Source organism: Thermobia domestica, chromosome 6 (assembly GCF_964235325.1).
Source record: "Thermobia domestica chromosome 6, izTheDome1.hap1.1, whole genome shotgun sequence".
Taxonomy (NCBI): domain Eukaryota; kingdom Metazoa; phylum Arthropoda; class Insecta; order Zygentoma; family Lepismatidae; genus Thermobia; species Thermobia domestica.
Window position 1 is genome coordinate 287,028,418 of NC_137459.1, and position 288,358 is coordinate 287,316,775.

A 288,358-nucleotide genomic window follows, 5' to 3' on the forward strand; every position below is an offset into this window, starting at 1 on the left:
TTATTATAGATAATTTTTGAGGTTAGACATCTTAAAGGTTCTAAAAAGACGAAACGACTATAGGCATCAATAGCAATTAAAAAACTCAAATCCAGAGCTACTAGGCAATCCTCCCGCAATATCTACAAACTAGCTGTAATTCGGGTGCATTACCTTTTTCCTAAAATAGTGACCCATATGTTTTCGGTTGGAATCTTTACAGGTTTGTCAGAAATGACATTATGATCTTATAAAATCTTTTATATCAGAACATAAAGTATGCCAGGCGTATTTCTCAGCAACTTTAGCAATTGTTTTCCGATATTCCATATGCCCGCCATTTATTATAGGGCAATGAGAATATTCAATAATCGATTCAACTAGAGAAGAAGGAATTACTATTCTAAATCCCTTATTCCCCTTTCCTTTAGTTTGTTTAAATAAAATCTCATCTCTTAATACTCACTGAGGAACTTCGTCCTTTCTCTCTAACCTAGAGATGATTATCTCGTAACCTAGGATCCTTCCTCTGGCGATCTGTAAGAGGCACATTAAACACAGGAATTTGCCAAAAATTAATGAAAGACAAATTTACTGTTTTTCCATTATCTTTTACGCTTCTACAGTGCTATTATCTTTCATATAAAATTCTAAGTGGTTACCAACGCTTGAAATGCAATCGGCAATACAATTTAACCTAGTTCTTATATGAACTATTCGAAATTTAAACCTTGAAGTCTTTTCTAACATTGTTCCATACCTCCTTTGTCTTTTGTGGATATTAAGTAACCAAGTTAATCTTTACTATCTGTATAAAATACAAAGGGAATTGCTAAATAATATTCAAACTTTTCAAGACGCAAAGAAAGAGCCTTCAGTTCGAGTTTATAAATATTTTTGCTCGAATCAGATTTTGGAATCGCCCGACTAAACGTTGACACTGGTCTAAGATTCCCTTCCGAGTCATACTGGCTGAGAACCCCTCAAAAATGACACAAAATGCTGTCACAATGTATAATGAAGTTTGAATTCATATGGTTGACTTTTAGAATGAGCTGATTAGAAAAGGCGTCTCTTGACTTTTGTACAGCTTCGTCATGAACCTTAGTCCATTTAAATGACCTTTTTATCTTAATTCTTGTAAAGGAGCGATTAATTCTGAGTACCTATAAATAAAGTTTGGATAGAAAGAGAAAAATGAACAAACTCTGTTAATACCTTTTCTATTCTTAGGTTTTGCAATTTCCTGCATAATTTTAATTCTCTGAGGATCAATTGATAAATTTCCGTTTTCAAAACGAAACCCTAAATACTTTATACTAGTCTGAAATAGACAAGATTTCTTCTTAGAAATCGTTAGACCCCATTTTCTTTATCGAGACAATACATCTTCTAATAGAGCTTTATGACTATCAATATCTTTACTAAAAAGGATTATATCATCAAAATATATATCTGAATTCTTACCAATTAACCCTTCGAAGACCTTTCCCATCAAATAACTCAAAACTTAAGGTGTTGACACTAGTCCCATAGTTACCGATTTATATCGATAGATTCCATTTTTTTTGTTACAAAAGCAGTAATATTACGACTCTCATCAGACAATGGAATTTGATGAAAAGAAGATTTACTATCAAGTTTTAAAAATATATTATTATCAGAAATACTAGAAATAACATTCTCCATGTTAGGAGAAGGATAGCTGTTTGTAATCACCCGCTCGTTCACTTCCCCGTATGAAACTACTAGGCGCATACTTCCATCTGAATTTGTTACTAAAAAGCAGGATGATGCGAAAGGAGAATAATCCACTTTTGCTATGATATCGTCGTTTAAAAGCTGGCAACAAAAGAATCTAACTTCTTTTGCCTATGAGGAGGTAATTTATAAGCTTACAAACGAATTTGGAGTTTTATCATCAAGCTCAATATTATAAGTAAATTTCTAAACTCTACCAATCTTATCGCCAATAACGTTTTTATATGAAGCTAACAAGTTATTTACATATTCCTGTAAATGAGAATCACTCTGTAACAAGTTATCAGGAACTGTAAAATTACCTTGAGATTCCTCCGGTCTAGTGTCTGGTGGATGTAAAATGAACTGATCAAACTCGAACTCAAATCCGGTGTCAAACATGGTGTCAACTCACATGAATCTGGTTGCTGTCGTCGACTGGTTTGGACTTTGAAAGACCACAAGATCTAGGCTGAGGTGAAGCTTTCGGACAACCAAGGTCGCATGGCGGCTGCTTTCCACTCACCCCACTCCCAGAAAAATATGCAGAAGCGAGAGAAGTCTGGGCACATAAGAGTTCATAAGCTCGGATCATGGGAACCACTAATTTCCGAGCTTTTATATTATATAAGCTATTAGCAACATCAATTAGAGCATTGTATTTAGTATGCAAGTCATTTCCAAGCAGAAGATCAAACTCATTAGAGTTCACTATCAAGAATTGTTCCGAAAATTGTTGTCTTCCAATTTTAAAATATAGTCTTACTATCATATTCACTGTAACTTGCTTATTCCCAAGACCAATTGTTTGAATATTTACCTTTTCGGCCTTTTTTTTACATATTTTCCTAAATTTATCATAGAGATGTCGAGCTAGATAAGAGCTTGTGCTCCCAGTATCAATTAAGCACTTAAAACACATACTCGTTATTCAGGAATAGCTAACAAACTTTTCATTTCTCCACCACTTTGATTCACATTGGGACTATTTTGAGTTAAACACTGAGATTCTAAATCGTTATTTTGAGAAAATTCCGCCTTATAAAATTTATGCTTAGATTGTATAGAATGCATATCTGGAGAAACAATTTTTTTATAAACATTAAAAGGTTCACGAGATTGCAACACTACTTGCTGTTTTGTGTTTTTAGCTCCGATAGAAGAAGATGGTTTACGGGGTGGTAACAAGTCCCTTATACTACCTCCTTGATTACGTAATCTATAATAATCTTCCTATAACGATGGAAAGCATCATAATGTTCTTCAGCAAAAAAACAATTGATTTAAATCAATAGGCATATCTCTTTCAGCTAAAAGTTAATGGACAGAAGGCGTTACCATATTAGTGATCAAACTACAAATGGTGGCTTCATAAAAGGACATATCAAGTACATGAATAACCGATAATTTATTATCTACGAACTCATATAATGAATGATTTTCCCGCATGAGAACGTAGAAAAATAGTCGCATGAATTGTGTTCTGCCAATAGTGGAAATAAATCGTACCACTGAATGTCTATATACCGTCTGCCAAGGGGAAGCGTCCAAAATAAACGACTGTATTACCTCTTGCATTTCTTCTTTTGTACGAGAAAGGCAAGCTACTAACGCTAGGACTAAAGGTAAACCCTTACCCCTGACAATACTATTAAGTTTTAATAAGAATTCAAATGTAGACTCAGTATGGGTACCATCTATCATAGATAAGTTAACAACAATGATTTAAATATTCCTTCAGAAACTAATTTCTCAAAATTTAAATTAAGTGAAGCTGCCATGTTAGATGGTCCACCTCTATACTTATTCTGTATGCTCGGACTCACTCCTGCTTTTAAGTTTGGTGAGGAGTTCTCAATTTGTAAACTGTGTCCCACATTATTTTGTGGGTCCACGTTAAAATTCTGAACCTGTGATTGTCTATTTTGACTACCTTGTAAAGGTTCATCGGGATTATTTTGAATATGGGCAGAAGGCTCTCTACTCTCAAACATAGGGTTACTAAATTCATGACAATAACTAAGAAATTCATCCCCGCTAGAATTCCAAGAATCCGAAATTGTATACTTTACATGTGTGTCCTTCGACTGTGGCATCCTTACAAGTATACTACAAAATATTGAGCTCAAGGAAACCAAGAAAATAATAATTATTAACTTTACAACTTTAACGAAAATTAATCGCTTGTAACACAATAACCTAAAGAACCTTAAATATTTCATCCGACCCTGGCAACACTGTATTAAATATTTGTTATCATCATTAATTTGCAACATATATTTTGTCTTAATGAGAAAGGAAAGTAATATTTTTCAGATTTTGAGGTTAATTTTGACCAAATGGTAACACATATATATATAAGGAAACAAATAGACACCTTGGCTCCGAGCGCCGAGCCCGTATGGCCAGCACACAAATTGCCTATCCAGCACAGTGCTACTTTGTGTGATTATTTAAAAATTATATATGAAACGTGTAGACGAAACATATATAACCTTTAAAGAAGAAACGGGAGGGGTTTACATAAATATGATAATAAAGTTCGATATTAGTTTCGAACCCATAATTTTGGGGGTCTCTTAGATAAAGAGAGGCGTTCCGAATGCCATGTAAATTAAGCCCTTATTAGCACCGTGAAGGAGGGTGTGAAATTTTGACATGTAAAAGTAATTGAAAATGACCAATGTTAGTGTCTAAACCACAGCTTTCGGGTCCCCAAGTTCATTGAGAGTAGGGAACCTTTAAGTTAAAGTTCAACTACCAGTAGGGGTAAGATCTCCTAGCACATCTACTAAGAAGAAAAAATGAAAAGATAGCTTTAAGTTTTACGTCCCAAGCTTTTGCCGGTTAGGCTAAAGGAGACGGTGGTTATGAGATAAGTGAAATTATGGGATGAAGAAAGTGGGAAGAAACAGGAAAACCCTGAGAAAAACCCAAGAGCACGGTGTTTGTCCACCACAAAGTTCACACGGTGCGAGCTGGGATCGAACCAAGGATCCCAAGCACAGGAGGTGAACCAATGAGCGTCCGCGCCTCGTCTATCTACTAAGAACAGTTGAAGGGAGTAACATATACAATGATTCAAAACGATTGATATTAGTCTACAGTCCACAGTTTTGGGATCACCAATATAAACGCTTCTAGTCCTACTTATGTTCAAGTTCGATCCATTAGTCCCTTTGTATTGGGAGAAATAGTGCCACAAGCATGTCAGCTTGATTTTGAATTTTTAGTCGCAGCATTGATGACGTTGCTAGCATAGATCTAAATATTTCAATGGATGTGTATAAATGTATATTCTAGCGTAACTCCAGAATGTCTGGAGTATCTTTTACCAAACTTGTTAGACATATTACTTTCAATCTTAGAAAAAAAAATATTGTGGTAGTAAAATACCCCAAGGGATGGCAGTTGGGAGGAGTGATGTGTAAAAAGAATGTAAAAGGAGTGATTGTAGTGTGATATCCATAGTTTTCTCGGTCGTTGAGATGAATAGTGATGTACCCAATAACGTTTACCTCCTAATTCATCCCCATCTTAAGGGAGGATGAGAGGTTGGAAGACATGAAAAATAAAATGTCAAAAATACTGAAATATTTGTCGAATTTACAGTTTTTGGGGTCGGGAAAGCGTTTCTAATGACTTTGAAAGGTAGCTTGTATCCACTTCAAGATGGGCTTTTTAGTCACATCAATTTCTCGCTGTGAAAAGAAATGACCATCTCAACTAGTATGTGTATCAAGTCAACCTTCCCAATCGAGAAAAAATATTCTGTATATGTATGTTTCGTGTTTTAAATAAAGTAAGACATGTAAAAATCAAGGATGGAATAGGTCGGTGGGTAAAATCTGTGAAGGGTTTGCGAGTGGGTCAGCGGATCGTGGGTGAACGGGACGTGACCCATTGAGAAACACCACCCACTGTTACTCACACTCACCCATCGACCCATTTTGTTCTTTGTATTGTAAACAGCATCTTCTGCACAGTGATGAATTTGTCTACGTTGTATTTTCTAGACCACTCTTTTTTTTCATTTGTTTGTGATGAGAAACGAAGTCCAGGCACTATTGGATCTTGATATTTGTAATTGTAATAATAGCAATGGGAGCCACTACTTGCAGTGACGTATATTGGTTTGATGGCTTCTATAACCATTAACATTTATAACACCTGTATATTAATAAGAATATTATTATTATTATTATTATTATTATTATTATTATTATTATTATTATTAGTAGTAGTAGTAGTAGTAGTAGTAGTAGTAGTAGTAGTAGAAGTAGAGTTTAATTTCTACGTTTTATAGTTTTCAAAATAACAGAAAACATTAGATCATACTTTCTTTTTATCAAGTAGGGTAACACGTCTTATTCCCGTGATGCCATATGGCAACGGAAAACAACGTTCAGAAAACCAACACTAAATATCTGCTCATTTGCCTTGTTCACTCACTAGTAAAATATAATTGCTTATCTAGTACATGAACACCGTAACAAATGAAAGACATTATTTTTTATGTTTTTATGTTGTTAGGAAAGTATGTAAACACAATTCACGAAAAAAATTTTAAAAAAATAAATCACGCATATAGACGATTTAACTTTGGGGAAGTAATTTTACGGTTTGTTGGCATTTCGTAGCGCCTTTGCCGCTGGTGGTATAATTTTCAAAATGGAAGTGCGACCACCGCGGATCGTCGCTGCGTGGACGCCGATTCTTGGCGAGAGGTCGATAGTCATTCATCGGTCGTTCACCGACGCATATGGTACAGCATAGAGGGTTGCATTTGAGAAATAATAGAATAAAGAGGCATTGTAGCCATGAATTCCGTTGGCACCCTTAAAAGTCTGAAGCGATGAAACAGATGACAAAACATGAAAACACGTATTTCATAATTCCAAATGTACTCCATATCGAGATAAAAGCATTTGCCCCAAGGTCCCCGGAGCGTTCTAGGCGAGGTGCAACTTAAAATTTGCAAATGGCAAGGAAAATCAGGTAGTATATAAACAAAAGAAAGAAGATGGTAAGAGCCTTTAGTCTCTATGGTAAACTTGTGCAAAATAGCGAGCGTTCAAGATCGTAATAAATCCTTCATTGAAAATTCCGTGGCCAACTCTAGAAATGTGAAACTGTGAAATCGATATCAGAAGAGGTAAATACCTCTCTTATCATTGTAAAAATATAATACAGCAAGGTAAAACGAGATTTGTCCCACTGTAGGCTTATTAGATCACTGATGTTGAATTCTACGTTTCACGCTTGTGTCCTTTATGCTAAAGTAGAGGTGGATGTTTTCTGAAAATGTAAACCGCGGTTTCGGTTTGCCATTTAAGCCGGTCTGGAACGGTTAACCGAAACCGAATCGATCCGTTTGCAAACCGAACAAAACCTTTCCCAAAACGAAACGAACAGTTTCCAAAGCGAACCGAACAGAACCAATACTTTCACAAACCGAACCGAATTGATCTCAAACAGAATCGAACCGTTCAGAAACCGAACTGAACTCTCGCCAAACAGAGCCAAAGAGTTTGAAACGCTATTTCGTTTACTATTGGCTAACCAAAACATAAACGAATTCAGTTGTGTCCAAATGGAGCTGAATTTAATATTCAGCATACTCCTAACTTACAACCAGTTAGCAGATTTATGTATAATAAAATATTTTTACGTTCCAAAATTTTTACGTACTAACGAATTATGTTGGACCATTGTGGATAATGATAATATTAAGTTTATTTTCATGGACTTCGTTAGGGTTAGGTTTTGATGCATATTTGTATTTTAAAAAATAATAATGATATTTTCCACTGTCCTTTATCTAGGGAACAGTACCCCTAAGTCGTAGAAACACGAAGTTTGTTAGATAGATATATAGCTTATTGATTAAAGGGGGGACTAATGTAATATGCCTGTGAAATTCCCAAACGGTGGACGGCGAATTTTTTGCACAATCAGAGTGCCAAAGCTCAAAGCCCAGAATACCTAGAAATACAAAATTTTGTAGGCAGATATCCTATTATTCAAAGGGGTAATACAAATTTTTAAATTTTAGGTAAGTTCAGAGTCGAAGCCCCGGCGGATAGACGGCTGAGTCAGCAAAATATTATCTTGTTTTCCTAGAATTCGGAGGCAAGTTTCAACAAGCCCTTAGTTGTTATGCTCATAGCCTTTTAGGGCTACCACCAGGAGCCCCGTGGGAAAGTTGTGGTTGTGGAAACGCACTGTTGCTATGCTCATAGTCTTGGACGCCTACCAGATTAGAAACATGCAATTTCGTCTTCGTTTTCTAGTCGTCTTGTATTGGATAACTAATTTGGATCCCCCACTCCCCGCTTCTCGCGCAAACACCACATGGGAAATTTTGTCCCTGGGAACCCGTTGTTGCTATGCTCATACTCTTGGACGGCTATCGGATCTTCATCAGAGTCCTTTCAGTTATCACGATCGAAGCTTGCCAATTGATTGATTGATTTTCGTCTTTTCGTTATGTACTGAATAACTATTTTGCATAGCATTGGTCTTCGTCTTTCCCCGCCGAAAATCGAATCCAGACCAAAGTGGTATTAAAATGTAAATAACAAACATAAAAATAAATTTAAAAAATACAGCATCACATTATTATTATTATTATTATTATATTATTATTATTATTATTATTATTATTATTATTATTATTATTATTATTATTATTTTGGGAGTGAAAGTGAAACAGAAAACTAACCTTGATTGTAGCTTCGATAACTTACGATATAAAGGTTCTGTACACAAAAATCTACTTTGGTAGGGAGCTGAGATCGAATTTGGTACTTCATGATTTTTGACCTTTGACCTATGACGTCATAAAGATCGGGGTCAAAGTCCAAAGTTAGATCAGGTCACGTCCTTATTACGTTCATTTGTGATGAGTTTTCACCAATAGACATTAAAAGAACTTCAATTGGAATTAAAAATATATGCTAAAGACAAACTAGTGCAAGAAGTTCAAAATACATTGTATCGATAATATCCAGATCCCATATCTGGAATGAATGTATGTGCAGTGTAATAAAATGATCCATTTCAATGATTTGTGTTTTTCATTTCAAGTACAAGCCCATGTTCTGACGTGTACTATTGTATCATGATAAACAGTTTTGCTAGATGTTTTTGTTCTAAACAGTTCCGGTTCTTTATCAATTAGTACACAAACTTAAAAATGTCAAACCAAAATTTTCCAAACAAAAATTTCAAAAAAAATTTTACAAACAAAAATTTAAATCAAAAAATTTTGAGAAAATTTTGAAAACATTTTCTAAAAAATCGAAAATTTCTTAAACAAAATTTGGAAACGAAAAATTTCAAACAAAAAATTTTCAAAAACTTTCAAACGAAAAATTTCAAACCAAATTTTCCAAACTAAAATTTCAAACAAAAATTCTTAAACAAAAATTTGGCAACAAACAAATTTCAAACAAAATTTTGAAAAAGGAATTTCAAACAAAATTTTGAAAACGAAAAAATTTTCAAAAATATCAAACAAAATTTGGAAACAAAAAGTTTTCAAACAAAAACTTCAAACAAAAACTTTCAAACAAAAATTTGGAAACGAAAAATTTCAAAAAAAATTTCAAACAAAAATTTCAATCTAAAAATTTTGAGACAAAATTTGGAAACGAAAAAATTTCAAACAAAAAATTTTCAAAAAATATTTGAAAAATAAAAAAATGAAACAAAAAATTTTCAAACTAGAAATTTTATGTTTTACGGTTAACCGTCAAACTTTATCCGGTTTTTAACTATTCGATTAACAAATAAACGGTTTTGATCATATTTAACGGTGAGTGCAAAATGTTGAACGAAACCACGATTTTTAGACAGTAATCGATAAATGTTAAACAAAACTTAAAACTGATTGCAGCAAAGATTTGAAAATCATCATCCAATCAGATTGCGTGAAAGATACTGATCATTTAATCAGATTGCACGAAAGATAGTGATCATCCAATCAAATTGCATCAACAATAACTTTGCTAGTATCAGATTACATCACCTTACGATTAAATTTCAGTGTTGTAGCATGTATTGACTTTAGAATATGAGTCATAAGATGCAATAAGGTTAGCCATCAGATTTCTAAAGCTCAAGGTTAAATCAACCAACACCAATGATCTTAGACTATGAGTTGTGATTAAAGTTAAAAGTATTGTTTCAAAATTCTCTTTATCACAATACCCAAATTTAAAGAACACCTCTCTCGAAGTAACCTGTCTTAGAATTAATCATATCATTATATGTTCAATAAGGTCAATAATCTCCGTCAATTGTTTACCTTAGCAGAACCAACTGTTGTCTAGAAATGTGTACTCAAACTTAAGAAGTACCACAACAAAGGAAATGAATCCCTGTACACTATTCAATCACATGGTACATCGTATTTCTCACGTTTATATTTGGCGGAAAATAATCAAAACAAATGACGTAATTTCATTTTGACAATTCTCAAATTATCCTACAAAGTTTAAATGTACCAATGTCCTGGACTCCTAATCTCATAATAGGTCAATAACTGATCACGTGACCATACTCATACTTGACAATGAATTACCCAATGAAGAGATACCAAGTAGTAATCGCATGACTTGGCCTAACTTTTAATTATCCAATTTGGGTCCCCCATGGACCATAATGAATGAATCAGGGATGCTTTGGCCCCGGGATTACGTCACCTATTGAAATTTTGCTTATGCTTATTCAGGGGCCATGCACGATGGTACGAATGAGTCAGAGGTACCTTGGCCATGCTATGACGTCATTGAATTGGGAATATTGGATCAGAGGTCATGATGATTCTTTAAAATTACTAAAAATATGGTCTTGATGATTCATTACGTTATGAAATAGTACAGGTTTACGAATGCTTTCGTTCCCTTTTATGGCATAAAATTTGGAGATTGTTATATCTTTGATGAGATGGACTAACACTTGTGCAAATGAAATCTTTAGTTTTACGTCCCACGATTATGCCGGTTAGGCTAAAGACCCATACAGCAGAGGTGAACGCTCTACCACTGAGCCACCGCACCTTTACTGGTATGAATGAATTAGAGGTAGTTGGTTCGATCTAATATGTTCGTTTGACGTCACTGAACTGGGATTTTTAGCTTGGAGCTTATGATGGCTTGTTTCGTTTCCTTTTATGGGTATAAAATTACCAAAACAAGGTTTGATTTCTTTCTTGATGACCTATTACATTATGAATTAGTAGACCCCAGTAATAGTATAAATTAGTATTAATATGAAACTCGAAAACTTTGGAGTTCCTTTGTGGCTAACCGGTTAGCGTATGCGCCTTTAACGTGGGAGACCAGGGTTCGATTCCCGGCAGGAGCTCATGCGGTTCGGATTGTTATCCCTTTGATGAGATGGACTAACACTGGTGCAAATGAAATCTTTAGTTTACGTCCCACGATTAGGCTAAAGGAGACGGTGACGATGAGAAAGGAATGAAAGTGTGGGAGGAAACTGGAGCATAATGTTGCTTACCACAAAATTACTTTGAACCAGGGACCCATACAGCAGAGGTGAACGCTCTACCACTGAGCCACCACCTTCCTTACTGGTGCGAATGAAGTAGAGGTATTTGGTTTGAGCTAATGTGTTTGTTTGACGTCGGGCAGACCCTATTTCACTTTTGGGACCCCACCCACATGGACCATAGCGAATGAATTAGAGATGTTTTGCCCCGGGATTGCATTACCTATTGAAAGTTTTGCTTATGTTTACTCAGGGGGCAGGGATCACTCAGGACACATAAGATCACATTGATTTACATCAGGAGTTGGGGGAGGGAGGGAGGGGAGTATCGCACCTCGTACTCTTTGATGAGTATAAAAATATCAATTTCGGAAGTTTTTTTTTTTTAACTTATCCTATTATCTTTCACGAGACATTTTCGTTATATAATAGAGTACAATGGTTTACTTTTTGGGAGTTATCGTTCCCTTTGGAGCCTTATTACGTTATATGGAGGCGTATTTAAATATTCCCTTAAATTTGATAAGTACTTTGTGATCCATTTTGTTCCGGTTCAGGGGTGAACATGGATACCTTGGAATCGTCCCGAGTTCGATTCTTGGAAATGTTGAATTTAACGTCCCCGCGAAAACGGTGAGAAATGATAGGACGAAACAGGAACTTACTTGACTGAGGATTGAAGCAGGGCCCTCATACACTAGAGACAAGCGCTAAGCGACCGTACACGTGTGTTGATTACTATGCAATGGTCCCGAGTTTGATTCTAGGTGTTAGTTTCAGGAAATGTTAACGTTCCCTTGAAACGATGATGAGAAATGAGAAAACATCATAAACTTACTTGCTTGCGGATTGAAGCAGAGACCTCACATCAGAAATAAAAGCTGAGTCACCGTACTCCATTGAGAAGTTCAGTTTGTAATGGTCCCGAGTTCGATTTTTTTTTGTTAGTTTCAGTGCGAACAGTTTCGCGTATGAAAAGAAGACGAGCGGATTATGTTACATTACACATTTCATTGCGAACAGTTTATACTAGGTTTATGTTTCATATAGAAAGATAGAAGATCTGTGTTGTCATCTTTTTATTTCGTGTACGACTTTGACCTTGAAGAAAACCTTGTTGACTCAGTGCAAAGCATTGACGTATACACATAATCTTATTGTTTAGTTGGCTGTATTTCGAGATGAATCAGACATGTAAGGTTGTTGGTTCGAATCTAGTTGTGTTCGCTGTAACTCAGGGTCTGAGCGATACTTACCGAAAATTTTCCAGTGTTGCCAACACTATCAGAATGAATCGATTCATTTAGTCGGAGCAGTTTCGTGACGAAAACTGATTTTTGTTTTGCACACAAAAATTTTTCTGAAACAGAATTTTGTTTGTACATAAAAATTTTTTCAGAAACAGAATTTTGTTTGTACAGAAAAATTTTTTTCTGAAACAGTTTTTGTTTTTGTACACACAAAAAAATTTCTGAAACAGAATTTTGTTTTCGTACACACAAAATTTTTTCTGAAAACATTTTTTTTTCGTACACAAAAATTTTCTGAATCAGTTTTTTTTTCGTACACAAAAAATTTTCTGAAACAAAAATTTAGTTTGATTTTTTTCCGCAAAACATTGATTTATTTTATCGGTAAACTGATTCAGAAAAAATAAATTGAAATCGCAGTACAGGAAATAAAACACAGAATCATGTTTTTGTACATTTATTTTTAGCATGTGAAATAGAATACAGAATTTCTTTTTCTTCAAAGGAAGACGTGTCCGTGACGGGTACAAATTCTGTAAAGAGAAAATAAAACATATGAATATACATGGTAATATTTATTTTGTTTCCTGTGAAAGAAGAAAAAACAGATTATTAACATCGAACTAACTGATCAAGAGAGAGAGTGAGGTGAGAAAAGAAACGCAAATGTGACGTACCTGAATTCCTTTTTTTTTCTCCACGGGTTTCTGCAAGGTGATGTCATCTGAGTTTTGTTTCCGCTGTGGCCTCGTTGAAGCATGTCCCGTGTTGCGTTGATTCTTTGCCCCGTCTTTGGGAGGTGATGTTGGTGGGATTAGGGGAAAATATGGCTGTTATTCTGTTCTGGCTTTTTTATACCCATAGGGCAATGTCTCGTATGTGTCTGGTATTAATCGGCGTTTTTTATAGTTGAAACTGTACTTCTTTTCTTCAGGTTTTGTGACAAGATGATGATCGTGGGTTCTGTAAATTTTGTGCGGCGTGCTAATGGAGATTTTTTCATTCGATTGATTTATGATCATTTGCTCCAGACTGTTAAAATTTAGCTTTTGACTTGCAGTATAATTGAGTGTGAATCCACGAATTTTGCATACATAACTGGTTGATTTCGTGTCGGGGTTGTAGATTTCCAAGGCGTACTGTTTTGGGCCACCAGACACGAATTTTTTAATGTATGCTTTTGGTCCAATTGATTCCAGTTCATTTGACATTGAACCAAGAAATACTTCTGGTTCTATTGTGGGCTGTGATGGTCGCTGCGTGAATATTACGGAATCTGTATCGAAATATAGTACTCTTTCTTGCAGCAGTTCTAAATATTTGTAGAGTTCCAGACGAGCTTGACACGTTGTAAATGCTCCAAGGACAACATTAGCATTGTGATTTTGTACTGGAACATCATCTTCATACTGCCAATAAAGGTATAACATCGAATCGTTAACAGGTAAAATTTGGTTGACTTTTATATCTGGAGCAGTTAATTTCTGATACAGTTCTTTGGGGTCGTTAATGATGGTCGTTTGGCTGAAATTGTCTCTTATAGCGAGTCGTCCCCAGAAGGCATTCAAACAGAGTTTTGCAAGACTACGACGTGCTGAATTTGTCATTATATTTGCTGCATCTAAAGTTATGCCTTCCCGTTGTTGTACCACTTGAATATACTGCTGCTTTTCTTCTTCGGTGAAGCAATTGGCAGGCCATCCAGAAGCTTCCAGCTTAGATTTCAAAAATGTGTTAATGTATTCGCTGAATAATCCGCCAGTCTTGGTTTCTGGATCATATACGGTGATGTCGTAATCCCAAATTTCGTAAATTTCAATGACTTGATACCCAAGTTCAATGGCTTTTTGAATTTCATAGGACACCCATGTTCCTGTTAGGCTTCGTTCACTGTCCGAATGTGTACATTCAGAATCTTGATTTAATGCTGTGGCACAGGCAGCACAAAGTGGAAACAACAACTTCTTATTTGAACGAAATGGCAGCACTGGATGAAACACATTTCTGCTAGGCAAAATCTTCAACTTGACCAATCCGTTGACAGTTTGAATGTCGGGCATTTCTGGATCTCCCTGTAGATATATTCGTGGATGCCCTATTGGATACCGTCCACATTTATTCACATAAGGATACAGGGAAACGATATCCAAGAATTTTATTTCTTCGCCTTCATTTTCATTTGCGACGTGGTACAATTTAATGGCATTAACACGGCCACCATAGAAGCTGTCTCTTGGATTTAATGGTGTCTTATTAGTATAAGGATGTGTGCTTAAAGAAGAGGCCAATGCTGGATTGGATTTTAACACTTGACGAAATTCACATTCCCACATTTCATGTATTTTATATCCCATGGATCGTAATAATTTCATTTTACGCTGTGTTCTCTCGTAGCGATAGTTCATCGTTTCTTCGGAGTTCTCATAAATGGGCTGATCACGGCCTGTAGGGACACATAGAGGACAGCCGTGAATTCTGCAACCTTCAAATTCATACACGTGTTCCTCTTTAGTGTCAGGATCTTTGTAGTAACCGTCCAGATGAAAACCAGCAACATAAACTTCTTTACCTTTGGCCGCATGCAGAATTGAATGACCCTCTTTTTCCTCCATGTAGGCAAGCCACTGCAAAGCAATCCGTGACTGATTGTTTCTGTGACGGTATCCTCGTGCAGGGAGAATGCTAATAGTATTAGGTTTTAAGAAATTTCGTCGAAATACTAAATTGCACGCACTCGCCAAAGTGATAGCCTCCAGGAAAGGATTGACGTGAGTTTCTTGTTCAAAAGTGGTCATGAAAGATATACAAGCCATTCGAAGTACGTTGACGTCCTGGATACAATAGTTCACCAATTCTTTTTGGAAAATAAACGTATCGTTCTGGTGTTCGTTATACCATGTCATGAATTTCTCTCGTTCATCCACTTTCATTTCATCTGCACCATAATAATGGATGTCCGGTAATTTTCCCACATACGCTTGATTTGCAGCAGTATTAAAAAAGTGTGGAAAATATCCTTTGGTCGCTGGTAAATGAAATGCCTTGGATAATTTACTTAAAGCCATTGGCATGAAATTTAAGGAGTCAATAAACGATAAGTGATTCACTTTCATGCTTAAAAATTTTTGCTCCGTTCAAGATCAAAGTAGGTTTCAATTCATGTTCTTCCACTAAAGATTTAAGAATAAAATGACCATCATATCCCTTACAGTTATGTGCCAAAGATACAATAAGTTTGATGTTGGGTCGTGGTTGACGTAAATACGCAAGAAAGGCATTGATCGGATCATCTTGAAAAATATGTTCCCGCTGTCCACAAACTTCACACGGATGATGTATATCTTCATCTTGAACACAGTTGTAACATACTTGTTGGGCCACCAGTAAATTGGGCTTATGAATGAACGTGTCTTCATCGAAGAAAGTATCCTGTGTGGCTTCGATATCATAGAAGACAATCATAGCCTTCTTGGCATGTAACACTGATGGAACTCCAGGTTTTAATTGAGTCGTATCAGGCTTCATGTAGCATTGGTGGGTAGACGTAACGTGTTTATGGCACACATTACAAAAATAATCTGTACAATCATGTTTTCTTTCCCCTGTATGGACAAACGAATAAATGCGTAGACATTTGGCACACTGTTTCACCATCTTGCATATTGGTTGGCCTTTATGATATGGTAGAGTCAGATGATTTGTATAGCATGTTTCACCATAAAATTCACGATTGCATTCTAGGCACTGCTTCTCCGTATTGGTCTTACTGCATGGCGGTTTCTGCAAACATTTCTCGCACATGGCCGAACAGTTCTTGACGTGTGCATTACGATGATCATATTTTTTGTGGCATGCAGCACAGTAATAGTTGGTAGAAAAAACAGACGTTAATGACGTGATGATGTCATAATGAGAATTGATGCACATTAAATTGATTGAAATCTTGTCTTCGCCACCCGGCCCTTCATACAGAATATCTTCTCCGGAGAAGCTGGTGTATACGGTAAGTTTATAATTTGTCAAGTAACGTTGCAATTGTCGCAATTCTTCCACGGATCCTCCATGATCTAAATTCACTGATGATCTGGACAAAAGTTCATGCACGGCTGGGAGAACAACACACCTGCTCTGGTTGTGATATTGTCTGTACAGTTTCTTGTTCGTATCCTTATATTTCTTTAAGCCAATAGCAATCACAATTGCATAAGCCAAACATTTCTTGTCGGTGTTTTTTACTCGTAGGATGCCTTTCTTGCACTTTAATAATTCGTCGTTTGATAAAAGACCTCGACGCACCAATCCAAATCCACGGGGCACATCCACATGATGAAAATGTACAATGAACGGTTCGTTCATGAGAAAACTATCGTTACTTTGAAGGATGCGATCAAAGGAAGCCCATAAAGTCTCCAGTGTCAAATTACTTGCACGCCGAAAAGATAAATAAAACGGTTTGTTCTTCTCATCATGAGATAAAATAGATAATCCAACCATCGATAATTCGTCGACATTTTCCAATAAGTAATCCAACATCTGTTGAAAGGAGGCCTGAACCCATTCAACAATATCGGTGCCACTGGCCGGAGCATTAATTTGAATTTCCAGCATTCGTCCTTCAAGATTAAAACGCCGATAATGTCTATTGATTTCTCGCAAGACAGTAAAGCCAGAAGTAGCCATATTCAAATAGGAAAAAGGTAAGGTAAGCAGAAAAGGAATAGGCAAAGAAAACAAATATCTAAAACGAGAAGTGAAAAAAAAAGCACGAATTAAAATTGAATTCAGAGATCACTACGTTATCAAAATGACTACACGATCAATCCTAAAAGAATTATCATATCTCAAACAGTTCTACTACTGAAACGTTTTATTGTCGTCATACTGGAAATCAAACCCGGGACCAACATGTAACTGACCTAACTTTCTGTAGTGATAAAAAGAATGAATGAAATTGTTTTTCTAACTGTGCTGAGAGAATCATTTTTCTCCTGACACTGAACTTTAAACGTACGACGAACATGAAACGAAAACAAAATCTCATGCGCTTGCTTTTTTCAAGCGGTTAGACAAGAAAGACTCGAATTCGTTTCTCGGCGGGAGATCAGATCCCACATTAAACTGCAAGTCCACGTCTCACGTTGTAGGGAACAAATTCGTGCGTAGTTTCTTTGTTTACGTTAATGGTAACTTTCAGAAACTGAGCTAAGTGATTAGCGTTACGCACCTCTGGCCCGGGTTCAACACCCAGTATGCACTCAGATTCAACATTAAGCTTTATTCCTAGCCCCCCCCCACTACTGAAGGGACGCTAAACCAAAATCAACAAATTTCTCGTGCTTACTTCTAATGTGTGGGATGTGGCCCGGGTTCAACACCCAGTATGCGCTCAAATTCAACATTAAGCTGTATTCCTAGCCTCACTACTGAAGGGACGCTAAACCAAAATCAATAAATTTCTCGTGCTTACTTCTAATGTGTGGGATCCCCGGTCAAGTAAGTGAGGGTTATTCTTCCATTTGCTAAAATATTTCATGTTAAATAAAAACAGTGATAACAATGTTATCCTCATGCAAAAACACTCCATTGATATTAAGAAAACGCGGTTGATACTTACCTCAAATTCAAGGAACGGAGTAAAGTCACGCTGTCACTAGAGGTACACCTACGTTCATTCAAGATCTTCGTGGAAGTAGGATTTGAAAATGAAATTAAGAATTTTATTTTGATCTGAAACGTGTTCAACTATAAAGTGACAACACTATCAGCCAATCAGAAACGAGGAAATGAATCAATGACATCACGGAGAACCAATGAAAACACAGCTTTCATCATGTATCATGAGCCGAAACGTGATGTAAGAAACAATCTGATTGGTTGTGACATTATTCACGTTTTTCTCCTTACACATCAATCGTTACGACATCTAGTATCGCAATTTTGATAATGACATCATACCGTTGACTCGTTAGTTTAATACGACATTCAAATTACCACATCTAAAATGTGATTCATTTTCCTTAAACTTGATTGAAAAAATGTAACACTCATCGATATGTTACGAAACTGTCTTTGACATAAATGTAAAGTTGAGCTTTAAAAGTCCGTCAGCTGAGAAAAATGCTGATGTAGTAAAAGCACATGCTGCAATTTCACAATAACAAACTTCTATGCTTAACAACGAGCAGAAATGTGTAATGTAACATAATCTGATCATGTTCTTTTTCATACGCAAAACTGCTCGCACTGAAGTTGGCATGATGGCTCAGCGTTTTTTTTCTGATGTGTGAGGTCTCTGCTTCAATCCGCAAGCAAGTAAGTTTATGATGTTTTCTCATTTCTCATCATCGTTTCAAGGGAACGTTAACATTTCCTGAAACTAGCACCAAGAATCAAACTCGGAACCATTGCATAGTAATCAACACACGTGTACGGTCGCTTAGCGCTTGTCTCTAGTGTATGAGGGCCCTGCTTCAATCCTCAGTCAAGTAAGTTCATGTTTCCTCCTATCATTTTTTCATCATCGTTTCAAGGGGACGTTAAACTCAACATTTCCAAGAATCGAACTCGGGACGATTCCAAGGTATCCATGTTCACCCCTGAACCGGAACAAAATGGATCACAAAGTACTTATCAAATTTAAGGGAATATTTAAATACGGATCCATATAACGTAATAAGGCTCCAAAGGGAACGATAACTCCCAAAAAGTAAACCATTGTACTCTATTATATAACGAAAATGTCTCGTGAAAGATAATAGGATAAGTTAAAAAAAAAACTTCCGAAATTGATATTTTTATACTCATCAAAGAGTACGAGGTGCGATACTCCCCTCCCTCCCTCCCCCAACTCCTGATGTAAATCAATGTGATCTTATGTGTCCTGAGTGATCCCTGCCCCCTGAGTAAACATAAGCAAAACTTTCAATAGGTAATGCAATCCCGGGGCAAAACATCTCTAATTCATTCGCTATGGTCCATGTGGGTGGGGTCCCAAAAGTGAAATAGGGTCTGCCCGACGTCAAACAAACACATTAGCTCAAACCAAATACCTCTACTTCATTCGCACCAGTAAGGAAGGTGGTGGCTCAGTGGTAGAGCGTTCACCTCTGCTGTATGGGTCCCTGGTTCAAAGTAATTTTGTGGTAAGCAACATTATGCTCCAGTTTCCTCCCACACTTTCATTCCTTTCTCATCGTCACCGTCTCCTTTAGCCTAATCGTGGGACGTAAACTAAAGATTTCATTTGCACCAGTGTTAGTCCATCTCATCAAAGGGATAACAATCCGAACCGCATGAGCTCCTGCCGGGAATCGAACCCTGGTCTCCCACGTTAAAGGCGCATACGCTAACCGGTTAGCCACAAAGGAACTCCAAAGTTTTCGAGTTTCATATTAATACTAATTTATACTATTACTGGGGTCTACTAATTCATAATGTAATAGGTCATCAAGAAAGAAATCAAACCTTGTTTTGGTAATTTTATACCCATAAAAGGAAACGAAACAAGCCATCATAAGCTCCAAGCTAAAAATCCCAGTTCAGTGACGTCAAACGAACATATTAGATCGAACCAACTACCTCTAATTCATTCATACCAGTAAAGGTGCGGTGGCTCAGTGGTAGAGCGTTCACCTCTGCTGTATGGGTCTTTAGCCTAACCGGCATAATCGTGGGACGTAAAACTAAAGATTTCATTTGCACAAGTGTTAGTCCATCTCATCAAAGATATAACAATCTCCAAATTTTATGCCATAAAAGGGAACGAAAGCATTCGTAAACCTGTACTATTTCATAACGTAATGAATCATCAAGACCATATTTTTAGTAATTTTAAAGAATCATCATGACCTCTGATCCAATATTCCCAATTCAATGACGTCATAGCATGGCCAAGGTACCTCTGACTCATTCGTACCATCGTGCATGGCCCCTGAATAAGCATAAGCAAAATTTCAATAGGTGACGTAATCCCGGGGCCAAAGCATCCCTGATTCATTCATTATGGTCCATGGGGGACCCAAATTGGATAATTAAAAGTTAGGCCAAGTCATGCGATTACTACTTACCACCCAATTCTAAGAACAATTATTAATTTAAGAATAAGAAATGTACCCCCTCCTAAAATTTAAGATTGGTACACAAATACACCTGGATCTTATGAAAAGAGTAATAAATCCTGTACTCATTCAATAATAAAGATGTATCAAAAAAAGATAAAATAAGTCAATAACCTTTAAAATTTGAATATTTGACGATAAGAGGGGCAACAATGGGTCCTGGAAAACGTTTACCGAATTTTGTTATTTGATAAGTCCCAAATTTAAAAGGGAACATAAACATATAAAGGTAACAAACCTCTGTACATACCCATATAACGTGCTAAACCCTTATCAAAGGGGGTTCCGAAATTTGATTTTTGGTAGCTCTTTACCCATGAAAGGGAACAAGGTGGACCATCCAAATTTATAGTGGTACATATTGAAGTCCTATACTATGATAAGAAATGCTTATATTAAACAATTTCTAAAACTGAGTGGATGAGCCAAGATACATCTCCCAAAATTTTAAAGGGGGCATGAATGTACCCATGTCTTATGATAGAAAATGAACCCCTACACATGACCATATAAGGAGATAAGACCGCATCAAAGGGAATAAATTTGGCCAAAACAAAATACGTGGTAAAGCATTTCTTTTTTATATTTTGGCAATTTTTTACCCATGAAAGGGAACAAGGTGGACCACCCAAATTTATCAGGATACATGTTGATGTCATGTACCGAATTTTAAATTGGAAAATTTCCAAAATTTAAGGGGTGGGTCAAGGTACCCCTCCCGGGGTGCATCAAAGTACCTGTGTTTTATTATAGGAAATGGACCCCTATACATGATCATATAACCATATAAGGTAATAGGACCTCATCCAAGGGGGATAAATTGGACCAAAACAAAACACATGGTATAACGTATTGCTTACGTTTATATTTTGGCAATTTTGTGCCCCTAAAGGGAACGAGGTGGACCACCCAAATTTATAGTGATCTATATTAGGGTCCTATACTATGATACCGAATGTTTAAATTGGACAATTTCTAAAATTTAAGGGGTGGGCCAAGGTACCCCTCCCAAAAATGTAAAGGGGGTGCAAAAATGTACTCATGTTTTATGATAGAGAATGGACCCCTCTACATGACCATATAACCATATAAGGTAATAGAACCTCGTCCAAGGGGATAAAATGAGCCAAGAACCAAGCACATGGTTGTACTAAGATTTGGCAATTTTGTACACGTAAAAGGGAACGAAGCGGACCACCCAAATTTATTATAGTACATATTAGGGTCCAGTACTATAATACCAAATTATTAAATTGGGCAATTTCCAAAATTTAAGGGGTGGGCCAAGGTACCCCTCCCAAATTTTTAAAAGAGTCCATCAATATACCCATATCTTACAAAAGGGAATGGACCCCTATACATGACCACATAACCATATAAGGTAATACTTCATCCAAGGAGATAAATTAGGTCAAAAACCAAACACGTGGTACAACGTATTGCTTACGTTTATATTTTGACAATTTTGTACCCCTAAAAGGGAACGAGGTGGACCGCCCAAATTTATCATAATATATATTAGGGTCCAGTACTATAATACCAAATGTTTAAATTGGGCAATTTCCAAAATTTAAGGGGTGAGCCAAGCTACCCCTCCCAAATTTTTAAAAGGGTGTATGAATATACCCATATCTTATGAAAGGGAATGGACCCCTGTATACGCCCATATAACTATATAGGGTAATAACACCTCATCAAAGGGGAGAACACCCTGGGGGATAGGTCAAAAACCCACGAAATTTAATTTTTGGCATTTTTTTACCCATGAAAGGGAACGACATAGACCCGCAATACTGATAGAGTTACTTACCCTGATCCTATGCTACAACACCCAATTTTTAGATTTGGCAATTTCCAAAATTTAAGTGGGTGGTCCTATGTACCCCTGCCAAACTTTAGGGGGTGGGCCATGGTACCCCTGCCAAAATTTAGAGGGATTTTCCTAAGTACCCCTAGGTCATTGACCCCTGGCTAAGGGCATTGACCTTTGACCTATGACGTCACAAAAAATTTTCAGACTCGGCGCGATATAGAGTTGTCCCTACTACTCATGAACTGGAACCGAACAAAGGACTCAGACAAACTTGTGTCAAGAAATTATGAACGTATGTTTGTTCATGAAAATAAGCTCACTTCTCGTTGTTGTATTCGAAGAAGAATGAATGAATGATATTGAATTTAGCGTTAGGAAAATCACATACATGCATACAAACGTTGTACAGTTCCAAGATTACTTAAGTATCTGGCTGAACTTTGTCGTTTCTTATTTCATTGATAATGCAACTCGTTCGTAGCTATTCTGTGTTTAACTTGTTATTATGATCCTAACAAGAAGAAGGCAGAGTTTGGTAAGTGAACTTCAGAGCCATTTTTTTTTTTTTTTTTGCGATGTGGTAGTGCATATTTACAGAGTTAATATTACAAACTGGGAGAGCGCAATGGCCAAAAATGACGGAGAAAAACCGTCTTAAAGTTTTCTACTCGCCACATATATCGTAAGACGCGCAAATTTATCAAATGATGGCGTGGTATAGTGAGAAGAACCTGAGACTTAAGTGCAAAGTGTCCCGGGTTCGATTCCCATTCGAGTCAAACTTTTATTTTCTTTTTTTGCTTCAAGCAATTTTTTTTTTGCTAGCCGACTACGACTTGCACCCGTCCAAAGGGTACCGCCCTTTATATCGGGAAGTGGGTTACAGGGAATAACTAGGAGTGGAGAACGATGGGTGGGTTTCTAGAGATTTATTCAACTTTATTAAACCTTATATTTTACATATCAAATTATAACTTGGTAGCAGTTATTTATTCATAGGAGTGGGGAAATAATTACATTGTGTAGAGTTGTTGACATTATGGCCATTAACCATAATCATTATTGCGGTGGGATGATAGGGATGATGGTGAGGTGCACTAGACATCACAACATCGGGTTGTGTTAGTAAGACAGATGCAGGGGGGCAGCTCCGAATCTGATGAAGACAGTTGGAAGTCCTGGTAGAACAGTAGGACTACTGTGCAAATGATGGAATGATGCATGGTGGGGCTATATCGGTGATGAAATCATTGACGAGGATAAGATCAGGGCTATCGGGGGAGGAGAGTAGCGGTAGAGTGTAAAACGTAGTGAGAGGGGAGAGTGACGGAGTGGAGTTTGGGGTCAGATGAGAGCGCACTGATGCATTGTATCGAAAAGCAGAGGGTGGTGAGAGTGATATCGTTGTGAGATGTAGCGAAGGCGTAATGTTTCTAGGTGGTAAAGGATGTGCGGAAAAGGTGTTTGATTGTAAAGGTCTCTGGTGGGACTGGGAAGGCGAATGCGAAAAGCAAGACGAAGAGCAAGTCTTTCCAAGATTTGCAATCGAGCATAAAATGATGGGGCGGCCGATATCCAGGCAAGAAAGCCGTATGTGACGACGGGGCGTAAGAACATTTTATATGTAGTAAGGAGTGTGTGGGCAGTGAGTCCCCAGGTGGTACCGGTTAGGCGGCGCAGGAGGTTAAGTCGATTATAGGCTTTCTTACAGATGGTCTTCAGATGAGGTGACCATTTAAGATGCCGGTCGAAGGTGATGCCGAGATAGGTTACTGTATTCTGTGGTTGCAAGGGAACATGATCGACATGAACGTGAAAATTAGCTGGATTGCGGTACACTTTAGTTCGTTTGCCAGGCGGAAGGAAAATGATGGTTTGTGTTTTATCGGCATTGAGTTTGAGGCGCCAGTATCTGCACCAAGAAAGAAAAGTATCGATAGCTGTTTGTAATGTACGGTTAATCTGACGAATGGTTGGGGCAACAGCAAGAAACGCCGTATCGTCAGCATATTGATAGAGATTGATGTTGGGAGGAAGATTTGGAAAATCAGCCACATAGAGTAGATAAAGGACTGGAGAGAGTGATGAACCTTGAGGAACGCCGGAGTGAAGAAAAATGGGATGCGATAAGTGGTTGTTGATGGAAACATAGCTAAGGCGACCAGTAAGAAAATGAAAAATAAAACGGATATAGCAGAGAGGAAGATCAAAGGAAAACAGTTTATAGAGAAGACCAAGATGCCAAACTTTGTCAAAGGCTTTTTCTAAATCAAATAGTACTAAACAGGATGGTTGATTGGAGTTAAACTGATTTGTAATGTGAGTGGTTAGGCGAAGGAGTTGGTCATTAATACTGAATTGGGGACGGAAGCCTGCTTGGTGAAGTGGGATGAGATTACGTACGGAAAGATGGAGGTGAAGACGGGAGACGAGGATACGTTCAAGTAGTTTACTGAAAACGAGTGTAAGCTGTATTGGGCGATAGGAAGAGACTGCATGAGGTGGTTTGTTAGGTTTCAAGAACATTAACGTGGTAGAGGTTTTCCAGGGTGTTGGTAGGAATCCAGTACGCAGTATAAACGTGTAGATGGTAGCCAGAAGGTAAAAGAGGATATAAGGTGCTTCTTTAATATGGCGGTAGGAGATGCGGTCGGAACCGGGTGCAGAGTTCCGTTTGCCAAGGAGACTATGGTGAATATCGTCGACGGTAATAGGTGATGTAAGGGCAGAATCTGGAGGGAGAGTGTGAGTGGAATGGGGTTGGAGTGCAGGAGAAGAAAAGTGTAACGTGTCTGTAGGGTGACGACGCAAGGTAGGATCAGGAGGGAGAGGAGTAAAGATGTCTTGGAGGTAAGAGGCGAAAGCGTTAGCTTTGCTAAGATCATCTTGGAGTGGCTGATCGTGGTCAAGAAGGGGATAAGAAGTACAAGAGCTTTTGCCTGTTAGTCGGTGAAATCTCTTCCAGAATTTGGAAGGATGAGATGTGGTACTAAGTTGGTTGCAGGATTTAATCCACTGACGCCGTTTAAAGGCGACAAGGTAGTTATGCACTATCCGTTGATATTGGCGATGGAGGCGGAGTGCTTCGAGGTTGCCAGTACGAGTGAAATCTCGAATATGTTGGCGAGAGCGATGGATGAGATGGAGATACTGTGGGGGAAGAGATGGACGAAAGGAATGAAGAGTGCTTTGAGGAATATACTGTGCAGAAGCAGTATGAATGGCGCCAGTTATAGAATCAAGAGATTGATACATTTCGTCTTCTGTTGTAGGAGGGGCGATACCATCTAACTGTGTTTGTAGAGAAGTGCGGTTAACAGACCAGTTAGCATTGTCAAAGCGTGGTACAGTGCGTACTAATGGTGCTGGAGTAGGAGTGCGTTGCGTAGTAGGTGTCAGAGTGAGAAGAATAGGGACGTGGTCACTGCCTAGGGGATCTAACACTGTAAAATTATGGCGGGTGAGTAGATTGGAGGACGTTATGACGATATCGGGTGTTGTGCCACTTTCAGGGCGTGTCGGTTGTGGTAGATCGTGAAAGAAACCTGTAGTATGGGTAGTGAGGTAAGTTCGAAAATGTTGACAGGCAGTGCGACTGTGAAAATTAATATCAGCTAAAATGACGTAAGTATGAAAATGATCAGAGATATATTGAAATAAAGGATATGGTATGGGGTGACCAGGTCGAACATAAATTGTAGCAACGGTGATGTTAAGAGTTTTGAAATACAACGTAGTGATGAGATGTTCGGGAAGAGGAGCCAGAGAAGTAGAATGCTGACGATATAGAATTGATGGTGAAAAGCCGATGGCAACACCTCCGCATGCTCGACGAGCGGGTGCGGTATTATCGTGGCGAAGAAGAGTGTAACGTGAGATGTGCGGGTGTAAGCGAGGCGTAAGATGGGTTTCATTTAGAAAAAAAACAATGAATATTTTCCTCTATCAGAAGTTGCTGGAATAGCATTTTATGTTGCATGAGTGATCGAATGTTGAGAAACAGGAAATGAAGTGCCATGACGAGGGGAGAGAAAAGGAAGACAGAGAAAGTTAGACTTCGTCTGGAGTTTGTCCGAGTGAAAGTAAACTGTTTGTCCTGAATATGTCGCGTTGAAATTGATGTGCAGAATATCCTTTCGGTTACTGGCCGAGGGTTACCGGAGAGGCTAGGGGATACCGAGACATCTAAAAAAAATAATTCAAAATGACCGATATTAGTATCTGGTTGCTGAGATCGATGGTGAAACTCTGATCGCATTCAACACATTTGGCTATGGGCAAGGGTGGCCATCGGATGGGAATACCGAAACATGTAAGCATGACTGATATTATTGCCAGATCCTTATTTTTGGAGTTTATTGAGATGAATTATGATACTCTCACAGGTTCTGACTTCCAAATACAGAAACACTTCATGTTTATCATTAGGCCACTGTTTAAAATTCTTTTAACGAGAATTATAAACTAATGAAAACAATAATAAACATTCTAATACAACAAAAGCAATAATAAACAATAATAATAACTTCGAAACTAATGAAAACAGTAATAATATTGACGAACTAAATGGTGAACGGAAGCATCCTATACACATGCTGGCTGCTCATTAAAAACTCATTTAGTGCATGCTGGGATTGAACCAGGAATCTTACGCACCAAAAGTGAGGATTCTACCATTGAGTCACTGCTTCCCCCTTGAATGATTAATATAGCTGGGGATCATGTAGCATCAACAGAGGGAATTGGGTGTAAACAAAAAGTTGGAAAAACTGGAGAATAAGTAGAAAAATCACGCACAGAGTGTTTGTCCACCAGAAAACTCACTTGAAGCAAACTGTAAATATACATTTGTTTCTTTAACGTTTTATTGTATTAATACAAGAAAAAGATTCATCGCCATCACAGAAGCAGAGTACATTTTAGTATACTTGTAATACAGGAAGTGTCCCGAGTAATTAAGTAAGTTAGTTTCCGAGTATACTTTCGTTTCCTTGATATCATAAAGTTCACTGAACGTAAAGAGAGAAAAAAAGAAGAAGGAGAAGGGTGAACTGAAAATGATCGTTCACGAATATATTACATTTTGTCTTACCATTTCCCTATGTATATACAGCCTCTTATAACTATTTTGAATATGCATATTGTACGGATCCCCAAATCAGGACAAGAGCACATGTCAACACAACACGTGCTATTGATTATAAACAGAAGAGCAGAAGAAAACCCGACACAAAAGGCACCGAGGATCGCCGAAAGAAGACGGAACTCACGGAAGGACCCGAAGAGGACAGATAAAAGGCGGACCACCGAGGGACCCAGCATCAGTCGTCCAACTGATCAAATCACTTACACCGCCCTGAGGTTGCACTGGACTAGGGGTGCACCTATCCTTACCCGACGTAGCACTGGACTAGGGATCCTTACTACAACCAAGCCTCGCGAAGCTGCCTTAAGCTGAGGGAGCTATTCTTCAAGACTCATCAGAACCGGCAGGTGCCTTGGAGACTGCCTTGAGAGAAGGGGCACTGTGCAAACACCCATTTCCTCTCATTTGGATAATAACAAAATAGACACTACTTTACTCTTTGTAATCAAAGACGTTTTGTATTTAACAAATTTTATAATAAATTGGTAAAGGGGATAAATCTCGGTCCATTATTGACTCTACCAAAGCCATTACAATATACATTTTGTCTTATTTTTTTTCCCTATCTACATACAGTGTTTTATAACTATTTTGAGTGTGTTTAGAGGTAACGAGATGAATTTATTAAAAAAAAAATAGGCACAATACAAAGCATGAAAGGTGTATACCCCTTTTTCCTTATCCTTGTTGCTATCATTATTCCTTTGTAAAATACTTATATACATATAGGAAAATAAAATGGATAAGAAGAGGATTACACAAGAATTGTTAAAAGAAATTGAAAAATATATTGGAGACGTAGAAGAAGAAGAGGAGTAGGTAAATAATAAACGGACGCAAGATCTTCTAATGGATATAGATGATGTAATTGGTATAGAAGATGATGACAAAATGATGGAAGGAACCCATAAGGAAGAAGGAGATAATGAAAGGAAGAAGAAAACAGGGACATATAAGGAAAAAGAAGTAAGATTACGAACAATTGTAATATCCGAAGAAGAAGAAGAAGAAGAAAGTATTGTAGTTAATGAAATTAAAATAGAAGATGAAGAGAAACAAGAGATGATGAACGAAGCTGTACAAGAAGAAGAAGAAAAATAGAAATATGAACTATTATTAGAAATATTAGAAAATGAAGGTAGTAGACTGATTGCAGAAGAAGAAGAAAGAGCATATTTTCTACGGTTGTATACAAAAAGAATTTTAAGTAAAAATATAGAATTGGCTTGATGAATTATTTCCACATCTGAAAAAGATAAAGAAGAAGAAGAGAAATTTGAAGTGTTATTAGAAATAAAAGAAAATGAAAGTAGAATGATAAAAGAAGATGAAGAAGAAAGAAAAGAGAAAGGCAGTGACATATCCGCTTGTATAGAAAAAACTAAAGACGTGGTAACAAGAAGAAGAACACAGATAAGAGAGGACAACTGAGGAAGAGAAATCTCACCATCTCACAGATAATAGATGATTACAATGAAGAAGAAAAGAATGCAGAAGAAGAATTTTACGAAAATGAACAACAGAATTGTCTTGACGATTTACTTCGAAACCCTGGAAGAGAAGAGAAAGAAGAAGAAATATTCCCATATATTATGGAAATACTAGTAGAGGCTAATACTGAATACGAAGAAATAAATATTGATTTAGAAGAAATAGAGTAGCTAATGAATGATTTGCTATGTGAATCTAAAGCAGAACGGAACACAAATGTTCAAGTGGGATTTGTAAATAATAATAGACATAATCATGATAACAATAGACTTAATGTAATAGAAAAACGTACAAGACAGTACGGAAGATACAATATGGATGATACAATACTAAGAATCCCTTTAGCCTTCGTACGTGCAGATGAAAATCCTTATACTTCAAATTTACCAGCAGCTCTAATAGCTCATTTGTTACGTAATGTGCAACAATTAGAAGTGAAAGAGAAGGACATGTCCCTCTTTGGTTGATTCGATTGGGGAAGCTAGAAATCTGTTAGCAGAAGTGTTATGGCTGAGTTACGAAAAAGTACTCAAAAGTAATGCGGCTTTTACTACCTACGTATAAAAGAAAATTATATAGTGAACTTGCATCATGTATGCATGCCAAGAGGACGAGGCAGGCGTTTGGAACAACATGTTATGAATTCCAATGACTATTTGAAGGTAAAGCGGGATATTATTACAATTAAGAACAAAGGTAAAAGATGTTTAGCAAATGCAATCATTGTTCCCATACGATTAAACAAAATACAAGAGGAGAAATGAAACCGAATACAGAAGAAATAAAAGCCAAATAAATATTTCATGCAGCAAGAAGCAGCAGATTTATGTGAAGCTGCCAATCTGCACCTCAGTCATTTTGTTGGAATTCCTGAAATTCATAAATTTCAAGAGCATTTAAAGAATCACAGTGTTTAGAGGATTTTCGGGAAGTGATGTTATGTTTGAAGCACCACCAAGCAAAAAAGAGAGAACATCTTTAAATTTACTTTTCATAGATACTCATTACAACGTAATTGAAAGTTTGACAGCTTTTTTTAGCAGCAGTTATGATTGTGAAAGTTGTCATAAAAATATGAAAGCAAGCATGAACACTGAAACATTGTACAGCTGTTTGTTACCGATGTTATCAGAAGCCACCATGTGACTTTAAAGAAGGCCATACTACATGCAATGATTGTAATCTAGAATTTTATGGTCAATCATGCTATAATTATCACAAGTCAGCTCCTTACCAAAGTGGAAAGCCTTTATGTTCAATTGTGAAATGTTGTGGACAGTGTTTGAAAATTTATGTGGTAAAAGAAAAAGGATCTCACGTGTGTGGAGAAACGTTTTGCAACATTTGTTATACTATTGTACCTCCTAATCACGAATGTTACATGAAAGTGAACGAAAGATAAAAAAGCGTATCAAAATATTATCATGGAAAAGAAAGCTTTGATTGTTTTGTGTGATATTGAATGTACACAAGACTCTAAAATAGAAGCTGAAGAAGCAAACATATTTGCACATACACCTAATGTCTTGGTTAGTCAGCATGCATGCTAGCGTTGTTATGGAGATAACAACATGAAAACTGAATGTATCGTTTCTGGAAAACGTGAATATATATTTGATGGAGAAAATGTAGCAGACTTCGTATCACATCTACGAAAAAGACGCCCAAACATCATCACAATAAAATGCATTGCCCAAAATTCGAAAACATACTTCCAGACATTAGGTATTATGGAGAAGACACCATGAAAGTAGATAAAAGAATGAAGTTCATGGAATAGTATAATAAACATCACAATGACAACTTTAAAATGAAAGAACTCATACAGAAGTCAGAATTACAAGTAAGAATAAAATTGCCAAAGGAATCATCATAATATCGTTAACCTGCCCGAAACAAAGGTGTATAAAGTGAAGTCATAAAACGACGTAGAATTCCAAATTCGTATTATACTCTACCATATGGATACACTTCTTCAATCGAAAGAAGTAGAGAAATATAATACGGACACATAAATATATGGTTGAAGAGAGAATTATCAAACTCCTTAACATAGATACGGCAAGAATTGTTGCAGGATCAAGTGGATGAAGAAAAACTTCCTTTGTAATACGATTACTTTTTAATTTATCACGCATGGTAAATACATCGTTTCGTAATATTTATTAGTACTATGGAGAGTGGCAAAATGCATACAGAGAAATTTCAATGAAAGTGCAATTTATTGAAGGATTACCCCGAGCAAAAACTTTTTACCTGAAACTGGACATAATCTTATTATTATTGACGACTATATGTGTGAAGTGAACCATAATATTGTTGATTTCTTTACAAAGAATTCTTATCATAGAAATCTTAGTGTAATATTTATTACACAAAACATTTCATCAGGGAAAAGGAAGCAGAGATATGAGTTTGAATTGTTCTTATCTTGTATTATTTAAAATCCAAGGAATGAACCACGTATTAACCTTTTAATTACGGAGCCTTTTTAAAAAATAAAGCCTGGGATACGGCACCAATTTCTGCAGTTGCCTAGTATGTCTCCTGAATAAAACACATGCAAGTGCATATATGTGATACCCAGAAAGTTAAAAAACAATTAGGTTTAGTGGGCAAACTGCAAGGTATCTATAAATAGTTACTTCGTATCCCAAGCCTTATTTTTAGGTAACTAAATATAGTTACTTCGTGTCCTAAAGGTTAAACACATGAGTTATCAAGTAATTCCTGAGAATCCAAAATTTCTTAAAGAAAGTTTCAAAAATGCAACAAAGTTATCATTTCAATATCATATGGATATTTATTTATTCAATTAAAACAGGATACGCCAGAAGAAATTCGTTTTCAAACAAATATATTTTTGATAACGTTTATCATTATGTTCCAACGATATAGAAGATGATAATGATGCTGTTTATAATGCTAGTTTTAAACTGTGTTTCTTCATTCTATCAATATGCCACCAAGAGTAAAACATGGGGATCTTCTTCGTACGTTCTGCAAAGCAAATCCTAAATTAAGTAAAGCTATAGTAGCAAATGCAGAATCTTCAGTGATTCGTAGTATTTGCGAATATAGTAATAATGTATTAAAAGGTAATGTACTACTTACAAAGACGCAGAAAGCAAGATTAAAGCGATACAAGAAAACCCTTCGATATGTTGTGAAACCAAGGAAACTCCATCGAAAAGAAGGTGAAGCATGTATTAGTGGAACAGGGTAAAATCTTACTTGCATTATTAGCTCCTATTTTAAATGGTATGTTATCGAGTTTACTATTCAGTTAGTGAAATGGAACATGCAAAAGAAATTATTTTAGTTCCATTTTAAATTCTTAATCTTAATCGAGAAACCTGAATTTAGTTTGGACCAAGAAATGCAAAACATTTTACATTTATACTCTTTTAGTGATGAAGAAAAATGGAATCAATATCATAAAGTTCTTCAAAAGATTTACATTTAATGAGAAAACAAGAACCTGTGACACTTTTAATTACGTCAACTAAATCAGAGAAGCCTGAAGTAGAAAATGAAATATTGTTATCTACACCCAAAATGCACCGTAAAAGAGCAGACTTACTACTACATAGAATGAAACAAGATGATAAGATCATGTGGGATAATAAAGAAACTGTTTACATCAAAGTGATAAACTAGAAGGTTCTTACATTATAAATTTAATTTCTGATGTGTCGCGACCTCGGAAACACAAATCTTCCCTAATGGGAGAAATTTTGTGATTATTTATCTTCTAATAACACACCACAAGAACTTACTGCAAATCAAAAACGTTTGCCATATATTTTACAATGTGGTGAAGCGAGGTTCATCTTGCTAGAGAAAGTTAAAAATAAACTAAAATCTATGTTAAGATCTGGATAAGAGTGAAGGAAAAGAAGAATTACACATCATTACATCTATAACGCTTCATCATTACACATCATCAAGAGGAAAAGGAAGAAGTGCATGAATAAAAAACGCACACAGAAAACAACGAAAAATAAGTCTTATAAGAAGAGGAAATTATCAGACGACATCTTCGATAAAATCATCATCATGGCTTTCTTACATTATCAATCCTGCAAGTGTGTAAAAAGTGAACAAGATATTTTTCTACAAAACCAACCCAAATAAGTATAATAAATAATCATGTTGTTACATATAAACCAAACAGTTCACTAGCTGATAATGCATCTATAGATGTGTCATACGAGGAATAAATGATGAATACATAGATCTTCCATACACTCTCCTTTATGTTGAAGCTCAAATCGTTAAGCCTGATGAATCAGTATTTGGTGAAATTGATAAGGTTGTGGTTTCTAATAATGATGTTTTAAATTCCATGTTCAGTGAAGTGGAAGTGTATTTCAATAACAAATTGATTTCATTTCCATTTCATAATCATCCATATCAATCATACATAAAAAGAACTTAAATTATGATGATTCTGCTAAAACCCTTATCTTCAATGTACATTATGGTATCAAGATACTGCTGGACATATGGTTGCAACAACTAGTGGTAACAAGAGATTTCAACAGCGTTAAGAATTAACAAAAATTGCAAAATTCGACATGCTTGAACATATTCATTGTGATATTTTGAATCATGATAAATTTTTAATTCAAGGAGTAGAACTACGCACCAAATTAATTCCTGCTAAGCCAAAGTTTTGTCTTATCGATAGTGATTCACCTGCTGAGGCTAAAGTAAACATTTTAGACGCTGCTTTACATATTAAAAAGATTCATATTAGCCCTACAATAAAACTAACACATAACAAGCTTGTACAATCAAGATTAGCATAATATCCTCTCACAAGAGTGCAAAATGAAATAGTTCGTCATTCCAGAGGATCTTCAATCAAAAACTATAGATAATTTATTTACGGGAGTATTACCAACTCGAGTGATTGTGGTATTTACTCAAAATGTTCCCTATACAGGAACGATAACTTCAAATCCGTTCAATTTCAAACATTTTGACAACAATTTCTTCTCGGTATACATTGATATAAATCCTGTACTTTCAAAACCTTTGCAACCAAATTTTGAAACAACCTATGTGTTTCTTCATATCACACCTTATTCTGTGGATCAGGTATTCGTTTCTCCATCCATGGTAACAACATTCCACGTCTTGACTTTCCTCCAGGATACACTATCTTTGTTTTCGACATTATGCAAGATGGAGAAGCCAGCGCTGTTCAGCATTGGCACCACATTATACGTGGCTGTGTTCGTCTGGATCTTCATATTAAGAACCCATTTTCAGCATCTCTTTGATGCATCACATATGGAGAATTCCAGTCCCTCTTAGAAGTGGATCAACAGAGAAACATCACAAATACCACTTAAATACCACATCTTTTATGTACATTTATGCATTTTTATATACGATGTCATCTACAATAGAATTAACAAACGCTCTTCAAACAAATTCTTTTTCACAATCATTAGGTGGGCGTATTTGCCTGCAACGGGCTACCATTACATATTCCGGTACCTGCAGCTACCATCATAAATACAGACCCATCTACTAAAATAGCTACCTATTGGGTATCAGTATATATTAATACTGAGGGGTATGTAGAATGATTCGATACATTCAGATTTCCTCCATATGAAATGCAACACATTCAATATTTACGTAGAAATTCTCTTTATTATAAGATCAATAATAAAACAAATTCAAAGTGTGAAATCGTATCTACGTGGACATTATTCATACTTATTTCTATAATTCATAAGAAAAGTTCTTAAACGATTTTCATCATACGTTCTCATCAACACCAGAAAGAAACGATCTCCGATTGTTCTATCTGTTACTGCAGTATTCATTTCTTCATTTTCTTCTTCTTCTTCTTTCCTCTTCTTTTCTTTGTATACATATTATCAGTTCTTCACTTGTTCATTATACTTATTGTTATCATTTTTTATTTGTTAATTATTATAGATAAAATCAATTTTAAATTATGTTTTTCCGTTTTTTTCATTTCAGAGAATTTAAGAACGACATCGTGTGTATGGTCAGCATTATTTACAGTATGACTTCTAGCTACGTTTCATCATCAGATTATCGTCTTCATTATTAATAAGAATTTAATATTCACTGACAGTTTCAAATGGAAAATGAAGGAATAACTATAGTGAACATTCGAAAAGTGTGAAGTGACAATTTCAAATGAAAATGAAATAATTATATCTACAGTGAACATAAAATGTTTTGTTCCAAAACTGTGTTAATTAAGAACTGGGTTTTAATTTTTTTTTAAATGTAACGTACTTACCATTATTTTTCTTCTCTCTCTTGCGTAAATATTTTCATCGTCGTCAGTAAATAGTTCGTTTTCTTTTGTTTTAAAAAAATATTTGTTTTTTCCATTTCCTAATAAGTATGCTTTATGATCAATTAAGTAATTAAATATATATATCATAAAACATATTTTGTAGTTTTGAAATTGATTGAATTAAAGAATTTCATACTATTTAAAAATAATCTAGAAATATTTCCAATTCAATGATGTCATATAACTAATAATAATAATAATGAATTCAAATACTTAATACATCTTTCTTTCGTAAATTAAAGCAAGTATATGAATTCAATATTTTTATAGGAGTAGTAGTAATAATGTGACAGGATTTTGTTTTTTGAACCTTATTCTAATTGTTTTTTTAAATAAAAAAATATTCTATCATACTTACGACATATGTTATAATAAGGAATTCAAATACGAACTTTTTTCTTTTATTTAAGAACAATTCAAGTATGTGAATTCATTATTATTATTTAAGGATGTGAACTAAATAATATTGATAGTATACAAGGAAAATATGATACGATATTCTTTTCATAAAACGTAAAACATTAGTAAACTAATAAAAAAATCCTATCGCATTTAAGTGTATTAAACAAAGACAAAACACAAATTTATTCGTAAATAAACATTTCAATTTCACTATATTTTTTATTATTAAATGCACTAATTTTATTATTACACTCCTCAGTATAACTGAAAAATCATTTTCTTTATTAACAGAAGTCAACCTCATGGATACTCTCCAAAGGTTGAGTATTGGTATCCCGCAACCATGACTGTATTTGTACACTGTCAAATAATTCATTCCTAATCGAATCTATGAGTTTCTGTTAACAAAATATTTTCATTTCCAATTTTAATTTTTCAGCAGCTATGTTCATATTACCGCCCTTATTATTATCATCAAGAGACACACTTTAAAAAGTCATGTTCATTCCATTAATAATACTCTGTTCATCCACACAAGTATGAATTCTAGCAAGTCCTCTACATGAAAGACACTGCAATTTTACATGATTGCGAATAGTTTCTGTACACAAGTCAAAATGTTCACGTAGCTTCTAATATATTTTCAATGAAGTGCAAATGTACTGTACATCAGTAACGAAACTTCATCTAATTAAACACTAAATGTAAGTAAACAGTACATCTTAATTGTACTACTATGAGCAAAATAAATGACGCGTCTCTTTATTTTGAAGTTTTTTTTTGAAAATATCTCTGTTTTCTTTATATGTTCGAAATTTCGGAAGGTTTACCCAACAGGACAGGTTAATAACAAACCCGTTTTTAATATTTGTATTAGATATTAGCTTAAAATAAATAAATTAGAATAAGAAATCTCGAGAATTACCAACTCTGCTAAAGTGGGAAATTTTGAAGAACGCGAGGGAATTCTGCAGTTCAAAACGAAGCAGCGACATCTATGTCATTGAGAGAAACGTGGATTAGATCTACAAACGAAACTTTTAACAACACATTTCTAATATGTCTTACTACATGCATTATCAGCGAACTCCAAATATATGAATCTATGCTAAGTATTAACGTATAGATAGAGCAAATAGTGGAAATTACCTATGGAAAAAGAGGAATTCTTACCACAATCGTAATGAAAATTTATCTTTACCGTAGAACAGGTTGAGTTCACGTTAGAAAACAAATAGCTCAGGCAGTTAAAGCAACTAGTCTGTATGCCAAAGGTAGTGCGTTCGAACCCCATGGAAGTACCGTTGTCATTTTTATTTGTATGGTTATTTTATTTATTTTTTATGTGGGAAAGATTCAAATTGTAACATATGTGTAAAACTCATGACTCAACCAAAAAAAAAGAGAAAGTGTCGTTGTGGCACTTGCATTAGTGTTTCTAATTTTTGTTTGCAAGCAGTTTCGTAATTATTTCCCCTGTGCTCACTGCTCACTATATGCTCACTGGTGCATAACGAATGTTTTCCACTAAATGTTAATTCTAATTTGGAGAATTTTATAAAGTTTCACAATGTTTCTCACTTGATAGTCTTCTATCTACTTTTTTTGGACACTTTGATAACAGATTTTCCTATATATATTTAATTATGGAAAAGTTTTACAATGTATTTGTCTTAAATTGAAATTGTTTTTAATTTACCACATGAGGTAAGTAGCCCAAAGGAGGAGAACTGAAGTAACTGATATTCCACGTAAAAGCAACCTGTTGTAGAATGATTATGCTTCTTACCTTCAGTACATAATCTTTACGTTAGAGAGTCATACAGAGAAAAATCCTGTTTTTCCCTCTCCTATGACCACTCATCTTAAAGCTCTACATGTAATGATTCGTATCACATAATTTCGGCTCTGCAAAGACATTCATATTTATTATTATTATTATTATTATTATTATTATTCCTGAATATGCCACCCTTACATAATGTAGTAACTTCAGACATCTTAGTTTAAAGTGCTTTCTTTAGTAATAGTTTGAGCAACTACGTAACAAAATGTAAGATGTATGAGGAGGCACGACGTTTTATCCCCCCCCCCCTCTCTTTTCAGCACCGTCCGAACAGAAATATATAATTTCTGACAAGCAGGACAGACAAAATGAATAAGAAATATATTTAGAGTATCCTTTCCTTCTTCGTGAATGGAATATCAAGTAGCATTTTTTATTTACCGAAGACGACTCTAGACCGTTATGGTTAGGTAACAAAAGAAATACATAATATATTTATTGCGCCCCTTGACAGTAATATTGCCTCTTCTTTATTTGTTCGAGGCCGCCCTACACAACCAAGGGTGACAAAAAGAATAGGACAAGTGTCTAAAGATTAAAAAGCACTTTATATTTTGTCAGAAACAAGGAAGTGTATACACAGCATTGCTTTCGTTAACAAGTGTTTCACCCTTGAGTCGCTTATAAAATTAGGCAGAATAAACTTTTGCCGATCATTGTTCTAGAGGGATTTGTCCAGGATGGTTTGGTGTCGGGCTAATAACGATGAGTATCCGGTATATTTATTTACATCGCCGTTATAAGCAAACAAACAATGCTTACTCCCCGCCACTCTTTATTCTACATGCCATCTCTCCATTTTTCGATACAGCCCCCTTATTACTATGAAACTCTGCTCTTCCATGGTTATGTAATTTCCACTACTTTACAAGAATATAAACCAAAAAAGTCAATAGAAAACACACTATAAAATTTAATTTTTGAGACTCGTTTTGGCGCCCCTCTTTCTCTGGCGCCCCGGGAAGTCGCCCGGCCCTTGGTACGCCCATGAATGTACGGACGCATAACTAAGGACTGCGGAGGAGAGGTTAACCTTCATGTTATGCAACTGGTTTGACGTGTTTGAAATGTTCAGTGACTGACCGGTTAGTGAAATAGTGACGGTTACTGATGTTTAAAGTTTAGCTAAGACAAAGTTACCTAACCAAATACATTTGATATCGCGATGTCACAATTTGATTTTTCCTCACATAAAAAATATAAAATCAATAGTAATATAAACCCTTACTCGTACTGGGCTCGAACTACCAACCTAATTCGTACAGACTAGTTGCTCTGACCAACTGAATTTCGATTTCTTACGCGAAAGAAGTCTGTTATATTACGAAGTATGCTTTTCATTCTCAAAACTGTTCGAAGTAATACGAACATGGCTTAACCCTCGAGAGCTCGCAGCGCGGTCTTTTCGACCACACCTATAAATATTTTTTGATTTTGTTTAGTGACTTTGAACAAACTTCCCCTCACCCACCTCTAATCCTTCCCCAGACTGTATTGTTGCAACACACCACCGCTTTTGGCGTTGGTTGGTGCCCAGTGCTTTGTGTGCTCTGTCAACTGGACCTTTAGGCTTATTGCGGTCATTTCTGCCGCACGCGAGTGCTCACGTATTTGAATTTTTTTATCTTAATATTTTTCTTTCAAATTTGTTAATTCATATTTTTTGGAGATATACTGTAAATATAACACATACGATTAACTTAGTATTTTAGTGGGTGTTTTAGTTATGATTTGAATGAAATATGGATTCGAAATAACAAGAAAGGATTGAAGAATTGCTTCTGAGTGTAGAGAAAGAGAAATCTGCCATTCAGGTACTACGCCGTGAACATGGATGTACATGATACTATGTACTGTAACACATTTTGTGGGAAAAATGTTTTATTTAACTATTAAAAAGTATACAATTCATTTAAAATTATGTAATTTATTCCTTAACGTCAAATTTTACAGCGCGGTCGTTCCGACCGCGTGCGAGTTCTCGCGTGACGGTCTGTGCGCGAGTGCTGAAGGGTTAAGAACAGAGATGGAACTGAATAGACTGAAATCGTGTGACGTCACATCCGTCTCGTTGCTATAGTGATCGTAGTTTTATTTTCTAAACCTAAGTACAAAGCCTTAGAATCTAAGTACAAAGCGAAAACAGTGACGTGTTAGCTTTAGTTTACAAACATCAGAGTAAAAGGAACACTTGTATATGTTTTAAAAAGATTCCAATGAATCAAACTACGGAAACATAGAAAAAGCAAGCAATTAGGTAAATAATATATTAAAATATGTCAAGCGTTGAAAGTGAAATGTTTCCCCTGATATTGCAGATTTTGTGTTTTATGCATTTGGAGGTTACTTTAAGTGTCAAAATATATTTAGCTTATATCGGATATTAAATTTAAATAATTCTGGAAAATTTTTGTTTAGTACCATCGGTATCACACACTACATTCCAAACGTGTAGGTATACAAAAATAGTGTTTAAAACTTATGCTGAACCCCTCATAATTGGATATTTCCTTGTTATTATAATTTTAAGGTAAGTAGGAAATATAAGGAAAGATCCGATGAATGTTAACCGACGAGAAATTGGTCCAGACTGAAAATTCTCAGAACACATATGGTTACAAGCTTAGTGTATTTTTTTAATTGATTGTTTCTTTATTTTGTAGCGACTGTAACGATGTACTCATATTTTAAAGGATGGGCGTAAAATATCTGAATATGCCAATATAATTAACATCAAGGATTTCAAAGTAGACTATTATTTTTTCTTGAAGTCCAGACAAATCAAGTATTTGTTCTATTTTCATTGTGTCGACAGCTCATCAGTCTATACCTTACGAGTATTTGCATTGAGTGTAGTTGCTTTTGTTCATTGTGCATTACCTGGTAATGGCATTGGCATTACTTATGCAATTTCTATCTTATCAAATTACCTAGAGATGTCCCCCCTGTAGTATAAGGTTCTTTATATGTTACTTCGTTAATTATTAGATTTCACTCGTAAATTTTCTAACTAGTGGACCCATATTCTTAATCTGTATCTTTTCCTGTCAACTTTACTTTGTCCTCAAAATATTCTAAAATTATTATTAAATGTGCATTCTTATTAATAGTATACTTCATAGCATTCCTATCGCTTCATGCGTTTGTTTAGAAACAACATGGCGATTACCATGGTAACGAAGAGGAAATGACGACATCACTATTTCAGTCTATTACCACTCGATTGACCTTGAGGGCAAATCACCAAAGGGTAGCTATAAACGTAAGTTCAGCATGCATTTCTGTGGAGTTCTGTTCAGTATTCCTATCTGCCAATCACGCTTGTTCGTTGGAGTAATATTTTACAAACGTAACCTTTCGATAGAGCACAATGGCAGACCAAAGAGAAAGAATTATTGCCCTTGTGAACGTTGGATACCACAATGTGCAATAAAACTGTCGCGTCTCCTTGAAGTGATATTTTATCGAAAATAACTGTTTTCCTTTATATATCCGAAGTTTTTGAGGGTTTCAAAATGAGGAAACGATACCGTCAAACATGGACGCATTTAGGGGTGTGTCCAGGGGGTCCGGACCCCCCTCTGAAATCCCAACTTTTCTGTAAATTTAGCCTAATTTTGGGGATTATCTTTTAAAATTTTATTATAATTTATCCTAATATTGAAGTCGGACCCCTCCCGAAATAAATTACTGCATACGTGCCTGCTGACAATTTTCAATATATTCGTTAAATACTAAAGTAAAAAAAGCAAAAAGCTTCAACACGGGCTAACTTTTGTCCATTGCCAATATTGTTAGAAGGAATATTAATAGCAAAAACTGCTAATCAATGCTGTACCTTGGAACTTCACCCCGAACAGCAAGTCTATTATTGAGAACTACATATGGAACATTTTATCAAAACTTATCTAGCTTTTATCTAGCATGAAATTATTATATGCACCAAAATGCACTCTCCTAAAATGTGTATCTAAACATTACTCTACGTATCTACGAAGCAATGAAATTTTTTATCAAAATATGTGAGCAGGAAACTCTAACAGCCAGCCATTTTATTTAAATCGTAATAAACCCTGTAACCGTGCGTTAACGTGAAGACAAAGCTTCGTCCATTGGTAGAGTGTTGGAAGAATGAAAACTCAATGTTCGTAGGTTCGAATCTATCCACTCACCAACACATTTTATTCTTATGTGTAACGATGAAATAAGAAAAAAAAAATGTATGACCGTTAAGACAAAACTTCAACCAAGTCTGAAGAGAACAATACTAAAATAGTAACACAATGGCGTCAACCAAAAATTATTTCATGTAGCGTTTGGACGAAATTACAGCTGTCAACAATTGCAGAAGTAAAAACAGGCTGATAGGTGTAATGCAGTCTAGACTTCTGAATGCATTTACTTCCTGAAAACTTCCGTCTCGTAGTTGGTATGCCGTTAGTCATAGTAAAACCTTTCAATTGGAAGTGAAATGATACAAACTAAAAGTGTTTTAAATCAATAAATGGCTATCTGTAAAATTGGTCTCTTATCCGTAGTTCTGAGTTCCTTTTACTTTCAAGTGACAAATGAGGGAAGAAAGTATGGTGTTCGAAAAAAAAAATCAAATTTGAGATTTCAACAAATTTACCCGTATTATAGCCCCTAACACCGAAAAATTTATTTTTCGATACATGTCCATCTGGGGTTCGTCCGTCCCTTCGCTACACTTTTCTGTGCACTCGCCTAGAGGCCATACCGTTCAACTTATCTGCACCAAATATTAGTTTAAGATTTTCATAGTATTACATATAGTTTCTTTTATTTCCCTCCTACTACCGAAACAAGGATAGTTTCCTGTACGATGAAAATAGAAAAAAGATATTTTCTCATAACTGGCTCTAACGATCTTGTTTTCTTTCTTTTTTTTATAAATCAATATTTAATTAGCAACCCTATTTTGTGATATACTCCTTGCTATGCCGCCTAATAAATGAAAATTTAACTTCATTAATTAAGAAATAATCATTATCCAAATTCTAGTATTTTATAATAATATTTTGGTCAATATGGAAGCTAGTACGGATATTATTAAACCTACTATATATTTCATTGGTGTAATATTTACTGTCAGAAAGATCTATGACAATTTATCAGCATAATATTTCTGATTAGTGAGATGATATCCATAGCACATAGCAACACAGCACTACTTATTTCTATTTAAGTTGTAAATTCAGACTACCCAAACATTTCTTCTTTGTGCAGCTTTGAAGTCATGTCTTGTCTATTTGGCAACAAGGTAACTATATTTACAACATAGGCAGAAGGCTTTATTTAAAATAGGAGGTTATGATAATTTAAATTTATAAGTATTAAAGAGTAAATAAAATGATGCTATTATATAGTAAATAAATATGTCCCGTGTGGAAAATATTGTCTTTTGCTGAACTGTTGTAACCTGACGATGTTAACTGAAACAGGACATGTACTGAAGCTGAAAGAAGAATTTTAATATAAATAACATAGTGCTGGTTTCTACCGCTTGGTAATTATCTATATGTAGATATAATGAAATATCGGAACAAGACCAATATATGTACTGCATCATCATATAAACACTATGAATAGACATAATATTTGAAATACATATTACGCAATTTTAACTACAAGTAGGATAATTCATCTGGTCTGCGATTTCATACGAAAACATGAAATAAATAATTACCAATTGATCATACTAAGGCTAGTTGGAAGCATTTATCGTAGCATTTCTCTTAGCAATAATCGTATCATCGATATCCTACTGTGTAAAGTAGCAAATGCTATAGCATTTCCAATGCCATGGCATATCCTATGGCATTTCTTATCGATAGAACCTGCTCTATTTCGTAGCATTTTCCACAGAATTTTTGCTCCGATTGCAGCGCCGTGGTGTGTTAAAAGAAAGCGAAAGATTTTGTATCAAATATCCATGCTCTTTGTTTTGTGTGGGAAATTGAATTGTAGTAAAGAAAAATGAGTTGGAGTAGGGATACTATTATTATGGTGATTAAAAAATATGATGAACATCCTTGTTTGTACAAAGTTAAAAGTGTGCAGTTTCACTATACGGATCCACTCAGAAATTCATTTTTTTTTAACTTTTCGTTTCATTTATTCTACCTTCAGCAATCATTTCTGAGGTGTGCTCTTGCATTCTCCGGTGCAGGTTCACTTTAACAGGTGGTAATGTGTAATTTTACTATATGGATCCATAGTATAAGTAGTAGTAGTAGGAGGAGGAGTAAGTAGTAGTAGGTGTAGTAGTAGCAGTAGTAGTAGTAGTAGTAAGAGTAATAGTAGGAGAAGTAAGTAGTAGTAGTAGGAGGAGGAGTAAGTAGTAGTACGAGTTGAAGTACTTATTAATAGTAACAGTAGCAGTAGGTGTAGTAATAGTAAGAGTAGTAGTAGTAGCAGTAGTAGGAATAGGAGTAGGAGTAGGAACGGGTAGTAGTAGTAGTTGGAATAGGAGTAGGAGTAGTAGTAGTAGTAGCAATAGCAGTAGCAGTAGTGAGAACGGGTTAGAAGCCACGAAGGGGTTGGTTGTTTTCTGTTCTCGATATAAAATGGGGAAATTACAGACTTGCCAAAATTTTATGCCAGTTTATTTAATATTACGTACATTTCAGGTTCGACTTTAATTTCTATATTTACACGTATATACGCATCTCAGATGTAAGCGCACACCATATTTCCATTACTTATACACTACTCTATTAAAATATTACGCGAAATGCGTAAAATACGAGAGGGGTAGTTTACTCTTAGGGGTAGTTTTTCCTCCACGGTTTTCTCAAAAATGAGTCAAGCAATTTTGTTCGTACTCAGAAATAAATATTCCATTAAAAACCTAATAATATGGAATAACTTCCTTACCCTGAAAGAATCCTCAAGAGATAGTTTATTCGGGGAGTTATTTTTCCCTCACGATATTGTCAAAAATTACTCGGACAATTTTATTGATAATTCATAAATAAGTATTTCATTAATAACCCTATATTTTAGTATAAGTCATTTCTATGAAAAACAATTACGACGGATAGTTTATTTTGGGGGTCAAGGTTTCTCCCGACAATTTTCTCGAACGACAGGCGATTTTGTTCAAATTTCGCAAATAAATATTTCATTAATAACCAAAAGTATATCTTAACTCATTGTTCGAAACAACTCACAAGAGGTAGGTTGCTCCTGACGTGTTCTTTATGAACGACTTTCTCAAAAATGACTAATTTGATTTTTTCATATTTCATAAACAATTATTGCATTAATTGTTCTATTATATGTCTAATGAAAATATGCTGAAAGGGTGACTTAGTTTTGTATTGTGGATTTTCTTCAATCGAAGTTTTCTATTCGATAATCTGATATTCGATGTATTTGAATAATACGATAATTTTATTCGTATTTTCCAAATACACACTTCAGTAACAACTGCGGCCTAACACAGTTAAGAAATTGAATTGAAAAAGTTTAGTGCGGTGGCCCTGTAATTGAATATTTTACGGTAAGCTTCCTAGCTTTTTGTGGGAAACTCAGGCTTTTCTTTTTCAAAAGACAAAAGAGAGAAGAAAATATGGTGATTGTGAAAATAGTATATCAAATCCAGATTTCAACAGATTTACATACTTCATAGCGTCTACATACCGAAAATGTGATTTTTCGATACCCGTCCTTCCGGTCCGTCCGTTCGGCACACTTTTCTGTGCACTCGCCTAGAGGCCATATCGTTCAACGTATCTACACCAAATTTTAAACTTAGGGTTTACATAGTATTCCTACAGGAGATTTTCCAATTTTTTCCTACCGCCTAAAATAAGTGTGGTTTACTAACAGCCGAAAATCGAAAAAAGCTATTTTCTCAAAAATGGTTTTAACAATTTTGTTTATTTTTCATTAATCAATATTTAATTAACAACCCTATATTGCAGTATCAGATATTTCTCTTAGAAAAATTTACGAGGGGTAGTTTATTCTTGGAGGTGACTTTTTCTCGACGATTTTCTCAGAAAAGACACTGGCAAATTTTGTACACACTTCGTAAATAAATATTTAAGCTTGCAACATGGTATAAATCAATTGACCTGAAAAATATATGAGTAGTAGTTTATTCTTGGAGTTGAATTTATTTTCTTAATTTTAAGGCAGAGAGCTACTTTTCAGAGAATAGATCTTGAGAAATAATTTTAACACTTAGACTTTTGTTTTCAAGACATTCCAGACAAGACGAGACATTTTAAAAGCTATTTGTCACGTCTTATTTTGGATGTCACAAAGCGCGTCTCGTCTCTTCCTCGAGACATGTCTTATCTCGTGCGCATTCGTTAACACTTGGAAAGGATTATCTTTCTACTCAAAGCATTGTTTTTATAATGGTTGCACATTTATGACAATTGCCGTCAACATAAATTACACTCCTTTCAGTTGAATTAATTGTTTATTATTATTATTGAAATTAAAATTAAATGGAATATCTAGTTGCACGATTATGCACCTACGCTAAGGAAGAATGATGATGAATGAAATGGTGAAATGAAGAAAGTGGGAGGAAAATGGAAAATCCCAAGAAAACCCATACCCATGCACACGGTATTTGTCCACCTCAAATTTCACTTGGGGCCGCGGTGGCTCAGTGGTAGAGCGTTCACCTCTGGTGCTTGGTGTCCCGGCTTCGATCCCAGCCCACGCCAAGTGAACTTTGTGGTGGACAAACACCGCGTGTGTGGGTTTTCTCGGGGTTCTCCCGTTTCCTCCCACTTTCTTCATTCCACCATTTCATTCATTACTCATCATCACCGTCTCCTTTAGCCTAACCGGCATAACCGTGGGACGTAAAACTTAAAGATTTCATTTCATTTCATTTTTCAAATTTCACTTGGCGCGAAGTGGAATCGAGCCGCGGACCCCATGCAACAAAGATGAATGCTCTATTATTATTATTATTATTATTATTATTATTATTATTATTAATAATAATAATAATAATAATAATAATAATAATAATAATAATAATAATAATAATAATAATAATAATAATTGAAGTGAGCTTAACGAGTTTCAACCGTCCGACTCAACCAATCTTTGGGTGCCTGTTCGTTGGTCTGCTCCATGACAACCTCTCATAAAAGACATTTCATTTTAATCAGTCTATGTAGTAAGTGCCTTCTTTTAGCTTTGAGAAGTAACTATTGCTTGGAATTTGAATCTGCAAACTATAAGAAGTAAAATTAACCAAATGGTGCAAGTTTCCACTCATGTATACAAAACAATTTTGCAATATCAACTACGTGAATCTTGTCCCATAAAGAAGCCGAAGCGCCTACACCGAAGAGCCCTCCGAAATTTGATCATTGTCCAGACGGACTGAAATTGTCATTTGAAGCCAAGACTTTAATATGAAGTCAATAATTTCATTAAAATAGACGAAAAATTCGAAAGTTATAAGCATTTTCATATTTTTGCCTTTTCCCATAAGGGAGCCGTAGCCCCCTGTACTGAAGATTCCCCCCAGGATTCGATCATTGTCCACTCGGACTGAAATTGTCATTTGGAACCAACACTTTAATAGGAAGCCCAACATTTCTTTAAAATAGACGAAAAATTCGAGTTATAAACATTTTAATATTTTTGCCTTTTCTCATAAGGGGGCCGTATTAGCCTACACTGAAGAGCCCAACGAGATTTGATCATTGACCACTTGGACTGAAATTCTCATTTGAAACCAAAACTTTAATATGAAGCCAAAAATTAAACTTTTACATCAATTTAAACTGACTGGGTTCCGGTTCACCCCACTATTATGTTTAGTTTAGTTAAGTGGTAATTTGTGACAGCTTTACATCATCAAAAGAACCTTTCACTCCCCCCCGCCCCCGAAGTTTGTGCTGGATCCACCACTGGAATCAATAGACACTTTTCCTATTCTTTTTGCCACCCTTGTAGGGGCTTCCTCGTACAAATAAAGAAGCGGTAATATTACAATCAAGGGGCGTTATATATTTGGTATTTCTTTAGTTACCTACCCCTAACCGCACAGGGCCATCTTTGGAAGAATAAAAAATGCTACGTGATATTCAATCATGAAAGGGGAAAGGATGCTGTAAATATATTTCTTATTCATTTTGTCTGCCCTGCTTATCAGAAATTACTTTCTGTTGGAAGGATACTAAAACGACAGGGGCAAAATAAAACGTCGTACCCCCTCCTGCATGGTTGCTCAAATAATTACTAAAGAAAGCATTTTAAACTAAGATATCTAAGATTTAAACTAAGAAATTAAGAAATCCTTACATTATGTAAGGATGGCATATTCAGGATTATTATTATTATTATTATTATTATTATTATTATTATTATTATTATTATTATTATTATTATTATTATTATTATTATATGAATGTTTTTGAAGCACCGAAATTTTGTGAGACGAACAATGGAATGTAGAGGTTTAAGATGGGTGGTCATAGGGACGAAAAACCAGGATTTTTTCTGTCTGACTCTCTAACGTAAAGATTATGTGCTGAAGGTAAGAAGTATCATCATTCTACAATAGGTTGCTTTTAGGTAGAATATCAATTACTTGAGTTTTCCTCCTTCGAGCTACTTATCTCATGTGGTAAATTCAAAACAATTTAAATTTAATACAAATACATTGTAAAACTTTTCCGTAATTAAACATCTAGGGAAAATTAAACATTTAATAGGGAAATCTGTTATCAAAATATCCAAACACGTAGATAGAAGACTATCTAGTGAGAAATATTGTGAACCTTTATAAAATTCTCCAAATTAGAATTAACATTTACTGGGAAGCATTCATTATGCGCCAACGAGCATATAGTGAGCAGTGAGCACAGGGGAAATAATTACGAAACTGTTTGCAAACAAAATTAGGGACGCTAATGCAAGTGCGACAAAGACATTTTTCCTTTTTTTGTATCGTCATGAGTTTTACGCATATGTTACATTTTGATTCTTTCCCACATAAACAATAAAAATAAATCACCATACTAATAAAAATGACAACGGCACTCCGAGGGAGATTCGAACCCACTATCTTCGGCATACAGACTCGTTGCTTTAACTAACTTTTTTTTCACTTTTTGAATATTATTTTAATCTTATTTTAACGAAAGAAGTATTATTAAAAAATTTAAAAATAGTAAGAAAAACTTTCCTAATACAGGATTTGAACCCACGCCAACAACAGTTTTCCTTACTAGTACGTTGAGCTAGCCCACTTTTTTTATTTGCCATTTGCAGAAGATTTACATGAAGCTAAAACAGCTTAGGACAGATATTCAGTACGTAGTATACGTAAATAATTTGAAAAATATTTTTGAGCTACATTTACAAAAAATTGTTTACAAGCAGTTTTAAGAAACCACATATGCATATTCATTTCCATACGGATATGTGTCCATCAGATAAAAAATCTTTTGACCAAGTAACCATGTGACGCTATTGTTTTTCGTGATTGGAAAAAACTCACAGTCTGGGAACAAAGCATAATTATGATCAAACTTATGTGCAGGTTCTCGGCAAATCACACTTAACAGGCGCTGCAATTTAGCCCAGATAGAAGAAGAGTGAAGACACAACGTCAGTCTGTGTTCTAGCGTGTCTTCCTGATTACAGTGTTGACACATATCCGTAGGGAGTACACTGGTACGTTTTAACTTAACATGAGTAGGTACGAGCTCATTCACTATCGTATACCAGACACTCACGACCGCTGATGTCAACGTGGTGTTATGAATATTGTACCAAATTGTGGACCAATTTTTTGTTGGAAATTTCATTTGGATACGCGAAACGATATTATTGCAAGGAGGTGCGTGGAAGTGTGTGGATAGAAAGCGGATATGGGAGTAGTTGGTAGGATCAGATATAGGAACATAGGACCAACCTTGCATGCAGTGTTGAATATACACCGGGGCCTGTTTGAGTGACATCATATTAGGAGGATTAGGTGCAGGGAGGGAAGAGATCCAACAAGAAATCCATTGGTGGGTGATTTGGTCAGTAACTTGAAATCGTTTATAATTATTAGGTAGAAAGAATGCAGTACATTTAGCTCTGACTGATATTAGGTTCAAGCCTCCACGGTCAAGGGGTAGGGTAACAGTGTCACTCTTGACACGAAAATAATGCCCTGCCCACAGAAACCAACCAATCAGGGAATTTATTTTACGAACATACAAATCACTAATGGGATATATATGAGCGGAGTACCATAATTTAGCACATAAATAACTATTGATGTACCAAATACGTTGGAGTAGGTTTAAGTTGCGCAATTGTGATTTAGACTGAGCATTCGTAATTTTTGAATGAGAGGATCCCAAATATGTTCATACTGTAAACTGTCTGAATTAGAAAACGTTATGCCCAGGATTTTCACTTTCGTAACCAGTTCAATGTTGGCAAATGGTAGGGGTATGCCGTCCATAGTCCAAGAATGAAAGGGCAACACTTTCGTTTTTTTGTAAATTAAGCAGTTCGCCACTAAGAGCACTAAATTGTTGTAATTGGTCAATAATATAGTTAAATTGTTGTAGAGTGGTACAGCTAAGGCTAACATCGTCTGCAAAGGCAGTAACTGATATATTTTGCAGGTCATTCAGATCACGTTGTATATATGCAGCTAACATATATAATAAAGGTTCTAGTGCAAGACCAAACAAAAACATGGAAATCGGGCAACCCTGACGAACTCCTTTCTGTAATGGAATGGGAGCAGTAGAGAAACCATTTATTTGAAGCGTAGCCGTGGCTGTGCTATAAATGTGAGTGAGAAAGTTAAGGAAAACTTCCGGAAAATTATACGCTCGGAGCACAGCAAACAGAAAGGCATGAGATAATCGATCAAATGCATTTTAAAAATCAAGGGATATCAGGCAAGCCGGATTTCTATCAAACGTAAAATAACCTACAACATCCCGAATCTTTGTCAGCGCATAATAAACATTCTTATGTGGATTGAGAGCAGCTTGAAATGGACTAATTTTGTCTTGAAATATTGATTTGAGGCGTCGCACTAGAACTTTATTAAACAATTTTAGATCGGTGTTGAGCAAGGTGATTGGCCTATATTGTGTGACAGTGTTGGCATCAGAAGACTTAGGAATAAAGATCACATGACCATCATTTTGAAGGAAGTGCGTAGTAGCATAGAGTTCATTATATAATATTGCCATATCCATGCCTATGATATCCCAATACTGTTGATAGAGTGCATACGGCAAACCGTCACTCCCAGGACATAAGGTAGGATTACATTGCTTAAGCGTGTGAAGGATTTCCGCTTCTGTTAGTGGTGCAGTTAAGGTCTGATTATCAGACGCTGATAATTGTGGGAGCAACATATTTAAATAATCGTGATACCCTTGTGGAGGGTCCGTAGTGGCAGCATATAACGTTGTATAATGGTCAAAGACAACTTTTTGAATGTCAGGGAGGGCCGTAAGTTTGGTATTATTATGATTCAGGGTGCCAATCACCTTCCTAACACAACGTTTATGTTGCGCCATATAGTGATAAAATGTAATATGTTCATCGGGCAGACAGTCTCCGTCTGGCAGGGTATGAGCATATTTGCGTACATCATTAGCATGAAGTTGTTTTATCCATGCCTTCGTTTTGTGAATTGCAATCATATTTTGCGGGGAGCTGGGCAGGATCCAAAGTTCATGCAACGCTCTGTAAAGATACGCCAGGGTTTCACGCTGTTCTCGTTTCTTTTCAGCTCCTTGCCATTTGAAAAAACTTCTTATTTTAGGCTTCGCATATTTGACCCACCAGTCATTTAGTGTCGGGTAGTAGTGACGTTGGCGGAGCCAGTACGTCCATTTATTTCTAAACAAACACTTCCTGTCGGCGTCAGTAAGTAATTGAGTATTTAGTTTCCAAGCTGTTCTTCCGCAGGTTGTAGAAACACCTAGCGCAAATTTACATGTCCAGATTACTGCAGCAGGATCACTGAACGGAACTAATTTCAAATGAATATCAGTGATGGAGGATACTAGATTAGTGGTTACCAAAACACTGTCCAACCGACTGCTTATAGTAGAATTTTCAAAAGTGAATTGGAGATCTCGCCGGTGGTGTACCCAGACGTCCTTGAAAGGTATTGACGAAACTAGCTGCTGTAGTGCAAGTGAGGGAATAAACTTTCCAGTGGTATCAATTGCTCTAGAGACAGCATTAAAATCGCCTGCAAGTATTATGTTATTCAGAACATTCGGAAACAATGGTAAGATTTCAGTAGAGTAAAACTGTTCCCGTGCTATTCGATTGTTAGTGCCAGAATACGAATAAATATTAATGATCGTAACATTGTCACAAGTAATGCTAATACCCCTGCCAGACGGCAAATGAATAACATTTGAGACCTCTATACCTCGTTTACATAATATAGCTGTACCCCTGTGTGCTGGTCCTATATTGACATATGCAATATATTGGGGTAAAAAGTCAAATTCTGCAAACGCCACTACTTGTAATAAAATAAAGTCAGTCGATGTTTGGTTGATAAAGCTTCGTAATAGATTGCGATTAGCATCACTTTGAATTCCATTAAGATTTAATGTAATATACGATCGAACATTGGGCTTACGAACTTCTTGCATTGACCCAGATATAGCGCACAGGAACAGCAGAAACAAAAAGAAAGAAAATGACCTCTCTGGTACGTTTCTTAACAGACGGCACATTTGTAAACAACCTATATAACAGCATATAATAAAAAGACAATGTAAAGAAAGCTGTCGTATCGCAGTCACTATTACGTAAATCTTACTTTAGAGTCAAAATTACTACCAGACCGTGAAACTATCAACCTTGGAAAAAAAGAGAGAGAAGAGCTGTGCGGTGTGTTGTTGGTCTCGTGCCTGAAACGTGTAAGATCGCAGAACGATATAAACACGTGGAACATGTTTTTACGAATTCACTGGCTAACATTGTTTTCACCATTTGCTGGAGTGAGGGAAGACACTGCACTAGAAGGCCACACGGATAAAGCACTTGTTACGTCATTCCGTTCATGAGATACTTTTGTTTTCCTTTTCTTTGACACGTTTTCACTTTGCACTGGCTGTAACGGAGGCTCTACTACAACAGAGGGAGTCACATGTGCTGCTTGGTTAATAGCCACTTCAGGCTGGTTACAGTCGGGCGAGAGGTCAGATGACAGGGTCGTTGCAGGAGTGGGAATCATCTTGGAGGTGGCATGAGGGGCACTGCCCTCTTTACTCTGCTTCTCGGATACAGCTGACTGAAGAGATTCACTTTTGAGGGGAAACTGGGGAAAATTCCTCTCATCCTGTAAATTAGGAGCCGAAGGGGAGAGGGTGCTTTCTAGGACCATTGGTTGGGCATTAGAAACCGTTGGCAATTGTAAATCGGTTGAAGAAGTGCAATAACGATGAGTTTTCGGCATCTTACCACTGAAAAGTTCAGTCATCTTAAATTCAGTGGTAGCTGAAGTAGATATCACCTGGGGTTTAACTTTCCGTGGACATGTACTATCGACGTGGTTAGGGGCCAGACAAATAAAACAGGTAGGCGGCTGACTTGGATACATGACACTAGCACGACACCCACGAACTACAATTTTAGAGGGAATATGTTTCCCTAAAATCATTTGAACGAGTCTATTGATATTATAAACTGGAAATGGTAACGTACTGGACCACATTTCCTCCGTGACATGTATCACTTGTCCATACGGGCGAAGCACTGCACTAAGTTCATCATTAGTGATTTCCATGGGGAGATCCAATATGCGTACACGGGTATATTGTATACTTGCACTGGACAACTGTACTTGACTTATTGTGCCATTTTCATGCTCAAAATTCATGGTTTCCGGGTGCTGACGAAGAAAGGTGTCCACTTGATCTTGACATTTAAACTCGATGCACAAACTATAATTCTCATTATGAAGTTGAATCGCTGCAATATCCTGAATATGTAATTGCAATTCGTTAGTTAACCAAGCCTGTATCCTGGCTACACTGGGCCTGATATTAGCGTCATCTTGTCAAATGCAATTCGAACTGTATTTTTACGTAAAGCATTCATTGTAAGTGGTACAAAACTATTGTAGAGTGACACAACAACTAAGATTCACTAAACAAAACTATGCAGAAATCCGGGTTAGGTACACTGACAGACACACAACTGAAATTGTATCAAACACAAAGGCCGTCAAGGCGAACGTATAACCAAGTTACAGCTGAGCTCACACACGAGGCGCACTACACCGCGTCTCACAACAAACTACGAACTAACTGAGCTATTTGTTTTCTTACGTGAACTGAACCTGTTCTGGCAAAGACGATTTTTCATTACGGTCGCGCTACCAATTCGTCCTTTTCCATAGATAATTTCCACTTTTTGCTCTATCTTTACGTTAATACTTGGCATATATTCATATATTTGGAGTTTACAGATAATGCACGTAATAAGACATATTAGAAATATTTCGTTAAAAGTTTCGTCTGTAGATTTAATCCACATTTCTCTCAATAATATAGATGTCGCTGCTTCGTGTTGAACTGCAGAATTCCCTCGCGTTCTTCAAAATTTCCCACTTTAGCAGAGTTGGTAATTCTCGAGATTTCTGTCGATTTAATATTTTTTGCTTCTAATTTATTTATTTTGAGCTAATATCTAACACAAACATTAAAAACGGGTTTGTTATTAACCTGTCCTGCTGGGGAAACCTTCCGAAATTTCGTACATATAAAGAAAACAGAGATATTTTCAAAAAACTTCAAAATAAAGAGACGCGTCATTTATTTTGCTCTTAGTAGTACACCTAATATGTAGAGCATGTAAGCAGTTCAATAGTTTGTTTCTTCCATTAGGATTTCAACACTATTCTAGCTTTCGTGTTCGAGTGAAGTTAACTAAAATATTCTACAAACATTACGTGAAGTTTTACTCGTTTTAACGTAGAAATCCGACTTCGATCCTTATCATGTTCGTTTGACACATCTATGAATAAAGCTCACACCAAATGAACTTTGTGGTGGGCAAACACCATGTGCGTGGGTTTTCTCTGGGTTCTCACATTTCCTCACACTTTCTTTATTCCAACATTTCATTCATTTGTCATAATTACCGTCTTCTTTAGCCTAGCCGGCGTAACCGTGGGACGTGAAACTAAAATATTTCATCATTTACATCCATAAATAATAATAATTAAGATCACCAATAAAAACCAATGTTACATTAACTATAAACAGATCGTACATAAAGTATATCATCCAAATTTCCTTCCCCTAAACATAATTTATATGAGTGACTACTAAAATATATTTTATGGAAACTGAATCTTTTTATGTGTCAATATTTGAATATTGTATTGACAGAAGAAATTTAACTTACCTTTTAATTTGAATGAGTTCAAAGTCTAATCACAGGTATCAGAAAAATACATACACCAACTTTTCACAAACACAAAAATCAAAACAGTGAATTTTCACTTCCTTCTGAAACAGTCTTATATATAGCAAAACCAGAATTCAGCAGTCACGGAACAAGCCTTCCCCTCCCTTATAGAATAAAGAAAAGACCAAAAATAAAATTGGCATTGCGGAAACTTGGCTTCAAAAGAGTTTTACAACCAAAAGTATGAAAGTCAATTTAACCATATATAATCACTTACTTGTCTGTAAATCGGCTCGTGTTTCCCAATAGAATAGCTCTAAATACACCTCATTATGTTTCCTCTTTCCTACAAGTCGTGAAACAGAAAGAAAAAAGGAAGAGAGAATACAATACGAATACCTTCTTGTATTCAACGTCCGACCAGCGGCAGAGAAGCACCGAAACGCCAATGAATAGCATAATTACTTACCCAAAAATATTAAATTGCCTATATATGTGATTTGTTTATAATAAAGGTGAGTGTAAGGATTATTACTAAGTACTAACATAACCTGACCTAATCTAAATTAACGTAACATAAACTAAACTAACTTAATCTAGCCTAAACCATCAAGAAAACAGAAAATATATGAAGAAAGTACGAATTTTAAACAAAGAATTCTGGCTACTCAAATTCAATAATCCTCTCCCAACCTAACCAGAACTAACGTAACCTAACCCATCAAAAAATACAGAAAATGTAGCAAGAAAGCAGGAAATTTAAGCAAAATATTCTGGCCTCCATTCCAAAAATATGCTGCTGCATTTATAATTTCATAAGTGCAGATTCCCTTATGAGGACTCAAACGCTATAGGTATAAATACAGCATGCAGATATATATGTCATAAAAGCCTACAATGGAACAAATACCAAGCAACCTGTGTTAGGGGGCTATTAACAGCAAAAATGTATCTGATAGGTCAAGAAACGGAGAAGATGGTAAGTCTATGAAGGGGTGCATCCGTAGTGAGCTGACGCGTAAACGAGGACAGTGTAAAAAACACGATCAAACCTGTGTTAGATGGACACAAAAAACAAGAAAGTACTTAACCAAGTCAGGGCAGAGCGAAAATAGTGGAAACTCGAGGTGTTTGTAGGAAGCAGGCGTGTTGACAAAGGTGGGTATGCTTGTAAACAAATATAGTGTAAACATACGTGTGAATAAATATTCCATAGCTCTTCTGTAAATAATATGCGACATCGTGTTCCTTAGTGCAGCTTAACTTTCAGTATAGCGTCCTACGATTATGCCATTTGGACTAAGAGGAACAATGTTTAAGACAAGTGACTGATGATGGAAGAAAGAGTGGGATAAGAATGTGAGAGGAAGCGCGAGTACTCGACAACACCACCAGCACGATGTTATCCACCACAAATTTACTTGAACGGGAATTGTACCAGGGACCCGACGCACCAGACGCAAGCACTCTGCGTCTATGTATTTCCAGAATAATGAATATTTCATTGGGGCATATCAACTCATACACCTAAAATTTGCAGCATCAGCACCCGAAGGGAGGGCAGAGTCGATCCCGCGCCCCCTAGTTCACGAAAATGTGTTAATTTTCTTAAGATTTTCTTAATATAAATAAAAAAAATACCAAACTTAATATAACAACCAGGGAGATAAGCCATGGCTAGAAAATTTTCTTCGGACGCCCATGCTTTGCAGAGATTTATAACATGGTAGCAAAATGATGATTTAAAAAAAAAACTCAAGACCAATGACTAAAATTCTTCAGTTCCTAAGTGAGGGTTCACCTGTACTAAATATACTACCACACAAAGAAATTTTTTTCGTGACCTATTGTGCGAGAGTCTTGTGGAAACATTCCGTAATGAATTGCGTCAACGCAAAGCAATATTTACCACTTTGTTAATGATAATCGGCATAGCAGTTATAATGACTTCTTGCATTTTTGGGTTGCTTCCTTGTATGTATAATTTCTTGAACATTGTTTCCGAATGACCTCCTTAGACGTGCCTTAGCAAGCGAAGGAAGTGAGTAATTTTCTTGCTTACACCCACCACCTACCACTCAGCCAACGAAATTGTGCTTGCAAGCTACCCTCTTGTATTGCTTCTGTTGCAACAAATTATTACTTATTTCATTCACTCGTGTCTTAAACAAAAATTGGTAACAAGTTGGTAATATTTACAGATAATAGTGAATTGTTTCGATATTATTCTCCTAAAGTTCCAAGAGAATAAGTATATTCACCGCACGAAAGTAGCTATTCGCTAACTCTCGTAAACGTTTTTTTATCATCTTGTTGTAATGTGAATTCGTATTACTATCTCAAGAACCATTTACATCCACAAAAGGACGTTTAATTAGTCCTTTCAAGAACTTAAAAGGGTTTGATTTCATTGTATGTCCATTAATAAATGTTTCATTTCCTTTTAACCGTTTCTTCACGATTTCTACAACGCTGAGGGAAGACAGGGAATTTTGATATAGCATTGCTATCTTGTAGAGCACAAAATTCTCAGCCTTTACAAGATACTGAATATTTCGGTAGGTACTAGACTTATCAATCTCAAATAAATGTGACAATGCTCCTTATGACATACTGATTTGCTTTATAAATTTTAAATCATACTACTAGTGACTTTCCAATTTATTGCACCATTCCAAACTCAACTTTTCTATCTTCTCTTGTGGCAACACTGTTTAACTGACCTTTCTAAACTTGAAGTCATCTTAAAGAGTTCTTATCAGTATTTAATTTGACATGCACAAATAGTTACTACTTCATTCCTTGTTCATGTAAAAGGCGTTTTAATTTGATACGTGTTTAACGTTATTTCTCATAAAGTATGCAACACTGATATGCGAAGGTCTTTGTTTACATTGCTTATTTGAATTATGAAATCAAACTTAGGTCATTCCATTTAAAAAACATAACTTTATAATGGGTTGGCAACACTGTTTATCTGGTGATGTTACCCAGTATACGGATAGGTGTCCCCCTTCCTATAGTTGCTTTGTGCAAAGTTTCGGTTCTCTTCCTGTCTTGGTTCCTCCGTTATAACTTTGTTGTTATTGTATTTGGACATTGTATTTGATGCACCCGGTATATATATATATATATATATATATATATATATATATATATATATATATATATATATAGGGTGTTAATGAACTATACCGACAAACTGTAAGAGGTGAATCTTTACATCAAAATAATAAAAAAATAATATGGACCTATGGCAAAAAGTTCATAGTTTCAGAGCTAGGGCTGTCCAATATCGCGAAAAAGCCAAATTTCAAGAGGCCTTAATTGGAATTCGGGATGGTGGTCCTTATCAGCGTAAAGGAAGTCATGCATACGCAGTCCAAAAGAGCACATTCCATTCCCTGCAGGGTGAACTTCCCAGACATGCCATCAACCGAATTTTGAGATATGCTCTGATTTTATGATTGGTCCAAATTAGGCAAATGATAAAACTTGATAGCAATGTTCACGGAATCCTTTGGCGCGATGTCGGAAGTGTTAAAAATCGTCATCAACACGGTCTCTCATACTGGTAAAACGCATGCTGCGATGTTTCCTTTCACGCTTATTAATGAAGAAAACGAGAAATATAGCATGAAGACATACATCGCATCACATGTTATTCTGAACACAAGGAAGTATGGAGATGCCGATTCCTAAGATTTCCGACTTTCCTCCGAAGCATTGGATATCCATTATTATCAAGCCTAACCTCCTGCCCACTTTGGGCTCTCCTTGAAAACAGGGTAAATCTGAAAACTCTATTGACAGCATGTCTGAGAATTACACCCTTTAGAGAATACCCTGTACAACTATGAAAATTGATGAAATATGTACTTTTGGATTGTGTATGCATGGCTTCCTATACGCTGAAAAGACCACCATCCACAGCTTCTGGAATTTGAAATAGGTCCTTTTGAAATTTAACTAGGCCAGCAGCTTAAAAACAATACATCGTAGAGAGTGCGGTTAAAAACGTAACTTAGAAAGTCATTACTACTCTATTTAAAAATGCATGTTTGAAAGCGCAGCTATGTGTGCGCACGGGATTAACAACGTGTGACACTTCTTTCCTTTATAGCATGCCCGGAAATCCCCCCATTCCTTTGGGTAATCCCGTGCACACGCAAAGCTACGTTTTCAAACATACATTTGTCAATAGAGTAGGTATGACTCTAAGTGACGTTTTTAACCGCACTCTCTACGATGTATTGTTTTTAAGCTGATGGCCTCTGAAGTTCATGTCCCCACGCTTTCGACACTCTGTCACTCCTAAACGGGACGGAATTATATATATATATAGGGTGTCTCACCTAACTTTTCGACCCTGAAATATTTCCGAAATAACAAAAAAGCTGACAAATCTAGTTACGCAGGAATGTACCCTTGCCAGGAGCCTAAAAATTCTTTAAACAATTGCCCCAGAAGCCCCATAATAGGGCCCCAGGGGCCAACATTAAAATTCCAAATGGAAATTCCCTATTTTCATTGCAGATTCTGATTATGCGATCAAAACTAAACAACTTTTACTTGAAGCACTTTTTCGTTATTCTAATAGATGGTGCTGTAATATCGTAAAAATATTTATCATCGTACGTATTGTCTGCCACATAAGTTTATGCATATTTTTCGCGAGATGTTTTTTTTTTTTTTTTGTTTTTTTTGCCCCTCGAAGCGATGGAAAATATGAGAAAGTCTGTTCGCTTAATGTAATTCACCTTAAAAGCTTTTAAAGCTCTGGATCCTGGTAAAACTACAAAACGTATTACGTTTGCAAATGCAATTTACACAACAAATAACACGAACAGTGTGACAAGCAGGGAAAGCAGAGAAACTGTTATATGATAAGACGACAGAAGCAAAAATCACAAGCTGAATGTTTAAAGTGTATACCAAGCAGACAAGCACCCGAGTATGTGGCGTAGTGGTTAACGTACAAACCTACCAATCACCTCCATGTTTGAATCTTCATCCAGTGCACTGTTTTTTTCCTTTTCGTCGAAGGAACAACAATTACTTGTGGTATTTACTTTTTTACTTTTTGTCAAAGGAACAACCATCACTTGCAGTATTTTTCTTTCTTTTCGTTGAAGGAGCAACCATTATTTGTAGTATTAGAGTTTTATATAAGGTTTCATTCTATTAGATTTTTTCTTATTCTTCTCTAAAGCAATAATATAAAGCTGCTAGTATGATTCTACATAGGTAGATCAAATATAAGTGTGTTCTAGATTTCTTTCCATTAATAAAATATAAAAATAATCTTACGTCCGAAACTACGTGGGGGCTAAATGTACAATTAATTGAAGTGAAAGTAACAAGTTGGTGAGTCACCACCGGGCAAAAGAGCAGAACAAATATAACCTGAGGCGCTTTCAAGTGTATGTTGTATGTCTGTCTTAACTATGAACTGAACACATTTAAAAAAAACACACAACGTTATCAATGAAATAAAATACTGGTCTGTGTGAAAACATAAAGAGAAGATTAACGAAACAATATTAGTTTTTTTTGTTTTTATTATTAGATGTTTCAGTATGTTGAAAAAACAAATCATGTTCACTATTTGATGAGAACATGATTAATAAACTAGTGTTCATACCGAGTGGACAGACAGTATGTATTCTGGAAGGTCATATTCTTTTTGGCAATACTCACGTGAGAATGAAAATAATGTTAACATTTATGGAATCAACCCTAACAAGAAATTCATTCCTGATGGGAGTTCAATTAGTTTAGGATTCCAAGTAGAACCATGTCTCATATAGTCTCGGTGCTGAAAGGGATATTGCACTCCCAATGAACCAACTGATCAGATTTAGAACTATCAGTTTGAGGAAAGATAATTGGTTTGAGAACTGTGAAAGGTCTCTGTTAATCTACAAGCTATGCATAGAGCAACTTCCACATAATACAAAATTGATTAAAGTCACAAATCTGCGGATAAAAGTTGATCGCTCGCTGAACTACATTACGATCAATAGAACAATTAAACTTGATTTTTAACTTCCTAAAATTGTGCTTCTAGGTTTTTAATACGGGTTCAAAAGACACGTAAACATATTCTAAAAATCAAAAAATAGAATACACATTTTTTAAAAAAATATAGACTTGAGTAATCTTTAAAAGTCAGACACGAACTAGCTGAAATACTCATACTCCGAATGAGAAGAATAAGTCTATGGAAATTATATTTGCGAAATATTTAAACCTCTTCCCCGATAGAACAGCATATCAATCGAAGTGAAATGAAAGAGATCCAAGTAAGTCAAACTGCTAACTATCTTCTAGATTTATTTTAAACACCTAAAATACTTACTGACTTTGGCCATTTATGGACACAAAATGGGAAATTAAGATATTGTAGCAGTTGACTTGTCTTTCTTGATACATTGCTAGAATTGGAATTTCCGAAAAGGATGGACCATGTCGTCACAGATATGTAAGGAGGTGTTTAAATGCCGAGTTTCATCTTCCTATGATGAGAGATTCGTCAGAAACTCTCTTTTCGGAGTATATTTTTAATACTCATTTCCTCGCTTAGAACATGTATTGTATGAAAGTAACATGAGAAAAACCCGGCCAGAGTTAACTAATGAGGGGAAAACAACTTTGCTAAATGAACTTTGGGGCCGTCCTTCGCGAAGCAGAAGTACACATTTAAAGAGTTAATATTACAAACTGTAGGGGCGCAATAGCCAGAAATAGTGGGGAAAAGCGTCTTAAAGATTCCAACTCGCTGCATGTATAACACGACTCGAGAAGTTATGAAATGACGGCTTGGCAGAGTTAGGAGTAACCTCGACTCCGGTGCAAAGTGTCCTAGGTTCAATTTCTGCTCGCGTATTTTTTTGCCTTAACCAATGAAGTAGCCGTTTGTACCTACAAGCGAAATATTAACTCACCATGTGTTTATAATACGTAAAACAATAGAAATGTTCAAATCAGTTGTACAAACTTTGAATATTTCATGTAACGAGCAATAAAATGTAATTTATTCTACGTTGTATATTAATGCCACGGGTTATATTATGGTTAGCACTGTCGTTGTGTAAAAAATGTTCTTGACGCTTCATGTCTATATCTGTGAACAGTGTGCGAATTGACCGGACTTCTGCAAGGGGGATGGATTGTGCTTCAGACGACAATAACATTGCAAACTATGACAGTTGTAGCCAGAGGCGTCATTTATGGAGAGCAGGAGGGGCAATTCCCTTCAAGAATTTAAGGAATAAATATACTTTAATTGATTATCTACTAATATACTAGTACAAAACGTGAAGGTCTTATGTCGGTGGTGCTCTTGTCCTCCTTAAGGGAAGTCTGAAATGACGCAGCTGGTTATAGCAAACATCCAGTATTGCCAAAGGGAATTTCCCCCTGATTCTCCTTGTTATTCATACCTTGTTGGCAGATATAGACACGAAGCGTATAGAACATTTTTACACAACGATTGTGCTAACCATAATATAACTTGTGATATCAATATCCAACGCAGAATATGTTACATTTTATTGCTAGTTAACATGGAACATTGAAAGATTTGACAACTGAACATTTTTATTGTTTTGTGCATTTTAAACATTTGGTAAATTAATATTGTTAGATACCTTATTGGTTAAAGCTAAAAGCAAAAAAGGTGACTCGAGTGGGAGTCCAACCAGAGACTTTCTGCACTGTGGTCATAGAAGCTCTTCCAGGCCGTCATTTGTTAACTTTTCGAGTCGTGTCATACATGCAGCGGGTAGGAATCTTTAACGCGCTTTCTCTCCAATATTTTTGGCTATTGTGCTCTCCCAGTTTGTAATATTAACACTTTGAATGTGCACTACTACCTCGCGAAGGATGAACCCGAAGACCATTTACCAAAGTCTGCTTTCCCCTTGTAAGAAATGGTCACCTGGCATCCGCTGACGAACTTGGACACTATTTAGAGAATGATCAACTATGCCTGAATGAAAAAATCAGGTGGAAATATACACTAGGCTAAGTTATGAGTATTTAAGTGAAGTTTACTAATGAAACTAAGAAACAAATTTTAATGTAGGCGCAATCAGTCAACGTCAATAGACAGCACAACTAAACACTTCAGACACGTGTAAGAAATAGTCGATCCGTTGGGATAAATGATCTGTTAACCATGTCTTCAAACCTTATAAAAATTTAGGTTTTTTTCGTTTGCACGCATCACATACTGTTTTTCAATGACTTCCAATGCTAAACTTAAATCCGCTATCACTTCTTTCCTCGTGTTCACTTCCACCTGATATGTTATATTTATTCATAGTTGACCATCCTCTAAATTGTGTCGAAGTTTTGTCAAATTTCCAGCGGACGTCAGTTAACCATTTTCTTCCAAGTACTAAATGTATTCAATTATTCATTTCAAACGGTTCATTCAATTTCAGTGATGATAGGATAGATAATCACAAAGTCACTTTTACATATTGACCACGTATTTAGAGTTTGGCCCCTTTTCCCTTCAAAAGCGGATTTTTAAGGAAAACGAAAGATTGGCTCACATATTTTAAAATAAGGTATTTATGCCAATCTCTTCCTCTTATGATATATATCTTAATGAATTATAGTAACCCGACCAAATGCTAAATACGGTATGACAAGACACAACCTCGATATCATCATTCTTAAATATTGAGTAAAAATGATACAAATTGCCCCTATTCTCCACTTAATACTGAAATTTCTAAACACGGTCGGACATGCGCACACTCGTTTCAAATAAGGTTTTATATATCAAGTTTAATCTCAGAAACGTTAGATATTTTCTTTTGGCATAAAATTTTAACCCCTTCCTTTCTGTTAGGATACGCAATTTAATAAAATTTGCGTGACAACAACCCAGTCACAGGTAGGTGATAGCTATGTTAATAAAATTCATTTCAAAAGGTTCAACCATTTTTTGTTATGATAGATAACGTATTTTTATTTATATACTATGTAGATATAGATTGATATTATTGTTGCTGTCTTGTTATTTATTTGTTTAAATTATTTATTGATATAAAAATGAGGTGTTATGTTTAATGTTTAACAATACCTAGCATTTTCCATGTCGTCAACAGTCAAGTAGCGAATTTTGTGTGTAATATTTATATTGCATTCAATTTTATGTCACGCTAGTAGCAAATTCAGCGTGAATGCTGAGAGATTTTCTTTCCTGTCTTTCTATTATTTTGTCAATAGGTTACAAAACACTGGCACCTGACTTTTGCATGTATAGTCTTTAACACTTTTTGCCATATACTTTTCTCAATGTTTAAGTCCTTCAGGCTAAAGGAGACGGATGATTAATTAAAATAAATTCTAGTTAAAGTAAAATCTTAATTAACCTTTAACAGGAATCGAACACGAGACTGCAAGAACCAAAAACGCATGCGCTAGCCACCAGCCCAGCAGCAAGCATGTAAGTCTTACTAATAGTAGTATGACGACGTTTTGTTGTCCCAGTTTTTGTTCCGATCATACCGGGACACGAGTGTGACTGCTTCCAAGTCACGAAATTCTTAACCAGCTTCATCACTGCTTCCCAATACCAGTATAATTATATAGTCCCTTCCAATCCCAAAGAGTAAGAACTGACTGTGGTCAGATACTTTTTTCTAGAAACTGAGTATGATTCTCGGTGGGAGCTCATGTGTTTAGGATCCCACGTTAATCTGTAAATCCATGTCTTATATAGACTCGCTGCTGAATGGGACGCTAAAATCAAATCAACTACTATAACTAATAAGAGACATTCTAGAAAGAGCTCTGCAGACCATTTTTTTCATAATAAACTTTTTTCGTACAGTTCGCGGCATAAAGATTCTTACACAAATTCTAAGTCCAAATTAATAACAAACTCTTGCCCTGTTTTCTTATGCATCCAGAAATACATGTCTCAATCGATTATTTGCTTCTAGTATTCAATCCAACTCCTCCCTCTCCTCAACCTCTCCTTGTCTAAAGCAGTGTGTGTGACGTAGTACACTCTTTCCATTCAGCTGAAAAAGAAACAGGAATCAAGTTTACAACGTTTTAGCTTTAAAACAGTCTTTTCCATTCGTTTGTTCTGTAATATTTTAAGAGCCTCAATTTAAAAAAGTCACACAATCTTCCAAGAGTTTCATAAAGACCTTTAGTTTCATTCTTTCCCTTCTTGAAAGACTGCAAGCTAGTAAGATGCTCCCTAAGAAATCTATGGAAATTGCCAATAACGACAGTAGGTTTTGTGCTTCCTAAAGTCTGTAATGCACGCACAGAGCTCTAAAATATCTACTGACCGACATGAGTGTTATTCAATGATTCATTTAATTTCTTTTCGGTAATTGAAAACTGTTGGATATATGCGAGTGGCACAAAGTGCTTTCAAATGTAATACATACTGTGACGTAGTAATGAGTGGGTAAAAAAGATAAAAACAGAGAGATGGATGTGATAAACAAGATTACTGTGTAGTTGACCAATATGAAGTAAGAAGATTTAATATTTAGATTGTAATACAGGAAAGATAACTAGATTATTAGATTCGAATAATTTAATGCAACTCGAAATAAATAATGGTACAGATTCTGAATAAACTGGTGGAACAAAATAATTGTGTTATTTGATATTAAACATTTGGCGCAGTCGGTAGGATAAAATAAATCCAACAAGCAAATTATTAATTAGCACAATGATTTTATCGAAACCCGTTACGATTTCGTTACGATGTGAAAATCACGATATTAAATTTATTCTTGATACAGGTGCTATTGTTTCTGCGATTAGTAGGAAGCAAAAACAGCAATGGTTTCCATTAAAACCGATAATGAAATTTCAATATACATTAAGAAATGCAGATACAACATCCATTGCTACTATGGGTTATATTGAGATCGTGGTTACCTTTCAGAATCAAAACTTTAATCTGCCGTTAGTCATTCTTCAACATGATATGCCAATACCCATAATGGGCCGCGATTGGTTAGATGTTTTAACGCCGATATGGAGGCAGCAATCTGTTTGTAATTTTTTGAACCAAAATATGTTAGCACCTGTGTTGGAAACAAGAAATGACCCAGAATATCTTCATCAGAAAATTTTACAGGATTTTAAATTAGTATTTTCTGAATGTATTGATAACCCAGTGCAAGGATATAAAGTCACGATACCCATAAGAGAAGATTCCATACCAATATTCAGGAAAGCCTATGAAATACCGAATGCTCTAATGGGTGCAGTTAAAGAAAAGTTAGACAAGTTATGTAAGTTAAACATTTTGCAGAAAGTGGAGTTTTCGGATTGGGCGACGCCTATGGTGGTAGTTCGGAAAAAGAATGGGGATATACGTCTATGTTTTGACTTCAAGCAAACAGTTAATCGTTATACGGAAAAGTGTGCTTATCCTATCCCTAAAATTAAGGATATCTTAAATAAGGTGGTGGGAGCAAAGTATTTCGTGGTTTTGGATCTCAGCAATGCGTATTTACAATTAGAGGTTGACGAGAAATCGACTAAATATTTGGTTATAAATACTCCTTGGGGTCTTTTTCGACAATCTAGATTACCTTTTGGTTTAAATTGTTCACCTCAAATATTTCAACGTTTTATGGACCAGATACTACAAGAATGTGACGGTATTGCAACGTATTTGGATGATATTCTAATTTGGGGTCAAACTGTGGAGGAGTGTTATGACAGGACAGTAAAAGTGTTAGAAAAATTTAAGGAATTCAATGTGAAGGTGCGTGAAGACAAGAGTGTTTTTTTAGTCCAAAAATAACGTATTTAGGATATGATTTGGATGGAGACAATATTTCACCGGCTAAATCAAAATTAGAACCTATTTTAAATATTCAAAAACAAATGCTCCAAGGGCGTCATTTGGGCAGGACAGGAGGGTGTAATTCTCCCTCCCTTGAGCTTCACAGATACGTATTGTTTGATCAAATGTATAGTAATACACTAATAAAGAAGAGAAAATCTTATGTAGGCGGAGAATCCCCCCCTCGAATAAAATTTAAAAGACACTGCTTTTAGCAAAAAACATATAGAGTTACGAAAGCACATTGCTAGAGAGCTTACATTTGGTTTCAAGAGTCCAAGGTTTGATTTCAAGCCATATGAGTTCCTATGCGACATTGAGAGAGAGTGAATGAGAGAGAGAGAGAGAGAGAGAGAGAGAGAGAGAGATTCAAATATGGAGACAGAGAAGGATGATTTATATACACAGATTCAGAATTGGGGGAAAATGATTGGACAGCACTCGTATTATGACGAAAATTGTGATTTTGTGAAACAGAAGCAGGGAAGGTTTCGAACTGCGAGGATCACATTAAGCAGTTGTCGAACTAAGTTGGAGAACTCTTTTTAGACCATCAGATGATTACGAAGGCAGAGAAAGATCTTGAGAACTGAGGAATTAAGAATTTAAAAAATCAGAAGCTACCGAGACGGGTTTCGAATCACGAAACTTGTAGTTATCGAACCATGACTTTATCCATTCTGCTACGGCGAACTCTATGTTCTCGTTCACATACGTTTCCTTTAGCTACGTTGAAAGCTAACTTATTGGGATATTCCAAAAGTTGACTCGGTGGATGCGCCGTTCAGATAGGACGTAAACCTCTTGTAACTTAGTTACAATGTATCGTGACGGACATAAGTCATTGAACATGTAATGGCGACTGCTTTGAAACAAATGCAGAGTATGAAAATTAAATCAGTCATATCTGCGGTTTCGTGTGGAGAAGAAACAAACTTGTGAACCAAAGATTTAAGAACAACTCAACTTTTTAATATAAACTTTGCCGAAGATTATTCACTTATATCATCATAAAAGAAATACGAAAGACGTTCTGAAACGAAGAAATATAAAATACAACTTTGCAAGCGGAGGCAAAGAAACCAAAAGTAACGAGACTAAAGACAAATGATTTACGGCGTAGTGATGGTGGTTCAGTAGTCAATGCGCTGTATCAGTAAGCTGGAGGTTCGTGGTTCGAAACCATGTCGGGCATTTTTTTACTTTAGGATTTTTTATGGCGATTGATCGACGATGACACGTGTTTTATTATATTCAGATATTTGAATACTCGAATGTTTCCATACTTCAACTATCAAATCTTCATGAATAATAATAGTAATAATAATAAACTAATAATAATTATCTCGTAGAAGATTAAACGCTAGGAGCTAATTATCGCTCAGGTCATACCATTACAAGCAGAAACATGACATTTGGAAAGAATATTTTGGTTTAGTTTAATGTTGCCCACGAGAAGAGGAACTTTTCATCTCGTTTCTGAAACAAAACAAAAAAAGATAATTAACATTTTACATTCGAGACGGGATAAGGCTAACTCAAATTATCGTCTCGCTTTGGAGATGAGAATCGAGACGAGGGAAAACGTATCGTAAACATTTCTCATCTTGTCTCGATTCTCGAAATACAGTATGTCCATTCTTTAAGTAACAATTGCCCTGTAGACTGAATCTTATAGGCTTTTTCATACTTTGTATTTCAGAGCTCATTGAATTATGGTCTGTGTAGGAATTTTTGTAGCAAAGTTTTTAATTACCTCTGTATATCTAGGAATGCGCACGAGATAAGATTGGTGGCTGTCTCGTCTACAATGTGCTATAAAAGTGATGTCTCGAGTCCAAAAATGTATATTTCTCTATTGGAAGAGCCGTCTCTAGACTCGAATTTTGTGAGGAAAATCCTGTCTCGACTCGTCTCGTGCGCATCCCTATGTATATCCTAAAAATTAGTTTATTATATGCCTTACATTTGAGTAATATTCAGTTACTTTGTTTCAGTTATTTTCCTTAAAACATACAGTAGAATACTTTCTACATGAAACTTTAGGGGAAAGCCTTCGTTTAAAATGTGGGTAGTTGGAGAGGTGTGTCTTGAAGGTACGGAACCCCTTCTCCGAAATACCCACGTTTAAGTAAGTTTTGCCGAATTTTAGGGCAACTTTAAAACTTTTAATATCATTATTTATTATTATTACTATTATTATTATTACTATTATTATTATTATTATTATTATTATTATTATTATTATTATTAATATTACTGAAGTGTTCTTAATTTAATGGTTTACCCTCTTCCACCCAGCCCCCGCCTAGTGGGCATTGTGCTGAACAAACACAATGTGTGTAGGTTTTTTCAGGGGTTCCGCTTCCTCCCACTTTCTTTATTCCAATATTTCATTCTCATCATCGACGTCTTCTATAGCTTATCCGGCATAACCATTACTTAAAAACAAATTTTCTTACAGCTCTTGTGAGTTGTGTATCCCTACTTTCTACATGAAATTTGCCTCGAAATTTTTCGTTTTAATATTTAGCTAGTTGTAGGGACGTATGCAGAGGGTATGTACTGATGATTCTGACATTTCTCTCCAATCCCGGCTATTTTGTAACTTATGCCTAACGCTATGTGCGATTTTGCAGATTTTAATACAATGTGTCCTCATACAGAATTTGTCTTCTATATTATTATTATTATTATTATTATTATTATTATTATTATTATTATTATTATTATTATTATTATTATTATTATTATTATTATTATTATATATTTGAGACCTCAATATTACGTCCTATTCCAATGCAAATAAGCAAACTGAAGTTAAGAAAAATAAAGAGATTTTTTTGATCCTCTATAACGATGAATTGCCTTATAAGAGATAATTTAAAAAGAATAGACGGGGAAAGAAGGTGTCAGCTGCTGTACAATATGAAAATCGAACATTCAGATCCCTTAACAGAAACTAAGTAGGATTTGTCTTTATCACGATACATAGTAACACACTTTCTTTGGATAAAAGACATTGGATTATGTATGCGTTATATTGATAGTTTAACAAAATATACAAACAAATATATAAAAAAGAATATTTTCCGTTTACCAATCTTTTTTGAACGAATATATGGAACGTGTTGAAAATGGCGAACGAAAATATTATTATTTCTAGTTAGAATGGAAGAACTTAATAACAATTCCACAAAGACGTTTCAGACAAATTTATGACTCATACTAGGCCTGAAGAATGATCTGTTTGTATTCATGAATTGTGTGCGAAACACGCGAAATTTTCAGACAGTAGGAATCGAGATTGTAGACTGGGACGTCATGTTGTTAGTTTTTCCCATGATGAGGAAGTCTTTTCAAATCTAACTTATAAGAACAAGAGAAATTGACTATTTTTTATGTTATTATACATCAGAAATATCTACATTCTAAATTAAATTTTTTTTCTTAATATCCTCGGAGAGACTCGAAGCGCGGACCCCTAACTCATGAACTGAATACTCAAGCCACTACCCTAAGACCGCTCTTTTACGTAAGAGCCAAGAAACTCTCGTCTATGTAGCAAATTTCAAACGTTTACGATTCCAATATTTTATTAAGGTGAAAAACTGATTTCAGTCATGACAAAATACAATAGTCCAGAGAATTCAAGTTTAAATATCTCCTTAACTATCTCCATATCTAACCTAACTATATCTAACCTAAAATATCTCCATAACTTATCTCTGTTATATTCGATTATTCTCGTTTTCAGGTATTTCCAGTAACCTTGAGCGACAGTGACACGAACACAAATACATCGAGGACATGTAACATTTCAAAGGCTCTCCCACCGGGAATCAAAACTGAGGACCGCCTACTGAACTATCTGATGGGTGGGGTGCCTGGTTCCTTCCCAAGGCAAGTATGCTTGAGACGGACAACATCGTGTTCGTTGGTTTTCTCGGGACACTCCCACTTTCTCATTTCACCATTTCGTCCATCATAATTCACTTTCTTCAATCATAGTCTTCCTCAACCTAACAGGCATAATCGTTGGACATTAAACGTAAAGATTTCATTCCAAGCTCTTAATCCAAACCAATCGGAAAACAGTTGTATTTTCTATTGCTCATTAACGTGTTTTCACAAAAATCTGTAGAAAAAACATGGGGAATCGTTCCATTCAAAAGTGAAACAGCAGACTCATAATACCTTAACCTAAAACGAAACAACTACATATTGTTTGAAACGTTTCCAAAATATGTACGGATATTCTGAAAGGTGCCAGTCATAGTAGGAGTGGGTTAGTGAGTCGGTGGGTCAGTGGGTCAAGTGGGTCGAGTTTTCTGAGTGTCAGTGGGTCGTGGCTCAACAGCATGTGACCCACTGCGACCCACCGTGACCCACCACCCTGCATAACCCACTGCGACCCACCACTCACCATGACCCACTGCGACCCACAATGCACTGACCCACTCTGCTCACTGCATTGTAGACCAGAGGGGGCTAGATTGCCTGGCCCCCTTAACTTCTCGTGGTATCTCCAGAGCAAACACAATTTAGATACGTGTAAGATAATTTTTAATTACCTGTTTCCCCCTAACATATTCATGGCCCCTCCAAACCTCTGTGGCTGGTTGCGGGCCTGTTCCAAGCCCTGTGTATGTATTATGTTGTAATGGAAGAAAATTGTCACTTTGTTGGGGTTGAAAAAGAAAATTGAAGAAGCAGTTGAGATTAAATTTATATCATGGCAGTCAAGGTGGAACAAAACGAGCCTTGCGGGGCTTCTAATCCGTGCCTACTACTACTACTACTACTACTACTACTACTACTACTACTAATAATAATAATAATAATAATAATAATAATAATAATAATAATAATAATAATAATGATAATAATAATTCTTATACAGTTGAATCGTATAGCAAAACTGCACACGTAACGTAAGTAAATCACTTTTTTGAGTATTATTTTTTATAAAAATAGAAAAAAATCCTTGGACCTGGTTTGAACCTGCGCCAAAAGCAATTATAATTACTCGTGCATTGCTCTAGTACGCACGACCACGAGGACCGCCAGTAACAGTTATTTGATTTCTGCTGTATTTATATATGCTACGTGGAGAGAAACTGATAACTGCAACTAACCACCTCCTATGAATAGGGTCGAGCGTGATTTCAAAATATGCTTCGGAACACTGGTGAATTTGTCTACGTTTTACTTTCAAGGCCTCCATTTCCATTTTTCATTTTTTTCTGTTTACTTACCTGAGATGAGTATCTCTAGGTGAAAAAAACAACTTGAGCCATTCTTGGATATTGATATTTGTAATTGTAATAATAGCAATAGAACTTATACTACTACTTGGCTTTAGAGACCATGAGGTTTTAGAGGAGCTAACTACAGCAAAAAATACATTTTTGAATCACTGTAATATATAAATTATTATATAAAAATGAAGTAACTATGTGTGTCTAATCATTCCGGCCAAATTGCAGTCAAATAAAATGAATTTTGGTATATAGTTAGGCCTTAATTCAAACTTGGATGTTATCATATTGCTTTCATTATAATAATATCCTAAGGTATAGTGGGGATCCGAATTTTTGTGAAAGAAAAAATTGAGTATCTTGCAAGCCGTTCAACTTACGGAGCTGAAATTCAGTATATTATCTCTTTATTGAAAATGAACAGAACGTCTCCTAGCATTATTTAAACTTCTCTTTTATGGGGAGGGACGGCACTTTCTATATATGGTAAATTCATAGTTCCTTAGTTTGTAAAAGTAACCGAAAACAATCGATATTAGTTGAGACACAAACAATACAGTGCTACGCATCATATATCCATATATGCTTAACATCTGGGGCGAATCCAGGACGCATTTCTGCGGGAGCGATGAGTTGTAATACTGCCACTTAGAGCTACTTTTAAGAGCTCCGAACTCTGGGTTTTATTTATATACAAAATAAGAAAGTTTTCTCTTCTGTGGGGCGATCTCCCCCCTGTATCCACCCCTGTTTACCATGCGCTTTCTACTATAATAATTGCTGAAGCTTGTTTATTATATGGAGCGCTTAAAGCACAGGGCAATCAACCCATAATGTTGTGAGAAAAATAGAAATAAAATTTGTAATATAAGCTTCTGTACGATGGTCTACTGACCTTGAATTGGGACTTTAAAAATTTCATCCGTTTTTCCACTGAAAATAATCAATAATTCAACAAGGAAATACTTATACCATGATAATTTAATTGAAATTCATCGTAATTTTACCAATGAAAACACTTTACCATTTTATATCGTAAAGGTCAGATCCATCGTTATTGTAACAGAGTAGTGCTTGAGCAATTGACGGTAGAAATTCAAACTCCGATTAGTTAGAATTTCACAACCTGATTGTATTGTAAGTGTAAACTCTTTAGTCGGTAAAGACGCCGTGGATCATGTCAGAGTTGATGACGATGTGTTTTGGTGGGTCAGAGGTTCATGGTGGATGGTGGGTCGGAGTGGGTCATAGTGGGAAGTGGGCCATAGTTCGTCACGATTGGTGGTGGTTCAAGATGGGTCACGGGTCAGAATGGAACACGGTAGGTGGTGGGTCAGTGGCCTGTGGGTCAAGGTTTCATTCACCCACACCATCTCTGGGTTAACTGGTTTGGGTTCGGTTTAAACTTGAAACAGAATGTGTCCGTTTATTTCAGAAAATGAACTGTAATTTGGCTCAGCTTTGTTTGAAAATAGACACTATATTGACACTTTTCAGAATATCCGTATATATTTTGGAAAAGTCCCAAACGATTATAATTGTTTCGTCTTAGGTTAAATTATTTGAGCCTGCTGTTTCATTTTTGAATGGAATTACGATTTCCCATGTTTTTTCTATATATATATATATATATATATATATATATATATATATATATATATATATATATATATATATATATTGTGAAAACACGTTAATACTTTAACCGAAACATGAGTTTCAGAAACGTTATGAGAAACACAAGATCCCAGAGACCCATAAGTCAATTTTGTATTATATTTACTTTGAAAGTATTTATGGTATTATGCAATAAAAAGGCCAAATAAATTTAAGCCTTAACGAGCAACCAGGGTTGCCACCGTTATTTTAAAATTTACCACTGGGTCTCAGAGACCCATGTTTTGGTTAAAGTGTTAATGAGCAATAGAAAATACGAATGTTTTTTGGTTCGGATTGGTTTGGGTTTACAGCTTAAAAATGAAATTTTTACGTTTAATGTCCAACGATTATGCGTGTTAAGTTGAGGAACACTGATTAAAACAAGTGAATTATGGTGGACGAATTGGTGGAATGAAAAGTGGGAGTGTCCCGAGAAAACCTACATTTTTGATGTATCTGTGTTCGTGTCCCAGTTGTTCAAAATTACTGGAAATACCTGCAAAACGAGAATAATCGAATATAATAGAGATAAGTTACGGAGATACTTTCGGTCTTTTTTAAATTTAAACTTGAATTCTCTGGAATATTGTATTTTGTCATGACCGAAATCAGTGTTTCAACGTTAATAAAATATTGGAATCGTAAACGTTTGAAATTTGTTACATAGACGAGTGTTTCTTGACTCTTACTTAAAAGAGCGGTTTAGGGTAGTTGCTTGATCGTTCGTTTCGTGAGTTAATTTCCCACGGTTCGATTCCCTCCGAGGATATTCAGAAAATAATTATAATTTAGAATGTAGATATTTCTGATGTATAATAATATGAAAAATAGTCAGTATCTTTCGCTCTTACAATTTAGAATTGAAACGACTCGTTTCACAAGGGAAAAACTAAGAACATGACGTTATTGTCCACAATCTCGATTTCTAGTGTCTGAAAACTTCGCGTGTTTCGCAAACAATGCATGAATACAAACAAATCATCCTTCAGGCCTAGTATGAGTCATAAATTTGTCTGAAGCGTCTTTGTGGAATTGTTATTAAGTTCTTCAACTCTTACTAGAAATAATAATATTTTCGTTCGCCATTTCCAACACGTTCCATATATTCGTTCAACAAAAATTGGTAAATAGGAAATATTGTTTTTCATATATTTGTTTGTATATTTTGTTAAAATATCAATATACCGCATACATAATCCAATGTGTTTTACTCAAAGAAAGGGTATTACTATGTATCGTGATAAAGACAAATCCTACTTAGTTTCTGTTAAGGGATCCGAAGGTTCGATTTTCATATTGTCCAGCAGCTGACACCTTCTTTTCCCCACTCTATTCCTTTTAAAGTATCTCTTATAAGGCAATTCATCCTTATAGAGGATCCAAAAAGATCTCTTTATTTTTCTTAACTTCAGTATGCTTATTTGCATTGGAATAGGACGTAATATTGAGGTCTCAAATATACAGTAATAATAATAATAATAATAATAATAATAATAATAATAATAATAATAATAATAATAATAATAAATAATGGTATTAAAAGTTTTAAAGTTGCCCTAAAATTCGGCAAAACTTACTTAAACGTGGGTATTTCGGAGAAGGGGTTCCGTACCTTCAGAAACACCTCTCCAACTACCCACATTTTAAACAAAAGCTTTCCCCTAAAGTTTAATGTAGAAAGTATTCTACTGTATGTTTTAAGGAAAATAACTGTAAAAAAAGTAACTGAATATCACTCAACAGTAAGAGATATAATAAACTTATTTTTAGGATATGCAGAGGTAATTATAAAAGTTTTGCTACAAAAATACCTACACAGACCATAATTCAATGAGCTCTAAAATACAAAGTAACAAAAAGCCTATAAGATTCAGTCTACAGGGCAATTGCTACTTAAAGAATGGACATACTGTATTTCGAGAATCGAGACAAGATGAGAAATGTTTACGATACTTTTCCTCTCGTCTCGATTCTCATCTCCAAAGCGAGACGATAATTTGAGTTAGCCTTATCCCGTCTCGAGTGTAAAATGTTAGTTTTTTTTTGTTTTAGAAACGAGATGAAAAGTTCCTCTTCTCGTGGGCAACATTAAACAAAACCGAAATATTATTTCCAAATGTCTCATTTCTGCTTGTAATGGTATGACCTGAGCGATAATTAGCTCCTAGCTTTTAATCTTCTACGAGATAATAATTACTATTATTATTTAATTATTATTACCATTATTATTCATGTAGATTTGATAGTTCAGGTATTGAAACATCCGAGTATTCAAACATCTGAATAAAACATGTGTTATCTGTCGATCAATCGCCATCAAAAATCCTAAAGTAAAAAAATGCCCGACATGGATTCGAACCATGAACCTCCAGATTACTGATCCAGAGCGTTGACCATTGAACCGCCATCACTACGCGATAAATAATTCGCCTTTAGTCTCGTTACTTTAGGTTTCTTTGTAAGTGATCCTCGCAGTTCGAAACCTTTCTGTTTCACAAATTCACAATTTTCGTCATAATACGAGTGCTTTCCCATCATTTTTTTCCAATTCTAAATCTGTGTATATAAATCATTTCTCTCTGTCTCCATACTTGAATCTCTCTCTCTCTCTCTCTCTCTCAATGTCGCCCAGGAACTCATATGGCTTGAGATCAAACCTTCGACTCTTGAAACCAAATGTAAGCTCTCTAGCAATGTGCTATCGTAACTATATAGGTTTTTGGCTAAAATACGTATTTATGAAGCTCAAGGGGGGCCATCCTGTCCTGCCAAAATGACGCCCTTGGAACATTGCTTGCAATTACTGAAAAAAAATGAAATGAATCATTGAACAACACTCATGTCGGTCAGTAGATATTTTAGAGCTCTGTGCGTGTATTACAGACTTTAGGAAGCACAAAACCACTGCCGTTATTGTAATTTCCATAGATTTCTTAGGGAGCATCTTACTAGCTTGAAGTCTTTCTAGAAGGGAGAGAATGAAACTAAAGATCTTTATGAAGCTCTGGGAACATTTTGTGACTTTTTTTTTTTTAAATTTAGGCTCTTAAAATATTTCAGAACAAAAGAATGGAAAAGACTGTTTTAAAGCTAAAACGTTGTAAACTTGATTCCTGTTTCTTTTTCAGCTGAATGGAAAGAGTGTACTACGTCACACACACTGCTTTAGACAAGGAGAGGTTGAGGAGAGGGAGGAGTTGGATTGAATACTAGAAGCAACTAGTCGACTGAGACATTTATTTCTGGATGCATAAGAAAACAGGGCAAGAGTTTGTTATTAATTTGGACTTAGAATTTGTGTAATAATTTCTATGCTGCGAACTGTACCAAACAGAACAAACATATGTGTATAATAACAAGCACTCTGTAAAAACCTTCCGATGTGTTCAATCACCTAAGAAAATGATGTAGAAAATACCACCAAAAATAGGTTCTAGCAGGCAAATAGCATTATTCAATATGATCAGTTGCTACATTTGCTAATGAAATGTTGACGCTACATATTCTCCCTGAAATATATGCAGAGAAAATATTTTTTGACCAAAAATCCGGCGTTAGATACGTTAATTTATGTAAAATCCTGAAAACAGGAGCTTATTCAGTTAGCTGTCCCCTGTATTTTTTGCTAGTTTAGTCAGTCTGTAACAAAAATATTGTAACCATGGGACGTCAAATTTGTTTTGCGTTCTTCAAGGTTTAAAGCTTTTAACGTCTTTGAGATTCTATCGAGAATCAAACTCGTATATTTCAAGGTGAAGTTTCCCTATCTATTCAAGAAACTTGTATTTCAGCAAATAAGGGCAAATATTTGGGCTAACTTCAATTACCTTGCATTTCACTGCAGTTTATTATATTATAAACTATTGCTTAATTCTATTATAGAATTGTTCACAATGTTTGTCATATTATCTTTGACATTTTCAAGTATAAATGTATTTTTTTTTCTTATATAACGAAATGTAATGACGTAGTGACATTTTGCACTGTGCTCTCTGTTTCGTTAAGAACTAAAGGTGAGTATTTTATATCTTAACGAAAAGTAACATTAATTATATTTAGCTTCAGAATGAAAGATTATGGAAGCCAATGTGCTGACTGCACAGAAAACAAAATCCATCTCCTTGACATAGCTAATTCTGGACTACAATTGAAGAGAATTCAATTTATTTTAGAGCTGTAAACTTATTCATAGTTTTTAATAATAGTAAAATGTAGGACAGTTTTACATTTGTAAAATTCTACTTCATCTTGTTCACTTGACAATAAATATATAAATAAATACTTGCCAAATATCGAATCACACCTTAAACTGTAACCATATTTTTCCTTTTTACTGGAGACCTACCTGATCAATGAAAAAATAAAAATAAAAAAATTAGTAGGACAAAGATTCGAACATGGGAATTCTACACGAATCCAACGAGCTACGAAATCAGATATTCAAGTCTTCCAGTCTATAAATAAATCGTCTATAACCGTAAACTTCACGCTGCGTAAGAACGTTATTTTTTTCTTTTTATTAAGTTTTACGATATTTCTGTAGTGTTTTGTGTTAACTGCAAAGAGATCATGCAATTATCGATTTGGTTAGGGATTGAGCTTATAAAACCTTTAAAACTTTTAATTAAAGCACGAGGTGGTAGCAAGGAATGTGTATCGATTTCATTCTCATAGTAAGGGGCGAAAAATACAATCGCGCGGAAAACATGCATAAACATTTGTGACGGAATACACCCCCTAACTTTTCGACCTGAAATACTTTCGAAATAACAAAAAAAAAAATGTAACAACTCTATTTACGTAAGAATGTACACATTCGGGGGTCTATAAAATTCTGTAAACAACAAGAGCCCCCATCGGTTCTATCATAGGGCCCCAAGGGCCAATTTGAAAATTTCAAATAGAAATTCCATATTTTTATTACAGATTCTGATTCTGCCTCCAAAACTAAGCAACTTTTACTTGAAGTACTTTTCCGTTATTCTAATAGATGGCGCTGTAATCGCGAAAAAATGAGTATCATCGTACGTACGTCGACTAACTTGGCGATCTCAAATATTTCTGAAATAACAAAAATGTGACAAATCTAGTTACGAAAGAATGTACCCATGTCAGGAGACTATAAAATTCTGTAAACAACAAGTGCCCCCAGGGGTCCCACCATAAGGACCCAGGGGCCAACTTGAAAGTTTGAAATAGAAGCTTCCTATTTTTGTTGCAGATTCGAATTTTGCGATCGAAAATACACAAATGTTACTTGAAGTACTTTTCGTTATCCGCTTAGATGGCGCTGTAATGACAAAAATGAAATATAATCGTGTGTTACCTGGGATTGATCATAAACTAAATATCTCGAGAAATACACGTGCAATTAAAAAGCACGAAATACGTGACCAATATTTTAAAAGGGCTTAACGTAAAACAAAATTGCTTTCATTTACATTTCAATGCGGCCATGGTAGACAATTGCGATATTGTAAGTAAAGTTTTTCTGTTTTGCAACAAGGAACACCTTCAATAAAATTGTAAAGGTCAAGTAGACCAATATGTTTGTTAAATATCGCTTGACACGGACAGATTAAGTAAAATTATTATTTGACGCTAGTACGTAAACACACAAATGACAAAGGAGATTTCACAGGAGAAGAAATCTACAAAACCTGGATAAAGCACAAAGAAACTTAATTGATATACAGGACTATTGTAAATGATCTTCCCAATTTCAAAGGTTAATAGCTCACGGTTGTTTAGTCATAATGACATGCACCTTATGTTAAATGGAAGAAAACTCAAAATTATTTTTTGTTTATAAACACATGCGTGTTATGTTTCTTGTCAAAGTTGCTCAAGTTGAGTGCCGTTTGTAATTCAACATACATCAGTTTGATAGTCTAATTCTTGTCACACTCTTTTTTACATTCCAGAGTCAGGAAATCCATCTACTTCTTAGATGCGTTCTCAAAGTTCAGTTAAATTGTTAGGGAGGAGTGACTGATACACTTGGATTTAACATAACCCTAACTTTGTTGAAAATTCCGTTTCACATGAAAGTAAAGAATAAAGAAACGTTGTTTTGTCTTCGTTTCCTGCTATCTAAATTTATTGTTATCCTAGTTACGGAATGCGTAACAACACATCAGCCTTACCAGCCACGTAGTGTCTTCTTCTTCTTCTTTTTTTGAGGGACTTGATTATCATAAGTTGGTTGGTGGTTAACCTCTCACGGCTTGGTTGTCTAAAATTGGCAGATAAACAAAGTGTAACTGATGTTTCACAACATATGCTCAAACTGCGCACCTTTCTTGGTCTGGCAGTGAGCAATCTGATGCTAAAAGGCAAATACTGGATTCCTGATGATGCCCAGTTCAATAAGTGCAACTTCATCAATAATCCTTTGATGAAGATTATCCAAAGTGGTTGGCACTGTTTGATATACTCGGATTTTTAGATAAAATCAGAAAAAGTCATCTAATTGTGATAAATCAGGGGAACAGAGAACGAGCTGGCCACCCAATCTCACCTCTTCTGCCAAGCCTTTATTTAGGAAATTTCGTGTTAAGAAATTGCCGCATATTTACACCGTTGTGAGGTCCTGCACATCTTGCTGAAACCATCTGTGGGCAAAATTGTCTTCTGCACTGTCTCTTACTACTGGAACTACTTGATATCGAAGCATCTTCTAACACAGTTCAGAAATCAAATTGTTATTAATAAAAATGACCCAGTTATTGCATATTTAGCACTGCCGCCCAGATATCCAACTTCTCAAGATGTAGAGTCTATTTGAAAGGACCAATGAGATTGCTGTCAAAGCAAAACCTGCAATTACGTCTGTTAATATAACCGGTTAGGTGGAACGTGCCTTCATCAGAGAACACAATGCTGGTAAGAAAAGTAGGATCATCATTGATTTGTTTCATCATATCTTCACAAAATACTACATGGCGATGAAAGACATCTTCATTCAACTGGTGTATCAGATGAATTTTGTATGGGTGGAACTTCATTTTCTTCAACATTTTTCTCGTACACATGCGACTATTGTCATATTGTTCAGCAGCTTTATGAATGCTAAGTTGGGTATTTTCAACAAATGACTGCAACATCAAGCTGTTTCTTGCCGATTTTGTTCGACCAGGAATGTTACAATCCTTTATAGTTACCGTTTTCTCGACGCGTCTTACGATGCACTCGACAGTAGATCTCGAAATGGGATTGTGTGGAACGCGACTTTTTTTTGTTAAATATTATCCTTATTTCAGCACATGCCCCATCCTCGTATCATCGAGAGCGTTAGAACTTTACTTTGAGAGCTCTAATATAAACCAGTTGAAATACAGTTCGAGTGTTCAGAGGTTCTCTGTAGTAATGCTTACTTCTACCAATATCTAATGGCTTCTACGTTGCTGGACCGTAATTTACAATCAACCATAAGTATTTACTGAACATGACATAGGGGTGACACATATGTGTCTTCTGATCAAATGTTATTTGTTCCACTAAATTTATAAGAGCACATTTGCTCTTTTAGATCTTCGGATCAACTTCATATTTTCATATTTACTTTCACTTCTCAGATGGAAATCAATTTGTAATTATACACATCTGTGTAACCATAAGAACAAACTGATGATGTCCTTTTAAGCTTTAATAGATCCACCAATCAACCTTACGTGTTCACTTTCAATTTTACCTCTCAGGTAAAATCACATGTTCTATATTCAAATCAAATCGTCATTATACATATTTACATAAACATGACAAAAATGAATAACTTAATTCTCTTTTGACACTATGTCCGACTAATAATTAAAACTTCATTTCCCAACCATGGGCGGCGATTAGGGGGGGCAAAGGGGGGCAGTTGCCCCTTCTCACTTTTTTGAAGTAACCCATTAATGTATAGTTTCATTTGGAAATGTAAAGTTTTTGTATGTATTACTAGTTCACTGAAAAAATGGCGCCATATAATATTTGCCGTTGTGTGAGTACGTACTGGTTGTCTTTCCGTGAAGTTAAGAAAGTTACAGGAATTGTGTTTTAATTGCCATGGAAAATAACCCAAAAATTAACCTATTGGAACACAACAATTCCGGCATACTTTCACTTCTCCTTACAAGGGCTCGATATATTAGTGAGCCGCTTTGAAACTAATTAAGATAACATTTCGCACTAAAAGATGTCTTTCACAAGTTATTCTTTAATTGCACAAAATTTGACAGTTCCTAAAATGTCTTTTCTTCTTTCTAATAGTAAGAAATATTGATTAAAAAGAGAGTAATAAGAAATAACTTCTATTTTTTCCATCGTTTTGCAGTGTAATATACGAGTGAAGTGGTGTGTTTACGGGTGTACGAGTGTATATACAATTAAAGTTAGTAAGTTCAACATAATTCTAGGTTTTAGGATTATTTTGGATAACTGGAGTATGGAGCGATTCTAAGTATTGTGTTTTGGTATGTTCCAAGAAAGCGAAAACTCCACCTAATGGCAACGAACATATTTCGGGAATCTGCAAAAGCAAATATTTCTTTAAATGTCGTAGCATATGCTTGTAGTTTTTACTCTTTCATTTTCTAAGAGTAATATCATAGATTTAATAACATGTGTGGAATTGAAAATTAAGTTGTTCATTAATCCCCAGTTTCAATATAACTTTTGCAAAACAAGTCTCATTATTCATTACTATGATTAACATTATCCTTTCTATTTATTTGTTTGCAAATTTGTTATTAAATGAGCTGATATCACAATTTTCCATACAGAATTTTAAGATGTTCATGTCCAAGGAATCAAATATTTTCTTACGACTTCGTTGTTTAAACGTACAAAGGTCTAGTACCTACTTGCGTTGCTATTGTCAATTTACTTAATAAAATATGAAATATGATATACAGTATTTTAACCGAAAAAGATAATATCCTATTAGTTATACAACCATGGAAACTACGATTGCTATACAAATATTCAGATCATGTCTTACCCCCCCCCCCTTTTAACGTCCAATTGCCGCCACTGGTCCCAACGGACAGCTAGAATTAATCAATTTTCATAGTGTCCCAAGCTCACAGAAAAAATATAAGTTCTTGAAGAATATTATTATTACAAACATGTTCTAATTTTATTTGTTTGCAAGTCTTAGCACCAACATCACACAGCATGTCCAGTTCTTGAACTAACTTTTCATTTATCAAACTCAGGTACAATAATATTATTTTTGTAGTTTATGTGTTATCTAGGAGGACATCGAAAAAAATACTTATACTAAAAGTTGCGTATTTTTGATCGCAGTATCCGAATCTGCATTAATGTAGAGGATTTCTATCTGGAATTTCGGGAAGATGAAGGCAACTGCATTTTATGCTAATTGAATAGATCTTTTAAAATGATTGGACTCGTACTTAAATTGCAAGTGTATTTCTCGAGGTATTTAGTTTATCATCAGCCTTAGGAGACGTACGTGCGAACGATGATATTAATATCTTTTTGCTATTACAGCTCCATCTAGTAGAATAACGAAAATGTGCTTCAAGTAAAAGTTGTTCATTTTCGATCGCAGAATCAGAATCTGTAATAAAAGTTGAGGGTTTCCATTTGAAATTTTCAAGTTGGCCCCTGGGGCTCTATGATAGCATCACTGGGGGGCACTTGTTTACAGAATTTTATAGGCCCCTGGCATGGGCACATTCCTGCGTAATTAGATTTGGCAGATTTTTTTGTCATGTTGGAAATATTTCAGGTCGCAAAGTTAGGTGAATATATATATATAGGGTAGCCCATTTTAATCTTTCCACGGAATATCTCGAAAACGGTTGAACATAAATGAATTAAACAAAAACTCAGACAGGAAATACCATGGGGCAAATCGAATGGTGATGTCACGGTGCCCCCCCCCCCCCCAGAGCTGCTCTTCATGGAGGCCCAAGGGCCAACTTTAAAATTTTAAATGGAAACATGGAGCGAGTGACACCTCATTTGATAGATCTTTACAAACTAAAACGCGTTGTGGAAAAAGATTTTTCATATCGGTCACCGTATTCAAAATGGCCGGCAATATATGTTACCTGTATCAGATAAACGTCCAGTACCACTAATATGAAAACGGTTGAACATAACCAAACAAAAACCCAAATAGGAAATGCTATGGGGCAAATTGAATGATGCTGTCGCGGTGGCCTAGAGTCACCCTTCATGGAGGCCCGGGGCCTAACTTTTGCAATCAACGAGAAGTTGTTCTGTACACCTTCAATTTTTATCCATTCCATCCAATTTTGCAATCTGTGTATTCCAAGGACTTAATGTAGTTCATTTTCCTACTGAATTTCTGTAATGTATGATTTATGGAAAATTAGTAACTTGTCGATAAGCCTAAACTCCAGAACTATATTTGAAATTGGGACAAGAGAAAAGAATTGACATTAGTAAAATTCACACCCTGTAACAGTTTGGTTTTTCTGCATTTCGGGTAGGCATCATTCTCTCAAGGAATAGTAGCCTTTCAATGTTAAAGTTTTCAAGGAAAATTATAAGAATTATTTCATTCGTTTTGATTTAACAAAAAAAAAAAAAAAAACTCAGGTAGCTAATCAGTTATAAGACATCCTTCACTGTGCACCTTAACTGTAGTGTTAATATAGGTGTATTTACGTGGATCATTTGTTTATTTATTCGCCATCAATAACAATACTAGTGTTCCAATTAGAATAGTCTTACATGAACAAGTTTCAGATAGAAACATTTACAATAAAAATACATACTTCATATTCGAGGAATAAAAACTAAACGAAGAAAGCAAAAAGATGAAAAGAAAAGAGGAAGTAAGTTCAGAATACACAATGTCGGTATAAATAATTTTATACAAGAACAAATACAATAGTAAAATAGCAGAATAAGATCATGTTACGCATTTATGGTTTAATATATTTGCTTCATAAGTATCATATATAATAGATATTACAGTAAAAAATTAACATTTGTATTGACCTTGGACATATTCTGGTCTTGAGAAGTTCTAATCAGATGAGAATATTATGAACATATGTTCTCGATTTTACATTATAAGATTGCATTCTAGTTCTTAGAGAGGTTTCATTGGCATTAAAAGTTAGTATGCTTATTGTGTATAATGCCATTGTGTAATGCCATTATTCACGATTGTGTGTAATGTCATCCAAAAATGTAGACAAGAAAATCAATTTATGTATTTCCGAGCTCTTAAAGACGAGAACTAAAATATGCTAACAGGAATAATAACTAGAATAAAGACGAGAACTAAAATACAGTAAAAATTTATTATCTGTTCACTCAATATTTTTACACAGTTTACAGGAGGATACCATATTATCGAAGGATATTCCAGCTTGTTATGAACTAAACCTTATCAAATAAAACCATATAGGCTTGTATATTAGAAAATTCTCTTCTATTTTTGATTACAAAATATAGACATTTTTCTCATTAATTACATATTTTATCTATATACAAAATAAAACATAGTTTGTTATCTAGAAGTATTCATATTATTTGCCTGTTTCACTATTTTTATCGTTACATTTTTTATTAATAATCAAAGCAACTCAAGTGAATATTTCTTAAAGTCATTTACTAAATATTTATTTATGTTACAAACCAATTTATTGTCTCTACTCCATCCGTAACAGCTATCAAAATCCATTTGCTGTTTTAATATATATTCAGTATGTTTCATTTCTTTATGAAGTTTCATATCATGTGAATACAACAAACATTTGTATTATATTTTAACTCGAGGCAAAAAATTGATGAACAGTATAAAAAGTAATGGTCCAAAGTTTGAGGTATACTCGATATAATCATATAATGTAACTAAGTTCGTATATACCAGGTATCTCAGAATTCTTTCCCTAATTACAAATACACATAAGGCATAAAATATGGCACATAGACAAATAGTTTTTATCTTAGATTGCATGTAACATATTTAAGTTTTTGTCTACTGTTATTTTGTTTGCTACAGGATCGACATGCTGTAGGATTCGACAAACATGTTGAATCCATAGTTTTTGGCGTCGCTACGGTAAACAGTGATACTTCCGATCCCGTTTAAATGCAAATTCAGCACCGCAACTTGGGGGAGGAACAAGATCTATAAAATTATCAAAAATTACCATTATCAATGTCAAACACATGGTTTTCGAGGTCATTCAGATGACAAATGACACTTTCGATGCCGTACCTCGCAACATGGGGGTGAAGGAGATACATAAGTTTATTGAAAATGACCGATATTAGTGTCGAATCCTTAATTTTGGGGGCCTCTGTGACACTTCTGATGCCGTTTTAATTCAAATTCAGCCCCGCAACTTAGTGAGGAAGAGGAGAGAGAAATCGAAAGTGGGCGCTTTACTAATAGCAAAAAGTGACTGACTAACGAAATATATTATTATTATTATTATTATTATTATTATTATTATTATTATTATTATTATTATTATTATTATTATTATTATTTAAGTTTAAGTTTAGACCAACGAAGTTGGTAATTGATGCTAGTAATCCATATTCACAAGTGAGACTTCAAATAACTTGAAGTTTGATGCCGTTATTTTGTAATTCCAATACAGGTCAAAAGTATTTATATTCATTGAATTTACACAAAAGACATAGACAATTGAATCATTTTCAGTTTTCACTCAAATTATTCTAAAATATTAAGAGGTTTGATTATAATAATTATCATCTTAATTTTCTCTCTCTTTTTTAGTCAATATTGCTAAATATCTCACCTTCATAATAGCTATTCTGCCATTATTGGCAGGTTACTTGCTGCAATTGAGAAGCTTCGACGTTCGGTGGTCCTCAGCTAGTCTCTTCGTCTTGACGTAGCAATTTTCTATTTTAATACCTTCCTTCAACTAGTCTCCTTTGCTTCCTCCCTCTCTTTGCTTCCACGTCCCTCATAATACAGTTCCTCCTCAGCCAATATCCTAACCAGTTCCTGTTCCTCCTCTTAACAATATTTAAAATTCTTCTTTTTTCCCCCTATTGCTATTTTTTTTTAACACATTCTCATTCGTTGTCCGTTCAACATAGTTAATTCCCTCCTTTTTTCTTCACGCCCATGTATCGAAAGCCTGCAATTTTTTCATCACTTTTGTGTAATGTCAATGTTTCCGCCCCATAGAGTACCCATTGAAATCTGTAAAACAAAATCTCAATATTTAGTTAATAATAGGTGGGCCCTGTCGTCTGCAAAATCACTTAAGATATTGCTCGATTAGTTATAACTATTTCAAAATCCGTTCTCGATCACAGTAACCAGTGGTGTAACTAACGGATCCACAATTCTAGCGAAGGAAGGGCACTAGTGAAAGGGGGCCCATGCTCAACCTGTAACTTTGTTGCAAAATCAATAAGACAATAAAAAGTTTCAAAAACACATGTAAGTTATTAACTCGAATATATAATCTCCTCCATAATTTATGTATCCAATAATATGATGTGCAATCGATGACATATAAAAAGCATGGACCTGATTCTCCTACGGTAAGGAAACCGTGTTAGACATGGAGTTGTTGAATGCAAGTGGTGGCGATAATAATGGTCCCCTGAGCACACCGGTGATGTCAGAAAATGGGCCCAAAGCCCCATAAATCGGGCCCCGAAGTTTGGAGTTTAGATCTCTTCTATTCACCAATGAAATATGTAGTTCTTGAACGTGGGAGGTGACAATGGAAAGGTCATGGTCCCCTGAGAAGAGCGGTGATGTCACAAATCGAGCCCGTATCCTGATGTTCGCAGATATCGGACTCGGAAAGTATAGGGCCGGGTCCCTTCTATTTACCAACGAAGCATGGAGTCTGGACGTGGGTGGTTGCATTGGAAAGGGTTGGTTTCCCCTTAGCACATCAGTGATGTCGTAAATCTGGCCCGGGGCTCGAAGCCCAAGAAATCGGGCCCAAAGGATGTTGATGCCATATTCTCCATGCTTTTTGCTCAGAAGAGTAAGTTTCCTTAACATACTGCCTGAATGTTGTTGAACCGAACATTACAAGACAATACTGTTGCTGCATGTCAGTAAGGGACAGCACAACATATTTGATATCGAAGAGAAGAGACCTGAGCCCAAACATGTGGGGCCCAAATTCTTGGATTTCAGATCACGAGACCGATTTCTAACATCACCGCTGTGCTCAGGGAACTAGGTTCTTTCCAACGCCACAACTTGCGTTTCCAACTCCATGTCTACAACGGTTTCTTAACTGTAGGAGGGTTTTATGGAATATTCTCCATGTTCTTATCCAAGAGTAAAAAAGACATTACAGAGCTGTGGGAATTAAGAGGGCATTAGATTGGGACAATCCGCTGTGGGGCGGTTTCTTTTTATCGTATATAAAAAGTACTCGGGAAATTGTGGCCCGAATGGAAAAGCACCACTCCTTTCTTGCAAATCTTTTAGTTTTTAACTTATGATTTTTTATTTAAAAAAAATTTTTTTTACTTGTATCCAAAACTCGGGTAGAAAGAGGTCTCCATTGCTGATGCAATAATAGTGTTTTAAAGTTCGAGTCGATAAAGAGAAAGGGGATAGCAAGATGCTATTTCTAATTCGATATACCTAACAACAGTGCACGAGTATTGACAGTGTCCCATTTACGAATATTGCGGGGTGTTGGCATTGGGATACAAATCCAGGGCAGATTAAATGATAGATTTACAAACTTCGCCGATTTACTGACTTATTAAATGAGGGTATTTCAGAAGATGCTTTCCAGGAGATAGCTGAAAAAAAATATTTGAACATGAAAATTTGAAATCTGAATTGTTGAGTTTTGCTAAAATTTTGTAAAAACTCCAGAAAACTCTGCCAGACTACTATGATAAAGCAAATAATAAGACTGTACTGACATACAGCCCGACGTAGATGTTGCAGAATCCGACAGATCTACGTAGTGCCCCGGAGGGTGAAAGTGAATCTCAGGAATGCATTATCTCTTTTTCAGAAGGCTAGTCTTATAAGATGTGCAACGAAAATCATCCGCAGTGTTACTTGTGTTGCTACTGGTTACTACTAAGATATAACATGCATGTTTTCACTATACAAATAACTTTCAGTTACTCAAATATCGTGTGGGCGAGCATTCATTTATCTTAAATTAATTAAAACTCGTACGTGTTTGTCTTTGTCAAATCATATTCTGGAATCACTTATGCTTAATACAATTGAAAGGATGTTCTGCAAAAAATCTCTAATGATGAAATTATCGATGAGATTAGGAAATCTTCTGTCTTTAGAAAAATGCTGCTGTAAAAGTTGGTTTGATTAATGAACTTCATTACTCACGTATTTTATAAGAAATGCAAAACGCATCAAAGATGACTGACAAATGCGATATCACCTCTATGTTGTCAAAAGTTCCTGTTGTTCATTCCGCGTTTCTTTCTTGATTTTGAGAGGGTGATTCCTAACTGTCGTTAGTAGAAAAAGTGTTTTTGGTTTTAATGCTAATATATGGTAGTAATGTTTCAATTTAGTTAGTATTTAAGAAGTCAGCAAGAAATTATTTATCAAACTCAGCGTGCTTCATCAAATATATTTTAAAATCGTTTCTCTAAACTTTCTCCGCCTTATGCAGAGTCGTTTGGAAGTATAACTAGTATCATACTAAAGGTCTGACTACTGCAGGAAACAAATGCTAGTCGAACTCTTTAGTATGGTACTAAACACGCGTCAGAAAGACTCTTCATAAGGCGGAGAAAGTTTAGAGAAACGATTTCAAAATGTTACTTTCTTGTTTCTCACCTCCATAATTGGATGGTTACTCAATGTTCTTCATTCTATATCATGTAAACAAATCTACAAAAAATAGATTATTATTTTAAGCGATAAAATTAAATTTAACCCGCCTTATGCAGATTCGTTTTGAAGAATGATTAGCGTCATGCTAAAGGTCTGACTACTGCACGAAACTTATGTTAGTCGAACTCTTTAGTATGATACTAATCACTCGTCAGAATGACTCTGCATAAGGCCCATTATAATTTATTCACCCATTTGCACGTACTATTTATGAAAAATAAATTCCTTATAAATTTGAAGATGGAATTGTATCATATTCAGACTTCTTTCAATACAAACAGTCGCTGCTTTGAAGTGACATGTACGATTCATTGCTGAGATTTTCAGACTGTACAAAATAAAGAAAGCGAAATAATACTTGGCTATAGATACACATACACGGGGGCGGGGATTTAGCCATCCAAGTCTTCAGCTAAGGGTTCATTCCTAAAAGGGCTGTCCTGACACCAGACCAATTCGGTATTCATCAAGGCCCTTAAGCATCATTTTCCGGGTAGGCCCTTGTACTCCCACTCCGCCTCTGTGAAGAAGTACCAGAAAGCTGAGATAATTTCAAATGATTAATTCAGTTATTTTAATTAAAAACATACAGCCTTATGCAGAGTCGTTTTGAAGAATTATTAGCATCATACTAAAAGCTTCACTACTGCAGGAAATATAGGTTAGTCGAACTCTTTAGAATAATACTAGTCACGCTTCACGACAGCTGAATAAGGCCCATGATTTTTTACAGGTATTTTATGTATAGCTACACATATTTTCGCTTTCCGACCTGACAACGCTGATTGGGCGATATATACGAGGTTATATTATCGGAATGCTGCTTTCCAGGTTTGAGGGAAAGTACAAGAGTAGTATATGAATCAAAATATACTGCGAAATTTCTTAAGCGGCAAAACTCTACTTACCCATATAAACAGTGTTTCATACTGCCATATAGTTTTTAATTTATTAAGAGGTTTCGTGTGTTAAAACAATAAACTTGCCGGTCTCATTGGGCAAAGAATGTTTGTAAACTCTCAAGAATGAACTGGATTTTAAAAGATTACAGGTACATTATATTTTAAGGATCATTTAGATTAAGAAAGTTAAACCCGATTGTATGTTCTGTGTAGTATTATACATGTACCGGTACTTCTTTCAAATATTGAATTTCTGTCATGCTTGAAATGCGTGTATTATGCCAGTGACATTATTCAATTTTAAATCTTCTAGAAGATTTGGTATTCATATTTTCAGTTTCGTCTGTTACCCAAAATACCGTGCATTTTGACTGTGCAGAAAAGATGTAAATTTATATTAATGTTGCGTTAATTGTAAATTTTCAGATGTATAGAATTTTGTTTCTTCGCGCTCGTTTAAATCCACGTCATCAAATGTAATATCAAATTACAGCATTGAAGGACCGTCAAGAACAGATTAACATATGCTCTGTAGTTAAATAAATACCAAGCGTCTTTCAGGATGGCTATAATATAGAATCCTTTCGAAGCTCCATCTGTATGCACCACTAATAAGTGATAGGTATGTAATAGTGCAAAGTGAATATTTTCAGTTTAAAGTTTGTGTAATTTTTATATAAGAACATACGAGATGTATCAAAGTGATGCTAGTAGGTAACATGTTTTTGTGCAAAGCATATGGGTGTAACCCTTCTTTTGTAAATAATTGAGTTTTGACAGATAATCATAAACGTATAAAAAGCTACAAAGCCACAACCGCAGATTCCCAACTAAAAAAAAAAAAATAAATAAATAAAAAAAGACATGGCCAATGTAAGATACTGTAATTTTTATTTTAATGGTCTGAGACTTTCAGTTATTACTTGTTACCAAAATAAGGTCCCCCCATGTAGGTTAGTAACTAGGTTGGTTCTTTTCTCTACCAAAGTTTAATATTCAATTCACATAGTATTGCCGACCGGGCGCTAGCGAGTGAAGACGGGCTAGAGCCCCGCAGGGCATGTTGTTTTCTGTCTTTACGGCTTAATAGAAGGGTGACTTGTGTTCTAGAATCTTGCCCCAAAATAACTAATATTAATCAAGAAATACAACAATGCACTTTGCATTCTGCGAATTTTTATTAACGTTAAATAGAAGAAGAATTTAAATTCAAAATAAGGCTTTTTTTTTTTTGCGTGTAGGTTAAATTTAGGTACTTTATTGAAAGAATTGTCGAAAAATTATGATTCTATAACTGACTTTCTTATTGCCCTCCTAAAGATTTACGCTGGAACACATGACAATACTTCACTTAGCATAGATGAAGTTCAAATAAGCCACCATAAATAATTGTTGACAAACTGCAAATCTTGACCTTTGTGCCTTAGAGTAGATTCAATATTTTCATAGTTACACACTTTAAACTTCGTCTTTTACCAGGAAATTCACGGTTACTACCTTAGGAAGTGTTTCTCAAGAATTCCTCGGTGCACATTCACTTTAAGAGAAGTTCATTCTTTTGCATGTAAATACTGCGTCCGGAAATACACCAAAAAAAAAATTATAGTTTAAAAAACACAAAATAACCTGTACTAGGTTTTCACTGAAAAGCACGAATACCATCTAACCAAGTCAGAGCAGGGGCGCAGCAGGGAGACCTGAGAGGTAGGAAGGACTATTTCTATTTCTATGGTCGTTCTACATTTACCGCACTTTTTGATCAATTTCTGTAGTTCGTGCCTCTTCACAAAACGTTATAACTCTTTTTCCTCATCAGCATATGTTGTTCTAAAAGTGAAAATCGAAATGTCAATCAGTCACATGGAACTGCCATCTTTCAGCTAATTGCCTCATGATACCCTGATATCAGCATGTCTCTATTTGAAAGTGTCAATAAGATGCAGCTTTTAACATTTCAAAATAAACCATTAATGTTTTTGTTTACATAAATTTCATGAAAAATAACCAATTCGTCATCTGTAAATTTTACGTATATTTCATATTTTTGGACATATTCTCCGGCACTTAACCTCGATTCTTTCATCACTTGCTTATAAAACAGCGTCTGGACATATGCCATAAAAGCTAGAGTGCGAAAACGCAAACCAATTTGTGCTATGTGGCAATCTAGAAATGTATTATTCATAACTCGTACGTTGTACCTTTTCATCTATGTATATATCTAGATCATTACTATTAATAATAGACGTTGCATTCCACAAATAAAAGTGAAATGTCAAATATTTTTCATCTATGTGTATGCGTACATAAAGGAAACACCCACCTACATTTCTTCTATTCCGGGGGGCGCGGTGGCTCAGTGGTAGAGCGTTCACCTCTGGTGCTTGGGGTCCCGGGTTCGATCCCAGCCCCCGCCAAGTGAACTTTGTGGTGGACAAACACCGTGCTCGTGGGTTTTCTCGGGGTTCTCCCGTTTCCTCCCACTTTCTTCATTCCACCATTTCACTCATCTCTCATTATCACCGTCTCCTTTAGCCTAACCGGCATAACCGTGGGACGTAAAACTTAAAGATTTCATTTCATTTCTTCTATTCCAGATAAGTCACCGTCACTATCCTCTTCTGAATCACTGTTGCTTTCACTATCGTCACCACCGAGAATGATAACGACCCTCTCAATAATTTCATCCATAATTCCTTCTGCTTCCCAATACTGAGTTTCAATTTGCTTCACGTGATTACAAACTGATATCCATTCGTTCCTCCCGATTTGTCCGAACCTAATTTCACAGAGCTTTTGAACATCATTAATTTTAAAAGCTGTGTTTCATGACGCAACCCATCCTTGGGATTTTTTTGTGCTTCATTTTGGGGTTTATAACATTCATGGTCACGTTAATTCACTACAACACACACCGGGACACCTACAAACTATTACACTAGCCTATCCACACTACACTGGACGGGAATACGATAATAACACCCTCGTAACAACAAACACCTTATTTTCAATCTACCAGCACACTACACGAAACCCAGCCAAAGAACAAACCTCGACAAGCATAGGAAATATCTAATTTCGAGGGGTGAGTGAGCCATGTCTCTTGTTTTAGACCCTAAGCGATTGACCAACAGATGTGTGGGAGGCTTCCATTTTCTTTTCTTTCTTTCTTTTTCTTGTAACCCAAAAGTCAAAATAAGAAGGGTGAAAGAATGTTTTTCACTCAGTATTACTTAGCATTGTGTTATAGTGGTGTATAAAAATCTTAATTTTTGTGTTTTGTAGAGCTAAAATACTATGTGTATCTATTCTTTTGTGTGTTAATATCTGGGATTGTGTGGATATATTTGTATGAGTTCTTTGCCCTTTTTTTTTATGTCGGCACGTTCAGGTGTTTGATACATTCAGTTATTCTTAATTTTAAAAATTGGCTTCAAATTCTCTTATACTTTGGTTAATTAACGCTATGATATGGAAGATAAAGGATCTTTTTTTAAAAAAATTCGGGAGCAGTACTACGATCAGAAGTCTAAGTAGGGAAATGAAATGCCAGAGCTTGCTTTAAGAAAGAAAGAGCAAACGATGGTCTGTTGTTATCAATTGTACCAATTGCAAAAATAGTGGAGAGGATGTGTGATGCTTTGCAAAGAGGCAAACATTCTGTAATAAACAAACTAGTTTTTTTAAATAAACGATTTAGGATCTACTACTGAGAAATTTGGAAAATCGCGGTTGGCAACATATCTTGCGCATACGTAGTATCATCCATTTCCTCTCATTTTCATCTCACTCGCTCGGGAAGTAACGGTTTCAAAGTGCAAAGTTAGCTTGCGCCGTGTTTAGACAAAATTCAGCTGGATTACTATTTAAATCAGGTGCCTTCAGAAATTTTTCCCTTATAATCATGTCTTTCTATCCAGTGTTCAATTTTACCTGTTAATTTCGCAAAATGTGGTGTACAATAGCTTAACCTGCACCAGTTTTTAGATGAAACCGGCAGTGTAGATTAAGCATTTGGAGGCAAGGGCACTTTGGAAGATTTGTAAGTAAAATCTGCTAATTCAGAAGGGAAGTTTGATTTTCAAAGAGCTTATTTATGTGGGCGTCGAACATCTAACTCGTACATTAGTATAGGTACAGCCAGTGGCGTATTTACGATTTTGTTTCGGGAGGGGCTTTGCTAACTTTTGGGGGGGGGCTTTGCCTGGAAATATGAAAATTCTGGAAGATATTTCACTTACTTTACTATACTAAGTAAGATTTCGGGGGGGGGGCTTAAGCCCGGAAGCCACCCCCCTAAATACGCCACTGGGTACAGCACTGAAAGTTTGCTCAACTACATGGTATTGAGTGTTTTTTTTTTTTTCTTTCTTTCTAAAACGCATTCTGTTACGTTTAGTGATATAACGAAGATAAATCTACGTTTATTATTATAAACATGCTTTTATGATTTATTTAAAGCCGTATTATAATTAGAGACCACATTCAAAAGTATAGGAGGAAATATAAACCTTGTAAATGGAGGAAGTATAAACCTTGAAATACGGGACCCAGATGCACATTTACATTTGAGACCGAATATTATTTTGGGAGTAAAATTTGCACAAGTGACGTTGGTTTTTAGTGGAAAATATTTTGTTGTTCGTAAGAAGCAGAATAATAGCAAGATAAAAATAATAGCTGACGATGTTTCCAAATTGCAACGAAATTCCAGTTTCCAGTGTGTATGAAATTCATACATACAAACCGGTATATACCTAGGTATTGGTAGAGATTGTATTCCGAATGTGATTTTTTTTTTATTTATTTATTTCTGTATGGAATTAATGATCATATGGAATGTTTTGTTTTGAATGTGGGCTACTGAAATTTCATGTCAGATTTAATCAGGGTTCTGAAGAACTCAGCCCAGTGGGTTTTATTGCGTAAAATTGGGTTTTATTTCACAAAATTGGCTTTTATTGGGTTTACGTTTCGTTGTGGACAAGTATCGTGTGCATGGGTTTTCTCGGGGTTCTCTCGTTTCCTAACACTTTCGTCATGCCACCATTATTATCCATATCATCACAGTCTCCCTTAGCCCTGGTATATAATCATAAGACATTGAACTAAACTTTGAAGTAAAAAAAAAAAAAAAAAAAAGCACAAAGAATCTTTGAAGTTCCCATACGCGTTTCGTGGGACACAGTTTGCACCATTGACACTCGCTTATATTTCGTTTTCTAGAAAGAAGGAAGTATACAATTTTCTAGAGTAAGAAAGAGGTGGAAATCCCCGAGTCAGCCATCTTGGGTTTCACTCAAAGCACGCCAGGCAAATACTGGGATAGTATCTCAAATTCAGGAGCCAGAGATAAAAATTGGCTTTATTGAATGGATATTGTTTTTCTACAAAAAGAAGAAGAAAAAAAAAAGGAAATAGATTTTTTTCTCATTTTCAGTTGCTAATTTGGTTTCTTACAATAGATTTTACGATTGAAAGGATTTTGTGACATACAATAATTGTACTGTGCTTCACATACTTCACTAGATACGCAAAAATAATTTGGGAGTTCCACAGTCTGATTGCTGTTAGTGTTGAGAAAATAGAGGTGCATCTTTAGTAATATCCTTTTTTAAATGAAGCGTTCTCGATTTGTGATTAACTGACACATTGAGAAAGGTATTTAATCTGTTTATATTAATACGCAAATATGTAACAAAATCAAAGGAAATGTAGCCACATTAGTTTTGATTCCATACTACCTGAAGTGCCCGTTCATTACTCAGGGAGAATTAGGTTCAAGGAAAATAGTTGAACCTTCTCTGTCCTTTAGGATACGCATATCAATGAAAGTGTAATGATAAAAACTCCGTAAGATATTCTATTTCTGGCATGAATTTTTAACTTCCTTCTCTCTTAGGATACACCCTTTAAGGGAAATTACATAATAATATCCCAGCGTGAGGTAGGTATTACTATTTCTAAAGCTCATTTCAAACTGTTCAACCATTTCCTGAGACACGATCACGAGCAACAGAGGTCTTCCATTTAAATGTGAAGAAAGAAATTATAGAAAATATCTTCTTTCTTCCCTTAAAATTAAAATCTTCAAAAACAGAAAGTGACGTGTCTCCTTATTTTTCGTGAGGTGTTTATACACGAAATTTCATCTTCCTAACTTGACTTGCTCACGAGATACTGTAATTTTGGCTGAAATTTTGAGCCCCCTTTACTTCCATTACGATCAGCCCTTTAATCAAAGTAACACAATAAATAAATAATAATAATAATGAACTATGTTCCAAAATTCATTTCAAACTGTTCAACCGTTTCCTCGTGATGCGATCACAAACAACGGGCAAAATCGTTTTCAATGGAAACAAAGGAATTATGGAAAATCACCCCTCCCTTTAAAACGAAAATTTTCAAAAACGTTGCAACACATGCCCCTCCCTTATTTTTAATGAGGATTTATATACCGAGTTTCATCTTCCTAACTTGGTGGGCTCGTGACATATTGCATTCATTTTACATGAATTTTGAACTTCCTGTACTCCTTCTCTTAGGATACACCCTTGAATCTAAGTAATATAAAAAAAAATCCCAGCTCAGAGTAGGTACTGACTACTGTATGTTCGAAAATTCATTTCAAACTGCTTAACCGTTTCTCCGTGTGATGCTGTCAGAAACAACAGGCAACATCGCTTTCAAATTATAGAAAGTGCTCCTCTTCCCCATTTAAAATGGAAACTCTCAAAAACACTGGGAAACGGGTCACTTCCTTTTAATGGGAAGTTTACATAAAAAATGTAATACTCCTAACTTGACAGAATTGTGAGATACTAAGATTATCGCGAAGATTTTGACCGTCCGCTCCCCCCATAGAACACACACTTTAATCAAGTAATCTCATTAAAAACCCAGTTTGAGGTATGTGATACCTGTATCCGAAAATTCATTTCAAACGTTTAAATCGTTTTCCCGTGTTGAGCGCAGAAACAAGATTCTTTTCATTTTTATATAATAGATTACAGTTGAACAGCGAATTTGACCGAGCGCAAACAAAATTCACTGCGAGTGATTCCCAGCCTTTTTTGTTTTCTATAGTATTCTGTTCTGGTAGTAAATAAATATTTTAAGCCAATTTTGAAACTAGCCATGTACTAAGAAGTACGATTAAAGAAAGTAATTATAATCATATTAAGATTATTATTTCAATCCAAGTTTTGAAGTATATTTTTTGGAGTGGGCTTTTTTTGGTTTAATTGAGAGTTTTACCCCCTCCCCCCAAAAAAAACGGTAATTTTGGGCTGGGGAAAATTCCAACATGGATTTAATAAATGAGACGAACATAAGACTAATTTCTGGAAATGGGTATGGAAATGAATTTGTCTCGTCTTACACAAAGCGACCACGGGAGAAAGGTAAATGCTAGATAATTTTTTAATACTAGTATCTGTAGTCTTTAATTTCTAAATAAGTTTTATGAATAGATAAAGCTAGGTTAGTTTTTTTTTTTATTTTTTCACTTGTTACATAGGTTATGGCTCAGCGGAGCTTGTCGGAAATTAACCCCATATCGTCACGAACGGGCCTGTTCCCCAGGACGCCCTACCGCGCGGAAGAGCAGCTTTACCCTACACTGAACGAAGCCAGACACACTCTTTGCTTAGGGGCCGCAGTGGCTCAGTAGTAGAGCATTCACTTCTGATGCATGGGTCCCTGGTTCGATCCCAGCTCACAACAAGTGAACTTTGTGGTAAACAAACACTGTGTGCGTGGGTTTTCTCGGGGTTCTCCCGTTTCTTCTCACTTACTTAATTCCACCATTTCATTCATTTCTCATCATCGGCTCCTTTAGCCTAATCAACATAACCGTGGGACATAAAACTCAACGAGGTTTCATTTACAGTCATTGCTTATAGTCATCACCTAGTTTAGGTTCTTAAGCGTTTCAAGAATGGTTTTTGAGTTTACAATTACTATCTACTATCAATCTGTACGCAATGATTTGGGCATAGGCCAAGAAAATATCACTCTGGAACGTAGGATATTTAAAGTGAGAAAACTGATGTAAAATAATTTGATAAACTGAATGCGCGTTATTCTTAATGTGCACAAAGCTGCCTTAGTACCGAAATTCGTGTGCGATTTCCACTTGCAGATTTATTTTATGATGGTATAATCATACTGGTTACGGGTACAGCTATTTTGCGGAAAATTTTGCAAACTGTCTAAAAGACTTACCTACTTTCATTGGGATGCTTGCACAGGGGAATTGCTTTCTGACTCACAGGGAAAGTGCAGTAGCCTAAATGAACGGAACCATTTGTGTAATATAGAGGGTTAGGTTGGTCAAAAAATGAATGATCAAGATAAATTACTGTGCTACGTTTTCGTCATTTCGAGGCTCAAATAAGGCAAAAGTTGTACTAACGGCAAGAGTAGGGTGGGTTCACAAATTATTCACTGATATTTACGCTAGACGTGATTTGACTGACAAAAGCTTTTAGAGTAAATTGTATGATGTATTACACAAGAACTGCATATATTCAGAATTAAATCATTGTATATTTTGTTCAACTGTCTTTTTGAATGTCACTAGGTTATACTTTGGGTTCCTGTCAGCACGTCCTCAAGTTGCGGATCGAGGAGAAGGCCTCTAGATATAGAGGTTGGCTGCGAATATACTGAATAAGCAGTCACGGACAGCCGACTAGGAGTGGTCCTCCAGCTTAGGGGTTTGGGTAAGGCTAACAACCTCATCCTGTAAAAAAAAAAAAAAAAAAAAAAAAAAAAAAAAACACTTGTTCAGAAATATTCACAAAAGCCTTGGACAAGGACTAATAACTTAGCACGACCTCAGCAAAAGAAAATGGACATGAGATTTGGAACATGGAATATTAGAAGTCTTTATAGGGCAGGCGCGTTAAAATTAGTAACGTGTGAGTTAGAGAAATACTGAATGGACGTAGTAGGAGTTCAGGAAGTTAGGCGGGAAGGAAATGGATCTGTGAATTCCGGAAATTTTACATTCTTTTACGGGGAAGGAAATAAAAACCACCAGTTAGAAACAGGGTTTTTCGTTCACAAACGATTATTCAACGAAACGGGTATTTCGTTCACAAATATTACCAGCAATTAAACGGGTTGAATTTGTTACTGACAGACTTTCTTTTATTACTCTTAAGGGACGGTGGTGTGATATTGTTTTAAATGTACATGCCGCAACTCAAGATAAGGATGAAGGTATAAAAGACAGTTTTTACGAATAAGTGGAATGGGTATTTGACCAACTCCCGCGATACCATCTGAAAATTCTACAAGGAGATTTCAATGCGAAGGTATAACGAGAGGATATTTTCAAACCGATTATAGGGAACGAAAATCTGCATAAGGAAAGTAATGGCAACTGTGTTAGACTCGTGAACTTTGCAACATCCAAAAACCTAATCAGGAAGAGTGCAAAATTCCCACATCACGACGTTCATAAATACACTTGGACCTCACCAGACGGAAAAACACACAACCAAATTGATCACGTTTTAGTAGATAGAAATGAAATCTTTGAGTTTTACGTCCAACGTTTATGCCGGCTAGGCTAAAGGAGACGGTGATGATAAGTAATGAATGAAATGGTGGAATGAAGAAAGTGGGAGGAAACGGGAGAACCCCGAGAAAACCCACGCACATGATGTTTGTCCACCACAAAGTTCACTTGGCGGGGGCTGGGATCGAACCCGGGACCCCAAGTTTTAGTAGATGGAAGAAGGCAATCTAGCATAATTGATGTCCGGTCGTTTAGAGGGGTTGATTGTGACATTGATCACTACCTGGTAACAGCGATAATACGAGAGAGATTATCGTTGAATAAAGTTAATATTCAATGTCCGAAAACGGAGAGATTCAATTTAAAGAAATTAGAAGAGAGCCAGGTAAGAGAGGAATACCAGATTGAAGTTTCGAATAGATTCTCGGCTTTAGAAGACTCGGAGTGCACTAGTGTAGAGGATACCTGGACTGAAATTAGAGATAGCATTACAATTTCAGCAAAAGATAAGTTGGGACACGCGGAAATACGTAGGAACAAACCATGGTTCGACCAGCAATGCATTAAACTAGCAGAGAAGAGAAAACAGGAAAAATTACGCTAGCTACAAAATTCGAATGAAATAACTACGGTACACAAAATTTCGTAGACATCAGGCGGGAAACTTCCAAAACTTTTAGAACAAAGAAACGCGATTTTTTGAAAGCTAAAATTAAGGAACTTGAAGATAATAGTAAAAATAAAAACATCCGGGATATGTATAAGGGGATCAGAGAATTGAAGAAAGGCTATCAACCTCGTGCGTATATATTAAAGAAATCTGACGGTACAGTTCTCACTGATACGGATAGCATCTTAAATAGATGGAAAGATTTCTTTGACGATTTGCTTAACACTCAGCCAAAAACTAGTGTGCGTGGAGAAAAGGAGATACACACCGCAGAACCGTATATTCCAGAACCCAACCGAATAGAAGTAGAAACCGCTATAAAGAAATTAAAGAAACACAAATCTCCGGGTGTAGATGAAATTCCGGCTGAGTTAATTTTAGCTGGAGGCGAAAAATTGTGGAACAAGATACACAAACTCATTCTCCTTATCTGGAACAAGGAAGAATTACCACAAGAGTGGAAAGAATCAATCATTGTTCCAATCCACAAGAAAGGCGACAAAGCTGACTGTAATAATTATCGAGGCATTTCTCTTCTGTTAGCATCCTACAAAATACTTTCAACTATTCTATTAGCAAGATTGACCCCCATATGCAGATGAAATTATTGGAGATTATCAGTGTGGATTTAGACAAAATTGATCAACTATCGAACAAATATTTACCATTCGCCAAATACTCGAAAAAAAGTGGGAATACAATACCCCGGTATATCAAGTATTTATTGATTTTAGAAAGACGTACAACTCGGTTAGGAGAGAAACATTATACAACGTTCTTACATAACTTGGAATACCGAGGAAGCTAATGAGATTAATTAAGATATGTTTAAATGAATCCCAAAGTAAAGTCCGGGTAGGAAAATTTTTGTCCACAAGCTTTCACGTCGAAAATGGCCTGAAACAAGGAGATGCGTTGTCGCCATTATTATTTAACTTTGTTCTGGAATACGCTATAAGGAAAATCAAAGATAGCAACCAGGGCCTAGAGTTGAACGGTATTCACCAGGTTATGACATATGTTAATGACGTAAATTTAATAGGGGATGATAGGAGAACAATAGAAAGAAATGCAGAGATCTTATTAAACGCTTGCAGGTACATGGGTTTAGAAGTAAATGCAGAGAAAACTAAATACATGGAAATGCGTCGGGACCGTAATACGGCAAATTATGAATGCGTTAAAATCTTAAATAATACTTTTGATAAAGTGGATAGTTTCAAATATCTAGGATCAATATTAACAGAGGAAAACCATATTCACGAAGAAATTAAATGTCGATTGAAAGCAGGGAATTCGTGTTACAATTCGGTTCAAAATCTCTTATCGTCGCGAATTCTGTCGAGGAATTTGAAGCTTAAAATATACAAAATGATAATCATGCCTGTTGTTCTGTATGGTTGCGAAACATGGTTGCTTACTCTGAGGGAAGAACATAGACTGAAAGTATCAAGATCCTGAGACGAATATTCGGACCCAAGAGGAACGGGAATGGGGAATGGCGGAAACTTCATAACGAGGAACTACATAATTTACACGGTTTACCCAACATTGTTAGGGTCGTCAAGTCTAGGAGGCTTAGGTGGGCAGGTCATGTAGCTAGATTGGAAGAAAGTAGAAACGCTTTCAAACTCTTGACTGGAAGACCAATCGGAAAACGACCATTAGAAAGACCTAGGCGCAGATGGGAGGACAATATTAAGATGGATCTCGCAGAGATTGGAATACAAAGTAGAAACTGAATCCAATTGGCTAAGGATAGAAGTCAGTGGAGAGCTTTTGTGAATGCGGCATTGAACCTCCGTTTTGCATAGGCCATAGAGTTAGCTCTAGGTTATACTCAACATGTAAAAAGTATTTTTATTAGAGGAACCATATTTGAATTCATGCTTAGACTTATGACATTTTTTTAAACTTTGGGTTTAAATGTACGTGTATTATAAAACATAAAAAAAATGAATTAAGAAATAATACTCACAATAGGCAAGTAAATCAATATAGATAGTCTTAATTTGGAATGAATTGACGTTATATAAAGAATTGTTCTTTCAAATTCTCAAGGTATGGTACTTTATGTTGGTGTTTATATTTTTAACTATATATAAAACTATATGAGCTGACATAAATTATTGAGCACTTCCTGTAGGGCTACAATGATTAAATTTGGCATGATTGTAGGTTTCCGGAACTAACCCACACGAAAATTGCCAAAACAGAATATTTTTAATTTTTAGAGGAGATGAAGAATGTCCCCATGTTATTTAAATGGTTCTTTTTTTGGACTTATAATCTCATATTTCAGGTACTTAGAATTGAAATAAGAACTTGAAATTCGATATGCTTGTACGTTTTTGTTAGCGTTACCCAAGTGAATCATCAGAAATAAAAATTTCCAGCCGTAGAGTGGTTTTATGGGGAACTGAAAAATCTTCCCCATGTTATTTATATGGGACATCTTCTAGACCTCAAAATGTTTAGGCACTTCCGGCAGGATTAGAATCATGAAATTTAGCACGATTGTAGCCTTTCAGGACTAACCGCCATAAAAATTACCAAAATTGAATATTTTTAATTTTTTAGGAGTCTAAAGTGAAATGAAGCAATTCCCATGCTATTTAAATGTTTTTTAGGATACAATAATCTTTTAGACAGTTGAAATAGGAAAAGAAACGATAGAATTGTGTGATCAAGAGGAGCGAGGCCGCAGGCCGAGCAAAGATAGTGTGTGGGAGCGAAGCCCTTGGATGGACAAATTCAGGAAATATAAAGAGCAAGTTCAGGAAATTCACTGTTGATTCAAAGGCCGATAGAGGCTAGTTGCTCATATAAAGTGTGAGTGTCATTACAAGAAAAGAAAATATTTTAGGTTTTAAATGGTAGTCTTCTTGTATCCATCTTTTCAAGATAGTTTGGTTAAGTTTCTTATTTCCCGACCGAGAGAACCAAATGCTTAAGCCAGTGATATCCAAGTGACCAACATGAACAATTACAGTGACATACTTGGCGTTTAAGATTCAGTAGATATTATTCAGAGCAATTTGTCAAGTGCAAAAGCTGCACCCTTTAATTGCATTGCACAAGCGACGGATCTTGGGATAAAAGACATGCTCTTGTTCAACCCAATGTACGTGAGTACCTTAAAACAAAGTTCGGTGAGAAAGAACGTTCTACCGAAAGTCAATGTTGCCATACAATGCCTTGGTTAGAATATTCAGTTTTAATGGACTAAGCTTTCTGCTATTCTTGTAGGAAGATTTTAAGGAACAGTCTACGGGATCAGACTTTTACTGTGACAGGATGTTGCAATTTGAAGTCTTCATTGGAACGGGGAAAAAGATTTAATAGTACTTCTTCTAAAAGCGAGATAGAATCGACCAAATTTGGGAGAAACTTAAATTGAGACAATGCAGGGGAAAAGATGTTAATATTATTCTAGGTGTGAAACAGATATCATGTTGTAGTCTCTCACAGTAAATGAGCTCCCTGACATATCGTGGGGATCGAGGATTTTGACTCAAAGATCTGTAAGAATTAAATCCTTATGAATCAAGTTCTACTGGACCTTTTACTATTTAAGTACACAATGGAAAAAGACTCGAAACTGAAGTCCGTAGCTTTACATGTTCCTCAGAACGCTCAATATGCGTCACTCGAAGTTCAGAACGAAATAGTAGATGTGTTGCAAAGATGATAGTGAACAAAGTAAGAACATAATATGATGAAAGTGAATTACTTCTTTGCTTGAAAGCATATGAAACACGAGGTCCCTCTAATGTGGGAAATTTGTCAGTATTTGTAAAATAACGAAAGGTGCATGAACATTTATTGGAACATCTTTTTCAATTATCGGATTTATTATCTTAAAGGTATATATATTTTAAATATATATATAAACTTATTTCCAAATCAACATTTCGAAAACAGAAATAATTTGTCAATTTTATGACGATGCTAGCGTGATGGCAAGATGTAAGAAAGGTATTCAAAAACCATTACAGAAAGAACTTCAAAAAACAGTCCCAATCCCAAAAAGTCTGGAAAATCCCAAATGTTCTGGAAGTGTTCTTTCTTTCCCTCAAGGAAAATTGGGTCATGTACCATAGATAACCGAGTTACCTATTGAGGCTATGGGACTGTTAAGAAAGTTTTTCACATTCGCATTTTGTTTCATTACCCTTCTAATGTTACAAATCGTATCAACATTTGAGTCAGTTAACAGTGCATTACAAGACAGAGAAATGCATCTCGGAAAAGCAGATCAAGTTGTGGGGTCTAGTCTGTCATTTTTGGAGCAGAAAAGACTTCTGATTTGACAACATGCTTACTACAGCCAAAGACAAATTACAGAAGATTTACACTAAAATATTAGATCATGCGTTCCCTCCGTTGAAGCGAATTCGGAAGATCCACCCTTCTTTAAAAGCTTTAGGTGTTGAAGAATGTCAAAATGTCACACTCGATGAAGGAATTCACCACAAATTTTTAATGAGACATTCGACAAAACAGTATCTTAATTAACTGCATATAAAACTACATGAGCTGACATAAATTATTGAGCACTTACTGTAGGGCTACAATGATTAAATTTGGCATGGTTGTAGCTTTCTGGAACTAACCCACAGGAAAATTGAGAAAAGTGAATATTTTTAATTTTTAGGGGGTCTAAAGAGGGGATGAAAAAATTCCCCATGTTATGTAAACGGGCCTTGTTTTGGACATATAATCTCATGTTTTAGATATTTAGAATTGGAATAAAAACTTGAAATTCGGTATGCTTGTACATTTTTGTTAGCGTTACCTAAGTGAATCATCAGAAACGAAAACTTTCAACCGTAGAGTGGTTTTATTGGGAACTGAAAAATATTTCCCATGTTATTTATATGGGACGTCGTCCACACCACAAAATGTTTAGGCACTTCCGGCTGGATTAAAATGATGAAATTTGGCATGATTGTAGCCTTCCAGGACTAACCGCCATGAAAATTGCCAAAAGTGAATATTTTTAATTTTTAAGGGGTCTAAAGGGAGATGAAGAAATTCCCATTCTATTTAAATGGGCGTTTTCTTGGGATACAAAATCTTATCTTTTAGATAGTTGAAATAGGAAAAGAAACGATAGAATTGTGGGTTGAAGGGGTGCGAGGCTATAGGCGAGCAAAGACCGTGTGTGGGGCGAAGCCCCCGGATGGGCAGATTCAGGAAATATGAATAGTAAGTTCACGAAATTCAGTGTTGATGCAATGGCCCCAGGTAGCCAAAGGCTAGTTATATATTAAAGAGAAATTTGCAGGGAATAATGAACAGTATTTGAAATCCCTTGATTGTTTATTTTCACACTCAGAAACGTTTTTGAACATTTCTGAAGTATTGCTAACACTGAATCTTTGAACTGCAATAAACAAACTTTCAGATTAGTAGAAATTGTTAAATATTTTATCCAACAAGAAGAGCGACAGTAATATCTTAAAGATCTTAGATTTGTTGTATTCTTATAAAAGTGCTTTTCCCTTTGTGCATAAATTATATACAGAGCTGTAACAATTGGTGCTTCAAAAGCAGCATGCGAGGACACATTTTGCTACCTTAGAAGGGTTCTTACCCACAAAGATAATCAATGCTTCACGAAAATCCAGCCTTGTTCTGTTGGAATTCGAAAACTATTCTCGAGCATTTTAAATATGTGGCAGTTTGTCGACAAATTTCGAAGACGCTCTTGATGATAACAATTGTAGGTTTGTGGCGTAAGAAATGAAAGATTTAACTTGATCCGGTTAGCAATTAGCTGTAATATGAGTTAAAAATTTAGCACTTGTGCGAATTAAATTATTGTGTTTTTGTCATAAAAATGAAGGTTGTCTTCGTGGGTTACGTAATGCCAACTCTCAGTTTCGTGATGATATTACGGATTCAAGAAGGAGAAAGAAATTCCATATGAGCACTTTCTAAACCAGTTGCCGTCTTAGGCAATCTGTAGAATGACAATATATACGTTTTTATGTACAAAAATTATTTATTATTTCATGTTTATGTAAAAGAGTGAAATACATAGACAAATTCCTTCGCACACAGATATGTATAATTTCATCATGAAAATAATTTTAAGTAGGCCCCTAACAAGAAGGTGTTCCTCCAATGAAATAATCCTGGCTACGAACCTAGTCTGAGGGAGGGGCCAGTCGTGGGGCGGACGATACGATTAGCAGGGCACCCATTCGCTGCCACCCTTCTAAGCGTCGTCACTGCCTCGAAGAAATGTTGCTGCATTTGCACCATATATGGATGCCACTTTTACCTGCGCACTGAACTATAACTCAACCCACATTGCGCTGATAGACGACGTGTGCTCCGCTGAGGTGATACCAAAAAAGAGGGCAGCACTGCTACAGCTGTTGCTTTGTCCGTGGCTCTCCACGGTCGACCGCTGTGAGATCTGTTCAGGATTGTGCCCGTCTTCTCAAATTCGGATAATAAGTGTGACACTGCAACATGTAACACGGTCACATTGTGGATGACGCTGATTGAAATCGGCAACTACTGCACGGGAATTTTCCCGCCCCACATTTTATCTAGATAGGTTCCTCACGTCTTAACGGCATGGTTCCACACCTGCAAGAAAGTGGTAAACATAACTTTTAGTTACCAATAACTTTTCACCAACTTAAGTTACATGAAATCTGATTGCATATTTGACATCCTGAGAAAATTCTAGCTCATGGTCATATATATCACACTACCCACGTTCATCATCGTAAGTTCGAATCCAAGATGATGAAAACAAAACAGGCCGTCCGCCTGACATTCTCCCAAAAGTGCCCTCCTAGGCCTAATGTGTTTCATTCATCTCATATTCAATAAAACTACAGCCGTGTGGATTTTAAAAAGAATGGTAAGGGACTTTTGATACACCCTGTAGATTTACCGAACATTGTCAGTTATATTAATCATAATTCATATAATTACCTGAATAATAAACTTTGAGAAGATAAAACTTCCCGAAATTTTAATTGCTGGAACGTGGAAATCTTTTGATCGATTTTGAAAATTCATATTCTATTATGTTCGTAATACTATAATCATCTGAAAGTAGAAAATCTTAATAATAAAAGGACCTGCAAAGTCGAATTTTCGAAATTTTGGTTTTGTTAATTTGATTGATTGTAACAATACAAGCTGAGTTCTATTCTTTATGACATTTGTTATTTCGAGAAGTATTACTTTATGAACATTTAGGAACCGCTGAAAATAATTACAGAAATTTTGTCATATCGATCGATTATGAAAGTTCAAACTGAATCTATGCTTAAGACGTATCCTTTTTCATGCACATTCTATTGCTATGCAAAGAAAAGAGAGAGAGAGAGAAATAGCATGAAATCCACCGGAAGTGAACCAGACCTAACGCGATGACCAGTGATCGCTCCACTGAAGTCAACACATTTTTTGCATTCCTATTGCTACATTTCCGTCGTATCAACCACACATAAAAGTATGATTAACGGTGGCATACATACGTACCACCAACATGCCATAGGATCTGTTCAATCAGTATTTCCGGTGAGGGATCGAAGTACATTGTGCGGCCGAAAGCATTCAAACAGTAAATAGGTGGTTCTTTTGTTGTTTGAGTCGCTGAGAACAAAAGAACCGTGTACTGCTTTTCTGTTTCCGGTCGTTAGGTAGCTGACAAGACACATCCCTGATGGAAGTTCAGCAGTCCGTTTGGTGCTGTGCTGACGCATCCATCACATAGCACTCAGACCTTTCCAGCGAAGAAGGTAGAGAAGATTTCTCTCTCTTGTAAGCAATGATCTAGAGTCGAGATAGTGTAATTGAGGTAAGTATGAAGAATAGGACATCGTTCTAAGAACTTATTATTTTTGTTAATCCACGCTATGCCTGTCGTCTACATTTCTGAAATTTGTCTATATTCATCGGAATTCCGTGTATGTACAAGTAACACGTTGTTTACTGTGCCAAAACCAGTCACATTTGTGTATGCTCCCGTAAATTGTTGTTAGCGAAATCCGGTCATGGAGAAGGGGAACTTAAAATGCATTTTACAGTCTAACATCCTTCTTTACTTTGTCCATGGACTTTTTTTTTTTTTTTTTTTAAGCTTTGTATACACACGTTATATTGCCCCGTTATGAACAAGTTACTAATGCGCGTGATTTCGAACTCGATTCTTGAGAAGGGCCGCGGTGGCTCAGTGGCAGAGCGTTCACCTCTGGTGCTAGGGGTCTCGGGTTCAAACCCTGCTCCCGCCAAGTTAACTTTGTGGTGGACAAACACCGTGTGCGTGGGTTTTCTCGGGGTTCTCCCGTTTCCTCCTACTTTCTTCATTCCACCATTTCATTCATTACTCATTATCACCGTCTCCTTTAGCCTAACCGGCATAACCGTGGGATGTAAAACTCAAAATTTCATTTCATTTTTCGATTCTTGAGAAGTATGCTTGCCTCCGATGTATTAGTGATTCTGATCTCTCCTTAATCAGTGGGCCCCGTCTTATTGATGGTAAAAATATGTTTTAGGCATGAAACAGTCTGTCAGTGAATTTTTAAAGGGTTTGGTTTATCAAAACCTCTTTATATATTTATGTCGTGTTATGATTGGCAAATGAATTGACGAATATGATTCAATATAACTGCAAAGCTAAACATCACATTAGTAATGATATTAATTGATAAATCATTTTAGCTGTCAATTTACTGGTAGTACAGTAGAATAATTGTTTAATATAAATGAACGTAATAATAAGTAATAATACATATTTTTCTCTACGCTAAACATTGTTTTTTATTTGACTTGAAGAAGTGGAAGTTACTGGTAAATAGAACAAAATGATCAATGCCGATTTCAATTTTTCATTTATAGCACAATGTGTCTGTTAAGCTTATTAGTGAATGTATTAAGGATATGCAGAATACAGGTGCTAATGCACTTTTGTTCACGATGGTACATTTCCTTTCCATGGATGGGTCCGAACAGAGATACTTACCACCTAAACTTATATCATAGAGAATTTTGAGGGTTTTTTTTTATTTTCCAGAGTTGGCGACCCTATGTGATGTAGGAGTCAAAAGTTCGTTGATGGAGGTGATTTTCAAAGCGAAAGTGGTAGACATACGCCATTTCCAATTTTTACATTGGTCGCTGTAGAGGAACAGTGATAGTAGATAACGAGAAACGGTTTTCTGCAATCGATTAAGCGTTCCAACAATACATTTCATCTATATCGTGAACCTTTTACTAAAATTTGAAGTGATAGAAATGCACAACTTCCGGCTTCAATGTTGATCTCTATAGAGTAAAAACGGCAGTAGATAGCGAGAAGCGTTTTTCCGCAATCAATTAATTGTCCCAGGAATGCATTCCATCTCCATTCTAATATACTAAACCGGAAGTAATAGAAATCTACTACCACTTCCAGTTTCAATATTGGGAAAATAATCACGCCGTAAAAATCAAACTCTTTCACGTGATGTATACGTAACATTGCAACTTGTTCTCTCTAAACGTCAGCTAATGTAAGCAAATTATATATATATATTTGCTGAAAACATTTTCAACGGTTTGGTTGCTATAGTTATGAAAGGTTATGTGTTTTTATTGCTGTGGATTTCGTTTCATTTATATTATTGTAATAAATATTTGTATATTAAGCCATTCCTAATAGTACAAAAAATAAATTAGAAATAGAGAATGTTGAAACACTAGTGATAAACATCTAAGGTGATGTCATATATTCTGAAATGTTTGTTAGTAAATGTTGTTTATTAATATAGAAATTCGTATTGTTTCATCACTAGGGTGCTGTGTTTCGAGTTCTAAGGTTTGTTGTTTGCTTGCAGGTTCATAACGACGTTCGATTATACATGTTACCTATGAGGAAGTGAGGATTTGAGGTAAGTAGTAAAATAAAAATAAATAAAATAAAATAAATGTTACTTCGTTGTACTATAGTGATAATATTAAAACTAAGAGCGGAATTTAACTCTGGATATTGTAGCCTTTGAAGGATTGTAACTGGCTACAGGTAACGTGTTAAGGCATTCGTAATACGTGTTCAGCGCAGTGATCCCCAACACTGTATTTTTCAGGCTTTCTAGACTGGAGTTCGCTACTTCATTTAAGTATCTTCTCAATTTCCTCACGAAGTTGGGCCAACACAAAATACTCTGTACCCTTCCCGGAAATAGAAGCGGAAATCACTTTCACCAAAGAAGGTGCGTTAATCACCCAATGTGCGAGAGGGGAGCAGTAATGTTTGTGTCTCACAAAATTTAAATTCTGTACGAAGCTCCGTGGCTATCACGTTCATCTTTGATTCTATTCTTTGATCCTTGTCTCTGTTCCACACGAGAATAAAAACCCCGTTCATTTGGAAGATGAAAACCTTGGATACAAAATTAACAGGAATGAGTTGGCATATATGAGTGATTATCAATCCCACTTATATTCGAAAAGGCTTGTGTTCGAAAAATGAAATGAAATGAAACGTTTAAGTTTTACGTCCCACGTTTATACCGGCTAGGCTAAAGGAGATGCTGATGATGAGAAATGAATGAAATGGTGGTGTGAAGAAAGTGTCAGAAAACGGGAGAACTCCGAGGAAACTCACGCACATGGAGTTTGTCGACCAGAAAGTTCACTTGGCGTAAGCTGGGATCGAACCAAGGACCCCATGCACCAGAGGTGAATGCTTTACCACTGAGCCATCTCGGTTCCACTTGTGTTCGAGTTAGGCGAATTATCGTCTTGACACTTTCTGCTGTTTTTGGTATCGTTGCAAGGATAATATAGAGGTAGGTAATGTCTTTGAATATGCCCTTGCGCGATTATTAGTAAATAAATGAATAAACTTTCTTGTTGTTAGTGTTTCTATCATATATTGTTCTATCGGCTATACTAAAACGCTAGCAAATCAATCAAGTGATCAACGAAACAAATAGATTCTTAATCGGCAATGTAAGTTTGCTGCATATGAATTCGTTGTTTCATATCTAATAACGAAATTTTAAGTATTATTTGATGCTTTAGATTTTTTAAGTTTAGAAAAATTATTGGTTGGAGTGAAAATAGGTCAAGAATAAGGGGATAAATTCAACGCAACTTACGTGTCACCATATATACCTAATGTGGCAGCTAAATAAGTTTCCAATGATTAATTAAAACATCGATTTTGTAGCACCCAACACACTGTATTATTTCCTTTGATGCTTCCCAATCACCCACAGGGTTGAGATCAAGCAAGGAAAGGGAATAGACAAATTATATAGATACAAATCGTTTAACTGTGTTTCCTGGAAATTGCCGGATTTTCATGAAACATATCTGTTTATTTGGTGCTGACTCTGAGGAGCTTTTTCCACGTTTATTTGAAATATTCCATGTAAATATTTCAGACATGTTGGTAACTATGAGTAACAAATTGTGATGACAGTAAGTGCATTAAACCAATAATCGCATAATTTTGTGAGTAAATTGTGGTTCATTGTATAAATAACAAACCGTTTCTTTGTTTAGCTTCTCGTATTAGAGAGAACATGTTCTTGTAGTAATAGGCAACACTCCACTGACTCCAGTCCTGCTGTTTCGTTACTACTGTGCTGAGACCTGTTTGATAGTATGCGCTTGAAAACGTTTGTTTATAGTTGTGCACTTTTCAGTTTGTATCAAATCACATTGGTCAAATTTAATTGATCATGTTTATAATGGTACACACGGAAAAGATAGTATTTGACAGTTGACAAATTTTCTTTAGTCAATAACTCGGGAACAAATGAATTAATTTGGATCTTTTTGTTGTTACCCTTAGAATAGTTATAACTCGACAACTTGCCAAATTTATTGTTCAGTTATTAGAAAAATAAATTTTGTCAACTGAAGAATACTTTCTTTCGTGATTGTACTAGCCTTCGGCTAGCTGGGGACTCCGCCCCCAGAGCCCCGTGTTTGCTCGGCCTACGGCCTCGCATTTTTATCGGTTTTCGCATCAACAGTGAATTTTGTGAATTTGCTCTTCATATTTCCTGAATTTGCTCATCCGGAGGCTTCGCCTCCACATACTGTCTTTGCTCGGCCTACGGCCTCGCACCTCTTGAACCCATAATTTTATCGTTTCTTTTCTTATTGCAGCTATCTAAAAGATAAGATTTTGTATCCCAAGAAAATGTCCATTTAAATAGCATGGGAATTTCTTCATCCCCCTTTAGACCCTAAAAAATTTAAAATATTCACTTTTGGCAATTTTTCTGTCGGTTAATCCTGGAAGGCTACAATCGTGCCAAATTTCATCATTCTAATCCTGCCGGAAGTGTAAACATTTGAGAGTGTAGAAGATGCCCCATATAAATAACATGGGAAAGATTTTTCAGTTCCCCATAAAACCACTCTACGGTTGGAAATTTTTATTTCTGATGATTCACTTAGGTAAAGCTAACGAAAACGTGCAAGCATATCGAATTTCAAGTTTTTATTGCAATTTGAAGTACCTAAAACATGAGATTATAGGTCCAAAAAAGGCCCATTTAAAAAACATGGGGGAAATTCTTCATCCCCTCTTTAGACTCCCTAAAAATTAAAAATATTCGTTTGTGGCAATTTTCCTGTCGGTTAGTTCTGGAAAGCTACAATTATGCCAAATTTAATCATTGTAGCCCTACAGGAAGTGCTCAATAATTTATGTCAGCTCATGTAGTTTTATATATAGTAATAAAGATAAAGATATCGTCTGCATGCTTGAGCGCAATAATATGAAGTATTCATACTCAATTGTACTACTAACAGTTGGACAATGGATAATTGCACGCCAACTCCTAGCCTAACATGCTGTACGAAACCATATAACATGTGATTACACATATTGAAGTGGTATCAAAATCTTGTGTTAGACAAAAATTCTTATCATTTAACCACAATGGAAGTCTAGTTAGTATTACTTTCCCTACGTACCTCTGCTTTTGTTTATGCTGAAAAATGAGCTTTTAATGAATCTTTTAAAATGACGTTTCAGTGGCAAAGTTTGTTTTAAACAACATTTTTAGGAGTTTATTTCTAATGAATGAGAGCTTTCAAAAAGATAATTTTTGAAGTGTGGTGCACTAGTGGCATGTGATTGGTTAGAATCACAGGAAATCACGTCGGAGCTGTTGCTTATGTTTAGAATGAATCTTCTTAATGACTCTTTGTAAGAATATTCCCTCAGACACTAAATATCCCTCGTCGATTGAGCGTAAGCGGAACGAGAATACCCGTTGCGCCTACACATAATATGGAGATAAATTAGTAGTTAGGTCAGTAGGCGAAACGGAAATAGGCCAAATGGGAATGAACCGTAGTTTCTATTACATTAAAGTAGTTTTGAATAATAGCACAGAGTATTTGTCGAAATGTAGTACCTTTTCAATAGTTTAGTTAGTAGGAACCTGGCCATACTGAGAAGGAGTCACTGGAGGGCAAAGCTTTCAAATAGGGGTGGGCTGGCTCGCCAATAATCCCCTCACAGATTCAGCTTCCCAACAATAAGATACCTCCACATTTATCCCTCTTTTAAAACCGGAGGTGTAGGAATTATGATTCCCGATTTCAGCGCTGATTACCGCAGTGAAAAATAATAATAGTGAGATGCAGGTTTCTGATATGGGTTCAGTACCGCAAGAATAGTTATATCTCTTACTGTATCCCTCTATTGCGGCCAGTAATTGTAGAAATGTACTATTACTTTTGTTTTTAATAGTTTTCCTCTGGAGAGAAAACAGTAATAGAAGACGATCAGCTTTATTATTCCATTTAGACCGGAAGTAGCAAGAAAACAATTGCAAGAAACTTTTTTTTTTTTTTTTTTTAAATATATATTAGTTCAGCGTCAGACGAACAGGTTCTATCTCACATTATCTCTCCATTGCAGCCTTGCTTCTTGAATGTTCTTCTTAAGAGTAGGTGATGAATTTGAATATTTCATGGCTTTGAGAACTCTCAATGCTAAGTTAAATATAATGTCTGGGATGAAGAAATTCGGAAATAGGCCAGAACTGGTTCCACTTACTCAGAAGCTTCTTACATCTGCTAAGTCTGCCTACCGTAACCACAAAGCATACTTAGAAAACCTAAGAAAGGAGGAAGCTCGAAAAGAAGAAGTAAAGATGAAACAAAACAACAAACAAAGAGAGAGGTGATGGAGAAATTGAAAAAGGAAAAAAGGGGCATGATGAGATTTTGGTCACTTTTTCGTGTGCTTTTGGTCATTTTTCGTGTACTTTTGGTCACTTTTCAACTATTTACAAGAGACCAGACCACTATGAGCCCTGCTAAATAGACAAGAAAGATTTGTTTTCGTTTTATTGTTCTTTTGGCCTGAAATTTGCCCCACACATGTCTTTGCCGATTATACACATACTAACATTATAAGAAATACCGGGCGAGTTCGTTATCAAATTATATTCCTACTACAACATATTTATAGACATGCGACAATAATTTTTGGACACGAGTGTACGTGTACTATTATTAAAATTGGCGGGATTTTGTTTTAATTCGTTCGACCACTAGGCCACGCTGGTAAAATCAGAATGACGACATTATAAAATTAATTGGCATGAATTTTTTAAACTATTTTAATTGGATCTGTCTGAAAGACGTCGTTGTAAAACATCTATTATTACCTACACGTACATGTACCATACATGGGAATGACGTCCTTATAAAAGTAACTGGTGGGATTTTTTTAAATCTCTTTTATTATCGAATCTTGTAAGCTGATAAAATTAATTGGATGGAATAAACTTTATTCGTGCGGGACTTATTGTAGATTCTCCGTCTGAAAGTCATCGTTCTTTTATGCAGTACATATATCATGAGATATACTATGTAAAATACATACTGTATTCTTTGGTGAAGATGGTGCGTAGCGTTGTGGAGAGGTGTCTGCTTCTGCTGGACTCGTGGAACTGACTGTTTTCGCGCGCTTTGGAACAGGTTTGGACGACCGCAGTAAAAGTTGTTGCAACTTAGGATAATAACCTTTCCGTGGCGGGAAATGCTAATGGTAACGTGTTGTAACATGACGCCAACATGGCGCGACGGTAATACAATAAGACAAAGACATCAGCACGGTAGATGGTAGTGGTAATACAATAGCGCATATCTTTTTGTGAGCACGTGCATGCCTTGCGGATGGGAATCATGTTGTAACGTGTATAGGACAATGATCCCGACGTTGCGGACAACGCTAATACAATAGCCCCTACCATTGTCAACACGTGATTGCCTTCCGAATGGGAAAACGTATTATAACATGTACACTCATCTCCAAAATGATTGTCGCATATCTATAACTGTCTTCTTGTAAGTATATAATATGATAATGATTTTGCAGGGTGCTTTTAATAGTGATAGTATGTGTATAATCCGGAAATGTATGTTTGTAGTAAATTTCATAGGAAAAGAATTATAAATACGAAAATTAGAATGAATAATACAAAATTTTGCTAAATGGACAAGAAAGTTTTATTTTTGTTTTATTGTTCTTATTTACTGCTCTTTTGACATGAAATTTAACACAGACATGGCTTTGCCAATTATACACGTACTAACATTATAAGAAATACCTGGCGAAGTCGTTATTAAATTATATTCCTACAAGAACATATTTATTGACATGCGACAAATAATTTTGGACATGAGTGTACATAGGAAAATGGCCCCGACGTTGTGCACGAGCTGATACAATAGCCCCTACCATTTGTGAACACGTGATTGTTCTGCGGATGGAAAAACGTATTATAACATGAATAGAATAATGAATGTGACATGGCACGATGTTAATACAGTAGCGCTCATCTTTTGTGAACAAATGATTGTCCTGCAGATGTGAATTGTGTTTTTGAAATTATATAGACCTTGGAGAATATGAAAGTAATTTCAACTTACATTGTTATTAAACATGAAAATTGTTTTTAAATTATATGAGAGGGCGGAGAAAGTGAAATTCTTGTTATGAAAAATATGTAATTACCAGAGGGTAATATGATAACATGTTTGGAAAATATTTTAAAGTATCACGTGTTATGACGTCGATGGTAAAAATTTGTTTAAATACGAGCACTAATAGAAAATGGGTACATGATAGCCATGGAGTCGTTCGACAGCCAGGTTGAACAGGAAATTGAAGCTTGCAACGTCCTAGATGGGGATTCATTGTTTCAATTTATAGAATCTCCGAGGAAAAAGCTTAAATCCTCGCACGATTAATGTACAAATTATCCTTTAATATCACCGGAACCAGCAACAGCAGCAGCATTACTGAGATCACCATTTCCTGATTTATTCATTGAAGAGGAGATATTCAGAGAGGATGAGCATTCTCTATATGAGTAGTTGGACCTAATTAAGCCGCAGTCCCCTCCTGCAAGTGTTTGACCTGGGCATTCCCCAGCACACACATCAGTGCCCTCTCCTCCACATTCACCATCTTTACTAGTGAACTGTAACGTAAGAAGTTGTAGTTGTACAAATTACTTTGTGAATGAAAACTAGAAAAGAGTGTGAAGTGTTGGAAATCAGAGGGCATATTATTGTGTGGAGGTTGTGCCTGTGATCATTACAATCAATGGGGGCATAGATGTTTATTTGTAAATGAACTAACATTACAAACTGAGGCTTGGTGCAAACGGTTCAAGACAGCGTGAAAGAAGAAGTGTATAGCGAATATATGAAAAGACATAAGAATAATATGAAGTGTTTTACATTTTTATAATTTAATTAGGAAACCACAGTATCTTGAAGAACTGGTAGAAGTAATGTTGCAGAAAGCCAAGAGATGTTATTTAAATTAGAAACAAACTTCCAAAATTCTTACCTACCATCCGTAATGTGTTATAAAATAACAGCGTACTACATTTAATTACATAATAGCATTTATTTTTCAAAGGCTTGGGGTAGAGGTGGCTCAGTGGTAGAGCGTTCACCTCTGATGCTTGGGGTCCCTGGTTCGATCCAAGCCCCCGCCAAGTGAAATTTGTGGTGAACAAACACCGTGTGTATGGGTTTTCTCGGGGTTCTCGAGTTTCCTCCCACTTTCTTCTTTTCACTATTTCATTCATTTCTCATCATCACCGTCTCCTTTAGCCTAACCGGCATAACCGTTTGACGTAAAACTCAAAGATTTCATTTCATTTATTTTTCAAAGGTAATCATTATTGAGTGATTAGAGATAAGCTAGAAATAACATTGAGATGTGTGTTTGTGATGAAAAACTACCCCGAAACGATATGACACATGACCCCCTTGCTGTTAAAAAAAGTTATATCTGAATTCGAGATAATGGACTTCAAGATGGTCACCATGATGATACAGTAATAACAAGTGGTTGTATCTCCACTTGTCAAACAAATACATCAAGGCTAGAGTTATTGTTTCAAGTTCTTTAAAATATTTCTATGCCTGGAGTTTATATAATGCTAATATTCTTATCACTCTCTTCTGTAGTCTAAAGATTACAGAACTTTCTCACAACATGAAGCCATATTTTATTATAGAATGAAAATATAAGTTATGATGTAATTATGAGAATTTAAACTATGTAGATTTAGTTGTTTTTGCATTACTCGTATCTCTTACACATCTAATTGCATAACACAGTTTGCTGAACTTAGTTCTTATATGTTCTGTTGAGATTCCAGTTAAATTTTTTAGACTTTTCTTTCTCTGAGAAAGGTAACAGTTTCTACATGTTTGTTTTGTCTATTTTTAATTTTGTATTGATTTGATTATTTTTAACATTATGAAATTTTAAGGTATATGTTTTATTTGCAATAATAATTATCTCATTTTTGTTCATCCAACTTGAAAGTTGATACATTGCCAGTTGGCAATTTGAAGCTAATTAGCTTTCGTCGTTTCCGCTGTTGTACATATTTGTATCATCTGGATATAAAGTCACATATGAGCTGTTTATATTTTCAGAAGTCATTTATATAAAGAAGAAAGAGAAGTGGTCCCAGTATTGATCGCTGTGGTACTCCATGTTTAATAATTTCTTCACTGGATACATATTTTTGATTTTGATTTTTAATTATTCCTGAGATTTCGGCTATTTACCTCCGATCTTTAAGGTGTGATTCAAACAATTTATTTGCTAAGTCAAAGGCTTTTGTTAGATCTAAAAGTATTCCTATACACAATTATTTCCCTCCCAGCAGCTTTCTACAGGTTTCAATAAAATAAAAGAATACTCTTTCAATGGATTTACCTTTCAAGAAGCCATGTTGTGTGTTAGATAAATATTTATAAAGAAGTTCCATTACCTGGTTGAGCATTATTTTCTCCAGAATGTTACCTGTTATGTGTAGCAATGAAATCGATCTATAGTTCTCTTTTTATTCGTTTATCTTTTCAATGTAACGGTTTAATTTTTAACAATTTTTAGTTTATCAGGAAAAGTTTGTTTTGTGGGTAAAATATTCGACAAATAACATAGTGATTTGGTTAAGAATGTGTAACAACTTTTCATCAAAGTGTTAGATATTTCATCAGTCCCAGCCGAATTCGAAATTTTCGTTTATTGTGATTATGATTATTTCACTCTTACCAGTTTTAAAATATCGATCATATTTTTTAAAATTTTTAGTTCAATTAAGTTAGTTTTACTGGTTTCTTCGTTTTATATGAGTTTGTCCTACATTTGTCAAATATTTATTAAATGATGATGCATTGTGCCTCGTATTTGCCATATTTACGACCTCATAAATTACGCCTAGGATACTATGCTTTTGCATGTTGAGCTTTTCTTTAATTATTTTTCACATTGCCTGTGTGTTATTTTGTAACTGTACAATCTTCGTACCATTATAATTTTGTTTTTTTATTTTCAACATTTTTATAGCCATTTATGTGTTGCCAGTAAATGAATTAATTCATTCTAGTAGGGTAGCGCTTTCTTATCTTATGTAGTTATATATATTTAACAAGTTTGCTTGTAAGATTTGTGGTGTAATCCGTTATATCTTCTTTCTTGTTTGTTTTGATAAAATTATGTTTATTGAAAATATTATTTCAAAACGGTTCTATAGTATCGTGTATTATATACATCATTCACATTGGTTAGCTCATAAATATTATCCCACGTCTCCGAACTAAGCAAACAAAGTAGCAAATACTATTTGAACTAAAACGTCTTGTTATTGTGTGCGTTTCATTTGTTTTCGCTATAGTTTGAAGTGTTTGTTTAAAAATATTTTTTACCACTTAAGATTCATGATCTCAAAACCCTGTTTATAACTTCTGATTCATAATTCATGCTTAATAGATTTACCAAAGTCTGGTTAATGTTCGATACTGATTTTTAAAATTCTTGTTTGTAATTCGATTGAGGGAGTTAAATTGTTAAATTGTTTAGTGTAAAGATTCAAAACCTTCATTGAGATTATCAGTTCATTTACATTCAGATTATAGACCATAAAGATGCTCGAGTATTTTATCTATATTATTGATAAAAGTTTTAATATTACTGTCTGGCGTTTCTACATACACAAATAATACATGCTATTTTTAAAAAAAAACATATGTTATACTATGTTCGAACTCTTTTCTTCGTTGAATTTGTCAAATTTAATGCACGTTTTTTCCTTCCATTTCATTTTTAAGGTGACCTGGTACCCCTAGCAACCTTGAAAGTTGGTCCATTTAAAAAGCATAGCAAATTTTTTCACTATTTTCTTCTTTATTATTAAAGTTACAAACGTCAAAATTTGAACAGACCTAGAGGAGACACATATCTATGCCCTGCTTGTTTTAGATTTTGAAATAAACGCAGTAAAAAAGCTTCCACGTTTGACTTTAAAAACTTGGCAACGCAGCTGTAACCCTCCCACTCAAATTTTGAGCTGATGCCTGTTTTTGTTGAAATGTCTGTTGACTCCTGTGTGAACCTTTCTGTCCGCGTCTAGCGGTCGTCTTTCTATCTATCCTTCGGGTGGTGGTTGCTTGAAATGTGAATGTCGACGTATAATGACTTCGTGAGTGATAGCAGGATGGATAGCAGTACAAGTATCTATCGTGAAAAGACAACGGAAAGGAAGATATTCCTGCCTACCGAGGAAAAATATCGCACCGGCTTGCTTTCGGCTTCAGAAACATAAGAAAAAAAGAAAGAAGCGCTGTTGTGTTTCATATTTCCGTAGTCATTTCTTGCGTTTCTATGTAGCTTTATTTTTATACAGCATTTGAATGAAACGATAAATTGAACGGTTGTTAGATAGGTAGACAGATAGACGTAATATATATATATATATATAGATAGATAGATAGATAGATAGATAGATAGATAGGCATATAAATACAGAAAAAATATTTTCCAAAAATGATTACAAATTTAAAAAAATATAAATAACTAGAAAGATATATAGAACCTAACACATCAAACTGAAGTTCTTGAAAAGTATGTATACTCATGTCCAAAATTATTGTCGCATGTCTATAAATATGTTCTTGTAGGAATATAATTTGATAGCGAATTCACCAGGTATTTCTTCCAATGTTAGTATGTGTATAATCGGCAAAGACATGTGTGTGGCAAATTTCATGTCAAAAGAGGAGTAAATAAGAACAATAAAACGAAAATAAAACTTTCTTCTCCATTTAGCAAGATTTTGTTTTATTCATTCTAATTTTCGTATTTATAATTCTTTCCCTATGAAATTTACCACAAATATACATTTCCCGATTATACACATACTATCAGACAAGGAAGAGCAAAAGGTTTAGGATAGGGACATGGAACGTACGTACTATGTTACAGGGAGGAAAATTAGAAAATCTTAAAGAAGAAATGAAACAAAATAATTTAGATTTGGTAGGTGTTTGTGAAGTTAGATGGGAAGGTAATGGGGTATTGAACAGCGAAGGATATAGAATGTTTTACTCAGGTAATGAAAAGGGCGGTCATAATGGCGTAGGAATAATTCTTGGAAAGCGATTAAAGGAGAAGGTAGTGAAAGTTGAATTTATTGATGATAGAGTTATGATGTTGAGACTTAAAGGAAAAACGAAGGATCTAGTGGTGATACAGACATATGCACCGACGACTTCGCATGCAACTGAAGAAGTAGAGGAAAAATATGAGAAAATAGAAGAAATTATAGATAGGGAGAAGAAGGGTGCATGGGTAATTCTAATGGGAGATTTCAATGCAATTGTGAGGGAAAAACAGGAAGATAGTATCGCAGGCAAATATGGTTTAGGCGAAAGAAATGAAAGGGGAGAGGGACTGGCGAATTTCTGTAGACAGAATCCACTAGTAATTGGGAACACTTGGTTCAATCAGCACAAGTGAAGAAGATATACATGGAAATCACCAATAACGGCGGAAGATATCAGATAGACTATGTTATGATTCAGGACAGGTATCGGAATAGCTTAAAGAACGCGAAGACCCTTCCCGGGGCTGATATTTTCTCTGATCATAATCTTGTGCTGGCCAAAGTAGACATTCAACTGAAAAATGTAGGCAGAAGAAAAGTAGGTAACAAAGTGTTGAATACTGAAAAGTTGAAAAACGAGGAAATAAGAAATCTTTTCATTAAAAAATTCGAAGAAACATGTTCAAACGAGGAAAGAATAGGTGCAGGTAGTAACGCACGGTGGGAACATATTAAACGTTGCTTACAGCAGGCTGCAGAAGAAGCGAACACAGAACTAAGAAACCATGGGTTACAGAGCAGATGTTGCAGAAAATGAGGGAGAGGAAGATGTGGAAACATGTTGTTACAGAAGAGGGCAGAAAGATGTACAGAAAGTTAAATAATGAATTACGAAGAGAAACAGACAGAGTGAGGGAAGAGTTTTACAAAAGAAAATGCGAGGACATAGAAGAATTAGAAAGAATTGGGAAATATGAGGAAATGTACAAGGAGGTGAAATCTAAGGGATTTCGGAGGAAACAAGGGGGTATTATGATGGCAGTAGAAAATAAGAGTGGGAAGGTAGTCAGCGAGAGAAATGAAATCATAGGAAGATGGAAAGAATACGTTGAAGACTTACATGAGAGTAGGGATAGACCGCCGTGTAGCCTAAATATTGAAGTAGAAAATGAAGTAGGCGAGGATGATAAAGGATTTAGTATTCTTAAGGATGAGTTTGAAAAGGCTATATCCGAGATTAGGAATGGAAAGGCAACCGGAATAGATAACATACCAATCGAATTCATTAAAAATATAGGAGACAAGGGAAAGAAAGAATTGTTCCGACTATGCAATGAAATATATGAAACAGGAGAATGGCCAAAAGACTTTCTGAAAACGATCATGATACCGATGGCTAAGAAATCAAACCCAAAGAGATGTGAGGATTATAGAACTATTAGTCTCATATCTCATGCAGCTAAAATTCTGCTCCGAATACTGAACAGAAGGTTATATGAAAGAACAAATAAAGAAGTTGAGGAGGAGCAGTTCTGGTTCAGAAGAGGCAAGGGGACAAGAGATGCAATTGGATTATTAAGGGCGATCGGTGAAAGATTTATAGAAAAAAGGAAAGAGGTGTATGTTATATTTATTGATCTAGAAAAGGCTTTTGACCGCGTGAATTGGGAATTGTTGTTGGGAGTTCTTACGAAGACAGGGCTGGAATGGAAAGATAGAAGACTCATAAGAAACTTATACATGAACCAACAAGTAAGTGTTAGGATAGGGGAAGAACTGACGGAAGAGAGTGCAATTGGAAGGGGAGTTCGACAAGGGTGCTGCCTCTCGCCAACACTATTTAATGTCTATCTAGAAGAGGTAGTGAAAAAGAGCCTATATGATGATGATGGCATTTCGGTAGGAGGTAGAATGATTAGACGCATAAGATTTGCAGACGATATGGCGCTTGTTGCAGAATCTGAAAAGAAAATCAATAAAATGTTAGAAAAAATGAGAAAGGGCTTTGAAGAATATGGGATGAAAATAAATGTTAGAAAGAGAAAAGCCATGGTGATTGGAACGAAGGGGTCTGTGTCAAATATAAAAGTAGGAGGGGAGAAAATAGAACAAGTGAATAGTTTTCGATATCTGGTTAATATTCTTAGTAATAACATGAAGTGCGAACGTGAAATAAAAGCAAGGATAGGAATGGCGAAAGAAGCCATTAGGAGGAAGAAAAGTCTGTTTTGTGGGACCTTGAGTAAAGAGTTGAGAAAAAGACTCATAAAATGCTTCGTGTGGAGTGTTGTACTGTATGGGGCGGAAACGTGGACATTATGTAAAGGTGATGAAAATCGACTGGAAGCCTTCGAAATGTGGGTGTGGAGAAGAATGGAAAGAATTAGTTGGGCCGAGCGGAAAACGAATGAGAGTGTGTTAGAAATGGTGGGTGAGAAAAGAACACTTTTAGATATTATTAGGAAGAGGAAGAGAAACTGGTTGGGGCATTGCCTAAGAAGAGATTGTATCATGAGGGACGTCCTAGAGGGTATGGTGGCGGGAAAGAGAGGGAGGGGGCGAAGGAAGTTACAATTAATGGATGATATAAAAACAGAAAGATCATACGCGAAGACGAAGAAGTTAGCGGAGGACCGTGGAGCATGGAAGCTTCTCAGCTGCGGCAAGTGACCTGCCAATAAAGGCAGAATACCTATGATGATGATGATCAGTATTAAAAGTACCCTGCAAAATCATTATCAAATTATATTCTTACAAGAAGACAGTTATAGATATGCGACAATCATTTTGGACATGAGTGTACATTTGTAAAGAAATAACCTCAAACAGTCGCAAACTTCAAGAGGTGTTGGTGCAGGTTGTAACCCCTTCCATTGAGTCTTTCATACACTGTTGAAATGGGAAGATTTTTGCTTTCATCTTCAATCAACAACAATCTTCTTGTGTGGAGAAGGTACTTACATATACGTACGACGATACATCACAATGTTTAGAAAATGTAACTGGGTAGAGAATATAGAATACACACCCAGGCAAAGGTCCCCATTTTCCCCTCAATGTTACCATTCTTCCTATTTACCGTTCTCCCCCCAAATTTCCCATTCTTTATTATGACAATTACTTATTTTAAAATGTTATTCATGCCAAGTTCTCCTTTAGACTAGTGTACATAAAAGCATCAGTGTGGTATAATTAAAATTCGATTGTTCCACTTTCAGTGACAAATTATGAACCCTCCTCTCTCTCTCTCTATATATATATATATATATATATAACATAGGCGCAACCTGTGCCCCAAAACCTGACTGTAGGTACCCCTGTAGAGAAGGCTAGGAAATGAAGTTTCTTTGTTTGAAATCTTCCCCAACCTCCTAAAACAACCCCTAACATCAACCAAAATTTCTATACACATAACCCTGGGCGTAACAAAATATATTGCTTTCTTTGCGTTTGTGTAAAATTATGTATCACTATTCTAAATGCTTCCCCTCTTGTGTTTAGAACATCTCACAAAATAAAATTCCCAGCGTACTTACTGATTAAACGGGAGACTCAGCTAAGATCCCCGATTGTAATATGTACACTCATGTCCAAAATGATTGTCGCATATCTATATCTTCTTGTAAGAATATAATTGGATAATGATTTTGCAGGGTACTTTTAATACTGATACTATGCGTATAATGCTACATACAATAAAATCAGTAAGGATTATGAAGATATAGATATATTTAATAGTTGTGAAAAGTTGTTCAAAAGAGTAATACTGCGTATTTTGTAAAAAATAAAAAATAAAAAAAAAATAAAAAAATAAATAAATCAAGGAAACTATTATTTTAACTCAATTTTGTACTAAATTATGTAATTATGTATAAATCAATTTTAATTGTATCAACTTTAAAATTATGTATTATATGTAGACACTGTAATTGGGCAGTAATGCCTGTTGTGTCGATAAATAAATAATCGGGAAATGTATATTTGTGGTAAATTTCATAGGAAAAGAATTATAAATATGAAAATTAGAATGAGTAAAACAAAATGTTGCTAAATGGACAAGAAAATTTTATTTTTATTTTTATTGTTCTTAGTTACTGCTCTTTTGACATGAAATTTGCCACATACATGTCTTTGCCGATTATACACATACTAACATTATAAGAAATACCTGGCGAATTCGTTATCAAATTATATTCCTACAACAACATATTTATAGACATGCGACAATAATTTTGGACATGAGTGTACATTTCCAGGGTTTTCCAGAGGGAGGTATTGCGTCGCACACTACACCATACATCTTTTAGGTGAGGACTGTTAGTTTTATGCAAAGAAGGAAGATTATAAACAAATACATCCCAGTGAAATTAACGAAAAACAGAGACAGACCATCGAGACTGATTTGGAATCTAAAGATGTGGGGCGGGGACATGTTTATACGGAGACGGACAGTGTCAGAGGAAGAAGTCTACATCAGTTCTACGAAACACGATACGAAGGGGATATTATTATTTATTAAACTCGATCAACGAATATTTCTGGCTACGCCTATGCCTTCAAACATAAATGGAAAACATTCTTGCGTATCTAATTTTATACTGTAGGGATGGTATCGAGACTCGTAGGCGGACTCTCAGGGAGAGCGAAGGGTCGTTCGCCACCTCCAATGGCACAAGCACTAGTGCTGCAAAAGTTGAAGTCTGTACATGAAACTAAAGTAATGCTAAGTAGGAGTGTTACAACTCACCGCTACCCCATCCCTCAGGAATCCGTCCCTGATCGATACTTACGCACTGTCGTCTTGAAAAAAAAAAAAAATGAAAAATGAAACGAAATATTTAAGTTTAACGTCCCACGACTATGCCGGTTAGGCTAAAGGAGACGGGGATGAGAAATGAATGAAATGGTGGAATGTGAGGAAACGGGAGAGCCCCGAGAAAACCCTCGAGCATGGTGTTTGTCCACCACAAAGTCCACACGGCGCGAGCTGGGATAGAACCAGGGACCCCAAGCACCGGAGGTGAACGCTCTACCACTGGGCCACCGCGCCCCCTCCATTGTCGTCTCGAGTCGAAAATATGTCATGTGGGAAAAAAAGGGTATGAAAAATGTCATCTTACAGCTTTTTGCGCCGATTTCCTTATAACTTGGGTGAGGCCCGTCCTAGTGTGCTAATTGACGAGGGGATGCCAGGGATTTCTCCTCTGAGAAATCTTTATCCTCCTACAGGAGAAAATTTTCATCCCAGACAGGGATAACTTTTCCCTTCTCTTACGTGTGTAATGGCTGGGTGCGTATATGAGTGAAATTCATACGCCCTGGGAAAAATATTCTTTTTTTTTTTTTTTTTTGTGCGAAATAAAGTAGTGGTAGTTATTTTGCAAAATAAAGTACTGAGGAATTTACTTACATAGTCATCAACAATCCCGCAACTACGGTGGGGGCTAGGGGACCTGGTCCCTTCCTAAAATTTTTTAACCCTTCAAACCACAATGCATCCGTATGATATTGATACGAAGAGACCTAGAATTTTTACGATTGCCCCCCTATCATATTTACCCCCCAAACTTCAGTGGCTGGTTGCGGGCCTGGTCAACAAGGTTTTCACAGAGCATTACACAATAAAAGTTTGCACAAGATATTTCACATGAATTTGATCGAGGGTGTACTTATGCACATGATACAATCCCACAGCGTTCAAGCGCCTTACGAAATTCATTTATTAGAAAAAAATCTAAAATTAGGAGATGGTAGTGTGAACATTACATGGGTCTATATTTTTTCCTTCTGTACTTCCAGGAAAGGGAAATGCAGACATTACACATAAGTATACGGTAATTTGTAAATTATTGTATTGTCACCGGCAGTGGCGGCGAAACCGGTTTTGTTTCCCCCCCCCCGCAGTAATTTAAAAGGAGCCCTATGTTAATCATGATTCCTAGTGTTTTCTATAACACCATTATTATGAACGTAGTATACTGGTTGATTTTACAAACTGAGCATATATGTTCTAGTTGAAAAAAAAAAAAAATTGGTGAGAACAGTGAATACACACAAAGCTGTGTTATTATTATTATTATGATTAATAATAATAATAATAAAATCAATAACTACATAGACATTAACACTGTGGTAGAAGAATTTAGATAAATATAGATAGACTAATTTGTACTTACGTTAACTCCGCGTAGTTTGTCTGAATCACCATTTGCGACACTCCTCTTGTACCACTATTAGATTGCACCAGCTTCATAAAACGTACCATAAGAAAATGAAAAGAATGTTTTGGTTCTCAATAAATAAAAAAAAAAAAGTGTTCACTACACTTCACGAGCTTCACTCAACACTTTCATAAGAGGATAAAGTGGTTCTCAGTAATTAAAAATGTTCACTACATTTCACAATCTTCACTTACACAAGAGGTTAATAACAAGTCTAGATACTTGTCTGTTCCCTATCAAATATCACGCATTATATACAGAAGTGAGTTTATTCAGAAAATCGTCGCTTTTTCAGGAGTAAGAACTGATCCACAATTACATCCAAGTTGATCCTTTTTGTTTGATCATGTTCAATACTCAAAATGGCCAGTGAACGTAATCTTTGTTGTACCATTGTGCTCCGTAAATAATTCTTGATCAGTTTTAGTTTTGAGAAACTTCTTTCTGCTGTAGCAGTTGTAACAGGGAGTGTGAGGTAAAGTTGTAAAGCTGTTGTCAAGTCCGGTAAACTACTTACAAGACAACTGTTTTCTTCAATTAGTAATATCGCTATGTCTCGAATTGTTTTCCTTTGAGCTATCTCCTCAGAAAATAAACAACGGAACGCTAACACTCGTTCTAAAAGGTTTCCTGAAATGTCATTCTTGTATTTGTCAACAAATGGAGAAGTTTAATCTGAAATTTCTTCATTGGTAAGTCCTTTCAAACACTTTGGTGTCAAAAATGAAAAGTGTTCAAGTATCCCACTCAAATCTCTGAATCTGCTTTTAATTTGACAAATCACAATGTCAAGTACAACGTTGAAAACAGATATTTGGAATGTATTCAACGGATCCGAAATAGGAAGTTCACTTGCCGCTTCATCAAAATTTTTTTTAACTTTTCGGGGACGCTTTCCCTCATATTAGAATCTACATGCCACGACCTGGCAAGTTCTTTAGCTTCATCCAGAAATCCCGAAAAATTATCTCGCAGGGAAGTGAGATTGGCAATTGCTCGGCTTTGTAATGTAAGCAATAAAATGAACTAAAAGTTGTGCAGTTGTTTTTTCAGTCATTGCTTGCCTTTCTGGACCTTTGGAGCTCCGCAATAGTACGTCGGTCAAACATTTCATTGCGGATTGATAGTTATTTCGTATGCTAAAAGATAATCATAGCGAGATGGCCATCTTGTTGGACACAACTTCTTTAATGTGATACAAAATTGACCGTCCTCAACTAATGTTTTGTTCAGCTCTTGCCACCGAGATAAGCTTTCACTGAAATATATATACACTTCTTGAAGAATATCGTAGAATTGTTTCACCTGATTAACATTTGACACAGAATCGTTAAGAACAAGGTTTAAATTATGAGCAGCACAATGCACAAATTCTGTATTAGGAACTTTCTTCTTTATTCTCGTTTGAAGACCACTATATTTACCACTCATATTCGCTGCGTCATCGTAACCTTGACCTCTGCACTTATTAATGTCTATTCCATTTTCCTCAAGAATTCCTAAAATTTTGTTTTGAAATGACTCACTAGTTTGTGATATTATTTCCCAAAATCCTAGAAAAGATTCCTTTATTTGAAGCTTCAGACCTTTAGGTGAATTATCAATCACAACATTGCGAGTGATAAGACTGAGTTGATCCTTTTTAGAAATATCTTGTGTGGTATCTACAATCAGGGAAAAGATCGGGGCCAAATTTATTTTATGTTGTTAACGCGTTCAGAACAGAATTTGACAGTAGTTCTATGATCTGATTCTGAATATCATGGTGTAAATACTTTCGTGTTTCCTTGTTTGTTTTATGCGATCTAAGTAACGAATCGTATCTTGAAAGCAAATCAATTATATTAAGAAAATTTCCACTTGCGGGATCAATTAATTGACTCTCCTCCCTATGGCCTCGAAAGGGCAACGCGCACGTAGCTAAAGTTCGCACATCAACAATACGTGTTAGTATCTCTCTCTATTTTAGCCGTTCTTCATTCATTTGATCTTCTGCCGTGCCATTTTTCTTCCATACAGTGTACGTAACACATGCTTGCAAATGAGATTTGCTTTTTTCGTGCACCTTAATTTTCTTCTTTCCAATCCCGAATAACACCATTTTGTCATGAATGCTCACTGCAAGATTCGTTGAAAAGCCAACGGGTTCACAATAAACATCATTTAAAATAAGTGAATAACACAACCAAAATCTTTCTACTTTTTGACCGCTTTTAGTTTTAATACAGTAATACTTTTCACTAAAGGATCTGTTTGTTTGCGGATCTCGTGGGAAGGGAGCTTTGGGTCGACACGGTGTAGATGCGAGAATAGCTCTTTTTGCCTCTGGTGTAAGCGCTTCTTGGTAAAGGCCTCTGTCACTAGGAAAGGGTTTGGAAACATTTGGAGGAAAAGGTTTGGAAGTATCTGAAACTGTAGCAGTGCATACACTAGAATCACATTCCCTGGCCTTTGCAGCACTATTATTGTGTTAAATGGAAAATCTTTCTGTTTCCTGTTGGGAACTAGCTTGGGCACTACTTGCACTAGGATCATATTCACTGGACTTTACAACGCCATTATTATTGTCGGAAATGGAAAAATCCTGTTTCTTGTTGGGAACTAGCTTGGGCACTACTTGCACTAGGATCACATTCACTGGCCTTTGCAATGTCATTATTATTGTCCGAAATTGAACAATCCCATGTTTCTCGTTGGGAAGTACCTTGAGCACTACTTACACTAGTATCACATGCACTGGCCCTTACAACACCATTATTATTATCCAAAATCGAATTATCCCTAGGTTTTCGTTGGGAACTAGCACTACTTCCTGCTTTTTCATTACCGTATGCGCCGAGGTTTTCGTTGCTGGCAAGAAAATTGTATCTATTTTCTTTAGACTTTTATTAGCACCTTCCTTTTCCTGTTGAATTTTGCGTTTCTTAGCCCCTCTTAAATATTACGCTTGTCAGACATTGTATGTGGAAAAATTCAATTCCTTTCACAAACAAAAGTAAAAGAACCCTGGGAAAATAACAATCGTCCACTTTTTGAAAGTATAAACACTGACCACTGCGGAATCTATCGACTTCACTCAAACACAACGCGTTTGAACGAAGAGAGGCGCTGCAGAAAAAAAGTCTCTTCGTGCAGGGTTTCCACGTAGGCCCGTACTCGACTGGTAGCGACAAGTGAGAGAGAGAGAAAAAATATAGAGAATGAGGTAAGTCTCTGCAGTAGATCCCCGCACTTGAACAATTATAACTTTCTTGACAGTACGGTATCAGATGTGCTCTTCTGACCCCATCTGAACCCTTGTCAGATTTCACGCATGATAATTCGATAAACTATCCATAGACGGTATCAAATATACACCGGAACAATGCACTGAATGTGAACGTAAAACAAAACAAGCTACAAGAAACTACTACCCATTTCCTCCCGACCAAAGTGAAAGTGTTCCGAGTGTCCGTGATCCTAGAATAAACTCCAGCAGTTCAATGACCTCGCAAATACATCCCTCAGCCACAAGTAACGGTTTGGCTAGTCAGCCCCCTGAGGAGAGAGAAGAGGATGAACGAAGATGACTTTTCCTAATCCGTATACGACCCCAGAAGAAAGACAAACAAATATTGCCAAAACAACATACATCATGATGCGTAACATCCTAGGTTGTCCCTCAGCCTCTTACGGGGGCCCCTTCAGCTCGGGGCCCCCCGCACCGCGGGGTCTGCGGGGCCGTTATCGCTGCCACTGGTCACCGGAGATATGTGCATGAAAAAAGTTCTATATAGTATAGAAGTGGCCATCTGTACAGGCAACAAAGAACGAAAGTGATTTTTTAGAAAGCAGGGCTCAGAAATTTTGTTCACATACCATTTCACTTGATCGTATTTCCCTCAAAAATTATTCATGTAAGTATCTTTCAATTATTTCTGAAGAGAGGGCTTTGACCTCGGTTTCAAAGGGTAGTTTTGTCCTAGATTGATTCCAACAATATTTTTTGTATGATCTTTCCCAAAGATCACAAACTGACATCTGTACTATGTTATTTTGCGGAAATGGTAAGCTGACAAGTGACAACTACCCTTCCAGGAATTCGCAGAATGAAAAGAAAGAAAAAAAGAGAGAGGGGGAGAAATGAGAAAAGAAGGTTTTGGTTGCACCGCTGTTTGAGTCACCTGATTGGAACAACTTGAGCGAGGCAGAGAACTAAACTTGTCGCTCAACTCGGGCGGAAAAGAAAAACTATACGGTCGCAGGGTGTACAGGTCTTACTGTTGCCATGTTTTCAAAGTTAAAGATGGAAGCTTTTTTACTGTTTTTTTTTTTTTTTTTTTTTTTTTCAAAATCTAAAACAAGTAGGGCATAAATATGGTTTGTTCAAATTTTGAGGTTTGTTCAAATTTTGAGGTTTGTTACTTTAATAATAAAGATGAAAATAGTGAAAAACTTTGCTATGCTTTTTAAATGGGCTAACTTTCAAGGTTGCAGGGGTATCAGATCACCTTAACAAACGTACATGATCCACCCCTTGAAAGATGTTTTCTACAGTACCTTGCTCTACATGTAAAATTTGAATTGCAATATACTCTGTCTCATCTTTTGTATGCCAGTGTTCTGTTATGCATATAATATCAACATCTCTGTAAGAATCATTTAAATGAATGTACTGCTGATTGAAATTATCTCTATTAAAACTCTGTGTATTTTGAGGAAAGAGTGTGATTATTATTGTTTTTATTAGTAGGAAGTGCATTAATGCATTTCTTTGGTGGTTGCTCTATATTTCCAAATATTGTCGTGTTTTTCGGTTATTAGTGTTTAAATTAAGTTTTAATTTGCTAGAATTCTGACCTTGTTTCTGATTTTTACCATGTACTTGCGCAATGTTGCATATAGTTTGCAATGTCTTACACGCTTTGATTATCATGTTAAACATTGTGTTTCGTTATTATTTAGAGATTTTTTTCACGTGTATTGTCTTTTGTTGTTTCATTAAGTTCTATTACTAAGACATATTGCTAATATTACTGTTAATTTGTCTTTGCATCATTATTACAATCTTTAGCTTTATGATTTAAGCTACGATTTGTCTTCTGTGCTAAATGGATCCTATCAACATGATTTAATCTTTTATCAAAATAGTCTTCATTTTTATCTATACTCATATGATCTACATTGCCTACATTGTTTTGAATATTGCTTAGATCATCAATTCCACATGAAAGTGGAGTTATATTGGAATTTTAAGTATCAGTTCCATTTGCTGCATTCATTTTCTGTAGCTTATTACACAGGTACTCTTTATCTGAACCATTCAATTGTAGCTCATGTTTCATGTGATAATTTGTAGGAATATTATAAATATTCAGTCCTTTTACATTCTGAAAATGCTTGTACGAGTTAATTATCTTACTATTAGTTTCGCTTACTGCTAAACTTACACAAGACAGACTATACAAATCATGACGAAGTGATTACAACTACATTTGTATGCATTAACTTCGGAAGTATTTCACGCAATGTTCTAATTACATTATTCGCTTCATTTCTTGTCACATCGTTAGTACCACTTATGACTCTCATTGTATCCTTGTATGTCATTTCTTTTCCACTTGTAATATAGGAGGAGGCTACTACCTCATACAGTTTATCGTTTGGTTTCACGAAACCAGTTACATTTTTGTCTTTTCATTTAATCGTGATACTACATCGCGACCATGACTATCAGCCACAATAATAGTTTTACCAGACATATGATTTTAACTTCAAATTGTTCTTCTGTGTTCTTTTATACCAGAGTAAAGTATTCCTTTGAATTTTGCACAGGAATGTGTTTAATTTTGTAAGAACTGAATGCTTAAGTAATCCACTCAGCTCATCAGCACTTAGTACACTAAATCTGTTTTGTGTACTTATTTGGTAAGCAAGGTTCTGTTCAGAGGCAAATGGATAAACTTCACAATACACTCTCCAGCTACACATTGATGAGGAGGACCGCTTTAAAATGACACATTAGGGTAGGAGGGTACGGTAGACAAAAGTAAGGTAGATATAAGTAGAGTTGGATAGGGTCCGGTTAAATTAGGAAAGTTTGGACACACTTTGTTAAAATTAATCGAGTGTGATTTCTCGTGTCTACATGAAGTTCTAACTGGAGCGGGCATTGTAAAGTTCACCCTAACAGATTTATTAACTTTTTTCTTTGCTCTAAATATTGTCCATTTATTGTTTATTTTTTCCACAACCGTACAACATCCTTGTTAAGTACAAACTCTTTTTCATATAAACTACCTTATCCTTAATTTTGGGACGAAGACTTGATAGTAGACAAAGAAGTATTTCTAATATTATCTATGTTTTTGCATTTTCTGACAGTGTTACTCCAAGAAGGTTCATATTGTTTAGCATACACTGTTGATTTCACACTATTATAATCATCGTTTAATAAAGTGCACATGTCCTCCCTTAATATCTTCACAATACACACTCCAGCTTCTCGTCGATAAGTAGGACCGCGTTAAAAGGGCATTGTTGGGTAGGGTACGGTAGGGATAAGTAGGGTAGGATAGGATCCGGTGTAGTTTATCCAAACACAGGGAATCGGTGCGCGGTAAAGATGGCAGGCGGAAGAAATGGCAGGAAAGGGAAACAATATGTAAACATGTAACATATACACGTAAAAAAACATTTTCATGGGACATTTAGCCGGCTGTCCTTTCTGAAGTACCTGTTTGGTTTATTGCAATGGCACCTCGATCATTTACTCAGTTATATGTAATAAGGGTCCCAATAGGAGAAATAGCTATAACAGTTGCTTATGCATTGCTTCAGCTGTTGTACGTGAGTTTGAAGTTAGCAGTGTACAGCGCAGTTCAAAATAAGCTTGGACATGATGTTCCTATACAAGGATGTTTCTTCCATCTACGACAAAGTATTTATCGTAAAATTCAAGAATAGGATTTGTTAGGACTTTTAAGATGAAGATATAGAGTTTTCTATGTTCTGCAACCAAATTGATTCACTAGACTTTCTTCTATGTAAAGATGCGTTGCAGGGCATGGGATACTTAAAACAGATAGCTCCTCCGGAACCAGAAGATTCATTATTTTGATTCAATATATGTATCCAGTTTATGCAGGAGATTAGGAGGGAAAGAAACCATGCGAGTAAGACGCATTCCAACACAGTTTCCTCGCCAAAATTGGCATGCACATCAGCCTACTCTTGGAGAGAACCCACGCACACATAATATATGCAAGGGTTGGAACAATAAGTTTTCCTGACTTACTGGGAGATTTTAAACATGACAGAGTACAAGGTGGTTATTGTTGTTGTATGTACGAGTAATTTATGAGGCTATGGTACGACGAAGCTAACTGTGGATTTGCATTATACGAAATTAGACAAAACAAATTTATATGATAATGTAGTTATTGTTGCAGCTAAGTTCTGTTCTGTATATAGTATTGCGAATTTGACTACATGATTTGCATTATAAAAATAATAAGATATGTGGTTACTGTTGTTTCACTTAAATTATGTCCTGTATACAGTAAACATCGATCCAGGATTAATAGAAAGTACCAAAATATTCGTTCGACAAGGTGTGTAGTAAAGTCAATTTGTTTCTCGAATATTCCAGTATTAATGATTTGTTTACAAGGCTAGAAATTCTTCAACTAATACATGCAGGAGGTAAGTTTGAGTAATACAGTATATTTGAAAACTTTTTCTTATCTGTATATGTTATGTGTTTACATATTGTTTTCCTCCCTGCCATTTTTACAGTGATTCCAGGGAATCACCTACACCTCTATGTTGATAGTCTTTTTTTTTTCTTTCATCTATACACAAAACTCACCTCCAAATTTGAGGTTGATTTTCATTGCTCATATCCTGCATTTACCATAATCAATGTATTTCTTACAGATTGAACACTGAACTCCATTTCTTTACCAGCTTTTGTTTGAAAAATTTGTACCAGCTTTATCTACATTGACCACTACACTTTCACTTGTCTTTTTTATTGTTTCATGCCCACAGAAAGTAGTAAAATAAATAAGTTATTAATAAGCTGCATATTGATGCCGAAAATGCTATAATAAAAATTATAAATTGCGATACAAATTTAAATTTGTTTCGAAAATTGCTACAGGAAAGATAAAAGCTGTTATACATACAAAAATAATGAAAGCTACTTACAGATTACTGGTTCATTTGCAGTTTTAACATTCCGTTTCAACACTGGAACTATCAGACATTAACGTGGGATTCGAACTGCATGAGGCTCAGTGGTAGAGCGCTCACCTCTGGAGCGTGGGGTTTCTGGGTCAATGCCGGCTCGTGCCGTGTGAATTTTTTGGTGAACAAAGACAGTGTGAGGGTTTTTCTGGGTCATCCCGTTTCCTCGCACTTCTTTCATTCTACCATTTCATTCAGTATCATCATCACCTTCTCCCTTAGCCTCGGTGCATAATCGTATGTTAAACTAGAAATTTCATTTTCGAACCACATACGCTTCAGTAGGGAATCGAAAGTTATTGATTATCGTTACCAATGTTGGAAGCATTGGAGTCTTAGCAGTCTACAAACATTGCAGGGAGTGAATTTATGTGACACTAGCGGCGAGACTAACTGATCCATGAATGTTTGAGGTATGACATCCCACTTTCGCTGTGTAGACGGCATAGCTGGGCAATAGTCGTTGCCAGAGCTTGTGTGACGGTCAGGCGCCATCGTACCGTTCCTCACAATGTTAGAAGATCTTAGGTCGAAAGGATCTAGTAGGCGAGGGTAAAAGGCGTATACCGAATAGAGCTTGTTGGTTTGACCTGTCAGTACGGAAATGCTTGCTATGCTGCTGGAAGATGAGGCCTCGCAAAGTATCAGATAAATTCGGAGAACATGTGTGTACCTCATGAAAGTATGAACATTCCCCGCTCTTCTAGTGGGTAGCGCGCGCGACATGGGTGCATGTGGTACAGAATTCGATTCCCGGTGGAAGAGCATTGAACGCGTTACAGTGGCTCTGACTCCACGTTAAACTATAGGTCCACGTCTCTAATGATCTCGGTGCTGAGAAGAAACACTAAACTTCTATGAACAAACAAATATAATGAATTTACGACGTAGTGGTCACACTCCTCTGAAAGAAGACCAGAGGTGAGCAGAATGTGTATCCATTTGTCTTATAACAGTGTGCCAGATGTTGATTCTTACGGCAAGTACGAACACGCGCTGGATTTTTCCGCTGCATGTCTACGGTCACATCATCAGTGTGTTCTAGACAGGAATGACCCTCATCCTTGAACACAACCGCCCACTATTAGGCTCACCCAGGTCCGTATTTAGGTAAGTGCTATTATGTGCTCGAGCACAGGGCGGCAGAATTTTGGATTTTTTAAAGATCCACAATAAAGTAGTATTTAAAACTAGCAACCTGCAAAGTTCCACGCAAGCGCAAGAAAATATATTAATGTGTTTAATTCGCTCTAATTACAGTAGTTACTCATTAGCTAACTTATATGATTATTGTTTTAAAAGTAATCCTTTTCCATTCTCACCCGAAGGGGTGAGAATGAACTTGAACATCATAAAAACCGATACCGTTAAACTTAGTGACCTCGAAAACTATAAATTCAACACTAATATCTGTCGTTTTCGATTACTTTTAAAATCTCGCCCCTTCTCCCCTGGATTGTGGAGTATGACCTTGAAATTGAATTGGATTAAAACTGTCATTATTCATCTCAGCGACCCCAAAAACTGTGAATTCAACTCTAATATTGGTCATTTTCGGGGGCGGCAAATTAGTTGGAGCACAGGGGTGCACAATATATAAATACGGGCCTGGGCTCACCACTGCAGTTTCTTGCAACACTACCGAAAGCCTCACAGTGTCAGGGGTAATTGTGTGAAAGGAATGCTGGGACATATATTTGCCTCTAACAATGGGAGGCTTTGATTCCACGGGCGGTTGCATTCCTGTCAGTTAGGGTGTTACGAACAATCCTTACTTCGAAGTGTCCCGGGTGCGGTGCGGGAGCAAACGAGACTTGTTTGCTGCGGGAATCATCTGCCTGTCATCATGTACACCACTGCTAATTTCTCGACATGCCACGACGGTTATAAACGCCAGTTCTGAGGAGCGATTTCTGCATCTCGCAGCCCACTGTACGATCACACTCGAAGGCGCAATGTGTGTTTGCTGTGTTGGCATTGCAGATACAGTTTGTGATCAACACACAACGCATTCGCACACACAACTAATCTCGTCGTGTTTTCCAAAAACCTTTAAATTTCAGTCAGTATGCATTCTACACACACACTGCGTTTAACCTATCCTCTGCAGTTACCAATATACTGGGACTTCTAAACCAAGATAATCATGATTTTTACAGACTGCTATTCTTTCTATTTTGCGATTTTCATCCGAACCAGACAATATATACGGAGAGTTGTTATATGCGTTTTCACTAGTTTGTTAACAAGAAATGAATGAGAAGCCTTAACAGATTTAAAAAGTAAATTTTTCTTCTTTTACCCTCCCAAAATATGGTGATATAATGTATGAAATTTGTGGGAATTTGTTTTAGGAAATGATTTATTCTTTTTCTTTTTAAAAATTAGTTTCACGGAATAATGTTTGGGTGCAATACATTAAAATGTTTTTTTTTTTCTTTATTTTAAATAACATTCTGCACTCTATTTTTAATTGATTAATATGATTTTTCTTGTATTTTGCAGGTTGTAGCGAGTGTTTTACCAGTTAAAAGCTACAGATTGTTGTGTGTTGTTGACAGTGAACCTGGAATAAAATGTCGCTTAGTGTGCCTACGCTGTTTGTCATCTTGTTTTCCCAGTTACTGTTTTGCTCAACTAACACTTTGGATGAGACTAATTATTTAATTAGTAAATATTCGGACTCTGTTGGTTATTTGACTGTTGACCAGTTGCAGTTACTGCTTGATGTGATAAAAAATTGCAACAGAAATGCAAGTAACATTAACTATGAGAATGAAAAGGCTGATTATCATGATAGTAGTCTGGCGAAGGTTGAAAATAAAATGTATAAGCAGGTAAGATATTTTTGTAACACTGATTTTGTTTTGTTTGTGTTGAAATCTATTTTTGTATAATTTTTTATAAGTTCCAAATGATGATACAATTGAGAAATTACATGGAGAGGGAGAACGTGAATTTTAGATTCTTAAGTTTTTCATATTGGCAGATTTCGTTACCTGTGGAGGTGAGTGATGTTATAATGCCACTGGTTCACTCTTTCAATACATTTTCCTTAGTAAGTGTGCTCCAGAAGATAATTTCCTCGAAAGATAGTTGAAACGAAGTTGGCCACCTTGATACGAAGTTGGCATATACAGTAGACTATCGAGTATCCGGCCTAGTTTTCTTTTATTTTAATTAAATGAGGAAGGCTAGGCGTTTCATTGGAAACATTGTCAAGGCATTGGAACTGGGCGTCTGCTACAATCCTCCTACATGTTGTGTGCAAAATACAAGTTGCAACAAGAAAAGAGCAGCGTTCTGCTCCTTGTTCATTGTTTCGTCAGTGTGTAACGGACCTCAATACAGTATGCTTGCCGCTGTTCTTGATTATAACTGTACAGTACTATAGTACTGTATTAGTAAATTGTTCTTGGGGTGTGCCTAATGTTCATAAAGAAATGAGTTCATAGAACTCCGGCCTGCCCTTCCGCCACATTAGGGCGAATACTCGGAGTTTACTGTATATTCGCATTCGAGAAAGATGAATTAATGGATTCGATTTTTTAAAAAATGTTTCTCATTAGTTTTAGTATACCCCTTTTAACATTATAAACATTATTTGGGTATCCAAAGTAGTCCTGAAAAGCTACAATCATGCCAAATTTAATCATTGTAGCCCTGCAGGAAGTACACAATAATTTTAGGGTGTAGAAGCTGCCATATATACTGTGAATAAAATGGGGAAGATTTTTGGGTTCCCCATAAAACCACTTTACAGGTAGAAATTTTTATTTTTGTGATTTACTTAGGTAACGTTAACGAAAACGTATAAGCGTCCGAATTTCAAGTTTTCATTCCAATTCCAAGTACCTAAAACATGAGATTATAGGTCCAAAAAAAAAAAAAAAAAAAAAAAAAAAGGCCTATTTAAATAACATTGGAAAGTTCCTCATCCTCTTTAAGACTCCCTAAAAATTAAAAATATTCACTTTTGCCAATTTTCCTGTAGGTTAGTTTCGGACAGCTAAAATCATGCCAAATTTTAACTTTCCGTGTCAACAAGAAGTACCCCTTTATTTAATGTCAGTTCATGTAGTTTTATATATAGTTAGGATGTATATTTACCATTATATAATAATAATAAAAAGAATATAACAAAAGAATAAGGTAGAATTTATTCATATTATATTTGTTTTGTTGTTTATCCAAGTATTTTTTTTTTATCGTATTACCAAGGAGTACTGAGAGTAATGAAGAAAAGAAAAAAAAAAAAGAGTAAGTCGAGTTCATCAATTGTAGCATTCCACTGAACAACGCTGTATGATACATTTCAGTAAATTCGACAGAAATAGAGAAAACCTGTAGAATGTTGCTTCTTCCGCTCAGAGACCAGTTTGCCAGCATGTGAGTGCCATCTCTTGGGCAATGGAGAAACGACCCTTTCAGTATATCTCAGCACTTGATTCACTTATTCCTATACAGCACTTGATTCCATTGGTAACTCAGCACATTCCAAAAAGTGACATACAGCGCTCTTCGCTGGAATACTTCAATTTATGCGAACAAAATAAACCATCGCAACGAATTGAAGTGAAGTGACGGCAGAATCTTCTTTCACGTGAGTGCAAGCAGTAGTTTCAAAATGGTTGAAAGTGATGTTACGTTTCGACAACGTGCTGTGATTAAATTCCTTGTTTATAGGTAGAATTACTGCTGCTGAAATTCGCAATAGATTACTGCGTGCATATGGAAATGTGTGTACGCTGCTAGCGGTGTTAAAGAATGAGTAAAACATTTTGAAAGATGGAAAACATGCATCGATCAGCCTCGGAGCGGTCCCGCAAGAACTGCCTCCACAGAATGCAACATGGAAATAGTTGACAACATGGTTAAAAAAGATAGATAGTTCACTGTTAATACAATTACATCAATATGTGCTATGGAATACGGTGCAGTGGAAGTAACAATTAGAAGGTTACGCTGTTGAGTGTGTGTTGTCTCTGACTCTCACATTTATTGATAGCTGATAACAAAATGCAACGAAAACACACACACACACGAAGTACTCCAGAAAGATGATTTCAACGGAAAGACAATTTTAAAAAAATAAATAAATAAAAGAATTGTGATCGGTATTGAAAGATTGTTCCATCATTATGAACCAGAATCAAACCGGCGGAGCATGAAATGATACTTTTTTGCTTCGTCGGCAAACAAGAATGCAAAGACAATGCTGTCTTCTGGAAAAATTATAGGCATCGTCTTCTGGTATACAGAGGGGTACATTCTTATTTAGTTTCTTAAACTTGGGGTCATGTCTCATATGGCCTTGCTGCTGAAAGGGATGTTAAGCTGGAAATCAAATCAAATTAAACTTGGGGAAACTGGATACTTTACAAGCTCCGTTGTACATTGCGATAGGAACATCCTGAAATGTAAATCATTGAACGCAATAATGGACGCCTGCTTCTGCTCAGTTCGCTAGAGAGAAAATTGGGAAAATAGTTGAAAGTTGTGCCTCACCCTCGATACAGATCCAACATTGCGTTCTCCTGCTATCACCAGTTCGGTTTTGTAAAGTATCAGTGTCGACACCAATTCTATCAGACTAGAGAATACGTACAAGAAACAGTGCATCAGTGTCTGGAAGCAGCTGAACAGAGATTTACCGCAAGAATATATTTAAATTTCCTGAAATATAGGAGAAATGTATGCAATTGAATTGGAAACTTAATTGTAACGTAAATGAAAATATGTAAATTAAGATGATGTATGTTTTTCTTTAAATTTTCCAAAATTTGATTCATAAAATATTGTTGCTCATTATTTTCAGTATTACGTGGTAACAGTAACTCGTAATGATTCAGCGTAATTGAAGGGTCTGATCTGCTTAGCTGTACAACTAGTAGTTTTGTAGTTATTGAACTTCGAAATATATTTTTACGAAATGACGTCGAATTTTTTGTGCGAAATGCCCTCCATATAACATAAAAGTCGTAGGTTGATCAATAATTTTTTTCAGGTGCGACTAGAGCCTTTCTATTTCAAATATGCCCTCGGAAAATATGTGAAACATGCTTCGGTTCCATCCCCGCCAGCTTCTTATGGAGGAAACCTTCCCTTTGCTTTAGGGGAAAGAAGTGAATGATCTCGGCTGTGTTGCCAATTGACAGTCGTTTGGTCTTTGCGAGTGAAGGTCGTAGGCTACTTAGAATGGCGTACAAAACAGTGCACATGGAAGTCCGTCAGTCTGGCAACCCTGTCCACACGCAACTATTGAAGGATCTCGGTCAAAGCAACTTGTCCCTCCTGTTTCGAAGGGGGCACGGGAAAACATACATCAACAGCCGCGCCAGCAGGGGCACACTTGAAATAGAAAGACTCTAGCACCGTAAAATTTAAAAAAGAAAAAGTTAAAATATAAACATTTTGTAAGAAGAATAAATAAAATATTTACTTCTATGAAATCAGCTACACATGCTGGTATTTTTTGTTAGAAAGATATATATTTTACGTAAAAAATTTTTAACTTTGTGTGAACGGTTAATTAGGTTAGAAACAAATCTTTGCATCTGCAGCTCTTCACTTATTTCCAAACATTGATGATGGAAATAATCCAGAACTCACTATGAGGGAGGGGGAGGGGATACAGTTGGAGCTCCGCCCACCCGTACATACTAATATGTTGTATATGGTGGTGTAGGTTCGTATCTTTAATTTGTGTGTGAGAGTGGGGTTGTGTGTAAGTGTGTGTGTGGTGGTGGTGTGGTAGTAGTATCGGTGGTAACGGTTGCTCCATCAGCGTGCATGTTGACCAATTAATCATACCAACGTAGTGTGTCGCTTCTGAGTGGAAACAGTGACGCGATGGCGCATATTGAAGACGTCCTCAAGAAACAACGTCTGTATGGTACACAGGAATGAGCTCCCATTTCAGAATTTGAATCTAGAGATGAAAACGCTACCGGCCCAAATGCATTTAGAATGCATTGGACCACCACTTCCAACCTGTGAAGAGTTGCCATTCCAGAATTTTCAGTCCTTTCCAGTATAATGTCTCAATTTTACCGACGATTCATTAAACACAGATCAAAAATATTTGCTGAGTACCTGGCAAAATTCATCAAGCCAGTTTGCTGACTACAGCAAATAGTCTTATGTTGGTATGTAGAACAGAAGAACCAACTGAAAGCCATCGTCCATTACTTCACGGAGGTTTACGCAGCACCACTCTGGTTTACTGTAATCCGTAATCCATCGTGTGCAAAAGAAGCTCGTCATTTGTGGGAACTTATCACGACTTCTCGTCGTATTGAAGCAAAATACAAGGAAATACTTCAGCCAGTGATCCGTAGGAATGCGTGGTACGGCCATCCGGAGTACGTATTTCTGCCGATGTTGACTAAGATGCTAAAATACGGGAGGTAGGCCGGAGGCGAGTCACCAAAGCAAGACAAACGACCCTATCTGGTGATCGCGTATTGGTTCGTTAATTTGTTGTTCCTGAAATCAACTTAGAAGCGACAAACTGTGTCGGTCAAGATATACACTGATAGAATCACCATTGACGAAACACTTGAGTTTGGATAAGCTGTATGGATTTATCGGCGTGAAAGAGGCGAGACATGGTTTATCCTAGCAACACTACCACTGGCGCAAATCCAGGAGGGATTAGGGAGACATGTCCCCCCAATCTTGGAACTGGGAGGACTGTCCCGCCCAATAATCCTATTTGAAATGTTTTTAGGGAGAAATGTGATGATTTGTCCGACTACCGCAAAGGAAAATTAAATAAAATTGATGTTCCTTGCTGTATGATATACAACAGGTTCACCTCAGAAATCATTTTCATATACAGTAATATGAGTCTCATGTCCCCCTACTCCAGAATAAACTCCAAATCTGTCCGCCTCCCAATGTTGAAGAAAACTCTACTCCTCTGATCCTCCACCCGTCTTCCCCAATGTTGAAGACAACATATTTGTGCTGCCTATGAACACTACAATCGTGAGAGAACGTGCCAGAATTTAGCACCAATAATAATAATAATAATAATAATAATAATAATAACAAGAGTAAGGATATGAACCTGCACCACTACGTAAAACATTAGTAGGTTCGAGTGGAGGATACTCGAATTGCACCCCGCTCTTCCGTAATATGAGTTCTGGGTTATTTCCATTATCAATGCTTGGAAATGAGCAAAGAACTACAGATGAAAAAGATTTGTTTCTTACCTAATTAACCGTTCACAAAGAAAAAAGAAACATAAAAATCGAAAAGAAGTTTACAAAACAATGAAAAAATAATCAAATTTTAAGAAATTGGTAGCACCTGAATGACTTGACCAATGAATCAACTTTTTTTTTCACGCAATATATATATAAATAAGGATAAACTGATTTTCATAAAAGCATATATTTCATTTTTATTTCACAAAAAGTATATTTTTAAACTTTTTAAATTTTAGGCTGTTGGTTGCACCTGAAGAAGTTGACCAATCGACCTGTGATTTTTGTGTAGGTTATGTGAGAACCACTTCGGAAAAAAAAAGGGTTGCATTCTTTAATTATTTTTTTAAAAAAAGTGGAAATTTGTTGCACCTTAGTTCTCAGTTTATATCATTCAAGTCTATACCCTTACAATTTAGGCCGTTTTCCACTTCACAATCTCGCACCCAAGGTACATGCGTTACAGGATCATGCCACTGATCCCGACTACTAATGTTGTTGGTCCTCATCCTGTCAATGTTTTCTTATCTCGTGCTATCGATACTTTTAACCTGAACCACAGAAATCAACAATATATATATATATATATATATATATATATATACAGATACAAAGGAGGAATATTGAGTCTTTAATTTAGTGTATACTAGTATGTATACTATTTCTACCATGCAGGCATCATTTCACAAAATTCCACACGCTTGTTATAAACTTTCGGAAACAGTCTTTGAATTTAGCCAGTTTTATCTGATCGTTATTAAGACTCGTCTTGGAGAACACACACAGCATGAAGAGTGTAACCACTTAATCTTGATATTGAATGACTTTGATCGAGCATTTCTTTCAGTTTGTCAGTTTCCAAAGACCGTGACACTGAAGACCTTCCAGTTCTCTGCATTAAGTTTCATTCTAATATTTACGTAACTTTAAGAAATATAAACATCTGAAAATAGGTAGCTGAAACTACTCATACATATATACATGTACGTATATGGCGTGATCAACTGATAGTCGTTTTCAAACAATATCTGCGATTGTAAAGGCATCCATGAAGAGTATGTCACAGCATTTGTGCCTCAGAAGTAGTTAAGAAGTTACTGTAAGCTTTCAGACATTTGTCCCATTGTGTGACCAATTACGAATACCGTCCATGTAAAATTTCATAAGTTGGCGTCCGAAACATTGACGGATGGCAGCCTACTGAGTAAAACTTCTGACTTTTCATCGCTTTCTTGAGATCAAAGACGTGAAAGTCACAAAGTGGAAGATCATGGTTATAGAAGGATGACGCAACATGAGCTTGACCAGGATAGAAATCATCACTTGTTTCTGTATATCCTTCTCTAAATATTCTTGACCTATCGACCACTGTTGTTTTCCATTCGAATGCGTCTCCATATACGTCCTTCATTCGACGAAACACTTCGACTGGTTGACATCTTTCAGTAGCGACGAACTATAGGGCTGCACGTTGATCTCGTTTGGGCAGGTTGTAGATGTGAAACGTTATCTTTCAACAGTTATTTTTTCAGCGACGAAAATAATAATAATAATAATAATAATAATAATAATAATAATAATAATAAAGTACATGAAGAAGAAATATGCCATAATATACCACTATAACTGTACATTCCGTTCATTACACGACGCTGTAGTTGCAGTCAACAAGTTTCAGTTGCTCAGCTCTTATATAAAGGTACATTTTGCTTTTTGTGTATCATACTCCTAAATAAATTTAAATTTGCTTAAGACTTTTTAGAAGTTTTGTGTAGCAGTTTCAGCAAGCAGTTAGGAAAATATTTGTTCTACCTAAATTTATAAAAAAGAAGTTCAACCAAATTCATAAATGTACAATTATACTCATTATTATTACGTATTGTACTGTTTTATGTAGTCATGAAATAATACCTTTATGTTATGAACATGTAAGGTAATGAAACATAAACGGAAGAAAAGTAATATGAGGATTATATTTAAAACTATATGTTAGACTAGAAGAGAACCATTTTGTTTTGAGAAGATGACAATGCTGTATTGCTTTTTGTGGCGAAAGTAGTTCACATCACATGATCATAGTTGCATCGCATTTTGCTATTCTATTTTTTCATTTCATACATATTATGACTATAAAATTAAACTATTTATCGGCTTGTTTATTTAAATATGCTACAGTGTTAGGCTTTACAAAGTATCTGTTAATTTTACGGAAGCCACGAGACAAGAGGATGACGAAAGTTAATAAAAAGTCATTAATTTTTCTCTTGAACTATTACGAATTTTTGCTGATATAGTTACCTTGCACAGTACCAATCGAAATTTTACTGGTGAGACAGAATTCTTGCTTAGAGTCCAGAAACCTTGCCTTTCTTGTTCGCAAGACAATAGAACTTTCTTTTCATGTTAAAGCAATGTCGTAAAATCAACCTCACAGCCGTGTTTTTATTTTTACCAGCAAAATGAGTTTTTAACCAGGACAAGAAAAAGTCACGGAAATTGAATTACTGAATTTTGGTAATTCCTCCTCCTACTGTAGCCAACGTGTCAGCAATTCCTATGTTTAAATTGACAGAAACATAGATTTGACAAATAATTAATCTAGCTGAATTTAAATAAGAAACCAGTTTAGCAAGTGATAGCATGTATCCATAAAAACTCATGAATGTCAAATTTACAAAATAACATCAAATATTCTCATTGCACTGCGTTTTTTTTTTTTTTTTGTTTGTTTTGTTTTTCTGTTCTAAATTTGGATGTGCTTGCAGCTAAATATCAGTTCGTTTCTTTGTGTATTTTTTTGTAGTGTCTTACTGCAAATGATATATTTCAACAATTTCATATAACAAATGGAAAGTTCGATGTGCGCTCTTTGGAAGTTGCATGCCCTATTATTTTGAGTCAAATGGAAAGCCACGTTTGTGATGATGCGGAAGGTTATAATAAACAGTTACTTGAGCCGAAAAGTAAACCTTCACAAACAGAAGGTAAGCATAGAATTTTCCATTTCTAATATAATATTCCTTTTGGCAATGGTTTATCTTGCATTTATATTTTAGCTGCTCAGTTTTGCTCTAACTGTTTGTATATATAGCTACTAACTTGTATTTATTTAAATACTTTATTATGTTAGGTCTTCCAATATTCATAATTTGTATAGTTATTACAAGAAGAATAATCTCAAAAAAATAAATAAATAAATAAATAAATAAAATAAAAATAAAAAATAAATAATTTTATACGGTTTCGGGAACAATTGACAAACATACGTGCTTATAAATAAGCAGTGAGCATAACCGCTTCTTTCTTCTACTATTCACATATAAAAAAGTTTTAATTTTTGACGTATGCATGTTTTAAGAGTAACACATGGGATTATGATATCGGAGTACACTGAAGAATGTATACATATAGCTACTTACTTATTTTGGCGATTTTAATTATCCATTTTGAAGGTGAATTTTCTTTATGTAAGGAAGTTGATTCAATGAATAATTTCTAAGGCAGGTAAAGTAATCAATTCGATATGTAGGTCCTTTAACAGGAATTGTTGTTCTGAGTTCTTCTGTTACCGCTTTTCCTCACATAATCATCCGCCTAAAAGTTCTTAACAAAGGTATGAAAGATATTTAGTTTCCATCTACTTTTTCGATGCTTCCATGTTTCTCCGTTCTTTTTCTTCTTTCTTTTCACCTGAATGATTAATTAATAAAAATTAACATAATGAAGAGACTTTTGTAAAAATTGGTACCTAATTACTCCTGTAGGAACTTATCTAGATGTAAAGGAATAGCAATTTGTTATTTTCATGTGGAAATAATAAACTTTATTTGAAAACTTGGTTAATATTAAACAGCAACATTTAATTGTAAAAATGTAATGATTTATTTTTAGTGCTTTAATTTTAAAGTAAGTGGAATAAATTAAAGGGACTACCTGTATATATGCTTAAAACAGGAGTACACTTCGTATTTTTTCCTTCTGAAGTTTTATTACAGTAATGTATGGAAATATACTGGATTATCACAGTTGTTAGGATTTACGAGGGGGTACAAAAGAAAAAAACGAACTTTTTTTATTTTTCAAACTTATTTATTCACATTTTAAGCACAAACTTTCAATCCCCTTCAAAGTACTCTCTACTTGCACTAATACACTTGTCTAATCTTGTATTCCACTTTTCAAAATATTGTTTAAATTCACCTTTTGTGATTCATGACAGCGTCTCCGTCGTGTTTACCTTCACCAAAAACATCAGCAAAACACTTTCCTTTCATGTATCTTTTTCGCGCCGACTCTTCTTTCAAAGCACAACATACTTCCACGCGACCTTGTTCTTGTTCAGCAGTCAGCAGTCGTGGCACGAATTTGGCAGTCACCATTTTCATTCCCAAATCTTCTGCTAAAATTCGCTGCACTGAACTCCAAGTCACTCCCGACAGCTCCACAATATCTTCAATGGTCCGTCGTCAATCTTCGTTGACGATTGTATGAATTGTTTCAACATTTTCATGTGTTGGGGCGTGGATGGACGACCAGAACGAGGTGTGTCATCAATTCACATTTCACTATGTTTGAAATGGGAAAACTACTCAAACACTTGAGTTGTCCCCATAGCATCGTCCTTGTACACCATTTTTAAAATTTCAAGAGTTTCTGTTCCACTTTTTCCGAGCAGAGATCAGAATTCTACCTCCGCACGCTGGTCACGAAAATCAGCCATTGTAAAAACGACGATCACACAAAACAGTTGTCACTATAAACTCTTCTGAAACTAGTCCTGATCTTCTTCAGCGACGGCACTTGGCTAACTGACTCAGGAATATTCGCTCTATGCGCTCGTAGCGGCAAAACGCGGTACTTCAAAAGGTCTGTCCACCAAAAAATTAGTTCGGTTTCTTTTGGGGTACCCCCACGTATCTATTCTTGTGTGATATATATTCCAGTGGTAGGCGGAAATGGAAATTTCATCTATTGATTAACATAGAACGATTAGAAGTCATTTTGGTAGCATGAATGACGTTAGCTCACCAGATCTAAAACTTCATATTATCCACTTGCGAGTAATTAGTAATTTTCATTCCCGTTGCGAGTAATTCTTAACAGAGTGAGAGTAATATTTCTGTTTTCCGAGGAATAATACGTGGCTATATTTTTGAAAATCTGGAAATTTTGGAAGTCTTCTGTTGGCAGTCATATTTAGGGTATTTCAATATGTAGTCTTGAAATAGAAATCTGAAGTGGCAAAGAAAATAGCTTCTTTAATACAGTTTCCTTGTGAATGAGGGTGTAGAGCATTTCAAGGGGAGGTCGTTGAACAGATTCTGTACATGACGTTTACATGGTGTGAAAGCTCACATTACAATCTTTTATTTTAAAAGCAGTTTGTGCAGTGAGTACCATACGGATATCGGTGGATACTGGTGATGGTAATCTTTCTTTTGAGACACGTGATCATCGTATCAAAGGCTGGCGGACAACATTTTTAAATAAAACGTAACATCTGTAATATGGCATATTAAACTACATCAGAAATACATGTGTGCTGCTATGTTTGTCACCTTCTTTCTGAGGTATTAATAATGCAACGTCAGATAAATAGTTACTTCAGTTGTGAACGTTACAAATTGAATCAATATTTGTAAACAAATATATAGTAGTACTCCCCCCCGTATGCCCGATTTGACCTTGAACTCATTTTCGTGACGTCATAGGTCAAAGGTCAATGACCTTGGCCCGGGGTCAATGACCTAGGGGTACATAGGACCACCCCCTCTAAATTTTGGCAGGGGTACCATGGTCCACCCCCTAAATTTTGGCAGGGGTACATAGGACCACCCCCCTTAAATTTTGGAAATTGCCAAATCTAAAAATTTGGTGTGGTAGCCTAGGACCATAGTATGTACCTCTATCCGTATTGGGTGTCTATGTCCTTCCCTTTCATGGGTAAAAAATTGCCAAAAAGTCAAATTTCGGGGGTTTTTGACCTAATTTATCCCCTTTGATGAGGTGTTATTACCTTATATAGTTATATGGACGTATACAGGGGTTCATTCCCTTTCATAAGACATGGGTATATTAACGCACCCCTTGAAAAATTTGGGAGGGGTACCTTGGCACACCCCTTCAATTTTGGAAATTGCCCAATTTCAACATTTGGTATTATAGTACAGGACCCTAATATCTATTATGATAAATTTGGGTGGTCCACCTCATTTCCTTCTAGGGGTACAAAATTGCCAAAAAATATAAACGTAAGCAATACGTTATACCACGTGTTTGGTGTTTGGTCGATTTTATCCCCTTTGATGATGTGTTATTATCCTATATAGTTATATGGTCATGTATAGGGGTCCATTACCTATCATAAGACATAGGTACATTGGTGCATCCCTTTAAAATTTTGGGAGGGGTACCTTGGCCCACCCCTTTAATTTTGGAAATTGCCCAATTTAAACATTTGGTATTATAGTATAGAACACTAATATAGATCACTATAAATTTGGGTGGTCCACCTCGTTCCCTTTTAGGGGTACAAAATTGCCAAAATTTTAGTACAACCACGTGTTTGGTATTTGGTACATTTTATCCCCCTTTGATGAGGTTCTATTACCTTATATGATTATATGGTCATGTATAGGGGTTCATTATCTATCATAAGACATAGGTACATTGGTGCATCCCTTTAAAATTTTGGGAGGGGTACCTTGGCCCACCCCTTTAATTTTGGAAATTGCCCAATTTAAACATTTGGTATTATAGTATAGAACACTAATATAGATCACTATAAATTTGGGTGGTCCACCTCGTTCCCTTTTAGGGGTACAAAATTGCCAAAATTTTAGTACAACCACGTGTTTGGTATTTGGTACATTTTATCCCCCTTTGATGAGGTTCTATTACCTTATATGATTATATGGTCATGTATAGGGGTTCATTATCTATCATAAGACATAGGTACATTGGTGCACCCCGGGAGGGGTACCTTGCCCCACCCCTTAAATTTTGGAAATTGCCCAATTTAAACATTTGGTATTATAGTACAGGTCCTCAATATGTATCATGATAAATTTGGATGGTGTACATCGTTCCCTTTTAGGGGTACAAAAATTGCCAAAATATAAACGTTGTACCACGTGTTTGTTTTTTTTGGTCCATTTTATCCCCTTTGATGAGATCCTATGATTACAGGGGTTCATTTCTTATTATAAGACATGGGTATATTGTTGCACCCTTCTTAAATTTTGGCAATGGGGGTCCACTGAAATTGTCCAATTGAAGCATAGTACAGGACCTCAATATGTTTCGGTGGTACCACGTGTTTGGTTTTTGATCGATTTTATCCCCTTTGATGAGGTGTTATTATCCTATATAGTTATATGGTCATGTATAGGGGTCCATTACCTTTCATAAGATATGGGTATATTTGTGCACTCCTTTAAAAATTTGGGAGGGGTACTTTGGCCCACCCCTTAAATTTTGGAAATTGACCAATTTAAACATTTGGTATTATAGCACAGGACCCTAATATGTATCGTGATAAATTTGGGCGGTCCACCTCGTTTCCTTCTAGGGGTACAAAATTGCCAAAATATAAACGTAAGCAATACGTTATACCACGTGTTTGGTTTTTGATCGATTTTATCCCCTTTGATGAGGTGTTATTATCCTATATAGTTATATGGTCATGTATAGGGGTCCATTACCTTTCATAAGATATGGGTATATTTGTGCACTCTTTAAAAATTTGGGAGGGGTACTTTGGCCCACCCCTTAAATTTTGGAAATTGCTCATTTTATATATTTGGTATTATAGTACTGGACCCTAACATGTATTATGATAAATTTGGATGGTCCACCTCGTTCCCTTTTAGGGGTACAAATTGTCAAAATATAAACGTAAGCAATACGTTGTACCACGTGTTTGGTCTTTTGGCCCAATTTAACCTCTTGGATGAGGTTCTATTACCTTATATGGTTATGTATAGGGGTCTATTCCCTATCATAAGACATAGGTACATTTGTGCACTCCTTTAAAAATTTGGGAGGGGTACTTTGGCCCACCCCTTAAATTTTAGAAATTGCTCATTTTATATATTTGGTATTATAGTACTGGACCCTAACATGTATTATGATAAATTTGGATGGTCCACCTCGTTCCCTTTTAGGGGTACAAATTGTCAAAATATAAACGTAAGCAATACGTTGTACCACGTGTTTGGTTTGACCTAAGTTATCCCCTTGGATGAGGTTCTATTACCTTATATGGTTATATGGTTATGTATAGGGGTCTATTCCCTATCATAAGACATAGGTACATTTGTGCACTCCTTTAAAAATTTGGGAGGGGTACTTTGACCCACCCCTTAAATTTTAGAAATTGCTCATTTTATATATTTGGTATTATAGTACTGCACCCTAACATGTATTATGATAAATTTGGGTGGTTCACATCGTCCACTTTCATGGGTACGAAATTGCCAAAATATAAACGTAAGCAATACGTTGTACCACGTGTTTGGTTTGACCTAAGTTATCCCCTTGGATGAGGTTCTATTACCTTATATGGTTATATGGTTATGTATAGGGGTCTATTCCCTATCATAAGACATAGGTACATTTGTGCACTCCTTTAAAAATTTGGGAGGGGTACTTTGGCCCACCCCTTTCAAAATTCGGTAAACGTTTTCTAGGACCCATTGGTGTTCCTCTTATGGCCAAATATTCAAAATTTAAATGTTATTGACCGGTTTTATTATTGAATAAGTACAGGATTTATTACTTTTTTTCATAAGACACAGGTGTATTTGTGTACCAATCTTAAATTTTGGGAGGGGTACATTTCTTATTGTCGTATCAATAATTGGTAATTGTTCTTTGGGTAAATCATTGTCAAATATGAGTATGATCACGTGATCAGTTATTAACCTATGATGGGATTAGGAGTCCAGGACATTGGTACATTAAAACTTTGTAGTATAATTTGAGAATGCGTCATTGGTTTTGATTATTCACGCCAAATATAAACGTAAGCAAGACGTTGTACCACGTGATTGTCCTTGATGAGGTAGTGTACATGGATTCATTTCCTTTGTTGTGGTACTTCTTAAGTTTGAGTACACACACTTCTAGAAAACAGTTGGTTCTACTCAGGTAAACAATTGACGGACATTATTAACCTTATTGAACATATAATAATATGATTAACTCTAAGACTTAGGTATATCAGGAGAAGTATTCTTTAAATTTGGGAATGGTGATAAACAGAATTTTAACATAAGGCGCGAAATTAGAAACAATACATTGAACTTTAGTCACAGCTCATAGTCTAAGATCATTGGTGGTGATTGATTTGAAATCTGATAGCTATCCTTATTGAATCTTATGACTCATAGACGAAAGGCAATACATGCTACAACACTGGCAAAGTTATTGTTAATGCAATTTGATTGGTTGATCACTATCTTTCCTGCAATCTGATTGGTTGATCACTATCTTTCGTGCAATCTGATTGGCTGATGATTTTCAAATCTTTGCTGTATTCAGTTTTAAGTTTTGTTTAACATTTAAAAATCTTGGTTTCGTTCAACATTTTGCACTCACTGATAAATATGATCAAAACCGTTTATTTGTTAATCGAATAGTTAAAAACCGGATAAAGTTTGACGGTTAACCGTGAAACGTAAAATTTTTTTAGTTTGAAATTTTTTTGCTTGAAATTTTTTTTTGAAAATTTTTTCGTTTCCAAATTTTTTTGTTTCAAAATTTTGTTTGAGATTTTTTCGTTTGAAATTTTTTGTTTGAAAATTTTTTCGTTTGAAATTTTTTGTTTGAAAATTTTTTTGTTCGAAAATTTTGTTTAAAATTTTTCGTTTCCAAATTTTTTGTTTGAAATTTTTTGTTTCAAAATTTTTTTTGAAATTTTTTTCGCTTCAAAATTTTGTTTGAATTTTTTTGGTTTACCAGATAGCGGTTCTGGATATTGTCGATACAATGTATTTTGAACTTCTTGCACTAGTTTGTCTTTAGCATATAATTTTAATTCCAGTTGAAGTCTTTTAAGGTCTAATGCAATATCAATTGGTGGAAACTCAATGTCCATTTGATCACAAATAAACTGTTTATCAATACATGTATGCACCCACGAACGATGTTGACAACCATCACAATATCTAGATACATGTTGTACAATATGCATAAATAGTACTTTTTCAGGAATATACTTGTTTTGTTGCACGCTTCCACTGCATGTTTCACACACTGAAATACACTGATGAATTTGTTCCATTCTGTTTCCGTTAGATACACCATGTTGCGAGGGACATGAAATGTACTCTTTTTACGTAACAGCACCATCTTCTCTTCGAGGACTGTACGCATCACCACTTCATGATTTGAGCCTAATGATTTGACTATGGTCACATTTAGCTCATCGTTCATTTGGTCGATTCGTGCCATTCTTCACAGGTCAGTTGTACACCAAATTGTTCTGCTTTGCCCAATCGAATCACAGGGTCAAATGTTCTAGCACTGATACCAATCATCACATGTTTTGTTTGAAATATATTTATTGGATAATAGCTTGCGAAGATGAATTCTTTATCGTTAGAAGTACACATCTTTCCTCCTGAAAAGCACTTGCTCAAATGATTTCACGGTATTGGTTGATTTATAGAACTACGGCTGACGTCATTGGAAAGGAATGTGCTGATTCATGATTTCATCACAGTTCCTGACGTCATGCCGACCAATCAAATTCATACAACTATGTCTGACGTGTTGATGTTTGAATTCATGATTTTGCTGACGAGTCCGGCTGTGTACTAAATTCAAATTGATGACTTCGACCCAAGAATCCTTTGTAACATAAAGATACAGATCCAGTATTTAAGAAACGCAGCAGTTCTTCTTGTTTTGATGCTTCCATGGGTAAATATCTTGCTGGTAAAATTATATTCTTATCATTTTCAAGCTTCACTACGATTCTTAATCCAAACTTTGTAGGGATCATTTGGCTAGCTAAGATTCTATAAGGTACATTCTGTTGTAAATCAGTAATCTTGGTAAATGATTTCATCACATCACGTGTGTTTAGAAACTGCAGACAAGTAGCCATGATGACGTTATCATGAATACTAACGCGAACGATGATGAAAAACTGATGACGTTGCGTTATCATGTTCTGACGTGTACTATTGCACCACAATGTTGCCAGAGGTTTTTGCTCTAAACAGTTCCGGTTCTTTACTAATGGGTGCACAAACTTTTTAAAATGTTAAACCAAACTTTGAAACAAAAATTTCAAACAAAAAATCTTTGAAACAAAATTTTGAAACGAAAAAAATTCAAACAAAAAATTTCAAACCAAAAAAAAATCAAACAAAATTTTGAAGCGAAAAAAATTTCAAAAAAATTTTTGAAACAAAAAATTTCAAACAAAAAATTTGGAAACGAAAAATTTTAAACAAAAAATTTTAAAAAAAATTTTCGAACAAAAAAATTTTCAAACAAAAAATTTCAAACGAAAAAATTTTCAAACAAAAAATTTCAAACGAAAAAATCTCAAACAAAATTTTGAAACAAAAAAATTTGGAAACGAAAAAATTTTCAAACAAAAAAATTTCAAGCAAAAAATTTCAAACTAAAAAAAATTTTACGTTTCACGGTTAACCGTCAAACTTTATCCGGTTTTTAACTATTCGATTAACAAATAAACGGTTTTGATCATATTTATCAGTGAGTGCAAAATGTTGAACGAAACCAAGATTTTTAAATGTTAAACAAAACTTAAAACTGAATACAGCAAAGATTTGAAAATCATCAGCCAATCAGATTGCACGAAAGATAGTGATCAACCAATCAGATTGCAGGAAAGATAGTGATCAACCAATCAAATTGCATTAACAATAACTTTGCCAGTGTTGTAGCATGTATTGCCTTTCGTCTATGAGTCATAAGATTCAATAAGGATAGCTATCAGATTTCAAATCAATCACCACCAATGATCTTAGACTATGAGCTGTGACTAAAGTTCAATGTATTGTTTCTAATTTCGCGCCTTATGTTAAAATTCTGTTTATCACCATTCCCAAATTTAAAGAATACTTCTCCTGATATACCTAAGTCTTAGAGTTAATCATATTATTATATGTTCAATAAGGTTAATAATGTCCGTCAATTGTTTACCTGAGTAGAACCAACTGTTTTCTAGAAGTGTGTGTACTCAAACTTAAGAAGTACCACAACAAAGGAAATGAATCCATGTACACTACCTCATCAAGGACAATCACGTGGTACAACGTCTTGCTTACGTTTATATTTGGCGTGAATAATCAAAACCAATGACGCATTCTCAAATTATACTACAAAGTTTTAATGTACCAATGTCCTGGACTCCTAATCCCATCATAGGTTAATAACTGATCACGTGATCATACTCATATTTGACAATGATTTACCCAAAGAACAATTACCAATTATTGATACGACAATAAGAAATGTACCCCTCCCAAAATTTAAGATTGGTACACAAATACACCTGTGTCTTATGAAAAAAAGTAATAAATCCTGTACTTATTCAATAATAAAACCGGTCAATAACATTTAAATTTTGAATATTTGGCCATAAGAGGAACACCAATGGGTCCTAGAAAACGTTTACCGAATTTTGAAAGGGGTGGGCCAAAGTACCCCTCCCAAATTTTTAAAGGAGTGCACAAATGTACCTATGTCTTATGATAGGGAATAGACCCCTATACATAACCATATAACCATATAAGGTAATAGAACCTCATCCAAGGGGATAACTTAGGTCAAACCAAACACGTGGTACAACGTATTGCTTACGTTTATATTTTGGCAATTTCGTACCCATGAAAGTGGACGATGTGAACCACCCAAATTTATCATAATACATGTTAGGGTGCAGTACTATAATACCAAATATATAAAATGAGCAATTTCTAAAATTTAAGGGGTGGGTCAAAGTACCCCTCCCAAATTTTTAAAGGAGTGCACAAATGTACCTATGTCTTATGATAGGGAATAGACCCCTATACATAACCATATAACCATATAAGGTAATAGAACCTCATCCAAGGGGATAACTTAGGTCAAACCAAACACGTGGTACAACGTATTGCTTACGTTTATATTTTGACAATTTGTACCCCTAAAAGGGAACGAGGTGGACCATCCAAATTTATCATAATACATGTTAGGGTCCAGTACTATAATACCAAATATATAAAATGAGCAATTTCTAAAATTTAAGGGGTGGGCCAAAGTACCCCTCCCAAATTTTTAAAGGAGTGCACAAATGTACCTATGTCTTATGATAGGGAATAGACCCCTATACATAACCATATAAGGTAATAGAACCTCATCCAAGAGGTTAAATTGGGCCAAAAGACCAAACACGTGGTACAACGTATTGCTTACGTTTATATTTTGACAATTTGTACCCCTAAAAGGGAACGAGGTGGACCATCCAAATTTATCATAATACATGTTAGGGTCCAGTACTATAATACCAAATATATAAAATGAGCAATTTCCAAAATTTAAGGGGTGGGCCAAAGTACCCCTCCCAAATTTTTAAAGAGTGCACAAATATACCCATATCTTATGAAAGGTAATGGACCCCTATACATGACCATATAACTATATAGGATAATAACACCTCATCAAAGGGGATAAAATCGATCAAAAACCAAACACGTGGTATAACGTATTGCTTACGTTTATATTTTGGCAATTTTGTACCCCTAGAAGGAAACGAGGTGGACCGCCCAAATTTATCACGATACATATTAGGGTCCTGTGCTATAATACCAAATGTTTAAATTGGTCAATTTCCAAAATTTAAGGGGTGGGCCAAAGTACCCCTCCCAAATTTTTAAAGGAGTGCACAAATATACCCATATCTTATGAAAGGTAATGGACCCCTTTACATGACCATATAACTATATAGGATAATAACACCTCATCAAAGGGGATAAAATCGACCAAAAACCAAACACGTGGTATAACGTATTGCTTACGTTTATATTTTGGCAATTTTGTACCCCTAGAAGGGAATGAGGTGGACCGCCCTAATTTATCACGATACATATTAGGGTCCTGTGCTATAATACCAAATGTTTAAATTGGTCAATTTCCAAAATTTAAGGGGTGGGCCAAAGTACCCCTCCCAAATTTTTAAAGGAGTGCACAAATATACCCATATCTTATTAAAGGTAATGGACCCCTATACATGACCATATAACTATATAGGATAATAACACCTCATCAAAGGGGATAAAATCGACCAAAAACCAAACACGTGGTATAACGTATTGCTTACGTTTATATTTTGGCAATTTTGTACCCCTAGAAGGAAACGAGGTGGACCGCCCAAATTTATCACGATACATATTAGGGTCCTGTGCTATAATACCAAATGTTTAAATTGGTCAATTTCCAAAATTTAAGGGGTGGGCCAAAGTACCCCTCCCAAATTTTTAAAGGAGTGCACAAATATACCCATATCTTATGAAAGGTAATGGACCCCTATACATGACCATATAACTATATAGGATAATAACACCTCATCAAAGGGGATAAAATCGATCAAAAACCAAACACGTGGTACCACCGAAACATATTGAGGTCCTGTACTATGCTTCAATTGGACAATTTCAGTGGACCCCCATTGCCAAAATTTAAGAAGGGTGCAACAATATACCCATGTCTTATAATAAGAAATGAACCCCTGTAATCATAGGATCTCATCAAAGGGGATAAAATGGACCAAAAAAAACAAACACGTGGTACAACGTTTATATTTTGGCAATTTTTGTACCCCTAAAAGGGAACGATGTAGACCATCCAAATTTATCATGATACATATTGAGGACCTGTACTATAATACCAAATGTTTAAATTGGGCAATTTCCAAAATTTAAGGGGTGGGGCAAGGTACCCCTCCCGGGGTGCACCAATGTACCTATGTCTTATGATAGATAATGAACCCCTATACATGACCATATAATCATATAAGGTAATAGAACCTCATCAAAGGGGGATAAAATGTACCAAATACCAAACACGTGGTTGTACTAAAATTTTGGCAATTTTGTACCCCTAAAAGGGAACGAGGTGGACCACCCAAATTTATAGTGATCTATATTAGTGTTCTATACTATAATACCAAATGTTTAAATTGGGCAATTTCCAAAATTAAAGGGGTGGGCCAAGGTACCCCTCCCAAAATTTTAAAGGGATGCACCAATGTACCTATGTCTTATGATAGATAATGAACCCCTATACATGACCATATAATCATATAAGGTAATAGAACCTCATCAAAGGGGGATAAAATGTACCAAATACCAAACACGTGGTTGTACTAAAATTTTGGCAATTTTGTACCCCTAAAAGGGAACGAGGTGGACCACCCAAATTTATAGTGATCTATATTAGTGTTCTATACTATAATACCAAATGTTTAAATTGGGCAATTTCCAAAATTAAAGGGGTGGGCCAAGGTACCCCTCCCAAAATTTTAAAGGGATGCACCAATGTACCTATGTCTTATGATAGGTAATGGACCCCTATGCATGACCATATAACTATATAGGATAATAACACATCATCAAAGGGGATAAAATCGACCAAACACCAAACACGTGGTATAACGTATTGCTTACGTTTATATTTTTTGGCAATTTTTTACCCCTAGAAGGAAATGAGGTGGACCACCCAAATTTATCATAATAGATATTAGGGTCCTGTACTATAATACCAAATGTTGAAATTGGGCAATTTCCAAAATTGAAGGGGTGTGCCAAGGTACCCCTCCCAAATTTTTCAAGGGGTGCGTTAATATACCCATGTCTTATGAAAGGGAATGAACCCCTGTATACGTCCATATAACTATATAAGGTAATAACACCTCATCAAAGGGGATAAATTAGGTCAAAAACCCCCGAAATTTGACTTTTTGGCAATTTTTTACCCATGAAAGGGAACGACATAGACACCCAATACGGATAGAGGTACATACTATGGTCCTAGGCTACCACACCAAATTTTTAGATTTGGCAATTTCCAAAATTTAAGGGGGGTGGTCCTATGTACCCCTGCCAAAATTTAGGGGGTGGACCATGGTACCCCTGCCAAAATTTAGAGGGGGTGGTCCTATGTACCCCTAGGTCATTGACCCCGGGCCAAGGTCATTGACCTTTGACCTATGACGTCACGAAAATGAGTTCAAGGTCAAATCGGGCATACGGGGGGGAGTACTACTTATATGCTTAGTAGAACTTCAGCGTTGCATTTATAAAAAAAATCTTTTAAAAGTTGCTTGCAGGCGACTCGTTAAAGAAGACCATCAATTTTAAGATGATGGTTTCTATCATGGGAATCTTAATGCTCATATATTTTGATGGTAGAGCAAATTTTTAAACAAACAATTACTTGCTATATCGTTGAGCATTCCGTCATTCTTTATGAGAAAAAGGTTGTCTTGAATCACCATTCTAAAATTCAGTTAATGGATATCTGCAAACTAAATGAATACGAAGGCTGCTGGAAAAGTTTCTGCAAACTACTACTTACAGTAACACTAGTGCTCTGCTATTATAAAATTCGGAAGAATAGACATTTCTGTGTTTAAATTAACTTTGTTTCTTTAAGCTGTTTATTTTCACAGCAATTGGAAGTAGTAACTTAGTGTGAGAAATAGAAATTTCTCGTGAACTCTCTGGGACAATGATTTTTATGATTTCAAATGTTGTTTAACAGCTGCATCAAAGAGTTTTCATTTGGCTTTGGGAGATGAAGCACGATCTAATAGGACTGTGTACAATTGGTTTTCCGAATTCCAGCATGGTTGCGCACTTCGTGGTGATGAATTTCGTGAGGGTCGTCCATCCATGTTTATTGTTATTGGTGATGTTGATGCTGTGCGTGAAATAATTAAGAGGGATGGGCATGTGACGTACCGTAAGATTCGGGCAGGTTTGTACATTGACATAAAAGCAATGCATACAATTTGGGATGGTAATTTGAATGTACAGAAACTTTAAAACTGCTGGATTCCACACAGCTTGACCTAAGCTCAAAAACAGGCTCGTATTAATTGGTTAAAAAAAATAAAAAATAAAGTCAAATTTGGTGTACTGCATCGTTTACAGGAGAAGAAACTTGGATTTATTCGTTCGATCCCGAAACTAAACAGCAATCCACTGTTTGCGTGTTTCAAAGCGAGATGAAATTGACAAAAGTTTTCCGATCGAAGAATGTTGCCAACCAAATGATTGCTTGTTCGGTTACACTGAAGATGTGCCAACCATAGCTTTAGAAGATCGAAGAACTGTCAATGCTTAGTGATAGACAGCAATTTGTGTACTAAAGGTTAGTAATTGCTTAAACTGAACTTAAATCGTCGCATCATTCTTTGCCACCACAACGCGAGTTCCGACTCAGCACACGTTCACGTTCCCATTTTTTTTTTTTTTTTTTTTTTTAAGTGAAAAATGTCGAATTAATGACTCATTGTCTATAATCTCCTGATTTAACACCTAATGACTTATTTCTTCCCACACGTGAAAAATAAGTTGCGTGGTAAGCGATTTGTGTAACCTGAAGCAGCTATTTACCCATTCCAAACAGCGGTTTCTGAGATACTTGTACAAACTGGTGTGAAAAATAAATTAATATGCTTACAACAAACAAAGATAATTTGAAAGTAAAATGCTCTATTCTTTCAAATTTTATAATATTGGAACTAGCACCAGTGTAAATAGTAGTTTGTAGAAACTTTACCAGCAGCTCTGGAATGTTAAAAATAAGAGCAGGAAATGAATATAATGTGAAATTCTAATGTTGTTTGATACGCCTCATGACCCACTTTCTATTTAAAAATGGTAATCTGAATCCAAAATGGACATTTGCCGTTGACATGGCGGCCATGATTGTAACATTATCCTATCCAGTGTTACTTTGGGTTTCATCCCATCGTCTGTTTTTAAAATATTATAATGATGTTCGATTTCTCCTGTTTGTTAATAAAGTTACTTACAGCATCTAAGAATTTTGATATAGTATATTCTGGTTCCTTGTAATTACCTATGTGATATGTATTTCACTTGAATGTTGCACTTTCATATCTCTCTTTGTCTTCAGTAAAGTGATGAAGATTTTTTAAATATATAATGGTTGATGTTAATATTAAGTATTTCTGAAGTTTAGGTTCAAAATTTTCCCTCATTATTCTTATTAATATAATACAGTACACTTTCTAATATACAGAAAAACTATAGCACGATACTGTCAGATCATCATATGGCCAGCCTACCAAATGCATATTTTTGTCATTATGCTGGAAGGTAGTGTCGAAATTTTACTCTTAAGAGAAGAGTCACAGTGGGTATGTGTGTATTATATTTTCGAAGATGATATTGACAACAGAAAGCTATAAGATTAAAAGGAAAAAAATGTGTTATGTCTTTACCATGACACTCTTAAGTTAGTTTCTGTATATAATCCACATTGGGAGCTTGTCTCTTTTTTACATGTCTCTCCCCTGAAAATTAAGATGGCGTTGCTTTCGAACTACTTTATTAACCTTCAACCTGCCTACAATTTACATTCCTTTTAGAAATATCGCTAGTAATTTTCACTATTGTTTCTGTTTGCGCCATGCTTGAACATTGTGTTGCTCCGCTGTACATATTATCACAACAGGAGATGTCTAGAATGATTTATATTGACAGTAGCACATTTCTTTGACCATTCATGATAATTTCGCATAATTTAATTTCAATGATCTTGAAGTTATTCTGGAAGTATTGACGTTTACTTGGTTACTTCCAGGAATTTATTAAATTCTATGATACCATATTATTTACCGTATTAATTATTTTGGTATGATACATAAGAGCGAAAAATGTACTTGGCTTCTACGCAAAGTTCTTGAATTTCTAATCATGATGGACTTCGAGAAGCGTTTCGTTAGTCGAAGGTCAGAATATGTGTAAACAGTGGTACACTTTCTGTTTATGATTGGTGTGTAATCTAAGCATAAATATGAAATGATGGCATGGGACAATGCAAAGCTGTGTACCCAGCATAGAAATGTACTATCTTAAACCTGGCAAGAGAATTAGTTGCTCGAATAGTTAATCCTATCATTTTTGTAATGTATTTTTTTCCTATCGTATTTTTAATATATTGTCAAATTCAGAGAAAGAAATAGTAAAATAAAAAGACTGATTAGTGACTAAGTTCATTTAGAGCCTTCTTTTTATGTCCTGTAGACTTTGTTCTCTCATGAAGGCATGCAGAGAAGTCCTGATAGAGATATACCACTTCCCTACGTGAAATTCAGAGAAATGTGGGCAGCCAGAATTTCACGAACATGACCTCAGGTAAAACGTATTGCATATCTGTTCATTTTAATTAACAAACTGTACGTGAAATTGTTCCCCGTCGTTCGATTCCAAGTGGAAGCTCCTGTGGACAGGATCCCACGTTAGGCTGCAGATTCACGCTTGAAATTGTCTTACTGCTGAAAAGGGACATTAAACTTCGAAATATCTATGTTCCCCGTCGATGTATGCATCTTTACATACAAAAGACACGTGGTCAGCTACTCGACAAATGAACGTAAACCGTCTTTGGAACGCTCGTTTTATTCATATGATTTGTATGGAATCTATTTTTTTCTTTTTTTAAATTTATGTATTTATAACTTATTAGTATAGAATAGTTTAATGCAAAAGAATGGGAGACAGGTTTGGACAAGGGGGAAATAAAATGCAGTTAAAAAGGGATAAATTATTTGTATAAATATAAAGGCTGACATAAGTATTAACTTCATGTAGAGACTTGAGTGAGTGCACAATGAATACAAATAGTACTTTTTATTTGAAATATTTGTTCATTTTCAGTTTGGGGTCTTGGTATTTTATTCGTAACGATTATCAGCTTATGCTCGCTGCTGGGTGTTAGTGTCTTACCTTTAATGGGAAAGGCATTTTATAAACAACTGTTGACAGTTTTAATTGGCTTGGCTGTGGGATCGCTAGCAGCAAGTTCAGTCTTCCACTTAGTGCCACAGGTAAGAGGATCACAGTAGTGAAATAATGGCTTAACTTAAATCTTCCCTTATTCTTAGATGTGTGTATAACTGTAACATTTTGTAAATGGTGACTTTGTAAAAACATGACTAAGTAATACGCATGTTATGTAAATATTCTTCTTCAACTTGCCTTACGCTATTCCTCTTATTTCTCTGTAATTTCTTTTATTATAGATTGCTTCCTCACCTCGCATATAATACGCATGTTACTTCTTTCTTACGCCAAAAATTGTAACTGAATTGTGTTAATATCCTGGAAGTAATCAACGACTGCACTTAGTTATATTTTACAATGGGAAGTAATATTGTATATTTGGCTTAAGAAGTGCATTTTCCCTAACACAATTTCGTGTCAATAACTGTTAATAAAACAAGCTACTCGAGGATGCTATCTTTAGCTTCGAGAACGTGGATTGTACAATATCTTTATCCAAAATTTGTACAGTATTTGTTAGACTGGTTGTAAATACTGCTTACAATTATGTATTTAAATTTTACTTTCCAGCTGTTAAGTTCATTATACAGTATTATGAATATGTATTCATATCAGGGTTGGCAAAATCCATGGTTTTTATTGAAAAAAATAAAAAAAACAGCTTTTTTGTTTAAACCCTTTTTTTTTTTTTGTTTAAACCAGGTTTTTTTGGTTTAAATAATTTACTCTATGTATTTATATTAGATATGTACATAAATTTGTTTCGTCTTGGTGTTATTATGCAACAACAAGGTTTTGCTGTAAGGAGTCACTTAAGCTTAAAGCGGAATCCAAACCGCTTCTCGGCTTACATCCAAGAGAAATGGTCCATTTCGACACGTAACCGAGACTTAATTGGTCACAAATGCGATTACCGACTCACTCACGAAGGACTCCTGATAAAAATACGTTGTACTGATCTTTACATAGGCCTACTTGTTAATTAATTGTCAAGAGTCATTTCAGAAGGACAAAAAGATAAACAGTTACACAAGTAAAAACACTATACAGAATTATATATAAATCGGGAAACTCCCGCCTTAGCCATTGGGAAAATCCTGTTATTACTTTAAATGTATTTGTATGTAAAATTTTAAAGTCAACCTATCATAATCACTACGCTAAAACTGAGGTATTAAATTACAAATTTGGTATGTAGATATCATTCAATAAAATTAAAACAAAGTCAGATTCAAGCTGATGTTGGAAGCTACGTAGGCAGTTGATAAATTTTGCCAATTTCTATCAATATATTTAAGCAACCTTGGCTTCTTTATAAAACAACAGGCATTCAGGCAAGTAAAAATATAAAATTTGGTTTCGTTTCGCATGTTTAGGCTTAACATCTTTATGAAATACCAAGGTTATTACGGAGAAGACTTTCGCTTAAAGGGACACCTCGAATCGCTATTTAGTTTACACTTGAAAGATGGGTTGCGGTTCGACCGAAAACTGAACACGGGACCCCTTGATTAAAAGGTGAAAAGTAGATAAAAAATTTAGTAAAGTAGAAGTTCACACAATTTAAAGCATTTTTCGTTTTTTTTTTGTTTTGTTTTTGTTTAAACCATTAAAAAAAAAAGAAGCTGGTTTAAACCACCTTGGTTTAAACCAGCCAACCCTGATTCATATAGTAGTGAAATTCTCATGAACACCGAACAATATGAATGATTAGTTTTCGTCTGATGACAGTGTCTTGTTCGTGTAGTAGCTCCTAAAAGATGACTAAGTTTGAATCGCAGCAGTGGCATTATACTGTATCATATCAAGCAGCAGTGTCACTGATACTGGAATACAATTATTCTTTAGGATTTTGTGCAGTTATTTTCGTTTGCGCCTAGTATAATGAAATCTTTTTCTTCTTCTTTTTATCTATCTTTGATAGTGTCGAATATTTTTCATGTATGTGATAGCAAATGTCGGATAATGATATGGAGGAGATTGAAAGGTCCAGGCATTTTGAAATTATTTCGACAGTTGCTTGTTTTCATATTCTGTAGAACAATCCTTTTTCTTTTTTTTTCTTTCTTTTTTTTTAAAATTCGATTTAAGTTGTTTTTATTTTGCTGAAATAATTATATAGATTTTAATGAAGAAGTAACGAAAGGTGATCAAAACAGAACTTATGTAGGGCGGATATTTGCATAAACCGGACATTGTTCGCAACTCTAATTAACCTGATCTTATATCTGTTCGGATTTGTACTTAGTGCGAAACATAATTTTGTTCATTAGCTTTAAGTTCCGTTTGGAGCAAGTTTTGCTGTCTTACAAACTTTATTTTTATTATTTATTTATTTTTACAGTAGAAGCCCGAAATGGCACGATTCTAAATACCGTGGATTCTGATATAACACAGGGGAAAGTATGTCTCCCAATAAAATAATAATAATAATAATAATAATAATAATAATAATAAACAAAAAATACTTTAAAAAAAATAGTACTTTCGTAAGTTGAACTAAAAAAGCAAAAATTGTGCAGAAATCGGTTCTGTAGTACAGTTTTACTGTTAGACTGTATTTTATATTACTGTATACTATTGTAATTTATTAGTTCAAGAATATTTCCCTTCATCTCTGCAGGATCGATTTTGTCACTTCTGCTGTCACATTTCGATATTCCGTGGTAAGGTTATAACGCGGGGTAAAGCATGTCCCCAAGCAACCGCATTATATCCGGCTTCTACTGTATTTATATAATTTACATTTTTCTTGAAGGTAGTTACTTTTTAGAATGTCAAACTAGATTTCATTATAAGAAAATAAAAGCTGATTTATTGCTTTGTTACTGCAGCGTACGTAGATAAGGCAAATACAAGCCTATGATTTGTTTAAATGAGTTAACAAAGCAAGAAAATATTAATTTGCGTAATGTATTGTCGATTTCTAAAGAAAGTATCTTGTGAAATTATGGTCTGTTTCGTGTTTCTTTTGTGCAGACATGAAGTTTCACTTTTAAGTAGATATTTCATACGATTTGACACTGGCCATATAAAACACTCATATCTAGTACTTTTTCTGTAGCATCCTCGAATGTGAGTGTAGCAAGCAGGTTCTTTGAAGCGTTTTATTTTCCATTGTGTTTTGATAACACTCGAACCGTAAGTGCTGAATTTTAATTTCAATAAAGAGATCTAATTAATTTCAGTTCAGAGAAAAGTAAAGGTAGAATATACATTTTCTTTTTATCCAGGTGTTAATATTACCGGATATTTCACAAATTGTGATGGGAAAAAAATGTTTGTGTGTTTGGTCTAGCATCTTTAGAATGGAGTTATTGAAACAATGGGAAAAAATGTGGAGAGGACTATTAATAAATTATCAAAAATACTTCAACAACTCTGTGGTAGAAGAAAGACCTCTTCACCCAAATATGTGATTCGTACTTACAACATCGTTTCAAGAGATTTAGATATACTGTTCAAAGTACAGTATCTCACAATATAGAGCTCAGAGACTTCGGTAAGAATATTGGCGTTCCCTTTAACTTGTGCGGCACTAAGCAGCTCACTATAAAGCAAACCAATTGATTGTAGCGTTTATTTTGGCGATCGAATAAACTCACCCTAGAGGTTGTAGAATTATAAAATGAGGTCCGATTAAACAAGACATAGGTGAAAACCATCTTCTTCAAGAGTTTCAGGGAGTATCAGGGCCATGTTGCCATTAGAGCATTGCGCACCGAAGCCCACCGCTCGGATATTTCATCAACATATTAGTTCCATATCACCAGGTACAATGCAGCGCAGCGTCTGTAGTGACATGTATAGCATCGATCTTCACAATGAAACAGTGTATATGAAATGCTTCGAGTCTTGGAATGATGAATCAAGATTCCATTTTTTTTTTACATTGTATATTTGTGCGTGTAGCATTTTCTAGTGCTACATTTGTGTTGGTTTTAAGTAGAAAGTTTAGAAGCTTTTATTTTAAAATACATGATATCGAGTGATCTCATCAGGGTGTTGTATGCTTAAAGATATTTTTAGTTACGAATATCAGCTGTTAGCCAAAATTTTTCAGTCTTTAGCTGGCATATATGGAATCTATTAAAAGTTACTGCATAGTGCCGATAAAAAAAAAAAAATATTAAACATGTTTTAGGAGTACTTTTTCTTTCTTTCTTTTTACCAGTTTTTGCGAGAAAGTATACTTATCCCTACTACATTCAGAAAATCTTACTTAAATGTGGTCCATTCGTTCCATAATTATCGACGGAGATCAAGTAGCGAATGTGCAATTTTTCTTGAAACTGTATCTAAGCAAATTATACTAATATATGTAACGAAGTGTATAAAATTGGGCACTCCTGTTTTTTTTTTTTTTTTTTTTTTTTTTTTTTTTTTTTTTTTTAATGAAATAATTTGGTAGCTGAAAGTTTATTAAGTTAATATTACTTTGTAAATTGGGCTCTTGAGACGATTAGACACACATGTGCATACAACGGTGGCAAACTTGAGATTTTACTACATAAAATGGTAATTTATTAGTCAGAAGTGACTTAAAAAAATAGAACTACGTAAATTTCATAGAGATACAATGATGTGTTTTGAACGGTTAAAGCCTTGAATTTAGATTCCTTTCAACTTTGATATTATTATTATTATTATTATTATTATTATTATTATTATTATTATTATTATTATTATTATTATTATTATTATTATTATTATTATTATTATTATTGAGCTGAGCGAAGCGCAGCTCTTATACTCGGGTTAGCCGTTTGGTTGTCCGCGAACTCCTCCTAGACCGTTTGGCCGATCTCAACCAAACTTAGCACGCTGATAGAGTATGTCGTGCTGAGTGACAACATAGGTCGAAATCAAAAATCCGATGTACCATCGAGGAATAATCACCGAAAAACGCTTCCTCCTAGACCGTTTGGCCGATCTCAACCAAACTTAGCACGCTGATAGAGTATGTCGTGCTGAGTGACAACATAGGTCGAAATCAAAAATCCGATGTACCATCGAGGAATAATCACCGAAAAACGCTTACTCCTAGACCGTTTGGCTGATCTCAACCAAACTTAGCACGCTGATAGAGTATGTCGTGCTGAGTGACAACATAGGTCGAAATCAAAAATCCGATGTACCATCGAGGAATAATCACCGAAAAACGCTTCCTGATTACGTAGTTTAAGCTCGCTCAGCTCATTTCATTGCAATCGGGTATATCCATTGCATTCCTAGTTATTATTATTATTATTATTATATAAGGAAGAAATTCACATAGATGACTTAAAGCATTTTAAAATTGTTAATGGAGAGTATAGTAATTATCTGCTACAGAAGGATTTACACGCAGTAATAAATTTCTGGTGCAAAAATAATTTCTTGGAGATCAACTGTGACAAAAAAAAAATAAAATAAAATAAATAAATAAATAAAAAAAATTAAAAAAAAAATCAGTAATAAAACTTAATATTGTCAGCAAATATAAAGGTAACGAATGGAGTTGTGAGAGACAAGTAAGAAAAATTAAAGGTATTAAATATGACAGACAACTTGTTTGGTTTTCATATAAATGGTACAGTGCAAGGTACAAGAAAAATAACAGATTTTATATGCAATTGATAACGTGATCTTAAATACGGTAGTTCCTATGTATATTTATATGAGACTTATAGAATTTCGTTCAGTCATCTGTAACAGTATATCTAATGCATATATAAATAAAATAGAAGTTGTACAAAAAGGTTTTATAAGATTTCTGTTATAAAATAAAAAAGATCATTATTCACACATCTATGAGTGTTAGTTAAGTTGAGAACTCCAATCTTTAGTTAAGAGAAGAAAATGTATTTATAAATTTTTCATTCAGATTGTGTTGGACAGTAAATATTGCAGTGAATATATACTGTATTTTTTAACAAAAGAGACACTGACCAAAGCTTAAAACCCACTTTATTTTAAATTATAATTTGTAACTGTTTCGGATATCTAGCATATCCTTCTTCAGACACTATCTTCAGACACAGACACTTCAGACAAAGAATTTAAGCTTTGTCATAACAATATTTATATATGTGTCTGTATTTTCATTTATTTTCGATAGTGTCTGAAGAAGGATATGCTAGATATCCGAAACAGTTACAAATTATAATTTAAAATAAAGTGGGTTTTAAGCTTTGGTCAGTGTCTCTTTTGTTAAAACAATCAATCCAAAGCCATGAATAGTCTTACCATCTGTATATATGAAGTATAGGAATAAGAGTATTGAATTAATAGTATGGGGAATCGATCGGCATTGACTACATTAAACTCGTAATGTAAAATACTAAGAAGAGTTAACAAAATGTTATAATTTAAACTGAATATATATTTAAACAGATCAATAACCACCAAGAGAGCATTCATTACATAGTAACGAGTTGTTTTAACTTTATGGCAAGGAATTATTTCCCGAGCTTTATTTTATTATTAATTTTTATCTTCAGAATATTTTAATTAATCTACATTTATGTGACAAATAATACAACAAAGTGGTATATTGTCACCTGCGAATATGACATTTTAAGATACTGACTGATACTCTTAAACGGAACTTTAATTACATTATTGCGAAACGTATGTTTTAATTGTATTTAAAAATCAGTTTGAAACTCGCAGATTTGAATATTTTAAGTTTCTGGGAAGGATCGTAACGTGCTTAGTTATAATTACCTTACATTTTATCATATTATTATTATTTTGCCAAGAGATAAAGCTCAGTTTCAAAAAGAAAGAAAAAGGGTGTTGGGTGTGATAAAATTAATTTTGAGTAATTTTGATTTGGTATTCAAATCAGGGAGGAAAGCATTATTTGTAACCAGGTGTATTCCCTCAGTACAATTGATGTGGTGGAGAGTATTGTTAAGCAACAGATATTACAACTGTGGGGTGTACCAAATTAGTAACTAAATATAACTCGTAGTCATCATTTCACGTTAAGGTCAACAAGTCGAGTTTTCGATAATAAACGATCGAGTAGTGTGGTGCAATGATGTATCAGATTGCACTTGGACTTAAAACTGAAAATATGGACATTTTTCCTCTGATTGTAATTACAGTGTAATTGCTGTTAACAAAACCTGATACCTGACAGTACTTGGACTTAAAACTGAAAATGCGGACATTTTGCCTCTGATTGTATTTACAGTGTAATTGCTGTTACCAAAACCTGATATCGGAAATACGCAATGACTATGATATTGTGCTGAAACTTATACATGCTTTGGAGCAGTTAGACAATATAGTAATGAAACATGCAATAGAGGCGGTGAATCTCTATTGGCTATTAAAAATTAGTTTTCCATACATTGTAGATTTGATCTAAAAAAAAAAATAAATAAAAAAAAAAGTGTCTAAATTGAACTAATGTGCGACTGAAGAAAGACATTTCTAATATTATGTGTTTATTTTAATCCTGATTTCTTTCCCCTGGAATTTGAGACCTACCTGAATTCCATTTCTGGCAAGCTAAATCTTCTCAATTATGATGTTTTGATTGTTGGTAATTTTAATATCTCAAAAATAGACTGGATTAATAATGAACCACTTTCTAGTATACCTTTGTATTTCGAAATGAAATTCCGAACCCTACATATATAATACGAACTTGAGTGTGGATCCGTCAGTTTCGAAACTATACCTGGTTATATTTAATGCAAATGTTGTTTATAAGAAATACAATGAATATATGGTAATCCTTGATATTGTCACCACCCTGTTGAACTTAAGGGCTTTCTGTGTAAGATTATAAATTATATCAAGTTCCTGAGCGTTTTCTCTTCGCTAGATATTGCAATACTGTTTATACAGTTTACCTTATCGTCGCAGGCTTAACTGAAAGAATATAAATATATATATTATGATTGAGTCGAAAATTATTTAAGTAATGCTTCTGATAAATTGTGGAAATATGTAAATGATGTTACTTGTAATATAGCATCTGGTATAATTAAGGATAATGTTGTAATAACTGATTGCAAATTATTGACTCATTCATTTGCAGAATATTTCACATCGACTTTTCAAACATTTTCCAATAATGATTATAATATTTTACCGTTATCTAATAACTTATGTGTTAGAAAACCATTTGTTAATATGACTGAAAATGTTTTAGAAGTTATTAAATCACTGAAGATCAAATCAGCCTGTGGTATTGATGACATTCCTGCTTTTGTTATTAAGGGAATAGTTGAAATTATTGCACCTGTTATAACATCTTTGTTTAATTGAAACCTTAATGTTAATATTTATCCTGATACAGTATCTGGAAAATTGTTGCGATAACGCCTGTTCCTAAAACTAAGGGTAATTGTATAAATGACCTTAGACACAGTTCTGTGATTAATATTATTCCTAAGATTTTTGAATATATATCAGATTATATATAATATGTAATCTAATACTTGCGAAAATAGGTATTAATGAACATGTATTTATCAAAGGTTAATCCATAGTAATCAATTTATTAAGTTTACTGTAATATACAACACATTTCCGGTGATTCATAATGGAGAGCGAATAAGTGTTATCTTGATTTTGTAAGGTCTTTGATAAGTTGTCTCACTACTTACTTCCAATGAAATTAGATACATACGATTTACCGTGCTGTACTGTCAACTGGCTTGCTTCATATTTAATCTAATAGGAAATTCTTGGTAAAATATAAAGAAGGTGCTTCTATTTATAAATATTTCCTAGGAATATCTTAGGGCTCCAGTTTAAATTCCCTGCTGTTTCTTTCGTTCGTCAATGATATATCGAAAAATATAACCTGTAAATATTTGTTCTATGTTTATATTATTAAGATCTTCAATTCAATTGTTTCAACTCAGGATCATGTCATTTTACAGAACAAATTTAATACTACAGTGCGTTAGTTCAAAATGAATTCCTTACCTATAAATTTTACTGACTCAAAGGATATATATTAATATAATAATAATAGTAAAAATATGCCCTCTTTGTATGTGTAAAATCGGCTCTAAAGAGATTCAGTTTGTTAAATATGTCATTGATTTTGGAGTTATCTTTTATACTAAATTACTGTTCCACGAACATCTCCAGGTTGTACAGAAATTTTAATAGTATGAATACCTTTAATTTATATCATTTTTAATATATATTTAATTTATATAATCTCACCAAAAATGTGGAACTGTCATTTGGACCTATGAACCAAAACAATTTACAAATTCTGTAGAATCAATTCAAAATTATTTCCTGGCATAGTTAAGATGGAAATTCAAGGAATTTAATGATATCTGACATGCAGTACATAAGGATTTGAATTTATTATCTCTGGTTAGCAGACCTTCTCTTTTTGATTTAAAATTTCTTCACAATCTTCTTCATGGTAGCTTTATCTTGATAGATTCATCTCGATAAGAGTTCCTTATTGTCAAATTAGGAATTTTGTTCCTTTTGTTTACATGAATTCCCTTTCTTGTTCCTCCATTTACAGTTGCATAGCGACAGCGAATAAAATTAACATTGTTGTGGATTTTAACGTAAAATTTTCTACTATCCGTCAACAATTTTGTAACTTTCTGAGTGGTCATTAATTTCCCCGTTATTTGTATTATTAGATACTACACGTGCTTTTGGTACCTCGGTACACGTCTTTAATTCATCCCAGATCCTTAAGGTTGTACCAAATACGACTATGCCATATGAATTTTTCCCATAAAAAATAAATGGAAAATGATTAATCTGTTTCCATGAAAAAATAATAATATCGTTATTTGCATATCTTCCATCGATAGGATTTTTAAAAATACATTTAAACACAGCTTGAAAAGCGATTAGATGAAATAATGCCTAACTTTTAACTAAATTTAACGTAACCTTTTCTTGGTGAGGACAGTCGAGTGCCTACCAAGATGTTGCTAAAAAGGTAGGAGGAGGATATGTTTGGAAGGAGAGTACGCTTCAAATAGAACTTCAGGAGCTTGGAATTATTTTTCTTTCTTTCTTTTTCCCTACTTGGATCTGGTTGAGGTTCACCAGGTTTGACTTCTACGAAAAATCTTTCCAAAGAACCCTACTTCTGTCGCCTTCTCAGTATGTTTCGAAAATGTGACATTATCTGATTATTTCCGGTGCACGTACGGAAACATTATCAAAATTAAATAAATAAATAAATAAAAATAAACAAGTCTATGTAATATATACTTACCAAAAGAAATTGATATGGTATAATATTATATTTTACAAAAGTTAGCTCCTTTAAGCTTATCGCTATTATTTGCATCATGGATAAAGGCTAAAAGCTTCCTTAGTTTAGCAACAGAACTATTAATGTAAAATTTAATAATGGTTTGTTAGAGAAAAAAGTATTCATAATTTCATTTCTCAAGGTTTAGCCTAACAGTATTTATTAAAAATGATATAACCGCCATCAGGTTATAGAAGTATTTTTTGTGGACGCTCTGTATATTTCGCAAAGACTTCAAGTATATTTGATATATTTGATGGTTATAAATAAATTGCAGCCCGAACAGCGACACGATCCCCGGGTGGTTACAAATAAATGGCGCTCGAACTAGTGACCCGAGTCGAGGCCGTTGGTACTCGAACACATATGTAATATGTTCATAGAAAATTGGACTTCAAACTACCGACCCGAATCGAGACCGTTGGTGCTCGAATATACTTATAAGATCAATATTTTATTACATCATTTCTCTTTCAGCTTAGAACTAGGAATTTAAAAAAGAATCTCTTTCAGGTGATTTTAATCATGTTCTAGTGATAGTTTATTTCATTTTGATCAAGATGGCATACAACGAGGCACATATAATCCGGAAACTAAAGTTATTTTTTGAAGAGACGATTGAGGAGTATATAAATAAAAATAAAGAGTACCGTGCTAAGTTTAAAGAGAATTTCGCTAGGTTAGAGCAAAAAGTGGGTAAAAACGAAGAGAGATTCGAAAGATTAGAACAAGGAAATAAAGAGAATTTTATTGAGGTAAAGAGCGAATTAGGTCAGAAGGTGGACGGTTTACGGGATGTGTTTCGTGAAAACAACCAAGAAACAAAGCGCGCTGAAAACAGAACACCGGAATTTGAGCTTCAATTAGTGATTGATATTCCTAGTGTAAACAAAACATCGGAATCGGAATCTGAACTAGAGACAGATATTCTTAAAGAAAATGAAGCACAGGAATCAGAGTCCCAAATAGAGAGAGATATTTTGAGTCAACATCGTAATAGAATAGACATGTTAACGATTCTGCTTATCTAAATCATTCAGAATCTAATGACACCGCTAGTAGTAGTAGTAGTAGTACTAGAGACAATTACGAACTTATGACTGCAGACGACAGAGGTCGCAAGCGCATTAAAATAGCTACTACCACGAACCACAGAGAGAAAAAGCGCAAACGAGGTTATAGTTATAGCAGTAGGCAAAGATACGCAGACCAGAATGTAAACAATATGAAATTTAAAGGGAATCAGAACCAAGATCGCACACGAAAAAACTGTAACAGATACAAAAGGAGTCGTAAATCTTGGTCACGTAATCTGAGTTATCACAAATGAGACAGGAATTGCAATTTGTGTGACAACATTAAGCATAGATTAGTACATAGAGGTAACCGTCATAGGAATAGACAAACCATTGTAGTTATCAAGATAGAAATAGTAATTATAAAAAAAAAGGTAACCAAGACTTTGTATGTTGATACAAATTTTAATTCCAGGGAAGCGACGTATTTCTTTTAATTTTTGTTTTGCTTTTAGTTTCGATGACTCACGGAAAAGGAGAACTATGCATTTCTTTTAAACTTCCTTTTGCTTCTAGTTTGTAACTGTTCAGCGAAGAGCAGCTAATATTTTTTTCTTCCTTTTTTATTTTGATAAGATAAATTCAGTATGTAATCTCAAACGTAGAATATGAAATTTTGCACTTATAATCACACTCGAATTTCTTTTTTAGTGTTAATCTTAGATTTTCGTTTTCATTTTGAAGTGTGTATTGTAATTTTGTTGAATCTCATTTACGTCATTTACCTGATTTTGACACTTGAATTTCCAGGGTGTGACATGATATATTTCGTTCGAAGAGAAAAGTTTAGAAAGGAAAGTAGGCTAAGCCTTAAACGAGTGAAAACGGGCATTTCCTTGTTGGTTAATAGTATGTGCAGGAATGTCATGTGAATAGCATATTCTCCGAACTAAAGCAGTAATCTTTTTATTTTAGAAGGTACTATATGAACAGATACTATGATGGTGAACGATCGTTTTTCTCCCATATTGATATGTATGTGGAAATATGTTTAAGTACTATATTTTCTTGTAATTTCTGATTCTCGTTCTTTTCGTTTTCTTTAGACCACTCAACGACCGTAGGGAAACTTCTTCTTGTAGGATACTTTATGGGGATAAATATATTTTTTCAAGGAGGTAATATTTCCTGGAATTGCAGATCTGTTGCAAAATGGACGTGGCTAATCAATTGGATATACCGTAGCTAACTGTATTTTCGCCAATAATCGCAAAATATAGTTTTCTTTTCTTCCTTTATGGTAACCCGTAATTACGCATGTGTATTCTTAGGCTAGATTTTTTCAGTATATTTTATTGTCTAGTAGCATTCCAGTGAATATTTTAATGTTTATGAATCGTAATTATATGATGTGTAATGGTATGGTAATACGTTGTAATGTTTTTCGTATTAATTTTGAGAAAATTGTATTTTAGTTACAGTATGTCCTAGAAACTATTTGAATTCGATATAGATCCCGAAAAATAAACTTATTTTCTTTCTTTGCATCAGCATGAAGGCACAACGATTTATGAAAATTACTTTCTGTCCATTATTTCATATGCTCGATAACTTTGAATTTCAGTGTGTAAATAAGACCATTTTGAATATTTTGTAGCGAAGATGCCTAAGAAAATTTAACTGACGTGGAATGACATAACTGTCTTGTAGGGAATTTAATTTTGATGTTTCAGGCCGACCAGAAAGTTGTAATGTTGACTATATTTTTATGTTTGTATCCCATGTTTTTAGGTCTCATGTATTTTCTTATAGAGACATATTTTACGATGCTACGAGAGCATTTGTATTTTGTGTGTTTACACATCTTTTCTAGGTGAAAGACGTACGTTATGTTCCAGGGAACATACATGTATTTTACTGAATATTAAAGTGTTTATATTTCAGTTATGTATAGAAATATTTTTGTAAGTGCCTATGGTTGCAGGCCTTTTCACGTTTCTACTTTGCATCGTAGGAAACGATCGCATATTTTGTGTGTAAGTACGTATAGTATTACACATTTTTGCCACCTATGGTTTTGGTCAATTCATAGCGTAATGACCGTTTATTTTCAGAAAAGTTTGGACTAGTGAGTCAACTTCCTTGATTCAGACCTTCGAAAAACTTGGATCAACATTGCATAGTTTTCAACGCTTTATTAATAAATTACTTTGCAGATAATACCCACATGTTCTGGTAACCCTACAATATTTATGTTTTTGGAAGGGAATAACAATTATTGTTCTAGGCCTAAGCTAATGATAACTTTGTTTCAAAATAAAATCATTTGTTGTATTGAGCATTATTGAATTAGTCTCGATTTTCACATGGCGAGCAGATGTCATTGTGATCTTATGGCGTACCGAATTTTCTTCATACATGTCAACGAAATCACAATCTTTTCTTAATATATAGAATCATGCTTGTTTCTTGAAATTACTATGAACGTCATTTTTGACACACAAGTTTATTTTTTTATTTTGGAAAAACGATTTTTCATTCTTTTTCAGTAAACGCAAGTCACTATTAAAAAAAAAAAAAAAAATGGACATACAGATGAAAACGTTATTTTCTTTGCATATTGTCAGTTTATAATGTGTTTGTTTTCATTCATTTTACTTTTTCAATGATTTTCATATTTTTTTAAATATATTACAGTAATATTGAAACTTTGGCAATAATTTTAATATTTTAATACGTTTAACATGTTTGCTATTTGCATATTTATTTACATTTTAATATTTTAAATACAGATATCAGTATATTTTAAAAGAAGAGATTTACTAATTTTTATTGAGATGTTTGATAATTCTTTAAGTCGATATTTTTATGAATAGTTATTGTGTGTATATAGTTACTTCATATTACACCAAATAAAGTGATCGAAACGGAACACTTAGAAACATTTTACGAAAAGTATTTAAAAAAAAAGGAAAAAAGTAAGAATTTAAATAGCCCTATAAACGCTTGCTGCGAACTTTCAGTGAAGTTATCATACAGGTGTTTTAACCATACCTTGTTTCTCACACCAGTGTATTAAAAAAAATCTTCCCTTCTCCCCTCAACTCAACGTCGGAATAGAACGTAAGATGTTCGTCATAAGAAGACAACATAGACTTCTATATACGAGGAGACAGAAGATAAGGAAACCCAACTGCACCAATCGTTCAAGAGGGTCTTATTCTTCATGGAACATTTAAGTTGAATATTGCTCATGCAGGAACTTCAGCATGTTTGTTACAGTGAGTTAACAAGTTATTTAACTACTTTAAATAGCCCTTTTCAGGTGAAAAATCATTGAACGTTTATGCACGTCAATCTCACACCATATCACAGTGTTGCCAACTAACTGATTTTTAATTTTTGGTGAAAAACCTAATTTTATTCAAATTTCATTAAACGACCAGGAGTTCTCAACCTATCTACGCAGACACTTGACAGGTCGTTCCTCTTACGAACGTCAGTCTATAACCGCCACCAGGTTATAGAAGTATTTTTATAGAAGTGTGGACGCTCTGTATATTTCGTAAAGACAGTGATTTGATATATTTGATTGTTATAAAGAAATGGCAGCCCGAACAGCGACCCGATCCCCGGGTGGTTACAATATAATGCACAGTCTCGAAAATGTAAATGTTGTGTTGTATGCTGACGATGTAAAATTGTCTGAAAGGGTGACCAGTGTCAATGACATAACATACAGTATATTTAAAAAGCATCAGATACTAAATATAAGCTCGTGATAATGGCATGAGAATACATTGTACTAATGACTAAATATGTCATCAGTGGTAAATCTTTAAAAAATGTTAGCACCTTTGGAGATTTTGGTGTAACAAAATTCGATTTTCAGCTTACATTTAACAATCATGTGACTGATATTATTAAATAAGGAAACGTCATCATTGGTAATTTATTTAGATACTTACTGACAGGATACATTATACAAAAAATCTTGAATTTACAAGAGTGATTTAATTGAACGTTAATAGAACAAATAACGAAAAAATAGAAAGAGTCCAAGAAAAGTTATATAAATATATGTATTTCTACAGTAATAGTTATATAGATATTACTGTAACTACGAGCGATTATTAACGGTCTTGGTGTTTGTCACTAAGAAGAGAACAAGCGTTGAAATTTTTAGACCGTATTAGAAAACAAATTTTTTAGTCAGTATTTAATAAATAATATTTCATTCATAGAAACAACATATCAAGGAAAACAAAACTATTGTGTACAAATAGTGCAAAGGATTTTTTATATGTATTTTACGTAGTATTTTTAATAACAGACAAAATCCTAGAGATTAGGGCTTTAAAAATCTTTTTACTGTTTTAATTTGCTATAATCAACAATTGGTACAATATAATTATAATTACAATTACATGGGCGCATGGGGAGATATTCAAAATTAACAAAAAATTGGCTACTTACCAATGAATCCCCCCTTAAAAATTTAAAGATTTTGACGTTTCGGAACTCTCAGCTGGTTCCTTCCTCAGTGGCAAGGTAAAATGGATTAATACGGAAAGGAGAGAAAAGGAGTAAAACCAGGAATACATACCACTATATAAAAGTAACGTACAAAAAAGATCCTGAGATGGATAGAGCAGAATGAAAAAAGAATGAACTGAATAAAAAAGAACGTGGTGTATTGCCAGATCCAAAGTATGCATCGAAGGTAGGTACCAAAGTTCGATCAGTGTTGCCAGTATCAAAGTTCAGTGCAGGTTTGTATTTATAAATTAAGAACGATTCTTTAATTTCCCGTTATTTTTGATTTTGCTGAACCTATTACCTTAACCTGTTTTATATTATGTGAATGTTGTTTTAGATGAAGCGCTAAACCCGACATGCCTTCTTCATGTGACTTTTCATATTGTCTAACATGCTCCTTTACACGCGTGTTAATATTACGTTTAGTTTGGCCAATGTATGAGGAATCACATTCGCAATGGACGCGGTAAATACCTGCCTTATTTAATGGATCGACAAAATAGCTTTTAAATCCAGTGAGAAGTTTTTGTAAACTTTTTGGGGGGAATACTTGAAGCAGATATGTTATGCTTTGCAAGAATACGTTGATTTTGTGTTGAAAGTTGTGGAAAATAAGGAATTCCAATATTTGTTAATAAACACGATATCTGATGTTTAAAGGCTGATAAAGGAAACCAATATGTTGTTATGCCAAAGCAAAGATATGCTTCCGGTATTCTAAAAATAGCAGAGAAATGTAATTTTGTTTCATATCCCTGTAATCCGTTACCACAGGCTATTAAGAAGGTACAGTCGACAATTGAGTCTTCACCACTTTTAACTGACATTGAATAAGATATGAGAAAAATACATGCACCTAGTCTTCCCAATATTTATGGTCTTCCGAAAGTGCACAAGCCTGACATCCCTCTTCGCCCGATCATATCAGGTTTCAATCATCCGGCTTATTTACTATCAAAATGGTTATATAAAAAACTCAGCAGTCACAATAGTGGTTTTAAATATGTTGTAAAAAACAGTCCACATAAAACAACAATTATCATCATTTGTAAATGCCAATACCATTTTACTTGCCTCCATAGACGTTGTTGATATGTATCCGTCCATACCACTGGAAGTTTGCTATCAATAGTACTCGATCCCGGTTATTACAAAATGTCGCTTCTACGCATAAAACTATTTTTTTATTACAATTACTTGAGGTTTGTTTAACAACTAATATATTCCAATTTGAACATCATTATTTTTCTCAGAATGATGGCTTATCCATGGGTAAAACATTATCCCCAATATTGTCAAATATCGTTTTAAATCAGATTGAAACGTCTATTTTACGGCAGGACACATTTGAATACGTTAGATATTACCGTTATGCTTAATATATTCTACTACTTGTTAGTGACGAAAATACACTTACACAAATATTTGAACAATTCAACAATCAACATCCTAGGCTGAAGTTCACCCTTGAACGTGAATCTGATAATGGCCTTCCATTTCTAGACCTATTGATTACCCGATCACATAATAAATTTATTTGAAAAGTATACCGAAAACCCAATGCAGGCACTACTTACATACATCAACAGTCAGCTCATCCGCCAATGTACAAGGCCAATATTTGGAAGAACTTCTTTCGTAGAGCATTATTAATTTGTGATCGTCAAAAGGATCTCAACGAAGAAATACAGTTTTTATATAAAATAGGACAAGAAAACGATTATAAGCTGTGTATTTTACAAAAGTGGTTTAATCAAACGTAGATCGCTGCAAGTCCCCAAAACGGTAACTTCCAAAGAAGCAAAAACTTGGATTGAAATTCCTTATTTTCCACAACTTTCAACGTATTCTTGCAGAGCATAACATATCTGCTTCAAGTATTCCCCCCCCCAAAAGTTTACAAAAAAACATCTCAGTGGATTTAAAAGCTATTTTGTCGATCCATTAAATAAAGCAGATATTTACCGCGTCCATGCGAATGTGATTCCTCATACATTAGCCAAACTAAACGTAATATTAACACGAGTGTGAAGGATCATGTTAGACAATCAGAAGAGTCACATGAAGAAGGCATGTCGGGTTTAGCGTTTCATCTAGAACAAATTCACATAATATAAAACAGGTTAAGGTAATAGGTTCAGGAAAAAAAAAAAGAAAAAAGAAATTAAAGAATCGTTCTTTATTCATAAATACAAACCTGCATTGAACCTTGATACTGGCAACATTGATCGAACTTTGGTACTTACCTTTGATGTATACTTTGGATCTGGCAATAGTGGCCTAACAAAGACACCACGTTCTTTTTTATTCAGTTCATTCTTTTTTCATTCTGCTTTATCCATCTCAGGATCTTTTTTGTACGTTACTTTTATATAGTGGTATGTATTCCTGGTTTTACTCCTTTTCTCTCCTTTCCGTATTAATCCATTTTACCTTGCCACTGAGGAAGGAACCAGCTGAGAGTTCCGAAACGTCAAAACCTTTAAATTTTTCAAAATTGGTACATTGTTTACTTTTATACTTAATTTATATTTTAATAGAGAAATCTAATTCTTAGGCGTAATTTATATGACTGTTTATACTATGATATTGTACTGTCACGTCTATGTACTGTGTTTAACATTTAATTTTATACTTTGTATTACTACTGTCACAGATGTGCTAGTGATCTTGTATGTTGCAATGCTATGCTTGGCTAACGCTGTTCGTAGCACTTTAAACGTGTAATTAATTAAAATGAAATTATTATTATTATTATTATTATTATTATTATTATTATTATTATTATTATTATTATTATTATTATTATTATTATTTTAGATGAGCAAACTATTTCAATTTACAGTTTTGATTTAAAAAGTAATTACGTTGTGAGTGAATTTTCTACCACGAGAGGAAGGTGTTCAAAATAACTCAAAATATTATAGTGGGTAACGAACAATTTGAGATTTTCTGATCTTTCTAAATCAAAATAATCACCCTATTAGTTTGTTTTGAACTTAGTTTATGTGTAAGTACAAGAGCTTTTAATGACAACTTTATTTACTATGCTGTTTCTTTTTCAAGGCTTTCGGACTTCTCGAGAAAGACACACACCATAGTTACTTAAATATTTCTCTAATGATATGGGGAGGTGTCTGGATCTTTTTCATGACAGAAAGGATTTTAAAAGTTATAACAGAAATCAAACAGGTTAGTATGTTCTATCATTGTAATGTACAGTAATGTGTATAATTAGTTTATCAACCAGTAAGGTGGTTGCATATAGAGTAGATGGAAAATGATAGAGAAGGTTGCAGTGTATGTGTAAAGTTAGATTTCTAACGTAAAACTCAAAGATGATAAAGTCGATTTCTCTGTTTCCTTACAATTGTATTAACTTCTTCGTTTTTCCACAATATGGAAACGTAAAATTGGAAGGAATAAGATAAACCTGTAGAAAACAATTAACATAAACATTATTCGAAAGAAATTACAACGAAAAGTAAGAAATCAAGAAAAGAAGAATCATACTTAATCTCTATCAAAAAGAATGCTCTGGTGTGTAATGATGACGCTTTTTTTTCGTTCTATTAACAATACAATTATACTTTTGCAGAAAGGAATTTTGCTCATATTTCATAAATACAAATTTCATTATTATTCTTATAATGTTACACAAATCACTTTTATGAGAATATTCAAAGCAGGTAATTTACTCGTGTGGTGAGGGTTTTGACAATTTGGTAAAATACCACTCATGTGATTTTATTATTTTATAAACAATATTACATTACTAACCCTAACATACGCATAAGTTATTTCTTATGGACACATTTTAAAGGAGTAGTTTACTTTTTGGAGTGAATTTTCATTGGGTGATGTTTTCCGGAAACCGCTTAGAATTTTGTTCGCATTTCACAAGAAAACGTTTCATTAATAACTGCAACACAACATGTTCTAGTTTAAGGAATTAGAACTGGAAAGTTTAGTGCAGTGACCTGTACCTTTTATTCATATAATGGCCCTAAATAATACATTTTTCATATAGTGTGTAAATTAGCAAGATTCATTTTTGCAGTTCAAATTTGAAACGAGAAGTATCTTTAAATAAGGAATAAGACAGCTTGACAACTATGTGAATAGGATCTTCATATTTTTTTCAGAGGTCTAGCTTCAAATGAAGCTTTCAGTGTAAAACTCAAGGGAAATAGTGTGTCTAAAAACAAATAAAACAACGCAAGTATATTGAAACTTTTTTACTTTCTAATTTCTTACATTTTTTTTTTTCTTTACTGTATTCTTCAGTTGGATCTCATTTAGTGGACCGAAAACAGCCTCAGCATTTTCCGCATGTTGGGTTTGTTGAAACTAAGCGGTAGATGGGAAAAAATTCGTTCAGGGCTTCTGCTAGCTCTGTCTTTCAAGCGATGACCCGCCAAGTACCACCAAATAAAGGTAGCAGCAATGGTTGCCATGATAGCAATATCATGTTGAAATACTTGTTCTTCCTCACCATATTTTTTTCTGTGCATGGAAACTCAAGTGCTGACTTCAACACTACAGTGTACTCTATTGTTTATTAAAATGTAAGATGATAACACACTGTTTCAGATAATAAATGCATGTTTTTGCTTCAGTATGAAAAATAACCTTCTTCAAAGTTTCTATTATAATGACCGACCAAGGAGCAGGAGGTCCTGTCTTTACTTATTTAAGAAATGAGGTGAAAGTTGTCAGGACTGGCTAAAGCAGGTTATCGTCTGTTGCGGCCTGGATATTTGTGATGTTTGTTGGGTTTTAATCCATTCAGTAGAAATACATTTCGCACATCTTTATCCACGAACGTTAAAGTATCTGCGGAAACTAACAGACGCGATATTAAATGGCAGTGTCGTGCAGACGAACAGTGTTCTTACTGGTAAATAGCTTTCTATTGATTGCTTCTTAAGACTACGCAAAGAATAGTCATTATCTCGAAATATTACAAATCTAGGAACCTTTTGTATGCACTTGGAGGAATCCATGATTAACTTTCATTTAAGTTATTCTGCACGCTACTATTTACCAGAGCGCCCTCTGGTGCCGTAACCTACAATCGTCAGCAGTTTAGCTCTTACAATATATATTTTGTTTTTAATATTTCCCATATGTTATTTTATAGAATCTAGCAAAGCATAACAGTATATTACTGGCTAAGTGATTGCATTTAGCTTCGTGAGGCAAATGGGCAAAAACTTGCCATCTCAAAATAAGTACTCATAAGCACATGTACTCGTCTTAGAAATAAGGAACATTTTGTTGAAGAATATATTTGTATTAATATTGAAACTATCAAATAAGGGGACCAGAGTAAAAACGAGAGTGAGAAACTGAGATATTAAGACAAATAACTTTATTGTACAATCTTTTGCTGTTAAAAATATGTACCGTAATATTCAAGTGGATAATAAGTGTGTAAATGTCTACAAAAAATGACTATTACTGTCATGATTTTTAATATGTAAATTTCAGGTGGTTTTTATTCCAGGCTTCTTAGTTGTACGTGAATCGAAATTAACTATCAAGTGATAAATAAAAAGCTTACTGATACTGTACTTTTATTTATTTGTAGAAAAAGCAACAACACGCTGATTCACTTCGTAAAGACAGCTCATTTACCTGTATGTCAAGCGTATCATCACCAAGTGAACACCATTTGTCAGATACTGCTCAAAGCCAAGAAAGGGAGCTGCTAAATCATACTACGGGTACTTGTGTGCCAGCAAATCCTGGTGCCATATATGATTATCAGGAACAGGCAATTAAAGCTTCATTTGGTCATCAAGAGGTAATATTTTCTTTTTTGTAAATTTCACGATTTAATATTTCGTTCAAAATTCAATGCACCATCTTTCTGTTTACACTTATACTCAGTACATATGATAAAGTACAAAGGGTGTTCAAAAAGTTTTGCACAGTGGTCTCTATTTTTTGTTTTGTTTTTTTATTTGTTGCAGGAGGAGAATGAATTTTTTTGTGAACATACTTCGAACATTTATCTATACACTGAGCCTTCTCAATGTAGCTTTCATCAGCTGTGACGAATCTGGTCCAACGTTCTTTCCATGATGTAAATGCACTTTGGTAAAATTCTGAGGATTGACTTTTACACCATTGCTTGACACAGGAAATAAGGTCTTTCTCATTATCAAATGTTTTACCGCGCAGGTGGGCCTTCAGACGTGTTTTGCTCTCAGGTTCGGACAAAAACAACCATGTTTCATCCTGGGTAATGACGCCGTCAAAACACTGTTTCCACTCTTCAGTAAAGGTCATCATGAGACCCTCGCACACACCCTTCCTCATCTTTTTCATTTCTCTTGTCAATAATCTAGGCACCCAACGTGCACAGATTTTTCTGTACCCTAGTGAATGTACCATTAATACCACACTACCCAATGACAAACCAGTCATTTCAGCAAGCTGTCGTGTCGTCACACACCTGTCATTTTGGATGATTTGATTAATGGTCTCCTTATTCATATCACTCACTACCGTCGATGGTCTACCGCATCGTGGATTGTCCAGTAGAGAGAAACCACCTTTAATCCTCTGCAACCACCGCTGGATACTGCTGCGATCCAATGTGTCCTCCCCATAAACAGGAAGCAACTTCCTGTGAATCGATGTGGCAGAGTCGTCGTCGGTCTTGAAGAGGAACTCCATTACCGACCGTTGTCGCAACCTAACATCTAATTCACGGTCCATTATGGCTCACCTGTAAATAAAAGAAAATACTTTTATATACCAACTTATAGTTAATGTTCCAAGTATGTTCACAAAAAAATTCATTCTCCTCCTGCAACAAATAAAAAAAATTAGAGACCACTATGCAAAACTTTTTGAACACCCTTTGTATTTGCCAGAGAATAATGAAAACGTAATCGCAACACGTACAGTCCGCAGCAAAAAACCTGCAACATGAGCATTTAAGTTTATTGTGAAACTACGCCTAACAGCGCAGGGAATCAACATAACATCTAGGTGGCACGAATCACACGAGGACAAACCTCGGCGTTCTTCCCCTGCACACATTTTTTTGGAGCAAAAGACTTCGTCGTTTTAGAATAAACTTATATGCTCATGTTGCAGGTTTTTTGCTGCGGACTGTACAAACACACTTTGATTACTATAAGTACACAGTTTCATGTACATGTCTCCGTACCTAACTTACAGGGAGCTTCATCATATCAGATTCCTTACTGTTTGGTATGTGAAGAACTCAGGTGAATGAGTGGAGACTTGTAGTTTTCAAACTTATTCATGGTGGAGTGCTTCACGAAATGCACATTGTCAAATATTATTCTCATTGTAAGAGCAACGTACAAAATTGGCATGCTTGATAGTAGGGTGGAGCGATTTTTTTTTTTTTTTTCGATTTGCGAATTTGGATAGGGGGCAAAAGTTGCATCATATAATACTTTACCATAGAAAATTTCAGCTCTCTGAAATAATTTTTAGCCGGGGCGCAAGGGGCCTTAAGTTTGCGATTTTGTAAATCAATTTCCATTTACTTTGTAACTATTTGACAGATCATCGCTGGAAATAGACTGTAAGTTTTAGTGTAGATAGAGTGCAAAAGATGCATCCTATATCTGTAGATAACAACAAGAACCTTTAATTCACTAAAATTATTTTTAGGCGGGGCCAATGGCCCTGAAATTTGGGAATAATTAGATGAAAACTGATCAACTATAAGCAGTTTGCTGGTTTGCCATAAACAAGTTTTTTGCTATTTAGTAACAGTACTTTTCTGGAATAATGAACTTGTTGGCAGTATTAAGTCACTAGTATAATAGTTTGGTGGGTGGAAATAAGAGGGTACAGAACGAAATCAGGGCGCGCGCTCGTGCAGGTGCTAAAGTCTTGTGCAACTGTTTGGCAGCCTGACTATTGCTATTAGTGTGTTGTACGAGTGCTCGGGACACGTGTCTGGTTAGCGGTCGTGTTGCTACGTTAGTGATTTGTTTTGCACTTTTGTGTAAATATAGATGGGTTTATTATCTACCACTGTATTAAGCCTGGCATCTGATGTTTTTGTTTTGTGCTATAAAGAAGAAGCAAGATGGCAAAATCAGCAGAAGAGATGTTTCGTAGTGCCAAAGGTCGCGACCTGAGAATGTTTCCAACTTATAAAGACGTTATGGCATGTTATTTATTTACACGTCAGCAGCTGAATGGGGGTGGAAGTAAAGAACCAGCATAGAATTTGATTTCCAGGAAGGTAGCAGAAAAGGTGGAAGGCATTTTGTGACGTGTTTCAATTCCTGTTGTCTCGCTCGGCCGTGTATCAATAGTGATCAACAGTTACCACAGGAAACTGAAAAATATTTTTAAAATTGGCAGTAAGAGATAGCATGAAAGAAGTAAATTACAAGAATTGAAGAAGCAGGGCAGTAAACCGTTTGATATAGCAGCTTGCAAGTGTTTCGATTTCACGGTGTGTTGTTGTACAGAACACTCAAAATGCCTGAATTGGAGTGTGTTTTATCAGACCAAAGGATAAGTAGAAAAATGGTAATCGGTGGTATTGATGTTACTTGGACAAAGAAAAGAGAAGAAAGGAAAGCCAAAAAGCAACTTGCGGTCAAACTTTCAACCAAAACAGTACCAGTTACATTATCGAATTTTCAGACTTCTCGTCATCTTGGGAAACGAGAAAGGAAGGCAATAAAGAATACGCTGAAGCTGGAGGAGATCCTGTTTTTAGTTGGAAGTATCCTTTGAAGAAGACAAGAAAGCAATCACAGATTGAATGCACGCAAATGAGAAAATCCCTCCCATCATTAGCAAAGGTGAAGGAGAAAACCGGCGTGACTGGAAGAAAAATTGCAGCAATTGCTACTGCAGTTTTGGAAGATTTTAATATTGTGAGTCCAGAGCATCTGCAAAACATAATTGATAGAAGTAAAATAGAAAGATAGGTTGCGAAAAATCGTAAAAGTGTAAGAACTAAAGAGACTGTTAATAAAAGGAAACCTCGTACCATCTATTTTGATGGGAAGAAAGACCAAACACTCGTGATGTCCGGAAGCCACAGAGATATGGAGATGGAATAACATTATTGTATCCTTGAAAAAACGGGTAATAAATTTCTCAGCCATGCCTCTTTGACCGGATCAGCATCAGCAAAGAATATTGCTAGTTCCATCTGCCGCGAATTACAAGAAAATAATGTGGGCTTATCAGATATGGTAGCTATCGGCTGCGATGGTACTAATACTAATGCTGGGTCAAAAGAATGATGATTATAGTGCTCGAAAACCATTTAGGGAGGCCCTTGCAGTGGTGCATACGTTTATTGCATATCATTGAAGTACTACTTCGTCACTTATTGAAAGAACTCGATGATGTAACAACTGATACTTTGTCTGGTCTATTGGTAGATCATTGGTGAATTGTGAAACAAATCCAGTGTGCAGCTTCGGAAAGATTTCTTCAGTACTCCCTAGATACCTAAACGTGCATCATCTCAGTTATGATCAGAGATATTTGTATGACATATGTCAATCTGTCATAAGAGGAGGCTGTGATAAAAACCTAGCAGATAAGAAACCCAGAAAACTTGCGCATGCTCGTTGGATAACAATGGCTTGCAGACTTTCGCGTCTATATATATCAACGCCAAATTCTTCAGAGGAGCTCTAAACTCTCGTAAAGTTCGTAGTAAAAGTATATGCACCAGTGTGATTCAGCATAAAACTGAAACCTTTTGCCAAATACGGAGCTAAACATTTGTTCTTAACCATAGACTTTCGCGATGTTTGCAAGAACCATACAAGACTTCTGTCAATAAAGTAATTTCCAGAAATGCATTCAATGCGAATACTGAAAATATTGCCATGATTGGTGACTACAGATCAGCTACGCGAATCCTTGCTGCCGATATAATCCTCCAATGCAGAAAACAATGTAAACGTTGCGAAACTCGTACCTTCCAAGTGCCAGTATTAAACTTCGAGGCTAGTAATTACACAGAAATGATAAACTAAAATGGGGTTAACAACAGAACCGCCAATACTGACTTATATCACAGGGGATAAATTGCGAGAAATTTGTTCTTGAGAAAGTACAAGTGTTGATATCCCTGAGTTTCCATGTTATACGCAAGCAGTGGAAAGATTAATGAAAATACTTAGTGAAGGATCTTCGTCAGTATGTGAGCCACGAGAGATTTTTTTATTCGTTATAAATTTGACTTAAGAAAATACATGACTACTTTTCAGATAAAGTCGCAGTATTTTGCTTGAAGACGTGAATGAAATTTATGAAACACTCAATCTAATATTGGTGGGCGAGTGGGATGGAACTCGACGGCAGCCATCTCCACGTGGTGAGTTCTGGGTTGATGTAGCGTGTAATATAGAATATGAACTTCGATAGCTTTAGAAATCCACCTAGACACGACAACGAATCTTAACACCTTCAAATTACACTCTCCTTCAATCAAAGAACTGCCTAATAATTACACAAATGAACAATAAATGTGTATTTATTTACAAAATCTATCAAACCTAAGGCCCATTGCTCCCCCTGCTAAAGAATATTTTAGAGAATTGAAATTTCCGGTGGTAACGTACTACAATATGATGCAACTTTTGCCCTATATCCGAATAAGAATTTTAAAAAAATAAAAATTTGGGCTCTTTTCACTCATTTATAAAATCTATCAAACTTACGGCCCATTGCGCCCCGGCTAAAAATTATTTTAGAGAATTGAAATTTTGCATGGTAAAGTACTACGATATGATGCAACTTTTGCCTCCTATCCAAAATCGAATTTCGAAAAATATATTTTTTGGCCCCTTTTTCACTCCACCCTACTGGATAGTACATTTATAGAATCGAAGAACATGAAATATTTGGAGAAAAGAAAGTAGTGTGCTTTAATATAACTACGTCAATTTATTTTTAGGGAATCAAAAATAAAAAAAAAATATAGAAGAAAGGCATTCATCACAAAAAATAATCTGAACTTGGCTACTTTTATTATTTATTCCTTTTTTTTTTCCTGTTGAAATTGAACTCCATGCTAATGTATATAGAGAAAGCGATATTCCATATGTCTGTCCGGGAATCTTTTATGGATCCACTTTTTTTTCTTTCTGACTGATTTACACTAAGACTCTTCATGTTATATTTACCAAAGTTTGTGCAATGATAGTTGTTATACTGTGCATAATTGTGAAGCGAGATAGTTATAATTCATCATATCCTTGAGGTATGGTGGCAATAGGATTTAATTATATATAGCATATATAATTAGCATTACCAGGAGGAGGAAATTTGTTCCTTTCTTAGCAAAGTACTCCTTCGTCGTCAAGTGGGTAATGCACGTTTCTGTGTTTATCGTGCCGGATAGATTCCGGTTAGGATGCTTGCATACGATACAAACTTAAGTGGTAATTTGAATCCCACGTTAGCAGCACCCCGTCGTTCATTCAGCCTTCCTAATGAAATGAATTCGAGACAGTTAAGATACAGGGTGTTCAATATACAACGCAAGCCGGAGTTTGGGATAGTAGAACTTTTGAACCTGAAGTGATACACAAATATAGGTATACCAAAATGAAGCCTTGTTCATGTATATATTTTAAAACTAGGAAGCAACGATTGAAGCACACTAGGAACCACACAGTGTTGCCAGATGTAACCGAAGGTGTAAATTTTTTTTTATTTTATTTATTTATTTATTTATTTATTTTTTTTTTTTGCAAAACTTTTAAATTGACTCATAACTCATACGTATGGATGTTCTGTCGTTAATTTTCAGTTTGTTTAGTTGGAGTAGCTGGAGTTGGAAACTATGGAGCAGAAAAAAGTATTTTTCATTTCCTCCGATAACTAATCGGATGAGGCCTCTGTAAGCGGAAACTAGGAAATCATAGTTTTCATACATTAACACTCTGAATTGGCAACTTTGCTGATGTTTCAGTGCATCAGAAGGTGTGTTAAGGATCTGTCTATATTATGCAATTCCTGAAAACAATGAAAAACAAACTTTGAAATTATCATGATAAAGCGTTTACTTACATGCACCCGGAAACACTGCTACTATGAGAAGTGAACTTTGTGGTGGACAAACACCGTGTGCGTGGGTTTTATCGGGGCTCTCCCGTTTCCTCCCACTTTCTTCATTCCACCATTTCATTCATTTCTCATAATCACCGTCTCCTTTAGCCTAACCGGCATAACCGTGGGACGTAAAACTCAAAGATTTCATTTCATTTCATTTCACTGCTACTATGAGAAATGAGTTACCAGCTCTACAGCGGATGTTGGGAGTATCCCCTGTTTTGATTCAAACACTGGTTCACACGTTTCACCAGGTTTGCAGCAACTTTACGAAGATTAGACGTGCTAATGCTCTCAATAGTACAGCTAATGTTCGTTTCTAGGTCTTGAATAGTTCAAGAATTGTTCTTGTATACCTCTTGCTTTAAATAGCCTCATGAAAATGAATAGCAGTGTTGCTGAGTGCATGTAAATAAAAAAAAAAAAAAAATATCATGATAATTTCAAAGTTTGTTTTTCATTGTTTTCAGGAATTGCATAATGTAGACAGATCCTTAACAAATCTTTTGATGCACTGAAACATCAGCAGGGTTGTCAGTTCAGAGTGTTAATTTATGAAAACTATGATTTCCCTAGTTCCCTCTTACAGAGGCCTCATCCGATTAGTTATCGGTGGAAATGAAAAATTCTTTTTTCTGCTCCATAGTTTCCAACTCCAGCTACTCCAACTAAACAAACTGAAAGTTAACGACAAAACATCCATATGTATGAGTCATGAGTCAATTTACATGTTTAAAAAAAAAAAAAATTACACCTTCGGTTAAATCTGGCAACACTGTGTGGTTCCTATTGTACTTCAATTGTTGCTTCCTAGTTTTAAAATATGTGCATGAACAAGGCTTCATTTTGGTATAACCATTATTTGTGTATCATTTCAGGTTCAAAAGTTCTATTATCCCAAACTCCGGGTTGCATTGTATATTGGACACCCTGTGGTTAGTGCAAACTGCACGTTTGACAGTGTAATGGTGTAGATGAGTTTGAAGATAGGTTATCATCATCGATTGTATCTTTCAGAAACTCTGAATGAAAAGCTATTGTATACACTTAACATTAGCGGCAGGGTCATTTCTTTTGTTTCTTGATCAAAATATATCAAGAAACTTTCACAGTGTTGTTGAGTATTTTGCTGATAGTTGTGCTCAACAATGTCTTCGAGTAAATGATGTCCGGAAAGCTGTTCTATATACTTGATATTAGCAGACTGGACGTATTTGCCTTTGTTAATGACTCCTAGTTATTAAAAGTTTCATCATCTTCTGAACTGCTGTGTGAGGAATTAGAATTTAGTGGTACTGTAATCAAAAGTAAATATTCTACTCTGTGCATCAGAGCTTCTAGTCGTTGCAAATATAGCTCTCACATTTTGATTGTGTTTTATAATCTTGCTTAACTCAATTTTGCGTCTAAATGCGATTCCTTAGTATCTGAGAATTTTTAAAGTTTTCCATCTTTTTGTCATACGATTTTCCCTCTTAAATTTTGTTGTTTTGTAGAATATTCTGGAAATGTTTTTGAGACAGAAAGTTTATATTTATTTGCAAAATTGCCTTGCTAAGGTAGTAGGTAGAGCAATTTAGCACACGGGATTTTGCCCGCAAGCTTTTATTATAAAAGTCTTGTTATATACAAATATAACACACAAAATCAATCTAATTTTGGTCCAAGGACCAGTACAGTATACTCTGTGTAGTTTGGGTAAAATATATGTGTCTCAAGGCTCAGGCATTCAACGGAAGGATACCACAGAGTTCCAGGCAAGCTAAGCAAGCAGGCAGACCATAGAGCTCCAGGCAAGCAGAGAGAGGTTAAGGTACTTCAGAGCTCCAGGCAAGCTATGTGGTTGCTGTTAGGATCTTCCAGTGCTTCAGACAAGCACTGAGAGGTTAAGGTCTCGCAGAGCTCCAGGCAAGGAAACCAGAGAGCTCCAGGCAAGCTAGCTGGTAGCGGTTAGGACTTCAACTTGTCACAATACTGTTGAAGTAAATATAACGAGTAATTTATGGAGAAACTTCGTTAATATTGCTATACTGTTAGCATTACTTTTTGAAATTTAAACTGCAGAAAATTATTAGAGATATGCTTTGAAAGAAACCAAGATAATTTCTTTGAGGTTCCGCGGAGTAAATTGTTCCTAGTTTGATTCCCAGTAGAAGCACTTGTGTCGAATACAAACTCAAGTAGTGTTTTGGATCCCATTCTAAGATATAGGTCCGCGTCATGTTGCCTCGGTGCTGTGAAGACACTTTAAATTCAAGCTAATCAATCAATCAATCAATCCGAGAATGAGTTTCCAGGAACTAGTATTTGTGGTTGAGAATTAACTTGCATTGATATATATATATATATATATATATATATATATATATATATATATTTCTCAGTTAGATAAGATCTAAGTATCAGTAAGTATAGGGTGATTAATATAAAATGGTTGTTTTTAAAGAAAATATGATTTCTGTTTGTTACAAGTTACGAAGGTGCACTTGCATTTTAAACATAAAATATCTCTGGGGATTTCACTTACCGTCACATCAGATATTGAAAGTGACCTTCATGTAAGCATATCTGTACTCGTTGCTAAATATTCTGCGCAGTCCACTGCATAACATTGTGATTAATGTTACCGATTTAGTTGAGGATATTGTTCTTTAAACCGTCAACTGTTCGTATCGAATTCTGGTATACTTGAGCTGTGTTGTACTTTCACAATAAATAATATGATGACGTCAAGTGTGGTTATCTAGTTGGCCATAAACTTCACGAAATTACTCTTGTCAAAGAAACTGGTAATCAGGGCAAAAGACTCATTTAGCATGTAGCATGCTGCTCTTTTTCCTGATAAGTATGGTCTTAAGTCAGTTTAATGCCTTCTAGGCGCGCAAAAAAGTTTTTTAAAATGGGCTTGTGCAGGCTTGAATTCAAACATGTCATTAGAAGAAAGAAAAAAATAACTATTTTGTGCGCCTAATTGCTCACGATAATCTAATTTTCTTAGAATGCAGGAATTTTTATGTGGATTTTGTGGGTGTACTGTGGCTAATATGTGGTCTGTGATTTCACGTATCCAGAAGTAAAAATCGGGCTTTGTCTGTGAACATCGTGATATTTAAGATATCGAGTAGTCGCATAATGAAATACAAAATGTACGTTCACAGGATTTCTACAAACTGCAAAGTTAGGGAAATCAAAGATTATCAACGAAACCGTTTAAAAGACAGGGAAAAATATGAAGTATCTTCAGATGTTTTTGTTCTGATAAATGGAAAGCACTTAAAAGTGACAGAAATATTTTTAATGTAAAGCTATTATGAATCACTGATGTTGCGATGAATCGTTGACTAAAATATATGAGGGGGGGGCGCGGTGGCTCAGTGGTAGAGCTTTCACCTCCGGTGCTTGGGGTCCCTGGTTGAATCCCAGCTCGCGCCGTGTGGACTTTGTGGTGGACAAACACCGTGCTCGTGGGTTTTCTCGGGGTTCTCCCGTTTCTTCTCACTTTCTTCATTCCACCATTTCACTCATCTCTCATCATCACTGTCTCCTTTAGCCTAACCAGCATAACCGTGGGACGTAAAACTTAAATATTTCATTTCATTTTAAAATATATGAGACCTATTACGTGAATTGCACTACTTATTCAGTGACCTTTAAGCTCGTCGTAGAATGTTTATTGTACGTCCGCTGGTTGGAAAATGCCATTTGTTTTCAGAGTGCATTGAAAATGTGGGACTATGTAATTAAATTTCTGCAACAAGCAAGGCTGCCAAATACGAAAACTATAGAAACTCTGAAGAAGGTCGCAAGCTGCCTATTTATGAATTGCAACCTAGCTTTCTGCAAGATGGTAGTCATTAATTCTAACCCTTCCTGCATGGGTTTCAGATTTCAAGACCAGTGGCCCCGTTCGTCTTTGATGCTATTGGGGAACCTTTACGAGTTGTGATGATTCGATGTGTAAAACCAAAACTGCTCAAATGTACAGATACAGAGGTATTAAGTATTGTGTCAAAAGCAGAAAATTTTATTGTGAGCAAAAGTGTAGACATCAGATTTGCTGTCTCACGTTTTCCCATACAATCAGGAACAGAGACCAAAAAACAAGAATCTTTACGATTGCCGCTAGATTTTAACTTCTATGGTTATCAAACTCCAACAGAGCACAAAACAGTTAAAGATCTGTCTTCAGTAGATCTTAAGGTAAATTAACATTCATCCCATTTTCATACATGATGGCTTGCTGAAAATTCTGTGAAAGAATGGGTGATATCAATAAAGAAAAAGTAACTACTCCTGAGACGTCCTGCTCGAGAATCGGAGTAACTACACATGAAGTAACCTCCTCCCTCAATTTCATATCAATAAAACAAGCCACTACTCAGGTCTAGACTGCTCCAGATTTATGAACGTTCACTAGCGTTTCCTCTGCGCGTAGCAGTAAGTCGTATCAATAAAAGAAGTGATTACTCATTTCTCCCATCCTTCCCGCGGTCATTTCGTTGTGGGTAACCTATGGCGCAGTATCCTAATCACCATGGAAGGGGCAAGTAACAACGACAGTTTCAATCAAATTGCATTTGTGTTTATTATAAGAGTTTCCAGTGGCATTTTAAAAGTCACAGTTACCAGAAAGCAAACGAAGGAAAGCCGAAGCTTTGAAGACAATTACAGTGAAACGCAACGAAAATATCAAATACATCTACAACTGAGACACAAATCCAAAAGAGAATCTTTAATATTTGAGCGAGAATAAAGAAAAAAAAAAAGAAAAAAAAGAAAAAAGAAAAACAGGAAACAAGATAGTAATACTGAAACCATGGGAATTAACCTATTCGAGCTGATGGATGTTGATTCGAATCCAGCAATATGAAAATTAACACGACAAGCGCACATCATGCTGTCCAAGGTCTTTGTAGATTGTTTGGCTTTAAGAACGAAATCAGACACTTGGCCCCTCACGTCATAAAGCACGTCCATCTGATTGCGTTTTCCACATCATTCGTGTCCCCTTTCGCCTTGACATAAACAAAATACATTCACACGTATACCCTCTTTCTGTCAACGTTGAGTTGATTTTGAGTTTAACGTCCCTTTCAGTAGCGAGGCTATATTAGACGGGATCTGCTGGTTAACGTGGAATCCGAACCACATGAGCTTCCGGTGGGAATCGAACGCGGGTCCCCACGCCAAAGGCACGTACGCTAACCGCTTAGCCACGAAGAAGCTCTTCCTATTAACGTGTTCGTCTCCAAAATACTAGATTTCTTCATTGTCATGCGTGTATAGTCAAGTGCTCCGATAGCATCCGGAAATGTATATTGTTCTTGCCACTCTGCCTTTGCTGTTTGCATATTACGCACACTTGCAGAAAACAATCCAGTTTTCAGATTTCGCAATAATCGCATCCATTATACTTGTAGTAGTTATAGACACAGTACTTTGAGCCATATGAGAATCTTCTGACACTCTGACCTGGAATCCCGGACCACTCACGTAACGCAAGAAAACCTGTATCTTTTCGTCATTACGTAGTTCGCCACCCAACTTTCGGTTGATTCTCCTAAAAAATGTGCTAATCACTCTACATTTTGTTTCATGAACTTTTTTTGGTAATCACCATTTGCAACATTTCTATGCAACTTGTAAGTTTTCCTACGCTGCAAAACAATCATATACTCTGCCATATTTTGTACGGAGTCATCTACTGAGCTTGGTCCACAAATTTGGAGAAGTTGCTTGCATCACAGAGGATTCTCTAATTTTTATTGATATCAAACGCGAAGTTGTTACTCGGGTCGAAAATAGAGGTGTGGTTACTCCAAAGGGGCGAGGCTTCTCCGAGGTGAGCCTAGACGAGTAGTGCTCAGTTCTCTTTTTATTGATACCAATGCGAGTAACTACTGCAAAATTGGGAATAATGAGTAACTTCTCTTTTCACCCAATGTCTTTCTCCAGTTTGAACTCAGCAGAACTTCAAGAAGTCTTCCAGATTGTAACGAATTAGGACCTGACGCCTCAGACAGCAAGTTTCTGAAGAACAGTTACAGAAAAACACAGAGAATTTATGAAGGATAGTGAAAATTGAGCTGTCATTCTTGCATGGAAATGCAACGGTCGAAAGAGGGCTTTCCGTTAATAAATCACTCTTAGTGGAAAATATAAATGAAAAGACTATTATAGCATATTCATAACAGAAAAGCATATTCATAACGAAGTACAAGAGGCAGGAAGTATTGAACACGTGCAGATTACCAGAAGATGCTGCTTTACAGCTTTACGTGGAAGGCTCCATAGACGCTACGAAGAGTACTTGCACTAGCAGAAGGAAGATACAATTGAACACAACAAAAAGGAAAAGAATGCTAGATGCACAACTGAGAGACTTGGAACAACAGAGGCTGTGTATGAATCGAAAAAAAAAAAAAAAAAATTAAAAAGAACTAGCCGTTGATACCGAACTGAAGAGATCAAGGTGAAAAGGGCTTTCTTGACGTAAATTTCAGTTACTCCCTGGCACGAAGGTCAGTGTTTGGTCACGATTTTGCATTGAATTTGTTTTTAATCATAGTTTAATAGTTGTTTTTAATCATACTTTAACAGTTTTAAGTCAGATAAATTGCTATTTTTCTTTTTCTGTTTGAAAGTTTTGGTGATATTTGTACGTATTTTATGTATGAAAATATAATCTTGTTTGCACACAATTGTGGAGTCTTGATCAAGAAACGGGAAAGGTGGTGATATTATATGTAAAAATAAAAGCAGTCGAAAAAAAAAGTAGCGTCGGGTGTAGGAGAGAAGGAGGCCAACTTCACGAGAATTTCATGTAGTCATGGAATTCTAATGAAGAGTGATGGAAAGTTTTTAAATAACAGAACCTGTAGGAACACTGGTGCAGTAACGAACTCTTTTCCCTTTATTTGACACTTATTCATCTCCTAAGCATCTTTAATTCTGTAATACTGTATTTAGCTTCCCTTTGGTAGTTGGAGTAGGAGCTTCTCGCCCCATTGAATATAAACGACTTAATGATTTTATAGTTCCTTCGCTGCTTTTTGAAGTGGCAGCGTTTCGGGACATCAAAAGGTCATGTAATGCAATGGCTGCTGTCTGTGCAAATTGTAGCCAGGGAAGTCATGGTTGGAACCCTATACAGCTACCAAGTTCTGCTGTGTTAACTGTAAGAGTGCTCATTCTACCTGATATGGGGACTGTTCAATCTTTCAGAGAGCAGGCGGATCCGAAAGCTCATGGTTATTGAAAATGATATCAGTTACTGATGTGAATCATCATATCAAAGACAATGTTCCGAAGTCTCTTTCCTTTCCGTTCGTATCTGTTTTGCCTCTCCTCGAAAGTCTGTTTTAACCCAGACAACTGATGTTTCCATCCATACTTTACAGAAACGTAACTGTGGAACAAGAAACTCCAATCACTTTTCGTCTAGACACAATCCAAGACCCCACGTGTTGTTCGTTGTGGTGGATTGAAGCTAACACTACGTCATCAAAACTCGTCATACATTGCTGGCATGAAACTAAGCCAACATGTACTTCACTTTAACGACCTTCTCGTCTCAAAAGAAACCGGAATTACCGGCAAGCCAGGTCACTGAAATTTGATATGATGGAACATGAACTAATGAATAGTGGTTGGATGATAATTGGTTCACGAGGCAAAGTTTGTCTTAAATGTTGATCCTTCGCATTATGGTGGTTCTTACTTGGTACGATAACTGCTTCAGCAATTGCCTTTTAAGACTTGAAACAAACTTGTCTGTGACCACTGATCGGCAGTTGTCTGTGACCACTGATCGGCAGTTTTCTGCTTGCAAGAGAGTTATTTTCAGTGCACACAGTCTTCTATTTTATCTCACTATTCGGTCTACTGTGTAACATATCCAGAGTAGTCATTGATGTATTCGATATCTTTCATTCTCGATATTATAATTGGTTGGTGCGATTCAAAAATCTAACATGCGCCACTTTCAAAGAAAGAAAAAAAAATGGTTAGTTAAAGCAGTCCCCAGCTGCAGCCACACTTTTTTGCCATCATCCAACCAACGATTAGATATCATGACGAAAGAGCTTGGAGTTTGCGATAGGAAGAAGCCCTTGACCATACGTTGCACCGCCCGTTCATTAAGAAACTTCTTCCCTGCGAAGAAGTGAACGAGATGTGTGTAGTAGGTAGTGGAGACGTCATGGAAATACGGTGGGTGAGGAGGAATTTCATACTTCAACTCATGGAGATACTCCACTACGCTAATAGTGACATGCTGATGTACAGGATCGTGCAACATGAGAACACTATATCCGTTGACCATTGATGGATGCTTGCGAACAAGATTGCGGTGCATTTCGTGCACGACCCGCATTCATGGTTTCATCTCGCCTGAGAAAGGCGTGATGCATCATCCCATCATAGACCATCATTTGAACAACAACACGTTCTGTGATTGGAGAGTTGGTTTAGGAAACCGTCGTGGACGTTGATCACAATCCAACCATTTTTTTTGATCGTGTACGATTGTCATAGCAGATCCATTTTCATCTGAAGTGACAATCCCACGCAACAAACTTTCCCAGTTATTTCTAAAAATTATTAACGTGTAACAGTTTCGCCAACTCCACTTTTGCATCATCAGACACTCTGTCAGATCTCACAAGGTACATTCGCGAAGTGTCCCCTCGGAATTTATGTAAAACTGATTTAAATGCAAAGTTCTCCATGGCTCAATGTGTATTGTACTAATTTTAGCGGCCCATATGAGTAATTTGTATATTTATGAGCCTTCATATACCCAGAATTCAATCATACACTACTATAACGCTCGGTCACAAAATTGCTTTTAGTTTCTTTAGATGTAACTGAACATGAATGTGGCCATATGCAAATTACACGTATGGGCGCTAAAATTAGCACAATACACTTTGGGCCGCGGAGAACTTTGCATTTAAATCAATTTTAGATGAATCCCGAGGGGACACTTCGCAAATGTACCTTGTCAGACAGTATCTAACTATCTAAGATAGTGTCTGATGAAGCCAAAGTGGATAGTTGGCGAAACTGTTACACGCTAATAATTTTGACAATAAACGCATTGTTTTGTTCAGTGAGTACTTTAAATCATGTTTTGTAAATTGTTGTTAATATTGAATGTAGTAGAATGTTAATATTTCTAGTATTTCTAATTAATTTATTAAACTACTACTTTTTAGAAACCACGTGTGAGTCATGGTCATGAGCATGTACTTCGCTTCGAACAAGGAAAGGACAGTGCTATTGCAACAGTCGCGTGGATGGTCGTTTTCGGTGATGGTCTACACAATTTTATTGATGGTTTATCAATTGGAGCTGCATTTAATGAAAGCATTCTGACGGGCATTAGTATTAGTGTAGCTGTTATGTGTGAAGAATTTCCTCACGAGCTTGGTAAGTTCACTTGATTTACTAGCATTAGTAGTTTCCAAAGCCCCAAACTGACCGATCCTGGTAGAACTCTGGTGCTTTTAATATTAAAGGTTAAACAGGGTGCACATCTGTTTGAAACTATTTTAATTTTTAGGGAGTTTGGTTTATCAAGACACCTTTATGTATTTATTCTGTTCATCAAAGAGAAAAAATCTCAAGAACTGTTGATGAATCACCACCTAATGTGGTCAGGATGTAGAGTGTCATATGTTAGGAATCATTTTTTTTTTTTTTTAAGGTGATATTAAAACTGGAAGTGGTAGATAGCAATTTCCGGTTTTCACGTTGATCACTATGGAACGTAAACGGTAATAGATACCGAGAAACGCGGCTTTCTGCAATCAATTAAACGTCCCAAGAGTATCTCCACTATGATTTCTCTACTAATATCGGAAGTGACAGAAATCAACCACCAATTCCAGTTCCAGTATTGAGAAAATATCACGCCATACAAACCAAACCCCTTCACGTAGTGTACATGTGACACTGCTACTTGTTCTTGTATATACAAAAGAATATTCACATATATTGAACTCCTTTGATTCAGGGAATTTTTAGCAGGGTTCGGAAAGTAAAGCAAACTTCCTTTTACTAGAGGATGGTCTGTAAGTTAGCGTGACGGAAGTGGATGTAGAAAATAGTTGCTTTTTTACTTTACTAAAATATATATCTTCTAGAAATCTTCAGTTTATGCTTAAAGTACTCAGTTTCATTTTAAATTCAAAGGTTACTGCTTTAAAAGACAGAAGCCTAAATTGTGTGACGAATATACTAGTGTACTGAGCAATTTAATTACTAGTGTTAAATGACTTACCGGTCATACGTTATTTAATAATGCTTACAATGTATCAGAAAATAATTTTGCCGTAATTTCTTTAAAATCAATAGGTTTTGTAAAGTACGCATCACTTTCACTACGAAAACTTATTAAATCGCACTTTCTTCTAGACCTACTTCTTTTTCATTAAAAAAAAGATAAACAGTTTCTTCGCTCACGGCGTCTTTGCCTGGGTAAATATTGGACTTTTTATTTTTTACCATGATAACACCAAAAATAACCATTCTGAGTTAAAATTTTTTAAAAAAATCAAGGATTAAAGAATGAGTTATTCTATCGAAAAAAAAATCTTAACGCGGTGGGTTTTACAATTTCGTTGAATGTTCAACAACAGGAACATCTTAGTGGTAAAATGATTCAATAAATTCAATAGGAAGCATAATAAAAACGTAATGGTTAGATCTTGTTCCGTGAAATTATTACTTACAAAATGAAATTTAATCACAAGAACTGCCTCTTAATGAAAATGGAAGATTTCAAACTCGCCAATCAAACATGACATAATGATAACTAGACACCAGTTTTCAAGTAGAAGATAATGGCTTCTGGTTTACGGTTGTAGATAACGTCCTTACTTTTTTCAATAATGATATTCTCCATTGTAATTCTTGCTCCAGATTAAAAAGAAGCCATATATGTTTTGAAATATCGTGTGGAAGAATCGACCTTTTTGGAGTGGATAGTCTGTAATCTTTCATTTGTATTGTGTGGATTCGGGGTCAGTTGGGAGTTACTAGGCACTGTACCTAAAACCTCAAAATTAGAGAATCTGATTTTACATTTTGAGCACCCCAAAACACTTCTTTGCTCTCATCATCACATTTAGGTAAGTTACTGGCTTCTTAAGGCGAATAATACCTTGATAGTTCTCTTGCAGATGCCGTTCTAATTTCTCCTTCAATTCCAGCAATAATTGAGTATGTGGACACGTTGAACTCTAAACCTTCATAGAAATGCCAACCTAAAGTTATACAATATTTAAATACATAAGGTTTTATTAGAAGTTCTACACTGTTCCTGCGTAACATACGTTTATGTTGCCTTAATTACTGTGTTCGAGTAGTCTTCAAGCATTTCGATACGCTAGTCGAAGCACTTCAATATATTTAAAAGAAAATAATAATAATAATAAAAATAACAAATAAAGCCTGGTGATGGGGACAGACAAAGTTGGTTTTGCAATGTAACGTCTTGTCACAGCATTTTCAGACAGGCTTAATCAATCAATACATTAAATCATGCGTGAATTCTGCACTTTGGCAAATATAAGCGATTAAGTGCTCTCTTGAACGAAGGTGATTCTTTTGTAGGACTATACAACAAGATTGTATACACGACTCTAAAAGTGCATTACCACCTGCAATTCTACTTTTCCTGCAATAGCAGGCAATCCACAAAGCTCGGCGGTTGGGTTGGTTGCGAATTCGAAAGGCATTGGACCAAACCTCAATTTTGTAACAAGTATATAAGTGTGGCAAACTGCAAATTTGAGAACAAAACAACTTGTTAAGAATGAAAGTTTTATTATTGTGACGGAGTTGGATGATATCAAAAGTTACAAAATGATCTTAAGCAGTTCAAACAAGAGGAATGGGAAGAAACAGATATCAGAGGAAAGCATTTCTGTCCTTCCTCTTCCCAAAAAAGAATCTCATAAAAAAGAAAAAAGTTACATAATGTAAAGGTTTAATATAAATGCCAGACCCAACATTTTGAAAGTTGACACCCGAAAGTCAAGAACAACTGAACCAAAGTGAATGAAATTGTGCACAGATATTGCAGACGCAAAATGAGGATACGGGTTTTGTATTTTCCTGGAGAAAGCGGTTGGGTAGGGAACGGACCCCTCCAAATCTTTGATCACGAAAAATCAAAAGTGCTAGTAACAGTATGTCAGATGTGTGCAAAGGACATGAAGAATTGCAACGAAATTTTTGTATGGACAATACGCAAGAAATAAAGGAATAAGAGTATTTTTTAATTTATTTTCTGCGGAAAAAACGGTTTTAGGGGACAAAAGAACTCACTTCAAAATTTTCAAATTTGACGCCAGGAAGGTAAGAAGAAATGATACGAAGTGAATGAATTTTACACAGATATTGTAGAAATAAAATTAGGGAATACGGGTTCCGTATTTTCCTGAAAAAAAAAAAAAAAAAAAAAAAACGGTTAGGTGGGCCACGGACCTCTTCAAACTTTTAATCACGAAATATCAAAAGTGCTACTAACAGTATGTCAGATGTGTGTAAAGGACATGAAGCTATACAACGAAACTTTGTGTATGGACAATACGCAAAAAATAAAGGAGTACGGGTTGTTTTATTTTCTGCGAAAAAACGGTTTTAGGGGGCAAAAACCCCAACCCAAAATTTTTAACAGTTGACGCCCGAGAGGCCAGAGGAAGTGAACCGAAGTGAATGAAATTGTGCACAGATATTGTAGACGTAAAATGAGGGAACACGGATTTCATATTTTCCTGGAAAACACGGTTGGGTGGGGCTCGGACCCCTCCAAACCTTATATCAAAAGCGCTAGTAACAGTATGTCAGATATGTGTAAACGACATGAAGAATTGCAAGGAAACTTTGTGTACGGACAATACGCAAAAAAATAAACGAATACTTTTTTTATTTTCTGCCGAAAAACAGTTTTATTGGGCAAAAGAACCCACCCTAAATTTTGAAACTTACATCGCAAAAGGTAGGAAGAATTGAACCGAATTGAATGAAATTGTTCACAGATATTGTAGACGTAAAATGAGGGAATACGGGTTTCGTGTTTTCCTTTAAAAAAAAAAAAAGTTTGGGTGGTGCACGGACCCCTCCATACACAAAGTTATGTTGTAATTCTTCATGTCCTTTGCACACATCTGACATACTGTTACTAGCACTTTTGATTTTTCGTGATCAAAGATTTGAAGGGGTCGGTGCCCCACCCAACCCTTTTTTCCAGGAAAATACGACACCCGTATTCCCTCATTTTGTCTTCAATATCTGTGCAAAATTTCATTCACTTCGGTTCACTTGTTTTTGCCTTTCAAGTGTCAACTTTCAAAATTTTGGGTGGGGCTTTTATATTAAACCTTTACATTAAGTAACTTTTATTTCTTTTTATGAGATTCTTTTTTGGGGGGAGGAAGGAGAGAAATGCTTTTCTCTGATATCTGTTTCTTCCCATTCCTCTTGTTTGAACTGCTTACGTAAGATCATTTTGTAACTTTTGATGTCATCCAACTCCGTCACGATAATAAAATTGTCATTCTTTACAATTTGTTTTATTCTCTTATTTGCAGTTTGCCACACTGATATATTTGTTACAAAATTGAGGTTTAGTTCAACGCCTTTCGAATTCGCAACCAACCCAACCGCCGAGCTTTTGGAGTTGCCTGCTATTGAAGAAAAAGGAGAATTGCAGGTGGTAATGCACTTTTAGAGTCGTGTGTACTACTAAAATTGTATTTTAGGGAGGAAGCGCTCTGACAGCAAACTACCGTTTAAGATATGTAGAAATTTCCATTCCGATCCGTAATATTGTTTGAAATGTCTCTGCTGTTATGAATACTTTACAGGTAGAATAATTTACCTAATTCAAGAAAATAATATAGATAACACTACCACAATGAATGTAGTAAAACTAATACTAAACTCCTGGCGCAACAGTCTTTGGAGGGCCAGGGTCTACCATCTGGCTTTGTGGCACTCATTCCTTTGGGGCAATGTGCGGTCATCACACGGCTTTCTTCGTCGTTAAAGGGAGCGCGGTGGCTCAGTGGTAGAGCGTTCACCTCTGGTGCTTGGGGTCCCGGCTTCGATCCCAGCCCCCGCCAAGTGAACTTTGTGGTGGACAAACACCGTGCTCGTGGGTTTTCTCGGGGTTCTCCCGTTTCCTCCCACTTTCTTCATTCCACCATTTCACTCATCTCTCATCATCACCGTCTCCTTTAGCCTAACCGGCATAACCGTGGGACGTAAAACTCAGATTTCATTTCATTTCTCTTCGTCGTTAATGGTGGCCTTCTAGACCAGAGTTCGCTACTTCTTTCTTTCTTTCATGTAGCTCCCAAATTGTTCACACGACACTGAGTGGACTCTGCAATGCAAAGGAATAGTCGCACATCTTTCTCCTGACCACTTCCGTTATTGCTTAGCTTTTCTGGTCTCACGAGGAGGAGTATTCCAGTGCGGCTAGGACGTTAGCTTAATGAATACAGATCTTATAGGTTATTAAACTATTATTGAAAACTCCATTCACAAAAGATAATTCGTAAACTTTTCCGAAATTGTGATAGCAGTTGCTAAGACATGGAGTTTTTTTTCTACACAAACTTTGCGGCGTGAATCCAGTTGTCATTTGTTTTAAATTTCTTGCAAATTTCTTACGAGAAAAAGACTTCAGGTGGACTGGATTAACGTGAACTATGTATGAAGATTTCTGTTCATAGATGTGCCGTCACATAAGAAACAATAAACAGTATCATCTCCCTGTGTATTTAGTGAAGTTACTTTCAATGAAAAAGTTTCCCCGTGAGTTCATTGACCTTACAAAACATCGTAGTAAAATATGTTTGCAAGAGTTTGTAAGAAATGAGAATGATCGCATATATTGCCAAATCTTCAGGTGTCTAACAAACGGAAGTGAATTTAATAGTAGTAACACAGAAATAACGTTGTTTCGATGCGATCTAGCCCCAACATACAGTAGAGAGGTAGCCAACTTGGAGTGATTACTTGAGTAGATTTGATTTGATTTTAGCGTCTCTTTCAGCAGCGAGACTATATGAGGTGTGGACCTACAGCTTAACGTGGGATCCGAACCACATGAGCTCCCGCCGAGAATCGAGCCAGTCTTGCACGCCAAAGGAACTCTATAGTGATTAATAATGTATATCTTACGGGGAAACTGCAGGTTAGAACAATGAGACCAAGTCAACAGATCATATAAGTTATATATCATAGTCCTATTGTGAAAATTTCCTATACTGATCTTGAAATTTAATCACAAAAAAACTACTAGTCTTGTGACGGAACTTCGGACGCAAAATTCAATCTTTGGTTCTTCATTTGAATGCTGATGCAAACTGACTTACCATTTACATTTCTTTTTGTAAAAGAGCTCCTTCGTGTCTAAGCTGTTACCGTACGCGCTTTTGGCTTGGGAGACCCGGGTTCGATTTTCGGCGGGAGCTCATGTGGTTCGGATTCCACTTTAGTCAGTAGGTCCACGTCTCATATAGCCTCGCTGCTGAACGGGACGCTAAACTAAAATCAACGCAACTAAACTAAAATCAATCTTTTTGTAAAAAAAACGAGTTTACCAGGATTACTCATGGCTTGTTCTTCTACTAGAGGAAATATTGTCTTCAAACGCAAAAATATGTTAAGTTATTCAATATTCTCGCAACGTTAGTATCGCGTTGATCCTAGCGGTGTTCAGCTTCTTGATTTATGGAATTTAAGTTACGCATTGAATGATGAGTTTAAATGGAATAAATGGGTATACGTCAAGCGATTCACAGAGGGCATTCTGATATGGTTCGCATTGACCAGTTTATAATGTACGGTGTTACTTCAAAATTGCTGTTCATAAAATATGGGAGGTGATGAAAATGTTGAAAACTTGTTGAAAAATTTTACTAGTCATTTTGGTAACTCGTAGGTGGTATGGGGCTAGCCTGATATAATATCTCAAAGGGATACCCGGTATCTGAATTTTTGGAAGACAGTAACTGATAATATTGAAACTTCGAATTACCTAGGAAGAAAGTTCCCTTATATCTTACACCTGGGACGAATTAATAGTTTGGTTTGATTTTTTTTTCCACAAAGGTTAGTTGCTGACTTTATATGGGTACTCCTCTGTACTTTCGAACGATTTTCAAAGCGTTTAAAAGAAGCACAACACTATATTATGAACTTTGAATTTTATTTTGAAAATTTGAAACAAAGACCTTTTTCTAGAAAATATGTTTAGTTTTTTAAAAAGCCATATATTAACATAGATAAGAGCTAAAATGAGAGGCATTAATTAAAATAATATCAGAGAATTGACAAAGCATCAACATGAGTCGGCAACTTTCACTTGTCAAAGAAAAGAATATAACCTAACGCCCATTTTACAATGAGCTACATTGACAAGTAAACTGCAGCAATATACAGAACAAGCCATCCATGCATTGCTTTTACAGGGTAGTCCATTTGTTTTTATTTCCGTGAATTTCATTTCTTTTGCTCCGCGAACAGTACCCTAGGAAAGAGTCGAAAGTTTGAAAATGTAAAGATTATTCGAGAATCAAAATTTGAAGTAAGTGAAATGCTTCGGAATATTTGTAAGCGTATCTGCATACCATTAGAACCAATGTTGGCAAAAACCATGGTTTTTATTGAAAAAACAAAAAAAAAGTTTTTTTTTTTTTGGTTTAAACCAGGTTTTTTTGGTTTAAATAATTTGCTCTATATATTTATATCACATATGAGCAGAAATAAGCTTTTTTCACCTTGGTGTTAGTATGCAACAACCGGGTTATGCTGGAAGGGGTCACATAAGCTTAAAGCGGAATCCAAACCGCTTCTCGGCTTACATCCAAGAGAAATTGTCCTCCATTTGAACTCGAAACCGGGACTAATTAGCCACAAATGCGATACGTCTGCCGACTCACTCACGAAAGACTCCTGATAAAAATACGTTGACTGATCTTTACATATTTTTAATATAATCGTCAAGAGTCATTAGGACAGAAGGACAAAAAGATAAACAATTGCACAAGTGGAACCATTATACAGAATTACATATGTACAATTTCAAAGTACTACAGAGAACAGAAGAACTAATTTTGTCCAAGTCAGTTCACTACGACTTTTATTAGTCCAAGTTAAAGAAATATAACGACTTACTTTGCATATCAGTAAGAAAAGTGAATAAAGATACGAATTATTTGAATCCACTTTGGCTCTGACCCATTTATACATAAATAGTTACCGAAGATTCTTGTTATTTCAATAATTGCCTCCAGTGGGTTTTGTATGACTCCCCTCCCCAAAAAAGTACGGCATTTCGATGTATTTTATTAATAGTAAACATTATTAAAACGAAACAATGTTTAGAATTTTCCTTTTGTTGCATACCAATAATAACAAACTATAAAAATATCACAAAAGAAACATCCATAAAGTTACATAAAAAAGTTACTTTTGTAATATAATCTCTTTGAGTAAAGAATGGGTAATTTAGGTCTGAATATAGTACGAATAATATAAGGGAGTGAAATGTGATAACCCACAAATATGTGTTCATAAAGATTTTACGAATATTTACACGTTTACGAACATTTTTCATTTTTTTGGTTTAAACCAGTTGTTTTTTTTGAAAAAACCAGCTGGTTTAAACCACCTTGGTTTAAACCAGCCAACCCTGATTAGAACTAATTTTACTAATCAACATTTGCATATCTTTCTGCAACATTTTGTATTTTAGACTTTTGTGAATCGTAGAGTTTTGTGAATAATGTAAATATTTGCACATATGTGTTTCATAGGTCATATTTTTTACAATACATATTGAATTTCTATACTGCACTTATTCTTTAGGTATTCATGGAAGTACTCTTCACCGTATTTCGTGAGATAGTTTGATATACTGTAAATGAGTGAACGTTTTCCAGCTTTACTGGTGAAGCTTTTCTTATGTCCACTCTCGTAGAAGGGGATGTACGAGGGAACGCAATGCTAAACAGAAGTTACAGAACGGTGTTACTGCGATATGTGCTATAAAGCTCAGGACGAATTAGTTTTGTAACATGTAGTGTACATTGCGTATTGAAGTGTTTAGGTTACAATAAAAGTACATATTTGAACACCGTAAACTCATTCATCTATTTAATTTTATCTATGATACACAAAGAATGAAAAAGTGCGTGACTGAAGAGGGAATTAAACCCGGACCTTCGGCATACCTTCCTATGCGTTAAATATTATGCTGTCCAGTTCTTTCCCTGAACAGCCACACACCTTCTAACTCCTGAAGTCAAGTGTTCTTTCACTCAGACTATATGGTTTGCACCACAACTTCCTGTTTTGCTTGCTGGTCCTCTTAAGGTATTGACACAACCGTCAGAGGTGTTCTAAAAGCAGACGCAGGATTGTCCAAGTGCAACAGGAAGTTGTGGTACAAACCATGTGGTCTGAGTGAAAGAACACCGACTTTAGCCCTGAGAAGATCGTTTCCGTGAGTTTTTTCGTTGTACTCCTCTTCTTTCCACACCCTAATTTCATCAATTATTCCATCATTATTCACTTGCCTTAATCATTGGCTCGCTTAGCCTAAAGGTTATAATTGTGGGACGTTAAACTGAAAGATTTCATTTTAAAGAGTGAGAGTGTGTGTGGCTATTCAGGGGACGGACTGGATAGTGTAGTGGTTAAGGCAACTTTTGGTGTGAGGCAGTGTGTGGTTGTTCAGCGAAAGGGCTGGGTAGCGTAATGGTTAACGCGTCAGCACAGTATGCCGAAGGTCCTGGTCTCGGTCCAATCATGCACTTTTTCACTGTTTGTGAAATCATTGAATTTGCACGTATAGAGGAATTGGTGGTTCAATACTCGATTCTTTCTCTACTCGTTATTATAGTTTTATCTATCAATGTCACGCTGTTTATTCTTGTAGTGATGTTTTCGATTTCTCAACTTCATCAGAGCAAGTAGAAATGATGAGTTGAAAAGTTTGGTTTGTTCTGTCATTTGATGAAGATGAAGAGCAAAGAGTCACTGAAATTGTAAACAACGTAACATTATAGAGAAAAGTGAATAGACGGGTTTGGATTTTGAGTTTGGTAACGTTTTTGCGAGACGGAAAGAATGGGATTGAGTTAGTGGTTTGAGATCCTGTGTTTGCCATCAGTTTTTCTTGTTTGCTTATTTCCAAATTGTAACCTTTAATATATTATTATTCGTTCTTCGTACATATAAATTGTCTTAGGACAAATAAATGTTTGCAACACAGTCAGTCTTTTTGACAAGGAATTCTGAACCTGGGTACAAGAATATTTATAATATATGTGGACTTTTAAGTTCGGAAAGCTAGTAAGCTTTTGGGCATCAAAATTAGTATAAGTATAGTAAATTAGGCTTCAATTAATTAGTAATTGAACCTGTTCGTGATATATGCATACCTCAGAAGTGTTTCTTCATTACATTACATTCTTAATTATGACACAAGTGAAATTATTTGATGTTACGGTTGAACTTCGTATTTTATATGACTGTAATTTTTTACTAGTTATTATAGTTTATTAAAAAATGAACGTTGAGAGAAGAAATTATTTCGTTACTGTACATTTAATAAATTATTTCTGTTCTACTGAGCAGTACAAATTTATAATATATTGATCGATGTATTGTTAATAAGCATTCTTAGTCAATTTATTATTAAATTAAGTCAATGTGGGTGTTGAGGAGAGGGGTGGAATCTGAGTCCTATTTCCCCAAACATTTGGATTAATTTGTTAGATTATTTCTTAATTGTCAGGTACGATTTCAAAGGTGCAATTGTCGCAGGTTTCACCTGGAATCGCACTCGAACCAACACATAAAAACACTGTCCTTTTACTTATTTGTAGAGCGTTTCTCATTGTCTCATCAAATTCTCAAAACCGAAAATATTAGGTATTGAGTTTTAATATTAGGAAGTTTCTAAACATTGTATTATATCTAATGTGGTAGGAATGAAGGTTCTTCTTCTCAGTGTCGGATTGTGTATTTGTATTGCTTGACATAGTATTTATTTATTCATTGTAGGTGATTTTGCTGTTTTACTGAACTCTGGAATGACGATGAAACAAGCTCTACTCTACAATTTTCTGTCAGCCTGTACCTGTTATCTTGGACTGATAGTTGGAATTTTGTTGGGAGAAATAGAAGCAAGCACTTATATATTCGGATTTGCGGCAGGAATGTTTTTGTACATATCATTGGTAGATATGGTAAGTATTTCAAAACTTTGTGTAGAATTAATCGACTCTCATACACATTTAAAGTTCGTTATAAAACTATAATTTTTCTTCCTTTACTTGATTTTTTTTTTTAAAGAAAGGAATAGAACAAGGACAAGGGGAAAAATAATATGAATTTTTTGCTCTAACGTGGTTTTTATTATTGCTCATACATACGAATTTGCAATAGATTTGCAGAGATACAGGTCGTCCTACTTTTCCTACTAGAAAGTAGGAATGGTCATACTGATGAAAAGAAAGCCTACTCTTTCGGCTTTTCAATCAGAAATAAATACATACGCAAATTAGAATTGTATATGCAAGAAATACTTCCATGAAGTATACGCTGCACTGTTTGTTGAAACACGTGGTTAATCGTGATTCCAGCAGTTGAAAGGATTATAACTCAGTGATCAATTGTACATAAATCTAACATCTTCCCAAACGAGACCAAAGTTAGGGCGAAACGATAGATATAAATTGTTACTGCATAATATAAAATATTTTCCTTTGTGGACTGTTAGCCAGTTGCATTTTCTAGTACATGTGTCATTATTAATTGAGAATTTTTTAAAACTGTTCCAGAAAAAGGAGCTATTATGTTTGTACTTCATGAAGAAACTTGTACTCGTGTCAAGGGTTTGTTAGGTCGCTTCATAAATACCAGTAAATAAACAGATTGCATTTCTTGCTTACCTAACAAAATCCACATCACCACTATCGACCATGTTTAATGTGATGACCACCAGTATGGGCCATTGCTCATCGAAGTTTTCATTGCAACATACTTCGTTGCAGCTGTATCAGGTATATATTGTCCCACTTCTGCTTGCAGACTTTCCAGAGGCCATCAAACGTATGAACCAGAGTTTGAAAAACACCGTTCGAACAAAAGCATAGTAATTCATGGGATTAGCACCTGGACTCGCAACAGGTATATACTAGAACGGAGTAGCATGGACACCAATTGCAGCTGCCATGCATTGGTAGAAGGTCTGTGATACTTTGGACGTGTAATTTGAAGCTTCGTCCTGGTATAGATCCAGACGATGGGATTATCACCCAGAATACTGGTATGTCGTCTCTGCAAACTGGAGACAGGCCATGTTCTTGGTAATGATCACCATTGATTTTGACTTTTTTTTTTTTTTTTTTTTTTTTTTTTTTTTTTTTTTTTTTTTTTTTTTACGAATCTTGAACTTATAGCAAAGGCAATAACAACCATAAAACTTTCCGAGAAAGAAGAAAACCAGTTGAGAATGTTCAAAGAGCATTGCCAGAACGAACTTAAAAAGAATGGAGACATGGACGGGGAAGGATAACTGTCATTGTAGATGTAAAAGTAAATCTTTCTATCCACACCTTCTCTTTCTCGCAAAAATTAGCAAAATATCATCTCTCTGTGACTTACAGTTCTCGGGATATGGCTGCTTAAATATCTAGAAATTCGAACTTTTTGGGTGAATATCTGGGGAACGGTGGCCAGTTGGCCAGTAGACAGTTAACCAGCGGCCCCTGGTTACTATTTGGTACCAAAATGTTCACCATCCTTTTAGGTATTGATCAACACCAATATGGTCTCTGTGTGACTTACGGTTCTCGAGATTTGGCTCCTTAAATCTCCCGGAATCGGAACTATCTTTTGGACAATATGACGGAAACGGTAAGTCATAGAGAGATGTTAATCAATCCCTAATAGAATGTTAAACATTTTCGTACCGATATTAATTGATGGCCACTGGCCAAACCAGTGGCCAGTTGGACAGTGGCCACCAGTTACTATTTTTTACCTAAGTATTTACCATCCTCTTAGGTATTGATCAATATCAATATAATCTCTCCACAACTTACCCAGCTATGGCTCCTTAAATATCTAGAAATTGGCCATTTTTGACCAATAACACGGGAACGGTAAGTCATAGAGAGATGATATTGGTATTAATCAATGCCTAAGAGCAGAGGCGAATCCAGGATATGATCAAAGGAGGGGCTAAACCATATTTTGCCATTTTATGCAGTGTAAAGCAGGATTGAAGCCCATTTTATCCAGTGTATACCTGAGCGTCAAGGAAGGGGCTATGGCCTCTTCCCCCTGGATCCGCCACTGCCTAAGAGGATGGTAAACATTTTGGTACTGATATTAATTGGTGGCCAGTTGGACAGTAACCACCGGTTATTATTTTATACCAAAATATTTACCATCCTCTTAGATATTGATCAACACCAATATGATCTCTCTATGACTTACGGTTCCCGAGATATGGCTCCTTAAATCTGGAAGTCTGCCATTTTTTGGCTAATATCTCGGGAACGGTAAGAGTGACGCGAAAAATTTAATCACCTTCTCTGATAGTTTTTGATGCTCTATCGAATGCACGGTTCAAAATTGAAAAAAAAAAAATCGCAAATAACAGACAAACATACACAGACTTAGAGAATTCAACAACGAACTTTTTAAGTTCGTTGAAAATAGCCACAATTGGCAACCTTTCGCTAAACATTACAATTAATAAACATTATGCGAATTACGGAATCACCTCATACTTACTAAAAAAGAGTGCAGGTATGTAAGCGTATCTAGCAAGAATTGCCCAAAAATATGTACTGATTAATTTTGGTCCTTCGGAATTTTGAGCTAAAAGCAATAGTTACGGATATATGAGCTATTTTTCACCAATGTTAAACATTAGCTGCTGGCCATATTGTCGACCACTTTGGAGAAACCTCCCCATACCATAAACGCGTACCCAAGCTAAAAACATCCTTAGACATGTAGGAAACAAATTTTGAACATAAATTCTCTGTATACAACTCCGTGCAACAGTCGTCAGTAGTATGGCTCCTAGAATACATGTCTACAGAAAGTGTTAGTAACTATCAGTCAAACTATGAGCGACTAGGTACATGAACACCAATGCGAGTGTTGTTATGCCCAGAAAAGACAGAACGAGTTGAGTACATCCTAGTGGAAACCTAGATGCATCTTTCATTACTGAAACATCAACGAGAGAGAGAGAGAGAGAACGAACTAACTAACTAACTAACTTTGGTGGCTCATAAGATCTGCACACGGAAATATATATATATATATATATATATATATATATATATATATATATGCGACTAAGCAGACCAATGCTAAGTTTGATGAAGATCGGGTTAGTTCATTAAACAGTTAAAAAAAAAAAAAAAAAAAAAAGAAACTAGTTTTGAATGTTATTCAAAGAAAGCTTTATTAATGAAAACACTGCATTCTTTGCAACTACTAAGATAAAATATACATTTTGGTAACACACAATCTTCAACGTAGGAGTGATTTAAAAAGTAAAAGCAGTAAATGGTGATTAGTGAGATCTAATCTCTATAGACTAGTTCCAGTCATTGTGGCATTTCGAAAGTTCACAGATACAGAATCTGGAACAGGCTATTACATTCTTTCTACATATGCAAGTGTTTGGCTCTGCACTGCACAAGTCTGACAAGTAGAAATGTGAGAGAAGTCAGGAGGAAGTTATTCTGCGGTAATTTGAGGAATACACCCTGTTTCAAGTTTGACACACCCATATTCACTAAAATTACGTATATCTTGTAGATATGTTAACAGAGTGTACCACCAGTTAACTTGTAAATATGCCCTCTCGATGTGTAGTGCCATACTAGATGATGTTGGTGGGAGCTTTGTGAAGTCTAAAGTTTTCATTCGATAGTATTTCATGATTCTGAAGTCATCCATTTTCCTAGTCTTTAAACAACATCCTTGCCAAATGCTCTTCAGCATTTTCAGTTATTGGGCTTGACAGTTGATCTTTTCCGAAGTCTTTAATCAAGTATGAATAGTTTTTTTGCCACTTTCAAAGCTGTTTGTTTTGTGCCAAATTTGCTGGTAGTATCACACCCACTCAGAGAATGAATCGCAGGAAATACTTCAATAACTCGTATTGAAACCGTTTAATCTACAACATTTGGATATATCTTGTATATTGTCTTTCCCCAAAAGGTCCAAAATTCGTTTACGCCATTTGGTTGAAACTCTTTATGAAAATAATAAACAGCACAAACAAACACATCTGTGTCTAATATTGCTATTAACACACTGTCAATGTGTGAATACTTACAGTGATTTATGTGAAGAATTGTTCTTTCATCGGCTTCTTCAAGTGTTACACTGATGATGTTCTTTTATCACATTGCTTTCTTCTAATTTGTGAGCTTTTCTCCATCCATACTGCTTAAATAAACTTACTTGAGAGTCAGTCCTTTTGTTGAATAAAGTATTTTACACAACTGTTGAAATTGTGTTTAGTTTTGAATTGAAGCCCAAAATACATCCATGTCCTTGGACAAAGGTGTGACACTGCTTTAGATTGTTATGTTAATTCGTCTCATTCTCTGCAGCTTTTATACTCTCATCTTTGTAAATATCAAAGACGATATCAACCCTTTTGATTGATTTTGAGAGGTAAATTATCCTCTTTTGCATATTGTCAGCAAAGTAGCCAAAGATTTTCATTGAATCCATAGCAGTAGCAGCTATGGTGCGAGCATGAAGCATAAAATCAAATACTATACAGGATGTATTTAGAAGACATTGGAGTATGGTTTTTATTTTTATTTCAAACTTTTTACTAATTCTGATTTGTTTGCTTTCATCAGATTGCCATTTTTGGCCAAAAAGAATGACGTTGGTGTTAGCCCAAATGTTAAAAGTTTATTAATTGAGTAGCCATGATATCTTGAAATATCAATTTTTCTCTCAGCATTAGATGTTTCCACTTTCACTTCAACATTTTTTTTTTCTTTTGCTTTTCTTTACTCTGGTGCCCTCTTCTTAACGAAAGTGGATCTATCGTAATGTAGATCATATTCATGATTTTTACAATTCCACAGATTCGTCTATGAAGAATACTTATTGAGTACGTCTCATGCTTTATTATGACTTGTAATGCTACAGCCTCTTTCCTCCGGGTCATTTCTATAATACCACACTTCCCTTCAGTTGGTTGGTTGTAGCACATCTTCAAGCCCTGATTCATACCTACACTGCTGAACTTCCTTTCTCCATACTAAACAATAAATTCGCCTCTTTTTAAAGACTCTACTATATCAGGAAGTTTCAGTCTTTATAGTAAACTGAATCCCATTTTGCATAATTGACTTTACCAAAGAAAGAAGAAAAAAGCAAGGCTCTGCCGAATGCACATAAATAGAGATCCCAGTTCCCCTCTCTCTCAGGTCTAATGATGTCTCTCAATATAGGGAATAATATGTTTAGAAGAAAGTTCCAATAACAAAAAGTTTGAACTTCATTCGTCCTGTTTGATAAAGTCAAAATGGCAGTCCTGTAGAAGACCACTCACATCTTCAGTTTTCTTCTTCACATTATAAACTATCCTTGTCCGTGCACAAAGTTTCCAGAATTTTGAACTGATCAAAGAGTGCTGGTACTTCTCAATTTTAGATTTCATGAAAAACTGTTGAAGCTGGATTCGTTGTACAGCTTCTGCTATTATGTGTTCATGCCACGAACTCCTCTACAGTAATGATTGCCTTGTAACTTTCGGCCACTTTGGGATCAAATGTTTCAGTCTCCACTAATGCTTCAAAGATTTCATTATCTTTGAGATGAACCCAGTCCAAAAGTTTTCAAACTTATCAGTGAACTGCAATTGTAGTTCCCTGGCTAAATGGTATATTCCTTCGTCACTCCACAGAGTTCCACCTCTTGATTTATCTGTATCAAAAAGTCCTGAAAATTTACTATGGTTGTGTATATAGATGCTTGATTGTTGGCTAGAAAAGGAATAATGGAAACAGATGCTGAAATAGTGTTTGGAAGCTTCTTTTCAGTACAGTAATAAGTGAGTTAAAAGCGCTCCACGAAGGCAGAGCAATTATCTCAGAAACTGCTGGTAGATACATCATAGTTTGATAAAAATCGTGCCATTGCCTATGTAAAATTTATTTTTGATGTTGAAACTGATGTTTGCATGCCTGGGATAGTTACTGGACGAAAAGTTATGATCATGTTCTCTCTTACTTTAAGGTTGTTAAATGGCACTAGCTTTTGACAGCTCAAAACATCATTCAGTTTTTGTTGTGTTTACCAAATGTAAAACTATTCAAATCTAAGGTCTGAATTACTGCATTATGATGATGTACATTCTGAAATAGTACGAAGACTGTGTTATGCAAGCTACCAATGTCTGATTTTGTACCCTCTTGATGGTCAAAGTCATCCATAACTGCTTGAAACGGAATACCTCTGGCTAAGTGCAACGGGACACGGTGATCTACCATTAGTTCCACAGCTCTTGCTACAAAAGAATGATGCATTCTTTGAACAGTGTCATAGTTACTGCATACATTAACGTGGTTCAAAGATGTTATTAAAGTTTTAGATTTGCATATTCCATGAATTGCCTGTGCAGTAGAGACATGAAATGGGATGTTACATATAACACATATTTCAAAACTGCTGGTTTTCTTCTGTCGTCTTGGTGCTGGAGTAAGTTCTACTTTTTTATGACCTTTATTTGTCTTCTTACAGATGCAGCTTTCTAAAATCCTAAAACATAAAACAAATCAAATAATTAATCTCATATACTTAGTTTTTTGTACCAAGTTTAATTAATGGTTTCAGAAAATAAATTATATTCATTGCCAATCTAAAACTTTATGTAATTCATGTAAAAAATGGCGTATCTGATTTAAAATAATGTGTGGATGAATTTTGGTCCTTTGAAATTTTGTGCTAAAAGCAATAGTTTCGGAGGTATAGGCTATTTTCCACCAATGTTGCACTTTGCCTGTTCGGCCATATTGGAAGAAACCTCCCCATATCAGAAATGCATACCCAAGCTAAAAACTATTCTTAGACATATAGGAAATCAGTTTCAAAGATAAATTCTCTGTACACCTCCGTGCAACAGTCGTCAGTAGTATGGCTCTGCACTAATGGAAAAATTTACTCGTGCTCGTGAAGGTGTCTTAAATATTTCCACCAACAACAGTATACTTCCCGTTCTTCATTTCTTTCCACAGGCAAAAACAAGATCGGATTAAATAGGTTAGCTTTCTTTACATTATTTTGACATTTCAAAAACAACTTCATCAGTTTGTTTTTCTGTGAATTTGGAAGGGAAAAAAAGCTGTACATATTGAACTCAAGATCTGTATTACGATTACCTAAAGTAGTGGTTGCAATATTACTAAATAACTAATAAAGACGGACAAATTAACAGCAGTTGAGGAATGTTCAGAAGTGAAAATGTATGAAGTGAATTTGATCCACATATTCTTGCGTGCTTTATATGTGTAAAAACAAAAAGCCTATTTTAGATTTTTTTTTTAATGTCATGTACAGTCGAATACATAATTACCTTGTTGTCACGTAGAATAGCAATTAATTGTTCCTTGTTAAACACTACTAAGATATATTTAATTATTTATGTGTGCTTGTTTCGAAAGTGACAATATTTTTTCTGTGAATTCTTCTGTGAATAAAATGCAGTAAATTATTTATTAGACACACATACGATCATGTATGTTTCTAGATCATTTTAATACTGCGCATGGTTTAATTTCAGTATTCCATTGGATATTTATCTTCATTATTTGAAGTTAGAATTTAGTGCCTATTTTCGTGTTTTTATTACCTGAATAACCAATTTATATTCAACAGTTACTAAAAGGTCCCTAAACAAGCGCTTTGTGACCACAGTCTTGCTAACAAAGGACGATAACCAGCCAGATGGCAAGCGCTCAACTGAGTAATGCATGGCCAGCTTACTAGATCCCAGTGTCATTATTTTGTCTTGTATAGACCAGAGTTCGCTATATCTCAATTTGAAGAGTTTACCAATGTTCTTGCAAGGCACCGAAAATTGAGCCTGTACAGGATATATAACCCGAAACTATTAGAACAAAAAGCTCGTTCGCTTCATATACTCGAGAGCACAGTTAGTAAAATCCTGATACTCCTAAAAATAACTTTTATATTAATTATACTTGTTTTTAAATAATCTAACTGTAATATATATATATATATATATTTTTTTTTTTTTGTGTAATAATTAGAACTAGGAATTTTAGGTGCTGTACCCTATTGTCATTCATATTAAAATATCCAAATTAACTTGTCTTGGAAAGAAAATATTAAATAAAATCGTAGCTGTTTTGTTTGCAATTTTTTGCACTTTTTTCAACGTCATCACTAAAGACAGGAAAAGTGTTCAGAAAAAATAAGAAAATACGAAAATCAAAATCCAAAATATATATATAAAAAAATATGTACTTTTTATTCTATACTTTTTGAAAAAAAATATATATGTATATATCACCTTACATTCATATCACAATTCATTATCCTTTTTGAATCAAATCAGGCGTAGGCAGCATCATCATTTCAATAATAACTACGATTAATAATTAGCGTTTAGGGAGTAGGGAGAGGGTGATTAGATCATAACAAATTTCAAATTTCGTTTAATGTTGTACACATTTCCAATTGCTGCTTGCTATTGCTTCATTAAAAAAACAAAACAAAAAAAAGTTCACTTAATATTGTGTCTTGGCAGAAGAAAATAACTTGCAAATTATAAAGAAGTTATCATGAAGTTGTTTTTTTTTTCTTTCTTTAAAGGGTGGCGAAAAACCGCAAAAACCGAGTAATGTCAGTTAATATAATAAATAAGGGAAAACTCAGAACTCTGCTAAGAGTCAAAGAATTTCGATTTACTAAGAATGAGACTTTATAAAGGTTTTAAAATGAAAATTTTAAACAGTATTTTCCATTAACGATGTGTAACAAATTTATGTTCTGCAACTGTACGCATTATATTTTTACTTTTCGCTTGTGCAGTAGAAAATCATTCACAAAATGCAGTTGGATCACCGATTCAATGTTAAATTCGTTTTCGACGAATGCATAATTTCTAAGTTTTCGTTTCCACTAGAATCAAATTTTGGAGTTTCTTGTTCTGGATTAAGTGAAGGTAGCTAATCATACAAACGAAAGGACTTAGGAATACTGTTACTCGTATTTAAGCTTGTGTGTTCTCATTGTTAATCTAACACGTGATCCTTAAATATTGATACGTCCGATACCAAAGTGTTCTTTCTACTTTCTGCTTATAATGCACTATTTATCAATTGCTATACATTTGTAGATACTATGTGTCAAATAAGTAAATGTATACCTGTTTGAGAGTCTGGTATTCCTACACCGACTAGTGTGGAGAATATAAATTTAATTAGAGAAAGCTATGGTTTTTGGGGGAGAGGCAACGAAAGTCTGAAATACATTACGTAAGAAGGCAGAAGTTGTAATTAGAAATAGTGCATAAGAGACGACATCAAAGAGAAATACGAAATAATCTATGAAACAAACAGAAATATCATAGAAGATCCGAAGTGGAGGGGACAAAATTTGGTTGCACTAATACATCAATGACAACATATTCAGGTCGAAGTGGCCATGGTCTAATGGTTAAGACAGCCGACTACGAATCTATCTACTTAAAGTGTTCTTTCATTTTTGTTCATTTTTACCATTCTTCATAGGTCAAAAGTTTTAATATTTTACTAAAATAAGGTAAAAATGATATTGTCGTTTATGATATAATTTTGACAATCAAAATTAAGTTTGAATGATCATGGAAGTAGAAAAGTGTTTTAAATTATGTAAGGAATATTAAATATATACTAGGTTTCAGAATAAGAAAGCCTCTATTCCTGGAAATCCACAGGACACCTTCACGCCTCTGTCCCTTGTCAACAGGGCATAAATCTAAGAAAACAATAGGAGTCTCTCGGTTAGAAAGAGGAAAAGAAGGTGCCAAACGTCCCTTTTTCTCCAGATTTCTTTTATCTAATTTCTCACAAAAAGTAATAACATTATGTTTTTATTTCTCACTTGTTTTTTCCTTTCCTTTCTTTTATTTTCTTTTTTCTTTCTTTCTTTCTTTTTTTTTGTTTCTTCTTCTACCTAATGACATCGGACATCTGGCAACATCCGCGAACCACTGTCCTAACAAAGGTTGGTTGCCTTTTTGGTAGTTGTATGAGACAAGGCTGTTATGTTTTGAAATGAACAAGACTAGAAATATAAGTTAGTTCTGAAAAAGTAAATGAGTTATACTTTTTTCTTTTACTTTTATCTTTTTAATATGTTGTAGAGTTACACATTTTCATGTAAATCATTAATATAACTCTAATAACAGTAAAATAACTACAAAAATTAGGTATGTTCTAAACTATCATATGCAGCCTTCTTGGGAAATACATTTATTATAATTTGCATAATCTTTACCTTATTAAATTGTATACCATACTTGTTTGTTCTCAACTGTAGTGCGTGATACGCGATTCACTTGAATGCTATTTGTGTGTCTTTTACGGACTAATGTTCAATCTGTGAAAACCACAAGGGCAGACCTCGAGAACCACTAATGGTCCGCGAGTCACAGTTTGAGAAACTCTGTAGAAAATATCTCAACGACAGATCGTTGGGATACGTCACTCGTATGTATAGAGCTACAGGATGTATAGAGCTACGTCACAATTGAGAAGCCTGTGGGAAAGATACTTCTTACGAAGGTAATATCAATCCTAAGAATTGGATTGGCAGATGATAGAATCTAATTACTAAAATATGTCTACGATAGTGTATTTTCAAATTTCTACACCACACAGTTAGCAGATTTACGAATTCTTAAAAAATCAGACGTACTCGCTAAATTGAATGAAAAGCCGAATAAATTGGCGTAGCTGGCAAATAAACTAGGAAACGATCGTCAGGGAAAATTTTATTCACATGTACACAACATAAAACATAAAACCAATTATAGTTTTATGAATATTCAACGTAAATATTTGAATAAACTTGAAACAATTGATTTTTTTAAACCTAATTTCAGGTACCAGAAATGAATGAGGTAGCAGAGGAAGCAAGTAAAGTTAGTGTTAAAAGAGCATGTCAGACCATACTTTTGCAGAACATTGGAATGGGCGTCGGAGTACTAACCCTTTACATTCTTGCTAGGTACCAAGACAATATCAGATTTTCGTAGCCACTGGCTATCAATAGCTGTTGTGCAGTGATGGTATCAAAACTACTTCGTTGCACTACTGCTTTTCCTGTGCTTACTGTGATACCGTTGAAATCTCATGTGTATATGTTCTTGATTCAGTTCGTTAGACTTTTGGTTTTAAGTAGACTCATGCTATTTAAATACAAAGATGGGTGCTATTACATGCATTATTAAATGTAAGTGATGGGCTGGCAATGGTAGAAGACTATTGGTAAGATTTCTGTGTGAGTCTATTTTCCTTGTTGATAAACATGGTAGAAGAGTTTCTACATCCGTGGTAGTAATACTGATTATCCTTTTTTATGTTCATTCAGGGTAAGTTACTAAGCACCATATAAGCTAGTACGTTAGCTTGTTTGAACATGTACATTGCGCGAATGCATTTTCTAAATAGTATTCAGAAGCAAGTTATAGTTTGAACACAAGTTTCATTCAATTGAAATAATTATATATATATCACCAGTATGTATTACATTGTAATATGTAGAAGTATGAACACAGTGACTAGTTGTTTTATTTTATTGTATTTTTTATTTTTTTTTCTGTTTAATATTCAAACCTTAAACAGAATTGCTTCGGCTATTTCAAAAATACTCAGAGAGTTCCTTGTATTTCTGTACAAAGTTGTTGTTGTTTTGTCTGAAAGTACAATCGGGAGCAAAACACTGGCTAACTGTATTTCTTGGAAAAATTCTATTTGCGCTTTCAACTAGAACTTTGTTTTTATCCAATGGCTATCATTTTGGATATCACAGCCATTGAAAGAAAATTTGAGTTGTCAGATTTTTAGTTCCCAGTTTTGCAAACTTGAGTTACCAGTGTTTTTGGTGTAGAGGAGAGAGATTAATTAATGACTTACCTCATATAGTGTGTTAGTGAAATGCGTAAACCAAATTTTCTATATTGACTGCTCACTTTCTGTTACACCTTTTTGTTTTGTTCTCTTTATTTATCTTCGCAAGCTGTGAATATTAAAATAAACATTTGGAAGTTTTAAGAACGTTTCAGCTTCTGGAATATATTTTAATCATCAGTAGCAGTTGCATTTGTACTTGCATTTAGTTTTTAGATAAACTATTCTTAGGTTATTGAACTTTCTCGACTGGAATCTCAGTAAATGGATTTGCCAAAGTGACATTTAATTTGAATATACATTCCAAGTGTGAAGAGTTCTAGTGGAAATCAATATTTGACTTTTTTTCCTTTTTTTTTTTTTTTTTTTTTTTTTAAGTGTATTGAGTTACAAACTTCAACACAGAGCAAGATAGGATCTCCGAGAAATTATCATACTTAATAATTTTAACTTGATACGTACTAAGCTATTTATTGATATTTCATGTATATGAAGGCTTTATTTTCATAAGAGTGAACATCAGCGAAATGTTCCTTAGGATTTTTAGAATTGTAATTCTAATTTAATTTTAAATATGTTTAGAAAAATTGAAAAAAAAATAAATAAATAAAAAGAAAAAATCAATGTAGACGTCCATCCTTCCAATTGATTTTTTTTAATGCCTCATTCCAAAGTGGCGTCCATGTAATGAAATTTCTTTTATTCATGCCTTTTGATAAATTGGTTAATGGAGTGCAATTTTTACTGGTTTAAAATTTAATTGTGTTGTGCTTAATTTAACGAGAAAAAGAACATTACTGAGATATTTATGAAAGTCACAGAATTAAGTAACATTTTCAAGGGGTCAAAACTTGAGAACTTGATTTTACCTTTCTCTTTTTACGGAGCAGTTCTACACATATACGTATCGAATTATCCTACTTAACTGTGTTAATAATAAACTGAACTAAGAGAAAAGTATTGCTTAATATTTTAAAGAAGTATTTACGTTTAATGTGGTTTTAAAAATCTTTGTGTCATGACAGTTTGAGTGTCATATTTGAAATTTTAAACATTTGAGTATGTTAAATAAAACAGCGTGTATTAGATATAAGGGTAGATTTTACCCAAACCTGCAATAAAACTTGCTACTGATATATATGATCTTGTGTATACTAAACAAAATATTTGTAATCACTAGTTAAGGGAAAGTTGACCAATGTAAGATCTTCCCCTTCACCGCCTCTGTTTTTCGTTTTATACATGTGCTTTTCACGCATCATGTTAATATTTTTATATATGTATATATATAATCTGTGCCAAATCATGACGATGTTGTTTCACATCTTTAGCAAAAATGCTTACAGGTTTGAAAGGACTTATTGGGTTTTTACATTAAATTTAACTTGACTCATATGTATAGAAATGATACACTTGGAAATAAACCAGGGATAAATAACGAAAATAATTTCATTCAAAGCCCGATTTCGCATTAAACAGAATGGCTGTTAAGAACCAAGATAAACCTTGTTCGAAAAATTATAACCCAGTAATACAAAATAGCTTTACCCGCCTGATTATCTCCAAATACTGTTGTACAGCTGTGTTAAGTGATGAATTCCCTTTGTTTATTCTTTCGGAAAGACGGGCGAAATTCCATTCAGTTTTGTGTGAATTTTAAATCAAAAATAATTCTGTTGCATATAGCTAATAACAGTACTAACCCAAAACTCACAAGTACCAGTTCCATGGATATTGTATTTGGTGATTCCATAATCATGAATTCGTGTCTACTTAAAATTTTCAGAATACGTATATTTTCTTAGTTTCATACTTGTATGAGATTTAACCTATTAATTTCCAGTGACCTTTTCCAAGATTATTTAAGGAAAGTATTCTTTTATTATTTTTTAAAGAAGATTTAATTAACAAACTCTCTAGATACCACCATATTTTGCACAAGAAGTAAAAGAGGCACAGTTTAATTATTATTATTATTATTATTATTTGTTTGTTTCCCTAAAAATAACTTTTTAAAAAGTGAATTATAAACTCTCGCAAAGTTGTATACATTTTTTTCTTTTTGTCAAGGATTGTGTTTTATTTATTTGATTATTTATTATTTGAAGAAAGAAAAAAAATAGTTGGAATGTATTAGTTGTAAGCTTTTATAATAAAAACCAATATTTTTAAGCCAAAGATTTTTATGAAAATGTTGCATGCCAAGTCCCAGCAATCGTATCTGCGGTCAGCTTCATCTCGCGTTAAAGAGCTACTAAACTGGAAATTTTAACTGTATTTTCTATTATTATTATTGTATCTTTATAAAAATATATACAATTTTTTTAAGAAAACATAGAATAAAAATTAAAAAAATAAAATAAGATGGGACTTACTAGTGCGAAATACATATAAATTTTAGTCATTTACTTTTGTAACAAATTTTGTCTTGAACGCCGTGAAGGAATATAAATGCATACATGCAGACAGGTGACAAATTTTGTTAGAAGGTCTATTTCTAGTTTCCTAGAAAATGTTACACCATTTGAAGTGCACTCGTTCCTTGTATGGGGTAGAGCTGCATCGTCAGCAGTGTCATTTTATTATTAAATTTATTATGTGCAGTGATTTTTCACACATTTTGGGACAAATTCTGAGTATGATGTACTATATTACTTTGTAAACCTTCCGAACCGCTTTCTTCTTCTCTTAAATCGTTATTATAAGGTTTATGTTTTGTATTATTAATATTAAAAATATGAAAGTTATATAGTGAGTATGTTTTGACGATTGTTAACTTTTTTTTTTTTTTTTTAAATTTAAAATGGATCCAAATTTTGAACCACATTACATTCGTATTGGAGACACGAGTAGATGAAACAATCTTCTTTGTGTTAAAATGATTGGCGTTCTCGTCTTTGGTCCAGGAGTTTGGATTTCACGTGATACTGTAGGACCACATCTTATGTACTCTCGTTGCTGAAACTCTAACTAACGAGTGAATTTAGGCATTATGTTTACACGTTTGAAGAAATCATTGTATTGCATGATTGAAAATATTAATTATATATTTTTCACGTAATATCGCTAAGAATGGTAGACATTAAGAGAGCCAAGATTTAGCAATGAATAGAAGTGATTCGTTACGTGAGTTGCATTTGAAGAATGAAGAATAGAACATGGACATTAATTTACTTAAGTCTTTAATTAAATCTCTACTTTTTTATGTCATTAGTGTGTGCTGTAGCATGTTTTTACCTTGTAAACACGTGCTGTGTACATTTTGAGATATTCTTCAATTTGGAGAAAATAATATTTTTAAGTTCTGAGAAGCTAACACCAGAATGAGGTTATTACATATTACAAAAGATAAATCACATATGTGAGTTTCTGGATTTGTTTCAATGATTAATAAAAGGAGCAAGTAAATTCCTATGACAAGATTACAATCATGTGTGTGTATATAAGTAACTCATACTTGAAAAAATCTATGAATGTTACATTACATTTTTTTTTTTTTTAATTTGTTGAAGTCTGAATGAACCTGAATGGGAGTAATGATATATACAAAAAATAAATTAAATTTAAAAAGATACTCATTATAACAAAAAATCTATTACGACATGTATTAGTCACTATCTTTGTTACATTGTAGATAAAGATAGAAACCATAAGTTAAAATTGTTGATTTGTTTGTGTTGTCCTTGCTTTAGGTCATTTGTTGTTACTATATTTTCATTATTGTAGCAAATTCAGTTTCATGTTTATAATACATAGAAACGTGTGAGAATTTGTAAGTGTTTTGTAAACAGACATTTTTAAAAATGTTTATTAAAAGTACTGAAGGTATTAAGTGTTTTATGATTTCTAGATGTTCCGATTTTACGATCTGGATATCTCCCCTCCTCTTCCACTCACACACACACAAACACAAACCTTGGCTACTATGGCCGAGTTAATCGCAGAACTTATTTCTATTTTCATGCCACCGCCGTCAGATTTCATGACTTCTTTCTTGTTTGTTTTGACAGATAGTTGTCACAAACTAAATATGTCAGGGAAAACGAGAGAATTTGTTTTTGCTTTAGGACTACCGTATGAGCGTAAAGTTAAAAGGAATCTTGTAAGTGCTGGAAACAGATCAAAATTGAATTTTTGGCAAGGTAAAATATTAATGCATTTAAATTAACTTCAAAACGTGTACTACAATCGAGTTTTAATTAAAAAATGAGCAAGAAATATTATTTTAAAAATTCCTAACTAGATAAGTATTACTTATACATATTTGAGGATAACCGTTGAGCTCCTTAGAACACATATTTGATGATAACCCGTGGACTTCATAGAACACATATTTGATGATAACGCTTGAGCTCCTTAGAACATATATTCGAGGATAACCCTTGAGCTCCTTAGAACACATATTTGATGATAATCCGTGAACTCCTTAGAACACATATTTGAGGATAACCCTTGAGCTCCTTAGAACTGATAATGTGTTGCAGTCTTTTCCAACTGAATGTTTTGTGACCTCACAATTTGCTTCTCCCATTCTCAGTCAACCACACAGGGAGCAGACATCAAACTTAGCGTTGAAAACTCCAGCGGTGACAAACAAGAACATCGATGGCGTGGATGATGGCTTTCTAGACACGCTACTCGTGAATCTATGGCTAATGGTACACTACTATTTGTTTTATTGTATTCTGCTACCTCGACCCCTCCCTTCCTGTGCTCCAACTATTCTTCACAACCCTTCCCCGATCTCTAAAGCTTGATTCTACGTCACACATCGGTCAGTTGAAAATTAGTGATACATTGGCTGAATGATTCAACATAAAGCCGGAAGGGGCCAGTCACGTTGATCATGGGACGGTTGGTTGCTGTAATACTGAAAACAAGTATACACACACTAACATTCATTGTAGTTATGTCAGAACATTTTGTGTGGTGATTAGGCATACGGATTATGTTCACAATATTTATACCTTTTTTTAAAAAGAGCTTTATAGTTAGAGTATTTGTGTTTGCGTATACGTTGACAAAGTTTCCCAACTACACTATTGAAAACTTCTGAATTGTTCGTCATTTGTACGTAAAATGGTAAATCTTCAGAGTAAACGATGGAATCCTTATGTATAGTTGGCAATACTCTGTAAATAGTGAGAGAAATGATTAGAGATAAGAATTACAAATTTGAAATTAATTGCATCTCTGTTGGTAGAAAACAAGAGTGGGTATTTCTTAAAACTCGGATTAAATATTCATATTTTTTTTATTAAGTCTTAATGTATTAGGGATCGGGATCCGAATTTTTTCAGATTAAATATTTAAAGGTTTCCTGAATTTTAAGTTTTATGATTAGAGTTTGTTACGTTTCCTCGATTCCCATATGTTAATAAAGTTTTATGGAGTTTCAACGGAGCTTATACAATTTTAGGAACAAAATAAGTGGTTTGTGAAGTCGTCTGTGTGCCGTCCCTGTCAATAGTATTATTTTTTCCTTCTTCACTCGTATTTCACTACAGTATGTGCACTGGTAACAGTTTCGATGCTTTACCATACGTACTACCACGTGATTTCAGTTTAACTTCGCAAAAGTCACTTGGAAAATTTGGGAGGTGAATCTACAGTTGAAAACAAGCAAAAAATGTCATATGAGCATTGGATGAATGAGGCTTCGTTTGGCCGCTAGATGCATCTGAAATGTCACGTTCCGAGGCGGCATTTTGCAATATCGCGAGAACGGAGAGAAATAGGAATGTCGGGTCAAAAGATTTCAAAGGAAACCCCATCCGAAGAATCCAATTATGCATAAGTGATGGCGAAACAGTGGCGGCGCCAGGGGGACCACAAAGAAAGTGAATGAAACGCGGGGAAAAGTGAACAATTTACACTCACAAACTGTAGGAGCGGATGTTACATGGAACATGCAACAACAAATGTTAATGAACAAAGGCAACAATGGCTACGCAGTAGCGACAGTATGGAAGGCGGAATGTAGGAATACGGCATTTTTGTAACGGAGAGAAATAGAAATGTCGGGTAAAAAGATTTCAAAGAAAATTCCATCCAAAGAATCCAATTATGCACACACAGTGCGGAACAGTGGCGGCGCATGGGAGCTAAAAATAAACTGTTAAATACTCTTTGTGATGAAACGTGCAGATCATACAAAACACGTATGGAAGAAGATAGAAGATGTATTGTAAAAACAAGAGATGTTGTACTTACCGTGGTCAACATAATGCCGTCCTACAGAAGGTGTTCAATATGTCCTCCTTGTTCTTCAAGACAGACAGTTACATGGTGGCGTAAGGGTTCTCTGACTGGTGGCAATATTGTTGGAGTTTTCCGTAGTGTGGCAAATGCAGCACATACACGCTAGCGAAGGTCTTCAACGTCATGCACGGGCCGTGTATACACGAGACTCTTCACGTAACCCACAGAAAAAAAAAACCCTAGGTGATTCAAGTTGGGTGAACGTGGGGGTCATGCTCTTCTGTCATACGATCTATTCACCTGCATGGTAATGTTTCGTTCAGATATGTACGAATGGTGTGATATGAATGGGGCGCAATCATGCATAAACCACATACGCTATTGTGTCCTCAGTGGCACGTCTTCAAGTAGAATAGGTGGGTCCTGGGTCACAAACTGGAGATACGATATTGCGTTCAATCACTATGGTAAGAAATGTCCCACAACGTTGTCGCCAATAATACCAGCCCACACATGCAATTAGAAACCCTGTTGATGCTTCGTATCTTCAATTGCATGCGGGTTGTTGGGTGCCCATCGATGGTCACTATGGGCATTTGTGATGTCATCGCATGTGAATAATGCCTCATTCGAGAACAACACCTGTGCTAGAAAGGTTACTGATGCACGGCAGTGGTGGTATAACCGACGACAAAATCGTCGTCGGGCTTTATAGTCACCATCGTATAACGCATGCGTTCGTTGTACGTGGTAAGCTCTGAGATTATTGCTATGCAAGATGTTTAGCACGAGTTGATGCAAAACGTGTTCCTGCCTTGCTATTTGTCGGGTACTAATACTCAAGCTCACATGTCAGAGTACCCTCTCTTCCAGTGCGGGTGTTCGAACACGTCGTCGCCTCGGAATATCTCTGTTGGGGGGGAATAAGCCAGTGTTCTGCAATCGCTAATGAATGCGAATAAACATCCCCAGTCCTGGAATTTGTCGATAGTAGTAGAAAATGGATCGATCTGGAACAGTATTGGCCAGTATTGGCCAACATAGAACATCTCAGGAGCCCCTGGGAAATTGAGCACCTTACACCGTGAACCCACGGTCTTTTACGACCTCGAGCTCCTCCGTGGCTAATTGGCTAGCGTACGCGCCTTTGGCGTGGGAGACCCGGGTTCGATTCCCGGCGGGAGCTCATGTGGTTCGGATTCCACGTTAATCAGTAGGTCCACGTCTCATATAGCCTCGCTGCTGAAAGGGACGCTAAACTAAAATCAACTCAACTCTTTTACGACCTCCATTTTAGGGGTGAATTTGTTCCCTTTTATGAGCACTTTTTAGGGGGTGTACTCGTTCCCTTTTATGAGCACTTTTTAGGGGTGAACTCGTTCCCTTTTATGAGCATATTTTCCAACCCCTATTAACACATAGCATAGCAGATAATACATAAGACTACGTAACACATAGAAGATCAGATAACAGATAAGAATATGAAACATAAAAGGGGTGTATTTGTTCTCTTTTATGATTACTTTTTCAACCCCTAGCAGAGACTATGAACACATAGCAAGGGTGTATTCATTCTCTTTTATGAGCATATTTTCCAACCCCTATTTTAAGATAACAGAAATTACATAAGATTAGGAACACACAGAAGAGCAGATAACACATAAGAATACGTAATATAGCAAGTGTGTATTCGTTCTCTTTTATGATTACTTTTTGAACCCCTATTTGAACATTTTATCATAGCAGAGAATACATGGAGATTATGAACACATATCAGTGCATAAGACTACGAACACACAGCAGGGATGTATTCATTCCCTTTTATGATCATTTTTAGGGGTGTACTCGTTCTCTTTTATGACCACTTTTTCCAACCCCTATTTGAACATAGCAGAAATTACACTGAGACTATGAACACACAGCAGAGCAGATAATACATAGCAAAGCTAATAAAAGAGTATGGCTAATTTTTTCAACCCCTATTTTAACATAGCAGAGAATGCATGGAGACTACGAGCACATAGTATACCAGATAATCTTTTATGAGTACACCACCCCTATTTTAACATAGTAGAAATAGCAGGCAATGAGCAAAGATTACAATCGAACACCCACGGTCTACAGATAGTCATTTTAGGGGTGAATTTATTCCCTTTTATGAGCACTTTTTAGGGGTGAACTCTCCCTTTTATGAGCACTTTTTAGGGGGTGTACTCATTCTCTTTTATGACAACTTTTTCCAACCCCTATTTTAACATAGCAGAAATTACATAAGATTCATTCCCTTTTTTCAACCCCTATTTTAACAGACAATCAATACCTATGTAACATAGCAAAGGGGGTGTGAACATACAACTGTATTCGTTTTTACCCCTATATGAACATAGCAGATAATACATAAGACTACGTACTTTTTCCAACCCCTATTTTACCATAACAGAAATCACACAGAGACTACGAAACATAGCGAAGTCCACCTCTATTTAAACATAGTCCATTTTAGGGTGGACTTATTCTCTTTTATGAGCATATTTTCCAAACCTTATTTTAACATAGTAAAGAATATACATAGCAGTTGGCCTATTTTTCCACCCTATTTGAACATAGTCCATTTTAAGGGTGGACTTATTTTCTTTTATGAGCTTCGTTTCCAACCCTTATTCGAACACAGCAAAAACTAAAAAAAAAATGGGGATGTACTTGTTCCCACTTTAACCCCTATTTCCCACAGAGGCTACGGAGATAGCAGATTACATAGCAAAGAATTCCTTTTACCTGGGTCTTGTAGTTCATGTGGGATACGCCCTCTCTATGACAATTTTAACCGATTTGGATGAAACTCGGCATATGGGGGTTTTCGGACATGCTGATTACGAATACCATTACTATTTTTACCTGGGTCTTATAGTTTATGTGGGATACGCCTTCCTATGACACTTAAAACCCAATCACTCGTAAACGGAGCAACATATTGAGGTGGTGTTTTCACATTTAGCAATTGGTCACCAGCAACTACATGTTCCAAAAATAATGACCATCGAGGTCAAAGGTCAAAATACTTAAAACCTAATAACTCGAAAACGGAGCCACATTTAGTAATTGGTCATCAGGTACTACATGTCTCAAAATTAGTGGCCATCGAGGTCAAAGGTCAAAATACTTAAAACCCAATAACTCGAAAACGGAGCCAAATATTGAAGTGGTGTTTCCACATTTAGTAATTGGTCATCAACCACTGCAAGTTCCAAAAGAACGACCATCGAGGTCAAAGGTCAATCTCGTAAATGAAACCACATATTGAGATAACGTTTCCTCATATAGTAAATTTGTGTGATCTATTTAATTTTGTACAAAGCAGAAAAAAGTGAAGAAGGAATAAATTTGAGTGGCTTATTTACTTTTGTATTAACAAGAAAGAAAGCAAAGATATGCCATATTAACTAGCTGAGAATTATATGTCATCTTGTATTATTTAAGCAAAACGAAAGGCTAAATTTGAGAAAGCGAACATGGACCATTTTACTCAAATTTGGATGGAGTATTTATATTTGTATGAACCAGAAAAAAAATGAAGATCCGTTTTAACTAGTTCAATATTTCTGTACAATTTTGTACTACTCAAATAAACGAAATTTTATTTTTGTATCAATCACAAGAAAATCAAAGAAGGGTCATTTTATACCTTTTTGTGCTATTCAAATAATAGAGGGAACAAATTTCAGTGGTCTATTTTATTTTTGTACCAATCAGAAGAAAGGCAAAGATATACCATTTTAACTATTTAAACAAACGAAAAGATAAATTTGAATGACCTATTCAATTTTGTACCAACGAGAAATGCCATTTTTATCTAGCTCAGAATTTTATATCATTTTGTACTAATCAAATAAACAAAAGAAAACGAAGAAGGATTATTTTACCTAACTCAGACTTTTATACCATTTTGTACTACTCCAATAAACGAAGGAATACCAACCAGAAAAAAAGAAGTGAAGATTAGGTGGATTATTTTCTTTTGTACCAACTAGAAAAGAGAAGGAGAGCTACTTTAACTAGTTCAGAATTTATGTATCAATCAGAAAAAAGCGAAAAAAGACCATTTTTAACAATCTGAGAATTTATATACATTTTGTACTAATCAAATATACGAAAGAATAAATTTAAGTGACCTATTCAATTTTGTACCAATGAGAAATGTCATTTTAACTGGCTCAGAATTTTACTACTCAAATAAACAATGGAGTATTTAGTTTTGTACCACCGAGAAAAAAAAAAGAAATTGCACCATTTTGAAGTATTCAAATAAACAAAGGACTTATAATTTGTGTCAACACAAAAACCAATCAAACGAAGTAATGCATTTGAGTGAGCTATTTAATTTGAAAAACCGAAGCAGGATCATCTTAACTAGCTGAGTATTTTATACCATTTTGTATTATTTCAACAAACAAAGGAATAAATTTATATTAACCAGAAAAAGGAAAAAAGGATCATTTTAACTAGCTGCGAATTTTATATCATTTTAAACTAGTCTAATAAACGAAGGCATAAATATGAGTGAGTTATTTAGCTTTGTACGAACCAGAAAAAAGTGAAGAAGGTTCATTATATACCTTTTGGTGCAATTCAAATAATCGAGGGAATAAATTTGGGTTCTCCATTTTATTTTTGTACTCATTCGAAAAAAGCGAAGAAGAACCATTTTATAGCTTTTTTTGCCATTCCTATTTCCTTTTGTTCCAACGAGAACCATTTATAACAGACTTAGATTTTTATGCCTTTTTTGTAATATTTCTACCAAACAGAAAAATGCTACACAAATAAAGGAATAAATTTGTAATAACCACAAAAAGCGAAGAAATGCCATTTTTAACTAGCTCAGAATTTCTAGACCATGTTGTACTATTTAAACAAACAAAGGGATAAATTTGAGTGGTTATTCAATTTTGTAGCAAGAAGAAAAAGGAAAGAACTAACATTTTGTACTAATCAAATAAATGAAGGAATAAATTTGGGTAGAATATTTAGTTTTGTACCAAGCAAAATAAGAAAAAGCAGTGAAGATCGAATAAAATTTGAATGGATTATTTTCTTATGTACCAACAAAAAAAAAGAAACCGAAGGAGGAATAAATTTGGGTGACCTATTGAGTTTTGTACTACTAAGATAAACGAAGGAATAAAATTGAATGTTTTACAGAAGAAAACGGAGAAGGGTCATTTTATTTAATTTTGTAGTACTCAAATATACAAAGGTATAAATCTGTGTAACCCATTCAATTTTTTACTAAGCAGAAAATTTGTTGGCTTTTTTTAGAAAGACCATTTTATCTTTTGTATTCAGATTTTCCGGCTACTTTTTGCGCTCTACACATAAACGAAGGAAAAACAGAGATATCATTTCATGTGCCTTTTGTAACGAAGGAACAAATTTGAAGGAGGCTCATTTTAACTAATCCTGCTGCGAGTAGATCAATTAGTACATAGATTTAAAAAAATAAAATAAAACAATGTGGCATTATTGCGACTTTCATTTTCGAATACATACGGATTAAACCACTATGGCAAAAAATACTACTCTCTTCTTATGCTTATTTGGAGCAGACTTAAGAGGACCAACAATTAGAAACCCACTAGTAGGGCGTCGATTCAGTAAAACCCGTTATGCTTTAGAAAACCATTCTTTCTTCTACGGTCTTCGGCATGCATTTTAGACTAAGAGCAGCAAGATTAATATTTGTATTCCCCTGCTGGATAGAAATTCGATACTTGGAAATTGACCCAATAAGCATCTGTTAACTTTATCCATATCCGTAAAATATTCTTTGGTGTGTAAAATTGGATCCACTCATCAGTATAGTAGTTAAAGATAATTGCTTCCAATCTCGTAATACCCTGTAAAGGCTTGTCTGAACAATGAACAAAATCAATTAGATAGTTGTAAATTTTAATGGAAGAATTACCTGTATTCCATCTAAGACAATCTACACCCACGGAATCATCGTTGTTACAAATAGTGTTAATATTCTTGTTCTTTCATTCAAAAATTATAATACCTACAAAATCTTGTGTAATATTCTGTTTGTAAATGTTCTGAAATTTTTCTATTGGCACATCTGCTAATTCCATCCTAGTACTTCTTACTTATATCTCCCAAATACTTTTGCACAATTTGTGATACACCTCTTCCCCATTTAATTTAGCCTTAAATGTGAGAAATTAGATGGTATAAATGTGTTAAAAAACTACAAGCTTCCTTCTTAACTCTTTGTCCTTCGCAACATAATCCCCAAGTACATTGTCGCAGAATGGTGGTGTAATTGTTATCGGGTAAGTTTTTTCTTTACCTAATAACTCTCTCAGAGATCATTATTGCTGGTAGACTAGAAAATGTACACTACAATACACCTTTAAAACTCTTGTGCAATGTAACCTATTTAAAAAGTTTTTAATGTTCTTGTAAAACCTACTCTCATTCGAAAAATAAACAGCACTATTGCAGATTATTATTATTTTAGAAGCACAGTGCAATACCGCTATTAATTGGAAATTCTTACACAGTGTATCGTTCTTGTAATCGAAGTATAATGTAATACCACCGAAATTCTCTTAAGTCTACTCCAAATAAGCATAAGGAGAAAGTAGTATTTTTTTGCCATAATGGATTATTCTGTATGTATAGCTTTACTGTGAGAAAAAAAAACATTTGTTATTCTTTTTCACCAAGTTTCCAAATACTGCGAGGTCCAACAGATAGGTATCAGGAGATACCGCAAAAAGGCCTGTTTTACCACATCGTGTAAAGCAACCAAGTAAATCTGCAATCTGGATACTTGGTCTGAACTCGCACCCATGATTCCAAAACTGTAATAGCTCATCCAAAGTGTCCTGTCTTCTCCCATAGCGAAAGAAAGCTGTCACAGTATAACTAATACCCTTAGTTTTCATGGCAAAAAAAAAAAAAAGTAGCTGATTGGAAAAGAGAACTGTGCGCAGTTAAATCTTAATATCTACCTGCGATAAATGTTTATCAAATTCCACCATATACCATTTGTTATAGCTACTATTAAACAAATATCTATCCATCAAATAATTGTCTACCACATCGTTATAGTGGGCATTGCGTTCAACAAAACATGGCTGTATACCATTATCCAACCGAAAATATATAACTGTAGACCTAGAATAAGCGGGGCGACCATTACGTTGTACCACAGGGAAATGAAAAACTTCGGCCATTGTAAAATAATACCAAACAATTTGTACTTATACTCTAAAATTCAAAACAGTAATGCACACAACCAAGTATGTGTTAAAGTTTTTAGTCGTTAATACAAAAGTAAACAAGCCTTGGTACAAAACTAAATTCCTTCACTTTTCCCAGCTGGTACAAAAGAAAATATTTCATTCAAATTTTATTCATTCTTCACTCCTTTTTTTGCCCGGTACAAAACTAAATTCCTACGTTTATTTGAGTAGTGCATTTCCCTACATTTGTTTAAACAGCACACGATAATATAATAAAATGGCATATCTTGTTCGTACATATGCCACTCAAATTCATTTATTCTTCCCTTTGACCTCTATAATAATAATAATAATGATTTAAAATTTAATTATCCATTTTTTCACACTCTCTCTTTATCTCTACTTAATTAAAAAAACTATCGTTTCTACTACAACAGTATTTACCCATATGGAACTGTCTCAAAATTATCTATTCGTTTTCTTTTACTAGCTGTAACCTCATAAATGCTTATTGGGTCAATTTCCAAGTATCGAATTTCTATCCAACAGGGGAATACAAATATTAATCTTGCTGCTCTTAGTCTAAAATGCATGCCGAAGACCGTAGAAGAAAGAATTGGTTTTCTAAAGCATAACGGGTTTTACTGAATCGACGCCCTACTAGTGGGTTTCTAATTGTTGGTCCTCTTAAGTCTGCTCCAAATAAGCATAAGAAGAGAGTAGTATTTTTTGCCACAGTGGTTTAATCCGCATGTATTCGAAAATGAAAGTCGCAATAATGCCACATTGTTTTATTTTATTTTTTTAATCTATGTACTAATTGATCTACTCGCAGCAGGATTAGTTAAAATGAGCCTCCTTCAAATTTGTTCCTTCGTTACAAAAGGCACATGAAATGATCTCTCTTTGCTTTTCCTTCGTTTATTTGTAGAGCGCAAAAAGTAGCCGGAAATCTGAATACAAAAGATAAAATGGTCTTTCTAAAAAAAAAGCCAACAAATTTTCTGCTTAGTAAAAAATTGAATGGGTTACACAGATTTATACCTTTGTATATTTGAGTACTACAAAATTAAATAAAATGACCCTTCTCCGTTTTCTTCTGTAGAACATTCAATTTTATTCCTTCGTTTATCTTAGTAGTACAAAACTCAATAGGTCACCCAAATTTATTCCTCCTTCGGTTTCTTTTTTTTTTGTTGGTACATAAGAAAATAGTCCATCCAAATTTTATTCGTTCTTCACTGCTTTTTCTTATTTTGCTTGGTACAAAACTAAATATTCTACCCAAATTTATTCCTTCATTTATTTGATTAGTAGAAAATGTTAGTTCTTTCCTTTTTCTTCTTGCTACAAAATTGAATAACCACTCAAATTTATCCCTTTGTTTGTTTAAATAGTACAACATGGTCTAGAAATTCTGAGCTAGTTAAAAATGGCATTTCTTCGCTTTTTGTGGTTATTACAAATTTATTCCTTTATTTGTGTAGCTTTTTTCTGTTTGGTAGAAATATTACAAAAAAGGCATAAAAATCTAAGTCTGTTATAAATGGTTCTCGTTGGAACAAAAGGAAATAGGAATGGCAAAAAAAAGCTATAAAATGGTTCTTCTTCGCTTTTTTCGAATGAGTACAAAAATAAAATGGACCACCCAAATTTATTCCCTCGATTATTTGAATTGCACCAAAAGGTATATAATGAACCTTCTTCACTTTTTTCTGGTTCGTACAAAGCTAAATAGCTCACTCATATTTATGCCTTCGTTTATTAGACTAGTTTAAAATGATATAAAATTCGCAGCTAGTTAAAATGATCCTTTTTTCCTTTTTCTGGTTAATATAAATTTATTCCTTTGTTTGTTGAAATAATACAAAATGGTATAAAATACTCAGCTAGTTAAGATGATCATGCTTCGGTTTTTCAAATTAAATAGCTCACTCAAATGCATTACTTCGTTTAATTGGTTTTTGTGTTGACACAAATTATAAGTCCTTTGTTTATTTGAATACTCCAAAATGGTGCAATTTCTTTTTTTGCTCGGTGGTACAAAACTAAATACTCCATTGTTTATTTGAGCAGTAAAATTCTGAGCCAGTTAAAATGACATTTCTCATTGGTACAAAATTGAATAGGTCACTTAAATTTATTCTTTCGTATATTTGATTAGTACAAAATGTATATAAATTCTCAGATTGTTAAAAATGGTCTTTTTTCGCTTTTTTCTGATTGATACATAAATTCTGAGCTAGTTAAAGTAGCTCTTCTTCTCTTTTCTAGTTGGTACAAAAGAAAATAATCCACCTAATCTTCACTTCTTTTTTTCTGGTTGGTATTCCTTCGTTTATTGGAGTAGTACAAAATGGTATAAAAGTCTGAGCGAGATAAAAATGGCATTTCTCGTTGGTACAAAATTGAATAGGTCATTCAAATTTATCTTTTCGTTTGTTTAAGTAGTTAAAATGGCATATCTTTGCTTTTCTTCTGATTGGTACAAAAAATAAAATAGACCACTGAAATTTGTTCCCTCTATTATTTGAATAGCACAAAAATGTATAAAATGGCCCTTCTTTGATTTTCTTTTGATTGGTACAAAAATAAAATTTCGTTTATTTGGGTAGTACAAAATTGTACAGAAATATTGAACTAGTTAAAACGGATCTTCTTCATTTTTTTCTGGTTCATACAAATATAAATACTCCATCCAAATTTGAGTAAAATGGTCCATGTTCGCTTTCTCAAATTTAGCCTTTCGTTTTGCTTAAATAATACAAGATGACATATAATTCTCAGCTAGTTAATATGGCATATCTTTGCTTCCTTTCTTGTTAATACAAAAGTAAATAAGCCACTCAAATTTATTCCTTCTTCACTTTTTTCTGCTTTGTACAAAATTGAATAGATTACACAAATTTACTAAATGAGGAAACGTTATCTCAATATGTGGTTTCATTTACGAGATTGACCTTTGACCTCGATGATCGTTCTTTTGGAACTTGCAGTGGTTGATGACCAATTACTAAATGTGGAAACAGCACCTCAATATTTGGCTCCGTTTTCGAGTTATTATGTTTTAAGTATTTTGACCTTTGACCTCGATGGTCAGTACTTTCTTAACATGTATTAGCTGATGACAAATTGCTAAATGTGGAAACACCACCTCGATATGTTTTTTCGTTTTTGAGTTTGACCTTTGTTTACTATGGTCAGTAGTTTGGGGACATGCTTGTGTCATTTCTGCTATGTTAAATTAAGGGTTGGGAAGGAAATCAGTGCTACGTTAAAATAGGGGTGGAGAATGTGTTCATAAATTTCTGCTATGTTAAAATGTTCAAATAGGGGTTGAAAAAGTAATCATAAAAGAGAACGAGTACATCCCCCTAAAAAGTGCTCATAAAAGGAAACGAATCTTATGTATTATCTGCTCTGCTATGTAATTTCAATTAGGGGTGAAAAAAATGGTCATCAAAGAGAATGAATGAATACACCCTCTAAAATGACTATCTGTAGACCGTGAGTGTTCGATTGTAATCTTTGCTCATTGTCTGCTATTTCTGTTATGATAAAATAAGTGTTAGAATGAGTACACGGATAGGAATGGCGTAAGAAGCCTTTAAAAGAAAGAAAAGTCTGTTTTGTGGGACCTTGAACAAAGAGTTGAGAAAAAGACTCATAAAATGCTTCGTGTGGAGTGTTGTACTGTATGGGGCGGAAACGTGGACATTACGTATAGGTGACGAAAATCGACTGGAAGCCTTCGAAATGTGGGTGTGGAGAAGAAGGGAAAGAATTAGTTGGGTCGAGCGGAAAACGAATGAGAGAGTGTTAGAAATGGTGGGTGAGAAAAGAACACTTCTAGATATTATTAGGAAGAGGAAGAGAAACTGTTTGGGACATTGCCTAAGAAGAGATTGTATCATGAGGGACATCCTAGAGGGTATGGTGGCGGGAAAGAGATGGAGGGGGCGAAGGAGACTACAATTAATGGATGATATTAAAACAGAAAGATCATATGCGAAGACGAAAAGGTTAGCGGAGGACCGTGGAGCATGGAAGCTTCTCAGCTGCGGCAAGTGACCTGCCAATAAAGGCAGAATACCTATGATGATGATGATGATGAGTACACCCCTGCTATGTTACATAGTCTTATGTCATTTCTGTTATGTTAAAATAGGGGTTGAAAAATATGCTCATAAAAGAGAACGAGTTCACCCCTAAAAGGGAGGTCATTAAAGGGAACGAGTTCACCCTGCTATGTTACGTAATCGTATGTAATATCTGCTATGTTCCAATAGGGGTGGAACGAATCTTATGTATTCTATGCTATGTTAAAATAAGGGTTGGAAAATAAGCCATACTCTTTTATTAGCTCTTCTATGTGTTCGTAGTCTTATGTCATTTCTGCTATGTTAAAATAGGGGTTGGAAAATATGCTCATAAAAGGGAACGAGTTCACCCTTACTATGTTACATACTCTCTGCTGTGTGTTATCTGCTCTTCTACGTGTTCGTAATCTTATGTGTTATCTGCTATGTTCGAATAGGGGTTGAAAAAAGTGTTCCTGCTATGTTACGTAGTCTTATGTATTATCCGCTCTTCTATGTATTCGTAATCTTATGTGTTATCTGCTATGTTCAAATAGGGGTTGAAAAATATGCTCATAAAAGGGAACGAGTTCACCCTTGCTATGTTACGTAGTCTCTGCTATGTGTTATCTGCTCTTCTGTGTGTTCGTAATCTTCTGTGTTATCAGCTATGTTCAAATAGGGGTTGAAAAATATGCTCATAAAAGGGAACGAGTTCACCCCTAAAATGGAGGTCGTAAAAGGGAACGAGTACACCCCTTAGAAAGTGCTCATAAAAGGGAATAAAGTCACCCCTAAAATGGAGATCGTAAAAGATCGTGGGTTCACGTGTAAGGTGCTCAATTTCCCAGGGGCTCCTGAGTTGGCCAATGCTGGCCAATACTGTTCAATACTTTTCCAGATCGATCCATTTTCTACTACTGTTGATCTGCGTAGTGTTACGCGTATAATCTGCGTGCTTCTTCCTCATTACCTTTTGCTAAACCGTACATCAAATGTATATCCGCCTTTTGGGTTTTAGTGTATACTACCCTATTCATCGTGGTGCATTACACACAGCATTTGTCCGTCTCGCGTTTGTTAGCATCAACACTGTTTCACACGACACAAAGTAAACTACGTTCACATACACACGGGTCACTACCGTGCCTGTAGAGTTCAACACTAACACGCTTGTGCTGTTACTGTGATTGCCCCATTTACTACAAAGGAACTGTACTCTGTCCTCTGCACCTTCAATGCGAACGCTCTAGTTAGCCACGCTTTCACCACTGCATATGGCTAGCTCTTCAACCCGACACTCTGCACGCTCCCTTGTTCCACCTACTGTAGGTATACGTCCTCTGTCTTCGCACATGTACTGTACAGTACACCTAGTTTTATTCCTTGCTCCCGATTGCATTCAAGTAGTGGTGTTTCCACCAACTTGAACTTTTCTCCTCATTTCATTAACTTTCTTTGTGTCCCCTTGCGTTGTCACTGTTTCGCCATCAGTTATGCATAATTGGATTCTTCGGATGGGGTTCCCTTTGATATCTTTTGACCCGACATTCCTATTTCTCTCTGTTACAATAATACTGTATTCCTACATTCCGCCTGCTATAGTGTCCCTGCAGCGTAGCCATTGTTGCATTTGTTCATTAACGTTTGTTACTGCACGTTACATGTAACATCCCCTCCTACATATCGTCAATGTAAATTGTTCACTTTTCTCCGCATTTCATTCGTTTTCTTCGTGGTACCCATGCCGCCGCCACTGTTTCGCCATCACTTATGCATAATTGGATTCTTCGGATGGGGTTTCTTTTGAAATCTTTTGACCCGACATTCCTATTTCTCTTCGTTCTCGCGATATTGCAAAATGCCGCCTCGGAACGTGACATTTCAGATGCATCTAGCGGCCAAACGAAGCCTCATTCATCCAATGTTCATATGACATTTTTTTGCTTGTTTTTACCTGTAGATGCATCTCCCAAATTTTCCGTCATTGATGCACGACCGCCCTGTATGTAATCGTCTGATTTTTGTAATATTTGCTCTGGTTTTGCAGTCTTTCTCTTATACCATGTTGTATTAACAGCTAATGTGAAAGTGTTCACATTTATATGGTGGTCATTTCATAAACAATTCCCCCACACAAAACAGTGTTCACTATGAAAGTTGTTTCTTTTTTCGTAAAATTTAAGAATGACCCATAGTGCCCCGCAATAGGAAATCCTGTGGGAAAAACTGTATTCCCCATTCAATTCGCCCTTATACTTCCCTATCTCACGTTTGGTCTCATACTTCTATGTTAAGCCGTTTATGGTTTACATGACTGGACCTTTTATCTAAGTGTACATGAACTCACATTTAATGGTGACCATTTTGCAAATGGTGCTTCACATGAAAAAATTCCTACAAAAGTTTTTTTAATGCTATTTTCCATAATATATCGAATGACATATCTTTCCATTAACAGTTTTCGAGTGACCTATCAGTGCACCATGGTAGGGAGTGCTCTGAAAAAAAAAAAGTACTCTTTATTCAATATATCCTATGACATTTCCCTATCTCGTATTTTGTTTATTTTTTATCATGTGGAGATGAGTGATGTCAGATTATTTAGTTCAGATGGCACTTCAAATTTAATATCAAATTATCATGTAATTAGTCAAATCAAAGAATGTCATAGGGATGGAAGCTGACAATCTCCTAAGCAATTTAGAGTATAATGATTATGTTTAGGATTGCCTAAGTGAAAGACGACAATTATAAAAGGATGGAAAACAAAGTGGACGAGGTAGAAACTAAAAGATATACAGGAAGTATATAGATTGTCCTGTCTGTCAGAGGTGACAATAACGATGCTTAAGATATACGTTAAGAATAAAAGCTAGAAGCTGGCCAGACCTTCATCCGAAATGGTTGATGTTTCAGTCACAATGAACTTTTCACAAATGCAGAATGGTTACCCGCCTGGGGACAACCTCTTACTCCCAAATTGTGGGATTTGGAGATACTTTCGGTTCGATGGTTAGTGCCACAATCTTGTTCGGTCGGTGTGGTAGATTAGTTTTGTAGGATGAAGGGATGACGTTAGGTTCAATGATGTTTTAGAGGTTCGTACCTGGCGAAATCAATGTATAATACAAAGGAATGTCGTATGATGGTGCAAGGAAACAATCTGTTTTTCCTATTTCCTTTGCAGGGTGATGAAATGAATTGTTTAACAAACTGTTTCTCATTTAGTACTGCAAAAATAAAAAGATTTCATTATTTGAATAGCAAGTGAATTCTATAAAGTATTTTTAATGTTTTTGAATTTAGCAATAAATTACGCATAATTGACGGTGTAATCCTAAGAGCTGCACACCCTCACCTCAATACGCAGAACATGAAGATTTTAATCTTTCGTTGGTTGTAATAACAACAGGAACAATCCAATTAAAAAATGTAAATAATCTCACAAAAGTGTTCCTGAAACCAAGGAGAGAAAAATATATTAGTAAATGTTTGTTTAGAAAGTGAGAAAGTTGAGAAGGGTGAAGTACACTCATGTCCAAAATGATTGTCGCATATCTATAACTGTCTTCTTGTAAGAATATAATTTGATAATGATTTTGCAGGGTACTTTTAATACTGATACTATGTGTGTAATTGGGAACTGTATATTTGTGATAAATTTCATAGGAAAAGAATTATAAATACGAAAATTAGAATGAGTAAAACAAAATGTTGCTAAATGGACAAGAATGTTTTATTTTCGTTTTATTGCTCTTATTTACTGCTCTTTCGACATGAAATTTACCACGTACATATATTTGCCAATTATACACGTACTAACATTATAAGAAATACCGATTGAATTCGTTATCAACTTTTTATATTCCTACAACAACATATTTCTAGACATGTGACAATAATTTTGGACATGAGTGTACAATGTTCTGTTCTGTGACCACACGTAACGTAGTCGCTAACGCTCTCGCCTTCGGTGCGAGTGGTCTCGGGTTCGATTCCCGGTGGGGGCACTCGGTCGTAAAAGTGTAAAAAGTTTTTCAGGCCAGCCATCCTGAATGGAGTTTTCCTGGGTTTTCCTCATTCACACCAGGCAAATGCCGGGGTGGTGCCTAACTTATAGGTCCCACGCCGCTTGCTTCCTTTCCTTTCCCCGGATAGTGTGTTCGCCGAGGGAAGTCATCGCTCATACGTGACGGGCTAAATGGCCTTAGATGCCGAAAGCCCAGAAATCTAAATCCTAAATCTTCTGTTCTGGTGGACTAGAGTAATAAATTCGAAAATGGAACATATTCTTCGGACGCTTAAACAATTGTAAATAAAAAATGGTCCTCGCTATGTCACCACTTTTGCTTTATGGAAATCCATAGTGAAACCGAAAGTAGTAGTAAATTTTTACCACTTCTGGTTTTAGTGGAGAGATACGGATGGTTCCAAAAACAACTTGTCGCTTTTACTACTTTTGTTCTGTGGCGATGGACGTTGAAATTAGAAATGGCTAATTTCTACTACATTCGGTTTGCATATAAGGTTAACAAGGGACATGGAACATATTATTGGGACGCTGAATCGATTGGGAAAAACCGCTTCTCGATATCTCTTACCGTTTTGCTCTAATACTTACCTGTTGACAGACAGATGAACATGGATGTTATATAAGACTCCTGATACTTAGGCATAACATAGTTTGTAAGTCTAAAATGGATTCCCCAGTTTCTTCCGAACTCTATTTTAGGAAAATACAGCCTATCATAATCTGAATTAAATTACCATTCTAACTGAAAAATTATTTTACGTCGATCCAGTACTTCCCTAGATTGCTTCTTGGCATCCCAAGCGCTTCCGCTCCAATATTGTGGAATGAAATAGCTTATCTCTCTATGTATTAAGTTAGCTTTTCAATGGTGAGGGATTTTTTAAAGAAATATCAGTAGTTTCTAAGATGAGTTCTTACTTATTAGAAAAAAAAATATTGGTTCCCAAATCTCTCCCCGCCCTGCATTCCGGGATACAATATAGTTTGTCACCATATTCATTATATTAGCTTTTCAATGGTGAAATAATTTTTAAAATGGGGCCAGTATTTCACAGATTGCTTTCTCGAATATAAGAAAATAAAATATAGTCACCAAGCTCTTCTGGCGTCGTACCTCTAGAGTAAAATGTAGCATAGCACTATCTGCATTAAATAAGCTTTTCAACAGTGAAATATCTAAAATAAGTTGTAGTTTCTCAGATTTCTTTCTCAACGTAAGAAAACAAAACATGGGTCTCAAGGTTTCAAGTACCGTATTCCGGTATAAAATACAGTATATTACCATTTGCATTAAATACGCTTTCTAAAAGTTAAAATGTTGGCTAGAACCTTCTGAGAATACCAGATAAATTATAAGAGAACTCTAGTTATTTGGATCGAGACGCGAAATAATAAGTTGGTCACGTGACTTTCTTCCAAGCACAGATGACTCTTTCTCGTGGCGCTTGTTCTTGATGTAGCGGACGTCACAGTATCGATGTTGTTGTTTCCTTTTTCATTCCAGAATTTCAGTTAAGGGGAAAAAACAAAGAAAAAAAACTATGCTAGCTCTTGACCATGATTAGAACTCGACTTTTGATTTTGTTAATTTCATTTAGTTGACTACTTTTACAACAATATTTTTCTTTATATTGTAATGTTGTCTGGTTGTGACATCAAGAAAGACAGTGAGAGAAATGCAACTCTTGAATTTCAACCACATTTTTTATTCTTTGCTTGCTATTTATGTAAATTAATGTTAAGCCTACCCACTGCTGGATTATTGCTAGTATTGTCAATGATAATTTCCTCACAGAAAAAAAAGGAAAACAATAAAAAAGTGAAATTTTAAGTTTCCTGTGCTTATGTGATGAAGTGCTGAACAGGGTTGGCAATTAATAATATCGAAAATTCATACAGTAGGGTAAAAGTTACCGAATTTCAAGTAGAAACATCGTACCTAATATATTGAGAATATAGAAGGCACCTTGCATCATGACGTGTAATGTAAACAATATATATATGTTACAGGAAATAAATTACAAATGTCTTTCGCTACTTTAATAAAAAATGATTATATTAAGAGTTTGACCTAAAAATAAATAAATAAAATGAAAACGGGTAGAATGAACACTCGGCATATGCGCAGCAAATTGTATTAACCCATATCAATTCTTCAAAGTTTGCTTTCTTACTACGTTCTAACATACAGTAAATTTACAGTGTCATGGAGCTTATAATATTGAATTACAAGTGCATGTGATTACACTTTGTTTCTTGAAATCTTCAACCCTTTTGTTTGGACGTATGTTACCAGAAAAGGCACAATGTTTTCAAATATTGCATCTTGCACCGTATGATTTTGATGGACTTTTGTGGCTCGAAAGAAAGTCACCAAAGAAAGGCATGTCGGGGAACAATAAATTGCCAGTAAAGAATTAACGGAACACGTAAAAGGGACGGTTCGTCACTGTAGTTGATTTGTAGGTATAATATTGCTCCTACTGCCATATCTATATTTTTTAATCGTTCTATATTTAAAATATAAATCTCGTATCGAACTTTCTACTTAAAATTACCGTATTTTTAGAGTATAGTAGTATTTTGATCGTACATCGTACAGGCAACCAAATTATAGCATCTCTTATCGTTCAATTTCCAACCCTGTCTGGTACAAAAATACAAGGAAAATGAGTCTGACCTAAGGAAACTCGTAAAGATCAAAAATTTTTGGACTTTATCTCTGGAAGGTAGTTTAGGTTTTTGTGACCAGAAGCGTGCAAACACGCTCGACTTGTTTACTATTCCAGTGGCCCAAAACGCTATTGACTTAATATTAGTAGTGAGTCATCTCCCAAATTTGAATATCTACCGGTTTCCACTTTATGTGAACGATCTATTGAAGTTGTTATTCCTGGTCAAACTGATAACTTTTTCTACATTGCATATTTGTATCTTTATGTGAAATATAAAATTACAAAGTCGGATAATTCAAATTTAGTTGAGGAGGGTAATGTTGTGCCTGTGAATAATTTTCTGCATTCATTATTTAGTCATGTTGATGTTTTATTAAACTTTAAATTAATTAATCACCTGGTTCATATTCCTACCATGTTTATATTGAAACATTATTAAATTATGGTAGTGATGCCAGTCGTACACATTTAACTGCATCACCATGATACACTTCCGGTCACAAAAAGTGGGAGTGTCTTCCAGAGACTAAGTCCGAAAAAATAACCCTAGATCCTTATGAATGCCTTCGTTGTACACAAACAAAATAGCTACAATACAGAAAATTGCGTTAATTTTAAGTCGTAAATGTGATCATTACTTATATTTTAAATCGAGAACGATTGAATAAGTGATGGAAGTAGGAAAAGTGTCGTAACTGAAAGCAGACTAAAATGATCAACCATCTACCTTACGCGATTTGCTAATTGTTTCACTCAGTAGTGTAATACTAGAATTTTTGGTAGGTATACGCTCGATCGTTTTCAAAAGTATAGCATATACGGAAGACTATTTGGCGTATACGCATCCCAATATACACTCATTCTTTCGTAAATTTAAGGTGAGTATACGCTGGACTACAAAAATTTTAGGTGGGTATACGCCGTATACTTCCGTATATGCCCTATTACATCCCTGGTTTCACTGCCAATTCGTGTCCCTGAAACATACCTTTGACCAGCTACCTTCGTTGGAGCCAAAACTAAGCAGTAATTTATGAAAAAGCTATTGATGTCAGCCAGCACAGAAAACAAACAACATGGAGAAACGAATACTTTGTTTTGGATTCGATGGTATTAGACCAGCCCTGAAGATTAGCCAAGAGTGGTTCGTGGATAGTATGTTTAAGAGCTACTCCAAACAATTCTCTCAGCTCTATACCTTACATTTTGATCCAGGTAGTACACGTGACAACACATCTGATGTGCCACTTTTGTAGGCTTTCCTCTCTGATAAAACAGATAACTTTTACAGACATCTATTTTCATTTGTGAAAACTTAGTGTAAACAAAATCATCCAAGAATTTTGAAGGTCGATTTTGAAACTGCAGCAATTAGTGCATTACGTTTTACGTTTCTAAATTCAGGAATTTCAGGATGCAACTACCATTTCAATCAGAGCATCTGGCGGGGCCGCGGTGGCTCAGTAGTAGAACCAGTGATACTATTCAGCCGGCTCACACCGATTCGGCAGAATTGGTTGTTAAAATATTTCGAATTCGCAGAACCGTTTGTTATTATACTCACAAGGAGGTTGTTCGAAGTGTAAATCTCAGGTTTCAAAAATGTTTGTGCAGATCGTTAGGCGAGCTCATGGAATAAAGATCGGCACAACACATTTCGGCGGAACCCCATATTTGGGTGGGGCAGTGCCCCATTTGCGATTTTCGGCTTTCGTACTAAAAATTGGTCTTTTGAATTGAAAATTACTCTGAACATATTGTTTGCCATGCACTCACTATACTTAACCTTTCTGAACGTGTTTAAATGTTGTATTCACTCTCGTGCTTGTAGCTCTCTAAGGTTTATTTACCTAATAATTCGGCCCGAGCGATAGCCATGATCACAAGCATATGTTAATTTTTTCGCTCATATTGAAATCTACACACAGCCTTGAGAAAGAAAACCTACTTCAGTATTATGAAAACCACTAAAATTATCAATTAACCCGGACTTATTTTTCTTTTTTCTTTCTTTTTTTTAAAAATACGTATTAGCCTATCATACGAGTAATGGATTGTTGCTGGCCCCGATTTCTGGCATCAAGGTCAAATCGAAGGCCAAATATTTAAAAACTCTCAATTTAAATTTAGAGCTTGCGCTTTTATTTCCCGCTAATGCTGCGCTCTCCATTTTTTTAAATGTCGATTCCGTAACAGAGCTCAGGAAATCAACACTTACAATTACTTTACTGTTAGGTTACAGCTGAATTGATTTACTATGTGCTACGTTGTCAAATGAAATATAAATACTACATTGAAGTTTTCCAGACAGCATTATTGACGTGGACAGCAAACTGTACAGCGAAAAGAAAGATGGAAAGTGAAGGTTTACCTTTAAACAGCCTGCTCCAGTTGAACTGCTTATACAGACACGGAGAATCAGTCGTATTAGCAAATGCTGAAACAAATGAAAAAAAAAATGAAATGAAATCTTTGAGTTTTACGTCCCACGGTTATGCCGGTTAGGCTAAAGGAGACGGTGATTATGAGAAATGAATGAAATGGTGGAATGAAGAAAGTGGGAGGAAACGGGAGAACCCCGAGAAAACCCACGCACACGGTGTTTGTCCACCACAAAGTTCACTTGGCGGGGGCTGAAACAAATCTAATGCGCTTACTCACTAAAGTGTCTGCTCACTACGGACGCATCCTCAGCATGTACATTAACATGTTGCCACGAGAGAATATACAACTCAGATTTTGGGTACAGTTTCAAAAGTTCATTTCCGTAAAAGGTAGTGATGTCCAGGCAATAATAACCCGCTTAAGTTCTATTAAGTCTACTTGTTCTATTTATTGGATTTTATGAAGATTATGCAAACTTGTAGACTAAAATGAAATATAACAAAAATTAAAACAAGATGATAATCGATACAAATGTAGAGGATGAATATGACACAATATGAGACGTCCCGCTCCGCTAATTATGTGGAAGATGTTATTTGTTTACTTCTTCTTAGCAACCCGCTAAGAGCATTTATCAATCCATATGTGACTTTGTTATGTCAAATTAATACATTCAAATTCACGAACGACGACGAATTGAAGGGTATGTGGATACGGTTGCCAGTAGCAATTGTAGTCATAATAATATAGTTCAACAAAGCAATGGTGAAAATGGTGGGGAAATCAGAAATGACCAAAACTAAATAGTATACATCTCCCATTTCGAAATACGGCTAGCAGACTAAACTTACAAGAAATGACAAAAGTTAGTGAAATTTGGCGTTATACTAAGCATGGTTTGGGGGGTAAAACGAGCATCCCTGGTGGGTATACTTCAGTTGGTTTCTTTGGGTGGGGGGACAATATGTGATTGAGGGGGAAAACCCCCCTCACCCCCCGGTAATACGCACCCTGCCCATGTGTTTTCAGAAGACAGCAAAACTTTCCTACCCATAATAAGTTTAGTTACTGATATTCCTCAGTTTGATTTGAAAAAAAAAATATATGATTTTCTATAAATGAAATTGACATTGTAAAGAGAAATATTCAGTGTATTTTGTTTTTAGGTAATTAATGGTTTATTTTTATAGTGATCTATGAATAAAAGGAACAATTGTAAAAATGTCAGGGAATTTTTTTCCACAAAAGCTGCAATATGCGAAACTTTATTTAGAAAATGCGACAAAACGCGAAATATGAAAAACGAAACGCGAGGCCCAACTAATTTTCCACTGGCAGGCCTAAGGGGTATTATTGTATAGCGATAAGATAAGGCATTCTTGGATTGTGCAGAAGTTTCTACTTTTTTTGACCTTGTATAGATAACATACGGTTATAGTGCAGTTCCATGGAAAACCACTTTGATCGAATTGTAAGTATTGTCTATATCGAATTCCGGTAACGTATCCTTGACTTCTAGCTGGAAGGATATGGCCGAAGTTTTATTTGTTTTGAATTGTCAATGTCTGCTCGTGACACGAATTTTGTTATTTCTCGTGACACAATATTATGTTCCTGTTTAAAACGGGAGCATCAACTTTTGGAACCCTTAAAGTTTTTAAGATTATTTTTTTCGCTTTTTCAATCACCCATTTCCGAAGATCCATGTCATGTGCAGGCATGAAATCTCTTTTGTCTTCAACGAACTTTCCATACAAAAAATTGGAAATAGATGAACATTTGCCATTGTGTATTCCTTGATTCTCAATTTAAGCTTTCCACCGGTAAAGTTGCGACACATGTTTTACTTTTTCAAACTTAGTTTGTATACTTGAAAATTTTCTTTTACCTCAAAGACTTGACTTAGATTTCCAAAAATCGACGACTTTTTTCTTGTACTTCATTGGTACTGCATCGCCTTTGGGGATGTCATCTACAACTTTGCATTCCGGATCGTCTACGGCTATGGACACTGTTAAGCATTTATCGATGTCCAGTTCTGCTGTCTTTTCGACAGCAAAAATGGAATTTTTCATACCATATTCTAAAATATCAATGAAAGGTTATGCTAATTCTTTTTCCTTATCTGTAATAATTGTTGCAACATATTTTTCAGCAGGAAATGCAGTTTGTAAAAGTGAAATGATATTCACAGGATTCATTATGAGGCTTCACGTGTTCAAAACGTATCGAATTTACTAACACACTGAACCAAAACGAAAGCGAAAATGCAATTCATACCGCGCCGTAAGACATTCGCTTCCTAATGACAGATATGCAATCTCTATATAAAACGATAACTCGAAATAACGTCTGTCCAAGAATGCTTGCACTTCGCGAATGGAGTAAAAACGGGTTTGTCGCACATGGTTTAAAAGCGTCAAATGAACTGTAAGTGTATTCAACGTTGTGCACGCAATCTTTTCGTTGTTTTAACGGATGTTTACCTCGCCTGGGGTACTTTTCAATTTTGTTTGCACAACAACATTGTAGTATCGTTGTTGCTACTAATTCCGGATGACCGTTTCATTTCTGTAAAACATACATTCCATACAGTAAGAACGGATTCTGCCAAACTCCTATTTCAAGACCTTCAGTCCGCTTTCAACTTGTGATTCAGCATCCCTCAAACTAGGTAGAGACCTGTGCCGCACATGGTATCCACAAAGTACTTTAATATCATATTTGAATTCAGCTCGTCAAAATGAAGGGAAAATATGTATCATATTTGTGAGGGGGACCCCCCTCACAAAATCATGAAATGACGTTTTCATATTATAATTTAGAATGTCCAAAAATGGTAACGAAGAAACCAAAACAAAAGTGACAAAGGAATGAAACATTGCAAGAAGCAACTAGAGAAAGGAGGACGTCTGGCTCTGTATTGACGAAAATCACCGGATGAACAGTGTTGCCAACCCAAGAGTAAGTTATATTTTTGTAAATCGAATGACCTTAATTGTATATCATCATTGGAAGCAACAATGCAAATAAAGACAAAAGAGACGATAACGTAGATCAGTGTTGCAAACTTCTTGGGAAATAAGGTGAAACACGTGTTAAATGCAAACGCCCTTGCAGTATGTAGCTTTGCAATCTTTTAAAAACATTACTCCTCAGCTTTAACAAGATACTGAATATCTCGGTCAGTACATGACATATCGATCTCACATAACCACAGTAATGCTTCTCATGCTCTACCGCCTTACATTATAGGATTTAAAGCATACTGCACTAGTGACATTTTCCGAGTTATTGTATCTTTTTCGAACTCAACTTTTCTCTTCTGTTGATGGTAACACTGTTTAGCGGACCCTTTAGACTTGTCAATATTAAACAGTTCTTGTCAATATTAGTCAGCTTAAACAGTTCTTGTCAATATTTAATTTAAGGTGTACAAAACGTTAGTACCTTACTCCCTGTGTGCGCCAACAGCGTTTGCGTTTAACACACATTTCACGTAATTTCTCGAAAAGTTTGCAACACCGGTCTGCGTTTACCATCTATTTTGTCTTTACTTTTATTGTTGCTTCCAATGATGATATGCAATTTAGGTCATTCGGTTTACAAAACATAACTTTCTCTTGGGTTGGCAACACTGTCCATCCGGTGATGTTCATCAATGCACGGGCAGATGTCGTCCTTTCTCTAGTTGCTTCGTGCAAAGTTTCGTTTTTCTGTCTCTTTTAGTTTCTCATTTATCACGGTTGGAAATTCTAAAATATATTATAATGTGGAAACGTCATTTCATGACTTTGTCGTCAAGTTGGCACGGGTTAACGCTCTCGTAGGGAGCTGCTATTTCACTAATGGGTGTTTACGGGGGGAGGGAAGTTTCAAATGGGAACGTATTTTGAGTGATACCTCGCTAGAAAGAGCTTGGAAAATTGAACAACTTTTGTAGGAAACAATATTTGATATGGGGCGCCGTTTTCAAGATGGCCCCCAAAATGGTCCTGTATCAGATAAAATTTCCAGTACTTATAAATCAGAAAAGGCTGAGCAGAAAAGGATAAAACAAAAATGAAAAAGTAAAGGGCCATAGGCAACATGGAATAATGTTGTCGCGGTGTCCTCAGGGCCCCCATCATTGGGCTCCGGGACCAACTTGAAAATTTCAAATGGGAATATAGTTCGAGTGATACCTTGTTGGATAGCTCGTGAAAAACCCAACAGCTTAGTACAAAATTTGTTTTGATTTCGAGAAAGCCTGTTTCAAAATGGCCGCCGAAACTTTTGTACTAAGCTGTTTGGTATTTCACGATCTATCAAAGAAGGTATCGCTTGCCCTATGTTGCCATTTGACAATTCAACGTTCACCCTTTCCTCCAAAATGGGAGGCGGGGGGAACCTCGTGTTTCACCCATATTTTAGGCCGTCTGTATTGTACATTGTCTCTTAACACTTTTTTTTTATTTGATGCATAGTTCGCGGGATATTGGCTTGTAACACTCAATTTGAACACTGCGCTTTGTATTTGGACGTGGAACCATTTTCGGCGGTTATTTTGAACCGAACCGAGGTGATTGCTTACCCCAACGAAGCCAGTTCAAGCCATGGGCTCAGTTGAGCTGAGTCGAACAAAGATGATGGACTCGTTTCAACGGAGCTGGCTCGAGCCGGTGACTCACATGACCCGAGTCAGTGGTTCATCCCAACCGAGCCGGTTCGAACCATCGGCTCTATTCAGCCGAGTTGATGGCTTGTCCCAACCGAACCAGCTCAAGCCATAGACTCAATTGATCCGAGCCGTAGACTCAAGCCATAGACTCAAAATACATACAACAATAAAAAAATACATATTCATAAAAATACATGGGAGCCCACATGAGCATTGGGGGGCCCGGGCCCCTAGGATCGGCGACTTTGCTTATATTAATTATTTAGATGACAATTCTATAAAATTTTAATGACTTAATAAGCTAAGTGCGTTATCGAATCTAAAAATCTTTCAAAAGAAAGCAGCGTTTTCTTGTCGAAGTATTAGACAATCTACTCGCATATTATAAAATTGAAAGTGACTCTTAATCTCTTGAACCGAACGACCAATCTCAATCAAATTTTTGACGTAGATGCAATTCTGGCTTAGGAGTGCTTTTAGCTATACACTCTGACGGTTTTTAGGTAAGAGGAGGAGGGATATATATATATATATATATATATATATATATATATATATATATATATATATATATATATATATATATATATAATTTAATAACTCTTGAACCACCCTATCGATTTCAATCAAATTTTCAACATAGATGAAGTTTAAACCTGGGAAGTTTTTTTATTATTTCATTTTGATGGTAGAAGTTAGAATTAGGGGAAGGGAAGAGGGAAAATATATAAGAATGAATAAAACTTAATAACTCTTGAACCACCCGACCGATCTCAATCAAACTTTCAACATATATAAGGTTCGGACCTGGCGTGTTTTCATCGTTTTACGTTAACGGTACAAAGTAGGGGAGGGGAAGGGGCATATATGTAAAATAAATAAATAAATAAAAGTGACTGTCTTTGTGACTTCATCACACTTAAACCGCCGAACCGATCTTAATCAAATTATCAACATAGATGAGGTTCGGATCTTGGGTGATTTTTATAATATCCCTTTTACGGTAAAACTTAGGGAAGGTGGAGGAGAGGGGATATATATATATAAAACCAATTAAAACTTAATAACTTTTGAACTACCCTACCCATCTCGATTAAATTTTCAACATAGATGAGGTTCCACTCTGAAAGTTTTTTTTTTCACATTTTCACTTTGATGGTAGAACCTAGGGGAGGGGGAGGAGGAGAGGAAGTTAATATATAAAAGAAATAGAATTTAACTCTTGAAGCACCCAACCGATCTCTATCAAATTTTCAACATAGATAATATTCGGGGCTGGGATAATTCTTTATAATTTAACTTTGACAGACATTACGTAAAAGTGATGAAACACGACTGGAAGCAATCGAAATGTGGGTGTGGAGAAGGATGGAAAGAATTAGTTCGGTCGAGCGGAAAACGAATGAGTGGGTGTTAGAAATGGTGGGGGATAAAATAACACTTTTAGATATTGTAAAGAAGGGGAAGAGAAACTGGTTGGGACATTGCCTAAGAAGAAATTGTATCATGAGGGACGTCACAGAGGGTATGGCGGCGGGAAAGTGAGGCAGAGGGCGAAGGAGACTACAATTAATGGATGATATAAAAACAGAAAGATCATACGTGAAGACGAAGAGGTTAGCGGAGGACCGTGGAGCATGGAAGCTTCTCAGCTGCTGCAAGTGACCTGCCAGTAAGGGCAGAATACCTATGATGATGAACTTTGACGGTGCGACGTAGGGGAGCTGGAGGAGGAGATATATGTAAAAAATAAAAATGAAAGTGACTGTGTTTGTGTCTTTATCACTCTTGAACCATCCGACCGATCACCATCAAATTTTCAACATAGATGAGGTTCGATCCTGGGATCTTATTTATCTATTCACTTTGGCGATAAAACTTAGGGGTCGGGGAGTTAAACATAAAACTTAATAACTCTGGAACCAAAAGATTAATCTCGATTAAATTTTTAACATATATGAGGTTCCTACCTGAGATTTTTTAAAATCATTTCACTTTCACGATAGATGTTCGGGGACGAGGATGATAGAGGGAAATATATATAAAAATAAATAAAACTTAATAACTCTTAAACCACCGGACCGATCAAATTTTCAACCTAGATGAAGTTCGAATCTGAGATGGTTTTTGTCATACCACTCTGACGATGTAAATTAGGGGAGGGAGAGAAACATTTCAAATGATCGAAAATGACCGATATTAGTATCGAATCTATAGTTTTGGGGTCGATGATATGAACAGTGACACTTTTGATGCCGTTTAAGTCCAAATTCATCCCCGCAACATGGGGAGGGGAGAGGGATATATAAAAATCACCGAAAATGACCAATATCAAAGAGCGCTTTAGTAATAGTAAAACGTGACTGACTAACGGAACATATTACTATTTTTTCTTAATTTAACCCAGCGAAGTGTTCAATTCATGCTAGTATTTAATAATTAATGGTATGTCAATTTTAATGATTACCAATTAAGAAGAAAATATTTTAATTGTATAACCCTGTAATCTAGCAATGTATGTTATTTTGAATGCATATTGTTGTTGCATTTCACTAAAGGAAAGTACAAAAAGATCACTGAAACGTTTCTTACATGAGGTGTTATTGAACTTTAATATGATCTTACTTTTAAATGTTGTTGTCAATATCTCACATCTTCGCTAATAACGATCACAAATGAAGCATCCAAATGGCGTGGTGGCAAGCATGTAATAAAATGTTTATTTATGATTAAAGGCTACATACATTAATGGGAGTTGAAGTGAGAAGAATAACATGGAAAGTGTAAGTAGTTAAGTAGTTGGCTGTTATTAGTTCCGCTTCTATAACATGTGACCGCATCCAACCTCAAAGTACAGTTAGGTGGCAAACCTCACGCTCCGAAGTGACATTACAATCATTTTTGTCACTTCTGTACAAATGTCACAGTGGTAACCTTTCTTTTGGATTAACATTATCTTCTGAGAAAACACTGTCGTATTTTTGTGTTTATGTTGGAGATACATTAATAGTTGTTGGTGATCACAAAGAACCTAAATTATTAAATAATAATAATAATGATGATGATGCGTGCATTACTCATACGTTTGTGATATCATCATTTTCTTCTTTTCCTTGCATCCAGGATGGTAGATTCTGCTATGCGGTAAGTACAAGAGTGAGCGATTTAAATTGAATTATTGTTTGTTAAATTTACTTATTGTTTTGACAATTATGGGCAGAGATGCTAAATAAAGCTCTTAATACAGAATCGAGAAGCAGTGAATTTTATCTTTTGTCAATATAAGTTGGAAAAGTCTAGCAAGTGCCTCCGATACTCATTCAGTAATAAGACTAAACAACATTGTAATTAGGCGCAATGTTTCATGTAGTAAAGAGTTTGCTTTCATACAAATTAATTAAAGGTATGGACCATCGCTTTAAACTTTCTCACTTCAATTTCTTAAACCAAATCATGTGATGCAGTTGTTAATGGAACATTAATGGAATGCAATTGTGAAATACGAATAAAATCATGACATTTTAGGAAAACTTTGACCAAAGAAAACCAACTCTCAAAAGTATACGTTCTTCTTCTAGATTTTTTCATAAGGTAAGACTTACGCCATATGTTAGGTTTATTAATGAAATATGTGTTTAAAAAATAGCAACAAAATCGTGTGAGTCGTTTGTAAGAAAATAGTCTGAAAAGAAACTTACTCCCAAAAGTAAACTACTTCTTTGTGAATTTTCCCGTAAGAAGTAATTTACGCACATTATAAGAATTATAATGAAACATTTATTTATGAAATGTGAACCAAATCGCTTGACTTTTTGAGAAAACCATCGAAAAAAAGTCCGTGTGTAAACAATCATTTGTGAGTTTTTTCGTAGCAAACAAGTCATGCTATATTTTCAGGTTTTTAGTGAAATACTAAGAAAATCTCCTGAGTCTTTTTTTCAGAAAATCATCCAAAAGAACTCTACCCAAAAGAATAAACTACCATTTGTAGATTTTTTGAAAACAACAGAATTATGACGTATTATCAGGATATTAATGACATATTTATTTATGAAATATGAACGAAAGGGCCAGAGTCATTTTTGAGAAATCGTCCGAAAAAACTCACACCCAGAATAAACAAGCCCTCACAGATTTTTTTCAAGGCAAACGATTTATACCATATTATCAGGTTTTAAATAAAGTATTCATTTATGAAATATGGACAAAATCGTTGGAGCAGCTTTTGAGAAAATTGCATTTTTTTTATATTCACCCTTTAGTACCCTACTCTTGTTTTTAGGGGTGGGAAGAAAATGTGAAACACACAAAATCATTAAGTTTAAAATTTGGTTGAGGTACGTTGAATAGTATGTCCTTTAGGCGAGTGTATACACGACTGCAAAAGTGCATTACCACCTGCAATTCTTCTTTTCCTGCAACAGTAGGTAATCCAAAACCTCAGTCGTTGGGTTGGTTGAGAATTCGAAAAGCGTTGGACCAAACCTCAATTTTGTAACAAATATATCAGTGTGGCAAACTGAAAATAAGAGAATAAACTAAATTGTCAAGAATGACGGTTTTATTATTGTGAGGGAAATGGATGACACAAAAAGTTACACAAGAATTTTAGAAATGATTCAAAAGATAGATCAAAAGATTGCGATCTTGGCCAAGAATTTTAGGAATGATCCAAAAATGCATCAAGATGCAAAAGATTGCGATCCTCGTCAATAATTAGTTTTTGGATCAGCGGCCACAATCTGAGCCGAACTTTCATACTCTTTTTTTTTTTTTTTTTTTTTTTTTTACGGAATAAGCACATCATACTGAGTTAAGTGATAGTTTTGGTTTGGCTACACTATATGTAGTTCTCAAAATATGGGCCGTACAAGAAAATGTTTGATTGTGTGTTGTATTTATGTGTTATATATTTTATTTTGTGAATCAGGAGCCACAAAATTTTTGAACGGTCCCTAATTCAAGTTTCCGTGTTTTCTTACAGAATAAGCACATCATACTGACAGCGAGTAAATTGTTAGTTTTGGTTTGGCTACACTATACGTAGTTATCAAAATATGGAGTGTAAAAGAAAATTTTTGATTGTGTGTTATATATTTAATGTTGTGAATCAGGAGTCACAAAATGTTTGAACGGTCCCTAATTCAAATTTCCGTATTTTTTACGGAATAAGCACATCATACTGAATAAATTGTTAGTTTTGGTTTGGGTACGCTATACGTAGTTCTCAAAATATGGAGCGTACAAGAAATTGTTTGGTTGTATGAAATATATTGAATTTTGTGGATCAGGGGCCACAAAATTTTTGAACAGTCCTTAAATTAAGTGTCCGTATTTTTTACGGAATAAGCACATCATACTCAGAAAATTTTTAGTTTTGGTTTGGCTACACTCTATGTAGTTCTCAAAATATGGGGTGTACAAGAAAATGTTTGATTGTTTGAAACATATTGAATTTTTTTTGGATCAGGGGCCACAAAATTTTTAAACAGTCCGTAAATCGAGTTTTCTTTTTTTTCTTTTCTTTTTTCTTTTTTTTTTTACGAAATAAGGTCATACTGAGTAAATTTTTAGTTTTGGTTAGGCTACACTATACGTAGTTCTCGAGAAAAAAGGCCTCAAAGAAAATTTTTGTCTGAAATATATTGGACCTTTTGAGGAGTTGAAACAAGATGAATGGTAAGAGATAGATATAAGAGGAAAGCAGCATTTTTGCTTTTTTAAAAAAAAAAACTAAAAAAGAAAATAGGTTACATTATGTAAAAATTAAATAGAAACGCCTAACAGGACAACAACAAACAACCACAGGAAACTTAAAGAGAGACAAACACAGACTAAGGGACACCATTAGCATAGTAGTCTTCCGGGCGTGTCATGCAAGATAAAGAGACGGGACACTACTTGTAAACCCAATTGTTATAATAATAATAATAATAATAATAATAATAATAATAATAATAATAATAATAATAATAATAATAATAATAATAATTATTATTATTATTATTATTATAATTGAAAACTTGTTTCGTTTCCAAATCTCTGATTCTGCTTAAGAGCATGTCTGCTCTGCATATAGCTGTCATGTGTACAGTTTTTGTCAATGAGCGGTCTCAAAGTCCAAATGGGATGGAAATCTCCGAGAGAGAGGAAAAAAAACTCTCTTATGATGAATTCTAGGTCAAAGTTCGAAGCACTTCTTTTTGACAGGTACGTTTTTATATCTTTTTTCGGGAAGGGAAAAGTTTTGGCGCCTAAGAGATTACAGTATATAATATTCCAAATTTGCAAGTAGATTTATTTACATTGCTATTTGTGGTAATACAGAATTTGTCATTGGAAGACATTATTGTAAAAATTAAGTTTTGTTTCTTCATCCATTGCAAGTCTTAGGGGCCCCCTATGACTCATCCCCCAAGATCGATATCGAAAATTTAGGATATGAATGTATCGATGTTGATATATTTGCGATATCGAATGTTGATATGTGTCAAATTCGATATCGACAATATCGATATATCGATATATCGCACAGGCATAGATCCGAGATATTATGTTTAAAATATACTGGAATGAATAACCAAAATCTAAATATGTTCTTGCATTCCGTATCCAAGGTTGAGAGGGAAGGAGGTGAACCTGAATACATATTTCAAGCCAAAAAAAAAAAAAAAAAAATGTTAAAATGAAAGTAGTTATACTTCCCCCTTAATAGAAAACTACTAGGGCGGTATTCAGAGAGAAATCGTTAATCAAAAGTTAGTCACAAACTAGTTAGTAAGGATACAAAATCTTTACTAAGGAAGGTGCACTTTTTGGTATCCAGAGTCTACTTGAGTACAATTAACATGATGATTTGGGTATGATTAACTTATAGAACCCCAATGAATCGGTGAGTAAAATAAATGTGGCAACTACGGAAAAGTAGATGAGCGCATGCGTAGTCTGTAAAAATGAATTTACATGAATTACGAAATACGAAATGTGTCGCACGCTAAACCGTGGGTAAAAGATTAGTCTCTGTTCTAGATTAATTAGTCACATGTGATTAACTTCGTCCAATACTACGTCCTAATCAAAGTCTCTGAATACAATTTTGATAACCATCCGTTGGTCAAACTTGCAGTAAGATGTTAATCAGACGTCAAAATGACTGCATAAGGCGCCTACTATTTACCTTCTATTTCTCTTTCTGATTGTCATCAGAAATGAGCGACTGTACACATACATTACATAGTATAGCAATATACTCTAAAATTTTTCACAACTAAGCAAATCGGAGGATGAAATTTTTGCGATAATAAAGTGGAATGTTCTACATAATAATCATGATGCATTTTCCCTTTTTCTGTCCGTAATTTTGACAAGAATAATAGAACTACAAGAATAATAGAACCAGAAATGAAAGATTTAATTCCTTTTTTTTCTCAAACTAAAAGACGTCTGCATTTTGCTGAGATTGTCATTTTTTAATATATAAGTCTTCTATCCTCGGGCTAATTGTGGCTACCGGGCTTTCAAGGTAATCGATACCGATACATTTAGATATACACTGAGCCTACTCAATGTAGCCTCCACTAACTGTGACGCATCTGGTCCAACGTTCTTTCCATAATGTAAATGCACTTTGGTAAAATTCTGGGGATTGACTTTTACATTATCGCTTGACACAGGAAATAAGGTCTTTCTCACTATCAAATGTTTTACCGCGCAGGTGGGCTTTCAGACATGTTTTGCTCTCAGGTTCGGACAAAAACAACCATGTTTCATCCTGGGTAATGACACCGTCAAAACACTGTTTCCACTCTTCAGTAAAGGTCGTCATGAGACCCTCGCACCAGTGTTGTCAGATTCAGAATAACAGACTTCCCGCTCAAAGCCCTGAAATTTCCCAATCGGTTGTAAAATTTCCCGCCAAGAAGGAATATCAATAATCAATTAATTAATTACTCATTAATGATTAATTAATTAATCATTATATTAATAACTTGAAATTAAAATCAAATAACTACGAACAATCAGTCAGAAGTACATATTTTCCTATGGGAAGACAAATCTATTATAGGGCTATCCTTATATTTTCTATCTGTAGTCTATTAGGTATAGGGAGAAATATACATATTAGTGCGATTAACAATCAGTTCCATTTGGTTCGGTTTATAAACCTGTCTTGCTGCTCTGGTTATTTTGACCTTAAAAGAAGCTTCCAATCCATGTATTATTTCATGTACAAAGAGATGAAAATAAGGAGTGAAAAAGAGACGATATGTAAAGGAAGAAAAGTTGACAGAATTTCCCATTTTCAACCAGAATTTCCCGCATTCTTAGCAATGCTAAGAATTTCCGGTTTTGCGGGAAATTTCCCGCCATCTGACAACACTGGCTAGAACACATCATTCATCATCCTTTTCATTTCTCTTGTCAATAATCTAGGCACCCAATGTGCACAGATTTTTCTGTACCCTAGTGACTGTACCACTGATACCACACTACCCAATGACAAACCAGTCATTTCAGCAAGCTGTCGTGTCGTCATACATCTGTCATTTTGGATGATTTGATTAATGGTCTCCTTATTCACATCACTCACTACCGTCGATGGTCTACCGCATCGTGGATTGTCCAGCAGAGAGAAATCACCTTCTTTAAACCTCTGCAACCACCGCTGGATGCTGCTGTGATCCAATGTGTCCTCCCCATAAACAGGGAGGAACTTCCTGTGAATCGATGTGGCAGAGTCATTGCCGGTCTTGAAGAGGAACTCCATCACCGACCGTTGTCGCAACCTGACATCTACTTCACGGTCCATTATGGCTCACCTGTAAATAAAAGAAAATACTTTTATATACCAACTTATAGCTAAATGCTGCAACTATGTTTCGCAAAAAAATTCATTCTCCTCCTGCAACAAATAAAAAATTAGAGACCACTGTGCAAAACTTTTTGAACACCCTTTGTACATTATAATAAACCTATCTGTGAAATCTGTGAGTTTTACGTCCCACGGTTATGCCGGTTAGGCTAAAGGAGACGGTGATGATGAGTAATAAATGAAATGGTGGAATGAAGAAAGTGGGAGGAAACGGGAGAACCCCGAGAAAACCCACGCACACGGTGTTTGTCCACCACAAAGCCCACTTGGCGGGGGCTGGGATCGAACCCGGGACCCCAAGCACTAGAGGTGAACGCTCTACCACTGAGCCACCGCGGCCCCTATAATAAACCTAGTAGGTGGCGTAGGTCATACCTTCCATTCCAGACTACTAATGGAAACTGAACCAAAAAAAAAGAAGGGAAAAGAAAATATAGAAATAAGACGGAAAGAAAAATTGAATGAGTCCTATTTTACTGCTAAATTTCTATCACAAAAAGCCTATGTTAAAAGTCCGAATTGTATCATAATGAAAAGTTACAAATGTTTAAAAGGAAAATTGGATGTTTTGGGAAATTTTGAACCCCTCTTAGAATAGGCATTTTCAAAAATTCTTCCTTATTCTTTACCTACGTGACAAATTTTACGTTAATATAAATGATAGTCTGGGCTTGAGTCACCCACTTCTACTCTTTTATATTATAGTATAGTGAAACGCCTGTTATTTGCACGGGAAAATAATTTATGTAATTATTCTTTGTGAAAAAAATAAACCCTTTCATTCTTTTAGGATGCGCATTCCAATCAAAGTGAAATATGATAGAAACCCAGATCGACCTAAGTACTAAGTTAAAAAATCAATTTAAATGATTGAAACGTTTCCTCACTTTGGGCATTTTATGAATACAAAATGTCATATTGATATATTTTAGAAATTCTTCCTCCCTCTCTAAGTGAAATTTTCGAGAAGATGGAGCACGTGGTCACTCACTTTTAAAGACGAGATTTTGTGTCAAGTTTCATTCCCCTAGACTGAGGGGATCCTGGAATACTCTACTTTAGACATAAATTTTAAACCTCTCCTAGTTAGGATTCTTATTTTAATTTAAATTCCATGATGAAACCGGGCTCAGGAACAATGTTATACCTAGGTAAATTCATTTAAAACTGTTCAGCCATTTTCCTGTCTAAGTGAGACGTATCCTCGTCGCCATAAGTGCCTTTACATCGCAGTGACGGGTATGTGACCGCGCAGTACTCCAAGGAAGGGATGGTTGTATAAGAATTTTTGATTAATTTTGAAGAGTTTTTATTTTGACTAGGGAATTAACATAGGTATAGGGAGTAAAGACACAGATTTGAAGCATCAGTGCACGAAAAGATTCGTATTCTCAGTTTTTCTATTTATTGTTTTATATGTTAAGTTAAACACCACAATATGTATCACTGATATCGCTGATCGTATTATTTTGTAAAATCGTGTCTGTAACCTAATGTCAAATCATTCATCTCCAGACATGATGTAGAGAAAAGAGAAAGAGATAAGACATCTGTAATATATGTATATGTGACTCAATAAGTAATTGTGGAAATTAGTTAAAGGACACGTAAGAGACCAAAAAGGAGGTCTAGAAGTGTGAACATTTTTTTAGAAACGTCCTAGATAGGTGAAAATATAGTTAAAAATTGCAAAAAGTATCATGTAATTTATCTTTCTTCTCTTATATCCTAGTATACTTTTTCTTTCACATCCAAACATCTCTATTCAGAATTACGAGATAAAGGTGAAGAGAGAAACATTTCCATTTCAAGAATTATATCAGAAAAAAATCTTTTGACTTGGGCTAGATTCGAACTCGTAACCCTTGAATGCATGAGCCTGCACACTACCGATTGAGCTAACTAGTTTTATTGGTACTAACTTCAAATACAGAACATTCACTCAACTATTCGTGATACAACAGAAAAGTATTTAAACAACTTGAAAGTGAGTACTCAGCTTAAAGACATAAGATACAGAAATAAAATCAATAATTAAAGGAAAATACATAATAATAATAATAATAACAATAATAATAATAACAATAAATTAAAAAAAAGGAGACAGCGAAAAGTTCATTGCAGAACAACTTCCAAAAATCGGCTAAAATAGTGCCGATCGCGATCTGAAGAATAAAGCTTGCGACGTGTTCGTCTCAAAAAATCAAAATAAGTGCACGCATCCAGAAAGGTTACATAGTGCTGGAAATAAGCAAGAGTACTGGCTGCAAGAAAGAGCACGGCCCGATGTTTAGCGGGGGGGGGGGGGGAAAAACGAAAATCAGGGAAATACATATGCTCCACCGTAAACTGAGAGGGCGGACGACGAGTGATACGTCCCACTATTTCCTGAAAAGCGTGCCAGACAGGAGGGGCTCCAGCACATTGGGTATAGCGATGAGCCTGAGTGTCCTCTTGGTTGCATGTAGCACACAACGCATCAGGAACGCGTTGAATCGCGAACAAACGCTCGCGTGTAGGGGTAAGCTGGTGTACAACCTGAAACCAAAGGACTTGCATGTACGAAGGTAGTACAGGGTTCGAGAGATTGGCCCACACTTGCTGCCAACCGACATATGGAAAAAGCTGAACGACGCGCAGTTTCGTTTGAGGATATGTTAACATGGCAAGAGCACAATATAACGAGCGTGCATTGTGTGTCCTCGGGTTGAGGATCACCCCGGAATACGTCCAGTAACGGATGAAAGTCCGGACATACGCCGGACACTGGGCTGGGAAATGAATGAGAGGTGGATTCATTGGATGTTCATAATCCGGCCAGAAACAGCTAAACCAGTGATTAGTGAAAGAACCAGGTGAAGAGAGCGCGGAGTAGGAGTCTGACATGAATAAAGTTTGGCATTTTAAGCGAATGTTGACCAAGCCTAACCCACCCATAGAACGTGGCAGATAAAGTGCGGTACGCGGAAGACGGGAAAAAATCCACGCCAGATATGCCAAAGGAACAGAGATTCAAAACGTTTGGCATATATCTCCGGTAAGGGAAAAACGCGCGCTCGATACCACAGCTTGGGTGCAACATAAATATTAATAAAGTGGATACGGTGGAGTAAATGAAGTCGACGAAACCGCTGGGAATAAAACAAACTGCGGACTTGTGTTAAAAGAGGTGCCCAAATCTCATCATAGTGGGGAGTGGGTTGGGACGTGAAAGGTATGCCTAATATAGTTAAGGAAGAGACATGCGGTAAATTTTGGGAACCCAGAGTGTTCGCAGATAACTGAAAGTCATTAAATTGTAACACATGAGTTTTCCGGTCATTGTAGTGAAGACCTGCGCAACGAGAATAGCGCTGCAGAACAGGAAAGACTCCCTGCAAAGATGCAGAATCCACTCCAGTAATGGTTAAATCATCAGCGTAACCGAAAATATTTTGGCTGTGAAAAAGTGAAGGTCCCGAGGGGGATAAGGCGGCCAAACGGTAAAGAAGCGGGTCTAAAACTAAGGCAAACAATATAGTGCTAAAACAACACCCTTGACGCAAACCACGCTGTAACGAAATGGGTGGAGATAAATGGCCATTAATTTGAAGACGGAAATTCGCCGTAGCATACAGATTCACTATTACCTGGCAGAAAGCTGGAGGAAAGCCCCAGGCGTCAAGCGTTAGGCGGAGAAAGTGAAGATCTACGCTATCGTATGCTTTGGCCAAATCAATTGCGAGGGCTCCTGCAGGAACCTGACGAAAATAAAAATATGCAAAAAGATCCCGGAGAGAACGAAGAGTGTATTGAATGTTATGAGTCTGGTGTAGCGCCGCCTGGAACGGACTAATTAGTCGTTGAATAATAGGACGAACTCTAGCTGCTAGAACCTTCGTAAATAATTTCAGGTCAACTGGTAATAAGGAAATGGGCCGGTAATCGGAAACCTCACGTGCAGTAGGTGATTTCGGGAGAAGCACCACTATAGCTGTATTGTGCGCAAAAGGGGCACCCGAGAGCCACGAATTAAAAAGTGAAACAAGAGTCACGCGGAGAAAAGGCCAATAACGCTTATAAAAGGAAAAATTCAAACCGTCGACCCCTGGGGAACTGCGGCCTTTGGCACGCCGGAGAACAGAAAAGATCTCTTCCTCTGTGATAGGACGCATCAAGTCATGGCCGTCACTCTCTGACAGCGTGTGAGGGATTGCTGATAAAAATTCAGGGGCGGAAGTGTAATCCATTGTCTTCGCGCTCGCAAACTCGGTGTAGTACAGAGTAAATTCTTGTACCATGTTGAGCGAATCAGTCGTGATATTGCCATCCGCCATAACAAGGAACTCGATGAATGTGGCACGCCGTTGACGCAGCAAAAGATCGACATGATACAAGGAAGATGTTTCCTCCGGAAAACAATGATATAAGTCCTCTGAAAAATATGCCTGAAGCGAGGCATGAGAATCTATCTGTCGCATCCAGCGTTTAAGATCATTGATACTGGCCTGATTGACAAGGGACGGTGGTGCCGCCCAAAGGTCACAGAGCGCACGGTAGAAAAAATCGTATAACTGACGATCCTGTTGACGTACAAGTTTACCACGCCATTGAAAAAAACTACGTATTTTGGGTTTGCAATATTGACTCCACCATGCTCCTACCGTTGGATAATATCGTTGCATTTTACACCAGTACTCAAAACGCGAAGTAAAAGCGTCTACCACTTCCTCTTGTGACATCACATCATTGTTGATCTTCCAATAGGAAGGGACACGTGCGGCAGGAAGAGAAAACGGTAACTTAAAAGCTACTTCTACCGCTGCATGAGTAGACAGCGGGACAGGAATAGTTAAAACATGTAACACTGCTTTACATAAAGGGTCCGTTACATAGGCCCTGTCTAAGCGACTGCGGGTTGTAGAACAGGTAAATGTCATGGCGTGCTTAGAATTAGAGGTGATCAGCGCATCATGTAACTTGAGAGCGCGCACCAGCTCAACTAAGGCGTGACACGGAGGGGAAAGGGTGAGAGAGTCACGAGGATCAATCACCGCATTAAAATCCCCCACCACAATACAGTGTTGAACGCCTGGAGGAATTAAAGATGGAATAGTTGTGGCAAAAAACTCTTCCCTTTCTCGTATCTTGAGATATCCAGAAAAAGCATAGATACAGAGGAAGCACATATCTTGAATATAACAGCGAATTGCCCTTCCATCAGGGGACAACATTATTCTATCATAGGTTAAGCCTTTCCTCACTAAAATAGCAACACCAGTAGAAGATTCACAATTAATAATAGCATGATAATCAGTAAGAAAGTCAAATGAATGAAAAGTCAGTTCTGTTAAACAACATACATCCGGGCGACGCCCCTCAATAAATTGCTTGAGTAGTGCTATATTTTGCGCTGAACTAATCCGATTAATATTTAACGTAAGAAGGGTGAAAGAGTTTATCATTGGCATACTCACATTGAAAAAGAAAAAAATATACAAAATAGTACTTACGTAAAGAACCCGGAAGTACACTGTTGTAGAAAGAAATCAAATATATAACAAAAAACTTGCCCGTTAATAGAGAACAAACTAGTAAAATAAACACAATATCAAGACAAGCCATAACAGGAGACCACGAGTCGCACACAAAACTTCGTTGTCGGAAGTTGAAATAAACACACTTTTGCACTCACTACAACTCGGAATCAGAAATTGCCCTCTCGTTTGAGCGGGTAGCACGTGATATTGGCTGTTTCGTTCCTTGAGAGGCAGACAGAGAAGCAGTCAGTTCCTTTTTCTTCGTAACTGACCTTGACACTCTTCTTCTTTTTTGCTGGGAGGCAGGATCTGGTTCCACAGAAACAACACTTGCTAGTAGAGGGGGATTAAGAAAGGTATCAGTGCCAGATGATAAAGATTCACTCGTAATTGAAGAAGCATCTTGCAGAAATAACAACTGCACGCGGATCTTCCAGTGGTGGCTCGGGAGGGAGCAGTGAGGGCTAGGGCTGTGCGATATGTCGATATATCGATATCGTCGATATCGATATCATGTTATATCGATAATCGATATCGCAAAAATATCGATGTCGATATATCGATATCGTCGATATTCGATATCGATATCCGATATTGTCGATATCGATATCCGATATTGTCGATATCGATATCCGATATCGTCGATATTCGATATCGATATCCGATATCGTCAATATCGATATTCGATATTGGTGTTTCACACTTCCTCGAAAAAATTGCGGCGGGTTTTGCTATATATATATATATATATATATATATATATATATATATATATAACGCTTTTTGGCTCGCGATAGTAGCTGCATTTGCATTCCTTAACCGAATGAAACCAAACTGCACGATACTCGTATGAGACAGAAAAACGCCCCGTTTCATGAGTCAAATTAATTTAGGGCTTGGGGACTATGTTTCCCAACATTCCATGTTAATATTTAATTTCTTAACAGAATGAAGCCAAATTTACAGAGGATTAGTATGGGTTAAAAATTTGGTTCCTTTTGAAGATAGTCCAAATCGGCGGCAGTGGGGTAGGGATGTTTCTACGTCTATTTAATCCACCTAAATATTGTGTATTTAACTTATGTTATCGGCTACACTTCTTCACCGAATCAAACCAAACTTTGTGCAAAAATTGTATTAGGCAGAAATGCTGTTTCTTTCGAAGATAAAGCCAAAACCAGTGCAGAGCCGGTGAACTATGCCCTCCAAAATATTTCTCATCATTAACATGGCTGCATTCCTTAACCGAGTCAACTTGATATCCTCACTACAATTAATGTTTGTGCTGTATTGCCATTGCGAGTGAAAAATAAAATGTCTGTGCTAAAATTTGCTTAAATCTAAACAGAAAGGGAAACAAAAATTTACTAGTTTTTTGTGCAAAGTAGTAATTTTCCGTTTATTTGTATGTAGTTACTAGATGTAAGTTGAGCCACATAACTCAGCCCACTAAAACAAACAAAAGCCTCCATTCTGTCATTTCACTACACAGACCTACATATTCTGTTTAGGTAGTATTAACACTTCCCTATTTCTTTGGATTTGCTTAAGTATTAGAATATGCACTATTAGGTGCACAGTTATTAGGAATGACTTAGAACCTTTCTAAATTGATTTCATAAGCAGAACTTAATAATGGTATAAGACGTAAGGTTTAGCCTAAATTTAATAAAAACATGAACACTTTTAGATATGAGTTTGCACAAAACCAATAACAAGAAACCGCTTAAGTTCATGTGGGAGATGTCACGTCTTTGCGTAAAGCTCTTTAATACAAAAAGATTATCAATTTAATAATAACATGAAAGAGATCTCGATTGATCGCGTGCTTTCTTTTAATTGGATATTAAAATAGAGTCCAAGTGTTAAATTTGTAAAGCCAACGGATTAACTTAGAAGAACACAAACACAGATCACACATACAGAGAAAAATGAACAATAACTGTCTTGTTTAGAAATATGCCTATCAGCACTGAGTATTCAACTAGAAATGTATGATGCATTGAAGTTCATGACACTGCTATTTAGGAACGAGCTCTTTTGTTCATGGAAAGAAAATCAGTTGTTTCGCATGTTCTGCACTAACTGAAAGTGAAGTATGAGCATCAGTTACGATATTGCATCCACTAAATACTCTTTCCGATAGAACGCTGGTATCTACACAAATACGAGCCAGGAGAGCTAATTTTGGAAATTCACTGTCATGAGATTTCCTCCAGTGAAGGAGGTTTTCTTCCATATCTGTAGGCAGTGGTGCTATTCTAATTTTTGGTGACTGGTTATATATATATATATATATATATATATATATATATATATATATATATATATATATATATATATATATATATATGAGAGATAGTAGATGCATACATAGAAAGATAACTCTCTCCACTGGCGTAACTAAGGGATTGGGGGCCACCCCGCAGACAACGTGGAATGGGGCTCCTTTTCTACGTCCTACATCACAATTTGGGGGCCCCGTGATGGCCTAGGCCCCCGTAATGTGGGGTCTGCGGGGCCCTTATTTACAACCCCTGTCTCTCTCCCTCTCTCTTAGGAAGCAAATCATACAAGATAGACAAAGGCAAATTTTTCACTGGATGCCACACGTGACAAGTAGAGACCTACACAACAACCCAATATAAGGTGTTGTGACGAAATTAGGTAGCACTGCGAATATCTTGGAAACGAATTATCCAAAATAGATGTTTGTCAAGAAGTATTGGAAACACCTTAACCCAGCAATGGACCAACAATTATTGATAATGGTATGTATGCGTTTCAAATGTAAATAACCCTCACCATTGCACTCATGTGATCCCAGTTTTCATTCTTGATATCTAACCAGCCCATTTGAAATTAAGAAAAAATCGCTTATACCTTATTCTGAGAGATCATATATCTAACCCTGTAGCTGTAAGAATTTCTAAGAACAAAGCTAAACAAACTGAAACTTGCTCGTTCTTGGGTATAACTGAATAAAATTTAGTCTTATGCCTGGGTATAACAAACGGTTTAGCAAACTCGAAATATATTAACAACCGGTTCTAGCGAATCGGTGCGAATCGGCTGAATAGCACCACTGTCTGTAGATGGCACTGAAAGATATGCATCGATTTCCTGTTGCAGTGAGGCATCAAATGATTAGCACAAAAGAGAAACGGGGATTCCCCGATTTTGCTTTTGTTGATCGGGTGCGTCATTCGTCCATATCTGAAATGAAATGAAATTTTTGAGTTTTACATCCAACGATTATGCCGGTTAGGCTAAAGGAGACAGTGATAATGAGAAATGAATGAAAATGGTGAAATGAAGAAAATGGTGGGAGGAAACGGGAGAACCCCGAGCCAACCCACGCAACGGTGTTTGTCCACCAAATAGTTCACTTAGCAAGAGCAGGGTTTGAACCCGGGACCTCATGCACCAGAAGTGAACGCTCTACCACTAAGCCATCACGGCCTCTATCGTCCATATCTGGATAAAGTATTGTTTGTGCGTGAGCTTAAAATACAACACACGCACGTGTTATGATATAGAAAGAACTTCTCTCTCTCTCTCTCTGAAACGCATACCGCTACACGTGCACATTCACAAATACATGAAATAAACACCTACACACAAATAAAACACGCATATTCTGTCACCATGTTTCACTCTCATTATTTCCGCAATGATGATCAATATGATAACTGAGAAAGACAATTCAATGAATATTTTTATTAACTTTTTCGGAGAAAAGAGCGGTGGATTAGAAGTAACACAAGTCTGTTTTCTGTGACTAACATGTATTGTGAGATATCCCCCATTGAAACGTTTTGAGACCAGATTGTTTATATCAACATGAATGAAATGAAATGAAATCTTTGAGTTTTAGGTTCCGCGGTTATGCCGGTTAGGCTAAAGGAGACGGTGATTATGACAAATGAATGAAATGGTGGAATGAAGAAAGTGAGAGGAAACGGGAGAACCCCGAGAAAATTCACGCACACGGTGTTTGTCCACCACGAAGTTCACTTGGCAGGGTCTGGGATCGAACCCGGAACCCCAAGCACCAGAGGTAAACGCTCTACCACCGAGCCACCGCGGCCCCCATCAACATGAATATTCAAGACCAATCAATATGTTGAATATCCATATTTGTTGTTGATATCAATATTGGATGTTGTCGATATCGATATTTGATGTCGATATCGATATTATCGATATCGATATTCCATATTGTCGATATCGATATTCGATTCTGTCGATATCCGATATCGATATTGTCGATATCGATATTCGATATTGTCGATATCGATATTCGATATTGTCGATATCCGATATCGATATTGTCGATATCGATATTCGATATTGTCGATATCCGATATCGATATTGTCGATATCGATATTCGATATCGATATTTTCGATATCGATATCCGATATTGTCGATATCGATATCCGATATTGTCGATATCGATATCGATATTGTCGATATCGATATATCTATTCGATATCGATATCAGAAAAATATCGAATGTCGATATCGAAATTTCGATATCGCACAGCCCTAGTGAGGGCACCGTCATTTGTGGAGGTTCCCGCTCTGATGTCGATTTCGTGGATAACTCTGGAGCAACTGAACGTTGGGGTAACTCAGGGAACTCAGAAGTATCGGCGAGACTATTGACACCCGCGGGGCCAGGGCCGGAGACCAAGGGGGCTTCAGCCACACGTTCCACGGATCCAGATGACTGCAGGGTACGCGTCACCTTGCCTAATTCAGTCATATTCACAGGGCCCAGGGTGGGCTTCACGCCTACAGAACTGTTTTTTTTCTTTAAAGGACACCTGGAGATGGTATGAAATTCACTCTGGCAAGAGAAAAACACGTAATCGGTTGCCCGTCATACGAAACACTTACTTTGTTACCCTGCACTATTAAACGGGATGGGATATGTTTATTGAGTTCCATATGGATGATACGGACACCACTATCAATCCCAGTAGGGAATGGAGCAGCCCAAAATTGCCGTTCTACACGTCGTACTGTACCATATACACGGAAATGGTCTTCTAATACTTGGATTGGAGCTTCCAGCGGAAAATCATAAACACGCACCATTTTACTGGGTCCTCGGCCGGCAAGATCCTCACAATACTCGAATTTCCATCGGCGTGGTGAAATAGCACAGACTCCGGAACGATCGACGCAAACTGTTCATAGTCGTTGACACTCTTGAACTTAATGTAAATACTATAAGACTCTTCATGAAGTTGAAGAGCACAAATTTGCTCGAAGAGACGAGGAAAAGTCTCATTTAACCATTGGTAGACCTGGCTCGAATTGGGGCGTGAACTACGATAACGCTTGTCAAACATAAATTTATATTGCAAGTCCTTTTTATATGACATTGTACTATCTCGGGAACAAACACTAATTACACTGTAATCACGAAAATGGTCACTAACAGTCCAATTTAGGCTACAGAAAACGACCTAACACACAGCGCAAAGGTGTAGGAAAAGAAACTTATGACGTCACACTCCGGAGACTCTGCGATGTGCGTTGCTCGAAGGCTCGAGCAAAACTGGGCTAACAATTGCTGTTGCAAAAGCCTGATTTCTACAACTAACGATCGCTGAATGGTGTGTATTAACGAAATTGGCCGAGATAATTGCTTCATATAGCTATTGCAATAATAATAATAATAATAATAATAATAATAATAATAATAATAATAATAATAATAAAGATGAACAGAATTTAAAAAGTCACATTGTTAAAATTTTGGTGTGCGAAGTTAGTCCTAATATGAGATTTTATTAATTATATATAATAAATGTAAGCGTGGTTTATTCGTGCGTGCTACTCAAACTGCGCAACTCACTACCGTAGTCTCATAAGGGTTGTACGCGTATGGTACAGTAGCCTTGCGTCCTCCAACTGTAAAGAAAGATTCGGTTTGAACCTATGCGTGTCTTAAGAGGAAGGAGGAGATTCAAAGAAAGAAAAGTGGTTTAGAAATTATGCAAAAATAGAACATCTCACGAGGTGAGGTGATATAGAGTTCAGCGTGTCTTTCAGCTGTGACTCTATACAAGATGTGCATCTACGACGTAACGTGGAACCCGAACCACACGACTCCTGCCGGGAATCTAAACCCGTATTACCTCCAGCTCTATCATGGGAGACACAGGGGCATGTAAAAATAATCGAAAATGAACGATATTAATGTTAAATCCATAGCTTTCGAGGTCCTAAAAATTCCTAATTGAAAGATATGAGTGTCTATTGTAACCATACTTATATTACGCTAATTTCGGTATCTTTTTAATTTCAATTAAACCATATATAACCTCAAATTCGAAAACTAGCGTATATGTATGGGTGGGAGAGGAGAACACATCGATCGGTTCCCCCGATATTAATTTTAGTGGTTTCGTAATTCCACACTGAAATATAGAAAGGATACGTAATCTATTATCGCTACTAACAAGCAATACTATGAAAATAAATCCCTGAATAGTAGTAGGAGGATTTGAGTTCATAAAATAATACTCGTACAACCGATCTCCTTTAGAAATTCAAACAGTATATTTAAACTTTCAAGAACCCAATAATCAACATATATTTAACAATTCAACAGTCAGTATTTCATTATGGTCTTCGTAATAGTGGAAAGAGAATTTCAATAGATTCAATCTTAGACTATTATCCAATTAGCAGCGTAACTTATTTGCCTCAGTACCAGCTAACTTGTTCTAACTAGTCACGCCGATTGGTAATAATGCAGGAATCTAATTCAATTTAGAAAAAAGGTAGAAAAGTTATAGGCAAAGTGCCTAAAAGTAACAAAATGGCAAAGGGCCCTTTAAATGTAAGCATAATATAATGAAGGAAGGAAAAGCATGAAACTTACGTACCTCGCTGCCTTATTAAGCCAATCCGTGCTATCGAATAGAACAAATAGCCAATATGAGGTTACAGCACTCCACTTTAAACTTCATGGTTATATCCGAATTTTAAACTTTAACAGAATTATACTTCGAATATCACTCGTAGATTATGTATATAGAATAACTTTTGATACAATAACTCGATCACAAATTATGATAATAGTAGCGAAACAACCATTATACTTCCTCCCTCGGACGTTCCAGCACAACTATGGCCTCCTATAGAGATAGCTCGTCCGTCGTGCTAGTACGTCTTACCAGAGGGCATAACCAACAAAAACAAAAGAATAGGCAAGAACGAAAAAGCTTTTTCGGTACAAAATAATATAATATAAATTATTCCTAGAGACACCTTTTCAATAAATATTTAATAACCAGTGACATAAAATCCATAAAATCTATGGATTATATGTTACACCCTCGCCCCGGCCCACTCGCAAGCAAAAAAAAAAAAACTTTTTTGAAAGCGAGCGAATCGAGAAATAAAGAGAATTACAGATAAGGACATATTGTGGACGATATTATAATAGAAAAATGTTAGTATAGGAAAGAAAAGAACAAACACTCATCCAAACAATCATACTAAGAATAAAAAAAAAATCCCCCTATATCAACCATACAAAATCACTCATACTAGGAAAAGTTTAGAAAAAGAGAAAATAAATTATCAATCCACATACGTCCATCTGAATTCACCGTGGATCCAATTAGTAAAAATATTTGCAAAAGTTTCAGAAAACATTGTCATTATAACCAGAGACAAATTAGAATCATAAGATCCAAATAATATGTTAATAAATAATATCGATTCCTATGGAAAAATTACTTTCAATATATAATTATTTCTTTTTAAGTGCAAAATAAATTCTGATGTGGGTATAATCTCCAAATCGATTCTAGTAACATAACACAATACCTGAGGAAAATAGCATATATACAAATACATGTATCCGACCTTCAAATTTCATTTCATATCCTCCTTCCAGCAATCCATAAGCACACCAAGAAATCATGGGTTCCCATTACGTTCACAACAAATGGAGACGAAATACAAAACAAGAAGCCGAACAAACATGACTAGATTAGCAGGTGGCCACCCTACATAAATAGAAAAAAGACAAACAGTACGAAAACACCAAAAACAAATTACATATATATACATATAATTATTTACAGTTTGCTGAAAATTTCAATATTACTCTTATATCATTACTCACAGGTCTCTCTATGTTAGGAACAGTACAGTACCAAAAATTCACGGTACAGACCTCCTCTCACGAAATCTCTTTACTAACGCCACATGCGTTCTTCTCACATCTCTCGGATTTTCTACATTCCGAACGAGTAATGTGTTGTTCGTCAACAGCTTAACGATCTCGAACGGTTCAGACCATCTCATAGATAATCCTTTATTAATCTTATCTGTCAATGAAGATTTCAGTTGGGATTTTAAAAGAACTTTCTGCCCCACCTGATAATCAGTGGGGACCCTATTTTGGTCATATAACCGTTTACGACGTTGCCACGCTCTCTCCATATTTTGAATAGCACATTGCAAAGTATCGCGATCTGGTTTATTCTGAAATAAAATATCGATTCTCCATTTCACGTCTAACGGATCATTGACGTTATAATTATATTTCGTCTCCATGGGAGAAACACGTGTCTCCTCGTGGATAGAATTATTCAAAGAGAATTCTATCTCTCCCAACATCTTATCCCAATGTTCTTGTTTATCATGAACATATGTTTTCAAAATATCTTTAATTACTCTTATCGGACGTTCCGCTGAATTTGCAACTGGAAAATAAGGTGATACCCGACAATCTCTAATCCCCAATCCCGCAAGAAAATCACGAAAAATCTGTGATGTAAAAATTGACGCGTTGTCATGGGAAAGAATATGTATATAACCGTGTCGGTTCATCAATTTACGTAATATCCTAATAACAAGAGAACTTTTCAATTCCCTGAGAGGCTCTAACATTAAAAATTTACTGCATCTATCAACAATTATCAATATATATCGCCCAGCCCTACTTCTTGGTAGGGGACCTAGGGTATCAATGTCCCAATGGGAATTAATAATTTTGCTTACTTCAGAGATTAACTCTCCCCGCGGGGTAACATTACTCGCTTTCGCGCGTTGGCATAATTCACACGAAGTAATATAATCATGAACGTCCGTAAAAATCCGATCCCACGTGTATCTCATGGCGATTCTATTGATTGATTTATAAACCCCTAGGTGTGACCCCAATAGTGGGTCATTATGGTACAAATCCATAATCATAGGCCTAAGAGCGTTCGGAACATATATCTTAAACGGACGAATATGAGCCTTGGTTTTCTTGCAAAGAATCCCATTAACTAATTTGAACGATTTAACTTCCTTACCTTGCTGCAATTGTTCAATAATCTGTAAACATTCAGGGTCCCGCAACTGATGTTCCTTTATGGAAATAGAAGAATTGGGATTATTCCAGAAATTTATATTTAACAAATTTTTCTTAATTTCTTCCTCACCTAAAGTAGTATCATAAATATCGAAATTGAAAGGATCATAAATCCGTGAAATCAAGTCTGCACCGATATTTTGGACTGATGACAAATGTTTAACATCAAAATTAAAGCATGCTAACCTATACAATAAGCTGCCATACTTTTTCATCCGCCTTACATTACTCAAGGCGTACGTCAATGCTTGGTTATCTATCAAAAGATCAAATCGATTACGTAAATACAATTTATATCGTTCAAGAGTTTCTACCACTGCCTGCAACTCAAGATGATACACACTCTTATGAAAGTCCGCTGGCTTAAGAGTTCGCGAATAAAAACTCACAGGCCTAATATTCCCGGCGCTATCCATTTGTTCGACGACCCCGCTAAGGGCCCGGGTGCTTGCTTCCGTCCGCACTATGAACTTCCGGTCTAATTCTGGTAACTTTAAAACAATCTGAGTTTCAAACAACTCCTTTATTTTGTCTAAAGCGGCCTTCTGCTCTGTTTTCCAAGCAAATTTTGTCCGTATACTGCGCAACTTATGTATAGGATACATGATTTCATTAAATCCTTCAACAAACTTCCCATAAAACTGGAGAAATGCTGCCAAAGATATTAAAGCTTTTCGATTTTTTGGTGGGGGTAAATTTCGTATAACATCAATTCTTTTAGGATCCATTTCCAAGTTCCCATTTGAAATCACAAATCCTAAATAATTTATCTTAGTTTGAAACAATAGACTTTTAGTTGGTGATATTGTAATCCCATTATTACGGAAAATAGTAAGTACCTTCTCTAGCAAGACTTTATGTTGTTCTACATTTTTACTAAAAATAATTATATCATCACAGTAATATTCAATTCCTTCATCCTTCAACTCATACAATAACTTATTAAGTACTTCCATTAAAGCATAACTACCCATTGTTAATCCAAAAGGTAACTTTCGGTACATATAACTACCGCGATGAGTTACAAAAGAAGTATATTTTTTTGAACGTTCTGATAATAATAATTGTGAATACGCTGAAGACATGTCGACCACGGAAAACACTTTTCCTTTGCTCAAAGCCGAAAGAACGTCCTCCATAATGGGAGAAGGCTGAGAAACAATATTTAACCTCTTGTTCAATTTAGAATAATCGATCACAAGTCTCTTATTTCCCGTCTTTTTATCCACCAAAAAGGCAGGAAATGCCCATGGACTCGTTGATTTTTCTATTATGTTATCTTTTAATAAATTATCCAAAATCTTATCAAGCTCTTTCTGGTCTTGGCGGGGCAAAGGATAAGGTTTTAACCGTATTGGTGATTCATCGTTTACATGAATATCTAAGGTATAGTTATGTACTGTGCCTACCTTTTCAGTAAAAACATCGGAGTACGAAGCATATAACTGCTCTACATAACGTTGAAGCTCTCCCTCCGGATTATCCAATTGAGGATCTACAGCAGGTGGCTCTCTTTTTGTGGAGGCCTGGGTACCATCAGTAGACGAAAACGACTCTTCAGTTACTATCCTCTGAAGACTGGACTGCTGGCTCGATCCTGCAACCGGGGACCGACTCGCCGAACTCGTACTATCAACCGAGGCATGAACCACTGGACCATCGTTTCTCAGCATCACACCACGGGTTCCTATTGCTCCCTGGAATCCATTAGTCACCTCCCTCTGGAGCCGCCTTTTCGGATTAGACGTGGGCCAAAACAACTCGATCCTCCCCCTCCGGTTCCGCTGGACTGGTCCACTAACAAAAGACTTAGAAGACTCATTAATGCTTGAACTTGATGGTATGTAACGTTTATAAAATATAGGGGCACGCACTTGTCCACCCTTCAATATCACTACGTCGTTCACCGTATCGATGACCATATGATTAGCTTTAACGACATCAATACCTAATATAAATTTTGGAGACAAACAAGGGCGAATGAAAAATTTAATATTCATAGTAACAGAGTCAATCCGTATAGGTATTTCCACAGATTCATTAATAGTCACTGTTCTCCCGTCTATTCCCGCACCAACAAAACTTTCTTTTTTTCTTTTTATTTGTTTATTGTTCTCCAACAATTTTACTAATGCATTGTCGATCAAACTAACTGTCGAACAAGTATCAATTGCACCTTCAACATGGTTTTCATATATAATTGCTTTAACAAACACTGCAAGGGGACGATGCACCATTTTATCATTAAATGTCCGCACACTTCCTTTCTTAAAATTACTGATGTTATTGTAAGTTCTTTTCTCTTGACCAATACCTTTATTATGAATAGGTTGCAGTCTATGGGGACAATTTACTAGTTTATGGTTTCCGTGACAAAGATGACACTTAATTCGCACTTGTTGAGGGCTTTCTAGAAGCTTACGTTCATACGTTAACACAGATTGTTGCTGCAAATTATAAGTTTGTAACCTATCTTTTAGTTCCTCAAGACTTCCTGGTTCAGAATACCGGAAAAGTTCATAACGTAATCGGGGATTCATACCTCCCAATATGTAATATAATATGGGAATTGAATCATATTCACCAAATAATATATAATAACAGTCAGACACGTGATCAAAATATTCCATTATATTTTCATCCCTGTCTTGCAAGCGTTCTAAAAAATGCTGTTTTATTACACGTAATCCGGTTTCTGAAATTAAAGCTTCTCGTATACGAGTTGTAACCCCATGCCACTCACAATTATTAGTAACGCACTCTAAAAGAATTTGTTTTAAAGTGCCTCCTGTTCTAGAAAGTGAAGCAATTAATACAATGTCAAAAGAATATAACATTGTCTTTACAATTTGATATAAACCTAGCAGCCACTCGAATAATAACACTTCATTGTGTCCATCACAAAAGGGCAAATTCGCAATCATTCGTTCAAAAGGTATTATGGCTATTGAGTTCATTAGTTTATCAGATTTAAAAGGAATAACGACAGATTTGTTTTGAAAACCATGCCCTAAAGAAAAGTTTTTATATTGTTCAGTAGGTTGATAGCCTCGAGGCAATGAGTGAGATAAAGAAAAACCTGTTTGAAGGTCGCGAGCCTTGGCCTGCAGGTGTGGCATACTCGATTCACTATGACGGTTGATAACTACAGGATTTAAAATCCTTTGCCTCATCTTATCATTTCCACTTTTATAAACAATTTCACACAGTTTTGGTTTTGACAAATCCATTGGGGCTTCTAACGTTATTGACTCGGTGTTCTGGGTAATTAGTTCAAGGTCCTTACCACTATCGGAGAAAGGAACACTCCGGTCACCTCTAATAGGTCCGGCGACATTCATAAGACTAATCTCGTCGTCCACTATTATATGTTTTTGTTTACCACCAGTTTTTTCGTCTTTAGACTGATTCATGTTATGTTCAAATAAGGAAATAAACTCCGATTTAACAAGGATAGCACAGTCCATGTAATATACCAACGGATAAGCTTTTACAAATGAGAAAATCCAAAAGCAACACTTGGATCGAACCCGAGACCTCTAGTGTCAATCTCACACCCCGTATACTTTACCCTTTCATTGCGAGCAATACTGAAATTCTTATACACCATAAATTATACAATACTGAACATCTTTTATATATCTACGAGTGATATTGCACGATTACCACCCCTTCCATATACAGAAAATTAATGATAGTTGTGCTGGAATAATGTGTAACCATACTTATATTACGCTAATTTCGGTATCTTTTTAATTTCAATTAAACCATATATAACCTCAAATTCGAAAACTAGCGTATATGTATGGGTGGGAGAGGAGAACACATCGATCGGTTCCCCCGATATTAATTTTAGTGGTTTCGTAATTCCACACTGAAATATAGAAAGGATACGTAATCTATTATCGCTACTAACAAGCAATACTATGAAAATAAATCCCTGAATAGTAGTAGGAGGATTTGAGTTCATAAAATAATACTCGTACAACCGATCTCCTTTAGAAATTCAAACAGTATATTTAAACTTTCAAGAACCCAATAATCAACATATATTTAACAATTCAACAGTCAGTATTTCATTATGGTCTTCGTAATAGTGGAAAGAGAATTTCAATAGATTCAATCTTAGACCATTATCCAATTAGCAGCGTAACTTATTTGCCTCAGTACCAGCTAACTTGTTCTAACTAGTCACGCCGATTGGTAATAATGCAGGAATCTAATTCAATTTAGAAAAAAGGTAGAAAAGTTATAGGCAAAGTGCCTAAAAGTAACAAAATGGCAAAGGGCCCTTTAAATGTAAGCATAATATAATGAAGGAAGGAAAAGCATGAAACTTACGTACCTCGCTGCCTTATTAAGCCAATCCGTGCTATCGAATAGAACAAATAGCCAACATGAGGTTACAGCACTCCACTTTAAACTTCATGATTATATCCGAATTTTAAACTTTAACAGAATTATACTTCGAATATCACTCGTAGATTATGTATATAGAATAACTTTTGATACAATAACTCGATCACAAATTATGATAATAGTAGCGAAACAACCATTATACTTCCTCCCTCGGACGTTCCAGCACAACTATGGCCTCCTATAGAGATAGCTCGTCCGTCGTGCTAGTACGTCCCACCAGAGGGCATAACCAACAAAAACAAAAGAATAGGCAAGAACGAAAAAGCTTTTTCGGTACAAAATAATATAATATAAATTATTCCTAGAGACACCTTTTCAATAAATATTTAATAACCAGTGACATAAAATCCATAAAATCTATGGATTATATGTTACACTATTCAATAGTTTTCGGGGTCGCTGAAGTGAATAATGACACTCTCGATACCATAAAAGCCCAAGTTTTTATTCTTCGTTAGCGGCAAGTTGATTCATTTGCTTCTGCTGGAAATGGATTCGTACTATTTCATTCCGATTCAAATATGTATGCTACTGGAAAAACTAATCTCAAATATATCTTTGAAATATAAACCTATTCTTCCCGTGCAACGCCGGGTATTTCAATTAGTAAATAAATAATTTAAGAAAAAATGAATATATTTAATGGAAACAGACATATGCATTTTTGAATGTTGTATATGAATTGCTAATTCATACTTTATCTACTAGAAAATGGTGCATCCATTATATATTCTGAAGCAATAGGGAGAACTATTGGAGGTATATTTTATTTATCAACTGTCAAATTTAGTGTGGAATAATTTCAAATAATTTATTTCGAAACTATCGAGACGAGACTGAGACCGCTATTTGTCGATTGAAAGGAGACTAATACTGTAAATAGTCTCGTATTGTCTCGTTTTGATACCAGTCCTACTTCGGGATTTGTTCTCTAGTAACTGGTTGCGTAGTGCACCTACAGTATATAAGACGTCGTATATTTAAATGTTTGAGAACTTACCCCACCTCCACTTGATGGATCTTTCTAACTAAAAGTACCAGACCGTTTATGTAATTTTGCGTTTAAGTACAGGTCCTATCCTTATGTCAATTATTTTCTTGCAACAGAGAATGAAAAATGTAACAAGTTATAATGTTGATCGCGCATAATCCTGTATAGATAAAAGGCACTTTATAGAGTGTCGGACTCCGTGGCGTAAACACAGTAGTTACTGGCTTGGTAAATTCATCACTGAACGCGTTTCCGTCATATCGTGCAATGACGTCACCTTTGACACATGCTCGGGACAGGACCACAGGAGGAGTAATGCTGTTGTTTGCTTACTCGCTTGCTGCTGTGCAGTGTTGCCCACCCCCCTTATATCCATGACGCACCCCTCCCCAATTGTCTACCCGTACGTGTCCTTCCATGAAAAAATCTTCTTTTCGATTAATTTTTACACTCCCTCAAACATATTTATACAGATTTTTACCCCTCCAAATATTTCAATGACGCACTTTGCGTCATAGCCCCCCTTGTGGGCACTCCTGCTGCTGTGTATTCTCTTTGGAACCTGGTGTGAAATTACTGCTTTCTCCTTACTTTCAGCTGTTTTTGCTATTTCTAATTTAGATGTCTATTATATTAGTGGAATTTTACTCCATCATGGAAATATATTTTATTTCTTTTTAAATGTAAATAAAAAGAAAAGTCTATTTGGACAAGTTTCCCACAATTCTAGAGGTATTGTCTTGGGTGCGCTTTTCTTTTCCTTTAGGGCCGCGGTGGCTCAGTAGCAGAGCTTTCACCTCTAGTGCTTGGGGCCTCTGGTTCGATCCCAGCTCCCGCCAATTGAACTTTGTGGCGGACGAACATCGTGTGCGTGGGTTTCCTCGGGGTTCTCCCATTTCCTCCCACTCTCTTCATTTCATTTATTACTCATCATCACCGTCTCCTTTAGCCTAACCGGCACAATCGTGGGACGTAAAACTTAAAGATTTCATTTCATTTCTTCAACACAAATGCAATTAAAACCTGACTCTGAAAGCGCAACAATGTTATCTTGTTCGAAGGGTCAGTGATTTTGTGTCGGAGGTAATGTCACGCAAAGAGACAGGCTGCGCGTGGGCTTACCTTGTCATACGTTTGGCAACATTGCTCTTGGTCAAGTGGCCTATTGCTTATGCCTTTAGGTATTTGCCCTAAAGCTATACAGCAAGCTGTGTGCGTTCTGTTACTCCGTCCCTGCCCCTGGATGTGTTTGCAAAAATATTATTTGCTTTTCATGCATTGGGATAAGGGGTAAGACATCTTGCATAGCTTGGGACAATGGAAGGGAGTAACATATAAAGTGATCGAAAACGACAACCGATGTTAATGCAGCGTTCATAGTTTCGAGGTCGCTGAGATGATTAGGCGTAAAGCTATCAGCTATTTTCTGTTAGTGGTTTCTGTTACCAAGTTAACGAACCTTGACTTATCTGCGTACAGTAGTTGGTTAGTGTGTCCTCGATGGCTATTTTTACTTTTTCCATGATCATCCCATACCATAAAGTATTTTTTTATGTTTTGAAAAAGCTTGATTTTATCAATTCGTTAAACAACAATGTTTCTTTTTTCTAACCATGTTTCTTAGTATTATCCTCTTCATTCTAACTAATTTAAATATTTTGAATAATTCAGAATTTTGACTAAAAAGTTACAATGATCAAGATTTGTATAAGAAGAGGAGCCTTCATTTCTAATCATTGTCATAAACGGAAGAGAAAACTTATAAAAAATTGAAATAACTTAGTAGACGTAGAAAATCGATAGAAATAATGAACATCAACTATTAGTTGACTGTTAGAAGTGTAGTAGATATAGTTCTCAACCCAAGTAGAAGATGCACTCTTTGCTTCATGAAAATAATAAACATTTTTGAAAAATAATTACAGAAAAGTAATTTGAAGACATTTACTGAGCGAACGAAGGTTACTGGTTAGTGTTGACGCTTCGTAATTGAGAGTCTCCCGGTTCAAATTTCGATACGAGGCATCCTGACTAGTGATTTTGCAGTACCACTGGGCGAATACCGGGATACTTTTAATACATAAGCTTTGGCAAATTTTCTTGAAATCTTTGTTCTTATGTTGTTAATGTTTCAGTGTGAAATGGCATTTTGCCGCATGGAAAATATTTTTAGTAAACAAAATATAGTAGATGAATATTTAGTGTAAGGGACTCCTACTTGTATGGCTTAGGTTCAAATCCCGACTGTTCTTATTGATTTTTTCTTTTAGCTAGGCTCATATGTTGCGCTCCAGAAGTTCAATTTTGAATTAAATGTAGTCGCAGCTAGTTTAAACTGAAATTATTTTCAAAACTATTTGCTATTACATGTTTTTGTTTCACTTGCGATGTTTCAACTTTGATATTAGATCTTAGAACCCTAATGTAACTCATTTCCCTACGTCATATCATGATGAATGTTTTCACAACAACGATAGTCGGGCGGTAATACAGAATTCCATTGTTACTGCAGGGCCGGATCTTGAAGCCTTCGCAGGAGGCGCCAGGTGAACAGGGAGCCAAATTAGAAAAATGAATTTTGTTTTAAATGTAAATATTTATTTAAAAAATGTTATGATGAAAAATTTTCCTCATATAGCTTCAAATAAATTTTGTACAGACTGAGATACAGATAAAATACATCAAAAGGACAATAAAGTCGAATCTTTGCGTGGTTGGTTGTAAAACACCCTTTACAAGTGAAATGGACTCGTACATCAATTGATGCCAATGCCACACTCACAAGTGATGCTAGTTTGAGAAAAATTTCCACGGCACAGGATAGACCTTTTTAAAGAGAGAAAAGGGATATTTTACGAATATGAGATAAAATGAAGGTAAATTTAGCTTTCCAATATATGTTGTATTAAGCACTATGACCGTAGAGCTAAAGACAGTGGTATTCTTTCTACATTCCCACCATATGCACAAAATAAAAATATAACAGACTCTTCATTCCTCCCTCAACAATCCTCCCGACACCTTGCTAGAGAATATCATTGCCAAATATGTCTTTAAAATCCGAATGGATCAACAAACGAAAGGAATTCAACCGCAAGTATTGTTTATGGATTCGGTGGCATTATCACAGTAGAAAGAAATGTCTCCAAGGGTGCTCCTCCATCTTGTCTTAAACAGTGTCTTCGCATAGTGCTTTGGTTCAATGACCACAGTTAAGGGTTGAGAAAGATCACCGTAAATGAAATTCACATTATCAAAGTTGAAGCAAGCATGGGCGCCCAAAAGGGGACGAGGGGGCTGGGCACCATCTGGCTTACGAC

General features: G+C 35.5%; 1 protein-coding gene across 4 annotated transcripts; it reads left to right on the forward strand.

Moving 5' to 3' along the window:
* The first annotated feature begins 90,401 nt into the window (after positions 1-90,401).
* On the forward strand, positions 90,402-228,386 carry LOC145688520 (metal cation symporter ZIP14-like). 4 transcript variants are annotated; one of them, XM_081762874.1, is made up of 10 exons: positions 90,402-90,727; positions 110,593-110,688; positions 138,657-138,988; positions 147,171-147,351; positions 164,299-164,468; positions 183,298-183,423; positions 185,825-186,040; positions 201,546-201,759; positions 212,422-212,606; positions 223,532-228,386. In XM_081762874.1, the coding sequence occupies exons 3-10, from the start codon at positions 138,728-138,730 to the stop codon at positions 223,682-223,684; spliced, it is 1,506 nt and encodes a 501-aa protein (XP_081619000.1). In that variant the 5' UTR covers positions 90,402-90,727; positions 110,593-110,688; positions 138,657-138,727; the 3' UTR covers positions 223,685-228,386. The 4 variants fall into 4 exon arrangements, with proteins under 4 accessions (XP_081619000.1, XP_081618999.1, XP_081619001.1 ...); XM_081762873.1 differs by having other exon boundaries at positions 110,635-110,688; XM_081762875.1 differs by lacking the exon at positions 90,402-90,727 and adding an exon at positions 90,965-91,200 and having other exon boundaries at positions 110,635-110,688.
* The last annotated feature ends 59,972 nt before the right edge of the window (positions 228,387-288,358 follow it).

Bases quoted from the DNA above. Each gene is read 5' to 3' on its own strand.
- LOC145688520 (XM_081762874.1), top strand. From the start codon at position 138,728: ATGTCGCTTAGTGTGCCTACGCTGTTTGTCATCTTGTTTTCCCAGTTA. The intron at 164,469-183,297 runs GTAAGAGGATCA...TTCTTTTTCAAG, and splicing joins TCTTCCACTTAGTGCCACAG to GCTTTCGGACTTCTCGAGAA. The intron at 183,424-185,824 runs GTTAGTATGTTC...ATTTATTTGTAG, and splicing joins TTATAACAGAAATCAAACAG to AAAAAGCAACAACACGCTGA.